This window comes from Phascolarctos cinereus, unplaced genomic scaffold (assembly GCF_003287225.1).
Source record: "Phascolarctos cinereus isolate Bilbo 61053 unplaced genomic scaffold, phaCin_HiC Scaffold_1;HRSCAF=81, whole genome shotgun sequence".
NCBI classification, from domain to species: domain Eukaryota; kingdom Metazoa; phylum Chordata; class Mammalia; order Diprotodontia; family Phascolarctidae; genus Phascolarctos; species Phascolarctos cinereus.
Window position 1 is genome coordinate 220,237,739 of NW_027555514.1, and position 288,358 is coordinate 220,526,096.

The 288,358-nt window shown below is 40.8% G+C and overlaps 6 protein-coding genes, 2 long non-coding RNA genes, 2 other non-coding genes and 4 pseudogenes across 22 annotated transcripts; 5 read left to right on the forward strand and 9 right to left on the reverse strand.

The window, feature by feature from the left end:
- The first annotated feature begins 1,619 nt into the window (after positions 1-1,619).
- Positions 1,620-1,998, forward strand: LOC110210946 (protein LLP homolog pseudogene; annotated as a pseudogene).
- Positions 1,999-8,058: 6,060 nt separating this feature from the next.
- RBMS2 (RNA binding motif single stranded interacting protein 2) lies at positions 8,059-54,984 on the forward strand. 6 transcript variants are annotated; one of them, XR_013482633.1, is made up of 17 exons: positions 8,059-8,407; positions 8,527-8,589; positions 11,380-11,453; positions 12,447-12,501; positions 33,274-33,440; positions 38,204-38,262; positions 39,099-39,190; positions 40,534-40,691; positions 42,264-42,343; positions 42,471-42,580; positions 43,937-43,983; positions 47,411-47,507; positions 47,881-47,962; positions 48,314-48,424; positions 48,964-49,044; positions 49,345-49,431; positions 49,689-54,984. XR_013482633.1 is itself a non-coding variant. In XM_078145916.1 (17 exons), the coding sequence occupies exons 3-16, from the start codon at positions 11,428-11,430 to the stop codon at positions 49,423-49,425; spliced, it is 1,215 nt and encodes a 404-aa protein (XP_078002042.1). In that variant the 5' UTR covers positions 8,063-8,407; positions 8,527-8,589; positions 11,380-11,427; the 3' UTR covers positions 49,426-49,431; positions 49,706-54,984. The 6 variants fall into 6 exon arrangements, 5 of the variants coding, with proteins under 5 accessions (XP_078002042.1, XP_078002052.1, XP_020845725.1 ...); XM_078145916.1 differs by having other exon boundaries at positions 8,063-8,407; positions 47,912-47,962; positions 49,706-54,984; XM_078145926.1 differs by lacking the exon at positions 12,447-12,501 and having other exon boundaries at positions 8,065-8,407; positions 47,912-47,962; positions 49,706-54,984.
- A 271-nt stretch (positions 54,985-55,255) lies between these two features.
- On the reverse strand, positions 55,256-90,272 carry BAZ2A (bromodomain adjacent to zinc finger domain 2A). Of its 7 annotated transcripts, none has more exons than XM_078145915.1 (30): positions 90,153-90,272; positions 85,882-85,966; positions 75,884-76,033; positions 73,482-74,078; positions 72,388-72,573; positions 71,529-71,747; positions 70,855-71,058; positions 70,272-70,332; positions 69,037-69,145; positions 68,728-68,829; positions 68,343-68,553; positions 66,344-66,405; positions 65,882-65,947; positions 64,682-64,897; positions 63,313-63,567; positions 62,998-63,212; positions 62,664-62,738; positions 62,294-62,480; positions 62,103-62,162; positions 61,838-61,982; positions 60,991-61,613; positions 60,578-60,791; positions 60,337-60,492; positions 60,099-60,226; positions 59,545-59,828; positions 59,202-59,334; positions 58,932-59,078; positions 58,282-58,514; positions 57,983-58,126; positions 55,256-57,903 (listed from the first exon to the last, which is right to left on the reverse strand). In XM_078145915.1, exons 3-30 carry the CDS (start codon positions 76,029-76,031, stop codon positions 57,738-57,740), a joined length of 5,346 nt encoding a protein of 1,781 aa, XP_078002041.1. In that variant the 5' UTR covers positions 76,032-76,033; positions 85,882-85,966; positions 90,153-90,272; the 3' UTR covers positions 55,256-57,737. The 7 variants fall into 7 exon arrangements, with proteins under 7 accessions (XP_078002041.1, XP_078002031.1, XP_020845718.1 ...); XM_078145905.1 differs by having other exon boundaries at positions 58,282-58,511; positions 60,072-60,226; XM_020990059.2 differs by having other exon boundaries at positions 60,072-60,226; positions 75,896-76,033; positions 90,153-90,271.
- Positions 70,074-71,261, forward strand: LOC144454277 (uncharacterized). Its single transcript, XR_013482637.1, has 2 exons — positions 70,074-70,372; positions 70,698-71,261. It is a non-coding gene; the product is annotated as an uncharacterized LOC144454277 (long non-coding RNA).
- Positions 90,273-93,255: 2,983 nt separating the features above from the next.
- Positions 93,256-99,326, reverse strand: ATP5F1B (ATP synthase F1 subunit beta). Its single transcript, XM_020990072.1, is given in 11 exon segments — positions 93,256-93,412; positions 93,415-93,483; positions 94,366-94,567; positions 94,797-95,009; positions 95,717-95,839; positions 95,953-96,111; positions 96,606-96,790; positions 97,415-97,536; positions 98,040-98,214; positions 98,511-98,693; positions 99,169-99,326. Coding segments are annotated over 11 exon segments (1,584 nt in total). The 5' UTR covers positions 99,296-99,326; the 3' UTR covers positions 93,256-93,386.
- LOC144455195 (small nucleolar RNA SNORD59) lies at positions 96,906-96,978 on the reverse strand. The gene has a single exon (XR_013483906.1). It is a non-coding gene; the product is annotated as a small nucleolar RNA SNORD59 (small nucleolar RNA).
- LOC144455196 (small nucleolar RNA SNORD59) lies at positions 98,339-98,415 on the reverse strand. The gene has a single exon (XR_013483907.1). It is a non-coding gene; the product is annotated as a small nucleolar RNA SNORD59 (small nucleolar RNA).
- An 11,258-nt stretch (positions 99,327-110,584) lies between the features above and the next one.
- LOC144454278 (uncharacterized) lies at positions 110,585-115,732 on the reverse strand. The gene is made up of 2 exons (XR_013482642.1): positions 113,704-115,732; positions 110,585-111,519 (listed from the first exon to the last, which is right to left on the reverse strand). It is a non-coding gene; the product is annotated as an uncharacterized LOC144454278 (long non-coding RNA).
- Positions 112,497-113,152, forward strand: LOC110210948 (heterogeneous nuclear ribonucleoprotein A1-like 3 pseudogene; annotated as a pseudogene).
- Positions 115,733-134,682: 18,950 nt separating the features above from the next.
- On the reverse strand, positions 134,683-157,126 carry PTGES3 (prostaglandin E synthase 3). The gene is made up of 8 exons (XM_020990306.2): positions 156,647-157,126; positions 139,879-139,992; positions 139,670-139,739; positions 138,970-139,068; positions 138,719-138,808; positions 137,398-137,460; positions 136,424-136,448; positions 134,683-135,915 (listed from the first exon to the last, which is right to left on the reverse strand). Coding segments are annotated over exons 1-8 (483 nt in total). The 5' UTR covers positions 156,649-157,126; the 3' UTR covers positions 134,683-135,895.
- Positions 157,127-210,622: 53,496 nt separating this feature from the next.
- On the forward strand, positions 210,623-214,608 carry LOC110211130 (small ribosomal subunit protein eS8 pseudogene; annotated as a pseudogene).
- A 3,170-nt stretch (positions 214,609-217,778) lies between these two features.
- NACA (nascent polypeptide associated complex subunit alpha) lies at positions 217,779-229,790 on the reverse strand. Its single transcript, XM_020990075.1, has 8 exons — positions 229,683-229,790; positions 229,093-229,164; positions 220,566-220,651; positions 219,567-219,644; positions 219,100-219,246; positions 218,803-218,931; positions 218,242-218,364; positions 217,779-217,901 (listed from the first exon to the last, which is right to left on the reverse strand). The coding sequence occupies exons 2-8, from the start codon at positions 229,160-229,162 to the stop codon at positions 217,887-217,889; spliced, it is 648 nt and encodes a 215-aa protein (XP_020845734.1). The 5' UTR covers positions 229,163-229,164; positions 229,683-229,790; the 3' UTR covers positions 217,779-217,886.
- A 10,082-nt stretch (positions 229,791-239,872) lies between these two features.
- PRIM1 (DNA primase subunit 1) lies at positions 239,873-265,023 on the reverse strand. 2 transcript variants are annotated; one of them, XM_020990077.2, is made up of 13 exons: positions 264,818-265,023; positions 261,572-261,729; positions 256,166-256,272; positions 256,016-256,089; positions 255,138-255,274; positions 254,590-254,648; positions 254,071-254,180; positions 253,351-253,442; positions 252,803-252,941; positions 251,551-251,620; positions 251,266-251,360; positions 247,623-247,721; positions 239,873-247,045 (listed from the first exon to the last, which is right to left on the reverse strand). In XM_020990077.2, the coding sequence occupies exons 1-13, from the start codon at positions 264,918-264,920 to the stop codon at positions 247,026-247,028; spliced, it is 1,263 nt and encodes a 420-aa protein (XP_020845736.1). In that variant the 5' UTR covers positions 264,921-265,023; the 3' UTR covers positions 239,873-247,025. The 2 variants fall into 2 exon arrangements, with proteins under 2 accessions (XP_020845736.1, XP_020845737.1); XM_020990078.2 differs by lacking the exon at positions 261,572-261,729 and having other exon boundaries at positions 264,818-264,910.
- An 18,453-nt stretch (positions 265,024-283,476) lies between these two features.
- Positions 283,477-286,732, reverse strand: LOC110211131 (solute carrier family 2, facilitated glucose transporter member 1-like; annotated as a pseudogene).
- Between the last annotated feature and the right edge of the window lie 1,626 nt (positions 286,733-288,358).

The window sequence follows — 288,358 nt, forward strand, 5'->3', positions numbered from 1 at the left end:
GAAGAGAAGGAATATACAAACAATTGGATTTCAAAAAGCCTGTTGTATGTAGGTCAATTTATTTTTAAGGCACAGTGCCCCAAATTATGAGGATTCCTTGAGAATTTAAATATTCTTCCTCCTTTAAAATATTAAATTTATTACATTTATGCCAAAATACTTACAGAATCATAGAATTTTAGAGCTGAAAAGGACTTCCAAGATTATCTAGCGTAACATATATTCATTTATATACATATGTGTATATGTATGTATGTGTATACACACCTTATATATCCCAGACAAGTTATTGTATAGTCTCTAAATACTTCCTGTGATGTAGAACTCTTCTCCTGAGGTAGCCCATTTTAATTTTGGACTTATATGGCATAATTTTTTATGTAAATAGACTGTAATTTCTTCTCAAATTTACCACCATCACTGTTATCATACCTCCTTACCAGCACCTTCTCTGCAACTACTAACTACATCCTAATTTCACCTCCCTGTCTCCAGGATGAAGATGTGTAGGTTTTGTAGAATTTTGTAGGTTTCTATCAACATATTTCAAAACCTAAAGTATTATGTGATCAATTCATTTTGGGAAATAATATTCTGAGGGGGCAAGGTCTCTTTCTGCCCAGGAGGTGGCAGTATTTCTCTGAGTTTCCTTGGGAATTGACTTCCTTGGAGACACGTTAAAGTAACAAAAATGAGAGTCGACTCCTCTTTCAACATAAAGCATAGCTCTCTGAAGTAACCCTTAAGTAGATAAAGGAAGAAGAATTCTAGATGCTTCTATTTGTGACCTATCATTGAAATCCCATTAATATTTGTGAACCTGCATCTTTACGAGATGTAATTCAGTGCTTTGAGATCATTCCATGTCTGTTATACTATTAAAGGACTACCAACATTATGATATAGAAGAGAATGTTGACATTTTGATAGTATTTTCTTTTCTTTTGTACTTAATAGTATTTTTTTCCAATTACATGTAAAGATAGTTTTCTACATTCATTTTTGTAAGATTTTGAGTTCTAATTTTTCTCCCTTCCTCCCTCCCCCACCCCTTACCCAAGACAGCAAGCAATCTGATATAGGTTATACATGTACAATCATGTTAAACATATTTCCACATTAGTCATGTTGTGAAAGAAGAATCAGAACAAAAGAGAAAAACCACAAGAAAGAAAAAACAAAAAACAAAGTGAAAATAATATACTTTGATCTGCATTCAGACTCCACAGTTCTTTCTCTGGATGTGGATAGCATTTTCTATCACAAGTCTTTTGGAGTTGTCTTGAATCATTGTATGGCTGAGAAGAGCTAAGTCTATCATTATTATTGATAATATTTTCTTAACCTTAAACCTTTCATTCAGTTTGGGTTTCAGGACATGGCTAAAAGTCTTTAAGGAAGGGAGTAAACACCTCAAATAAATGTTTCCAAATTTTCTCTTGTCCCTAAATTATACAGTGAGGCAAAAGGGTCAAAAATCAGGCTAGAATATCGAATACTATTTTATAAAAGTATGGTTGTTTTGAGAAGCTAAGGTGTAGGTTAGAGAGCCTCAAAGATAAGAAAACCTGGATTCAGTTCTCCCCATGGGTTCTGAGGGCTGTGAGTTCCAGTTAAAAATGGCAGAATGCTTATGGAGTAAGTGGGAAAGAAAGATGCGTGCAGAAAAGAGAAAGAAGAATGCACCGAAGGAACTTAGTCACCTAAAAAGTATACTTAAAATAGATGGTGATATTTTAATGGAAGAGGTAAAAGACATAGCAACTGTGGTAGCACCTGGAAAAATCAAAGAGAAAACAGACTGTCTGGGGAGAGAGCAAAAGGGGTAATCGAAAATGGAAGTGGATGTTAAAAGAAACAAAAAGATACTTTTAGATGAACATGGATAGTACCCAGTTTAGATGCATCTGAAGCAAAGGGAAAAAACTAAAGGCAAAACGGGGCAAAAGGAAAAACAAAGTGAAGGCAGCAAAAGCAGCAAAGGGTCTGGCCTGGTAGAGTTTAAAGGCCTGGAAAAACATCACATGGACATGTTTGTTTAGAATATGTATTTTGATTGAATGAAAATCATTTGTTTCCATATTTTGCCTCCTCCAGTTACTTCAGCTGAAACACAAAATATCTGACTTCCATTTGGTTTTTCATTATTAAACATTCTTTTTGTTTGATCAGTGTTAGCTGCACCAAACTTTTGTCTGACTGTGTCAGTGATGTGTCTGATGCAGCAGTTTTCAGCAAATGAACTGTGTAATCATAACATGTTCTTGCACTTTTGGCAAATATATTTGATAAAGATACAACATAAGCTGTTAGCAAATTTTAGACAGCCCCAGCCTCTTAAAAAAAGTATCCTATTTTTATAGTTTCTTACATATAAGTATTGTTATCCAAACAGAACTTGTGTTCCAACAGTTTTTTTTTTTTGCTTTGTAAGGAAAAATAAAAAAATATATTCTGCATTTAAAAAAAAAAGGCCTGTATTCAAATCCAACACACCCAGTACATATTGACTGGGTCTGTGATGGTGAACAAGAAGACATTTAACCTCTTGATGTTCTAGGCAACTCTCTCTGATTATGAATTGCAGAGAAGGTACTGACCTGCATTGGTAGAGGTAGTTTCCTCACCTGGGAATTCCTAGTATGGGTAAAATCACAAGTCCAGTCTCTAGCCTTGTAACTGTTTGCCTTTATATAGCACATTATAATTAGAAAATGCTTTATGTAAGTTTTCTAATTTGATCTGTACAGAAGTAGTATTATTGAGAGAAGCATCATGGTAGAGTAAATAAAGCACTGGACTTGGAGTGGAAGAGCCAAGTTCAGATCTTGCCTCAGACACATACTTATCTGGGTAAGCCAAGCAAGTCACTTAACGTCCTCATTTGTAAAAGAGGGATAATGATAGCACCTACCTCACAGGGATGTTGTGAAAATCAAATAAGATAGTAATAATATATGTAAAATACTTTGCAAACTTTAAAGCATTCTATATATGTTAGCTCTTCTTACTATTATTCCCATTTTATAGTTGAGGCAACAGAGGTTCATAGAGGTTCAATTATGAGCTATGTGACCCTGATCAAGTCAATGACAAAACTGGGACTTAAATTTCCTTCTAATCTTAAGTATAGAACATCATACTATACTCTACTACAACTCTAAGATACTTGTTGATATTCTTTTCAACTACAGCTTCTAGGTATGATCCTGCCCTTTGCTCTATAGATATTATCCAATTCAGTTGCCTAATATGGAATTTGAAACTAAACAGAACAATGGATCCTATTGGAAGACTCAACTTTGGAATAAATAGGTGAACTTGCCTCCTTAGAATTACAAAATAATTTTACTCATGCTCCTCATCATCTTCAGTCTTGACAGAAGTCTAGAGGAAATATGTGTAGGATAGATTGAGTTAAAGGGGAATCATAATGTGGTTCTTAGAAGAAAAAGAAGCAAATAAGTATCTTGCCCTTCCTCATTGTTCTGTCTCTTCAAATCCTTGCTACCCTAACTAAACTCAGTTTGGTAATCTCATTGGAACTATCTAGATAATTCTGATAGCTGTGGCCAAACAGAAATAATGACTCAAAGGACTCTGGATTTAGGTATGGCCAAGAATAACATTGCAATCACTAGAGTGCATTCCAGTTATGCCTAGGGTCTGGGCCTTCTCTTCTACTTAATACCAAATTCTGGAATGAGTTTTGGAGAAGCTTCCTGCACCCATGATAGATTTGCTTTAGTAGACATTCTCTACCTTTGTCTGGTACAAAAAAATCTTGGCCTGGAGTTTTGTTTAGGAGTCTGTTTGGTGAGAAATCTCTGGTTCTGAGGAACTGAAAAGCATACCAATAGTTTGGGTATACAGTATTGGTTTTATAGACTCTCAGTCCTCATTGGAGCTATATAAAGATCAGTGTCTTCCCCAATAGCATGAAAGCTCTTTAGAAGTAAGGATCGTTTTACTCTGTGTTTGTATCCTTAGATCCACCAGAGTACTTGGCCTATAGTAGGTGTTTAAAGATGTTGATAAGTCCTCTGACTTTCTCCAATTTCTGTACTTTTAGATTATTTTGCCATTATTTTGGTGGCCAGAAGAGGGCAGGACAGAACTTTGTTTTATTGTAGGATACAGCATTTAAAAATTTTAATTACATGAAGTTGATGTGTAAATTTCTCTATGCTTCTCTCCAAGGCCAAAATAATTTTATTTGAATCCTATGTTTTGAACTTTCCTCAACTTTTTTGGTCTAACAGTAAGAAAACAGTAAGAAACAGTAAGAAAGACCATCTATATGGGATATCATGAAAAGCCATCATCTTATTTCCTCTATGTGTTTGACCTCCCAGTGCAGTCAGCACCCTTCCTCAGGTCCATGAGCTGTATATCCAAATTGCCTCACTAATGCTGTTCGTGGGCCAATGCAAATTGGCGGCATCTGACTGCTCCCAGACACATGTTCTACATCAGTCTGGTCCCTGTTGAATGGCTGGCTAGAGGCCAGCACATCTGCAGGTAATACAGGCTGACTTCTCAGCCCAGATAGAAAACCTAGAGGCCAATGGTGGGGTGGCAGAAATCATTTCACAGAAGAAAAGACTCAACCAAATTTTGGAAACCTGTTTCATCCAGAGTCTCACTCCTAAGAATATTACTCTCCTTAGGAAATCATATGCCCCTTCATTGTATCTGAGATAAACTTTTCTTTTTCCCCAGGAGATATGCCTCAGATCCCATTAAAAAAAAAATCTCCTTTATAATCACTGATGACGCAACTGGTCAAGTTTTAGGACATATGGGCATATGGTGATCAAGGCAGAAGGGTAATTAAGGTATACATGTGTAAGGAAATGGGGTTGTTCCCTAGCTTTATTTTTCAGTCTAACTACATAATTTAAAATGCTTTCTTTTTTTTCTTTTTTTTGTTTTTTTTTTTGCTGGATAATGGAGTTAAGTGACTTGCCCAGGGTCACACAGCTAGTAATGTCAAGTGTCTGAGATCACATTTGAACTCAGGTCCTCCTGATTCCAAGGCCAGAGCCCTATCCACTGTGCCACCTAGCTGCCTTCACATGCTTTATTTTTTAAAAATTAATTCAAGGATATAAACATTGGTCTTTGACATGATTCATTTTTGGCTAGGCAATCCAAATGTTTAACTGCCTTGTACTTTGGGACCCCAGACTTATTTGATGGGTATAGACTGCAAAGCTACTGTATTTTATGCATGTTCCTTCATTTTCTTTCCATCTGACATTGTTGGAGCAGCTATAAATCAGAAAGTAGCTAAAAAGTCCTTTACGTAAAGCTCAGAGGCAAATCAGAGGATAGAGGAGAGAGGTTTTTTCCTGGGTAGATGAACATTATAGCTCTCTAAAGAACCATGGGAATCAGATCTGTGTTTCAAGGCTCTTGTATTCTGTATCAATCCTGTTCGCCTGCTGGAGATAAGAGATTTTCCTCTTACTTCCAGAAAGCTGAAAGTTATGCAAAGAATTCCCAAATAATCAACACTGTTGATTATGAGGCAGAAGTAGAGTAACTGGGCTGGTGTGATCTTTGGATTTTTGTATTCAATTAAATTTAACAAGCATTATTAAGAACCTATTATGGTAGCTGGTTAATGGGTAAAAAGAGGGCCAGCCTTGGATTCAGGAAGACCTGAGAAGACTCAGATCCTGAGTCTGAAACATACTATGTTACCATGGGTAAGACATTTATTTTTGCAGGCCCCAGGCAATTCTCTAAAACTATGAGTTATGGAGGGATACCCAATATACATCCTTCTGTTTGTAGAAAGAGTTTTCACATCAGGAGATGTCCCCACAACCAAAAAGTCTCATGCAGATCTGGGGAAGGAAGTGTAAAGTACTAAGGTCCAGGGATAATAAAAAGAAAAGTAGTTCTTGCCTTCAAGAACTGCTGAGAGAGGGGCTGGGAAGAGAAGATATAATCTGTACACAGCAAATTAAATGCAAGATGATTTGAGAAGGGAGAAAGTAAGAGAATACCAACAATTTAGTGTGGGCTGCCAGGTGGCAAAGTCGATAGCACTCTGGGCTTGGAATCAGGAAGACTCATCTTCATGAATTCAGATCTGGTCTCAGTCACTTACTAGATGTGTGACCCAGCACAAGTCACTTAACTCTCTTTGCTTCAGTTTCCTCATCTGTGAGATGAACCGGAGAAGGAAATGGCAAACTACTCCGGGATCTTTGCCTAGAAAACCCCAGGTGGAGTCATGAAGAGAAGGACATGACTGAAACTGAAAAAACAACAACGATTTAGGGGATCAGAAAAAGTTTCCTATACAATTTGTTCCCTGAATAGAATCTTGGAGGAACTTAAGGATTCTAAGTAGGGGACAGCATATGCAGAAATATAGAAGAAGGAGAAGGCTAAATAGACCAGTTTGGCCTGAAGTTCATGAAGGGAGAATAACCTGAAACAAGTTTGGAGGGATACTCTCAAGCCAGGTTATTAAGTTCTGTAAATGCTAAGGTGAGGAGTTTGAGTTTTATCTTAAATGCAGTAGGAAACCCCTAAAGATTCTTGAGCAGGTGAATGACATTGTTAGACCTATGGTTTAAAAAGATTATTTTGGCAGCACTGTGCAGGATAGATTGAATCTTCCACTTTTGTAGAATAGTCAAGATTTTCCTGCAGTGTAGACTTTTAGTTGTGCTTAGGATATCATCTTTGGAAACTTTCACTTCCAAAGCACCATATCTGGGTTATAATATGCACATAGGAAATAGATCTTGTTAGCTTGATCCTACTCATTCCCTGGGGAGACAGAGTTAGGCCCATATAATAAAAGTGTGTTTGCTTTTTCAGGTGGAGTATATCTGTTCTTGAGTATGCCTTGGCTTTTTTTTTTTTTTGGTTAGGCAATGGGGTTAAGTGACTTGCCTGGGGTCACACAGCTATTTTAGTGTTATGTGTTTGAGACTAGATTTGAACTCAGGTCCTCCTGAATCCAGAGCTGGTGCTCTATCCACTGTGCCACCTAGCTGCCCCCTTGATTTTTTAAAAGGCATTTTCTAGTGAGTAGTGGCTTGGAATAGGACCCTTCACTGTTTTTCAATGTTATAATCCTAAGCTAGAGACTTTCTTTTTTAGAATGGATTCTTATTTTGCTCAACCTAACACTTACTCCCTGCCTCCTCTTCCTTCCTTCTGCTTCCCTTCCCCCTTTCCCTCCCACCCCCACCCCAGCCCCAAGCACAGCATATTTAGATGAAGATTGTATTTAGGGCTTCTAGATCTGGACAGAAAATAGTATATATAAATCTTGAGAAATCAGTAGGACCTAAAGTAGAGTTGAACAGAGTAACTTCTAGTATATGAAGTTAAAAATAAATTAGAGAGATTGCTTGTTTTGTGGTAACCGGCATTTCAGCGGTAGAGTTTCTGCTTCACATTATCAAGGGATGTAGCGGTAAAACCCCAGAGTTTTTAGAGTTGAGAAAAACTTTGGAACCTGAAAAAGTTGGGATGAATGGTGATGTTTCTGAGAAAGTGTCTGTAATATTTCATGATTGAGTAATGGATCCAACTGGCACATAAGCATAATGGGAGTTGATCAGAAGAGTTTCTTACCAAATTGATTATCACTTTAATGAGACTGGGATGGGGTGGGGAATGTATCTTTGTTAGAAAAGGGGCATCTTCCAAGGAGGTAGACTTCTGTAAATCCTTGTTGACAGGATAAAATAAGCTGTTCTGATTAGTTCCCTATGACTATAGCTGTCTCTAGGATGATTGAATGAGTCTTCATGTATTTGTATCCTTAGCTCCTAGCTCTTACTAAATGCTTTTTGTTTAAGTAAAGAAGGGGAAAATGAGCCTATTTTCTTAATGCAGTAAGTCTAAGACAAGTTTCTGTCCTTTCTTTATTGCTGCTATGGTTCCAATCCTAGTAGATATTCCCACAGTTAGCCTGCTCCCACCCTTCCTGTGTCCCCTGAACTGAGCAGGCACTTCCTGTTCATTTCAGGCTGAAAGTTGGAGATTGGGGGTGGGGTATATGTGGATATTTTCTTCCGTTCACTAGTGCTGTCTATCCCACAATCATGACAAAGAGATAAGAAAACTAGAACATGGACCAAGTCAAAAGGCAGGCAACCACTTATGCAATTTGGGCTTGGTCATCTCCTCAGGAAAGGAAAGACAGGGATTAGGTTAGGGTACGCCCCAAGAGAAAGTTATGAGGGCTGCAGGGTGCTCTTATGAAAGCATTTGAAGTGGCCCCTGTCCAAGTGGCCCAAGTAGAAGGGTACTGGGCATTAATCTACAATTTTCGCACTTCCCCTATCTAGTCTACAAGTGAAACTACAATTTTCTTTTGTCAATTACTTCTATACAAGGACACTCCTGTGAGGTTTGGGAACCATAAGAGGTGAGTGCTGCCTTAACCTTCTTGGATCCTGGACTCACAAAGTTCATATTCTGCTGATCTTAACAGGGATGTTCTTACTCTGTACTATGTAATTTTAAAATAGTGATTTTTCTTCACAGTTCTGCTGACCTCTTGGAGGAGGCACCTCAAACTTATGAAAGTCAATTTTGGCTCCAACTTTGGTGAGTATTTATTTGGTGAGATATTTATACCTGTTTCAACTGCAATTTTAAAACTCTGGGCTAGGGGAAGTGTCAGAGAAAAAAGTGTCAGTTTTTTGTTGCCAGATAGAGATACCAAGTTTTTGTGATAGAGGCTAGCCTGATATGGAAATTTCTGATAGAACCATAGCTGAGCATGAAGTAGCAGTGATGGGCATTAGTACACCTATATTATACATCAGAAAAATGTATCTGCCTGATAATTTTTGGTTATTAAGTGGGAGGAGAAGCCTTTTTTCATGTTTGGATCCTAGCCACTCTCTCTGTATGTTTGCCCCTTTACCTGCTCTCAGTTTCTATTTTCTTACAGGGAGAGTTAGTGAGTTATTGGGGTCACTTTGAATATAAGGCATAGGAGAAGCCCTCAGCCACCTTGCTTTTCTCAAGACAGCTGTTGGCAGCCTGTTCCCCAGAGTTGTGTCCCAGTTGTCACCTATAAAGTCAAGAAGCAACTCTAGTGAAACTCTTCCTCCTAGCTGAGTGCTTCGAACACAATGTACTCATTCTGCCCTTTTCCCTTTCAGAATAAGAACTTGATCCCTGAAGAAAGTCTTAAAAGGAAAAGTACCTTGAAATAGTGGGGTCTAGGTATAGAAGAGATTAATATAACCCCTTCTTTCTAGAATTACCTCTTCCCCCTCTGTTTTTCCTTTTTAAAAAATTTCTGGGCATTAGGACCCAGTGGAAGTATCCCAGCCAGGCTCTGGGTTTACTTCCCTTGGTGACGTAAACCAGCTGCCCTAGCTCTACCATCCCCCTTTCCCCCCTTCTTCTTCTTCTTCTTCTTCTTCTTCCCTCTTTCTCTCTCTGTCTCTCTCCCTCCCTCTCCTTTCTCTCTCTCTCCCTCTCCTTTCTCTTTTCTCTCTCTCCCCCGTCCTCTTTTCTCTCCCTCATTTCTCCTCCCCTTCCTTTCCTCCTCCTCTCTCTCCCCCATCCTTCTCTCTCTCTTCCCCCTTCCCCTCCTCCCTCCCCTCTTCTCTCTCTCCCTCTCTTCCTCTCTCTTCCTCTCTCTCCCTCCCTCTCTCTCTCCCTCTCTCTCCCTCTCTCTCCCTCCCTCCCTTTTTCTCTCCCTTCCTGCTTTCTAACATTAAAGACAAAATGCTGCTATCTGTGCCTTCCAGGCCTGGGATTACGACTTTTGGCTATAACAAGAGCAACAAGAAGGTAGGGAAAAGCTTTTTTCCCCCCCAGAACCAAGCTATTTCCTTTTTTGGGATCTGGCAATGTCCTAGGCTTTAGCGTTTTGCTCCGAAAAGGGAAAGAGATTTCTGCTTGCCCCTTTCCTTGCGTGCTGTCCCCTCTTGCCACCTGGTTTAAGATTTCCGGGGATCTTCCGTCCCTGTATTTAAGGTCAGAGGGAGGTGGAGAAATTGAAATCAGAAATCAGGCTTGCAAGTTTGTGTCTTTGTGGAATGAAGTAACTTTGACTTCCTGATGTGCCAGCACCCTATTGAGATGATCTGTCATCCCAGGCCCTGTCCCCCACTGACTGGGAAGGTTATTCTCTCCTTTTGCTTAACCATTTCTTCCCTGCCCCCTCTCATTTTCTGTCTCCCTACACGCCCCCCCCCACCTATCCTATCCACCAATTTATTGAATGGCTGAAAATATTCAGTAAATTTAGGACAATTCTAGTGTTATCTCAACATTGTCTTTCAGACTTAGGTAACTACTTTATCCTGTAAGGAATGTTTGTAGTGCTGACATATCTCTGATTAAAGCAAGGAGCTTTTCTAGCTTCTCTGGGTCCCAGAAGCCTGGGCAGTGAGCTCAGCAGATAGCCAGGCTCAGCAGGGATCCCTGGCAACCTTGTGGTTAACTCTGTGCTGTCAGTGGTACTGTGCCTGGGCACATGGGCAGTCAGAGGAGGGGTGTATGCGCATGCCTACATGCCAAGCGGATGTCCTTATATGCAGCTTCTTGGTACTATAGGGCACACAATTTGTCTAGAAGGGATTCTATACTGCAATGGAAACACAATAAATACTGTGGGTCAGGCTTTGAAACTGCCCTCCAAAGAGAGGGATGTGCTAGGATGTCTTTTGCTCCCTTAGTAGAGAGTAGGGATGTTTGTGCCTTGGATCCCTCCCAGGCCTATAAAGGAATTCCCTACAGAGAATTAGAGATTGGTGAAATAGGATTTAAGTGAGTTTTGAAAGTTAAGGATTCTTTTTATAGGTTTGACATTCAAGATTGGGCCATAGTGGGTGGGGTAAGTATTTGTGCCTGGGTACTTGGTTTCCAGACTATAATGAATTGCTGAGTAGACATTAGGGTTAGTTGATGTACCCTATTTACTTTTTGAGATGAAACATTGTGCAGTTATATTAGGAAATATTTGTTGATTGATTAAAGATAGTCTTGACAAGACCCTTTCTTTTTCAGTTCATGTAAGTTCGTTGACAGTACCCTTTGTGATTTATCCAAGTTTCAGGTTATACTAAAACCACTATTGTAATTGATTTTTAAAATTGGTTAATGCTCACATTTGCGGGCTTTTATGTTTGAATCCACCTAAAATTATTTCCTTGCCCTTGTCTAGGCTTTCTCAGAAATATGTAGCTATGTTCCTTTCCTGGTGCTCCAAGTTGGCCTAGGAGACTAGATTCAAACCTGAAATGCATCCCTGTAATTTGAAGAGCCTGAGTCAAAATTCAAAGAATGTACTGACCAGAAAAGTTTAGAATGGAAATGTTGTAACTATAGAATGGAAATGCAGTAACTTTTAATAGTGGTCAAAAACTCTTTTAGGTTCTTATATGCTGTCATCATGATGACATCTAAGAGTGTGTGCACCTAATGTGCACACATGAATCACTTTGTCGGTATGTATGAACATTTATTTGTGTGTGTGTAGGTCTGTGACTGTCAGTGTTTAAGTACATTTATACTTGAATGATATATGTACTTTACTTTGTTTCTGTATTTATGCAGGGATTAATAGATGTGTGGGAATTAATCTACTCAAGTTTGTGTCATTAGGAAGTGTGTGAATGTTTAAGGATGCGTTTGTTTCATTTTATCTGTGCATTTTTATACCCAAAGTTTTAATGGTGTCAGTAATCCATATGTCAGTTCCAGTAAAAGCTCATTGACTCTCAAGTACCACATGTTACACAGGTCCTGTGACCCTTCCAAGATGCTTAAAATATTAAAACAAAAAAGCAAACTTCAAATTCCAGCCCCTTACAGAGTGATTGTAAGTATCTTCTGCTTTCCTTAAATAAGCAGAATTTTTACAAAATAATTTATTGTCTGCATGAGTCATCTTTAGTTTGTGGAGATAAAGAAAAATGCTACTGTCCTCTGCTTGGAAGGCTTCTATTTTATACCTTAGTGGAGTTTGTGGAAAACTTGTATTTGGAAAGGTGTTTCTGTATTACTTAAAATTAAAGGTCAAGTCAACAAGTATTTATTAAGTACTTTCTATGTGTCAGGCACTATGCTAAGTCCTGGTGATACAAAGGAAGACAAATTCATTTAAGTTAGGAAAATATTTGCATTTTAAATATCAGAAAATTTATATAGAGGAATGTGCATACTTATAACCACCATGTTCTGGTCTCTTTTTTGGATGGTGTTTAATATTTATCAAATGTTTAAAACATGCTAAATGCTAGAATGAAACAAATACAGTCCCTTCATTTTTTCTGACAGTTTTTTTTTTTGTGGGAGGGTGGAGGAGAAAAAAATCCTCTTTTTATATGTTGTATTGAGTCTTCTTTGGAATTAAATTAGCCCCTGACCAAAGGAAAAAAATATGTAGGTTTTTCTAAGTTGGACTTAGCAAAATAATTTAATATGGTGCATTTTCCCAGGTCCGTTTTAATGGCCTTCAAATTATCCATGGCTTCTTCAAAAAGAATGGCTGAGGTAAGCAGACCAGGGTTCCAGGATGTAAAAGCTGTTTCATCACAAGTGTTTAAAGGAGCTGCCTTTTTGGTGGTTTAAGAATAGGTGAGCCTGAAAGAGGAAATGTTCAGGACTAAAGGAATTTCAAACTTGTAAAGGGTCTAGCCACGCCCTCACTGACATCATTTCCCTGGCATGTGTTATTGTAATTTAACTCATTGTGGCATCAACAACCATTTCCTTAGGAGAAAAGAAAACTGACTCAGTTTAACTGGAGAAGGTTTGCCTTTCATCTGGCATCTTGCTTAATTTTCAGTTTCCTTCTTAATATTAATGTGTAAGAATATTTAATGGGAAAGGAAAGTTGGAGCTGACTTGTGAATGTTCCCTAGATCTTTGCTGTATTAGTGAAATCTTTCAAAAGAGGTTGGAATGGGGATGTTGTTGAAGGGGAAAGAGGCATAATTGTAACAATTTTTTTTTCTTTTAAAACAGGGAGAGGTTTTTTCCTGTTTTTTTCCATTTTTTCTTCTAATTGGCATCATCACACCAAACCCAACAGTACTGAGAACTCGGAACTCTCAGTCCCTTATACCATCTCTTGCTTATATACTTAGAGACTACCCAGAGTACCTCAGTCTGGTTCCGTCGACCTTAATAAGACAGTGAAATAGAAAATCCTTTCCTTTAAATCAGAACAGACCTGCGTATGAACCCTGCTTCTGGCATTTATTTGGGTAATCCACTTAACTTCTCCAAATATATTTTATCATCTGTAAAATGGTGATGTAAATATCTGTAGTAGTTAGCTCACTGGGTTGTTGTGAGGTTAAAATGACATCATGTGTTTAAAGTACTTTTTAACATATAAATTTATATATTACAAATTACCTAGAAATGTCAGTTATTATTTTTTTTTCTAAATTCCCACTGCTATTAGACCTTCTACCTTTCACTAGCTATTATATTAGCTTCCTTACTGATCTCCTTGCTTCCAGTTTTTCTCCATTCTGTTTTGTCAGATTAATATTCCTAATGTGTAACTTTAATCGTATCACTTCTCTGTTAAAATTTTTTAAAAAGCCTTCAGTAGCCCCCCCCCCCCATCTACAGAATAAAATCCAAACTCATTGGCTTGGTATTTGAGGCCCTCCATGATTTAGCTCCAACATACTCCTTGCATATATCTTATGCTGTGGCAAGACCTCGGACCAGCTCAGTGCTTTTAGGCCTATGGGTGTATTCCCTTTGGAATGTGCCTTTTTGTTAAGATTTTAATCTGTCCTTCAAGACCCAATTCAAATGCTGTCTCCTCTGTGATGACTTTCCTGATTTCTGCTCCTTGTCTTTCTCTTTTGACTCATATTCTTCGTTGTATTATAGTTCTTTTTATATATGCCTTATTTCTCCTAGGTTATAAGCTTCTTGAGGGTAGGATTTATGCCTTAATTATCTTTATTTCCCCCATAGGGCCCAGTATATTTTGTGTGTGTGTGTATATATCTATATCTATATATACATATATATATGAAAAATACACATACCTACATACATACACAAGTATATATATTTTTTGGCTATATATACAAGTATGCCAGTATATATAATTACATACAATAGATGCTCAATAAATATTTGAATGAATAAATAAAATTAAGGTAAAGTTGTAAGACCCCATAAGGGTCCAGTTAGCTTCATAGCCACAAAATTCTATTCTTAATTCTGATAAACTATTTTGAAAATATACACTATTATTCACAAAGGTGGTGAGGTAAGAATATGGATGGATCTTTGCAGTTTTGTTATTGGTGTTATAATAATAATAATAATAATGCTAACTAGAGCTTATGCATTAAGAATGAGTCAGAATTACAGATTTTTGTATGAAAAAGCCATTTCATTGTTATTAGGTGCTGTAGCTTTAAGCTGAAGATAAATGTAGAGACCTGTTCTTGACCTTGCAATCTAATCTTGAACTAGTGACTAGTAAATATTTTTACTGAACCCAGTAGAAATGTGCCCTGTGCCCAGTACTGTGCAAATTCTTATATGCGTATGACCCCTCTCTTCCTTCAAAATGAAGCTTAAGTACCTTCTTCTACATGAAACTTTCCTCAGCCCCCAACTCCTGATGCCAATAAATACCTTATATTGAACTACCTTATAGTTATTTATATTTTCTTTATTCTGCATCTACTTAGAACATAAGCTCCTCCAAGGTAGACATTGTTTTATTCTTTGTATCCTTATCATGTAGCACAGTCCAGGCAAAGATAATAGGCCCTCAGCAGATGCTTGTTGATTGACTGATCAAGTATGGTTCCTGTACTCGAGGAGCTTGCAGTTAGCCCCGGGGGTACAGAACTGATCTATTTGGAGCAATTGGAAAACAATTCAGGGCTAAGCAAAACTGTATGGTTATGATTATAAACACAAGAGTTTTGTTTGTTTTTGTCCTAGATATTTTTGGAGTCTGAACCTGTGACTTCATGCGAATCAGCAACTCCTACAATTTATAGCCTTAGAGAGTTGCTTGGGGGTACTGAAAGATTTAGATGATTTGCCCATGGTCGCACAGGATCATAGGCTCACAGGATTGCACAGGACCTTAGCTGTAGATCTAGAAAGGATCTTAGAGGCCATACATGGAACCTCCTCTTACAGAGAAGGACCTAAAGTCACAGAATGGCTGAGTGATTTTCCAGGAGTCACACAGTGAACAAGTGAAGTGTCAGGCAGGTTTGGAACCAGATATTCCTGATTCTGAGTCCTTTGGACTGTGCTGCCTTTCAGTTAGTGAGTTACAGAGATAAGACTTGACCTTGGGTTTTCCTGACTTCAAGGCCAGCTTCTATTGACTACAACATGCTGTGTGTTGTGTTTTAAAAAAATTAAAGAGAGAATATAGTAAAGGCTGGAGTAGAGAAAGTTTCATACACATGTTAGAATATAACCTTGACTTTGAAGGATTAGTAGATTTTAGTTAAGCCTTTGGGTGGAAAGAAAACATTTAAATATGGGGAAGAGCTTATAAGACATGTTTGGAGGAAACAAGATAGGCTAGTGAATGAACCTGCTGGAATGGAGTGATGCTTCTTTATTAAGGTTGAATAGGTAGAATAAAGTCAAGTAATATGCATAGTGTGGCAGCAAGAGCCCTGGACTGGACTTGGAATCAGAAGACCTGGGTCAAAGTGTTATTTTAAGGTTTTCTGGAGTGGTTTGCCATTTCCTTCTCTAGCTTATTTTAGAGGTGAGGAACTGAGGCAAATAGGGTTAAGTGACTTACCCAGGGTCACCCAGCTAGCAAATGTCTGAGACTGGATTTGAACTCACGAAGTAGAGTCTTCCTGATTCTAAGCCCAGTGCTTTATTCACTGTGCAACCTATCTGCCGAGGTAGAGTGTATGAGGTATTCAGGAGGACTAGCATCTCTGGTGTGAGAGCTTTCTGAGCCCTTGTCTACCTTTGGTGTCCACCTGATTCACCCAGCTCTCACCTATGGTTCCAAGAAGCTGTAGCATGCTCAGTGACCACACCCAGGCAAACCATCTCAGCAAATGGGCTAAAGCAGGTTGAGGGTAGCTGAGTCAGGGAAATGTCTAACCCTAGCACATGAAGACTTTATCCAGCATAATGGGTGGATGAGAACAATTTGTTACAATAGCCATGAAGGCAGCTGGAGCAGGCACTGTGGAGTGCTTAGAGCTTGGTCAGGCATGAAAGAAGCCAAGGTAATCCACTACATCCCCTCACTTAAATCCAATTCATGTACAAGTCAAAATGTCACCTATGATGTCACTGGTCCTTTTCAAAAATGAAGGACAAATACACCTGCCTCACCTGTGTACACATGATCAGTAGTTTTAGAGGCCTTGAAAAAGCAGGCAAAAGAGGTTGGACTAGAGAAGTGAGACTTACATGCATGTAGGTGTGCCTTTAATTTGAAAGATAGTGGATTTTATTATAGTCTTGAGCTGGGATGCTTCAGTGTAGGAAGATTTCATTAGTACCCCCTTCCTCGCAGAGTTGTAGGGAAAGGAATTTGTAAATCTTAGTGCTGTATAAACGAGTTGTTATTACTTCTGCTAAAATAAAACACAACATCTTTGTGTTTTAGACATCATAGATTTAGAACTGGAAGGGATCCTAACCATCAAGTAGTTTACCCCTCCATTTTATGGATGAGAAAACCCTACAGAGAGTAATTAAGTGACTTGTCCAAGATCAGACAGCATAGGTAGCAGAGCCAGGATTTGAACCTAAGACTTCTAACTCCAAATCCAGCACTTTTTCATGTGTGTGTGTATGTGTGTGTGTGTGTGTGCGCGTGTGTGAGAGAGAGCAAGAGAGAGCAGGAAAAGAAGCAGGAAAAGAAGCAGCAAATTTGTTTTATGAACAGCCTTTTAAAAAATATATGAAATTCAACATGTTATTTTCTTTTTGGGGGCAGGGCAGCAAGCCAATTGGGATTAAGTGACTTGCCCAGAATCACAAAGCTAATGTTAAGTGTCTGTGGCTGGATTTGAACTCAGATCCTCCTGACTCCAGGGCTGGTGCTCTATCCACTGTGCCACCTAGCTGCCCCTTCAACATGTTATTTTCAAAGCTGTCCTGCTTGTCTGTATTTCCTGTTGGTCATCATTTGGCTGTCTTCTATGCATTTTTTTTTTGGCTAGGCAATGGGGTTAAGTGACTTGCCCAGGGTCACACAGCTAATAAGTGTTATGTGTCTGAGCCCAATTTGAACTCAGGTCCTCCTGAATCCAGGGCTGGTGCTGTATCCACTGTGCCACCTAGCTGCCCCTTCTATGCATTTTTAAAATGCTTCAGTGACCCTCTTTTCTTACTTTCCTTTCTCTTTTTTTTTTAAAGGTTGGTGATCTCCATCACTACACCTGTCATACCAACTACTCTCCATATTAAAAAAAAATCCTTTTATCACATAAATAGTTAAGTAAACAAATACCCATGGTGGCGGTATCTGAAAATAGATGTCTCTGATTCAATGTCTTGAGTTCATTGCCTTTCTGTTAGGAGACAGATATTGTGTTTCAGTAGTAGTGCTTTGGAATTGTGGTTGGTTATTGCACTGATTAGAGTTTTTAAGTGTTTCAAAGTTGTTTTTCTTTACAATGTTTCTGTTACCATATAAATTGTTTCCCTAGTTCTGTTCACTTCACTCTGCATCAGTCCACACAAGCCTTCCTGAATTTGTCTGAAATAATCCCTTTTGTCATTTCTTAAAGTGCAATAATATTTTATTACATTCACATACCATAATTTGTCCAGCCATTCCCCAACTGGTGGGCATTTTCTTTAGTTCTAGTTCTTTGCCACCACAGGAAGAGCTGATATAAATATTTCTGCACATATGGATCCTTTTTCTCTTTCTTTGATCTCTTTGGGATATATAGTCCTAATAGTAATATCACTGAGTGAAAAAGGTATGCACAGTTTAGCAGCTTTTGGGGTTACTTCCAAATTGCTTTCCAAAGTGGCTGGACCAATTAATTCACAGCTCCACTAATTGTGTGTTAATGTGCCAACTTTCCCATGACCCCTCCAAATGATTGTCATTTTCCTTTGTTATTTTTGCCAATCTGATAGATGTGAGGTGGAGCCACAAAATTGTTTTAATTTGAATTTCTAAATTATTAATGATTTGGAGCCTGTTTTTCATATGACTATTGCTAGCATGGATTTTTTCCTTTGAGAACTTCCTCTTTATGTTCTTTGACCATTTGTCTCATAGGTAATAGTTCTCCAGTACTATTTCTACTATATTTTACCAGCCTGATCTTTGTGATTAAAAAAAAAAGTCACCTAGTGGCTAATCTTTTTGTGATAAGCTTCTCTGAACTTAGCTAAGAAAGTCTTTGGATGACAGACATGCAGACCATGGCTGGTCCTTTCTAGTTTAGTAAGATTTGGAAGAGCTTATACTCAAACTTTAAGAACCTACGTTCAGTTCCACATTCAATAGGTTTTTAGGGGAGGAATACCCAAATATTCAAATGGACTGTGATCTCATTGATTTTAGAAGGTTCCTCCAGCAATGCAGATTGCAATCCATGAATGCCTGCCCATTCTATGTAATTCTTGTCCATGCTGTACCCCAAGTTCAACACAATGGACTCGCCTCACATGTTAGAGGTGTTCTCATTTTTTCTGGATATTGTTGGAGTACCAGTAAGATATGCCTGTCATTGTTCTTATCATATAGTCCCTTGATATCATACTTTTTACTCCTCTTCATCTTTATAGTTCCTCATATTGCAGCTTATTCGGTTATCATATCTTCATTGCCCTTATGATACTCATTTTTAATTCTTCGAAGGCAGTTAAGTGGAGGAATATGTCAAGTTAATTCAAGAAGCATTTATTTAGTGCTTGCTATTTTCCAGGAACTGTGCTAAGAATAGAAATACAAAGAAAGGCAAAAATAAGATTGATAAATTTGAAGGTGATTATTACCAAAGGATTATTCCTTTTATAAAATAATCTCAGGGTTCCTTTGAATATCAAGCTCCTCAGTGCATTTACAATTATTCATAAGCAAAACACACTTAGGATGACAGTAAAAGATCTTGACAGGTTGTAACTATGGCTGAATCTTCTGAGCTAAAATTTAATGGGAATAAAAGCAAAGTCCTGGGCTTGGCTTAAAAAAAAACACAGCTGTACAGGCTGAGGGAAGCATCATTCACTCAATCAATAAGCATTTATTAAGTATTTTGTGCTGGGTGTTGTGCTAAAATGGGGAGCCAGAGAAAGGCAAAAATAGTCCCTGCCTTCAAGAAGCTCACATTCTAGATGGGGAGACAACATGTAAATAATCAGATACAGTCAAGATACATAGAGAAGATGGAAGTGATCTTAGGAGAATCCTAATGCCTGGGAGGATCAGGAAAGTTTTCCTGCAGAAAGTCATAGTTGATCTGAGCCTTGAAGGGAGTCAGGTATTCTAAGAGGTGGAGGTGAGGAAGAAGAAGAGCATTCTAGCCATAGGGTCAGGCACAAAAACAGGAAATGGAGTCCTTCAGGACAAACAAGTAGGCTGGTATGGCTGGATCATGGTATATGTATGGAAGAGGGAGGAAAAGTAGGAGAAGTAGGAAGGGGACAAGGTGTAAAGAGCTTGTAGTTCTTGTGATAAAAATGTAGGGGATTTAGTGGATAACAAGCTCAGTATGAATCAGTGGGGTAACCATGGTAGCCAAAAGACTTATCCGTATGTGACATTAGATTGTACGAATAGAAGCATCGTAGGGGCAGCTAGGTGGCACAGTGGATAAAGCACTGGCCCTGGAGTCCGGAGGACCTGAGTTCAAATCTGGCCTCAGATACATACTACTTCCTAGCTGTGTGACTCTGGGCAAGTCACTTAACTCCAATTGCCTCACAAAAAGTAGAAGAAGAAGAAGAAGAAGAAGAAGCAGCAGCACAGCAGCAGCAAGCAGCATCGTTATCTAGAATCAAGGACTGAGTGTTTGATTTGAAGAAGACTTGGTGGTTGGGGTGGGGGCGGCCGGAGAGGACATGACAAGTATGTTCAAGTATTTTTAGGGAAGGTATGTGATGAAGCGGGCTTTTACTGGCTTTAAAGAGCTGATTGTCAAGTTTCTAGAATAAGCATTTATAGCTTCGAAATCATCAAATACTACAAATCAGGGCCTGATTTATTGTTTACACTTAAGAATGTAATGGAGAAAAGGCTAATCTAGATTAACCTTAAAAGTTTGTCATCAACACAATTTTTTCCCGAGAGCCAGTTGTTAAACATTTGTAACAGTACATTCCTATTTGAGGACTATCATATGGCGGATGGGTTAGCCTTTTTCTGCTTGGCCTCAGAAGGCAGAACTTAAGAGCAATGGGTTCAGTGCCAAAGAATTTGATTTAGGATCCCTAACCATTAGAGCTGCATGAAAAGGGAATCTATACAAATGGCTTGAGGAAGTATTAATTTCCCCATTACTGCAAGTCTTCTGGCAGATGATAGTTGATTACTTCTTGGTGATATTGTAGAAGGATGGTGTGAACTACATCTAGAACTAGAAGGAACATCACAGATGAAGAAACAGAGGCCCAGGGAAGTTGTGACTTGTTCAGTGCCAGATATAGGTAGTATTTGTCAGAAGTAACATTTGAATACAGGTTCTCTAAGTTCAGAGCCGTTGCATTACAATTCTATGATCCTGTAAAATTTCTTGTAAGCAATTTGTTATGTCAAATAAATATGTATACTGGAATTTGTACCTAAAGACTAGAGGGATGTTGAAGTAAACAGAGTATCTTTGCTTCTGCCCCAGTTACCCCATTTGACAAACAGCAGTAGAACAGTAGGACAAGAAATGGTTTATTTTGTGAACCTTGATTATAAATGTTAAATAATTTATATTAAGGATATCTCTAAGAATACTAACCCTTAACCTTGCCATTTTGGGTAAAAAGGATGTTATTGACTCTCCTTTGAAAATGAAGAACACTAGATCCATTCTATTAAAAAGTTGTTGTTTAAACTGAAAAGATGCTGTATGGTGAAACATGATAGATATGGAGTGAGGATTTGGGTTTAAATCCTGCCAGGTACCTGTGTGACCTTGGGAAAATTCACTTACCCTCTCTTAACCATTCTTATGTTCCTCAAATATAAAATGAAGAGATTGCCTTACATGACCTCAGGGTCCCTTGTTATTTCTGAACTATTATCCTATGCTATTACTATGATGCAGTCATTTACTGTATTGCAAAAAATTGGTTCTCATGATTTGGTCTTATTTCCTCACATCAGTAGACTAAAGCTGTTTTACATGTTTAAAAACTTTTTTAGGTTTCTGGTTTCTTTTTATGCTGCTGGTTCCAATAAATTTTAGAAATGGAATTATATGTTCTTACTAGGGACATCTGTTGACCCTGGTTTTAGGCAGTGACTGTCCATTGATGGTCCTTGTCTATGTTCTCTAGTATGCTTAGGGGAAAGGTAATAAAATTGTAGACCATTTGCCTTTTCCTTGCTGACAGCTTTTGCTATGTTTTGATTTATAAAGTTATTGCTATTTGTTTATGAAACTCCTTAAATAGTTTTGGGATTGCCTGGAAGTACTTTATTTTGTTCATAGTGTTAATATGTCCAAGTATTTTTGGCCTCTGCTAAAGTCTTTCTCCACTGGTGGCATGAAGGTGATCCTGGTCCTTGAATTTTCTAGAACTAGAAGAGACCTTACATAATTCTATATCTATATCTATATATACCATGATGGAATGTTGCTAACAGTGCCACACTCTAACCCATACCACAGATTAGGTCTGCCCTCATCTAATAAATTTGCCTCTTATTTCAGGGGCAGTGAAATGTAGAGTCAGAGGAGCTATGTTCATATCTCAGCCATTTTTTTTAACCTATAAGATACTGGGCAAATTGCTTAACCTTGATGGGACTTGTTTTCCTTACCTGTAAAATGGGGAGATTGAAAGAGATGATCTTGGGGGCAGCTGGGTGGCACAGTGGATAGAGTTCCGGTTTTGGAGTCAGGAGGACCTGAGTTCAAATCCAGCCTCAGACACTTGACACTTACTAGCTTCATGACCCTGGGCAAGTCACTTAACCCCATTGCCTAGCCAAAAAAAAAAAAATCTCTAAAGTCCCTTCTGTTCCAAAACTTCTAAGTCTAAAGAGGCAGTGTGGCATGGTAGCTCTAAACTTAGAGTCAATAAGACTAACTCAAACACTTAATAGTAGTTTCACACAAGAAAGTCCCTTAACCTTTCTGTGCCTTAATTTCCTCATCTATAAAATGTGAGTATTTGACTTGATGGTCTCAAAGTTCCCTTTCAGCTCTAAATCTATGAGATAGGTGAGGAATTGGCCCAATTCCCCAAAAAGTCCTTCTTATTAAAAGAATAGAAAGAAAATATCTGTCTTAGCATCTTAAACTACCAGTCTCAAGAAAATAAGGGTTGTATCTTTTAAAAAACTTTATAGCCCTCTAGGACATTGTGGTTCCTCTATAAATATTAAATCCATTATATCTTTATCTGAGTGAGGACCCCATGACCATAGGGAAGTGCCCACATAGGAATCTGTACAAATCCTGAAAAAGCAGAAAATTCATTTTCTTATACATTCAGTCCAGCAGTCAAACTTTTGGCTATTTCTTTTTTTTTAAATTTATTTATTTTTAGGCAGTTAGAGTTAAGTGACTTGCCCTGGGTCACACAGCTAGTAAATGTCAAGTTTGGTCTGAGGTCGGATTTGAACGCAGGTCCTCCTAACTTCAGGGCCAGTGCTCTATCCACTGCACCACCTAATTGCCCCTAAACTTCTGGGTGCTTCCTTGTTTGCAACAGACTTTAGCATCCCTCTTGGATAGCCAGGCTTCCCTCCCTTTCATATATACATCTCCCTTTCTCTCAAACGTAATTTGGGGCATGGAGTTCTTATAAACTCTGTTAATACTTTTCTAAAAGCCAGTTCTCTGTACGCCGCCATCATTTTGCTGTTCAAGCCTGCTAGGAATTAGAACTTGGGTCCAGGAACTGGGGATCCCATGGCCTCAAGTGCTTCAATTCTCTAACTCACTTTGTGGAGAAGGTTATAGGTCAGCCCTTCTTGAGTGATATACTCAAAATGTTTTAAAGAGTCTTTTGAGGCAGATTAGAACTAGACGCTACAGTCCCCAACCAATGCCTTGGCATTATGAGGAGAAAATAATGATATATAATATGGACTTTATTTAAGACTGAAAAGGAGTTTGGCCACATCACTTGGATCCTCAGGGTGTGCAGTCTACAGATGTGCAATTTTGATTGCTGCCTTTATAGTATTATTATAAAAGAACAATTGTATAATAATAATAATTACAACTTATATTTACATTTTATTTTAAGTTTTGCAAAGCATTTTCATACATTACTTCATTTGAGGTTCCAAAATCCCCCTCTTACGATACTTTTTAACCTCTGATTCTCACTTTTTTTTATAGCTATAAAATGGGAATAATATCTGTAGCACTTACCTCATAGGATTTTGTGAGGCTAAAATTAGATAATGAACTGCTATGTAAATGTTAGTTGTTGTTGTTATTATTATTATTATTTACCCTCATAACAGCTCTGGGAAATAGGTATTGCTAGTATTTTAAATCCTTGTTTTAACAGAGGAAGGAGGCAGCACAGGTAGCTTAGTGGATTTAGAGTGTCAGGCCTGGAGTCAGGAAGTCCTGAGTTCAAATTTGGCCTCAGACACTCACTAGCTATGTGACCCTGGGTAACTCACTTAATCCCTGTTTGCCATAATGCACTGGAAAAGGAAATGGCAAACCACTCCATTATCTTTGCCAAGAAAACCCTATGTGGGGTCACAAAGAGTCAGACATGACTGAACAACTGAACAGCCACAACAGAGGAAGAAAAAAATGTAGTTAAGTGACTTGCCCAAGGCTAGTAAAATAGAAGAACTAGGACTCTAACTCTCCTCTCAATATACACTGCTGTCTTTATTCCATAAAAGATTATCTTAAGAGATAATGGGTTTCAAGAATGTGATATCTAAGGTCCCTTCCAGTTCTAAAAATTGGTGGTCTACCTTCCAGACACTGTTATTGATCACTATTGGTAGCTGCTAAATTCTTCCACTGAAGGGCTGTTTTCTTTCTAGAAGTGAGAGAAACTTAGGATGCAGGACAATAGATAGTTGTTTTTCATGTCTGCCTAGCACTTTGGATGCTGCCAGAGTTTTGTGTTTTCCTCTGAGGATCTTTGCTCACAGTCTGGAAGACCTTCATCCTGCCTCAGGGGGAAGATGCAGAGATCCACTGAATTTTTCCGCCCCAGACCCTTCTAGATCTGGAGCCAATAGGCTGCAGTGAATAGGTTTCTAGTTAGATAACATTGTGGTGGTTAGTGCTTGACTAAGGATTCTGGCATTCTTTCGGTTTAGAATATTAGAGTCTCAGCAAATGCCTTGGGGACATTTTGAATTCCACCTGGTACTTATCCCTGAAAGATATGTGGATAGCTTTGATATTCAAGGAAAAGGAGAAGAAGCAATTATGGGAGCTTGTTTGTTTGTTTTTAAAGAAAGGGGGAGTTAGGGACCTGGTGCCAGATTTGCTTGGTCCAAGAGAGACTAGCTAAAAGGCGATGAGATTCATCATTTAAAACCAAGACTGGCAGCAAATAAGTGCTACAGAGGAAGTTGTGGTGGCAGAGGAAAATTCTTGTTGTCCTGGATATATTTTGAGTTCTTATTTCTATTTAGGATCCAAGAAGACATATTAATTCTATAGCTTCCTTAGAAATCTAGTATAGATTATTGTACCATAACCTATGCCAGGTTTCTAAGGAAAGCTATATTTTGATACTAAATTCCAGACCCATAGATGGAATGTGTATAGGTGCTTCCTTTTAAGCCTGTGCCAGGTCAGACTAACTTGTGGCAGCATCTGAAGTGTTTTCTTTGGTGCAAAAGGTGAATGAGTATAAATAACCCTATAACTTTAAGAAAGAGAACACAGGAAGTGCTGACTTAAAATAGTCTGAACCCAAGTAGATAATGGGCCAGTTACATGTCAGGAACAAGAGTTAACAAATGCATGTATTGCTTCCTTACATTGTTGGGATAACTCAAGGAAGGCATACCAATACATTCGTTGAGAAGAGAAGTGTCCTTCAAGTTGGGCAGATGTGGATTGTCTGTGCTTTGCATTATTAGAATATCTAAGTTGATGAGATTACTAGTCCATTTGAGCATTTGAGATTCATAGATTTAGGGCTTGAAAGGACCTTGTTTTTCAATAGTGTCCAACTTTGGGGTTTTCTTGGCTAAGTACTGGATGGAATGTTTTGCCATTTCCTTCTCCAGCTCATTTTACAGATAAGGAGACTGAGGCTAACCAGGATTAAGTGCCTTGCCCAGGGTCACACAGCTAGGAAGTGCCTGAGACTGGATTTGAACTCAGGAAGATGAGTCTTCCTGACTCCAGGCCCAACACTCTATCCACTGTACCACCTAACTGGAAAGGACCTTAAGGATCATTTAATTTAACATATTTTGTTTTACAGATGAGAAAATTGAGACACAGAGTTATAAACTGAGTTGCCCAAAATCACACAATTCTGAAAACTTATCTATGAGCTGGAGAGCCAGGCACCCAAAGAGGTTGGAAGCCTCAGTATTGACATGCCAATCTGTCGCCATCTGGGGGGTTGATTGTGAATAAGCAAGGGATTTGTCATCTAGAAGTAAACATTATTCTGTTTTATTAAAATCATGTACATTTAGCAAATTAGTGTTTATCTGATGGTTACTGGCCAACTGAAAGACCCCATGTGGCTGATACTGAGGGTGTGTTTATAAAATTTGAGTAATTGAGATTCATTTTTTGGAGCAAGGTCTCTTATTATAATGTCATTTGTACTGTACTTAGGTGTCTATGAGGCTACCAAATCAAATCAGAAACAGAACAGGGAAAAACCGTGAATCTGTGATTAGATGAGAGACAGTAGTTCTGTCACCACTCTGATGGTCTCTTCTAAAGTGTGGGAAGAGAAACCAATCCTTTCCTGTCTCCTGGCTTCCTGTGAGTCAGCAGGACATGAAGTTCCTGCTACCGGAAAAAGGGAGTTTGATTTTCCACCCTGTGGGGGTCAGATGGGAGTCAGATCCCTCCTCCCTCTATGTCCCATTCTGTGAAACTGCCCCAGAATTAATGTGTAGCTGGGAGTGGAAAATGAAGCGTATATAGCTCCTTTCTCCTGCTGGCCCCATTCAGTTTTAGTGTCTGTTAAAGTGCCATGAGAGGCAGAGGTCTTCTGTTCCAGTGCTGAGCCAAAAACTCAGCAGGGTAGGATGCTCCTGCATCATTGTATGGGGCTGGGAGGTTGTATGTGTGTGTATGTTAAATTTCATAAGCTGCAGCAGACAATTTTGAGGAAAATTTGCTGTTTCAGGGTGATGTTTCCAAAATAATATCATTTCCTTGTCAAAAAACAAATTTGCTGCAGGTTGGAAGAGTTGGATTGTCCACTTCAAGAATGATTTCTTTTTCCCCCACCAGCCCATAACGTAGGGATGGACTCAATTTCTTCCGTCACTTCCATCAATGTATCTCACTCCTTTGAGAGAAGTTCAAGTCTAGCCTCTTTGTGGGCTTCATGGGGCTTCAGAGGTACAGACTTAAAGGTCACAAAATGGCCCAAGTTGCGATTACATACTTGGAACTCAAGAAGCCCCTGCAGTTTTGGAAGGCAAGATTATAGAAGTTGGATGGGAGAGTTAACAGAGTTAGAAGGAGCTTCAGGGTGGAGGTATACCATATAGCACTATGAAGGTGTCACTGGGACTTGCCCAGTTTGAGCTCTTTAGAACAAAGGCATAAGACAGAATTGACATAATGGTGGCCAGCTCTTTAGTTAGGTCCCTAAGGGTCAGTGGGCTGGTCAGAAATAGGGAAGAGATGATGGGAGGAAAGGAGTAAGGGGTGGTAGGAACATCTCCCAAATTTGACTTATTGAACAGAAGATAGTAAAACTCTCTATATACAAATGATTGTACACAGAAGATACAAGCCATTAATAAGTCATCTTCTCCTTCCGGCTTCTAAGAGTTCAAGTCCCAGCTAAAATCCCACCTTCTCTCTCTCTCTCTCTCTCTCTCTCTCTCTCTCTCTCTCTCTCTCTCTCTCTCTGTGTATTTATCTATCTACTATCTATCTCTTTGGTGAGGCATTCAGGGTTAAGTGACTTGCCCAGGGTCACATGGGTATAAGTGTCAAGTATCTAAAGCTGGATTTAAACTCAGGTCCTTCCTCCTGACTCCAAGGCCAGAGCTTTATCCACTGGGCCACCTAGCTGCCCCCCACCTTCTCACTTTAAGAATACTTAACTGACCTTCCTTAATGCTAGTGCCCTCCCTCTGATGATTATCTTGAATATCCTCCATTAGACAGAGCTCCTGGAGAGCAGGGACTGTCTTTGGCCTTTCTTTGTATACCTAGCACTTAGCACAGTACCTACTTAATAAATTCTTATTGACTTATTTGACTCTGAGAGATGGTCAGATTTCAGTTGTGATTCCTGAAGGTTAGAAGTTAACAAAAATAGCCTTAGGGCTAGTGACTGGAAGACTACTAATAGAACCTGTATTTGAGATCTTTTTTTTTTAAACATTGGATTTTAATGCAAGTGCATTAAAAGCAGATATGGAATGGGGATTGGGACAGTGAGGTGAGAGGGAGGGGGTCTCTGGCACTGATTGGAAAACTAGAATACTGTTGTTTACTTGGAAGGCTACATGAGAAAGCCAGCAAGCTCAGGCCTATGTGGTCAAAACTTTGCTGTTCTCCAGAAGGTCACCTCCACCAGGAGAGCAAGCAGCCAGGGCCTAGCAGCATTGATTTGGGAATTCCAGGAGAGAGGCAGAGGGAGAGACAGTATCCTGGGAATCTATCAATTTGTATACAAATAGGTCTCCCATGAACAACAGAATAATTACCTATTTCTATTCCATATGGTAGTAATGGACTTTGACATTATGTTACCAAGGGGCCCTCAAGGTATAGAACTGAGGAACCATGAAGTCCAAGGAGGTCGGAGATGGAGAGGAGGGTTCATTTAAAGCAGGGATTCTTGAACTTGTTTGTGCTTCAAATCCCTTTGGCAGTCTGGTGAGGCCTGTATCAAAATAATGTTTTTAAGTGCAAAAAATAAAGAAAATGGCATTGCAAAAGAAGCCAGTGATATTGAAGTATAGTTATCAAAAAATTTTTAAGTTCACCAGGTTAAGAACTTCTTTTGATCAAAGGATAATTAGTCGCTGTGATTCAAAGGATCACAGGATTTGAACTCTTTAAATCAAAGACATGATACAAACTTGAGATATGGAGTTACCTGTAATTACTACTAACCCATTGTTTTTATGCTCTGCTGATTCACTGACAAGACTGCTAGCTGAGAACAGCCACTTTTTTGCAGTCAAATTGGTGTTGATCTGAGGACCAAGCCTATGGCATTATATAATATGTCACTACTGGATGTCTTGGCCACTGTAGCCTATAACTGAGGCCGACAATAATCGGTGTGAAGAGAAAGTAGTGCTAGAGCTGGTGGTCCCTTAGCAACCTTGTCAGTTAATCAGCAGAACATAATAACAATGGTAAGAGTAAGAAATACCCAGACTGATACCTTCAGAGTAAAGGTGGCAGTTTGAATTAATAGAATTTCAGAGTTGAAAGTGACCTTAAAGAATGTCATATAGCTCTTCTGGCCAGTTACTGTCTGATTTTGTAAATGGTTCATACTGTGCTGCTCTGATCTTCCCTCCTCAGTGAGTTCAGATAGAGGAAAGTTTTGTTGAGTCTTTAAAAAACAAACTGCCATAATTAGCATTAGAGTATGGAAGGCTAGGAAATCTGAGAAAGGGCTAGGTAGGACAAAAATACAGGACATGTGAGGAATAATAGTCTCTCTTTTTTCTCTCCTTTAGGAGGAAAAAACCTGACTCCTTTTTATCTCTTGCATAGTAGTAATGGCTAATATCTCCATGGTATTTTAAGGTTTGCAAAGGATTTTAGGTACGTCATTTCATTTGATCCTTATAACAACGCTTTGAGGTGTGTACTACAGAGGTAATCATTCCAACTTTACAGATGAAGGAAAAAAAGTTCAGAAAGGATCAATAACACTGTGGTCTGTGGTCCCAGAGCCAGGAAGTACCAGAAACAAGATCCTGGCCCAGGTCTTTGCACTACATCATGCTACCACATTCTTGCATACACAGATTAACAATTTAGAGAGTCTCTCTCTTACTGAACCCTTGGGAAACCAGAAAATCTCTTACATAGGCACTCTCTCCAGTATGGGAGCAGTAATTTCTTCCTTTCTTCCTATAATGAGTGTACCATTTCTCTTTACTGTTCAAGCCCTGGTTATACTACAACTTTAGAAAGCTCTTGGGAGCAGCAGTAGAATGATATCTTCATTTCTGGGCCACATCTGTTCTTCCCAGGACCCTTTCTGGCCTCACACTAAGGCTGCTATTGATAAAGTCTGATTTTTTGGAATATGACTAAAGCTCACAGTGTCAAAACTAAAGTTTAAGTCTGGATAACAGATCAGTTTCTTGAGGCAGTTAAGTGGCTCAGTAGACAGAGGACCCGGCTTGGAATCAGGAAGACCTGAGATCAGATCTGGTCTCAATAACTTATTTAGTTGTGTGACCATGGGCAAGTCACTTAAGTCTTCTATGTGCCTCAGTTTCCTCATCTGTAAAATGGGGGGGAAATAGTATCTACTTCCCAGGGTTTTTGTGAGGATCAAATGAGATAAGAATTGTGAGAATGCTTGGCACAATGCTTGGCACATAGTAAGTCCTATATAAATGTTAGCTATCATTATTATAATTGGTTTTTGTTAGCATTATTATTATAACCCCAATTTGCTTTCTTCCTCCTTGACCTTCTTGCAATTGTTCTGAAAGTTCTGCCATTTGAGAAATACTCCATACTGGGAAAGGTGATAAGTATACTTAAAATACGTTTTTCTCAGCTCTAGTTGCTTAGCTTCCCAATTGATCCATAGTTGTGACTCCCCTGGGATGGAAGAGGCGGTATTAAGTTGTTGACTCATTTTGGAGTTTTCTTGTTTGTCTGCTTGTTTTTTAGGCAATTGGGGTTAAGTGACTTGCCCAGGGTCACACAACTAGTGGGTGTCAAGTGTTTGGTCTGAGGCTGGATTTGAACTCAGGTCCTCCTGAGTTCAGGGCCGGTGCTCTATCTACTGCGCCACCTAGCTGCCCCCATTTTGGAGTTTTCTTGGCAAGGATACTAGAGTGGCTTGCCATTTCCTTCTCCAGCTCATTTTATGGATGAGGAAACTGAGGCTAATAAGGTTAAGTGACTTGTCGAGGGTCACACAGCTATTAAGTATCTGAGGTCAGATTTGAACTCAGGAAGAAGAGCCAGATTTTACTCCAGGCCCAGTACCACCTAGTTGGGTATAGCTTCACTGAATAATCTGAACTAATCTTCTGAACTCCAGTGTTCTGATTAGAATATAAGTTATAAATCTTTGGAGTAGCCAGGTGGTGCAATGGATAGAGCACTGGGATTGGAGTCAGGAAGACTCATCTTCATGACATCAGATCTGGCCTCAGACATTTGCTAGCTGTGTGACCCTGGGCAAGTACTTAACCCTGTTTGCCTCAGTTTCCTGAGCTGGAGAAGGAAATGGGAAACCACTTCAGTGTCCTTTGCCAAGAAAACCCCAAATAGGTTCGAAAAGAGTTGGACATGACTGAACAACAGCAACTATGAATCTTTGTGGAAGCTTTCCCTTTCAAATTGAATGATAAAATACTGATGTGAGTGAAAATGGAGGCTAGCCCTGCTAGATTTTGAAAGTTAAAAGAATAAGACTAGAATTAATAGTGTAGTTAGTAAGTTAGTTATAAGGATTAAATTTAGAGTGGCTAGAATAATAACATCAATGCCCAGTTCTAGGGCCCACCTAGAGAAGTGTATGTACGTGGCTGTTGTCCTGTTGTCAGAAAGCTGCAAACATTCACTTTGCCCCTGCCCTTGTTGACTTCATCATGTGACTCTTACTGTCATCACTGAAGAGTAATAAATATCTCTCTGGCACATAGGGCCCTCTATCTGGGAAATCCCAATCTCGGTGCCAGGGAAAAGAGAAACAGGGAGAGAGAGAGAGAGAGAGAGAGAGAGAGAGAGAGAGAGAGAGAGAGAGAGAGAGAAGAATCAAGAGTCTTGCTGGAGCCACAGAAGCCTTTGGATTATCCCACAATGTGGTGCTGGATCTTCCTTCTCCTTTGCCAAAATATGAGAACTACAGAGTAATGTGTGGGCAGGGGAGTACTTGGTCTCCCTATATACATTTAATACACAGGTCTGCTTATGTCACTTTCCTGCTTAAAAACCTTCAGCGGCTCCCCATAAAGTGCAAACTTGTACAACTGGCATTGAAGTTTCTCCTTAATTTGACCTCGTAGTGCTTTTCCAGCCTTATTTCATACTATTCCACTTTGTTCATTCTGTGTTCCAGACAAACTGGACCTACCTGTTTCTCAATCTTGTTCTGCTAACTCCTACCTTAGTCTGTTCAAATAGGTCATCCTCTATGTCTGGAATGCATTCCCATCAGTGCCTGCTGAGAGCTTTCTCTTACTTCAAGACCCAGCAGAGGTGCCATCTTTTTTCTTTCCTTGATCTCGATCCCTGCCCCTCCCCCCTTTAAAGAGATCCCATTCTTTTCAAATTTTCCTGCAGGACTTCATCTGGATCTCTTTTTCAGTCATCATCATGTTCACTACATATTTATTAAACTATAAGATCCTTGAGGAGAGACGCAGTGTCCTTTCTTATCTTTGCATCTGTCCCCAGTGCCTAGTACAATGCCAGTGTGCTTAATAGATAATATTGGTTGAATTGAAGTGACCAAAGAACTAATCCCTGATCAATCAGACTCCCTACACCAGTTATTAAGGTGAGCAGGGCATGCCTGCTTTGTGCTTGCACTCTAGTTTTAGTGAAAAGAAAACTGAGTTTACAGTCAAATACCTGAGTTTGAATCCCAGTTTTTCTGTTTCCCAATCTGTGTGACCTTGGCAAGTCCTCTTCCTTTTCAACCCTCCCACACTGCTGCTGTTTCCTCTGCTGTAAAATGAAGAAGTGGGGCTAGTTGAGCTCTAAGCTTCTTTTCAGCTCTAAATCTTATGAATTCATGAATGAATATCCTTCACAAAATGGATATCTGGTGTTGGGGATGACACTGAATTGGGATTGACACCTTTAAGTACTCTCAGCGAGAAAAAAGGTGTTTGTAGTTATATAATAGTGTTGAATCGCACAGAATCATTTATATGGTATGGTTGGTCAAATGATATCCCCTGAAATATTAATATATACAATAAAATCTTGAGAAGGAAGATATAAGACTTGCTGTAAATTTTGTCTCTAATTGTAGCACCAGGTTTTGTGGCTGAACTTCTGAAGGTCAACCTTTAAAGGGTAGGAATGTACCTTTCAAGTCTTAGTTTCCTTTAATGTTATATCACTCTATTATCTGTGAGTTTATCAGAGCCTTTTTTTACCCACTCCTTGGGTAACATCGAATATATCTAATACCTTCACTATGAACAATTACTTCCCTTCATTTGTTAATCTTTAAGCATAGAGAGTGCTGCCTCTTAGTTCTAATATTCTAGATTTGGTTAACAAAGCCATATTTAACCTGTTCATTCTTTTTTATAATTTTACAGATTTATGTCCTATCTATTCTCTCCTTTTGCTTTCTGAGCTAAAAAAGTTAGTTTGTTTTCATGATGAATGCAGTTAACGTATAAAGTAGGCATTAATTCCTCACCCTCCCGCAATCAATGTTTATGCAAAGTATCTTTTCCAAAGTCTTTTCTAACAAAATAATACACACAGACACACACACACACACGCACGTGCACAGCTCTTTACTCCTAACAGCCCTGTGAGGTAGGTTTTAGAAGTAGTATTTTTTCACGGATGAAGAAAAGTCTTCAGCATGCCTTATTTTATCCTCTTAGCAACAGTAGGAAGCAGGTAGGACAGTTGTCCTTTTTTTCCCTCTCAAGAGAGAATACCTCTAGGTTTTTCTTTCCTGTTGATTTCTGGGGTTACAGTTTCTTTTGAAATTCAACATCACCTTTCCTGGGGACTAGGCTCCAGCTACCCTGAGTGATACCCCCAACCCCTGCCAGCATAACCTTTCTGATCCTCTGTGCTTTGTGTCTCCCCACAGCCTTATGTGTCCGTGGCTCAGCAGATGGCACCACCTAGTCCAAGCAGCAACAGCATCAGTGGCAGCGGTGGGGGTGGTGGAGGTGACCAGCTGAGCAAAACCAATCTCTACATCCGAGGGCTGCAACCAGGCACCACAGACCAGGACCTAGTCAAGCTCTGTCAGCCGTAAGTCAGGGCACCATGTGGGCAGGCTCCCATGGGCAGTGAGACATGGGAAAATTTCTGCTTCCTGAAAAATATCCTTACTCTGAAGTGCCACAGTTCTTTGCTTCTTTTTCATTCCTTCTTGAATCTCAATTTTGCTCCTCCCACAGAAATCACAAACCTCCATTATACTCTTTTGAGTCTAGAGGAAACGAGGCAGGAGTGGGGTACTGATTTTTGAAGCCCTGTCTATGAGTCTTTTTTCCAATATTTTCCCCAGACTTGGAGCCTCAGTGGAAAGATTTCTCACCCTATAGTCTTGAATGGGAAAACTAGCCTCTGGGTCTTATTTTTATTTTTCTACTGGCTGAAGGGCATTTGCGGAGGTTAGACGAAATTGGAGACTCCTATCTAGTTGTAAGCTTGGAGCCTACTGATTGAGAACTTTGCTTGCCAGAGAAACATTGATTTGGAAGGAAAAAAGTAGTAGAGAAAGAAGGGTAAGATTGGTGGAATCAAAAATGGAGACTGTCTTTCTATGGCTGCCCCCGAGGTCCCTCTGAGATTTTGCAAAGTAACTCTGAGTCATGAGGTGGGTGGTAGCCTCAACTCACCCCTGGCAGGAATGCTGGAAGAATCATAAGAGCTTAGAAATGCCCTGTTTGGTTTCACTTGGCAGGAAAACATATGTTTCAAATCAGGAATTTGAAAGGAGTTGAGGTGCAGGGAGAGTGGAATGGAAAAGGTAGACAGAGGGTGAGTAGTAGGAGTGTGCAGAAAGAAGGCAACAGAAGAACCTTAGGTGACTGACTCACAGAATTTGAGAGATGGAAGAGACCTCAAGAGCCATCTAGCTTAATCTGGATGTGAAATAACTCCCCCCCCCCCACTATAACCTGCCCAACAAGTGGTCATGCAGCCACTAATTGAAGACTTCTAAAGAGGGCGAGCCCACTGCCTCTCTGAGCTGCTCATTATACTTGGTGACAGCTCTGGTTGTTAGGAAGCTTTGCCTGAATCAAGCCTGAATTTGCTCCTTTGCAGCTTCCATCCATTGCTTCTGATGCTGGCCCCTGGAGCCAAATACATATCTGATTCTTCCTTCATGTGGCCACCTTTCAAATACTTGAATACATGCCAGAATAAAAGAGATGGATTCCCTGATGGCAAGATGACCAAAAGTTCTGCCTCAGGGACACAAGTCAGAAAATCCAGTGTCAATGGCTCTTAAAAACTCAGGCTATGACTCCTTACCTCTCACTAATATTAGCAGTTTATCACAGGTCCAGCACATTTGCTCCAGGGACTGGTGCATTCTTATAAATAGTAGAGTTAGCTGGGGGCGGGGGTGGGGGGTGGGAGTAGAGAGATAGGAGGGGATCCAGAGATGAATTTAGCACAAAAAAGGATTGGGGAACAGGCCTTTTAGAAAAAAGCTACTTTATTACTCACCTATTTTAGAACACAGTGGGCCATAAACTTCACCCACCACCCTTCCATTATGCATTTTTACATTCTCAGTGCTGTAACATATTATGTTGTAAAAATCCTGGGCTCACCTTTGCCCCTCCCAAAGGGCAGGAGGAAAACAACTCTCCATTTCACCATGACTTAATGTCCCTAACCCTTTGCAGACACACACACACACACACACACACACACACACACACACACACACACACGTGTTTTCATATTCTCTTGGAAAAGCTGTATATGGAATGGAACTAAGAAACCAAAATAGGTTTTGTGTTTTCTTTTATTTCTGTCTCTTAATATATTTTATTGATGCCATTTGTCTTTACATCCATCCTTCCTAGTTTGAATCTCCCCTTATGACGAAGCAAAACAGTTAAGTAAAAACATCTGACACTGACCACATCTAACAATGTATGTAATATTCTGTCCTACTAGTTTCTGTCTCTTTGGTTTGAGGAGGGAAGTATGTTTTGTCTGTTTTCTGGGACCTTTCTTGGTTTTTTAGAATTTCAGTTGAATTTCCCTCATGTTTTCTGACCCTCTTATTCATTTTTTCTTATTACTTGAGGTGAATGACTATTCAATAATAATATTGGCTCTGGACTCTTTAGAGACATTAAACTGAAGGAATTGTGTTCTAGACAGATGATAAGGAAGGGAAGACTGAGAATAGCAAGTAGACTGCAGCCTGGGGAAATGAACAAGGTGTTGTCTTTCTCTAGCCTTATTTGCCAATCCAATAGACTTTTTAGCCATTAACCTTCTTGATCTTTCTTTAACATTTAACACTGTTGACTACCCCTTTCTTTTTTTTATTTTCTTTTCTCTCTGTTTCCATGACACTGATCTTTTGATTCTTCTATCTGACCTTTCGTTGTCTTCCTTCACTGGTTCATCTTTTTTCAGTATGACTATATCCCAAAGCTCAGTCCTTAGCAAATTTCACTTCAATTGTTACCTGATTGACTTCTAAGCTTACATATACAGCCCCAATAACTCCCCTAAGATTCAATCCCACATTTGTAACTGCCTGGCTGTATATCTTCACTGGTACCTCAAACTCAGCATGTCTAAAATTCAATTCATCTTCTCCCCATTATCTTATCCCAAATTGCTCCTTCTCCTAACTATTTTGTTAATTCTACTGTCATCCAGCCTGAAACTTGAAGTAATCTTCAATTCTTCCTTTCTCTCACCCCTCATATCCAGTCTATTCCATCTTCTAAGCATCTCATGTTGCTATCAAGAGAAGATTAATGAAGAAGAGAGCTACATTCATGTGATCAGCTCTCCTCATTCAGTCCCCTATTACCTCTCATGTGGTCTGTTTTAATAGCCTCCTAATTGGTCTCTGCACCTCCACTCTTTTTTCACCCAATCCCTCTTCCACACAGCTGTCAAAATAATCTCCTAAGACATAGGTCTGATTATATCACTATTTTGCTCAAAAACTTTCAGTGGTTTCCCATTGCCTATGAAGTAAGATACACAATCTTTAGCCTGATTTTTTTTAAGACACTTAACAAAATGGCTTCAACCTGTCTTTCCGGCCTTATTTGAGTCTATTCACCTTCATGTACTTTTTATTTTAGCCAATTAATTAATTTATTTCCAATCTTATAATCCTTTCCTCACTGCCATACATTTATGTAGGCTATTCCATATATGCCCTCGGCCGTAGCTTAGGTGCCTTCTCTTCCATGAGTCCATCCCTAGTCTAGCCTAACTTCCCCTGCTGAAAGGCATTTCTTACTACAACTTGGTCGAGATTTTACCCTTCACCTTTATAATCTCAGTCCCAAGGGGCAGCTAGGTGGCACAGTGAATAGAGTGCCAGCCCTGGAGTCAGGAGGACCTGAGTTCAAATCTGGCCTCAGACACATAACACTCACTAGCTGTGTGACTTTGGGCAAGTTACTTAACCCCAATTGCCTCATAAAAGAAAAAATCTGAGTCCCAAGCCCAAGTGCCTTACGCACAGCAGACATTTTTATTAATAAATGTTGAATTAGAAGGATTTCCTGTCCTTGTCCCTGCTGTTTCAAGGACAGTATCCCTCACTTGTAGGTAAATTAGAACTTAACCTCATGTTGGAGAGTAAGTAATATGGGGATTGGAACTATAGATCTTAGTTCTCATAGCAGGAATCCATTAAGGAGGAAGCAACATTGACCCTGCTCTAATCAGATGCACTGGAAATTCTTGGCTCAAAAGCTCCTGCCCCACCCAAGGCTCTGTGTGGGACCGTAGCATCTTCTGTCTATAGCCTGACTTCTCTTGTGTCCCTCCCAGCTGCTTGCAGACGGGAGAGCACTCAAGTGTTGTGGTAGTTGGGGGGCTGGGATTGCCCCAAACATCCCCACTCTCAGTCTAATGGCCAGCCTCAGCCTTCAGGGCTCTGCTTGTCTCCCTCTTCTTTACCTCCTCCCTACCCCCCCCCCAGAAACAGAAGCCCCATTGAAGGAATCAACTTGGGCCTGAGAAGCCAAAGAATAATTGAGTCCTCTGTCCCTTCTCCAGGGCCTGGGGGAAGGGTGGGAACATGGTTGATCAGGGTCACATTTCCTAAACTGTCCCTGTATTTTCTCTTCCGCTGGATTTGTGACCCCTGCTCTGCCTTTTTGAAATTCCTTCCTCGTCTTTTGAAATATGCAAGAATATTTAGGTTAGAGGAAGTTCTATAAGGCTGCTAATGCACCTCAGTCCTGAATCCTACACACTTCTCTCTGGGCTGTGGGAATTAGTAACCTGGGAGTCTGGGAGACCCTGAAGCAGATAGTAGGGCCTTTAGAAAAAGGTGAAAGTTGAGATCTTGGGGCACAGGTGGAGTAAGCCATACTGGCTGGAGGCAAGATCAGTTGAGGGGCAGTCATTTGGAATTCCTGGTGTCTGAAAAGACTGATGCCACTGGGCCTTGGAAGATCAATCAATCAACAAACATTTAAATGACTACCTAGTGCCAGATGTCTTGACCCGTGGTAGAAATACCTGCCAAGTTACATGACTGGCACAGTAGGGACTATTAGAAGGCTAAGCAGGGCACAGACAAAGCACTGTTACATCTTTACTTTCTTTTACGTTCTCTACATTTTTTGAAGGCTGCCCGAAATCCTTAGGTGGGCTGAAAGCAGCCCTATGGCTGTATGTTGTACAGGCCTGCAATGGGGAAAACAGTTGTCCTCATAAGTATTATGCTTGGAATGGGAAGTGGGGTGGACTCATTTACCCGTCTCAGTGCTCAGAGTTTACTCCCATTCTTGCCCCCAAATAATTACTTTGCTTTTCTTCCCTCCCCTTTTCCCACCTAGATATGGCAAAATTGTTTCTACTAAGGCCATATTGGACAAGACAACAAACAAATGCAAAGGTGAGAAGACAGACCGTCCTTGGGGGTAGGTAGTTTTTTTAAAGTAGTTGTCTCCTTGTACATTTCCCTTGCCCCTAGATTAGCAAGCACAGTGCCAGCAAATTAGTTTAGCCTGCCAGCCTTTTAGAACTGATTGATAGTCCCTAGAATTCCTGATGGTCATATTGCTTTAGCTATGAATGCCATCATATTTATTCGTGCATAGTAGACATTGAATATATACTACACAGAAACTTCCTTGGGTTTATTTCTTGCCCGTGTTTTTTTCTGGATTTGGTGGTAGAAGTGAGCAGGGGCTTATGAATTAAAACTTAGCCTAGCAACTTAATTTTCTTCTGTGACTGTAAAGTAGTTATGTGTGTCTGGAGGCAAAGACTATTCCTGGCAGTAACTTAGTTGTGTTTGGATGGATTGGGCTGGGTTTGGGAAACTGAAAGGAAGAAAGTATTGATCATCGGGGCTACCATAGTAGGGGTCTGTTGCTTGCTCTTGCTGTTGAGAAGCTATATTCCCAACATGCCTGATATTTCAGAGGTGTGACAGGGTAGCCAGAAGGGAAAGCCCTCCCTGTTGTAGTTATTGGGTAGAACTCCTGAAATTTTTAGTTTCAGGGGGAAAGGGGGAAGGGGTTGGAGGAAAAGACATGTAGTTAATCCTGTCATACATTGTTAGAAATCTCCAAGGATTTATAGAATCTATGGAGAGCATTTGAAATCTTCAGTTTCCCTTCCTTTCTACCACTTGTACCATATAACTAACTCTTCCTCAGCCCCCTGAAAAGCCTCTCCTACCTGCCTAATGTCCCCTTTACAGTTAATGTGGTCCCCTTTTTCTAGGCTATGGCTTTGTAGATTTTGACAGTCCTTCAGCTGCACAGAAAGCTGTGACTGCGCTTAAGGCCAGCGGGGTGCAGGCACAGATGGCAAAGGTAAGGGGATTTCCTTATTCTCGGCACCTCCGGCCTCTCTAGGGGCTTGGATAGCCCAGGGGGTGGTCTCAAGCTCAAAGTTTTCAGAGAACTCAAAGAACCCTGATTGAGTACGGCTCACTCCAGTGCCCTCAGTATTCTGGATGAGACCCCACCTTGCTTGGCTGGTAGGAAGGAGGCTGACTTTATGGATAATACAGACAAGTTCTGAGGAACAGAAATTCAGTTCCACCAAGGGACTAGACTCCCAGTTCATAAAGCCACACTCCTCTCACTACCTCTTTCTATTAGACTAGGAAACTGATGACCTGAAGCCCTTTCCCTGCTGTGCCTCCAGTGTCTTGTGGAGGTTTTGCAATTCTTCTGAAGCCTGTTGTGCTATTTGGAGCTAATGTTCTTCACCCTCACTCCTCCGTCTCAACATTGTTCCCTCTGAGTTTGGAGTAACCATTGCAGGAGGTAGAGGGAGGCAGGAAATGTCTCTTTCACAGATCTCTTCCATAACCTGACCAGGAAATGCTCTTTTCTGCTAGGCTGTGGGCACTGGGGTCTTTTCTTTCTTTTCTCCTTGGTAGAGAATTTTGTCTTTGTAATGCTTATTGTTAGGTGGAGGCCTAACTTCTGCTCCGTGAATTAAAGGAAAAGGAAGCCTTGAAGGCAAAGATAGGAGAAAGTCTTAAACTGAGGGTGTTCCGGGGCCCTGGGCAAGCTGGCTGACTGCCAAGGTTCTTGTGATTAGACCTTTATGTAGAAAGGGCCATTCCTATACCCTGCCCCTGGGAAAGGCCCTCAGAAAGGCTCTCCAACTTCTGCCGTCTGGAGAATGACTGTAAGAGGCTCTGGGAGCTGTCCAGAATGAAGCCAGGCTATGCCTTAGTGTAGTCCCTGGCACATGACCCTTCCTTTTTTCTTTCCTCTCTTTGCCCCTTCCTTCATCAGAAAGTGAAAATGCATTCCTGCTAAGAGGGATTCTGCTGTGGCTGGAAGATGGGGGAGGGGGAGTTCTTAAAACAGTCCAGACTGACCAAGTGTTTCAGGAGTCTCCTGCCCCTTGGGACTATCTGCAAAGGAGTATAGGGCCTGGTGCCCTGCCTGGCTCCTAAAGGAGCAGTCATAAACTTCACTGATGTCACTGATACCAGTGAATTGAGATCCGAATTAGAAACAATGGGTAGTCTCCTCCTTTCATCATTATTATAGGATAGAGCAAGTAGCTGGGAAGTGGGGAGGGAGGAATGGTTATAAACACCTCCTTGTGTTTGCATCTTATTTTTTCCTGAAATATGGGGGGGGAGAAGAGGGAGGAGAATGCCTTACCCATTGTCACATTTATGCTTTCATAGCAACAGGAGCAGGACCCTACAAATTTATACATCTCAAACCTCCCAGTGACTATGGATGAGCAGGAGTTGGAGGGGATGTTAAAGCCTTTTGGGCAAGTCATTTCTACTCGAATTCTTCGAGACACAAGTGGGACCAGTCGAGGGGTTGGCTTTGCAAGGTAAGAGGCCGTGAGAGCAGACAGTGTGGAAAGTCTATTGTCAACCTGACCCTCTCTGAAGGCACTGGGAATTCAGGAACAAGCAGGGGCCTAAGCCCTCGATTCAGAAATATTTGATTGGGGCAGCAAGGTGGCACAATGGATAGAGTTCAGGCCTTGGAATAGGAGGATCTGAGTTCAAATTTGGCCTCAGATATTTGCCACTAGTTGTGTGACCCTGGGCAAGTCACTTAACCCCGATTGCCTCGCCAAAAAAAAAAAAAAGAAAGAATACTTAATGGCAATTTTAATTTTTATTTATATATTTATTTTATAATTGCTCATACTTTTACATCACTTTTTTTGGTCCTGACCTGTGATTTGATAGGCATAAAGAACTCCTGGTGATTGAACTCCCTCTACCAGTGCAGAGAGGCAACTGTTTTTTAACTTAGAGTCTTAAATAGTTGCTTGGGATAGAAGTGAAGTGACTTGGCCAGAGTCATGCCACCTGTTTGTGTCAGAGGCAGGATATGAGCCCAGGCTTTGAGGTTTCGTTTCCTCTGCCTCCTCTATCTTGCTGCCATTTTTAAGCCCTTAAAGTTGATAAATCATTTTCTTCGTGACTACCTTGTGAAGTAGGATGTCAGATTTCATCATAAAAATGCTTTGTCTCCTAATCTTCCCCCAACTGCTTCCTAGTTCTCTGTCATGTACCTCTTTTTCCCAGGCCTAGAAACAATTTTGGTGACTTCTGCATAGATGCCTGTTGTTCAGCCTGGTCCCCACTGAGTCCCTCAGCCCTGTATTGAAGAGGAATAGAACGCTTCCCTGCATGTTGAGTCTTGTTCACATCACGTGCAATGTGATGTTCAACTGTGCCAGGGTCCAGTCATTGATCTCTCTTGACCTGAATTGTCATCTCCCCAGAAATATCCTCTTCTGCGCTCTTCTATCTCCTACCTCATCAGAAAGGTCCCTAGATTTTGAGCTGCACATTCAGATAGAAAATATGTTAGAGTTTTGTTTTAACATTGTAGGAGAATCCTATATTTTATGTAGGACTTTATCATTTTAAAAGTGTGTTCACATTTATTTCATTTAGTCCTCAAAACCCTGTGAGAGGGAGTGGAATATATATTACCCCTATTTTACAAATGAAGAAACTGAGACTCAGAGATTTAAAGAATCAGAATAGCTACTAAGAGGTGGAGTTAAGACTAGAACATGGGTCTTTATATTTTTTCTTTTTTTTTTGCAAGACAATCGACGTCAAGTGACTTGCCCAGGGTCACACAACTAGTAGGAGTCAAGTGTCTGAAGCCAGATTTGAATTCAGGTCCTCCTGACTCCAGGCCCAGTGCTCTATCCACCTAGGTGCCCTGGGTCTTTATATTCTTAAACCATCTGTTTCATCACATTGGAAAGATTTTTGCTCCTCCCACTTCCTAGAATATGTAGAGCTTCTGCGATTATGACTGCTTACATTTGAGACAGGATAGGAGCTTAAGAATGCTTGCTCTTAGAGGATTTGGGCTGCACACTGAAGATCAGAAAAGCCAAGGCCTAACCATTCCCTCCTGTCCTCTGTAGGATGGAGTCCACAGAGAAGTGTGAAGCCATCATCACTCACTTTAATGGCAAATACATTAAGACACCCCCTGGAGTACCAGGTAATGGAGATAAGGTTCAGGGTTGAGAGGTCCATGGGCAACTCATTCCACAGTGCGACAGAAGTATTGTTGTGCATGGGTAAAGACGGGGCAGGACTCAACTTCCTGTCTGCTTTTCTCTTGGCAGCCCCATCTGATCCTTTGCTCTGCAAATTTGCTGATGGTGGACAAAAGAAACGCCAGAACCAGGGGAAATATGTGCAGAATGGCCGGTCTTGGCCGAGAGATGGTGATGTGGTAAGTGGGGTAGCAGGCTTATAGGAATGCAGGAGTAAAGTAGGATGGAAGGTCTGTTGACTTGCTTTCTGAGATACCTGATGTCAGCCCAAACGCCTAATAGGTAATAGGCATCCCCTTCAGGGAGAATGGCTGCTTAACTCCAGGGCTTTTGTAAAAGATCCTCTGCTTTTGGAACAGTAACAAAGCTTCTACTCAATGCAGCCTCTGAGGCTAAGATGCAACAGAGCATAGATTGATTCTGTGCTGCTTGTGCTAATTTTAGCCTGACCATCAACACCAAGAAAGCAGAAGTTCTCTGCCAGCCAGCACCACATGACACCATCCATACGTGGAACCATTGGTTACTGCAGATGGAGAAATTTTGAATACTATGGATAAGTTCACTTACTTTGGCAATATACTTTCCAGGAAAGTCCACATAGATGATGAGGTTGATGTACTCAATGCCAGAACTGGCACAGTGTTTGGAAGGCTCCAAAAGAAAATGTGAGAGATAGAGATATTAGGCTGCCTACCAAACTGAAGGTCTACAGAGCCATTTTGCTGGCCTCTTTGGTGTATGCCTGTGAAACCTGGACAGTCTACCAGTACCATGCCAGGAAATTGAATCGTTTCCATTTGAATTGTCTTAGGAAGATTCTCAAGATCACCTGGCAAGATAAGGTACTGGACACTGAGGTCCTCTCTCAAGCTGAACTGCTAAGCATTCAAACTCTACTGTAAAGAGTGCAACTCCAATGGGTTGGCCACATTGTTCGAATGCCAAGGGTATGTTTGCCTAAAAGGTTATTTTATGGAGAACTCAGACAAGGCAAGCGCTTACTTGGAGGTCAGAAGAAGCAGTACGAGGACACTCTCAAGGTTTCTCTGAAGAGCTTTAGTATCTATTGTGAGACATGGGAGACTAATATAGAACCGTCTAGCATGCCCACATAGAAGAGGGCGCTGTGTTCTATAAGTGAAGCAGAATTGTAATAGCCCAAAAGAAATGAGAGATTCACAAATTTGGAGCCATCTGCACTCTAAATGTTCCAAAATTTGTGCCTGACCTATGATAGAAGCCTTCTGAACTCATGTTGGACTAATCAGCCACAGCTGGGCACACTGTACCTTGACTCCAATATAGCGATGTCATTTTGGTCCTCTTTGAGTATGAAGGACAAACAACAGAATATCTGCCATTGGGCTTGCCCAGGCCTCATTTTAAGGAAAGCCTTAATCCAGGCTTTCCAACTTTGACTGTCTTGATCATCTGGAAACTAAAGGTTTCCTATAGAGTGCCTATAGAGTCTGAGTATTTTCCTGCCCCTCACCCAAACACTCCCAGGTAATCTGTGTGCTTTTCTCTCACAGGGTGGCATGGCACTGACCTATGACCCTGCCACAGCTCTACAGAATGGGTAAGTCCTTGTCAGGACTCCATGCTATAACTGTGACATTCAGGGGCAAGATTTGGAACTAAGAGCTCATGTACAGAATGGAGAAATAGACATTTTCATTAAAAACAGATGTAAATCTGGGCTGTGTGCTATCACTTTTAATTTTATGTAATCTTAATAAATATATTAACTGACATTTGTAAAATGATTTTAAGTTTACCTATTCTCCTCCTCACAGCTCTGTGAAGTCAGGTAGTGGCAGGATAGGAGTATCTCACTTTATAGAGGAGGCAAATGAAACTTAGAAAGTTTAAATGACTTGTAGAGTCCCCTCTAGTGAGCTTCCCTCCAGAATGAGGTGGAGGTCCCTGCCTTCTGACTCCTAATTCTCTCTAGTACACCACGCCTGCCTCTTAGAAATGTTAGCAATCCAATAAGGCATGAAGAAAAAACTACCGGAAAAAGATGGCCAGTGTAGAAGTTAAAATATCTCTATTTGCAAATGACATGATGGAATAGCTATTTGGAAGATCTGAGAGATTTAAGGGTAAAAAAATGAGGTGATTGTTACCTCTACCTAGGTAGCAATATACAAGATAAATCCACAGAATAATTTGCATTTCTATATATCACAAACAAAAATAAAAAAACCTGGTAGAGAAATAATACCATTTACAGTTATGACAGAGGGTCAAATATTTTTTCAAGATGACGAAGACATATAAGAGACCTATACGGAGACAAATTTAAGAGATTTTTGTTGAATATAAATTAGAAAGAACTTAACAATTTTAGGGATAATCATCTCCACCATATATTCATATATACATATACATATATACATATACATACACACACACACACACACACACACACACACACACACACATACACACAGTTAGGTGTAGCCAAAAAACTTCCCTTATTAGTTTATAGATCTTATTCCACTATCAGTTGAAATACCAAAGAGCTATTTTACACAATTAGAAAAATCCAACACAAAATTAATTATAGAAAAACAGACAGAAATATCAAGAGGTACTATGGAAAAATATTTATGTAGAATTTGTCCTACAAGCTTTCAAGATAAAGTGTTAAATAGTCATTGTAAAATAGAAAAATCATTGGAATAGAAGAAAATCCAGAAATAGAACCTAGTCAATCATTGTTATTAATGTTTGATAAAGCCTACAAGTGTGACCTTGGGCAAGTCCCTTACTTAACCTCTCTGGGTTTATTTTATTCATCTGTACAATGAAAGGGTCAGATGAGATGGCCTCTGAGGTGTCCCTTCCAGCTCTTGAGTCTGTGGTTATATAAATTAGGATAAGGATTCATTCAATTTTTAAAATTTAGGAAATTTGGGTAACAGTATTATGGATCAATTCTGATAGCTTTCATTCCAGACCTCACACCCTCCAGTTAATACTCTAAATTATTTCTTGAAACTGAAAGAAAATTGTTTATCTCATTTGTGAAAAGGAAAAATTTTTTCTTGAACAAATGGAAGAAATTATTGGCGACAAAATTGATCTTGTATAAAAATATTTTTAATTGTTTATTTTTCATATGTTTTGCATGACAAATTCAAGGAATGTTAAATGCCAACTATGTGTGAGACAGCTTTTAAAATGGCGCATCCTCTGCTGTCAGGGTTGAGAGGGGATATGGTTTGATACAAGGAAGACTATAGTAAGGGCAAAGGAGAATTGGGTAATGAGAATTTTTTTTTTTGAAGAGAGGGTGGAATTGCATCAAGAAAGGGTCTGTAAAGGCATCTGAACTGGACCTTTAAGGAAGGAAGGCACTTGAACAGATGGAGTAGAGGATAGTCTATGCCAAGCACTGAGGAGCAGAGATGGGTGGAGAATAAGGCCTTAGAGAGGCTAGGACAAGCATGAGAGATGGAGAAAAGTTCAGTTTGGCTGGAATTTGAAATAGTTATAATATGTTGAGGTAGGCAGGTTGGACCCTTGAATGCCAAAGTGTTTAAACTTTTTTCTGTAGGCAGTGAAGAACTGCTGAGAATTTCTGAGTAGATGAATGATGTGATCATGCTAGTGCATCATAAAAATTCCTTAGACATGGAAAATAGATGGGAGAGGTAATGGATGAGATGGAGAAAGGTGACTTAATGGGTTGTTCCAGTAGCATAGGTGAGAATAGGTAAGAGCAGTGGTTGAGGAGATGGGCATGCAGAAGGGAATGTGAGTGTTGTTGCTGTTGGAAACAAAAAAACTTGGCTACTGATGTGATATTTGGGGTTGAGGGAGAGGGAAGAGTCAAAGATGACAAGGAGTAACTGGGAAGATGGTGGGGCCATTCACAGAGGAGGGGAAGTTAGTGAGAGTGGCAGATTTTTTCCCCCACTTAATAGTATTTTATTTTATTTTTGAATTACATGTAAAGATAGTTTTCAACATTCACTTTAATAAGATTTTGAATTCTGTATTTTTTTCCCTTCCTCCCCCCTCTCCCCAAGACAACAAGCAATCTGATATAGATTACACATGTACAATCATATTAATCATATTTCCACATTAGTCATATTGTGAATGAAGAATTAGAACAAAAGTGGAAAACCACAAGAAAGAAAAAACAAACAAACAAACAGCCCCAAAAAGTGAAAATAGTATTCTTCAATCTGCATTCAGACACCATAGTTCTTTCTCTGGATGTGGATAGCATTTTCCATTATGAGATTTTTGGAATTGTCTTGGATCATTGCATTGCTGAGAAGAGCCAAGTCTGTCATAGTTAATCATCACACAAGGTTGATATTACTGTGTACAATGTTCTCCTGGTTCTGCTCACCTCACTTAGCATCAATTCATGTAAGTCCAAGTTTTTCTGAAGTCTTCCTGCTCGTCATTTCCTATAGCACTATAGTATTCCATTACATTCACATACCACAACTTGTCCAGCCATTCCTCAATTGATGGGCATCCCCTCAATTTCTAGTTCTTGAGAGTGGCAGATGGAAAGTGTGATTAATTGAGTTTGAAAGTACCAGCACATCATCCAGGGGGAATATCTGGCAGATAGAAGTATGATATTGTGCTATAGAGAGATCTTCTAAATAAAAAAAATGTATTTGTGGTAGATATAGCTAGTATCTACAAAGAACTCATACAAAACTAAAAAGAAAACAGTAACCCTTCTCTAGTGGAGAAATGGTTCAAGGACATGAACTTGTAATCACTGTATTTTTGTGATTTTGGTAATTTTTTTTATGTTAGAAGGAAACTTGATTTGTAGTGAGGGAGTCCAGAATGACTGTGAGATACGAGAAGAGGCATCTTTTCTTTTTTTTCTTAATGACAGGACTACAAGGAAACAGGCACACCTGGGTAGGCTGAGATAGTGGGAAGTCACCAGAATTAACTATGGGACCCTTCATCCCATAGTTACCTCTAACCCTTTTATTTAGTATGACTCTTTCCTACAGGTTTTATACAGCATCACCTTACAGCATCACCCCCAACAGGATGATTGCCCAGACCACACTATCTCCCTATCTCCCATCTCCTGTATCTTCATATCAGGTAAAAGCATCATCATAAGGGAGGGAATATGCATTCTCTTTTGTTTAACATGGTGGTTTAGGTGAAAAGGGTGCTTATTTTTTTTTTCTTTTTGGTGAGGCAATCGGGGTTAAGTGACTTGCCCAGGGTCACACAGCTAGTAAGTATCAAGTGTCTGAGGTTGGATTTGAACTCAGGTCCTCCTGACTCCAAGGCCGGAGCTCTATCCACTGAACCACATAGCTGCCCCAAGGTGCTTATTCTTAATGCCTTCGTTACCTAAGTCCAGTTTTTACTGGATTGTTGACCCTGGCTTTGCCAACATTTAGATTCAGGGGCTGGGCAGGGCCCAGTAGGCAGTTACCATCAATTACATTTTCCTTTTCCCCAATAGGGGTTGGCTCAGACATCTCCATTCTCTGTAGGTTCACAGCCCGTCTTGGATGCACCACCAGTCGTACCTCATGCCACCTGCAGTGAGTGTCTCCAGTCTTTCCTGCAAGGGGCGGTGTGGGGGGGTGGGGTGGGGAGGGGTATAGGAAGGTGGGGGAGGCATTACCCTGAGGAATGTGGGCAAAAACTAAAACGTCCCCAGCCAGGTAGCCTTACCTCTCCTCATTCAGCCAGACAATGGAGTCAAGGGAGCCTCTTCGTACAGCACTGCTTGACGCTCACCTTTCTCTCTTCCTGCCACTTACCAGGGCTTTTTTGTGTTCTCCAGGGGCCATTATTAGCCTTCATTTCAGGCTGGTCACTAATCCTGAGACTGAAGACTTTGAAGCTAACCTTGTCCTTGTTCTTTCCTCTCTTCCTGTTTATTCCCCAAGGGCACAGTCCTGACCCCAGGGATGGACCACACCATTTCCATCCAGCCTGCCTCAGTGATGGGACCTCTCACTCAGCAGCTGGGCCACCTTTCCCTCAGCAGCACGGGCACGGTAAAGCCATGGATAACTGAGGGTGGAGGGGTAGACAATCACTTTAATATGAAAATTTCCAGGGATCTCTTAGACTCCCTACAATCTATATAATTATTTTATTAAGTATATATAAAAATGCTCAACACGTGGTTTTTCATTCGACTAGAATCCGTGATTATGTATGTGGGTCAGAGGCAACCCATTAGGTGTAAAATATCCATCTGCTTCTTCATCATTATTCCTCCCATTATCTCCTTCAACTGAGTCCTGCCTCATCAAGTTGTACAGGCAGGCAGAAATATGATACTTTCCAAGTTCCTGCAGGTTGTCTAGAAATCCTTACAAGAAGAAGAAAAATTCTTGCGTTTTTGTGCCGCCTCATTCTGGAAAGGTGCCAATTTGCACAACAAGGCTTAGGATTAGAGAGTACAATGAATGAGCCAGGGTTGGTAGACAGGGAAGGCCTGGGTAGCTGAAAGGCCAGCATGGGGGATGGGAAAAGAAGAGGAGACCCTGGAGGAGGCTCCTCCATCCTCTTGATGTTTTTCTCCTCCTAGTATATGCCCACCGCTGCAGCTATGCAAGGAGCTTATATCCCCCAGTACACGCCTGTGCCTTCTTCCAGTGTCCCTGTTGAGGTAAGAGCTTTGTGATTTCTCTAGGGCTTTGGGGGAGGCATGCAGGAATGTAAGAAGGACCTGGTCCCTGCACTCTTTTAACTGCCGGACCCCTCATCTTCCTCACAGCTTTTTCCCAATAATCATGGCCTGGATGTTGATTATACAGACTTGTTAGCCTTGGGGGTGGAAGGAGGGTGGTGGTAAGGAGAGCTGGCTGTTCCATATTTGGGGGTTGAAATACTAGAGTTTGGGTGCATGTTAGTCTGTGGGAGGGTAGGGGCAGGGGAGGATGACCTCATTGCCATGGTTATGATACAGGAGAACAGTGGCCAGCAAAGTCAAGTAGCGGTGGACTCTCCCTCCGATCATGCAGCCTATTCCTTCCAGTACAGCAAGTAACAGTGGGTAAGAGCCACATGGCAAGGGCAGGAGGGCCAGAGCTGGGGAGAGAGAGGTTATGGGAGGAGGTCCCAAGACCCAGGCAGTCTAGTGTTTCACAGTGGTCTGTTTCCCACCTATCCTTGCTGTGTGGGTCATCTAGGTCCTGCTTGTGCTTGGCTCTTTCCAGCTCTGATGGGTTGGAAGTAGGTGGGGCAAAGAATGAGGAATCAAGGTGTAGACTGGCCAACTCCAAGAAGGACTGACCATCATTATTATGAAAGACTGATATGTTTTACAGATGGGCCTGGGCCTGAGAGGACATCTCTGCTCTCATGCCCCACCACTTCCCCACATCACTGGCGGAACCTGGGGTTACAAAGCCACCTTTCCTTTGTGCTGCATTCAAGGAGTTCAGATTTTTTTTTCTTTCTTTTGCAAAGAAAACGTTTTTTAAAACCACAACAGACTCTTCTCACCCCAAGGAGACCAACCAGTGACTGGATGTTCATGTCTCCATATGAAAAAAATCCTGTGTTGTGTTGGGATTTATTGTTTGGGCTGTTTTTAAAAATTTCTTTTAAAAGAAAGTAGAAAGCTTTGTTGCTGGGGCATTGGCCATGGGTTCTTCTTGATGGGTTTGGTTACAGACTTTTCTGTTTTTATTATTTTGTAGGTTTTTTTTTAAAGAAAATATGCAGTTTTTTGAATTTTGTTTTGTAAAGCTCCCAGAATCTGTGCCTGCCCCTCTCTTTCTGCTTCTTCCCCAAGTTGCGTCCTAACCCAACCACTGCTTTCTTCCCACCCCCATGCTGCAGAACCTGCCCACTTCAGCTTTTTAACTTGGGGATTTTGGTTTTTTTGAAATGGAATTTTATTTTGTGAAATAAGAACAAAACAGAGCATAACTTGGGCAGTGGAGGGGGTCCATCCTTCCTCCTTTCTGCTCCTCTTCCCCGCTTACCTGCCTCCTACCTGGAAAAGAACACCAGACTTTGGCTGCAGGGAAGAGAAACGTGTCCTTGGGCACTGCAGAGACAAAACCCCTGACCCTTCACTCCAGCCCATCTGGACAGAGACAAGGTTTCCTCCAGAATATCAGACAATGAATTCAACTACTTCTGCTCTTCTTCTTGCTGCTATGGGGACATCTCCATCCCAGGAAATCATCTTTGGCTTCAGCTCTTCAGGAATCCTAACTCTGCTGCTCTGGCTGGCTTTTTGTGCCATCTCCAGGAAAGGAGCTGTGGACCTGTCACCTTTCTCTTTCTCCCCACCCCTTTTTGCTGTGCTCAGAGCCCCAACAGCTAGAACATGTGCTGCCTTCCTCTTCCTCTTTGTCCCCTGCCTTCCTCCCCACTTTCTTTGCCGAGCATGGATCAGCTGACCAGCTGCTTCATCTTGGTGTAGATGATACTGCCCCACAGGACTTGGTAATTCTCCACCCCTGACCCTGGGATCCACAGTGCCTTCCGACACCCACCTTTAGGGATGCTGCCAGGGGAGACCGTTACCCAACCTCTCTGCATGCACTGACTTACCAACAAGCTTTGGGTTGCATGTTAGAGAGAGTAAGAGAGAGAGAGAGAGAGAGAGAGAGAGAGAGAGAGAGAGAGAGAGAGAGAGAGAGAGTGTGTGTGTGTGTGTGTGTGTGTGTGTGTGCACATGCGTGCGTGTGTACATGAATGCTGTTTGCATTTGGGTAGGGGTAGAAAAGGATATACCAATCTCAGATTGTGTAGTTCAGCCTGCACTGTCCTGGTGAGCTTGCCCTTCTCCCAAGGTTCTGCGCATCTGCAGGCATCTTCCTTCTTCTGGAAGTCCAGCAGGTATCTGGGCTGGAAACGTGCAATAACCATCCCCCACCCCACATTTCATCGTTCCTATGAGGCTAGGACTTTAGTGAAAAAGGCCCATGATTTCCACCCTACCCACCCTTCTCCTACTGCAAGATTTATCTCTGTGCCCAGAGAAACAAACAAATAGTGGAAGTGTCATGCTGCTGCCCACCTCAAGGAACAGGCCTTTCCCTTATCACCTTCCCACCCAGAGTCCAGTTTCATAATTACATTGTAAAGCTATGAAAGGGAGGTTCTGTTTCAGCCCAAGGGACTGGGTCCTCTCCACCTATGGGCCAGACTCTTCTGCACTACGACAATCAAGGATAGAAAAACAGATAAGATTGATGTGTGAGGGAAAATCAGGTGTTAAATAAGCTGGAGGGAGAAGGAGGGGGAATGCTGCAGCACCAGTGACTGAGCTTCAGTAATAGGCTCCAGCCCAGGCCTCTCCAATCTATCCTTCATGCTTCCTTACCCCCAAACTGCCCTTTTGTTCAACCTTGGGAGGGGTGATGTTGGTTTGCCTATTTTCAGTTTCTTTTGGGTGCTTTTTAAACTTTTTAAACACCCTCAATCCCAGGACATATTTGCTCAGAGGGTGCCCCCTTGCCTTTCCTTTGCCTCTTGTCCCCCCTCACTCCTGTTCCTTTTGTCACTGTCAATGAGAAGTAACTCCAGCCCCCATGCATTCAGTTACCCTATCTGGCAGTCTGGATGCTGGGGGAAGGGGGTAAGGCTGTAGGGAGAACTTTTGTTCCTAAGAGTTGACCAAGGAAGACTACATAACCCTACCTTGTCTATGTACTCTTAGGGAAAAATAAGGAAAAAAGAATCCAGATAGCTTGATTTTAGGCACATCTTAAATGAAGCCTAGGGTGGTTGAAAGAAACAGAAGTGCAGTGGGGTCTCTCATCCTCCATATGCAGCAGGAGCGGCTGCTACTCTTCCTTTGTCATCCCCCGAGGCCTACCCTTACCACCTGTTGGTTTGTTTGAAGTGTCCAGATAGTGCTGTTTAGCTTCTTTCAGAGAATCATTATGTTTCCTTTTGAGCTTGCCCTTGTGAAATCTCATTGTTCTTATTGGTTCCTTTTAATGGTGTTTTCTGGAAGAAGGGTTTGGGGATACAGGGGATTTAGACTGACCACTGACTTTAAATTTTTTTGGTGGTTGGTGGTAGTGGTGGTGATGACTTCATTTGGTGCTTTTGAGTTGTTACTCTTGAGATACTTGGGGGGTGGGGGGAGGCAAGAATGTTTTTTTTTTTAACATGTGATCAGTTGTGATAAAGGGTGGGTGACTGGCGCAGAGAAATAGGGTGTGGGGAGGGAAATCCTTCCCCTCACCCCTAAGCCACAAACTGATGTAGTGGGAACAGCTAAAGGATGCTCTAGGTCTGAACTCAGGGGCCTGGCTAATCTTTGTTCCTTCAGGTCCTCTTGTCAGGCAGGGGCTGTGGCTGAGGGATAGGGGGTAGATGGTAGAGGGTCTCTGCACAATCTCACATCCTCTCCCTTCGAAGAGCATGCTATTTCTGTGATTACAGAGATGCTCTTAGGATTTAAAATGTTTTTCTATGTATCTTTTTGTGCATATATGTGTATGCGCACACTTTTTTTTTTTAAGAAAGCCAAATAGAAACATCACTGAACCGGACATCCTCTCCTGGGTTTTAGAGACCCAGAGCTGATTCAGCATTGCCATTGTCATTGCTTCCCATAGGGCCTGGATCATGGCAGGCCCCAAACCTGGGGACGGTGCAGAGGCTGCATTGCTGTTTAGACCTGGTCTGAGGCAAAGGGTGTCATGTATGAAAATACTGTGTTTTGGGGGCGGAAGTGGGGAAGAGAAGTGAAATATTTCTTTTTAAGATTTTGTTTTGTTTAACCAAAGAAAGTTAAGCAGGTCCTAGTCTAGCCTCCTGTTCCCAGATTCTCGAGGAGAAGCTGTATATTAGAGGTGGAGGCACATGGACTGTAGGGTAAGTGAGATGAGACTCAGAAGCTATGCAGGCAACCCCGTCACTTCCCATTGCTAACAAACGGGCTTCCTCCCTTTGGTGCTAAAAGCTGGTGCTTTCAGTCTCCACCTTGCGGTCCCTGAGATCGCCTGCCTCTCTGCAATCTAGAGAAGGGAGGGCACCTCTCGAGGACTGAGTCAGAGCCGGGTGCTTCCTTAAGGATGTGAGTGAACAGCTGGAGGGTATTCTGCTCAGCTGGGAGGAACCAGGCCAGCTGCGGCTATTCTGGGAAGGGGACCTGGACTGCCGTTTGCCATGTGCCCCACCTGCTGGGGGGGGGTGGCATCGCACCCCAGCTACCAGAGCCACACTTAGCAATGACAGTAGTACCCCCTCAACCCCACCCCCATAGCTTTGAGCAATAAAAACAGGTGAATGGTTATCATCCCCCCCCCCCGGGTATTGATGGGCCTAGGAGTGGTGAAGCAGCCAGTCAGAAGTAGGGGGAGGGCTTAGATTCTTTGTGCCTTGACATCCCTTGATCCAGCCACTTCTCCCTCTTCCCCAGCTTTCCCACCTCCCACTCTAGTTCCCTTTCAAGTTGTGGCTATCCTTGTCTATTCCCCAGAAATATCCCCTACTCCCACCTCTTCCCTCTTAAGCCCTAGCAGGGGCTTTCCTCACCAGTCCTTGGGAGTGCCATGTTAGCTCCATCCTTCTGCCTTCCCTCTGTACTGCCCTTCTCCACCCCCTCCACCCCCACCAAGGGAGTCCTACATATGGCTAATGTATTGCCTGCAGGGTTCTTTGCTCTCCCAGCCTCCAAGCCTATTCTGACCACCTCCTTACTTTCCACTACATATCCAGCAATGTTCTTTCTCCTCGTTACACATCTACCTCACAATTCTCACAGTTCATTGTTCAGAACAAGGGCACAACCACCTTCTTAGGCCCCTACTCTATCCCTTCACCTATTTCAGGTTTGGGAGCAAGGAGAATGGGTGATATGGGTAGGGAAGGGTTTGTAACTAAAAAACAAAATTTAGTTGCTGCTACTTTCTGTAGAATCTAATAGGGCTGAGTCTGTAGTGTTGGTGCCTACTTTCCAATTAACACTGAAGTTGAAGCGGAGCTCATGGGTCTTAAAAAGACCATGAAACAACTCCCTCATGACCAGTGGTTTTACTCTAACTGGTCCAAGCTCCAGAAAGGGAGAAAGTTACAAGGACTGCAGCAGTAGCTATTCCCTCCCCCAGTTTGACAACCAACACGGCACAGGGGCTTTGTCATCTCATTTTCCTTATTCCCCTGTTGGGCTTTAAAAACAGCCTTATTCCAGAGACCTCTTTTATTCACCTTGGGGCACTTACCTCTCCTATCTTCGAGCTGGACTGAGGGGAAGAGAAGTTGGTATCCAACTGTCTGAGTTGAGCTTAACCTGAGGTCCTGATGGAGATGCCAACAGGGGACCATCTTTATGCTAATCCCATCCACCCAACACCAATCCCCATCTCATATATACCCATTGTAGACCTGAAATAAGTTTAATTTATACTTAGAAACATTTTGTACAGATTTTTTAAAGTTTTTTTCTTTTGATTTTGTTTATTCAGAGTTTCTAGTTTTGTATTCTGCCTGCTTCTATGCTGAAAGCACTCCAGCTTAGTATCCCTCTGTTTATCTCCTAAATTTTCCAATGTACCTCTTCCTTCCCCTGCAATCTTGTGGAGCTCCAATTGTCTCATTTCAAATTGTTTTTAAATAAAATGATAAAAAACCAGCCTCAGTGTCCTGATCAGGGGAGGCAGGATGGTGGTAGGCTTTTTTTGCCCAAGAAAGACATCTTCAAAACAGGGCCATGGAAAGCCAGTGCCTGGACCAAATTAAATAGTTGGGTTTTAAAGATAACACCTACACACTTTCCTAATGAGTTCACAAAGGGAAGGAAATCAGGTGGCCCATCATTCCCAACCGTCTTGAAAAAAGACTTGAGGTTCCCCAATCACCCTCCCCCAGAACAGGGATCGGAACAGACAGTAAGTACCACAGAATCTCTATCAAATGTGGTTTTTATTCAACTGACAAGCACTTTTTCTACAGCTGCACTTGTGGAACATCACATGGCAACAACAGGAGTTTTCTAGACTTTTTTTTTCCTTTTCAACCTTATTAAAAATGAGATTGGTCCTAAAAATATAGAAAGAAATAAATTTAAAGTCACAAAAAAACTGTACATTATCAAAAAGTCACTAAAACACCACATTTGGTTATATAAAAGTTAGTCCCTTTTTGCCACAAAAGGAACATGGGAACAACTTTTGTTGATGATGTGGTTTCTTCCTGTTAGACTGACGTGGGAGAAGATGGGATAGGATTTTTTTTTTTGAGGGTGGGGGATGAAGCTGATTTTTAATATGCCTATCCCCAAATAATTGAAATTGTTAAGAATGAAGGCAGAAGGAAAAGTGGAAAGTTGACCACTTTACCCCCAACCAAACAGGCCCCCAAAATTTCAAGCCAGCCTACCACCTCAAGAGTGCCTGATCCTTGGGGATTTGGGTGGAGGGAAGAGAACACTTAAGTGGAACACATGAGATTCCAGACCATCATTCTCTTCCTCCCCACTCCCCTCTCCCAATAAGTTCAAAATTAATTCAAGGGCTTTTATATCAGGAAAAACATTACCCTGTGAGGGGGATGAGGTGTGTGACTGAGGACAGGGAAGAGCCCTCATCTATAATTCCAAACATTTAACACAAAGTTTGTTACAGCGCAGTTTAGATAAAATATAAATATTTATGTATAATATAGTCAATTCAAATAGTCTTCAATTCACCTCTTATTTAAAATAAAAAAAATCTCAAAATAATTTCTGAGGTTTATCTGACAGAAAAGGCGACTTGAGAAATGAGATGGAAAAGGAGAGAAGCAAAAGGACAGAGAGAATGTAGACCCATTCTCCCTTAATGTCCCTCAGTGGTTATTCAGTGCAGCTGGTGGAGCAAAACCAGGATTCTGGCTCTATCTCAACTGGCTCCTCCCTACCAGTAGCAAAGTTCCTTGGGGGATATGGGTGTCTTGGCTCTCTGCTTAAGCCCAGGGCCTCCTCCCCAGTGCAAGTACCCGTAATCTCTGATGGGAGGAGCCAAGGCTGGGCAGGGGAGCAGAGGGCCAGGACCCCACGGTTATGGCGGGGGCAGATGGCAGCTTTCCTCTTACAGAGTGGGGTCACGTGTCAGTGACAGTGGCGTACACATAACCTGCCCCTCAACCATCCTGCTTTCCCGGTAACTCACCCAGGGCTAAGGACAGGCCAGGAAGCAGTAACAGAACTAAAAGCCACAGAAAGCTTTAGGTTCTTCCTGTGTACAGGGGCAAGAGACACAAAGTTAACAGGATCAGAGATCCTGGAAAAGGACTCAATTTGAAACCTAAACAGATGCCCTGGGATGGGAAGGAGGAATCGCAGACATCAGAAGAGGGGCAGAGAAAAAATGCCCATTGGCTGAAACTGTTCCTTGTATATTTCCAAAGCAACAAAGAAAAATAGGTGTGAAGGAAGTAAAGGATAAAACACAAACAATGCAGCAACACACACAAGGAGTAGGGGAGGCCAGTCAATCCATCTTATGGGCAGGAAGGAATGGGCCCAAAGTTATCCTGGCCAGACTCAGCAGTAATTGTCCCTGAGGAGCTCCCAAGAGGGAGGATTGGGTTTAGGGGAGGTGGAGGAGAAAAACAGGGCTGACAGGAGCCAGACACTTCCCCACCCTCCCCCCACAGAGAAGGCTGGAGATTTGGAGGTAAGGACAGAGAAGCATCCACTGCTATAGATGAGGCTGGGCTAAGGAGAAAAAAAACCTCTGAAAGATCTTTTTTTGTTTTGTTTTGTTTTTTAAGGATTTGGGGAAAGGAAGGGGAGGAACCCGTACACAAGAGTTTTATATTATTGGATAAGGGAAGGAAGGCAGAAATTGGAAGAAAAAGTGTCGGAGAAGTGGGCAAAGGACTGGGGGAAGGACTGGACGTGGAAGCAGCATGTCCAGGGCCCCGTATCCGGCTTGACACACTTGGGAGTTAAGTCCACTTTACTGGCCGTTACTACGGGTCCTCACACAGTACAGAGTGTTTCTTGGTTTCACACATTCACTAGAACTATTGCTATCATTAAATAGCCCCAAAGCTCTGGGGCAGGAAAGGTGGGGAAGGAAGGGCAAGGGAGGTGTTTCTACTCTCCCTTTTGTAATTAGAAAATAAAACAGAAAGGAAAAAATTCTCTTTCTCTTTTTGGCTTTCAGTCCAGGAAGACCCCCTTCCCTACCCCTTTGTCTGAGGGGAGAGGAAGAGGAAAAAGGGGGTAAGTTGGGGAATGAGGGTACAGGAAGCTGCCCAAAGGGAGAGTCCAAGATCAGGGCATGTCTGATTCTTGACTGTAGACCCCAGGCAGCGTCAGCAGGCGAGAATGGCAGGGTCTGGAGGTGGGGATGATGGGAGGAGCAGGCACGCGCTGTCCTGCCCCTGTCCCACCTCGCCTCACAGACTGGCCTGTTTTCCCTGATAAAACTCTTCCCATCGGCTCTCAAAGAAGTGGCGCATGATGTGCCCAGCCTTGCCCACCTCGGAATCATCCTCATTGAAGGTCTGGCAATTGTCAAAGACCAAAAGGGCATCAGCAGCAAACTCCTCAGAGTTAGAATACCTGAGTGGGGGATGGAGACAATGTCAGAGGGAATGGGACGGAAATGGAAAAAACTGGAGGAGAGAAGACAGACACTTACCCGCCCCGAAGGAGGCGTTCCCTCATGGTGGAGAAGTCCATGGGGTTTTTGATGATGCGCCTGTAGCCACTAACTAGCCGAGGATTCACGGGTTCTAAGAAGGGCCATGCTGAATCATGAGACTCCATCTCCATCAAGATGATCCTACAGCCAAAGAGATGCAGGCACACCGGAGGACTGAGCCCTGAGGCCACAAGTTCCCCACCTCTGACCTAGACCCTCCAAAAAGAGCAGGCCCCAAATGCCCCATCTTCACTTCCCTCTACTCTACCCCATCCCTATCACTCAGGTTCACTTACTCGCAGAAAGTGAGGTCACTATGGTGGTGCCTCATGGAAAGGCGGCGGCGTTTGGAGGAAGACAGCCCTTCCCCAGAGTATCTGGACACAGCCGCCCCATCCCGGCTCCGGGACACAGCCCGAGGACGACGCTGTCGCCGACTCTCAGGCTCGGAGAAACCCAGTGGTCCACCTTTCCGCTTCTGGCCCCGTTTTGGAAAGCCCGGCTTGTGAGGGAATTCTCCCTCTTCCTGCTGAGGGAAGAATCAAAAGTAGCAAGGGAAACACCATTCCTATTATTTATGGATTCTAGTCCCATCCTATCATTAGTCACAATTCCTATACTGAGTTTTAACTTTTTAAAGCAGTTTCAATCCAACATAATTTATTTACCTAACTAGCATCAATGAGTTAGGCAAGTAAAAAACCATCCACTGAAAATGAGGAAAATTAAGGTACAAAAGAAGTTAAATGATTTTCGTTGGCCTTAGGTCCCTAGCAAGAACCAAATCCACCTGCTTTTTCCTTTGAAAAGACTGTACTTACAAGATGGAAGGTATGAGTGGCGAGGCTGGAGTATCCAAAGGGATCCCAGCACTCCCCTTGTGGGAAATAGGAGATCCTTTAGGTTCTATCTGAGGCGGAGGTAGGGAAAGGACAAAGGGCCTCACCTGGGCCACACAGACAGCGCAAAACCAGTCCCCTTCGGGAACAGTGTCCATCTTGGGTCGGTGGCAATAAATGTGGCAGCCACGGTCACAGCCGTCACAGAGCAGCAAGAATTCATCGTTATCACCCTTCCGGCACACCAGGCACGTCTGAGGAGGGCCACAGGGAGACATGAACCCCATGCCTTTGCCTGCTGCTGCTCCTCCTTACACCCGCCTCTCAGCCCCTCAAACCAGCCCTAGGCCCCCCAGGCCTTTCTCCTAGCCTCTCACCACTTTGTTGACAGACTTCTCCCAAGCAATGGATCTCTCCAGCTGATCCAGGCAGAGACACACTTGGGCAGCACTCCTGCACCGCTCGAGAGTCTGCCGCCAAGTCCGGATCCGAGGAGTGATTTCATACGCTCTGGGGGGAGAGTGGGAGAAATGGAGAAATGGCCTTTGGTGAGAGAGGGCTCCCGACTTCCCTCCTCCCCATAGAAAGGGCAAGAGCCATTTGGTTTTTGTTGGACCAAGAGGGACAGGAATAGGAAGTTTTTTCCCCAGGAGAAGGAAAAGTAGGTACTTTGGGGGAGGCAACTCTCCAAACTTTTTTCCTTCAACATGTGTTACTCACATCTCGGTCCCCAGAGCAGTGGAGTCCGGAGGGCTCAGCAGTGCCTTCTCTAGCACAACTTCATGGGGTGGCCACAGGGGCTCTCGAAGGTACCTTCGCTCCACATTCTGCTCCAGGGCCGCCAGCCGAAGGACGGCCAGATCCAGGGGGTTGGTGTCCTCCCGCTGCGGTGCCAGTCCCTCCCGCCCTCTGCCTCGTGCAGTGATGTCCTCCAGGGGGTCAGGCAGATGCTCACAGTATGCCAGGTCCTCTCTGGCAGAGTCTGGGCTGGGACACGTCCAGCCCTGGGGGTGGAGAGAAAGCAGGTCAGAGGGAAGGGAGAGGGCAGGGGCTCTCCTGGAAGAGGTCGACCCTTCAGACCTTGACATAGTCAGAATCAGGCCTTCAGATTTCATCTGATTTCATCTTCATAATTCCCTGAGGGACGAGGGAAGGCTGAAGATTATTTTCCTCAATATTTAAGAGGGAAATCCCTGCTTGGCTTCTCCTCCCTCCCCCCAAAATAGATCCAAGGCTCCCCAGTATACCCGGATCTGCAGATCGGCCAGTAGTACCCGCTGTTCCAGCTCCTCCACGCATTGCAGCACTGCCAGGTCTGCCTCATAGGTCCTCTCGGCTGGGGACCAGCACATGAGCTCTTTCTGAGACACCAAGGGGAGCCGGCTCGGCTTGAGAATGGGGTCTAAAAGGAGAGTGCAGATCAGCAATTGCCATGGAGTTTCCATGCGGACGGCCCTGGGGGGCCCTGGTGGGGAAGCACCCCCGTGACCGCCAGTGCTGCCGGGCACTCACCCGTAGGGGGCCTCAGGCAGACCTCCCGCAGGAAGTCCCTGTGCTTGCTGAGGTGCTTGTGCAGAGCCTTCTCTCGGATGCCGCGCGGGTGGAGAGCCCGCAAGGTGGCCTCCAACTCCTCGGGACCCCGGATCCACCACCAGCCCGCGCGCATTTCTGCAGGGAGAGCCAGGAGCATGAGGGCAATGGCTGACAGAGGACACACAGCTCCTCTGACCGACTTCCTCATCAAGGTGCTCACCTGCAGGCACGGGCTGGGCCGTCCGCTGAATCAGGTATCTTTGTTCCATCTGCTTGAAAAACTTGCTAGGGGGCCGACCCCTCCGTTTGGGCGGCCCGAGCCCTGCTGGGCTTTGGGACCCTTTTCCTGCCCATCTCTTGGAAGCTGAGACGGAGAAGGGGGTGGAGAAGAGTAGCTTTGGGGAACAAGGTTTGGCAGCACTAGGTCTGTTCACCTGTTAGGAGAAATTTGAAAGGTCAGGGTACAAAGGATGAGGTGGAAAAGAGGAAGTAGGGAGGAAAATGGAGAGTGAGGGAGGGCATGGAGAGAGGTCTAGTCCAAAGCTGAAGCACCCACCTACCCACCTACTTATGGATCCCCTCTCCCTCCCTCTAGGGGGTTTGGGGGGGGGGCGGCTAAGCTATGGCTCTTACTGGCTGAGAAGAAGCAGGAGGCGTTGGTGGATCAGGGGTGGGACCATCCTCTGAGGCACAAGGGGATGTCAAGGGAGCAGCATCACAGGGTGTCCGAGGGAGCAGGTTGAACCAAGGGCCCCGGGGGTTGGGGCGATCAGGCTGGCTGGGCTCAGGCTCCTCAGGATACATTGGGGGTCCAGGCTCTAGCTTGCCAGGGCTGCTGTCAGGTGTGAGGACAGAGCTGCTCAGCAAGGATCCATGGCTCTGGGTTTGACTCAGCCAGGAGAGGAAGGCTGACTGGCTGAGGTCATGCTGGCTCTGGCCCAAGGACATAGGGGAGTCCTCTGGCTCCAGAAGCCCATTGAGGGCCTGCTCCTGCACCTGGGCCTGGGCCTGGGTCTGCTCCTGGGCTTGGGCAAATTCGTGCTCCTCCTTTGCCACAAGTGATATGGGAATCTCAGGCTGCTCAGGGACAGGCTTGGTCTTTCTGGGCCTACCCCTCGCCCGAGCACAAGGTGACCAAGTCTTGACATTTCCTTCAGCCAGTTCCCTCTTCACTGCCAAGAAAGGAGGTGTGGAGGGGGCTGGAGCAGCTGCTCCCTTTGGGGAGTCAGGTTCCTGTTTTATCACATCCTCCAAGGCTATGGAGAGAAATGAGAGGTTCAAAATACAAAATTAACACTTCCCTCCACTTTTGCCTCAGGTTCTAGACCCTTCTCCCCAATTCTTCCACAAAGTTTTCTATGACAGTTACAGTAGTTTAGAAAGAACACATACACATACCCTTTACAATGGGAGAGGATGTTCAAAGCCCAGACTCCCAGACTGCCCAGAGACCAATCACGGGAAAGACAGAAGCACCAACCTGTGGCTTCCTCAGCCCCTTCCACAAAGACCCCAGACAAGTACGGCAGCACCCAGTATCGCCGCCTGTATCGATCCTGGCCTAGAGAAACTGCCCTCAGCATCTGGGACGAGTGGAGTAACTTCTTGCGGAAAAACAGCTGGCGCTGGAGAAAGACGAACCCAAGGCTCTAGCCAGCCGTGCACAGGGCTGCCTCAACACTGCCACAAAGTAGGCCTCAACAGCTGTACCCAATCTGGGAATTTGGGGTAAAGCATGCCATTACCTTGGTGAGTTTTTCTATCTGTCGCTCTAGCTCAGAAATACTGAATGCTTGGGCATCACCCTAGAGAGGAGAGGGCAGAGATAAAGATGCTGGTTAAGAGTCAGTCAAGAAGTGAGGAGCTTAGAGAATAGTCTCTACTACACCAAGAAAGCTAAACGTCCCTCAGCACACCCCCCATTCCAGAATGGCACCTCTTCATCTCGGCGGCCCCGCCGACCCTGGGAGGCTAATGCTGCCGCCGCCTCTTCTTCTTCCTCTTCTTCCATGCCACTGGTCTCCTCTGGGATCCGGGAGCTTCGCCTCCGGCCTAGGCTCTCCTCTGAGCCAAGCAGTTCTGCCTCAGACCGCCCAGTTCGCTTAGCCAGAGCCATTTTCAGCCTGGGAGTGGGAGTTGGGGTGCAGAAAGGAGAAGGGAAAGAGTAATAAAGAAAACTGACCCTAGCAGCATGAGCAGCCCTCTTCACCTCCTCCCCAATCCAACTCAGCCCCATGGTGGAGAGCACCAGGGCTCCTGGAAGCCAGAGGACTCTACCTGAGGCCCATCACCTGCTCTACCCCTACCTCCGAAGCCGGCCTTCAACAATCCATTTGTTCCTCCTGTAGCTGGACATGTTCTCAAGGGTCTTATCAATCTCACTGTATGGGAACAGAGACGAGGTCTGAGGAAGGGCTCATGGAGAAGAAGAGAGCAAAACTGGAAAGGGGCCCCCCATTCAGACAAGCTGAGTGCTGCTATCCACATAAGACACAGACTGGGAAACAGACACTGTGGAGGCGTCTCCTCTCCTGGGGAGGGTGTGGGGGTCTCATCTCACTGAGCTGGCCCCAGAGCCCCTCCAGGCCCTCAGGCTCTAAACCCCTGCAGGCTCACCAAGGTCAAGCTGTGGCTCCTTACTTGATGATGAGGTCGGAGCCGTTGAGCTCATGTACCAGGAAAGCCAGCACTGCAGCCTTCTGCTGGGGCGCCTGCGCCTGGAAAGGTTTGGTGCGCAGGCTGTCGCACACTGCAGGCTCTACCCCATAGGCCATGAGGAAACAACGGAGGATCTCTGACACGTTGTCCCTTGTCAGCGGGATCTCGGATACCTTTTCTCCCAGGATCTTCAGTGACTGGAGAAAAGCAAATGAGATGAGGAGAAATGGGAAAACGAAGGGAGAAGCCAGCCAGCCCGGCTCTCAATCCTCCCATCCTGACGCGACAGGCCCTCACCTGGCAGTAGGCAGGTAGGCCAGGGTCACAGAGAGCAGCCCGAAGCAGCCTCACCAACATGTCCTGCACCTCGCCCAAGGCCTCGCCTTGGCACAGCAGCCCCTCCTGCAGAGCCCCCAGGCTGGGCACATCCTTGGCTGGATCCAAGCCGAGCACTTTGCCAAAGCTGTGCAGGAACTCCACAATGGTCAGGCAGTGTGAGAAAGCACTACCGGGTAACACCAGACCAGGAATTCTTGAGAAGTCAGGCAGGGGCTGTGGAAGTGAGAAGGAAGGCAAAGGGCACCAGGCCCCTTGTCAAAGAGACCAAGAAGATAAGAGCCAGGAGAAGGAGAGTCCTTCCAATTGCCCTTCATCAAAAACATAACCACATCCACTTCCAGACATGACCAAAACAACACATATGTTTTGTGACTATCTTTCCTCAATATAAGGGAAGGCTTTTTTTTAAGGTTTTTTTTGTGGGGTGGGGAAACAGAAGAGTTACAGAGTGGTGATAGTGAGGGGAAAAGACGTTCGATGACACATTCGACAGAAATACGCCGGCGAGGACAAGTTCAGAAGGGGACATAAAGCATGGTAATGTTGGCACTACTATGTTAAGTTAGATGCAGATAGCTAGAAGAGCTTCACTTTTTCCATAGGAAAGCCTACTTTTCTGGACCTCTTTGTATATGTATATAATCATGTTTGTTAATGATTTTCAAGCTATGCATGCACGCAAACGTACACTTTTTAATGTCTCTATAAGGAATTGTGGCAAGATGGATGAGTTGATGGTTATCGCACACTGGCCTGTTCTGGAAATTAATCTGGAATTATGCCAAGAAACTGACTAAAATGTCCACAACCTTTCACCCAGAAACTCCAATACTAGTCATATATCCCCATGGAGGTCAATAACAAAAAGAAAGGTCACACATTGCACTAAATTATCTACAGCAGCACTTTTTGTGGTAGCAAAGAACCAGAAACAAAGTAAATGAGCACTGACTGGGAACGGCTAAACAAACATGAATGCAATGAAATACGACCGTACTATAAGAAACGAAGAATATGATCAAAACAGAGAGACACGGGAAGACCCATCTGTATGAACGGATACAAAGACAAGCAAGCAGGTCCCCAAAACCAGCACATACAGTGACCACAACAATATAAACAAGCAACAAAGACCACTGAAACTGAATACTTTGAAATGATGAAAACCAAGCTTAGTCCCAAAGAAGAGACATGAGGAGGGAGGAGGAACATACTGAGAAATGCAAGTGGTGTAAACACAAAAGATATCAGTAAAAACTTCAAATAAAACCCCAGCGTCTGCAGGGCTGTTGCTTCTTCCTGCTTGGACCCCAACCTCCTAAGTCACCTGGTGGTCAGCCAAGCACATGTCCTCGGTGGGCTTCTTCATCTCCTCCAGGATCATCTGCTGTCGCTGCCGCTCCTCCAGGCGCCGCTGGGGGGCTGACACGCGTTCAGCTTTGCAGGCTGGTTTAGCCTCCTCCTTCTCCTTTGGTCTGACCTTCTCTTTCCTGACTTTCTCTTTCAGTGTATCTGCCTTTGCTTTTACCTTTTCCTTCTCGGCCTATTTATCCAGGGAAAAAAAGAAAGGTAGGTACAGATGATGTTGAGCCAGCGTGGCTATCCCCAGACACAAACAGCCGGCGGGCCTAGAAAGCACTGTGACTCAGCTGCCTGTGACTTCTAGTCTGAGCGCCTCTTCTGTGCCAAGGGCTAGAGATGTCGACAAAGGCAAAAGGCGGTCCCTGCCCTCAAGGAGCTAATAGTCTAACAGGGGAGACAACATACAAACAACTGTACAAATAAGGTTATGTATGCATATTATGAATGTGTGTGTGCTTATGCCTCATGTATATCATATACACACACACACACACATAGATGAGAAATTACAGATCTTCAGCAGAGGAAGTTCCACATTAGCAATAAGGAAGATTGGGACAGTCTTCCTACAGAAGGTGGGATGTCAGCTGAGACTCGTAGGAAGCCAGAAGGGAGGACATTCCAAGTGTGGGGGAGAGGGGAAACCCTCAGTCAGGAGACAGCAATTTCTTGCATGAAGAAAGCAAGGTCAATGTCACTGGACTGTGGAGTGCATGGGGGATGTAGGGTATAAAGAAGCCTGGAAAGGTAGGAAGGGGCCAGGTGATGAAGGCCTTCCAAAGCCAAACAGAAAATTTTATATTTGACCTTGGAGATGACAGGGAGCCAGTGAAGCTGAGTGAATAGGGGGTCACATGGTCAGATCTGCACCTTAGGAAGACTCCTTTGGCAGCTGAGTGAAGGATGGACTGGAATGGAGACAAACCCTTACCCGACAAACTAGTGAGGCAGGGTCAGGGTGGTGTCAGTGGCAAGAAAGGGGCACGACAGTCAGGGCTCGGCCCGTGGATGACAGAAGGAGACTGAGGAGGTGAGGGTGACAGCTGGGTGGTGAGCCTGGGTGGCTCAGAGGGCAGGCCCACCCTCCGTGACAGAGAAGGCCTTCCTCACTCACATCACCTTCTGGCCTCCTGTCTCCTCCCTCTGCACACAGACTCACACTTACCTTGGATTTCTTCTTAATTTCCTTCTGCCTGGAGCTTTTGGCTTCTTGTTTCCGTTGGTTTTTGGCCTGCAAACCACAAAAAAGTGAATCCCTTGTAAAACCTCCGCTATCTCTGCTTGAGCTACAGACTCCAAACACACACGGAGCAACAGGGTAAATGACAGGGGACCAAACTCCCTGGCCCAGAAATCACATGGCCCCTCCCCAGCATGGGACTCAGACAATCAAGCTGCACTAGCTTTGCTTGAACTAATTATCAACATAAAGAGGACTGGAGAGGAGGATCCCTGAAGAACTCTTAGTGTAACATTACTGAGTTTTATGGATGACAGAACAACGGAAGGGGTTTGTTTATTATTCCTCCTTGATACTGGTGGGTGCTAGTGGGTGCAGGGCAGGGAGGAAGGATGCGGCATGTCTAAAAGATGGCTGATTTGCGCCTTCCCCTCCCCTGAAATATACCTTCCTTCTTATCTTCTTCTTGATCTTACTCATCTTGACCTTTTCTCCATCACTTGGGGCATCTGTGCAAACAGAGGAAGAAAAGAGGATGAGGTGGGGAGAACTGGTCCTCCAGGACCAGTGATCTATCCCTGGACAAGAGTTTTTCCATAACCCAAATGGTCCCCAGAGTTCTCAAAAGAAGCCATAGTGGCCTAGGTCACAAAATGCAGAAGAGGAGACCATTCTGAGTAGTTTAGAGAGCTCAAATGTCTTCAGAAGCAAGTGGAGTCATCTTTGTAACTAATCAGTTTGGTGTTAGAGATGGCATTTTACTAGGAAGAAGGGGGAAGATGGGGAGAGGGAACAAGCATTTATACACACCTACTATGGAGAAAGGTACTACGCTATGCACCTTCTCACAACAACCCTGAGAGGGAGGTGCTATTATTATCCCCTTTTATAGATGAGGCAAACAGAGGCAAAGTAACTTGCCCAGGTTCACACAACTCTTAAGTGTCTAAGGTCGGTTTTGAACTTGGGTCTTCCTGACTCTAGGCTCAAGAATCTATCTACCTAGCAAGATGGACTCTTAAAGTAGGGCAACCTGTGGGAGAAAAGGGCAGCAGAAAGACAAGAAAAGGAAAGCATTTCCCTCTGCTCTCTCTGGGGCAAATGCCAAAGATTTAGGTGACCCTGACATGCCTCAAGTCCTAACTTGAGTCATGCTACCTCCTTTATCCAAAGGGCACAATTTCAGATTCTCTGGCTGGTTTCAGGTGAATTTTTCTCCATTGATAGTCCTAAATTTCCCCCCAAAGATGAGACAGTTTTCTAAAACAGTAACTCTTCTAGAATGTATATGCTGCCTCTTAGAAGATATGCTTTCATATAAAGTTTTCTCTCAGGCACAAATTAAAAAATTTAGAAAGACATTTAATAAAAATCCAGTTATCACCTCTTAAGTCTCATTAAGAAACTCTCATCAAAGGACCCACATGTACAAAAATATTCATAGCAGCTCTTTTTGTGGTGGCAAAGAATTTGAAATTAAGAAGATGCCCATCAACTGGGGAACGACTGAGCAAGTTGTGGTATATGAATGCAATGGAATACTACTGTGCTTGAAGAAAGGACTGTTACCTGTGACTAGACTGGTCAGAGCCACAGACAGAATGGGATGGCAGGCTCTGACGCACTTACCATTTCCAGAAAAACCTGGAAAGAATCGTATGGTCTGATCCTGAGTGAAGTGAGCAGAACCAAGAGAACGTTGTACACAATAACAGATATGCTGTGCGATGACTAATATTGATAAACTTAACCTTTCTCAGCAATACGAGGACCGAAGACATCTCCAAAGGCCTCGTGATGGAAAATGCTATCCACATCCAAAGAAAGAGCTATAGAAGTTGAATTGCTATTTTTTTTCCTCTTCTCTTGAGTTTTGTTTCCTCTTTCTGGTGGTTCCTCCTATTGGTTCTAATTTTTACTTACAACATCACTAATGTGAAAAATATGTTTAATAGGAATGTATATGTATAGCCTGTATCAGATTGTGCGCCGTCTTGGGAAGGATGGGGGGGAGGAAGGGGGAGAAAAATTTTAAACTCAAAAGCATATGGAAGTGATTGTTGATAAATCAAAATAAATTAATAAAAAATTTTTAAAAACTGTCATCTATTTCAAGAGTTTTGGTGAATTTTCTCTGGGAAGGCCAGTATGCATGAGTGGGGTCAAGTTAGCAGCCCAGGAAAATGTCAGTAGTAACGGATTTTGAGGACAGGTGGGGCAGGAAAGTAGGCACCTTTTCAGGAACAGTTGAAAGCAAGAACTTAGGATAAAGGCAGAAAACTGGCCAGGCTAAGGGACTTTACAGCCACATTACAAGTTGGGGTAGAAGGTAGAGACATCTGCCCCACAAGATTCTTGGAAACCCCAGACACTGAGCAATAACTCAAGAGTGCTCACAAAGGGGTCTGGCCCCAGGGGGGGGGAGGGAGAGGGTGACTACCCTTACCTGTACCTTCAAGCCTCTTCAGGAGTCTGGTATCTGTCTTGCTCAAAACCTCAGTGATTTTGACTTTGGGGGGCCGCCCACGTCCTCGTTTCACTTTGGGCATTTCCTTGGCTTTGGCCTTCTCAGTGTTGCGGGGACGACCTCGTTTGCCAGTGATGGCCTGGATGCGGGAAGGTATCTCCTCCACTGAGAGCTGTACCCATTTCAAGCCCTGGAGTAGGAAGAAGAGCTGGACTGAAGTCATGAGGGGGAGGATGGGAAAGGACCAGGAATGACCTTCATGCTGGTGATGTGGCTCTTTGATCTCACCACCCCCAAGTCCACAGACCTTCCAAGACTGGCTGAACAAGGCTGTGGACCAACTTAAGTACACTAAGAACTATACCTCGGGGGTATCCCGTTCTTCATAGAAATCTCCAACAGGCATCCTAGGGCTGAAACTGAAATGTTCCCGGCGAACGTGGTGTACAACATTTCGGCTCAGGTACTATGAAGAGAATGAGACATTTCTGAAGATATCAGGCCTCCTCTGACACCCAGTGACTGACTCTCTACCACATTCCCTATGGCAGACTTTAGGTGTGAGCGTGGGCACATGTATGTGTGTGTACGTACGTGTGTGCACGCGTGTGTGTCTATGCGTGTAAGTGAACTTCTACCCTGCCCCAAAGATAGTCAGTGACTGCTATATTACCTTAATCACTTCTGGAAACTGTTTCATCCTCTTTCCACAGGGGCCATAGTACCACGTCTCCCCCTGCCACCGGTGGCTGCCCTTCTTTATTCGAACCTCTCTCCGCCATCTGTCATGGAAGCACATGGCCCCTACTACCACATCACCCACCCTCCTGCACCCACCCCACCCACCCAGCATTGAGCAGCAAGCCCTTTGTAACCCTTTGTCTAATGGCAGTGGGAGGCAGAGCCCAAAAGGCGAGCTAGTTTAACCCATTCATTTTACAGATGAGGAAACTGAGGCTCAGAAAATTTCACTGACTGACTTCAAGTCACACTAGGGTCAGAAATGGAATCTGAACCTAGGTCTTCCTGACTCCATTACCACCATCCCACAGTAGTATCTAGATGCTAAAGGGTCACGGAAAGGAGCCTGAAGTTGATGGAACTCCATCAGCTCGAGAGAAGGCTAAGCCAAGAGGGACTTTCTCTTCCATGGTCATCCAGCTAACACTCAGGCCCTATAAATCTCCTTCCTGGTGTCTTACAGGTCGGAGCTATAGAGATTTACAAAGGAAACTGGAGGCATAATAAAAAAGGAGAAAGTGAAAAGGGCATTGACGTAGTCAGGCAGGAGAGAAAGCTCACTGCTGACTTGAGGCAATGACTCAGGGGACAGGGTTTGGTTATGAACTCTGCATTCTGAGAAGCATCACTGCTAGCAGCCGGCTGAGCCTTATCTCCCAAACAAACTTCTAATCACAGCACAGGACTGTGACCCCAAGTAGCCAAAAGGAGCAGGGGGCACATGGGGAGCAGCCAGGGAGGCAGCACTACCAGACCCAAGGTGGGGCAGCTAGCTCACTCCCTGTAGTCTCCTGTTCCCTCCCCTACTCCTCCACAGAACTCTCTCACAAGCCACCAAAATCCAAGTCTGCTGCTACTCCACCCTGAAAGCTGCCCCAGCCCAGCCTAGCTGGATGACTCAGAGATCTGAGGCCACCTGCCAGGCCGAGGGAGGAGTCAACTGAGCCCCTTAAGCAGTTAGCTGTTGGGGTGGAGGACAGGCTACCATGTGGTAAGGAAGGAGGAGGGGCAGGGAAGGGCACAGGAAACCTAGTCTCTCACAGCAGAAAATAAAATGTTGTAGACATCTGCCTTGACCCCACCCCAATCTATTTGGCCCGGAGTATCCAGGTTTAGAAAATGCCCCCTCCTCTTGGGTTTTTCAAAATTAAAGACTCGAGCACCTACCCATGCTGAAGGGGAAATCGAACCTCTTCTGGGGTGGCAATCCGTCTCCGAAGGACATCTCCTGAGGGGAAAAGTGGACATACCCAAAGGGAAGGAAACCGGTAAGACAAATGTGTGGAAAGAACACAGAACTTAAATGTTAGGAATGCTGGGTTTAAGCCCTAGCTTTCTACTTCTTTTTCTGTGACCTTGGGTAAGTCATCTCCTCCCTCTAAGACTCATTTTCCTCATCTGTAAAACTGACAATCTTGGCCCAGAAGAAGGGATAAGGCTGGGGGCCAGGCTGCTCAAGCTGTCACATGTGTAAGCTGTATCAGCTGGTTTTGTTACCCGTTTCTCTTTGTTACAAGGAAAGACTCACTTGGGGCAGAAAGGGATGACTCTGATATAAAAAACAAAAGGAATCAACCCTCTTCTTTTATTTAGGATGGTTTCTGAAGTGCCTCAATCTCAACCAAAGCATGCGTGGAGGGTGGAGACTAGCAGCAGCCAGCCAACCTTGCTGGGTAGAAAGGACTGTTACCTGTGACTAGACTGGTCAGAGCCACAGACAGAATGGGATGGCAGGCTCTGATGCACTTACCATTGCCAGAAGCACCGCCTCCCCCCTCAGCCTTGTCTTCAAGGTCAGGGGTACATCCAGGACCACTGCTCCCGTCCGTGTCTGTGCCCTCCGGGGACAGGTGAGCCGGGGCTGACTGTGCAAGGCCCGGGGAGACAGCTGCCGTGCTCATCTCCACTTCTTCCTGTTCTGGATCACTCCCATTATTCAGCTCGAAGCTGCCATCTAGAACCAGAAAGGCCAGACAAAGAATCCACTAAAAAGGGAGGAATGACAACGATTCCACCTCCTCATCCCGACGTTTATTTTCTCCTTCATTTCTAGGGATGAAGGGGTATGGCCACTGTCACTGTGGGCTCCTACAGGGCCACTGCTTAGCTCAGTGCCTGGTCCATAATAAACACTTAATAAACAGCTTGTTGATTTGACTTTCAGAAGTATTTAACCTGGAGCCATCAGAGTCCTTGGAATCCCTTTCCCCATTTTGAACCTTAGAGCTTCACATGCCTAAATTCTGAACAGAGGGACGACTGAAGATCCAGCTTCCACAACTGCCTCCATGCCCTGTTTCTACCTTCCAACAAGTAGGCTTATCAAAACTTCAATATTTTCCCACAGCCTTTATCAGTCCTTATATCATCATCCTCCCTTATTCTCTCTTTACCCTCCCAGCCAACAATCTCCCAGACACCCACCTTGTAAAACAGACTCCCCTAGCACAGGAGGTGAGGTGGGGTTGGCAAAGATTGAGGTTGAAGTCTGGCTGTCATCTGCCAGGAGACTGAAGGCAGTGGAATTGTTGAGGGAAGGGCACTCAAGGGCTGAGATGTCAGGGCTATCTCCAAGGGGCAGCTTGTCCTCTTCACCCACCAGCTCCGCGTCATCCATCCCATAGAGCCCACTGCTCCCTGGCTCTGTTGATAGAAAAGGGAAGAAGAGTGAGATATTTAAGCACAACTCTTCTAGGGCTTGGGATTGCTCCTGCTATCCAGAACGCCATGGCTGTGAAGATTCTGACATCAAATGAGAGGATATGTGTAACTGGATGTTCAGGGTATGTGCTTAGGGGAAGCCAGGGAGCTAGCAGCTCTTCAGCAACCCAAAGAGCAGTACTTAATTGCTATCTACTCCAACAAGCTGTTGTCACGCATCAAGGGGATAGGATAGGAGAGTGTGGTCCAGACAAAGTCTGAATGGGCCTTGACTCCTTGGAGAAAGAACTGTTTTCTCAAAGTTTAGAATGTGCCCCTTTTATTAAGTTCAAGAACTCCGCTACTTTCCTTGTTTCCAGCAAGGTTAAAAAGTCCCTGTCCAGCAGACTGTTCTATCTCGGTACCCTCAGCCAAGAAGGGCAGAAGGCCCCTTGGGAAATAACCAAAGCCAGCTCAAGCTTGGTTTACCCAAATATTTCTAGTTATCTTTTAGACTGCTGTATCATTTAGCAATATTCATGAGACTGGGAGCCTCAAAGCTCCTTGTGCTTCTCCCAGATTGTCAATGCTACCCAAGCAGCAGGTGGGTGGGTTGTAAAGTGCCTCAAGCCTCCAAGCCCACCTGGAGCCAGTGAGTCAAAGGGCTCCAATGGATCTTCATCAAGGATAGGCGAGTCTTCCAGCTGTTCCGGAAGCTGTGAGGGGTCATCCAGGCAGCTCACTGTAGGGTCAGGGACCAGGACTGAGACCTCTTGGTGCAGTGATTCCACAGAAGGGGCTGAGCTGGTATAGCCACAGATCTTCAATTCTAGGAGAGTCCAGGAGAAGGCAAAGAAACCCAGGTCAGAACCATGGATGAGCTCACTCAACCTGGAGCAGGCAGAACAGCTTTAGCAAAAGGTCACTAACTCTGGGCAAGCAGAGATGCCCGACAGCAGCTTCACCTAGGGCAGGGCAGAATGAGGTCATAGACAAGACCTCACTCTCATGTTCTTAGAAGAGTTTTTCATCTAGAGGGAACAAGAGACAGAGAAAGCAACGACTTGGTTCTGAAGAGAATCACTTTGGCACTTAGCAGCTGGGAAGAGCCAAGGGTAAGCCAGGTTGTTATTATGGTGAGAGTAGGGGGGGGTACATGGTAGGAAGGAGGGGTTACCTCATATGTACACATATACCCAGTGAAAATCGACAGATGGGATGGAGAAAAGCAAACAAGCAAGACACTGAGGTCTGGACTGCTCCTTTCTCTCCCCTGAATGCCAGCTGATCAGAGGCTTGGCAGAAACTGGGAAGGCAAGCTGACCACCTCCTTCAGGAGGAGTGCCTGGCTGGCCTATGACCTGTGTTCCTGGGATGCTGTTTCACCCTCTTCAGTGCCACATGCCAAACCCCCTCCTTGGCTTTCTGATGAAGGCACTTGCAAGGATTCTTGGGGTGGAAGGGGTGGGGGAAGGGAGTGGTGGTTCCTGGCTTGCCCACCTGCCCTGCCCAGGCTGTCGGCTCCTCGTGAGCTTGAAATAATTCGACCTCCTACTCTTGAGCAGCCGCTACTGCCACAAGAACACCAGCCGCTTGGCTCTGCTGATCACCAACATGCAAATCAGCCTCCACTGCAGAGCGGGAAAGACGGGTTCTTCTTGCCTCAGGAACAGGCCACAGCCCCAAAGCCCTGCTTCTCTCCCTCCCCTCCCAGGCCTTCCCAGCCCATCCCCGTACCTGGCTGTTCTTCTTCCAGCTCCAGGCTACCCACCAAACCAGTGCCATTCTCTGCCACAATTGGGGCTAGCTCCTTATCGGCTGCCTCACCAGGGTGTTCATCGTGTTCAGGATCCTGGGAAGGTGCGAAAGGCTGGACACTGGAGCCCAGCATGGGAGAGGGTGGTGAGGAGGTGAAGAAGCCAGGGGGTCCATTGGATATCACCTCAAAATTCTGATCAGGGAAAGAGTCATATAGTTCTTGTGAGTCAAAATTGAGTCCCATGGGACTCTGGGTGCCATTGGCCCAGAACTCTTGGTTACCAGCTCGCAGGTTAGTGTTTTGACTTGGGGGCGAGCCCTGCCGACTGCCCCCAATGGTGCCGTTGAGTGGAGGGTATTGTCTGTGGCCTGAGAACTGGGAAAGAAGGGGTGGATCTTTAAGGTTGCTGCCAGTACTGGCAGGTGGATATTGCGGATAGTTCCAGAGACAGTCATAGGCCACGTTGGGGTGATGGAGGTGGGAAGTGCCAGAGGAGTGGGGAGAAGAGTTCAAAATCCCTGAAGTAGTGTGAGATACAGTAGATAAGCCATTAACATTCACATCACCATTCAAACCTGTGAGAGGGAGGGAAAAGAAAGGCATCAGTTATCTCTCACCAAGATGTGCCTGCAAGTGCCTGCCAAAAGAGCCCTACACCAAGAGCACTGCCTAAGGGGAGGGGAGACAAGAAGGGGGGATTTCCCCTCTGCTATATTTGGCCTCCTGTCTCCAGGGAACGCCATACCCAGATACTCCTGGCTGTAAGCATAGCAACTACTGCTGAGGGTGCTGTGTTCGGGAAGCACTAAGTGGGGGATTGGGGAGCTCTCACTTTCCCATGGGAGCCACCAGAAGGAAGCTGGCTGCTCCGCATGTTCAGCACTCTATTTTTTGATATAAAGTTACAAGACTCCCCACAGTGGCCTCTATTTCTTCTCATCTCCAGAAGAACCCAGCAGTCACCAAAGGGCTATGTGGAATCTACCTCAGGCCCTCAGAATCATTGCTCAGCTCACTTCTCTCCTCCCTAGGCTGGACTGTTCATCCCTCCCCCTCCTGCCTGGCAGGAGAAGCCAAGCAGCCAGTAGGGACAGGCTCCACCTCAGCAGCACATACAGATCCAGGCTAAGAATAGCTTTTTCAGTCACCCCAGCGACAAGATCCCAGCTCAGGGGGCTGGGCTTAGCCCCTCCTCACAGCCACTGGAGGGGAATGAATGTGCAAGGGAAGAGGGGGGAATCTTCGTGACCAGTGATGTAGACTCCAGCTCTCACTGCCAACAGGCAGGAAAGCTGGCAGCCTGGGAGCTGGGGGGGAGGGAGAGAAGAGGCACCAAGACAGGCAGGTGAGAGGCCCTTCAACAACGACATGAGGGACTAAAGGGGCACATGCTCCAGCCCTGCAGGAAATCCTGCTCACAGACCCCTCCAGAGAGGGGAGGACAAGAAGATGGGCACTAGGATCTGTCCGTCCACAAGAGGCACAGGGGCTTCTCTCTGCCTCCAGTCCAATTCCCCTGGATCCAAGGAGGATTACAGGCACTTGGCAGGGTTGTGGTGCAGAGTAGCTGATCAGCCAAATCCAGGCAAAGACCTGATCCCAGCAGCAAGACTTCCATTCAGAAGTATATACCCTTAATGAGGCACCAGCTGAATACTGAAACCTTCCCAGGGTTTAGGATGGACACAAGAGCTCACAGCTTCTACTTTTTCTCCATGCATCTGTGTGGGTCAGGCAAACTGGGGAGAATCTAGAAACTCATCTCTCCTACCCCAACTGCCATTCAAAAAAAACCCACCTAGTATCCAAGGCTTGTCTCTATATTCCCTCCCCCACCCCCTGCCACTAGCTATTATTCAATGGATTTAGAAAAGACCTTAGAGGTCACAAATTCCAACCCCCTCAGGACCGACGGGAGGAAACTGAGATAGGAAGAGCTAAGTGACTTGTCCAGAATCACTGTAAGAGCCCCAGGACAGGCCTTCTGTTCTGTCCACCAAACCCAAAGGAGCACCATTCCCCCTCCCTGACCTCTGGAAGAAGCAAAGGGACAGAGCCACCACAAGAACACCTTGAGATGGAAAAGCCAGGAAGCCTCCTGCAGCCTCCTTCCCACTGAACCTCAGACAAATCAGAGGCCTGACATTATTGCCTCAAACACAGAGCCACCTGGAGCAATGACAGGAGCCTACTGCTTCCCGTTGCCCTCCTCTTCTTCTTAGATGCTGGATTCCCTTCTAGCAGCTAGCACTCTACTGGTGGATCCCTTTCCCTCTAGCAGGAGCAGGCTCAGGAGCCCACACTAGTATCAAAGAGGAGCCAAATCTCCCACAATTTGCTCTGAAGGAAAGAAGCCCCTCCCCTGCCCAGGCAATCTCACCCTCACACTCACTTTTCCCTTGCTGAGAGAAGTTCATGGGAGACCCGTTAGTGTAGAGGCCCTCCCCTGAGGAGGGGGAGGGTTTCAGTCCTGAGGCAGCAGGTGCAGGGGGAAGGCCAGTAAAGTTAAAATGGTCGTTTGCCTCCATTTCTGTGGGAGGGGAAAGAAAAAAAAATAATGGAGGTTAAACAAAGTCATGTCACCTGGAATCTACCACCTACGTACTTCCTGGGGAGGAAACCTCCTTCCATCTACAGTGTACTCACTTGCCTCCCACTTCAGCACTGCCAGAGCAGGAAGGAGGAACAATGCTCCCCTTCCCCTCATCATCACCACCAGTGCAAACCCCTGTTAGAAACAATCTCCAAAAGCCAACTCAGCTTGGGGATGGAACATGAAAAGTGGCAAGAGAAGCCACAATGCCAGAGTGACAGAAGACCCTTTCATTAGCTCCAAGCCCAACTCACACTCCCTATCTCAGAGGTCTGCTTTATCCACGATATTTTGGTCTATCTCACTTCCCTTTTCAGTTCAAGGGTAAAGACCAGAGCCATGGACACAAGCTGGGAAGATGATGGCAAAGCACCTCTTTTTGTTGGGGGGGGGGTCGATTGGAGTGCCAAAGAAGATGAGATAATCTGACAAATGACTACGCTGTACATTAGAACACCAACTTTAGCTAAAACAGAGTTTTCTTGGTTATCTTGTCCACAATCCTAGATATCCCAGGAGAGATACTACCAAACTGTTAGGTCAGAAACCTGAAAAGGGAATAACCAATTTGCCAGTATTTTAGAAGACGTGAATTGGCGGAAAAGGAGGAAAAGAACACCATTCTTATATGCCTATGGTATACGGTAGCTTTGGTGGCACAGAAAGGGAGTTATATCTTTTTTTTCTCATTAATTTATTTTTAGTTTTCAACATTTACTTCCACAAGATTCTGAGTTCCAAATTTTCTCCCCATCTCTCCCCTCCTCCCACTCCAAGATGGCCATGCATTCTGATTACCCCTTCCCCTCAATCTGCCCTCCCTTCTATCACTCCCCCCCACCCTTCTCTTATCCCTTTCCCCTTCTATTTTCCAGTAGGGCAAGATGAAAAGGGGTTATATCTTAAAAACAGTTTAAGTCTATAGGTATGTTTGTGGTGGGGAAACAGGTCTTTTTATCCCATCACTCACTGTAACATCTTTTTCTTAACAACAATGAGGCAGAGAACATGGGGAAAGTGAGGATTCTGAAAATGTTGTTTTAATACTTCAACAATCTGTTATTTCACTGTTGTTCATTTGCCCTCCACAGATACAGGCTGAAAAGCCCTTCTACCCCATAGCATTCATGAGTTTCTCTGGCCTGATAATGCACTTCCCAAGTCTGCCTCCGGCTCACGCACAGGTACATGCTCACCAACACAGTGGGCCCCAGCTTGCAGCCTGGGAGGAAGTGCCACAGCTTTCACTCCACTAGTAAAGTCTTTGGGAACCCAGTATCACCTCCTCCAATTGGTCAAGACCTTGGAGTAGGACTTTCATGAAAAATGAAACAAACAAGTTTAATTCTAATGGAAATCCAGAAGAAAAAGAAAACAAAGGGAGGAAAGAAGAAATAGGAAGGAAATGAGAGAGAGGTTTAAAGGTTAGAAAAGAACAAAGAAGAGAGGGAGGAAGGCATGCATTCAGTAGAGGAATGAAAACAGCTGCTGGTAAAAGCCTGCTTGCTCTGACCCACTGATCCAGTCTCTATTGGCACTGGCATACAGTAACTGAATGGGGAGAGAACACCCAGTCTACTAATGTAAAGAAAAGAATCCTTAGGACAAGTCAAACCTAAACCATAACTAAAGCAAAGGAGCCCAGAACATTGATGACACAGGTTCCTCCAGTCAAGTTCCTAAATGTGTCAATAAGTAAGACTAGTGATTTTTAAAATACCCTCAGTACACAGTCTAAGCATCAGAAGAACTCAAGAGCTAGATGGAACTTTATTTTGATCTAGTTTTATTACACCCTAGCTCCTAAGCAGGGCTGTTTCTCAGAGCTCATACCACTCAGCTACAGAATTCAGGAAGCCCATTTCAGGGGCTGGAGACTCCAAAGGCAGGGACTAAGATTCAAACTGCTGACAACAAAGCCCATCAACTTTTCTTAACCACCTTTATAAACTGTATTTCTCTGACTCTCATGCGCGTCTTTGATCTCAACCAAGTACGTACACTAGGCTCCTCCCTCCTCTTCTTCACTGACAGGCAACAGTTCATTTTCCCATTCCCCCATCCGAATCCCCAAGAAACTAGTGACCTTCTTCCTGCTCTGGGAAGGCACAGCATTTCCTGTTACATAAATTAAACATTAAAAAAAATATATGAGCAGCTGCTCACAGAAATCAGGTAAAAAGAAAGGATAGGAAATCATCTGGTGGCCGGGAGCTGGACATCCCCTCCCCATCAACTTCTCTGGACAGCTCATTATGACCTTCGTTACTTCATTAAGGAGATTTTTTTTTAGGAATATAAAGTTCTCTGACTGTATACTGACCACTTTTATACTGTGTTCTGTAGACAAGGATAGATGCTGATGTTAGGTCTGAAAGGCTATTCTATTAACTGAAATACCACTGTGACTGTAAAAAGACCTCCCTACCAAAGGGGAGGGGGGAACCAGGTCCCCTTAGCCAGACCCTCCTTACTTATGATTCCTTTATAAATCCCAGGTTTCAAGACTATGCTAATGGTACCCAGAATATAGGGATACAAAGGGTACTTAGCATCAACAACCCTATCCAAAACGATTTTCACAACAAAAGCCTGAAAGTAATTTTTTTCTTCCTCTCTAGAACTAGTATGTAATTGGGGAAGGGGGGGGAGAAGAGAGGGCGTGGAATATGGGTGTTGACTGAGAAATGGGCAGAGAAGAAAAGAAAATAAAGCAGGGAGTGCGCATCTCCCTTTGTACTATCAGGATCACAGCCAAATGAAGGCAGAAATCAGGCAATGCCCAACTTTTAGAAAAGCATCCTGCAGAAAGAAAAGTCCTCATGACCGGTAAGTGAAACTAGTTAAGCACCCTGCCAGTACTAGGCCAATGCAAATGGGTCATTTAAGAGGGCACGAAGTTTCATTTCCAAGAGTTATGGAACATTGCTCCCTAAAACAGAAAGCAGAAAAGCAAACCAAAGCAACCAAAGCCTGCCTTCTCAAATGATCATTGCTCAGCTACGAGGGTGAAAAGGCTGGCAATGCACAAAAAGCTGAAATAAATATTCAGAATTCAACAAAGGTTACACAGCTACCTACCATAACCAATCCTGACACTCAGGTCTCCTAGGGCCCTTCCATTAATAACCACAATAGCAGAAGCATTTATATAGCACCTACTATGGGCCAGGCACCGTGTTCAGCACTTTAAGAAAGATGATCTCATTGGATCCTCACAACTACACTGACAGGCAGGTGATATTATTATTATTCCCATTTTACAATGGAAGAAATTGAGGTAAACAGAGGTTAACTGACTTGCCCAGGATCACGCATCTAGTGTCTGAGGCCTGAATCTGAGCTCAAATCTTCCTGTCTCCAAGCCCGGTGCTCTATCCATTGTGCACCTTGGAGATTCCTTCCTCCCCTTAGCCCCTAAGACACAATTACAACTTAAATACTCCTTATTCCCAACTAAAAGTGCTTCCCTCTTCTTCAATAACTCCCCAAATTATATCAATGGGGTCATCTTTATTAGTTACAGAGATTAGGAGTTTCCCTTCTTTCTCTCACAGTAAAAGGAAAATTCATCAGTAGGTATAGAATAACTATCCTATGTCCCTCCACCCCCAACTAGATAGAAAAGAAACCCCTAAAGATGTAGAGCTTACATTCATAGTTCCTAAGGCATTAGGTAAAGACTGCTTTGACTTTTCTATCTAGAAACTCTTTCTCTGCTGGGCTCTATTACTCACAGCTGCAGGCTTCCAAATACCAGAGGACTCAAGATGCTCTCTCCCCAAGATAGGCTAGTCAAGCCCCTCAGCTCTGGGCCCCAGCAGAACAGGGCTTGCTTCCTCCCTGACTCTGGACTCAGGCACAATGCATGGCGTGTGCCAATCCCATTTAAGTGCGTTCTCTTTATCCAGCTCCAATCCCCTAGCAAATCCCAGCTAAAATTCCATTTCCTACAGGAAGCCTCTCCTAACCCCGCTGCATTTTAGTCCTTTCCCCCTATTATTTGTCGTGTATATAGCTTGTTTATATCTATTTTGTTTCCACGCTGTCTGCCACATCAGACCGAGCTCCTTGAGGACAGGGACTATCTTTTGCCTCCATTTCCCCATCACTTCACACAGTACCTGGCACAGAATAGGTGCTCAACAAATGGTTTTTGACTGACTGAAAACAAAAGGGGAGCTTTTGTTTTTAAAGAAGGTTGAGCAGTTTGTACTAAAGGAACTCCTAAGCAATGTGCCAAGACCTAGAGACCCAAGCGACTATACTGGCACAGGCAAAAAGTAATTTACCTCTAAACTATGTTCCTTCTCATCAACAACCTACTCATCTACTAGGGGTATGGGTTTTTTCCAGTCACACCTAAAGCTTCCAAAATTCAAACCTTGTTCTTTAAAGATGAAAAGTCTGAAAAAGAAAAGCAAACATTGCCAAGTTCTAAGCAAGCTAGCTGGAACCTAGCATGTGACATTAAAAACCAGGGAGTAGTCTGAAAATACATGCTGAAAGCAAAAAAAGCACTGACCAAACATGCAGCAATCCTGATTCCTAGAGGAAATCAGAATCAAACAGAACTTCCAGCTAAGAAGTGCTTAAACCTGGGCTTCACTACTGTACTAGGTGAATGCCTTTGGTTACCCTGAGGTTACCCCAGCCCAACTCTCCCATAGTCACAACCATCAGGGTGACCCTCTAGAATAGGAATGTCCAAGCACTGGAGACTACCCACTAAGCACACCATTTAATACCCCAGTCTGTGAAAGGGACCTGGTTAATCAAAGCTAAACACTTCTAACTTGGGCTCCTAACACTTGCATTGTGAAACCGATCAACCTTGCCCTCATTTACAGATGCCCAGAGATGGACAAATGTACAGGAGCAGAGCTGGGATTTAGCCTCAGACGCTTTGGCCTCTCTGTGCTTTCCACCACCACAGCTGTACAGCCCACATCCCACTGTGGTCTTCTGACAGGTTTGGGGTTAAGGTAGAATTATCTTTTGACTAAAAAAGCCATCCCTAGTCATTATTCCCCCAAACGGCAGGGCATGAATAAAACTAACCCAATGCAAGTACTGCCAAGTGATTAAACCAAACTTTAGCTGTCCTCTTCTAGGAAAAGGTTTCTGCCCCCCTATAGGTTCTGCTGTCTACATATAAATATAAAACAATTACAACTATTTATATACACTGATGGATTTTTTTTAAAAAGCCCTTTCCTGCACTATATCCTAAGGACATACGAACAAAGGATTATAAATTAAGAGCTAGAATGGGTCTGAGAGCAACCCTTTCATTTTACAGATGAAGAAATAGAGATCCAAAAATGTCCAGTGACTTGCCCCAAGTCATATGCATGGAGCAGTCTGGGGAAGACAACTTGGAATTGGGTATTTCATCTCCAAGTCATAGAACCATAGACTGTTTGGACAGGAAAGTACAAAAGGTTAAGTGACCTGACCAAGGTACAAGGCCCAAGTCTCCAAACTGGGTTCAATACATTGTTTCCATAAGACAGGTGGCAATATTCTCTCTTCAAAGCCAATTGCCTAGGAAGCACAATTCGACTCTCTAGAGAAGGCAAGAGAAGGATCAAATAACAGTGACACAAAAGCAAAGACACTGGTGCTTTTTGTATCTCTACAGTCTACAACTCATCATGGGACCGCAAGACAAAGCAAGCTAGGGTACTCTAGCTTCCTACCTGACTCTCAGGCCAATTCAGTAGCTTTGTGACTCAGTCTCAACCTTCCCCTTGAGGACAGGTTAAAAATAATTTAAAACTGTTTAGAATTAAAGAGAGGATCAGGACCATACCACAATGTGAATCTGCTACAGCAATCAGCCTTTTTTAGGAAAGAGGCAGTTATGCGGTGCAGTGGATAGAGTGCCAGCCTTGGAGTCAGGAGGACCAATCCTGGTTCAAATCTGGCCTCAGACACTTACTAGCAGCTGTGTGACCCTGGGCCAGTCACTTAACCCTGTCTGCCCCAGTTTCCTCATCTGTACAATGAACTGGAGAAGGAAATGGCAAACCACTCCAATACCTTTGCCAAGAAAACCCCAAATGGGGTCACAGACAGTCAGACACAATTGAAATGACTCAACAACAAATGTTTAGGATAGAGAAGGGAAGTCTTAGAGGAGATAATTGTCTTCAAGTATTTAGAAGAGGAAGAAAGTCTCTTCTATTTAGTCCTGAGGGCAGAGCTAGAAAAATGGGTAGGAGCCAGAAAGATTCAGATTTTTACTTAGGATCATTAGATTATAGATTCAAAGGTAGAAGGGCCATCCCTATCATTTTACAAAGAAGGAAACTGAGGTCTAGAGAAGTTAAATGATTTGCCTAAGATGACAAATGTAGTAAAGAGGCAGATGGAATTTAAACCCTGCCTGCTTGATCCACTCCAGATCCAGTATTGTTTTCACTATAACACAATGCCTTGACTCAACATTTAGGGCTGTCCTAAAGTGAAATGGGCTGCTTCTAGAGGCAGTAGGCCCCTCCTAAGTGAGTGAACATCCAGTCTCTAGTGGATGATGACGCACAGGAATATTACAGCAGGGACTCCTAATTCAGCTCTGGGTTGGATCAGATGAGTTCTAAGGTCCAAATCTAAGACCTCTGGAACACTAAGAAAGGCAGTGATATGGTAAAGAAATGTCTCTCTCATTGAAAGGGTCAAATGGAGAGCTCTCCATTTCTATAAATACTAAGACTCAGAATTTCTGAATATGGAGACTGACGCCTTCTCTGCTTCACTCTTGGTTAATACAATCTCATATGGATTCAGTATCTATTTTACCAGCATCAGATTCTAGATTTTCTAGAGTTCACAGGAAAAAAAAACCCTATTTTTTCCATTTCTACTCCTACGAAAACCATCACCAATCCCCCCCCCAAAAAAAACCCCTCTGACAAACAGGTTCCTAAAGAATCAAGTACCAACCTAGGAATTCCAGCACAGCCTGAGGAGAGAAGGGCTTAAGACCAAGAAAGAAGAAATAATAATTAACACTGGATAAAGCAATAATCACAAGGAAGACATTGAGAAGGAATTCCCTAGTTATGCACATAAAAAACAGGGGGTGACAGGGGGCAATGCCAGTCAAGCAGAAGGGCAGGTATCCAAATGAAGAAGAAAACAGCTCAAGAAAGACTGATTTTACAGTTCCCAGAATGTCAGAAATCGAAGCAGCCTAATGTCAAGCAGGATGTTATTTTAGTCAGACTTTACTGCTTGCCAGACAAACCTACACCAACCCCATTCCATACCCCCTCCAAGCCAATATTTTTCTTTTCATTCATTATCTCCTGGACATTTGATCTGGGTACCTGCCTCTTGGTGGGGAGGTTAAGGAAAGAAAAGCCTGGAATGATGTCTTAAATACCAGGAGAAGCAACTGAAAAAGCAGCAGCTTGCAAGATTCACTAGAGTTTTGGAACCTAATTCTCCCCATCTCCAGATCCTACCCATCTGAGAATCTTGGGACCAAACTATTTTTTAGCCATTTCCCAACTAAGCAAAGGGACCAAGGCATATGGCTTGCCAAAAAAACAAGGACAACAACTTACTGCAATCCAATAGAGACACAAGGAAAGATGTCCTTTATGGGAAGGAGTGTCATGTGATACTCGCCTTTGTAATCCTAATTAGTTAGGTTTGCAGAAGGGTGAAAATGGCTCCCTTCTGTCCTCTCATCTAAGACATCTAACTGGCACCAACAGAGGCTGACCTCAGGTCTGGATGAAGGCTGGGAAGATCAAAGCCTGGCTTTCCAAGATTCTTAAACACTCCTTTCCCCAAAGAAATAAATCCCATTCAAAATTAAGCTCCTAAATTTCTAACTCCAGCAGAAAACTTCTCATCCTGCACCCCCACCTCACCGTGGAGAGTCCATCCCACCCCTCTCCCCGTTGGGGTCCGGAAGATCAAAAGAGAGAAAAGGGAAGATGCTCAAATGCCCTAAATATGAAGACTATTATCAGTCATGATTGAAAGTACAGGAAGCTCCCATCAGGGGATGACTGAATCGGCTCATATACCAAGCTCGTCCAAAAGAAGTAAAAAAGAAAAATAAAACAACTTGAAAGGCAATAACAGAAATGTCCCGGAGGGGGGGAAAGCAGAGACGGACGAGTCAATTGCTGAACCAGACTGGGGGAAGGGGGCCGGACCCCGAGGGGGCGCCCGAATTGAAGGAAAAGCAAAAGTCAGTGGCAAGGACTCCTGGCCACATGGTGGGATGGACAGGGCCAGGGCCTGCCTAGGAGGCCCCAGAAAATGAAACCAAATCTGATTAAAAAGGACATTTCAAAACAAGAGACGAAGCAACCTAATGCACAGCTGCCATTTCCCGAGCACTTCCTGCCAGGAGGCTGAGGGAGGGGCTGTTTGTACACAGAGGGAGGTGGCAGCGACTCATCACCCCCCATCCCAACAAATTAGAATGAAGGACACCCCCCACACACACACCCCCGACCCCCCACAGCACGAGCTCTCTAGAAACCTAGACTCTTCAAGAAACAGGCTTACCCTTTGCTACGACCAGGTAACTAACTGGGGATACCTTTAATGTTGGAGAGATCACTACTTATTTCTCTCTAGGCGCGCCTCCCCACCCCACCCCCACCCCACCAAAACCCAGCCTCAATTCTGCCCGCCCCGATCCCGGGACGGGGGATTCCTGGCTGATACTGACCCGCACACAAAGACCCACCCAAGTTAAAGGGGGTACCTTCCCGGCTCCCCTCACCTCCAAAAGAGGCTCGCTCCCTCCCACATTCCAGGGAATACCCTCAAAGAGGAGCCCTTCCCTTCTCCCCTCCTGGGGAATCCCCTTCTCGCGCGCTCTCTCCCCTCATCCAAATACTCAGGAATTACCCGTGGGGGGCGGGACGGGAAACCCATTCGGATCCCCGAGAATCAAGTGGAATCTCCTGGAAAGCCCCCGGCCCGGAACTCCTCGTGCGGGGGCCCCGGCCCGTGAGGTTGCGCCCTCCCCCACAGCGCCCCCCCCCGGCCGGGGAGCGCAAGGCCGGGCCCGGCGGGGGGGGCGCGCGGCGGTGCCCCCTCCGCCCCGAGCGCTCCTCCCCTCCATACCTGAGGCGGCGGCGGCGGCTGCGGGGTCCTCCGGCCGGGCGCCCGGCTCGCGTCTCCCCGGAGGGCCGGGGGCGGGCGTTCACATGGCCAGCCGTCGGGCACTGGGGCCGCTCTCGAGGGGAAGGGGCGGCTGGGGCGGGGACGCGGCTTAACCGCGGGGCCCGAGCGGAGCCAACATGGCCGGCCGGGGAGAGCCCGAGGAGCCGGAGACGCCGCCGGAGGGAGGGAGGGAAGAAGGGGGAAGAGAGGAGAAGGGGAGAGGGAGGGGGCTGGGAGGAGCCGCCGGCAGCGCAGCGTCTAGGAGGGGACCGCCCGTCGCCGGGGCCTCAGTTCACCCCGGGTCCTAGCGCCGCCCCCTCCAACCGCGGAGACCCGGCCCCGGCCCCGGCCCCCGCCCCCTCCGCCTAGCCGCTGGGTCCTAGCGCCGCAAGCTACTCCCAGCCCCCGCCCTGCCCTACCCCGTGTCCTCCAAACTGGGAACACCGCGGAGCCAAATTTCTTACCCCAGACTCATAAAAGAAGGCAGAGGCTGCAGCTTCACCACCCATAAAGCTCTTACAAAATTTCAAAAGGGGCAGGTGGGATGGGGGGAGGGAAGGAAGAGGAGCGGTAAAAGGTGAGCAGATCTCTGGCTGCAAGGGTTGGGGGAAGGGAAAGGAGGGAGGTCTGTCTTACGCGCTTACCTAGGTCCAGTGTGGGCAGACTAGCCCTTCCTGGCTAACCACTGTCCGGATGACATCAGCAGAACCCCGGGAGTCGAGATGCTTCCTGTGTATGGGGAAAGTAGGTTTGTATGTAGCACCTGAGCCCAGCGTCCGTCCTATTCAGAGCTGTCAGTGGGGAGAGAGCAGCCAGGGAAAAACTTGACGTTTGCAAACGAGATTCAAAAAAAAAAAGAAAGAAAAAACCCCACCACCGCAGATCCATCCTTCCTTTGGGCGTGAAGGGCTCTGGAGCTTTTTCTACCAAGGTTATAGAACTGTGCAAGTCCATCTTCTCCCCTCCCCCTGACACACACATACAACATACACACTCACACAAACTGGTCAGGCTTAAGGGGGTTGGAGTTTGCTTCTCTTCCTTAAATTTCTGAGTAGGTACAATATCACAGACTCTGAGAGTTTCAAGTGAACTTATTACCTAGTCAAACCCCACAGCCTACTTTATTTTACAGAAAAGGTGTAGACTTGCCCAAGGCCACACAGTTAGTGGCCAGCACTGGAACCTGGGTCTCCCACCTCCCAATACATTGCTCTTTTACACACCTAACCTACCTCCCTTGCATAAGGTTAATTTTCCAATATTCTAAAGAGGTAGGATGTGGGTGAGGAAGTCACGGCAGCAGTAGGTCCCAGGAGGCTGCGGCTGAAGCAGACCGGTGTCCCCCAACCCTCCCCCACCCCTTTCTCTACCTTCCTCTTTCCATAGGCAGGGGGAAGGGGAGGAAGAATAGACTTTGATTAGGATCAGACTTAAGAGCTAAAAGGGACTGTAGAAGCCATCTACTCCCAGGTCCTCAGTAACTAAAGCAACACTCTCCTCACCCAAAAAGGGTGAACTTTCAAACTTCCAAGGGAGTGAACCCCCACTCACCTCAACTCCTCTGGGAACTTAAGGAAGAGCCAGGGAGATTGATAAGGTCCTAATGAAGTATGTGGGAAGGGGGGTAGGAAGAAAACCTCAAGAAAAGAAAATTTAATTTTTCTCCCTTCCCAAGTAAATCAGTAGGGTGACCCCAGGACTAATGTGCCTTGACCCTTTTCTGAAACAGGGCTGAAACCTTGACCTGAGAGTAGAAAGGCATCTGTCTAGTCTCAGGGATTCTTAACCTGGGGTTTCTGAACTTTTTTTGAAAAAAAAAATTATGTGTTTCCATTCAATTGGTTTCCACTGTAATCTTATATGTTGGATTTATTTTATACATTTACAGACTTGGTTGTAAGGATTCTGCATAAGCTTAACTAGACTATCAGGTGTTCATGACCAAAAAAAAGGTTAAAAATCCCCTCTTTTTACTTGGAATGTATAATTGATACCATATTGTTGCCTTCTCAATGGGAGAGCATTGGGAAGGAGGGAGAGAATTTGGTACTGAAAAAGAATTTTAAATGTTAAAAATAAAAAACCCTCCCACAATTCTGCTCTAGAAAAAGCTTTTTCAGACCCTATGCTGTTAGGGGTATGATCACAGTCCTGCAACCTACCTCCACCCTTCCTCCCCATGGCTAGGAAAAAAGACAACGCCAAAAAATGGCAGGTGGAAGATTATATAGCTAGAATGCTGAATATGGAAAACCAGAGAAGAGAAAGGGAAACTTCTCAGCCTTCTCTCCCCATTTCTTCAGGCCACTGATACTTCCTCCTCTCCACCCCACCCCTCACAGGAATACAAGGTAGGGCTAAGGAGAATTTGCCCTTCAAATCCCTTCCTTCCCAGAGAAGACACAAGGATCAGACTCAGCCAGATGCCTGGCTGCTGGGGGCAGAACTCCCAACAGGCCCAGGGAACACTGGGTGGAGGTTTTGCCTATCAGATTAGGCATAGCCACACCCCTCCTACCACCACCACAACCACCCACCCACCCACACACCTACCTGAATGCTGGGAGAGCCGGCTGTGCCTCAGTCTGACTCGGAGCCCTGGGAATCTGGCAGCCCCCACCCCTTCCAGGTCCTAGGCTTTGTCTCCAGCCTGACCCTCTTGTGTTATTCTTGTCCACCGACAACACCTCACCACCACTAAGTATACTGACTGGAAGGAGCGGGGCTATTTCTCTACAGTAGATGAGGTCCTTCCAGGGATAGGATAGGAAAAAAAATGGGGCAGGAACTAATCGGGGGAATCTCAGATAGAGACCTGACCACCATCCTCACATCTGTCTACAGGGGATTCTCACTTGGAGTCATACCTATCTCCTTTCTCTTTGAGGAAGGATAGATGTGGGTGTGGGGGAGCACAGCCATCTGCCCAGCTCACAGCTGGGTGTCTCATTCCTACCTGTCACTAGCTAACCAGGACAACAGTTTTGCCTCCCCCTCCATCTAGAGTGGGACAGAAACCCCAGATTTCCCAGACACTCCCCTCCCTTGACCCAGGTTTGGCTACCAGCCACTCATCCTCCCCCTTCCTCCCCCCATTCCATCTCTACTAGACTGTCGATTAAGAAGCCAGAAAAATTGGGGTGCAGGAAGAGAAAGGAGGTTGCAATACATAGTGAGGAGGCTGGGGTACAGAATGAACCCACTCCCTGCCCCAACCCCAGGCAGTGGGTTGGTAAGAACTGATGGGGGGGGAGTTGGAGAGGGGGAGGGCATGGGAGAAGATTAGCACCTGCTCTTTCCTTCCAGCCCAGGCCCTGCCACCATGTTATTGCTGCATCACCCAACTCTGGGGTCAGCTGCCATTGTGAAATGGCTCCAGTTTTGAGCCAGATGGCTGGGGCTGGGAGAGAGGCACAGCTTCCCCCATTCCCAAACCCTCTTGCCTCTCCTTTTGTCCACCATCACAGTAGAGGTTCCTCTGGTATCCAGCCCCAAACACAGCAGTAGACACCCCCACCCCCACCCCAGCCAGGCTCAGCTCTCTGGCTGCTCTGGTAGTTCATGACTCAGAAGAGCAGGCTGAAGCCTGCACCCAGCACCCCCACTCCCAACCTTGGAGGGGGAGGGGTGAGCAGAAAGGAGAAAAAGAGGGGTCTTAGCTGGAGAACCGCTGAACTTGGGGTGGGGGTGGAAATCTCCAACTGAGGTAAAAGAACACCTCCCCCACCTTCTCCCTCCCCAGGTATGGAGAAAATAGTTCAAGCTACGAGTAGGGTTACTGCCAGAGCAGGGGAGAAAAGTGTCCTTTCCTAAACCTCTCCAAAGACTTATTTACCAAGCCAAAACAGTCTCCTGTCTCCAAAAGTCTGGGTTGTTTTTGGGAGGAAGGGGCGTTCAACTCACCAGCACATCCAGAGATCTACAATCCTTCCCTTTTCTCCATTGCCCCAGCCTTGACAGTGATACAACAGAAGACTGGGGCAGGGTGGGCGTGAAAGGGTCTCACTTTTGCTTCTGAATTATCATTGAGCTCCCAAGCCCCTAAAGTTATGGGGGAAGTTACCTTCCTCTCCCATTCCCTCTCCCAGAATACCTGGTTTCCAACTTCCAGCTTCAGAAGGAACTGACAACCCGAACACCCAGCTATCCTAAAGGGTTCCGAAAACCCATGGCACCTGAGGGCGGTCAGGCTGGGTCTTAGGCCTTCCCCTGTGTAAATCCCCTTGGGAAAAAGCAGAAGCCCTTTCTTGGACTAAAGTGTGGGACATTCCCCTCACAGAGTTCAGATCCTTGGCAGGTGCCGAGTTCAAAACCTCCCATTCACAAAGGGTCTTGACCATGGGATGGGGGAGGTTGTCAAGCGAGGCTACGTAGAACTCGAGAAGCGAAGTCCCAGGAAGAAAGGTTGGGGGAGGGGAGAGATGGGAGCGGAGGGGGGGGGCTTCCCGCACCCGGGAGAAAGCGGTGAGCCAGGGAGATGCGAGTTATCCTCGGCACATGGAGGAGTGGGGGGCGGGAGGGGAGAGCTGGCTCGCGTGGGAAAGAGCTCGGGAGTGAAGCGCTGATCCCGGTTGGAGGGAGAGGGGGGAAGGGAAGTGAATCCCCAAGCCTCGGAGATCTCTGGGTGCTAGTGGGAAAAGTGTGTTATGTGTGGGTGCGTGTGTGCTTGTTCCTGTTCGTACGTGGGGGTGGGGGGAGGAAAAGTCCTGGACTATGCAGTGGGAAAAGACTCCGGAGAGTGGAGGGGAGACCCCGGGAGCCGATCCCGCGGGGGTGGAGAGTAGATTTCCGGCGGATCGGAGGACATCCCGAAGCAGGGAATCCCCGAGCCAAGCAAGGGGTGCCCCAACCTTTGGGTTCTGGGGCTTGCGGGGGGGTCGGGGAGGGATGAGGGGCCAGTCCGGGGTCTCACCTGGAGCGGGGCCGAGCAAACGCAGGTGGCTGAGGGGAGCCGGGCGGCGGCGGCGGCAGCGCCTCCTCCTCCTCCTCCTCCTCCTCCCTGAGCCCCGGGCCGGCGGCGGCGGCGGCAGTGGCAGAAGCAGCAGCAGGGAGAGAGGGAACAGGGGATGGGGGGTGGCGCTTAAAGGGGCAGGAGCCTCGTGGCGGGGGCCGGGTGGGGGGAGGGGGAAGTCGGTTAAAGTACCCAGCGCGGGGGAGAACTCGGAAGATGGAAGAGCCAGGGAATGAAGATGGGGCAGGGATGGACGCCAGCAGGGGAAAGGGAGAGGGGATTTCTGGGCGAGCAAGGGGGTGGGAAGGTAGGGGAGAGACTGAGAAATAAGCCCCGAGCGGCTCGAGGGCCCCTTATCCTCTCTCTGGGGCAGGCGCCCCACCCTCCTCTGTCCCCCAGGACCCGCCTGCCCCGGCCCCCCGACTGGATAAGGGGGAAAGGGAATGTTTTATGGAACCCAGTAGACCCCAAGGTCCTGGGAATATGTGGGACCTTTGGCTAGGGGTGGAGTCTCAGCGAGGCCCTGGAGGGGGCATTTTAACAACTCGGAGGTTTCACAGGATGAGCAAGGACCCCCATCCTTGCCTTTCCCTATTTTCCGAAACCCGCTGAGACCAGGTTTAAAACGCACTGAAATCAGGAAACCCGAAAGGTCAAAGTTCTCTCAGTCCTCCCAGCCACAACCCTGCCTCTCACCCAGTGACCTCAAAGCCCTCGGGGCAGGAAGAGGGCAAATGGGGTAGAGCCGAGGGACCTTGAAAATGGGCCTCTTCCTAGCTCTTGGTTTCCCTTTAACCACAGGCCACCCTTTTGCAGCTTACCTCCAAGTGGACGGTGAGTAATTTGTCATATGCTAGCCCCAACTCCTGCTGGAATTTGGGGACAGCCTAGGAGAAATTTATCCGAAAGTCAAGTCTTCCTTAGAGAACTGGCAGGCAAAGGAAGCAATGATAAACCATTTTAAGATCTTGACTGCATTCAACTCAGACAGGGATGTTTAAGAAACCAATCCAGAACCAACACTTTCTGGTTCTTTCAATAACAACCTGGCTTCAGGAAGGCTATACCTCTGGCTATCCCTTCCCCAAAGCTGGCAGTTACAAGGCACTGGACCAGCTAACCTGGGTCCCACTTCTCCACCTTCCCTGATTCCCAAACCGAGCAAAGGTTGGGCCCCACCCCTGCTGAGTCAGCCTAGGGAGTTTCTCTGATCCTGTGCCTTTAGGCATCTTGCTCTGCCCCAGGACCTGTGGGGAACACTTATCCACTTTGGATTGGCTGTCAGATTGGGGCTCCCCACTATTGTTTTCTTGAAGCCCCCCTCCCCTCTTCCCCATAGTGGTAGTGAGCTCAGACTTTGAGCTGACAAGTGATTCAAAAAGCCAGCTGTCTGAGAACCTTTTTCAGAAGGAACTCCTAGAGGCGATGTCCCTCAATGACATATTGGGGGAGGGGTTTGCTCTGGGTGGAAGGAAGAAAAGGGTAGGCAGATTTGTGGTTCAACTCCTGAGGCATAGTGAGAGGGAGGGTTAGCTATGGAAAAGAGAGAAACTAAGAAGCCAGGAAAGGGGTGGGAGGTGGGGGGACGTGCTTGTTGAATTTTAAGGTATCAGCTCAGCCTTCGGGTCATTTGGAATAACAAAACCAGGAGACCAGCACTTTAGAAAATTGCCCTTTCCGGAGAAGTCAGGTTAGGAACCAAAGGGAAATAAACTTTAAGTCCCCACATTCACATTTTCTGGGAGCAGGCTGGCCGACACAGCTCTGAGGCTCCACCTTCAGTCTCAAATACAAATGCCACAGATAAGTAGACTGGGGATGTCAATAAAGCATAGGAAAGGAACCTCACTAGGTCCCCACTGTACAGCTGGCTTCTTTCCTAGGCATCCCTCCCCATCTCATCCTGGGCCTCAAAGGACTGACTGTAAAGGAGTTAATGTCAGCCCAGCCCCTACTTCCTCACTTCCTCCCTTTCCTACCATCCGGCTCAGGGGGTGGAGTCTGCAGCCACCAGGCTCCTCCTCAGGACAAAAGCCCCATCTGGTTTGTAAACAATCATTAGCCCAAGCCCAGCAAATGGCTCTTTCAGGATTTCAAAATGGTGAACTGTGAAGCTGACAGACTGCAGCCTGAGCAGCTGTGGGGCCATCCTTTAGTCTTCTCATTACAAGTAGTTTTAGCCGTCCCTAGGGAAAGACTGAGGCTTTAGCTATGTCATCGGCGCACTTACAATTCACCTTTCCCCAAACCTGTGGAAATGTTAAAAATCAACCACCAGAGGACAAAAAAGGTGCATATGCACTACCCAGATCATTAAGGGGCTGCAGTGCACAGATCCAACACTCCCAAGGCCAGCCTATCGCCCCACACCTTAAGTTCCCTTTCCTACAGAGGTTTATGCAGGAAAAACTCGGTACTTAGAACAGAAATCCTTACAATATACCAGCTACCATTTATATGGTGCTTTGTAGGCCCCATGATTTTTTAAACCCCACATCCTTGGGATGTGCTCCAATGTTATTCTCATTTAAAGGTAAAGAAACTGAGGCTGAGCAAGGTCAAGTCCTAGGTCATACAACTAAGTGAAGCAGGATTTGAATTCGGTCTAAAAAAATGAAATGCATCTTGGTGTGCTTTAAGCTGAGAAAAATTTGAATTATGGATTAAGACAGAACTATCAGTTTTTGAGGAACTTGGTAAAAGCATTCTAAAGTCATTCAACCAGTCTGGATTTCATTAACAACCTTAGCTACCCAGGATGTTTCTACCTTAAAAGTTAAACTAAAGGCCAAACTTGCCCCACTTGACAACACTGTCTTCTCCATCCCCTCTTGTCCAACTAAGAAAGAATCTGGAGCCAAACTTAGTGACCCACCTTAATACTTCAATGCTTTTGTTTAGGGACTGTGTCCAGATAACCTTGTCTAGGCATAAAGTAATATCTACCTTGCCTTAGAGAACAGTAAGGATACGGAAACCAGAAAAGTGAACTTGATGATTAAGCTCATCCCTTACAATTCTAATATCCAGTCTTCTACCCTTTTCTCTCCCCAGACACATAAAATGGGCTGTGAAATGTACATTTTATTCAAAAGTTTAAATATTCAGACAGTACACAGCTTTTCCAATGAAAGTTCTTGTGTTGTTTCTCAGACAAATGAAATTGAAGGATGTGTGGCAGATGAAGGTGACTCCTCATGAATGCTCTTCAGCCAGCTTTCAGCTTTTGTCACAGCTTCTTCAATGGGTCCGACCATATAGAAGGCCTGCTCTGGGAGATGGTCATACTGACCTGTATGGGTAAAGAAAACAAGTGAGAGAAGAAACAGATTCTCATCTTTTAGGCTAAAATTGAAAGCTTTACTAAAACATCCACTAAGTGGAGATGAAAAATTACAGATCTTAACTATGAAAGAGATAGTCACAGTGGGGGGAAAGCCTATCATTCAGGTAATGATTAACAATAAGAAAGTACTAGGACAAAAATTGAGGTAGAGCTGCATGTGAATACAAGGTTGTAGAAAAGCAGAACATGATAAGGGAACATTTGAATAGAGCACCGGCCCCGTATTCAGTTAAGACCTGAGTTCAAATCCGGCCTCAGACACAACACTTACTAGCTGTGTGACCCTGGGCAAGTCACTTAACCCCACTGCCTAGCTAAAACAAAACAAAACAACAATGTGAAATAAGGCCAAAAAGGGTAGATTGGATTGATTGCTAATAAATGAGGGCCTGAGTGGTACGATACAAGAAAGTCCTTAGCTGATGGGGCAAGAAGATGCCACTAAACATTTCTAAAGCTGATCAGATCTGAACTCTAGAAATTGAGGGTTTTTTTCTTTTTTTAGGGGGGGAGTTGCCTGTACAAGATGTCACTAAAAAAAAAAGGATTGGGACTAGAGGAAGACAGGCAGTTTAGAATGAAATGTTACAATGGATCTCAGTAAGGATGGTGGCATCAAGAACAAATAGGGTGTAAAAGGAATTGCCAAAAAAGAGCAAATTAAAACCCTAGTAGGAGTCACCACTTTCAGTAGGTTAGATGTTAAAGGAACCCCTCTGAAATCATAGAATTAAATGGGAAAATTGTATATACATTCTAGAAAAAGCCAGGCATCTTTGTTAAGATGCCTTAGTATGCAAAGAATATCCAACTCAACCGTTTTCTTACCTGCCAATATTTGCTGGAATCCCTTAATGGTTTCTTTCAAGGGCACCAACTTCCCCATATGTCCTGTGAAAACCTCAGCAACCTGGAATGGCTGTGACAAGAAACGCTGGATTTTCCGGGCCCGAGACACTGTCAACTTGTCTTCTTCAGACAACTCATCCATACCAAGGATAGCAATGATGTCCTGGAGGGACTTATAGTCCTAGGATAGAAATGTCCATTTAAGTTTGGTCAAGCAAAGGGGCGCACGAATTCCTTTCATTTAGAAAGACTCCTCAAGGGTACCAGAACGTTACACTTTCATTTCTGGGTCTTCCAAAGCAGTATTAATATTTTATTCCTATCCCAACACTACAGCGTTAATAATTCTGACAAATTCCTAGTTCCACTGATGTAAATCTTTACCCTCCCTCCCTTCCAGGGACGCTCACCTGCAGAATCTTTTGCACGCCTCGGGCAACATCATAGTGTTCGCTGCCAACAATGTTGGGGTCCATGATCCGGGAAGTGGAGTCCAGAGGATCCACCGCAGGGTAAATGCCCAGCTCAGCAATGGCCCGAGACAGCACAGTGGTAGCATCCAAATGGGCAAAGGTGGTGGCAGGAGCAGGGTCAGTCAAGTCATCAGCAGGCACATAGATGGCCTAATATGGAGCAATTAAACACTGCTGAGAAGCAGGATACTTTTTTTCCAAAATCCAAAGAGAATTTAAGTTCTGCTAGTGTTATTTCACCAAAGAGAGGTCTGGTCACCTCCTCTACTTTACAGGTAAAATACCTCAAGGAACTGCCTAAAGGTACACAAGGCTGGTTATGGCAGAGCCCAAGCCCAGAACTTAGGTCTTCTGAAGGCCCATCCAGTGCCCATCCCGCTACTTATCTGATAGAGAACCAATGGCTACCTGTAGAGACTATTCCCTTTGCTTTCTCCTCACTTTTATGCACCACAGAATTTGTGACCTGGCTAGGTACTGTACATACTTTCTTGCATTTTAGACTACAAAACCCTACAAAGAGATTTGCAAGTGTCCAAAAGTTTGTGGAGGGTAGCACTGTATTGTGGAGAAACAACCAGATTTGGCACCACAGGTTCTGCTGTTGAATCCTGGCTAATACCAGAGGTATACCCAAGTTTAAGTCACTCAGTCTCTTTGGGCCTATTTTCTCATCCATGAGGTTAAGGGTAGATTAGATCCTTTAATGTTTCTTCAAGCTTGAGGGTACTCAAAAATGGAATGAGATATTTATATAACTTTTTTTTCTAAAGAACACCTCATTTCCAGTTCTGATGTTCAAATGGAGGCGTGGGAGGTGGGGTAATAGCATATGTAAGACTTTAAAATTCTCTTACTTGCACAGAGGTGATAGAACCCTTCTTGGTTGTGGTAATTCTTTCCTGCATGGTGCCCATATCAGTGGCCAAGGTGGGCTGGTAACCCACAGCAGAGGGAATTCTGCCTAGTAAAGCAGACACCTGGAAGGACAAAAGGGAGAGAACCAAGGATTTTAAAACACTTGTAGCTTCATTTAGCTTACCTTTTTAGCTTTCTCCTTCCCCACCCTCCAATCTCTCATCTTCCCTTTTACCTCTGAGCCAGCCTGAGTGAATCGGAAGATATTATCAATGAAAAGCAATACATCTTGACCCTCTTGGTCTCTGAAGTATTCAGCCACAGTGAGGCCAGTCAAAGCTACCCGAGCCCGAGCACCAGGTGGTTCATTCATCTGGCCATATACCAACGCTACCTGTGGTGGACATAAAACTCAGGAAAGCAGAAAAAAAAAAACACCCTACCTAGATGCTCACCTATAATGGTACAGAACCACCTGCCCAAGTCAAGAAAAGCTGTTTGTGGCATAGACTCCTGAGTACTTCTGAGTATAAGTTATGATGAAATGCTATTATCTTTCAATCTGTATCTGCCTCCTACTAAAGATACTGGTAAAGTTAAAACAAAGTGGACTTCTATACGATCCAAACCAAACCCCTCTAAGAAAACTTTAGGGGAAAAAAGGGTCATTTGAAGCTTTCAAATTGCAAGAGGTAAGTAAAGTAAGGTTTGTAAAATGTTACTGGACGTTACAGAAAAGAATGGGCACATTACAATGAAGTACCAATAATTTTGACATAGAGACTAAACATGGCAGACTTTTTTTAAGATGAGATAATTACAAATAAAACAGAAGTTCATAATGGCTCCTTAAAAGACCCTGGGTTGTAGAGGCAATATCTGGATCACCTTGGAAGTGGTATCCTTCAGATTGATGACACCAGACTCAATCATCTCATGATACAAGTCATTGCCTTCTCGGGTCCGTTCACCAACACCAGCAAATACAGAATAACCACCGTGGGCCTTGGCAACATTGTTGATTAGCTCCATAATCAATACAGTCTTTCCCACACCAGCACCACCAAAGAGACCTGTGAAGAGAAGATGAATATCCAACTGTTTTATAAGCAATTCTTAATTTCCAAGAATCACAACCTCAAGTTTAAAAGAATGGATAACAGTGAACACTAAATTATTTTTGGTTTTCCTTCTCAGAAGTGGTACCTGGCTTCATCAAAGTCAGAAGAGCGAAAGTCAGAAAGCTACTCACCAGTGAAGGAGGGTTAATAAGTCAGGTAATGTTCTAAAATATAACACCTAACAAAAATAAAGGTAGAAAGAGGAGCTACACAGAACAACTTGCCTAAAGCAATTTCACCATAATGGAATCTAAAGCTCTCCCCCACTCCCCCATCTTTGGTCATATCAAACACTGCTTAAATGTGAACCATAAGCTAAGGCTGAGAAAATGTCACTGAAATCACCACTGTTACCATGTTTAAAATCACTTTAAAATATGACTTTCAACATTTTCTCTTAAACACCCAAGTTCACTGAAGCTCAAACAAGTAAAGTTACTTGCAAAAATAATACATTAAATAATGGCAAAGTCAGAACTAGAACATGGGTCTCTTGACTCTTACTCCCCTACCACACTGTCCATGCATGTACTCATCAGATAAGAAACAATGAAATGCACCCCACATTTAACATACCAATTTTGCCACCCTTGGCATATGGGGCCAAAAGATCCACAACTTTGATGCCAGTGACGAGGATTTCTTGCTCTACACTCATCTCTATGAATTCAGGAGCCTCAGCATGAATAGCAGCAAACCTGTACAGAAGAAGATCCAGGAAGTAATCAGTTTGAATTGTTCTCTCTAGTGATAACTTCCTAGCTAAGAAATTATCTAGTACACATCCACAAACTCCCTTATTTTGCACTGTATACCAGGTATTCCTTTCGGGGGGGGGGACCCTAGGAGGACAGCTAAAAGTTCTGGGAATTTAGGGATGAATAATGCAAACTCATCATCACAGTTTAAGCCCCAACTATGAGGGAAAAAAAAAAATCACATCTTAGGTGTCTGTGTTCTTGAGGTTAACACTTCTATCTCAATTTTTTCGTAATCAATTGTCAATTATTTTAAAAATCAATTACATTTAAAACTTTAAGCAAACATTCTTCACAGGGCAATTGTTAGGTATCATAGGAGGGAATCATCACACTAATAGCTTGCATTAAAACATAATGTGTGCAAAGAAATTTAATTTGTGTGGATAAATGCATACTACAGCAACAACTCTTGGCCAAAAGCTGAAGCTACTGGAACTCACTGTTTGGTTTTGATTGGACCCCTTTCATCAATAGGCTCTCCAATCACATTCATGATTCTTCCTAGGGTCTCAGGCCCCACAGGGATTTTGATCGGGGCACCAGAATCCAGGACCTTCTGCCCTCTGACCAATCCTTCAGTACCATCCATAGCAATGGTCCGGACTGTGCTCTCACCTGTTAATGAGGGAAGGGGTGAATAGAAAACAGTTTAATAGACTCATCTAACCTTATTACTTGCTAGTTTCTGTCAAGAGCACGCAAAAAAACCAAATGATCAAAACCAGACCAGGTTGAACTCTCTTGCTCAGATTCAAATTTTGGCTTCAGCAAACTCAGAAGAACGAAAGTCATCAAGTTAAAAATCATCACCAAAGAGAGGTTCATCAGGGAATGGGCTGCTGTCTGGATAATGTCAACGTCAAGTCCTCCCCTGCCCAAGTAACCTTGAACCCCCAGAAGCGTGTACTCACCCAGATGTTGGGCGACCTCCAGAACCAGCCTGGTTTCCCTGTCCTGCACTTCCAGGGCATTGAGGATGGGAGGCAGTCCCTCATCGAACTGCACATCCACCACGGCCCCGATGACAGCCACGATGCGCCCGCTGGCCGCCCCGCTCTTGGGGGCGGGGGATGTCATGGCCGCATAGTCCCGGGCTGCGGAGGGGTCGGAGAGGACATTTAGAGGTCACCGAGGGTCCTCGCCCCGAGCAGGCTGCGGCCAGCGGGGCGGGGTCGGGCCTTCTGCAGGCCTTCGAGGGACGGGATTCCAACTTGGGATGGGGCGTGCCCGTGGGCTCGCAGCCCCGCTCTGCACGCCTGGGCACCGCTTCCCCCACTCCCACAACTGTGGGCCCGGTTTCCGTGAGGCCACGCTTCCAGCGTCGGCTGGGAAGGTCACCGCGCCACCCGCGGCCTAGGCCCCGGACATGAGGGACGCGGGGCTGGGCGCCCTCCCTGATTCTCCGCCCGGCCAACGTCCTTTACAGGAGAGTGCAGGGGACGGCACCGGCCGCAGCCCCGGCGCCATCCCCTCATCTCCCTCCCTCCTTCCCGGGCGCCAACAGGCCCAGCGCGACTCAAGGTCATGGGCTGACGGGGACGGGCCCAATCTCCGAATATGTTTACTCACCCGGCTGGAGTGCGGCCGGGGCCGCCCGCAACAAGGTCTGGGCCTGGGGCAAAGGCGCCGAAGCGCCGAGGCCCCGAAGGGCGCCCGAGACCGAGGCAGCGGCAGCGCGGCCCAACAGCCCCAACATGGCGGAGTCCGGGAAGAGACTGAGCGCCGCAACCTTCCTCAGCTGCCGACTCTACAGCGGCAGGGGCGGAACTCCAGCAGGGTCCGGCGCTAGCATTGGATTAGTTCCATGCTCTTCACGTTAAGCCAAGCTTCCATAGGGCAAGTTCTATCAGTCCATCTCCCGTTGGTCATAGGCGTTGCCATTCTCAGATACTTAATTTTCATTGGATATCGCCTGCAATTGGGTTTAACTCTCGGAGAATTAGAAGGCAATTGGTCCAGATGAGTGTCAGTTGAAGTAAGGAGTGGGCGGGACTACCCTTAAAGAGGAAGAACTCTGGGAAACACGTGGGTTGTCTTTGCCCTTGGGCCCTCACGAGACTTTCGTTCTTATGGGTATTTGGGTCCTTGAAGTGGGATAGATTGTAGTCAGCCTGACCATGATTAGATCCTTGAGCCCTCCTTGGCTGTTAGTTTGTCTTTGTAATGGCGTTAGAAAAAAAGTAATTCCAACTTATTGACTGGCTTTTCCTTGTATTCCCCACCTTATCACAGGGCTTGGTACGTAATTTTTTAAAAGCACAATTAATAAGTGAATGTAGAGAGACTGACTCCTGACAAGGCAGCGTTTAGACCTATGGCTACATTAATGTACCTATTTCAGGAGCTCAATCTGGGTGAACTCTCGCCTCAATTTCTCCTTTCCTTCAAGTCCAGTCAGTAAACGTTAATTATGCACTTGGTATGTTCCAGGTACCGAGTCGAGCTCAGGAGATACAAAGAAATGCAAAAAAAAAAAAAGTCTCTGCCCTCAAGGAGTTCGTGTTCAAATAGGGGAGGCAACGTTGGGGAAAGAGAACAAAATTGTTGGGGTGGGGGGGTGGGGGATACGAGGAAAACAGCTAGTGAAAGGAGTCAGAAGATTGAGGGTGCTGAAAGCCAGTGTAGCAGGATCTTAAGAGTCTTTGTAAGGGAGTAAAGTGTAAGGACTGCAGAGGTAGGAAGGGCTTTTAAAAGCCAAACAAGGGATTTTATTTTTGTTCCCGGAGAAAATAGGGAGCCACTGGAGTTACTGATCAAGGAGTGATCTGGTCAGACCAGCTCTTTAGGAAGATGGCTTTGAAAAAATTAAAATAAAAAAAAAAGGAAGATGGCTTTGGCTGCTGAGAGGACCGAAGCAGCCAAAAACTTGAGTCAGGGAAACCTCACCAGGCAGGCTTCTGCAGTAGTCCAGGCATGAGGTGATGAGGGCCTGCATGCACTGGGGTGGCAGATCTCACATTTCCTCATGAATATCTTTTATGCCAATTCTTGTTCACGGCAGATCTCACATTTCCTCATGAATATCTTTTATGCCAATTCTTGTTCACGGCATTAGTAAATTCATTGATTCATGTAGCCATCTGCATATGTAGAGCACTCTTTCTAGTTGACCGTGAGGACATTAAAGTTTAGGTAGTATGTCACAAACAAACACAACATACTATATTAAATGATAACTGGATTACTTTAACACTTCCATAGATCTGGAAAGAGGCAGTGGGACAGAAAGTCAGGAATACCTGGGTTCACATACTGCTTCTGTATCCTATGGGTAAGTGGTATGTCGGTAAATATTTAATAACCGGGCTGGTGGGGGAAGGGGGAAGGGAATGCATAGTACATGCTTTTAAATTTAAATTCATTGTTAACATTTTCTTCATCACTTTCTTAAGACCAGACAAGCAACAAAACGATAAATAAAGCCCTAATTTGTAGTTTTTGCCTATTTGGAAGGTATAAATGTCCTCAATGAAAATTTTACCATCAGCTCTCCACTGCTTGGATCTGACTCCAACACACCCCTGGACTGAACCTCAACTTCTTTCTTTTTTAATTTTCTTTTTTAATTTTATTAATTTATTTTGATTTATCAACAATCACTTCCATATGCTTTTGAGTTGAAAATTTTTCTCCCCCTTCCTCCCCCCACCCTCCCCAAGATGGTACATAATCTGATATAGGCTTTACATTTACATTCCTATTAAACATATTTTCACATTAGTGAAGTTGTAAATAAAAATTAAAACCAATAGGAGGGACCATCTGAAAGATGAAACAAAACTCAACAGAAGGTAAAAATAAGTGATAGCGATTTGACCTCCATAGTTCTTTCTTTGGATGTGGACAGCATTTTCCATCCCGAGGCCTCTGGAGATGTCTTGGATCCTTATAATGCTGAGAAGGGTTCAGTTTAACAATATTAGTCATCGCATAACGTGGCTGTTATTGTGTACAATGTTCTCTTGGTTCTGCTCACTTCACTCAGCATCAGACCATATAAGTCTTTCCAGGTTTTTCTGAAATCAGCCTGTTCATCATTTCTTATAGCACAATAGTATTCCATTACATTCATATACCACAACTTGTTCAGCCATTCCCCAATTGATGGGCATCCTCTCAATTTCCAATTCTTTGCCACCACAAAAAGAGCTGCTATGAATATTTTTGTACATGTGGGTCCTTTTCCCATTTGTTTGATCTCTTTGGGATATAGCCCTAGAAGTACTATTGCTGGATCAAAGGGTATGCACATTTTTGTAGCCCTTTGGGCATAGTTCCAAATTTGAACCTCAACTTCTTCATCCATAAAACAGAAATAATACATGTAGTCCCCAATGAGGATGGGAGCTAGACCCCAGAAAGGAAAAACCCTGGACTCTCCCACGTGGCCAAATCTCTGTTTGCCTGAGGCTGTAATCCACTCAACTGGCCTTTCATGGTGGCTACACCCAATCTCCCAATTTTGTTCTGTTATCTCCCAATTGCTCCAGCCACTTCCCACCCTTAATCCTATTTAGACTCCATTTCTCCCTTGGCCACATGGTCCAGGTCCCTGGCATTGTGTTCACCTCAGCTTACTGGCCACTCCCATCCAGATCCTCCTTAGACCCCTCCTCCTAGATCCCTCCCACAGCGTATCTGTATATAAGGTCCATCTTGTCTCCATTAAGGTGCTTAGATTCTTAAAATCTAGCCTTTGTTCAGATTCTTATGATCTAGCCATGAGCTCAGATTCTTACAATCTAGCCAATAGCACACTAATGTTCAGACTCCTTAAGAGTCTGCCCAATATGACAGATGTTCTAATAAACCCTTGTTTTTGGCTGAAAAAAGGCTTGGGTGGAATTCTTTTGGACAGGATCTGCATGTTGTGATTGTGGGGTCCCAGCACCCCTAAACCCCCAAATCTCTACAGTCCCTACTTCATAAATTAGCTGGTAGACTCACATGAATTAATCTATGTAAAATGCTTTGTATACTTTAAAGAGGCATATATCATAGATTATTATTATTATTATTAGTGATCTCATGTGGGTGCTCCCTCCAAAGGTCATAGTCCATCTGTGCCTTTTTATCCTGTGTGATTTGTCCACAACTTCCTATAAATCTTTCACAGAGTTTCACTTACCTTACTGGGGGCCTTCCTTAAGATCTTCCAGCATTTCATGAAATCCAAAGGAAGGCCCCAAGAATCTTGGATGGACCCCTGTGATCCATCAGGTATCCTTTACTTTTAGTCTATGAAAGGCTTGCCTCCTTTTCTGGTCATGTTACTTTGACAATATCCTTTAGGCTATTACTCCTACATAATTCTTTGCTGGCAATAGATTTCAGTTTAATTTTGCCCACCATATTCCTCTCCATTGCCCTTTGGGTGACCCACAAATGTAATTCTTTGGAGAGTGTGGTATTTCATAACTGGCAGCTACAGATCATCACCAAAAGAATACTAATCTTAAAACGGGCGTCCTGAATTGGTATGTTTTGCTTGACTGTATTTATTTGTTCTGAGGGAGGACTTTATTGGGGTGAGGGGCAAAGTGTTTTTTAAAAAGTAATAAAACAGGGCAGCTAGGTGGTGCAGTGGACAGAGCTCCAGCCTTGGAGTCAGGGGGACCTGAATTCAAATCCAGCCTCAGACACATAACACTTATTAGCTTTGTGACTCTGGGCAAGTCACTTAATCCCAATTGCCTCACCAAAAAAAAAAAGTAATAAAACATTTTTTAAAAGATAGGTAATTTTATTTTTTTCAGGGAAAAGACTGAGGTCATTAAAATCATTGCATAATTTCCCAAAGGCAATCCAATTTGCTCTCCTTCTTCTATTCCATCCTGGGCCCAGCTCATTATTTGTCTACAATGTCTCAAAAATATGCTTACTGATGAATGAGTTCTGTGGGTTATCCATCCAAGTTAGAGAGGCTTGAAACAAAGTGTTATATCAGGTCAAGATAACCAATTAAACACTAGATATCAAATGCATATATTATATGCATCATATGCATATATCAAAATAACAAATTATATTAAAATTAATTGAATTGTGAACACACAGGCAAGGCAAAAGATACCGCAGTCTTAACATAGTGTCGGTTTCTCTAACTCCTGAGAAATGATTTCTCCTTCCCTTCAGTTAGTCATTAGGAAAGGAAAGCAGCAAGATTGAGTGTTGAAGGGGACGATAGGGCTGGAAAGTAAGGAGAATAGATTCCCAAATCTTGTTTCTACTTCTGACTTGTTTTGTGACCTAGCCAGGAAGTTTCTTTACCTCATGTAAAGTCACTCTTCTTGAAAGAGGCTTATTATCTAGGCTTGTATCTGCTTCTGTTTGGGATCTTTGTTAGGGTCTGGAAAACTGGAAGATAATAATGGGGCCTAATTATTATTATTTGCAGTAGGTTCATCTAAGTATTCTCCTCTGTGTTTCATTATTAGTTCAAATCATATTGAGTCATAAAGATTCTATTACTCCCGTCACTTACCAGGCAAGGTTGCTGTCACCTCAAAGCTAAGTGACCATCCAATTGTACTTTAGACAGTGGGGAAAAGGAAAGAAAACTTCGAAAAAGAAAAAAAGATGACAACTTTGGCTAACAGATGAACATTTGAGTAAGTAGATTCCCAAGGAGAAAGCAGATCCTAGAACTTTAACTTGCTGGCCTGTCTGTTCATCAGCTTCATCAATTCCCATGACCTCTGTCTCAACTCACTTATAGGGATGGTCATACCCAGGGATATGCTAGCAAATATTCAACAACCAGCTCTCTGGGGGAAAAAAATTGTACCCATGTTTAAGTTTAATCTGCATTATTAACATTTTCTCATCCACTTTTTAAAGTCTAGACAATCAATAAAAACAAATTAAACTCTGATTTGTGGCATTTGCCATTTTGGGAAGTGTAAATGTTCACACTGAAAATTTAACAGTTGGCTTTCCCTAGTTTTGAACTGGCCCCAGCATCTCTCTGAATACACTACTGTGAAAAGGAGAAAGAAAGGGATGAAACTTTTGATTTCTTATAATTGAGAAGAGTTTACTGACAGTCCCTCACCATTATCTTAAATGCTTCTGCTTCTAAGACTCTAAACTCTGAAATTTATTTCTGTGTCACAGTCTCCTATATCCTTCCATATCTCCCAGTTCTTTACTCTTTCTTTAAAAAAAATAAAAAATAAAACATATTTTTGAGGTAGAATGAAAGACAGCATTTTTGCCTAGCTCTTCCAGCATACCCTCTCTACAATGACCTAGAAAATGTGCCAAACCAAATTCTGATGGAGAAAGCCAAGAAAAAGTCACAGTGGGTCATTTTTCCAGCCCTGGGCAGCTTAGGAAGACAGACAGAAAGGTCTTTGGACATTGGGGTGGGGACTGGCCAGGTACCTATCAAAGTGGAAGCAGCCCCAAGCTGTGGTGGCAGCAGCAGAGAGCAGCGCAGCATCCAGGGTCAGTAAGGAGACTGAACACCTGGGCGGAAAAGGATCCCAGGGGACCCCTGTACTAGCACTGGGAGCAGGAACAGGTATCATCTAGTAATTCTGTTGCCTGTTAGTTACCTAGCTCAAGATCACAATTCCAGGAACAGAGAGGAATGGTCACAGTCTTGAGAGAGCAGGGGCCCTGCTTGTGTAAGGAGCAAGGAACAAGTCCCAGAAACATAGCTGTATGTCTCTGAGCCCAAGAGCAGATGGGGTACTCAGTGATAACATTTTGTCCCACACATATGCCTGAAGTGGAATTAAACCAAGTTAGGAGACTAAGACCAGAACCTCCCAGCTGGCTAACTGTGATTGAAACCAGCAGCATTCTAAGGAAACTCAACCATATACAGGCCAACAGACCCAAACCTGGGTCAGAAACTTGAAGTGTGTAAACCAGGAAGGCAGCCATGACTCCCTGGAAGCACCAAAAATTTATAGCCTCCCAGATTAAGCTTTGAAAACAGCAGCGCAGGGGGCAGCTAGGTGGCGCAGTGGATAGAGCTCTGGCTTTGGAGTCAGGAGGACCTGAGTTCTGAGACACATAACACTCAATAGCTGTATGACCCTAGGCAAGTCACTTAACCCCATTGCCTCATCCAGAAAAAAAAAAAGGGAAAAAAAAGAAAACAGCAGGGCATAAAAGATAAAAGCTCAAGTCAAACATCCCCCCACCCCCTCAGAGATGAGCAGAACCCAACAGTAACACAAAGTCTAAAGTCAGTAAGTAGGCTGGAAAAAATGAGCAAACAACAAAAAATGAACCTGAGCATAAAAAATACTATGGTGACAGGGAAGATCAAGACACAAAGACAAAATAAGATAGTTACTTGAAAACACCTATAAGTAAAGTCTCAGAGAAAAATACAGATTGGATAGAAGCCCAACAAGAATTCCTAGAAGAATTTTAAAAAGAGCTTTTAAAAAAAAAGGTTTAAAAAGCCAAATAGGAGTAGTAATAAAGGATGAATTAGGAAAAGAAATGAGAGCTATGCAAGACCATTATGAAACAAGAATTAACAGCTTTGGTAAAAGAGGAACAAAAATTACTGAAAGAAAAAACTCATTAAAAATCAGAATTGGCTAAATGGTAAAAGTATAAAAAAATTTTAATTAGCCAAAATCTGCCTTCTTACCCACCCACCCACTCACCCCTACTCCCAATTAAAAATACAAGAAAAAAAAATCTATTATACATATGTATATGTCACAAATTTCCACAGATGGTGCAGTGGATAGAGCACTAGGCTTAAAATCAGGAAGACTCATCTTCATGAGTTCAAATCCGATCTCAGACACTTAGCAGCTGTGTGACTGTGGGCAAGTCACTTAACCCTATCAGCCTCAGTTCCTCATCTGTAAAATGAGTGGAGAAGGAAATGGCAAACCACTCTAGTATCTTTGCCAAGAAAATCCCAAAAGGAGTCACAAAGAGTTGGACACGACTGACATTAACAACAACCAAAACAATTGTTTCATTCGCATTCTGAGTCCTTCACCTCTGTCTTACGAAGTGGGTAGTATATTTCATCATTAGTTCTCTGGAACTGTGGTTAGTTATGCTGATAAGAGATTGGCAAAGTAGTATTCTACCATATTTATATAGTACAACTTGTTCATCCATTCCCTGGTTTATGGGTACCCCCTCTTTGGCAAAGATTCCTGTTCTTTGCCACCTCAAAGAGGTACAAATATTTTTATATATTCTTAGAGTCTGTTTTGATTAGATATAATCCCTCCCTTAATCTGTTTCTCCTCAAATCCTCCCTCCCCACTTCTTCCCTTTCCCCCCATTTCCTTGTTGTGTGAAATGTATTTCTGTACCAAACTCTGTGGGTGTATTTGTGTATTCTTCCTTCTTTTGACCAGGGGAGAGGAGTTAAGGGTCAGCCATTTCCACCCTCCTCCTCTTTGTTTAGATGTCTACTTGTACACCCTCATTTTGTGAGATAAATTTCTCTAAACTTTCTTTCCCTTTCTTTGACCCTCAGTGTATTCCTATTCCCCCTCGATTCATTCTTTTCTAACAGAAATAACAGAATAACAAAACCACCCAATCAACTTAGCCTACTGAAGGTGAGAATTCTGGAGCTCAAGTGATCCATAAGCCCCTTAGATTCCCTGGTAGCAGGGATTATAGGCATGTCCCACTACTTGTGGCTGGCCTCCTTTATTCTTTGGAAACCTTCCCTTCACTTTGAGTCCTTTCAAGTTGTCAACCAACATCTTTCTTCATTACTAAATTCAGAGAAAAAGTCCTTGACATTCACCACTTCCACTTTCTCTCTGGTCATTCACTCTTACAAAAAAGTTTTATTAATATCTTTTATTTTTATGTCAAAGCCCTTTCCTGGAACAACTCCTACCAATGAACCCTCGTAACATAAAAAAAAGTTAAGCAAAACCAACATAATCTGCTTCCCACATGCAATCTCCCACTTCTCTATTGAGAGGATGGGAAAGAGAAATACATTTCATTCCCTGTTCTTGGGGCCATGATTGATCATTATAATCAATAAGAAGAGTTCTGCTACCTTTCAGCATTGTTTTCATTTATTTTATTGTAGTCTTTGTATATATTGTTCTCCTAGTTCTACTTACTTCATTCTGCATCAGTTCCTATGGGTTTTACCTTGCCTCTCTACATTTCTCCTATTTTTCATTTCTTATGGCAGGACACTATTATATATTCATATACCACAATTCATCTAGCCATTCTCCAATTGATGGGCAACTGCATTGTTTCCTTTTTTTTTTTTGCTACCACAAAAAAGTGCCACTCTGAATGTTTTTGGTACATATGGGATCTTTCTTTCTGACTCTGAATTCCTAGGAATATATGCCCATTAATGGGAGCTCTGAGTCAAAGGATATGAATAATTTAGAGATTTTCCCCCACTAATTCCAAATTGCTTTCCAGAATGGTTGAACCAGTTTACAACTCACCAACAGTATATTATTGTGCTAGTTTTCCCATGCCCCTCCATTTACTTTTTCTTTTTTTGTCATTTATCATCTTTGCTCAGTGTGACCATTGGCAGGTCTTAAGAGTTCCCAATAGAGATGAAATCACAATTTGGGACAAAAGAAGCAAAATAAATATCACCTCTGCCAATTTGATGGGTACGAGATGAAAACTCAGAGTTGTTTTAATTTATTATGAATGATTTGGAGTATTTTTCATGTGGTTATTGATACTTTTGAAGTTCTTCTTTCAAAACTATTCATAACCTTAGACTATCTAAAATAACTAGACAGTATAAGGTTGGGATATTGCAGTGGTATAGGAAATGACAATGGGTGGACTTAGAAAAATATGGAAAGACTAGGACTTATGAAGAAAGAGGTTATCTACTCTCAGAAAAAACAGAGGACAAATAAGTATAGTACAGTCTTTCATAGATGCATATGAATGTATATGTCTATATATGAATATGATTATAGATCATATATGTATGTATATGTAAGTATATGTATGTATGTGTATATGTATACATCTTTGTGGTATATGTATATATGTATGTTTGTATATGTATATATGTATGCATACATACATATCTGTGTTTAATTGTAGACTTCTTTGTGGGGAGTAAGGGAGAGAAAAAGAAAAAAGTAAAAAGTGCACAGCAGAGAACAAAAGAAAACTTAAAAGGAAACAAAGAAAAGATGGACAGCTCTGAACATAATGCATAGTATTTATTATATAGGCTTTCTTGAAATAGAAATTTACTGCTGTATATTTTGAATCCTCTCTTATGTTCTGCTATGCACATGGCAATGCTCTTTTTCCCTTTTTTTAATTTAAATTTATAACATGTTTCTTTTTCTTTTCTTATTATGTATTTAAGTTTAAAGTAAGTTAATGAAAAAAAGAAAAGAAAAAAGAAACTATTCATACCCATTCATCTATTAGAGAATTCATTCATCTGATAAGCCTACTTATCAAATTATTAGGTGCCTACTATTACAGGTACTGTGCTAGGTGTGTTAACACCTATAAAGACAAAAATAGAAATTCCTTTTCCTCAAGAAGCTTCCATTCTACTGGAGGGGAAAAACAACATAAACAAGTAAATACAAAACACATGAGGTAAATACAAAGTAATATGGAGGCAGGGGGGGAGACATTAATAACAAAGGTGATCCGGAAAATTCTCATGTAGGAGATGACATTTTAATTGAGCCTTGAAGGAAGCTAGGGATGCTCTGAAGTTGAGGTAATGAATACATCATGCATTCCAGGGTAAGGACATTCTGTGCAAAGGCACAAAGATGAAATATCTCATCAAGAAGACCGGCAAGTCACTTCTGAACTCTTCAAATAGAAAAGACAGAAATATTTTACATACTGTCAAGGGCCATCCTTTCAATCCCTTTGGGGTCATCTTCAATACCTTTTTCATCACTCTACATATCCAATCAACTGAAAAGTTGACTGATTCTACTTTCACAATATCTTTCACATCCATTCCTTCCTTTCTAAATACATACCCACCATCCTAGCTCAAGTCCTTGTCACAGAGTGGCAGCATAGTGGCAAGAGTGAAGGCCCTGGAATCAAGAAGGCTTGGGTTCAAATCCTGTTTCTGACACTTATGAATGGTTTGGCCTTTAGCAAGTCATTTAACTTCTCCAAGACTTAGTTTCCGGGGGCGCAGCTAGGTGGCACAGTGGATAGGGCACTGGCCCTGAAGTCATGAGTACCTGAGTTCAAATCTGGTCTCAGACCAAACACTTGACACACTTACTAGCTGTGTGACCCTGGGCAAGTCACTTAACCCCAATAGCCTTAAAAAAAAAAAAGACTTAGTTTCCTGAAACTGGAGCCATTTGGCCAAGATGGCTGCTCGAAAGGAGAAAATCAGCAGAACTCTAGTGGTTTTTGTTCCAGTAAAAACCTACAGACTGTACCAGATCAAATAATAATCAAGAAATCCAATGAGTGATTGTAGTAAAAGACCTCATCTGCCCCAGAACTATACAAAAAGTCAGCTAAAAGCCAGTGGGCAAGAGAACAGAAGCCAACAAAAAATGAACCACCAGCAAATGAATAAGACAGTATCCTCCCAGAGTGATGAGAAAAGAGGCCAGAGATAAATGTAGTCTGTAGAGCTCTGTGTCCAGAGATGGAATGAATGGTGGGCTTCTCTGAGAAAGTCCTAGGGTTGTCTGAAACCTACAAATTGCACCTTGAAAGTCACCAGGAGTAGCAATGGTCAGTGTAGATGCAAGAACATGTGGTTTGGGACACCTGAGGACTTCAAATTCCCTAGCCCTCTGTTCTGAGCTACCCGTAGAGTTCCTTGAAGATCCAGCAATATAAACTTCCAAGATCCAAGAGGATCTAATCCTAGGAGGTGTGGGTTAGAACAGGAACCCAGATCACCTGGGTCAGGACTACCCCATCCAAACGTATGGTAAGAGGCGGAGCCTGGCTATGGCACAACAGTTCAGTAACTAAGGCCAGGGAAATGAGTAAACTAAAGAAGACAATGACCACTATGAAGAATTCAATCAATCAACATTTATTAAGCACCATGTGCCAGGCACTATGTTAAGTGCTGGGAATACAAAAAAGAGGCAAAAGACAGTCCTTGCTCTCAAGGAGCTCACAACCTAATGGGAAGAGACAACGTGCAAACAGATATATCCAAACAAGCTCTTTACCGGATAAACAGAAAATAATTCGTAAAGGGAAGGCACTAGAATTAAGAGGGGTTTGGAGAGGCTTCTTGAAAAATAAGGGATTTGGGGGCAGCTAGGTGGTGCAGTGGATAGAGCACCAGCCCTGAAGTGAGGAGGCCCTGAGTTCAAATCCGGCCTCAGACCAAACACTTGACACTTACTAGCTGTGTGACCTTGGGCAGGTCACTTAACCCCAACTGCCTAAAAGAAAAAAAAATTTAGGGGGCAGAGCCCAGATGGCAGTGACTTGCTTGAGCTCTCCCCCAAAACCCCTCCAAATACCTATAAAAAATGGCTCTAAACAAATTCTAGAGCAGAAAAAGAAGGGATTTTAGTTGGGACTTAAAGAAAGCTGGGGAAAAAATAAATTGAAGAGAGAAAGGAAATAAACATTTATATAGTAGCTACTCTGTGCCAGGCACTGCTAAGTGCTTTACAAACATCATATCATTGATCTTCACAATAAGTTTGGGAAGTAGGTGCCATTATCATCCCCATTTTACAGTTGAGGAAACTGAGGCAAACAGAGGTTTAAGTGACTTGCCCAGGGTTGCATAGCTAGTAAGTGTCTGAGGCAGATTTGAACTTGGGTCCTCCCAACTCCAGGCCTCAAACTCTATCTACTGCACCACCAGCTACCTTTAATATTAGAATTATGATAAAAATCCAACTAGAAGAAGAGAGTAACCACAACAACTGGAAGCAGAGGCTTATATGGCAAACAACGGATCTTTTATAAGAACTATGTGAATACCTAGAAAAAAAATGAAGCAAGAGATAAAAAAAAATTAAATAAGAGTTCTAAAGAGAGAATTGAAAGGAGAATAAATAGTTTAGATGAGAAAGTGGCAAACCTCCTCCACATAACAGACTCCCTGAGAATTAGGATTCTAATTATAATTTAATTTCTAATTGAAAATTAGAAATCAGTAACTCCATACAACAGTAAGAAATTTTAGAACAAAATCAAAAGATTGAAAAGATATGATATAAAATATTTTATATAAAAACAACTGACCTAGAAAACAGGTGGAGAAATAAATTAAGAATTATTGGACTAGCTTTCTGTTCTTGATGCTAATGAAGGATTGCTGAAGTATCTACCACCTTTCTTGCCATGTCAAAGTTAGAGTCCCTCAAGGAGCCTGAATCTGTGAAAGCTTTTTACTGGAGGCTTGAGCTTCAAGATGAGAGATGAAAGTCAAAAAGGCATTTTGAACAACGAGGCATTCTTGCTGCATGGTAATTAAAGATGCAGATACCAAGTATTTGGTTTTGTTAGATGCAGCCATGAATGCAAGACCTCACAAAGTTGATGGGAGAGTAGTTTCCTTCCTGCCTGTATCACTTTGGGACTTCTCTACTACCCAAGAAGCTCATTATTGGGATAATCTCACCATCCTATAAGATCCCATCAGCCTTAGTAATCTACCTCATCACTACCCTCTACCTCTCTGATTGGAGAGTGGGACCATGAACTCTAAACTTCCATGTAAGGAGAGAGCTTAGCTCATCTCCTTGTTTCTCACCTGGTTGTTCTACTTTGGGACTTCTCTGATTGACTTTTCTACCTAGTGTTGGGTGTCTCCCTTTCCCCCCTTCTCCCCTTTTCAGCTTTCTCTAGTTGGATTGTAAACTCCTTGAGAACAGGGACTTTCTTTTTTCTTATTTGTATCCCCAACACTTAAAACAGTGCCTGGTACATAGGTGCTTAATTAATTTTTGCCTGTTGTTGAACCAAAGAGAGCAGTTTCCATTAAGGACCCTCAAAGACCAGCTTAACTGTGAAAAAACTCTTTTTGGATGGCATTAAACAAGTCACTGAGGAATAACATTTAAAATACTACTTTGAACAATAAAGAAAAATTGAAGTGATTTAAATCATGACTGACTGAAGAAGCAGCAAAAAGAGGGGTCTTTTTCATAACTTTTGATGACCATGACTCTGTGAATAAGATTGTCTTTCAAAAACACCAAACTGTGAGTGGCCACAACTGTGAAGTAAGGTAAGCTTCATTTAAGCAAGAAATGGCCAGTGATTCTTCAAGTCAGAGAGGTCAAAGTGGGAACTTTGGTGGTGACCACAAAAGTGGCTTTGGCGGAAATAACTTTGGCCATGATGGAAACTTCAGTGGTTATGGTAGCAGCAGTTGTGGTGGAGAATATAGCAAAAGTGGAGATGGCTACAATGGATTTGGCAATGATAGAAATATCTTTGGAAGCTACAATGACTTTGGCAACTACAACAGTCTTCAACCTTTGGTCTCATGAAAGGAAATTTTGTAAGAAAGACTTTCAGCCCTTATGATGGGGGCCAGTATTTTGACAATCACATAACCAAAGTGGCTCTAGGAGCTCCAGTAGTATCAGTAGCTTTACAGCAGTAACAGAAGATTTTAATTACTGTTAGTAAACAGAGCTTAGCAATAGAGGACAGTAGAGAAGTGACAGGAAAGCTACAAGTCACAAGAGATTTGTGAATGCAGTTAAGTACAGTGGTGGCAAGGCCCAATTGCTTTAAGAAGACAGGTTTTTACTCTTTATGTTTAGGCCAAAAAAAAAAAACCAAGCAAACAAAAACCCACCAAGATTATATTTGTGACTAATTGTATAACAGGTTATTTTAGTTTCTGTTTTTCAGAAAGTATAAAGCATTCCAACAAGGGGTTTCAATGTCGATTTTTCTTACATTCTTGATGTTGCTTGCTAAATATAATAGTTTGATCACGATACTGAATAAATATATCTTAAAAAAAATCATTAGACTCCCTAAAAATCACCATAAAAAAACCCAACCCTGAATAACAGTTTTCAAGAAATCATAAATGAAAACTACCCAGATCTATTAGATCCAGAGGACAAAGTGAATAAAGAAATCTCTTGGAAAAAATTCTTGTCAAGCAAGGTTTCTTGAAAGAAATCTTATAAAGAAACTTACCAGGAAGGTCACAGTCAAAATCCAAAACTTCTATGTCCTCCATTTTTTCCAATTTCTTGCTACAAGTAGTAAGAAAGGAGTTTAAGTACTCAGGAACTAGTCAGGATCACACAAGACCTAGCAGCTTTTACCTTCTATGAGAAAAGATCTTGGATTATAATATTTCAAAAGGCAAAAGAGATATGTTCACAACCAAAAATAACTTACTATACAAAGCTGAGTATACTACTAGAGGGGGAAAAAACAGAACTTCAATGGAAGAAGACTTCCAAACATTTCTAATGCTTAAGATTGAGTTGAGATTGAGAGTTAAGTAACAACTTTGAAATGTAAACATGAGTCCATACAAACCTAGAAAGGTAAATTTATTTAAACAGTTAGAAGGAGCCTATATAGGAATGCAATGCTAACATTCTCAGGGGCAGGGAGAGGGGTGGTGGGAAGAAACAACCCTGCGAAATCTTAACACCTTCAAAGGGAACAGAGGGAGTTAAATAAGAAAAACATAGGCTGTAGGGACAGACTGCTTTGTTCTGAGAGTTTCAAGGGGGGAAACAGAAGGGAAGGAGAAAAGAATATATTATTGTGGAAAGGAGGAAGAAAGAAGAACTAGATATCTCTCATAATTGGAGTGCTTGAGAGGAAGAGTATATACAAAGATGGAGGAAGAGGTAGGGAGGGTGGGTATCAGATGAACTTCATTCTTATCTGAAATGGACAAATTAGGATTGAATTCACACTTATACACAGTTTGGTGTAGAAATACAGCAAACTTATTGATGAAATAAACAAGGATAGGGATAGTGGTTAAGAAGGAAGGTAAATATTGGAGAGGCAATAATGGCAGTCAAAACAAAATTCCTGATCCTGAAGGAGAGATTAAAAGGGGGGAAAAGAAAGAAAAGCAAAGAACTGGAATCTAAAGAGGAGGGTGCCTATGAATTGGGGAATGAATGAATAAATTATGGTGTATACATATATATGTGGAATATTATTTGCCATAAGAAATGAGGAAAGCCTTTTGTTCCGATTCTTCTTTCACAACATGACTAATGTGGAAATATGTTTAATATGATTATACATGTACAGCCTATATCAGATTGCAAGCTATCCAGGAGGGAGGAGGGGGGAGTGGAGGGAGGGAGAAAAAATTTGGAACTCAAAAATCTTATACAATGGAATGCTGAAAACAAAAAATTAATTAATTAATTTTTAAAAATGAGGAAAGAAGCAATTTCATAGAACACCAATTAGGTGGAATTGGGGTGAGCAGAATCAGAATAGTTTATGTTAGGTCAACAACACTGCCTAAAGAAAAACAACTCTGAAAGAATTAAGAACTCTGGTCAAAGATGTAAGAACTCTGATCAACCACATCCCCAGAAATCTATAGTGAAGCACCTCGTGACAGAGCGGTGATGAACTCAAGGTACAGAAAGAGACATATTTTTGGACATGGCCACCATGAGGATATTTTGCTTGACTATGTTTATTTTTTTTTTAATAAGGTTTTTTCCTTCTCTCAGTTTTCAATTGGAGAAGGTAGATTCAGAAGGGAGTTGGTGTTTAGCAATAGTGATACAAAAAAAAGGGGGGTGTATCAAAACATTCTTTTCAAATGCACAGAAGAGAATAGAAGGAAGTTCAGAAGGAAGCACAAAGAACACAGTTTTGAAAGGAAAATTTGGAATTAATTTATTATATGCTTTTAAAAAAAGCAGGAAGTGTAAGATATTCACAATTTCACGAAGAATCTCCTTTTTGTGTTCTATTTCATGTATGGAAGTGCTGTTTTTGGTGTTTAAATTAGCATAAAAAATATAAAATTACAGGGGGCAGCCAGGTGGCGCAGTGGATATAGCACCAGCACTGGAGTCAGGAGGACCTGAATTCAAATCCGGTCTCAGACTAGACACTTGATACTTACTCGCTGTATGACCCTAGGCAAATCACTTAACCCCAATTGCCTTGCAAAAAAATACACACACACACACACACATACATACACACATATACACACATATATATGTATGTATGTATGTATATACATATACATATATATATATATATATATATATATATATATATATAAAAATTACAACAAATCAGTGAAATTATAAGACCTGCCTCACAGGGTTGTTGTAATGACCAAATGAGATAATGTATATAACACATTTGGGAAACCTAAAAGCTCTAAGTGTTTTTATTATCATAATAATATTATACTATAATATGACTATGTACAATAGTATCCTAATTGGTTTCCCTGCCTAAAATCTCTCCTTTCTCCACTATATCCTCCACAGCTACAAAAATGATATTCCTAAAGCACAAATCTGACCATGTTATTTCCCTTCTCAAAAAGCTCCAGTGACTTTCTACTGCCTCTAGAATACACTACAAATTGAAGACTTTTACAGTGTGGCTCCTACTTATTTTTCCAGGCTTATTGTACATTATTTCCCTACACTCTCTATACCATCTAGACAAACCATCCTTCCAGTTGGTTCTCCCTTCTCTGTGACTCAAAGGGGGCTATTTCCCATATCTGGATACACTCTCCTCACCTCTTGGCTCTTAGAATCTCCAGCTTCCTTCCATGCTCAACTCAACTGACATCTGCTATGTGAGGCCTGTCCTGAGCCCCACTGCTGCCAGTGCCTTCTTCAAAATCCTAAATTACCTTATTTTTACTTTGAATGTTTCACATATATATGTGCATATGTGTATATATTGTCTTCCCCAGTAGAATACAAGTTCCTTGAAGTCAGGGATGGTTTCATTTTTTCTTTTAAGTTTTGTTGAATATTTTGTTTGACGTGTTTTTATATTACATGTATAGGTCACTTCCAGTTTATGAGAGGTCTTTTATAATTAAGTAAAACTAATAATAATGACATCATCTGACAATGCATGCAATATTCCATGTCTGTAGCAACCCTCATCTCTCTATTTTTTGAAAAATTTACAGAAATCTATTTTTTTCCTCCCACTCTTACTCCATTGGAAAAAGAAAAAAAGAGGAAAAATAAATTTATTGTAATAAATATGCAGTCATACAAAACAAATTCCCTTAGTGGATGCAAACAAAAATATTTATGTCTTGTTCTGCACCCTAAATCCATCATCTCTCTGTCATGGCTGGCACGTGCTATCATTGGTCCCTGGAATTATGGAGGGTCACTGTGCTGTACATAGAGTTCTTAAAGCTTTCAAACTGTTTGTTTTATCATGTTGTTATGGTATAAATTGTTTTCTTGGTTCTGCTCATTTCATTCTTCATCAGTTCATGAAAATTTTCAAAATTATTTATTCTTACAGTATTGATGTTATAAATCATTATTCTGGCTCTGTTCACTTCATTGCATCGGTTCATATAAATCTTTTCATATTTTTAAAAATAATGTATTTTCTCATTTTTTACATAACAGTTGTACTACATCATGTTCATTTGTTATTGTTGCTCAGTTGTTTCAGTCACGTCTGACATTTTGTGACCCTGAGGACCTCTCTTCATGGCGAAGATACTGGGTTTTCCATTTCTGGCTCCAGTGGCAAACACAGATCAAGTGACTTACTTGACCAAGGTCATACAGCTAAGAAGTTGCTGAGACTGGATTGAAACTCAGGTCTTCCTGACTCCATAGCCCAGAACTCTATCCACTGGACCACCTAGCTGCCCCTTCACATTTAATTTACCACAACTTATTTAGCCATTCCTCAATTGATGGGCATCTCCCTTTTTCCACCAGTCTTTGCCAACCACAAGAAGAGTTCTTTTGTTTTCGTATTTATATCTCCAGCACTTTAGCACAATGCCTGGTACATAATGGGCGCTTCATAAATGTTTTTTGATTGAAAGGTAAGCTGGAAACAGAGTGGAAAGGACTTTAAATCCTAAATTGAAGAATTTGTATTTTATTCTACAGGACAACTCAGAGACATTGGAGTTTCTTGGGCAAGGGAATAACATGATCAGAACTGTACTTTATGAATATCAGTTTGGCAGCTTTGTAGAAGATGGAGAGGGGGAGGAAATACAGTCAGTGAGACCAGCTCAGAGGCTACTGCAATAGTATGGGTGAGACATGATGAGGGCCTCAACTAAGAGTACCCTTAAAATTACTCCAAGACTTTCCAGACATCCTATAAATCAGAGCAATTTGATACAAAGATTTTCCCCTTGGGCAACCAAACTGCATGCTGTTGGATCCAGCAATACCACTATTAGGGCTATATCCCAAAGAGATCATAAAAAAGGGAAAGGGACCTACACATGTAAAAATATTTACAGCAGCTCTTTTTGTGGTGGCAAAAAACTGGAAATTGAAGGGATGCCCATCAATTGGGGAATGGCTGGACAAGTTATGGCATATGAATGTAAAGGAATACTACTGCACAATAAAATATGCTGAGCAGGCAGATTTCAGAAAAACCTGGAAAGACTTGTATGAACTGATACAAAGTTAAAGGAGTAGAACCAGGAAAACATTGTACACAGTAACAGCAACACGGTGTAATGATCAACTACAAATGACTTAGCTCTTCTCAGCAATACAATGATCTGATTACAAAAGACGCATGATGGAAAATTCTATACACATTCAGATAAAGAACTGATGGATTCTCAGTGCAGACTGAAGCATACTATTTTCACTTATTTCATTTTTTTCATGGTTTTTTTTTTCTTTTTGGTCTATTTCTTCTTTCACAACTGTGGCTAATATAGAAATATGTTTTATGTGATTGCACATATGTAACCTATATCAAACTGCTTATCAATTTAGAAAGAGGGGAGGAGAGAGAGGGAGAAAAATTTGGAACTCAAAAATTTTGGAACTAAGAAGGACCCGAGGCCACAGGCACCATCCCCAACACCCCAGGACTAGAAGTGATTATAATAACAAGCTGCTAAAAATTTAAAAATAAAAATAAAAATGAGCAAGCAAAGGAGAAAGAACCCAACCATAGACCAGTACTATGGGAATAGAGAAGATGCCAGGGCTCATTTTCAGAGGAGGATACTGAAGCAAAAAAAGCCTCTCTTACCCAAAGAGTAACATCAAATGGTCACCTGTCCAAAAAGAGTTCTTGGAAGAACTTAAAAAGGACTTTAAAACTCAAAGAAGTAAGATTGAGGAAAAATTAGAAAAAAAATAAGCAATCCAAGAAAACTATGAAAATTACAAAAAAAAAAAGTCAACCAACTGGAAAAAGAGATCCAGAATCTTGAGGAAGAAAACAACTCTTTGAAAACTAGAATTGGGCAAGGGGAAGCAAAAGACATCATAAGATACCAAAAAATAATAAAATGAAATAAAAAGAATGAAAAAATAGAATAGAATAGAATAGAATAGAATGTGAAATATCTCATAAGAAAAACAAGTAATCTGGAGAACAGATCAAGAAGAGAAAACATAAGTATAATCAAATTATCTGAAAGCTACAATCAAAAAAGAATCTTGATATAGTAATACTTTTGGCCTTCTCAGCCTCTCTTTTTCCCCTATCCCTCCTCTAGTTTACTAAGCACTACCTCCCTATTCCATACCCTTTTAAAGAATCCCTTATCCTCTCTCCTTGGGTCCCTCCTTTTTCTTCTTTCCCCATCCTCCTAAATCTTAACACTCTTGTACACCTCCGCCCCCCTTATCCTGTTTCCTCACCTTCTTATTTCTTTATATATTTAGAAGACTGTTATACCCTTCTAGATGTATATATTGTTCCCCCTTTAACCCAGATCTGATGAGAGTAGGGTTCCAGGACTACCGGCACTTCGCCCCTATCTGATTCCTCTACGTTAGTTCTTCCTCTCACGCCTCATTTGTGTGAAGTAATTGCTCTTCTTACATTTTCCTACACAATTTTGCTTTTTAGAATCACCGCATCATACTCTTCCCCAATCTTATTTTTTCCCCAAACTATCCAATTACTAATGACAATCCTAAGCATATGGTTTACATTTCCAAATACAAAAGTAAACAGTTCGCCTTCACTGGATCCCTTGTAATTGTTCTTTGGTGTTTACCTTATATTCCCCCTAGATCTTCTATGTCAAATTTTCTATTAAACTCTGGTCTTTTTGCAATGAAATCCTGAAGGTCTGTCAATTCATTGAATTTCCATTTTTTTTCCATTCAGGATTGTACTTAACTTTGCTGGGTAAGTTATCTTTGGCCATAACTCCAATTCTTTTGCTTTTCAATATTTGGTGTTCCAAGACTTGCAGTCTTTTAGTGTAGGTAGAACAAGAAAAAGGAGGGTAAGGGGAGAAGATAAGGGAGAGGTTCTTTAAAAGGGTGTGGAATAGGGAGGTAGTGGTTAGTAAACTAGAGGAGGGATAGGGGAAAAAGAGAGGCTGAGAAGGCCAATAGTGAGGAAAAATAGAATGGAGGGAAATACAAACAGTAATTATAACTTTGAATGTGAATGGGATGAATTCACCTGGGCAGATAGCAGAATGGATTAAAAATCAGAATCTAAAATAGGCTATTTACAAGAAATATGTTTTAAAATGAGAGATACACACAGAGTTAAAATAATAGGCTGGAGTAGAATAAATTATACCTCAGCCAATGCAAAAAAAGCAGGAGTAGCAATCATGATATCAGACAAAGTCAAAGCTAAAATAGATTTAATTAAAAGAGATAAACAGCAAAACTACATTATAATAAAAGGCACCATAAATAATGAAGCAATGTCAATAATAAACTTATATGAACCAAATACCATGGCACCTAATTTTTTTTTTTTTAGTGAGGCAATCAGGGTTAAGTCACTTGCCCAAGGTCACACAGCTAGTATGTGTCAAGTGTTTGGTCTGAGGCCGGATTTGAACTCAGGCTCTCCTGACTTCAGGGCCAGTACTCTATCCACTGCGCCACCTAGCTGCCCCATCACCTAAATTTTTTAAAGAAAAGTTAAATGAATTACAGGTGGAAATAGATAATTGTACTATAGTAGTGGGGGACTTTAATCTTACCTTCTTGGAACTAGACAAATCTAACCAAAAAAATAAATAAGAAAGGAAGTAAATAAAATTTTAGATAAGCTGGATATCATAGATATCTGGAGAGAATTGAATGGAAATAGAAAGGAATACACCTGTTTCTCAATGGTACATGATGTCCTTACAAAGACTGAACACATACTAGGGCACAAAAATTTTATAGATAAAGGCAGAAAAGCAGAAATATCAAATGCTTTCTTTATAGACTACAATGCAATAAGAATTATATTTAATAAGGGATCATTGAAACATAGGGAAAAAAACTAATTGGAGACTGAACAACCTAATCTTAGAGAATGTATGGGTTAAAGAATAAAAAATAGAAATAATCAGTCATTTCATTAAAGAAAATGACAACAATGAAACAACATATCAAAACCTATGGGATAAACACAAGCAATAATCAGAGAAGAATTTATATCTCTAAAGTGCTTATGTCAGTAAAAAAGTGAATGAGCAGACCAATGAATTGAGTTTGCAATTTAAAAAAAACTAGAAAAAAACAAATTAAAAATCCTCAATTAAACACTATATTGGAAATCCTAAAAATTAAAGGTGAAATTAATGAAATTAAGTGTAAGAAAACCATTGAATTAATAAATAAAAAAACTAGGAGTTGGTATTATGAAAAAAATCAGTCAAATAGATAAACCATTGGTTAATATGATTTTTAAAAAGAGACAAAAACCAAATCATTAGTATAAAAATGATTAAATCAAAGCAATTACAAGGAGTTATTTTGCCCAATTATATGCCAATAAATTTAACAACTTAAATGAAATGGAAGAATATTTACAAAAATACAAACTGCCCAGATTAGCAGAAGAGGAAATAGAATATCTAAATAGATTTTAGAAAAAGAAATTGAACAGGTCATAAATGAGCTTCCTAAGAAAAAAACACCACAGATGGATTTATAAGTGAATTTTATCAAACACTTAGAGACGGAATTCTTTTTTTTTTTTTTTGGCTAGGCAATGGGGTTAAGTGACTTGCCCAGGGTCACACAGCTAGTAAGTGTCAAGTATCTGAGGCCAGATTTGAACTCAGGTCCTCCTGACTCCAAGGCTGGAGCTCTATCCACTGTGCTACCTCGCTGCCCAAGACAAACTAATTCTAATATTAAATAAATTATTTGAAATAATAGGCAAAGGAGTCCTACCAAACTCCTTTTATAAAACAAATATGATATTGATACCTAAACCAGGAAAATAAAAACAGATAAAGAAAATTATAGACCAATTTCATTAATGAATATGGATGCAAAAATCCTAAATTTTAAAAAAGTATTTTACAAAGATTATACATTATGACCAAGTGGAATTCATACCAGGAATGCAGGGTTTAACATAAGAAAAACTATTAACATAATTGATTATATCGATAATAAAAATAACAAAAATCATAATATCAATTAATGCAGAAAAAACATTTGACAAGTGTTTTTTGACAAACACTTATTTCTATTAAAAACATTTGAAAGTATAGGCATAAATGGACTTTTCCTTAAACTGATAAGAAGCATTTACCTAAAATGATTAGCAAGCATTATTTGTAATGGGCATAAGCTAGAGGCCTCATAAGATCAGGTGCAAAACAAAGATGCCGACTGTCACCAATATTATTCAATATTGTATTGAAATCCTAGCAATTGCGATAAGAGAAGAAAAAGAAATAGAAGGAATCAGAATAGGGAATGAGGTGATAAAACTATCTCTTTTTGCAGATGATATGATGATATACTTGGAAAATCCTAAAGGCTAAGAAATAGAAAGGCAGATCAGTGGAACAAAGTAGACATAAAATCTACAGAAGCAAACAAAGAAAGTTACCCAGTGTTTGGCAAGTGTAAAGACTTATGTTTTTGGGATAAGAACTCATTATTTGGTTAAAAACAATTGTTGGGAAAGCTGGAAAACAATCTGGCAGAAAATGGACACAGACCAATATCTTACATCATTTACCAAGATAAGGTCAAAATGGATACATGACCCAGATATAAAGGGAGATATTACAAGAAAGTTTGAAAACCATTTAATATATTACCTATCAGACTTATGGATAGGTGAACAATTTATGAACAAACAAGACAGAGGGTGTTGTGAGATGTAAAATGGATAATTTTGATTACATTAAACTAAAAAGGTTTTGTACAAATAAAACTAATGTAGCCAAGATCAGGAGGAAAGCAGAAAACTGGGGGAAACATTTTATAGACAATGCCTCAGATAAAGGTCTCATATCTCAAGTACATAAAGAACTTTGTCAAATCTATAAGAATGTAAGACTCTCCCCAACTGATATATTTTCAAAGGATATGAACAGACAGTTTTCCAATGAAGAAATCAAAACAATTTCTAGTCACATGAGAAAATGCTCTAAATCATTGATTAGAGAAATGCAAATTAGAACAACCTACACCTATCAGACTGGCTAAAATGACAGAACTGACAAATGTTGGAGGGGATCTGGAAAAATTGGGACCGTAATTCATTGTTGGTGGATCTGTCAGCTGATCTAACCATTTTGGAGAGAGATTTGGAATTATACCCAAAGAATTATTAAACTGCCTATAACCTTTGACCCTGTAATACCACTATTAGATCTGTTTCCCAAGATGATTAGGGAAAATGGAAAAGAACCTATCTGTTCTAAAATATTTATAGCAACTCTTTGTGGTGCCAAAGAACTGGAAATTATGAGGATGCCCATCAATTGGGAAATTGCTAAACAAATTGTGGTATACGCCTATGATGGGATATTACTCTGCTGTAAGAAATGATGAGCTCAATAATTTTAGAAAAGCATGGAGAGATCTCCATGAAATAATGAAGAGTGAAATGAGCAGAACTAAGAGAACATTGTATACAGTAACAGAAGTATTGTTTTAAGAACAACTTTGAACTTGACACTTACTAGCTAGCTGTGTGACCCTGGGCAAGTCACTTAACCCCAATTGCCTTACCGAAAAACAAAACAAAAAAAGAACAACTTTGAGCAACCAAGTCATTCTGACTATTATAAATATCCAAATTAACCTCAAAGATTCTATGAAGGAAGATGCTTTTGGAATCCAGAAAGGAATATTGCTGTGGGGTAGGAAAGATGAGCTGGTTGATTTAAAAAAACATAAAAAAACTTGGACATAAGAAGGAAGATGCTATCCACCTTCAGAGAAACGCATGATAGGAGGAAATAGGCAGAGTATAGTCTTACATATATTTGTATAAATGTATAGGTGTATGTTTATAGATATCTATGTATGTGTGTGTGTGTGTGTGTGTGTGTGTGTGTGTGTGTATCCACACTTAATTGTAGCCTTTTTTAGAATGGAGGAGGAGGGAGGGAAGAGAAAAAATGAAGTAAAAGGGCACAGCAGAGAACAAAATTAAACTAACAAGCAAAGAAAAGCTGGGCAGCTTTGAAAACAATGCACAGTATTTATTATACAGGTTTTCTTGAAATGGAAATTCATTGCTTTACATTGAATTCTCTCTTATGGTCTGCTGTTTACATGGCAATTTTTTTTCTTTTCTCATTTTGTATATATGTGTAAAATAAAAAAAAAAAATTTACCCCCCCAAAAAAACTGCACTCATATTCTTTCCCCCTAAACTGCTCCTGACTTCCTTCTTCCCCCCCCCCCAGTACTCTAATATAAGCCATCGTCACATTTGGTCTAGGTTATTGTAATGGCCTCCTAATTGATACTGCCTGTAGTGTCTTACAACCCGCTCAAAACTGCCAAAAAATATTGTTACTAAAAGATTAAGTCTCAAACACTTGTTTAAAAATCTTTAGATGACTCTCCATTGCATATAGAATAAAACACTCTCTTTTGCATAAAATTTAAAGCTTTCCACTTTTTTCCTAAATTTCTTCTCTCCACACTTTCTCCAATATCTTTTGGAATCTGGCTTCTGACCAGTTTATCATTCAAGCAAAACCGCCCAAAATTACCGGTGATCTGTCAGTTGCCAAATTCACCATTCTTTCTAAGTGTTCATCCTCTTCCACCTCTCTATGGCAATTTGACACCCTCTCCTCTTGTCAGTCAATAAGCATTTATTAAGCAACTACTGTGTGCCAAGTACTGGAGATAAAAAGAAAGGCAAAAGCTAGCCCCTGCCCTTGAGGGCGACAAGAAGCAACACATATGTACAAATAAGCTATATACAGGATAAATAGGAAATGAGAGGGAAGGCATTAGAATTTAAATGGATTGGTAAAGGCTTCCTGTAGGTGAGATTTTAGCTGGGACTTAATGGAAGCCAGGGAAGCCAGGAGGTGGAGATGAGGAGAGAGAGCATTGGAGAAAGCCAGGGAAAATGCCCAGAGCTGAGAGATGAAGTGTCTTGCTTTTGGAACATCAGAGAGGGTCACTGTCACTGACCAAAGAGTATGGTGGGGGTGTAAGGTATAACAAGACTGGAAAGATGAGGGGGAGATTAGGTTATAAAGGGCTTTGAAGCCAAACAGGATTTTGTATTTGATCCTAGGTGTGGTAGGGAGTCACCAGAATTTATTGAGCCTGGGGGTGACATGATTGGACCTTTGCTTTGGGAAAATCACTTTGGTGGCTTAATGGGGAATGGTTTAGAATGGGGAGAGATTTGAGGCAGGCAGATCCACCAGCCGGCTAGTGCAATAGTCCAAGTGTGAGAGATTTCACCAGAATGGTGGCAGTATCAGAGGAGAGAAGGGGATGTACTAGAGAGATGTTGCAAAGGGGAAGACTTTGGCAACAGATTGGAGATGGGAAATGAAAAATAGTTAGGAATCAAGGATTAAACCTAGGTTTTGAGCCTAGGGGAATGAAAGGCTGGCGGTACCCTTGACAGTAATAGGTGAAGTTTGGAAGGGGGGAGGGCTTAGGGGGAAAGAATAATAAATTTAGTTTTGAACAAGTTAAGATGTCTATTGGACATCTAGTTTGAGATGTCTGAAAGGCTATTCAAGATATAAGACTAAAGGTCAGAAGAGAGTTTAGGGATAGATAAGTAGATTTACTAGCTATGACCCTGGACTAGTCACTTAATCCTGTTTACCTCAGTTCCTCATCTGTAAAATGAGCTGGAGAAAGAAATGGCAAACCACTCCAATATCTTTGCCAAGAAAACTCCAAATGGGTTCGTGGAGAGTCAGATGTGACTAAACAAGTAGATCTGAAAATCTAGGCATAGAGATGATAATTGAATCCTGGGAGCTGATGAGATAACCAAGTGAAGTAGAATAGAAGGAGGAGAGGTACCCGGACTAAGCCTGGTGGCACACCCATGATTGTGTGACCTAGGAATTGTCAGATAGGTAGGAGACATCCCAAAAACCTCAAGAGGAAAGCTTATCAGAGAAGAGGGTAATCAATAATGTCCAAGGCTACCAAGAGATCTAGAAAAATGATGTTTGAGAAAAGAGCATTGGATTTGGCAATTAGGGGATCATTGATAAATTTGGAGGGAAGAGTTTCAGTTAAATGTTGAAGTCAGATATTCTCTTTTCTTTTTTTTTGGTGAGGTCATCAGGGTTAAATGACTTTCCCAGGGTCACATAGCTAGTAAGTGTCAAGTGTCTGAGGTCAAATTTGAACTCAGGTCCTCCTGACTCCAAGGCCAGAGCTCTATCCACTGCACCACCTAGCTGTCCCTCAGATAATTCTTTTCTCTAGGATTTTGTGAAATTGATCTGAGTTTCTCCTACCATCTGACCAGGCCTTTTAGATCTTTTTTCATTAGACTACAGGCTCCTTAGGAGCAGAGACTGTTTTTTGCCTTTCTTTGCATTTCCAGAACTTAGCACAGTGCCTGGCACGTAACTAGTAATGAATGTTTATTATTTAATAATTTTAAATTATTATATTATTCATGACCTTATCTGGATCATCATTCATGTTGTACCACCTATCTGGGTGTACCCCAAGGCTCTGTCCTGGGCCCACTTCTCTATCTTTATTCTTTTACTTGGTGATTTCACTAGCTTCCATGGGTTCAGTTATCATCTCTATGCAGATGACTCTCAGATATACACTCTGTTCTAAGTTCCAACTGCTCACTGGACATTTTTACTTAAATGTTCTAGAACCAGCTCAAACTCAACATGTCCAAAAAAACCAACCAACCATATTTTCCTCCAAACCCATACCTGTTCTGAACTTCCCTACTGATTTTGTTCGTCTTTTTTTTGAAAAGGACTGATGACATCATAGGGTAATGTCTTGACTCCTTTGTGAACTAGATTTAAGTGAGGCAGAATTGCACAGTCATCAGCCTCACTCTCTTCCAGAATCATTAAAGTCCCATGGCAAGAGAAAAGTCAAGACAACTGGAGATGGCCCAAGATGCAGTGGAAGACCTTGGCATCTTTGATGTCTGACCAAGTTCTCAGGGCTCCCTAGTATTATTATTATAAAGGGCACCACCATTCTTCCAGTCAACCTGACTTACAATCTAGGCATCATCCTCAACTGTTCATTCTCTCCCCACAAATTCAATCAGTAGCCAAACATCATCTCTGGTCTCCACATCTCTCATATACACCCCATTCTCTCCACTCACACACAGTACTAGTTCAGGCCCTCATCACCTCTGGTTTGATGTATACTATGCTATGCTATACTATACTATACTATACTATACTATAATAATATATATAATATAATAAGCCTCCTCATTGGTATCCCCACCTTAAGTCTCCTCCCACTCCAATCTATCTTCTATGCCTCTGATTCCTTAAATGTAGGTCTGATGACATCACCCCCCTTCTCAATAAACACCAGTAGCTCCCTTTGCCTATAGGATCAAATGTAAACTCCTCTCTTTGGCATTTAAAGTTCACTGCAACTCGGCCCTTTCTAGCCTTATTACATCCAGCTCCTCCACACTATCTATGGTCTAGTCATACCATTCCACTTGTTATAATACTCCATCTGTCCCTGGTTTCTGTGATTTTACAACAGAAGCATGCCTGGAAGACCCTTTCTTCTCTGCCTCTTGTAAAATCATTGATTTCTTTGGAGACTCAGTTTAACCACTGCCTTCAGCAGCAGACCTTTCCTGTTCACTCTAGGTGCTAGTCCTAGTCACCTTATATCTGCTTTGGTTTTTTTATACCTATGTACACATTATCTCTCTCAATCTTTTTCCAACCTTCTTTCACCTTTCCTTTCAAGCACTCCATGCTCCTGCCAAATCTATTAGTTGTACCCCAAACTCAACCTGCCTCCATATATTCCATGACTGAAATGCAAGAACTCCCTCTTAAGATCACTTAACTATCCTGTTTTGTCATGTTAGCCAATCAAAACAACTCTGAGGTACCATATCACACCTATCAGATTGACTAACACGACGAAACAGGAAAATGATAAATGTTGGAGATGTGGGAAAATTGGAACACTAATGCATTGTTGGTAGAGTTGTGAACTGATCCAACCATTCTGGAGAACAATTTGGAATTATGGCCAAAGGGCTATAAAACTGCATACTTTTTGATCCAGCAATACCACTTCTAGGTGTCTATCCCAAAGAGATAATACAAATGGCAAAAGGACCCATATGTATAAAAATATTTATAGCAGCTCTTTTTGTGGTAACCAAGAATTGGAAATTGAGGGAATGCCCATCAGTTGGGGAACGGCTGAACAAGTTGTGTATATGATTGTAACAGAATACTATTGTGCTATAAGAAATGATGAACAGGCAGACTTCAGAAAAACCTGGACTTATATGAACTGATGCTGAGTGAAGTGAGCAGAACCAGAACACTGTACACAATAACAGACTCATTGTTCGATGACTTTGATAGACTTGTCTCTTCTCAGCAATGCAAGGATCTAAGAAAACTCCAAAAGACTCATGACAGAAAATGCTATCCACAACCAGAAAAAGAACTATGGAGTTTGAATGCAGACCAAAGCATATTATTTGCCCCTTTTTTGTTTCTTTTTTCTTGTGGTTTCTCCCATTGGTTCTAACTCTTCTTTACAATGTGACTATTGTGAAAACAGGTTTCATATGAATGTACATGTAGAGTCATTAACCAATTGTATGCTGTCTTGAGGTGGGAGAAGGGGAGCAATGCGGAAAAAATTTAGAACTCAAAAATCTTATAAAAGTGAATGTTGAAAACTAAAAATAAATTAATTTTAAAGAACAAAAAACATCATAAGTATGTAAGATTCTGGTCCTTTGCTTAGGAATTGGGTTAGTCTAAGCACCTCACACATTGAGTGAGCAACCTATTTGCCTACACACTCACAAAAATAAGTCTGGGTTAGGGGTGTGGTGAGTAAACCTATAGTCCCTGGCTAATGGGAGAAACAGAGGCTTGTGATCTACAGTTCCAGAGTTCTGAGCTACAGCAAGACTAAATTCAATAGGGTGTCACATTAACTTGGGCACCAATGTGGGGATTCTGAGGGCAATCAGAATGTGGGCTCAGGTCAGAAAAAATGGAGCTCGTTAAAGTTTCTTTGCTGATCGGTACTGGAATTTCCCCTATGACTGGCCACCACCTGGGTAAGAGAAACCCAGTCTATAACACTTGTTTGGGTTCATTTTTATTAATAACTAGAAAGGCAGTAGCTTCTTAGGTTTTTCCCGGGTCCCAATGTCTTATCTATACATGCAAAAATAATCACACATATAGCAATTCATTTACACACTGCAGTGTGCAAAATGCTTTCCTCAGAACATTGTGAAGCAGTTAGTGTTGGTATCACTCACTCCACTATGTATCACGGCCATGGCACAGAAGCTTAGAGAGATTTAGTAGAATGACCAACATGAGAAAGAGTGTCAACTCAGACTTAAGGCTACGTCTTCTAACTCCAAGGCCGGTATGCTTTGCAGTACACTAGAGGGCCTCAGAGTGGGGAACACCTGCAAACTTGATTTCTGAAATATTTTGGTTGTGTGTGTGTGTGTGTGTGTGTGTGTGTGTGTGTGTGTGTGTATATATATATGTAGGCAATTGGAGGTAAGTGACTTGCCCAGTGGTCACACAGCTAGTGTCTGAGGGCAAATTTGAACTCAGGTCCTCCTGACTTCAGGGCTGGTGCTCTATTCACTGCACCATCTCACTGCCCCTTGATTGTATTTCTATATAAATGGTTTCCTTTACAACTTTAGGTATTCCATTTTATGCATTTTTTTCATGCAAGTTTTTATTTTGGCCATATACACAATTGAAGCTATTAAAATTTGTACAATATTTACAAATTAAATAATCTGAAACTGTCTCCAGCAATTTTTTTAACACAAAAAACAAAGGGGAACAAAGGAAAGGAGAGAGGGGAGTATGGGTGAGGCTAGGCCTAGCCATTTTACGCATTTAAAAATATGACTCCAAGAAGGGGAGGAACCATGACAGAAAGAAAAGCTAAGAACTTTATTTAAAGGCACTAGGTCAAAGGCTCTCAAACGTCAGAAAGAGGCTACTTAAACTTAACAATAATAGCTAACATTTATAGAGATACTACTATGTGCCAGGCACTATGCTATGTGCTTTATAAGTATTATTTCATTTGATGCTCACAAGCCCGAGAGGTAGGTGTTACTATTCCCATTTCACAGATGAAGAAAGTGAGGCCAACAGGGTTAAATGACTTGTCCAGTCACACAGCTAGTAAATATCTGAGGTCAAATTTGAACTCAGGTAGATCTTTCTGATTCTAGCCCAAGTGCTCTATCTTTAGAGCACCCAGACCTTCACTGACTTCTGCTTAAAAGTAGTGTTGATTACATATAACAAACAAAAGTTTCTAAAAGTGTTAATAACCTAAGGAGACATGAATCCCTAAGGATTATTTCTAAATGTGAGGAAAAACAGTAAATGGCTACTGAAATTCATTAAATGGAGAATTTTTCTTCCCACCTAAAAGAAAAACTGAGGTTAGGAAATGTGACTACCTAGGACCTCAACTGATTTGTTAGTGGATCTGCGAGCTGATCCAACCACTTTGGAGAGCAATCTGGAATTGTGCCCAAAGAGTTATCAACTGCCTACACCCTTTGACCCAGCCATATCACTATTAGGTCCCAAGTTTCCCAAGATTTAAGAAAAAAGGAAAAGAACCTATATGTTCTAAAATATTTATAGCAGCTCTCTGGTGGCAAAGAACTGGAATTGTGGAGATGCGCATCATTTGGGGAATGGCTAAACAAATTGCGGTGCATATTTGTGGTGAAATATTATTCTGCTATAAGAAATGATGAACTTCATTTCAGGAAAACACAGACTTGCACAAAATAACTGAGCAACCAAGCGAACACCGTATACAGTTAACAGCATACTGTTTTCAGAACAACTTTGAACAACCAAGACATTCTACTATAAATACCCAAACTAACTGCAAAGATCCAATGAAGGAAAATGCTGTTTGCATCCAGAGAAAACTGATAGAAAAAGTTACATGATAACTTTGTTGTACATTTAAAAGGAATAGCAAGCTGTACATAATATATCTCCACTTTCAGGTACAATTCTTTTCTTTTGTTCCACTGAGTTATGGGAATGTCGAGTCCCATGATGTGACCTCAACAAGACTTCAATTTAATTCACTATTAAAAACCTACCATGGGGCAGAAATAAATGAGACACATCTCTGCTCTCAGTGCTTATAATCCAGCAGGACGATGGCACATATATACTAAGGATAATGCAAAATAGAATGTAATCAAAATACTACTGTCTTTGACATGTGCAAGGGGAAAAAAAAGACCATTTTCAAATAAAGGGAATTGGGTAGCTTCATGGAAAGAACAGCATTTGGACTGGGCCTTTAAATATGAGTATGGTTTCAAAAAACTGAAGTGGAAGAGGGCAGGCCAGTCACAGAAATGGAAGAGCAAAGGCAGAAGTGGGAAAGTAGAAAACTTGGCAAACAATCTAGTCAGGGTACACAGACTGCATGGGACAGAGACCAGTAAATAAGGATGAAAATGTTAACATGACAAGTTGGGGAAGACCTGAATGCCAGGAAGTTTGAACTTTATTCAGCAGGCAGTGGAGACCCAATAGAGAATTTGAACAGAGGAATAACACAATTAGGTCTTTGCCTAAACATGACTTATCTGATTCTTCAGTGAAGAATGGATTGGGCAGAGATAACAGTAGAGGCAGGGAGAGGTTAAGAAAACCGTCAGTTAACAGCTGAACAGCAAGGGCAGCAACCTCACTGGTTATACACCATAAACTGACAGTGAATTTTCTCAGCAGGGCTCAGCAGTCTGGATACGAGGGCAGGAAAATCCAAAGGGTACCCAGCATTGACTACAAGCATGGCAGAGATCAGACTAAAGGAATCCAGGTGTTTGCATGATGAATGACCGGATTGGGTCAGTTGCAATAACAATTCATTTACATAGTCTTTTAAGGTTAACAAAATGTTTTACATACATTGTTTTATTTTGATGGTCAGAAACTGAGGTTCAGAGTAAGGAAGTGCTTTTAACCTGCACTATCTCCCTTTTGTCCAAAATGAGTATAGTCACACTGCTTCTCAATTTGGAATTTAGCATGTGAAGTGTGGCCATGAAGGTGCATGGCAACAGCTGGGCAAGGAGACAGGTACTGTAGGTGATAAGGAACTAAGGTGAGGATGTTAAGAGGTTCATCAACATAAATCATAATTCCTTTGTCTTATGAGTACGTTAAAGTAAGGTGGGGCTGACAGGAGCTACGTTCTACTTTGGTTACTCCATGGTGTTCAGTTGTGTTCTGAATAGCTGAGGTCAATGCATAAGCCAGGTTTGCACTAAGGTACAATTACATATCATTTGGTTACACATCCTATAAAAAAAGATCATATATATATGTATGTGTGTGTATATATATATATATATATATATATATATATATATATATATATATGTATGTATGTATGTATGTACGTATGTATATATGTATATCCAGAACTCTTACCCAAAGCCATTATTCAGTCATCCCAGTAAGAACTCATAACAGCTTGGCCATCATGCTCAGCTTGAAGGAATGCCAAAGTATCATACAATTTTCCTGTTTATTTGGCTCACCAAACAGGAAAGCCAAATAGCCCATAATATTTTGTCCAACAGTTTCTTTGCTTACAGGTTGGATCCTTTTACATACCTCACCCATCAAACAAGTAGTCAGCCTAGTTTTGAGGCAGACACTGAGAAATAAAGATTAGCAGTGATGGGGACCGTTTTGCTATTATAGAAATGTTTAGAGCTTTCCCCCGCAATGGCAGTATGACTAACAAAAGAGGCTTTCAATGCAGCTTCCTCTCACTGGGAAATCGGTTAGGGTTAAAAAAACAGAGCATCTGCTTACAAGGGAAGATTCATAGGATCATATAAATGGACCCAGAAGAAACTACGTAGCGGAATCCTCATTTTACAGACAAGGAAACTGAGGTTCAGAGGTATTATGACTTGCCAAGGGTCACACAGGTAGTAACAGGTGTAGGATTTGCACTTGGGTCCTAATCCAAAGTACTTTTTTCACTGTACCTGCTGCCTCTATGGTAAACAAAGGACAACTAAGGGATTCTTGCTATGACAGTCAAAACTATTAATTTGTTACACTGAGTCTTTATCAAGAGATACTTCCGAGGTGCCCTATGCAATCCTATTAAAAATCCTACTAGAGCTGTGTAGCTGCCTCAGTCTCCATCATAGATATGCTAAGCTTGAAGTTAGGGACAATATTTTTAAGAAAATTCATCTAAAAAGCCCCAAAGGAAGATTTCTTTAGGGTGATGCTCTATCTTGTTTTGCCTAAGAAAAATAGGCATAGCTTTCTAGGAATTAAATTTAAAACTTCAAGGTAGATTTGGTGAGGGCAATTGCCAAAGGTAACCCAAAAAAATCTCTAGGTGCAAGGTTATTGCATTTGGAATAACCTAAAATCACCTGATTAGTGAGAGCTAGCTTGGGAATTTACCTTTCAGTCAACAGGCATTTATTAAATCAACAAATGTTTATTAAGCGTTTACTATGTGCCAGGCACTTTCAGCTTCCTTTAAATACCATACAATGAACACTCTAAAATTTTCTGAAAGGGAGTTCATGACACAGGTATCAGACACCACGTAACAGACAGTATCATAGACTGCGCAATGAAGAGTTGTTGAATTTTGCAATGAATGCTCTATAGCCCAGGGAAGTAAATGATGAAATAACTCATTCTATAGTTCTTTGTTCTTTAAGTGTGCAAAGCACCTTCCTTACAACAAGCATATGAGGTAGTATCAAGAGTATTATTTGCTCCATTTTTCACATGAGGAAACAGCCTCAGAGAGGGTAAGTCACTCAGCCAAGGTACACTTGCTATTAAGTGTCAGAGACAGGACTGAAACCTTGGTGTCTGCTGACTTCAAGTCCTTTCCATTATACCTCGCTTTTATGAGGAACTGGGGGATGGTGAATACACAGAGAAGATCTGACAAGCCTTACTGTTACCTCCAAATAGGAATCAAAAATACTTAATAAAAATCCAATCCTTTGTCAATCTCCAACTTCCCAGACTAGATGTTCAAAAATTAAGATCTGTAGGAGTCCAAGAAACGTAGTTTATAAGACAAAAATCTCACTTAAAAAAAAAAAGTAAAAGGTGGTCAATCTGCAAAACAGTTTCAAAGAAGGTAGAAGTTCATTCCATATCCAAGAAGGGTAACTAAATCAGAACCAGTCAGTCATTTAACTACAGTTGGAGGCTCTGAGGGAACACATTTCCAATACCGACCCCTGCCCCCAAACAAAAACAAAAAACCGTCTGTAAAATAGGTTTATGTAATACTGAGCTAAGGAAGATAAAGGAAGGCCGTGACTTTCCTCAGAGTTTTCCCTTCCTAGCTCTACTGTTTTGTAGAGAGCTCTTTTGAAAACACTGAATATACAAAGTGAAGGGTGAAATAGGATGCATTTCAATGGCATGACAAAGGTGCAGAAGCTGAGGGGTACAAAAATTGCTCAAATGCAGAAGCTCAAAGATTTAGAGGAGGACAACACATTTAGTTTTATTTCAGTCAAATCACAACACTTTCTTTTTCAACTGTTGTAAAGTGTATCTACAAGTTCTATTACAGATCCACTTTTTAAAAGGTTTCCTGGGAACATTACAACAATCCTCCTTCATTTAAGAGGAAATAGTTCTACTATATTCTTCCTCAAGTAAAAATAAAAATTCCATTCCAGTAAATAGTAAGAATACATGAAATTACAGTAAACCAGACACTTAAAAGGACAGCCAAGAAGTCTTCAACTGTTTATTAGAAAGAATGCAGACATAAAAAAAAATCCCCACTGTTCTGAACACAAATTGAAGTTTTTTTCAGCCTTGTCATAAGCCGAGTCCAAAAAAAAAAAAGGCAAAAAAAAATTCCGATAGTGTATTAAACATTTTGTCACTCGTTTTCCATACTGACAGTGCAAATACAAATTTGGTCTAAATGTACAGATTGACAAGCAACAATGTATAGCTGTTCTTCCTCCTCCATACTAAGAGATGTAAAAGCTTAAGGGTCAAACAATACCAAATGTACAGGCTTCATAACCATTTAAATTAGGGCTTCACTAGTTTTAGCTAAGATACATTTGGAACACTAACTAGTGATCATTTAAATACAACAATGTGAACTGAATAATTTTTTTTTTAAATAAAACATTAGTGGAACAATCCTGAAGACACTCCGGAGGTACAGCAATGTCAGCTTAAGTTGTCAGCCAATTAAACTTGCTTTAACAGTTTGATCCTGTGTACTAAAATCTGAACATTTTAAAATTCTCTTTAATCTACCCTGCTGAATCAGGGGGAAGTGATTTTAAACTACTTAAAATAAGCTAAGTTTTCTTACCATGTCAGTATCTGCGTTATAAAGCAGTAAAGAGACCCAGTGAACCTTTTTCATTTTTTTTACACTGCAATGACTGTGTCCATTGCCTATACCTCAACTGCTTCTTGGAAGTCTGAAAAAATGTTCATGCATAAGGTTATTGCCTCAGCTGACTTAAAACTGACCCATACAAATAGTACACATCAACCCTTAGTGAAGCCTTTTTAAAACAAACAGATTGAAAATGGATTAAAGTAGGCAAATACAGTATCTGCCTTTAGAGCTACCAACGCAGGAATTATCTCAATTATGAAAATTTTGCAATGAAGTTATCTTTCTTTCCCAAAACCCTGAAGACAACACTTTCTTCTTTACTCCAGATCTGGCATCTCTGAAAGAAAAGTCAGTGGAAAGCATAATGTGAACTTTCTAACATTCACTTTACTTAAGCACAGAAAAGAAGAGATCCACTCTGGCTCACCTTTCAGCCAACTTGTCTGCGCTGCCCCAAATCACTCCAAGAATCATTCAAACTTATGCTTTTAGCTACTTAAATTTGGCACTACACAAAGATTCAAATTATTGTCTCTCTTCTGAGAATTCAGGAGATTTTCTCCTGCACTATTAATAGTGTATTTAATATAGCTCAATGCCTCAAGACATTATGAACATTCAGGAAAGCATAGCAGACACAAGAAAGAACCGGTCAAAACCTTCCCAGCTCTGCTTAACAACATTAAGTGGATTATTTCCTGAATTACCTCAGGGGTGATAAGGAACCTGGGCAATTGAAAGAAGTAAATAGCAGAAAGTCTGCTCAAGTGGAAAGAATCTGAATTTAAAGATGAGTGCCTAAAACACTTACATAAATAACTTATTTCAAATTTTAAAAAGCTTACTTTCATCATCACTGTCTGGTGAATCCTAAAAAATGAAAGAAAACAAAGTTATGAAATGGATCTGAATATCATTTTGCTTAACAAAAAAAATTCTATAAAGTTGAAGCTGTGTACTTTTTTCTTAGCAGTCTGTAAAACACATGGCTATCACAAGTATCAGCACTTAGCAAGTTAGACACAAATGCTTTAAATATAATGGTAAAGTTGATCAGATATTTCACATTATTACTGGGACATGTGACCTTCTTGCCTACATCCTAGCATGAGTACATGCACTTTCCCATGACTTATGCCTCCTGGGCTTCGCTTTGGTAACTGGAGGTGCTTTCCATCTTGAACCTTGCCCTTCAAGGAAAAGAAGTCTGATGTTGTAGAGAGAGTACTTGAATTACAAACCAAAAAGTTCTAGACTTTATTCTGCCATTAACAAATTACTTGACTACTGTGGCCAAGGTCACCCTCAATTTCTGTATCTTTAAAAATTAAGGAATTACATACAATTCGTATATTCTATGAAAACCAGGTTTTTTTCATCCTATAAATCAGGCCTGCACAACATCTGGCCTGCTGCAGGTCTGTTTTAAATACTCTACATTTTTCTGAGGGCCACCTGAAATCCTTTGGCAGGCCAGAAGTGGTCCTCAATGCTGTGCAGGCCTGCCATAAATGATAATGGTTGATTGACCTTTTCTAGTTCCACTTCTCCTCAGCACTCCTTCAGTATGTATGAGTTAGCACAATTGTTAAACTGAATTAAAATTAGAAATTATAAAAAGCTTTTCCCAATGTAGATAATTACAACTATTCTCCATTTTATAGATAAGGAAAATTAACTTGAGGGAGAATTAAATAATTTGCTTATGGTCACAAAGCGAGTTAGTGAGTGGCAGAGCCAGAATTAATCCTTTGACTTTAAGTTCATCACTGTTAACACATACTGCAGAAGTTACCAGGCCAAATTATAAACAACTTACATCATCTGCTCCATCTACTTCTGGTAAATCTACATCCTCATCACCTCCCATGTTGTTCATCATCTGTTTGAAGAATATTAACATTTAAGTCTTACTAACTAATAAAAAAGAAAATCTTTTAGTAAAATTCATTATCAACATATCAATTTTTGAAAGCTACATCTGTCACATTTGTCCTTAGTAAATCACCGGCAAGTCAAACACTGTATTTGTATTAATGCTTTGCAAACACAGCATGATCCTAAATGTAGTTTCATTACATTTTTTTCCCTTAAATTTTACAGAATTTAGGACCGAAAGCAATCTTTGAAGTCTAACCTAATCTCTTAGGCAAAAGAGAGATCCCTTCTATAACACTGTTAACAAATGGTCATTTAAACCCTTTGCTAGAATCACTAGTGACAGACAATTCACTACTTCAAGGAGTTCATTCTTTTGTACATCTAATTGCCTTCTGGAACAACACAAAAATTATTTCCTTGTATAGCATATTTCCTTCATAGCATCTCTTCCCAACATTTAAAGCCAACCACCCTTGTAGCCTCACAATTTTCTCTGAGAGTAATACAGTTTGTTCTACTGTTCCAGTCTTTGAAAGAAGAATGAATCTATAATCTCAAATTTCACTAAGTAAAGATTTTTACACAGAGGTATTTTGATTTATGTTTGATTTCTGCTTTATTCTTAATCTAAGACTACATTAAAAAAAATCCTAAATCTGATATAGTTTTGCTGAAGTTAACTTGTGAGGGGAGCATATTGGGAAATGCAGATGATTTTTAAAAATTATTAATACCTATTATTTTTATAAGAAAAGCAATAGTAAGACTAACAAACTTTACTGAGAAAAGTATGCTTGACACAAAGACTATCAATAAAAGAAAGATATACTGGCTAACACCAATCTAGCCCTCTTGTAGATAAAAATATCAAGAAAAAACATATCATCAAAATGCAGTCATCAACTTTCCTTTCACAATTCCCTCATTCTTTTGACATGTATTGTAAAAGGGTTCCTGATCCCCAAAGTTTAAATTACTAAACTGTAACAATATGAGAATACCCAATCAGGACATACAACCTCCTTAAACTCAGGGAATGCTTATGATTGGTATACTCTACAAGATTAAATGATAATCACTAAGTTTTCACTTTTTACAATAGGGATTCCAAAGCTGTTTTGTTTACTATGGACTGATTCTGAAAATGTGCAGTTTGAACTCTAAATGAATCCAAGGATTTCCATTAAGTTAGTTGAAGCAAACTAGACACACATGAGATGTAAGATTAAAAGCTTAAACAAGTCTGAAGGAAATTCTACCTCAGAGAAGCGATCAAAATTGGACATGTCTTCATCAGAATCATCTTCCCAATCTTTCCAATTATTGAAGTCCACACTAAGCCAATTGAGCTGTGGAATAAACACACAATTACCCTCTGATTAAGTTCACTTGTACGATCATTAGAATTCCTACAGCATGCACACTGTTGGATGTGACAGTGAACTTACAGCCATGTTATACGCTCATAAAAGATCATTAATACTGCTAGCATGTTATGCAGAGAGCCTACCTTTGCCCTTTCTTTTGTTAACCTCGGCCATGACTGTCCCGATTCTCCTTTCCGTAAACAACATAAGATCGATCTGTCTGTTCTTTTATGCTTGGAATCCTAAAAGATAAAGAACCACCTCTATTTTATGTCTGCAGGAATGAGTCTAAAAGGAATAAAGTATTACAAAGTGCTATTTCAAAAAAGAAATAAAATTAAAAAATGCTATTTCAGATGGTATGACACTCCCCATCTACAAGCTTTGTTGTTTTTCTTTTCCTAGGTTCCCTCCAGACAGAAAATTGAATATATTCCAGAATCATAAAAGTTTCACTCACATCAAATCACAGAAAGTGCTTTTAGGTTACTAGTTGAATTTAATTTCATTTTTCCTTCCATAGACAAGGTATAGACAAGAGTGATGATGCCTCCAAGAAATACCTGTCTTTCCTTTTAGAAGAAAATCTCAAATTAAAAATGAATTATAATGTTCCTGTGATAGACTGGGTTTTAAGTCAAATGGAGTACACATACAATGTAGTCTACAATTAGAGAGTTTCTATAATTGCGAAGCCAGAAGAGAGACTGAGAAACACCTAATGTGTGGAAAAAATTACAGGAGTGGAGAATAATAGGAAATACTAGCAAAATTACCAGCTACTTAGTAATGTATATTTTGTTTTGAAAAGGGAGTAGAGGACATATTTGCTAGAATACTTACATTTGGATCAATATACTGAAATAGGTCAATTTCATTTAAATGTTTAAAATTATCACTTCCTCCAAGACAACTGTAGAGAAAGAATGAAAGGCTGTTTATATAGGTGAAATAATTTTTTAAAAGGCTTAAGATGCAAAAAATATAAATAAGACAAACATAATTCAGTAAATGGACTGATTTTTGCTGCATTATATAGCATAACAATTTACCTGAAAGTAAGTTTGGACTTTTCAAAATTTACATTAACATCTTTACTGTCTTCAACACAAAATTCAATAAAGACATAGTCCCTTCGATCGTACCACTTTGCGGAAGCAGGCTGCCTAGAAAGACAGAATTTAGAGTAATTAAGCTACAATAAACTTTATCTCTGCAACAAAATAGTTACATAACCCCCAAGGTTTAAGAAAAATTATTTCCCACTGCATTAAATCTGTTGAATCATTCTTATAACTAAAAGACTGCCAATATAGTGATGTCACAAATTTCTAAATGTAGTTAATATTTTCCAGATGAGGACTGAAATATTCAACCCTCCAACCAAGCAGTGCCCAAAATTAATTTACACTTTATAAAATCAATGAACTGATTCAATGTGAAAATATTCTATTTTCAGGTCCACATCCTTTTCATATTATCTTCCCTATCCTCCCCACTAAAAAAGCAAAAAAAACCCCAAACCTGTAAAAACAGGCATAGTTAAACACATTCCAATATTGGCCATGTCAAAAGAAGGAAAAAAAAAAAGACAATCTGCACTAGGTCCATCATTTATAAGTAGGGAGTTCATAGCATGATGTCCCCTAAAACTGCAGTTGGTCAGAGTTGATTTTAGTTTTTAGGCCTTTCAAAATTGTTTTTACAATATTGTTATTGTATAAAACTCTTCTCCTGACTTCTACTTTTGATCACTTCATACAAGTCTTCAAAAGTTTCTCTGAATCCCCTCCATCATTTCTTACATCTTAACAGTATTCCATCACATTTATCTGATGGGCAGCTCCCCCTATTTCTGACTCATTGCCACCACAAAAAGAGCTGCTATAAATACTTTACTAAATGCAGGTCCTTTTCCTTTTTGATTTCTTTGGAGGTATAGACCTAGAAGCAGTATCACTGACTTAAGGAGTGTACACAACTTAATAATTTTTAGGACACAAAAACATTATGACTGTGGCTAGTACTAGGAACTAACAGAATATAATAGAACTGGAATATAGGATGCCCGCATCCAAGGGAAGGAAAAAGAATAATTATAACTGGAGAAGGAAGATCTTAATATTTTTTTCCATTTACCCCACTCCAGCCTTAAGTGCTCTAAATAGATAACTATTTTTATGTAAAGTTATACAGAAAGTAAATTTTGTATTCCTAAAGTGGCAAAGCACTTTAGATCTACCAAAGGTGCTAAAACATTGCACCTATTTCAATTTTCAAAAAAGTTTCTTATTCATAAGTTTTCCCTGCCTTCAATTTTCCATCCTGCCTGGAACAAAAGACACATATCCCAAACAGCAGAAAATTATATGGGAGTCAGATTTTCTAAGTGTTTCTGAATCATTTTGTCAAGACAAACTATGGATAACAAGACATTATTCCTGTTCTTACTCAAGGTATTTATAATCCAGCCAGGGAGATATTAACACCTACCATGACCTGAGAATTATTTGTGAATGGAAAGAACAAAAAAGTTTAGGTCATTATAAGCCCTGTTCAATCTCCTAAAGGCAATCTAGCTTACTCTATTTAATTCTGGGCTCAGGTCAGTACATCATAATGGATGGAGCTTATGAGTTATGTGTTCAGCTGTGTATCAGAAACTTGGACAATATGCGTTTTTCATATACTTGATTTTCCTGGTTGTATATTTAGCCTGAAATTTTTGAGTATGGATTTCATTTAGGAGATTCTGCAGTGTTTTGGATCTTGATGCAGTCAGTGAAATGCCATCTACAAAAAGAAAAATCTGTGAAGAGATTCCCCTTCCCATTTGGGCTCTGCCCAGGACATTGGATGTGACTGAAAGCAACTTTCCCTTTTTAATGTTATCTCTACCTATATCTTTCTAGGAATCTAACGATTTTCACATCTACATAATGAGAATTTTTGGAGGAATCTTACAAAATTTGGTATTTTGTTCTACCAAATAAATGCTTTAAAAAAATTCATGGGATCTTATATTCTCTTTATCTTTCAACTGTCTGTTTATGAATGTATGTTCTCTCTTAAAACATTTGTCAAGGATGCCCTTTGTGTGTGTAGATTATTCTCAACAATTCTGAAAAAAATGTGAAGTAGTTATATGGGACAGACACTTTCCCACCTTTCCCCTCTTTGTCAAGTACTTTGGGAAACAATTTCTCACAATTGTGTCACCTCAAAGGTAGTTCAGCTGTTCATTATGTCTTCGTTTTCTTTAGTACCCTATTTCTACTTCTTCATGTAATACACAATGGGACCACGAGAATTCTAATGTGATTTTTTGTCATTGATGAAGACAATATTACAAAAAAATCTTCACAGATCTTGTCCCATTTTTCAGCTGTTAGTTTTCCAATTTCATGTTGCTTTAGTTTAGTCAGTTCTTAATAAGTCTGCTTCTCTTTCCACTGTTTCCTACTGATTTATGTAGTAATAATGCTCATTATCTTCCATCATCCTCCCCAAAGATTTTATAAAGAAATTTATATTTCAAACAAATGTAGTTACCTTTGGCTGCTAACTCTCTCTGCCTGGAAAAAAGATCAATAGTTTCCTGCCTGAAGTAGTTCAAAAACTTTCAGTCTATTCACTATAGTGATTATCATCTGAAACTCTTAGACCATGTGTTATAGTCTGTGTCAATTTTTGTTCTAGCCCTTTCCTATTTTGGGCATCAAAAGTTAGTTTGGATAGGTTAGAGTTGCTTTAATTGTATCCATATTTTCTCATTTATTCTAATATGTTTTAAATTTTGACCTCAACTTAGCAACTTTGTCTGTAGAAACACAGTGAAGTTGGAAATAAGATATCAAGTACCACCAATTTTATTTTTTATGATGTTATACAGTCTTCACCATATCTAGTACCATGACACTTTAAAAAATATATATTAATAATACAGGTGTGAGGCTTCTTGCCAGTCTACCTGTCTTTGGCACCTTTCATTTTTTATTTCTGAACTACATTCTCAAACCTTTCCCATTTTCCTCTTGGCTCATCTTTGCACTGAAGTAACTGAAGTATTAAAATGGTGATTTAATTTGAAAGGTCTTATCGAGTTATTCATAGAATTCCTCTAACTCTTTATTTTCTGCAACAAATGTTGACACATTAAGCTTCTCATACTATTTTTGCAAACACCTAACAAAAGTCCTGCAAAGAGATAACATGTCCCACAAATTGATGATTTCCTGTCTTAATGCAAGGTCAACAATTCAACTTTTTGACCACTCCACTGTCTTTACTTATAGCAAGAATATAAAAATTAATAGTTCAATTCCTCCAATAATATGTGTATTTTGGTCTTTGGATAAATACCTTAATACATTTAACGGTGCTATGGTCAACTTAATGTTCACAGGTAGTCTAAAAACCAATCCACTATACATCCTGTCCCTTAACCCCACAATTACAGAACAACAACTAGTCCACCCAAACAGGTGTTAATGGATACTTTATAACAATTACTGGTGTTTCTTACCACCCTATTAGATAAGCACACTGAAGCTAGGAAATGTATATAGCACCTTTAAAACACCAGTATCTTGTACGCTGCTTTGCTTATAATGTATGCTTAGTAAATGTTTTAGTTGAATTGAACAGGCATCAAGGTTATATCCAGTAACAAGCACCTTTAAGTAGAAAAATATCAATTTTTAGCAAGCTGTTTTGGATTACTGTCAAGGAAAGGGAAGAACAACAGGGGTGGTGGTTAAAAGATGAATTGATAGTGATACTGAAAAAGGGACAATAGGGAAGTAAGAGCCTGATGTATGTGGCTATTTTGGAAAGTAAAGAGAAAATCTAGTAGAAATAAAAAAATTAACAGTCCTGACTTGGTTGCCATGGACAAATACAGCCCTGAGCAAAATGAAAATAGCAATAGATTTAAGGGTCAGACAACTTGGGTTTGAATATGAACTGAAGTCTCTTGGGGGGCGGGGTGTCATTTTTTTCCCCTTTTAAAATACAGGAAATGGACTAAGATTCTATATTAATTAAGCATATCAAACACATTCTCTACCTGATCATGTGCTGTTTATATATAGACAAGAAGAAACTGTCTCAGTATTCTTTATCTATCAAGAGGCAATTACCCTTCAACTCTCCTGATAGTAACTTAAATATATCCTAGTGATAACAAAAGTAAAATTCCAAAACAAATGAAATGTTAAAGAAATACACAAATCCAGAAATCTGAGGCAAAAAATTTTAATTTCTCTCATTTCTCTTTCGTGGGTTGAGTAATTTCCTTCCTTGCTAAGTCCCAACAAGATGATTAGGTTTATAATCCAGCTCCAGATTATACTAACAAAATTCCACTTCAAAATTATTTAATATCTCTTGGCATTTTTTTAATAAGTGGATTTATACCTCTAGATCTAAAGGCTCAACTTCCTTTCTAACTACTTGGAAAATATGTAAATGTGGAAAACCCCATGACACTTGATGGAAAAGCTGTCTGTCCTGATACCATAGCTAACCCAAGTAATTTTGTTTTTCTTTCTTTTTTTTTTTTTTTACTTTTTAGGCATTTGGGGTTAAGTGACTTGCCCATGGTCACACAGCTAGTGTCAAGTGTTTGGTCTGAGGTCGCATTTGAACTCAAGTCCTCCTGACTTCAGGGCTGGTGCTTTATCCACTACACCACCTGGCTGCCCCAGTAACTTTGTTGTCATGTAATGTTAAATTCTTCTCTAAGTTTTGATTGGAGGTTCCCCTCCCCCAATGTCCTATTTATTTTTTTAAGATGTGGAGCTGATAAGAGTCCTCCTATTCCAAGAAACAGTAATACATCAGGTACTCCTCATTTTATGTAGCATGGAAGTTCTAGCAAGCTGGCTGAATTAAAAACAAAATATATTAAATTATTATTAAAAACAGAACATATTTCCCCATAGGAAAAAAAAAATCTAATAGCCATAGGTATCCTATGGGAAAATAATTTAAATGGCAATCAGGAGTGAGGCAAGTAGTATAGCAAGGCTTTGTAGCACTTTAAGAATTATGAAGCATTTCCCCAACTCTTTAATTTCACTATCACCACATCTTACTTCTTTCTATTCCTGATTTTATCCTCATAATTAGGAATTACTCCAAATTTCAGTTCACTCTAGGAACCTGGAAAATATTTAGGCAAAAGGAAAATACATGACAGAAATGACAGAAGTCAATACTAACAAATCACAACCTATTTCAGACTAAAAATTCTTTAAGCTTAAGTTGACGTTTTTAGCATAGTAGACTTTTAAAATGTTGATCAGCAAGTAGGGGTTTGCTGGAATCGGCTCAAACTGCTAGACTGCCAAATTTTTGGCGTGAGCATTTATATCTTGGAAATCATCTAATGCTACAAATCATTTAATTGTTCAGAAGTGGAGAAAATGTTAATAACAAAGATTAAATTCTTTAAAAGTATATCCTCAATTTCAGAGAGCAACATCTATTAGCAAACCCCCTGGTTATTACTTCAGGTTTGTCTAAGACACAACTGCTACTTTATACTTGATAATCTCATCCTACATGATAGTTCTTACTACCCTTTGTAATTTAACACATTTCCCTACATCAAGAATTTTAAGGATGAAATATACTAGCAAATCAGAATATAAGAAGCCAGCCAGTGACAACTGACAAAATGATGTCTTTTGACTTGAGTAAATGTGAAACTGAAGTAGTGGAGAGAAAGAAGATATATGGCTGACAATTTTTTTTTTATATTTATCGTATTGGACTAGGCACTCCTGAATTCAAAGATGAAGTCTCTAAGCTGCTTGAGCAGCTAGGTGGTGCAGTGGATATAGTGCCCAGTGAGGAGTCACGAGTTCCCGAGTACAAATCTGCCCTCAGATACTTACTGGCTGATGGGATCCTGGGCAAGTCACCCGTTTGCCTCAGTTTCCTCCTATATAAAAATGAGCTGGAGAAGGTAGGTGAGGACCAATAAAAGATGGACATTTAAGTAGCATCTGGAAATACTTTATCTAGATAGGTTATATGAACCATGAACATTACATTACCCCAATTTTGAAGCCAAGTACACTGAGGCTCAGAAGGTCAAAGACTTGTCCAAGCGCACATTACCTCTCATCTGCTTTTGACTTATTGAGTGTGTGTGTGTGTGTGTGTGTGTGTGTGTGTGTGTGTGTGTGTTTTACAATGGAGATTTCTATCCTACAGGAATTTTTATTAATAAAGCCCAAACTACTACGGTCAGGCTGCTTTTAGTCACTTGAGGGGAAAAAAATTACTACTATACTTATTGAAAAGATGGGTTTCTGAAATATTATCACCTTCCCATTAAAGGGGACCACAGTAGTGTTCACTTACCAAGTATGAAACATCTATTGCATCCAAAGTAGTTATTTCATGGTCTTTTGTAAGCATTAATCACACTATTTGAAGCCAACATTTCCTGTTGTTTTTTTTTCCTTTTTAAAGGAAGTGCTACATCATGCAACTTTTTAAAAGGAAAATACTTTTTGTATTAGTTATCAACTTTTGACCATACCATTGGCTATTTACATTTCTAAAAATGGACATAAATCCAGAATAGGTTAATGTTACTCTTATCCTTCTTATCCTCTTGTTGGCTTTTGGGGAAGGGGCAGCATTATAGGAGAGGATGTAAGAGAATTTTGAGCATTTAGAGGTGATATTTACTCTTGTAAAGTCTATTAAAAGGTGCTGCAATAATGAGCCAAGAAAGCCTTAATTTCTGAGATATACCATAAACACTACTCTTTAAGCCATCTTAAAAGATCAATATGTAAACATTTTGTGATTCAGAAATGAAGTTATCTCATGATAAGCTGAAAAAGAGACATAATTTGAACCAGCCACACCAGTTTACTAGTTATTTTTTCATAAAGCCAACTGTTTAAAATGAAATTTCTAGCAGCAGTAGAGCTTCACAGAACTGGCTGAAAAAATCAATTTCTCAAAGAAATTAAAGTAAGACTTTTTCTTCATGGCAAAGTCAATTTTAATTGACTACTTTTTTCTTTACAATATAGGAAGAAACACTTATTTGGAAAGCTAAAAACAAAATTTTCAATTATGTAACTGTCTAAAGAGCAGACACAGTATAATCTTCAGACACCACAAGAACTGCTTCCACACCTTTGATGGGTTATGGAAAATTAGCTTGACCACTGTCTTCATGAGAACTCTTTACTTCAATACTTCAAGGATTTCTGCAATAGAATTTATATTGCTACCACCTCCAGAACTTTATTCAAGTTACTCTTGAGTTAAAAACCAAAACCAAAAACCCTGTTATCTTATGGTTAATTCTGTAACAATGAGGTTTTTATTTTTTAAGCTTGGCTAAAGTGGTTCTTAGACTTTGCTTGTTAGTCAAGGCAGCTAAGAACCTTTAATGTACTGATCCACCTTCCTGCCTTCAATATTTACATCTTTTTAGAACTCAGATCTTGGAGAGACTCAGGGTCAACATTCTGAAGATCATTTTAAATGCATATTATAGAAGTCCAGGAGATAGAATGATAGAGTCCAGAGCAGGGGAAATCTTATTTTCTAAATGGCAGAAAGGAGAAACACAGGCATCAATTCTGACACATATGCAGACAAATAAGACTCAACAAGAGCATATGAGTAATATTAACCCGTTCTAGACTTATGTCTATTTTTATTAGTGTAAATAGCTAAAGTTATGGTATCAGTATACAAAGAGTATTTTCCTATTTACAATGTTCCAAGACTAAAACTTCATTTAAAAAGAGAGAAAAAAACCCCTCAAAAGATTTGGGCTCAAATAGTGTGATTAATGCCTACAAAGGGCCATGAGGAACAACTCCTTTGGATGCAATGGATATGTCATGGTTGAATAAATAAGCACTACCATGGGCCCTTTAATAGGCAAGTAATTAATATTTCAAAATCCTATCCTTTCAATTTAGGGGAATGAAAAATCCTCGTTGCTATGCTATGCTATAAGCTTGTAAAAAGCACACATAATATCACTTTTTTATTAACTTTAACTTGGTTATCATATAGATTCCTACTAACATTGAAACAAAAATCTTTGTATAAACAAGATTTACAACATTCACAAACAACCATTGTTTCTAGTAATGCCAAATGCTAGAAATGTTTAATATTAAAATAATGAATTATGCACCTTGTACATAACAGGTATTCAACTGTGGAATGAATTTGAGATAATTACAATACAAAGGAATTGGCACTTACCCAAACATATTTTACAGGATGCAAAGAACACTTTCAGTAGGTGAATTAAAAGGCATGGATAATATGACATTCACACAGAATGAATATGGATAAGCTTCAGGAGGGGAATAAATGACTAAGATCAAAGATTCACTATAGCACTTAAGCATACTAGTGCTTGACCTTTTGTAAATCTTGAGTTAAAATTTATTTTAGGACTTGTATAGCCAAAATATATCAAACTACAGTTCCCATTTATGCTAAATCAATTAGTCAATGTGAACTAACCCTCTTTGGGGGCAGGGAGGTTAGGGCTCCAATCTAGATTCATTTGGTTGGAGAAGATTAAAACTTATGAAGAAAAATACTAGTTAATTTTCCTTCAAAGTGACTAATACATAGCAATCATTCCTAAACCTAGTCTTGAAACACTCCAAAAATTTAAGTTAACAGTAAACAATACAAGATAATACTTAGATTTTGAACCTATCAGAGTATAAAAACACAAGAGCTGAGAATCAGTAATATGAAGTTAACTAAGGGCTCTCTGAAATTGTTGCTTCTTATCATTACCTTCTCCTTTATGACAACAAGCAATAACGACCTACATCTACCTTTTTATTTTTTTAAATTTTCAGTGTCCTAGGGAGCCCCAGATGAGGAACTACTATACTAATACTGATGATCAGTACCTGCATAGCAACTTAAGAGTCTTAGAAGGTTGCCTGAGGAGCACTGAGGTCGTGACTTGCCTAGCATTAATCAGCCAGTATAAGTCACAGGCTTCTGGACGTAGGTGTTTTGACTAGTTCTATATCCATGACCCTCCATACCCCTCTAAATTTTTTTTTTTGCTTTTTGGTGAGGGTTTTTGGGGTTAAGTGACTTGCCCAATGTCACACAAGTAGTAAGTGTTAAGTGTCTGAGGCTGCATTTGAACTCAGGTCCTCCTGATTGCAAGGCCAGAGCTCTATTCACTGTGCCACCTAGCTGTCCCTCTATACATTACTTTTAACATGCACTACCTCATTTGATCCTCCAAAACTCTCAAACACAAGCAGGACAGATATTCTTAACCTATGCAGACCTCAAATTTTTAGGGCAAGTCACTTATCCCTCTTTTATAGACTAAGCCACACACTTGGTTCTAAGAATCAGAACATTTGGATTCCAGTTACGACATAACTCACTTTCAGTCTTAAGCCTCCCCAAAGCCTTCCTCTCACTTCCACCCCACAGTCACCAAAAGAAACCATCAAAATAACTTCAGCTTGTAGTAAATAATACTACAGGAATGGTATGAGAAATAAGGACAAATTCATTCAGAGAGGAAAACCAACCATATAGCTGAGCTTATGCACAGTCCTTCCTTAACCTGTCAACAACATTCAAATAAAAAACAAAATAAAACTTTATTAATCTACAGGGACTAGAACACATCACACAAAAAAGGATTTCTTGGTCAAGGAATTCCAAAAGAAGATACCTTTATCATTTTTACAGACATACTGTTTTATAAGCCCAGAGCACCAGCAGCATTACAGCTGCTAAGTCCCTGAAACTAGTCCCTTTGAGTATCACCACTACGACAGTTTTTTTTAAACAAATCAAGACAAAATACACATATTTTCCCTTCCAACCAATTCAAAACATATTGACCACCTGCTTTGTTCAAGATACTAATGATACAAAGACAAAACATCCTTTGCCCTCATAAGGCTGACAAAGGAGAAAACAAGTCCATAAATTATTATAAGAAGTAGAATAGTGTGAGCGGGACAAAGGAGAGATTAAGGCGTTCCAAGGAAATTTGAAGAAATCACTGAGGGGAAAACCATAGCTCCATCTACGCCATCAGGCCTTGAAGAGGATTTCACGTGAAATGAAGTCAGACTCAGATTTAGAGCTGGAAGAACCTTAGGGTCATTAATTTCAACTCTCATTTCACAGATGAAGAAAATGAGGCGCAGAGAGTTAAATGACTGCCCAAGATCACAGACAGCAAGTGGAAGATAATTATTTTACAAAGAATCCAGAATAATCTAGGAACAGTTAAGAATATAGTTAACCATCAGTATTTATTAAGCACCTATGTGCCAAGGGAATACACATACATGGAAGGGGGTAGCAAGAAAAGAGGCTGGGAAGAAAGAGGGAGAGAATGAAGGCAAAATAGACAGTTCTTGATTTAAGTGGACCATTCTGTAGCCCTCTATATTACATAATGTGAATTTGCCCTTACCCACCCACTTTCACTTAGCCTATACAACAAAGGCATACACAAATACCTTTTATACAAGTCTTAAAATGTACTAAAATCAGACATGTCAAATACTGTACCATGATAATAAGAATTATGAAATGAAAGGTCAAGTTAATAATAAAGTACACACAATAAAGTTAATACAAAGTTAAAGTGGGTGGTATGTTGAAGTATTTGGCTCTATCTTTTCAATACAAGAAAAAATTTCACCCAAAAGATGAAATGCTTCTGCCAACTCTTTGTGAAACTTTTTGATGTGACCTCGGTACTAAAGCTTCCTTTTCTTCTGCAATCTCTGCAGCTAGCAGCTCAATCAGACCCTTATTCAGAATTCTCCTTTGGATTTCTTTCAAATTTTTTTTTACATAAAGTCTAACTTGTGTAATGTGAATTTACATAAAGCAAGAGCTATCTGTAAATATGAGTTAGTTTGTGAGGGAAGATACTAACAGTTCAGAGGATCAGGAATAGCTTTCAAGTAGAATGTCCTCCTTCAGCTGCATCTTGAAGACAGGAATTATATAAGACAGAGGTGGAGTTAAGAATTATGCTGGAACTTACAGGAGTAAATGAAGGGATATAGTGTGAAATAAGGATGTAGAAGTTGAAGAATAGGATGAGAAGGGCCTTAAATAAATTTTAATTTAGTTTTACAGGCAATTGGGAGTTACTGAAGGTTTAGAAGAGGTAAGCTACATAGTCAAACCTGTACATAAGATTTCTTTTTGGTAGCTTGATGCAAGCTACATTAGAAAGGAGAGGGAAAGCACAAAAACCAGTTAGGAAGCCAAGACAATAAACAGTCTACATAAGAGGCCTGAACAAGAGAGGTGGCAGCAGTCTGAATGAAAATAGACTACAGTGCAGAACTATATCCTAATGCCTTAATCTGCCATCCACTAGTTGTGTGAAGTTAAACAAATCACTTTACCAATCTAGCTGGGTGTTAGTCTCAAATTCTAAAATGAAATGGTTGATAACATTATCTTTCAGTTTTAGAATTCTACAATATGAATCCTCAAATGTTAATGGCTTTTCTTTTCAGTAAGCAGTCTTTAATATTTGTATTAACTAATGTAGTTTCCAAAAAGTTTGTTAGTAATAGATGTTTTTTCCTCCCTAGGTGATATATATATATTGACCAGACCCGTAATTTCATCAGTGTAGGGAGGTTCCTATTTGGAATTTCCACTACCAATTTGATCACAACCTTGCCTACAATTTAACTTGAGAGTTCCAATCTCCTCTGAGATTACTTCCATTTACAATGAACTTGTATTTTATATGTATTTTGTCTCTTTCATTAGAAAGTGAGCTCCTTGAGGGCAGGGGCTATAATTTTGCCCCTATACCCCAAGCAATTACACCACGAACAGTGCCTGGAACATAGTTATGTACTAAATATGTTTGTTGACAGATTGGAGTTATTAAGTGACTTATCCAAGGTCATAAAGCCAGTATGTCAGATCAGTTCAATGGGATACAAAATGCTTAAAAACAAGATTACAAAAAAGTTCCCTTAAACTACTATAGAAAGACAATATCTAGCAGTTTACTTGACATATTTGTCCAGGACCATTTTTTCCCCCCAAAGTGTTTTTACAAAGCACCCAAAAAAGACTTAAGCAAGCTTCAGTTATTAATCCAAACAGAAGCATTTAAACCAACTACTGTTATTGATCACTGCCTCTACCTTTGTCATACAAGCCTTAATTATCTTTCTTCAAATGTCTCTATCAACTTTCTTCCTACTTGCCCACAAAGCTGTAATGCTATTTCTAGATTAAGATAAATGAACCATTCCCCCAGACCTCCCTCTCCCCTTAAGGAGTAGAATTTGTGTTTTACAAATTTACCTAAATTGAGAAATGTGGGTATTCTAATCACCATCTTACAGATGAAGCACAGACCCAAGCTATAAAATAAAGTTAAGAACACACTCGTGAATTATGTGCAAAGGTCAAGAAATAAGCTTTTAAAACAAACTATAGAATAAGAAACAAAAATAGGATGTGAACCAAGAAAACAATGGTCAGTTAACTCCTTGGAAATTAAGGAACTAGCAGGGTTCTACATGATCTTAAACAAATCAATCATTCTCAGGCACTCAGTTGCTATGCCTTCCCCCAAAATTACTTTGTATGTATTTTGTATTTATATATGTGCATACATGTTTCCTCTCAATATAAGTTCCTTGAGGGATGGAACTATTTTTGTCTTTGTATTCCCAGAACATAGCACAACATGGTGCCTGGCACATAGGAGGTGCTTAATAAATGCTTATGGAATGAATGTAAAATGAGAGATTGTGGACTAGTTACTTAACTGTTCTCTAAAGTCATGTTTCCAGCTCAAATATAGTGATACCACTGTTACCTTGTTTCAACCACAGCCTTCCAGATTATCCCTGGGTATCAGGACAGTTTGGTGGACTCAAGAGATGCTTGACTCTAACATCCCTTTCAATTCTAGGATTATTCAGTATGTCAAGCACCAAGAAATAATTCACTTACAGTTCCAATACTATACAACCGTACAGTATGACTACTATCAAAATCTTCAAATTCTAACATGTTTTCTAAACTTCCTATATGAATAATTGATTCCTAGAACCTTAGAAAAAGGCACTGATTTATCGTTGAAAGTTAATCTCCAGATGGAATATACGTGTACTAAAGAAACAAACAGCAGTATGTATAATACAAAACATAAATACCTTTAGTTATTCAAGCACTAATTATTGAGGCAATAGGTAGATATTATGTTTCCAAATAGGTTTTTTGAGCCAATATCAAAATCAGCATTTCCTTTGCACAACAACTATAGGCTCAGAAATGACAAAAACTGTTGGCAGAAAAGCTTTAAATATTGAAGTCATTGGATTATAGATTCAGAACTGTCAGGGATCTAAAAGATCATTTTTTTTTCTCATTCTACATACAAGGAGACTGAAGCTGAGAGGTCAAATACTTTGCCCAAGATGCTTAGCAGCATCTAAACCCAGTGCTCTTTCCCTAACACCAATATACACTCAGAGTTGAAAAGGCTTTTCCAAATGATAATCACTTACTCTTCAGGAAACTACATTAGATGGGATTCAATCAAATTGAGATCAGAATCTGGGAAACCGAACAAGGAAAATACTATCAATGAGAAAAATAATTATGGGTATGTTGTTATTCACACTCATTCACCACTTCCACAGCATTCTGGATTAAAGTACGATTTAGTTTACAGTATGAAAATCAGTTGCCATGTTACAGTGACTAGGAAATCAACCCTGAATGAAAAGAAAACATCACTAACCTTCCTTAGTTTTATCAAGTATTCCTTCCAAATAGAAATCTCTGCTCAGCCAAATATAGACACTAGATCTATTTTTTTTTTAAGACGGGAGGGGATGAAGAGCTTTGTTACCGTGCACCAAGCTTACAAAACTTACTAATTTTTTGCTAAGGTAAATAAGATGTTGCTCAATGTTTGATAATTTGATTCCAATAACTCATAAATTAATGAAATTAAATAAGAAGCAGAAGTGAAAAGTTACTTCCAGAACTCTACCTCAAGAAAATGATCATAGTGATTAAAGGGAGCTATCAGTTCCAATTTAAAAAACTCAATCGCCAAAGACTAGCCGATTCCTCCAAAAGTAGAGAAAAAAAGCTAAAGAATTATAGATTTAGAGCTGGAAGGCCAGCTAGTACAACTCTTTCTTTTTTTTAAGGAGAAGAACTGAGATCCAGAGACATTAAGCAACTTGCCTAACTTACACAGGTATGACTGAGATGGATGAATACAGATAAGGATACTTATCTTCTGATTCCAAATTCAGAGCTTTCCCCCTTAACTGCTCAAACTGTAAAGAGCTGGAAAAAAGCTAATAGATATCTAGTCTGGCTCCAATTCACAGGTTAAAAAAAAAAAGGAAAAAAGGATAAATGAAGTGCTTAAGAGCACATAAAGAGGAAGTGGTAGAACTGGGAATTGAACCAAGGTCTCCTGAATTCAGTGTTCTTTCCACCACACCAATCTACCTTCCCTGCTGGGCTGGGAATCTGGTTAGTTCCCATAAAGAACTTAATGATCTTGGTCAAGCACAAAATTTCTCTGGGTCCTCATTTTCATAGGTGAAAGATGATGCTAATATCTGCCTCCCCCAAATGATATTGTGTTGCGATCTCTAAGCACCTTACAAAAACAGACAAATAAAACTTTGATGAAAATGTTAAAGATGTTTGGCTGGGCAATCACTGCCATTTATTCCCAGTTAGGAAAAAACTCCACAAAACGCCCTTTTCCTCCTTTTTGCTTTTCATGTTAAGGTACATGAAGCCTTATCGATGAGATTCCTCCTAAGATTGGATGACCCATAAAAGGTCTCTTCCAATTTAACTTAATCATAATATTCATTTTATAAATTCACATCCCTAAGATGTCACAAAATCAAAACCAAAAATTTTTTCTTCAAAAATCAGAAAATTTGAAGCCATTAGTCTTGTAAAATACACTCCTTCTAAGATATGCCTTTTGGAATATTGATTACTTCCTTGATTTTTACCCAAGTTTCATCCATGTACATGGTCTTTCTCCTCTCTCCATTGTACAGGTAACTAAAAACTAGTTTCAAAAACTTTCTGAACATGCAGCTAAGTTAAAAGATAATTAACTGGATATCTGTTTCTTGACTATTTGATTACTAAAACCTTATTTGCAAATTTCCTCAACTCAGATCAAACCCTTGGCTTTCAAAATGGATACAACTCTGCTAGATGAACTAGAGATTTTGAGAGCAGCAATGGCAAGAATTTAATGTTAGTTCCTAAAAACCTGGATTTTTTAACTATTGCAATAATCAAAACTCCAAACATTCTATGAAGAAAAGCTACAACTGAATTAAGATGGGCATTTTAAAATGTGAGATTACAAGAAGAGGAAAAGTTTCACATATGCAGTTGAATTTTCTAGCCAAAGACCGTTTCACATTCTGAAAAGTAACCCTTTGTGATAATTCATGCTTCCTTCACAATGTTTTCAATCAAATGGATGCTATGTTATGGGTTAGTCTCCTGGACCATTTTTCTGCTACACTCTATCAGTATGTAATTTTAATAAGTGCTGAATGCCTTTGAGGCATTAGTTTTATTTTTAAAGAAACTTAAATCTGAAGTCTAAAACTACTACTCAATCACTAAATTTTAGTCAGAAGTTAGTACTAAACTTAATTATAATACACCTGAAGAAAAATGTTAGACCTTGTAGTGCCACCTCATATATAAAATTCCAGAGGCGAGGCATTTTCCCTTTGTTTTCCTTTAACTTCTACTTCTAGCATGTGCATGTGAGCCCCACCACCTGCACACCTTTGAGAAACTGCCTCCCAAAACACTTTTTAAGATCTACTAATATCACTGAGATTTAAGTAACTGTAAACTAAGGCAGGAATACCTACCTCGCCTACAATTTTAAGGTAGAACATTACCTCCTAAAACTCCACCCAATAGTCCTTTGGGTCAACACGTGCAAAATACCTGTTAGGTAGTAACCTTCCTCCCTGCCAGGAAACTGCAGTGTTGGGACTGCACCCTACTCTCTCACTGGAATATCAGTCACATTGAAGCCTGGAGGGGGAACCGCAAATAAGTGAGTTTCCCTAAGGGGACACCCCTATGTCACGGTGACACGGGCAACCGCACTATGTCAAGATAACACGGGCCCACCGTGGGATGACTTGCACGTGGCCAGTACTACTTATTCTGGGCTGCAGGCCACATGGTGCCCCCAACTCGTGCTCACCGCCACTCCCAGGGTGCCACCTACCTACCCCAAATGCACAGCACATGGCGTTGTGCCATGGCAGGTCATCCCAGGAAAGCCAGCACTGAGGAAATGCCGACCCAGGAGGGTACATCCCTCCAGGCACCTTCAGCCAGTAACGGGGTCACTGGAGATGAGTGGCCCGGGGGTGAGCCACGGGGACTCGGGCATAATGCAGGAACTTCCTGGAGCAAAGGCCCGGTTATTCCCCGTTGCCAGGAAGTCCGAGGGGCGCCCCGTGGCCTGCGGGGATGGGGGAAGGGAAAGGATAATTTTGGGAAGGGGGCCCTCAGGCTTCCCATGAGGAGCCTGAGGAGGATGGCACTAAAGATTCCTTCCAACCAGTGGGGCTAGACTACAACCCTCCCCCCACGGGGGCGCGGGCCCCGCAGGCCGGGAGGGACTTGGGGAGGATCGGTTTCCCGCCCCGTCCACGAGCCGCGCACGGCCTCTGCCTCCCGTCCTCCTTTCAGGCTGGCCTCCTCTCGGCGGGGTATCACACTCACATTGTGTATGGGGTGGGGGGGGCCGGGCGCACGGGTCGGGTGGGTCTCTCAGGCGGCAATGGCGGTTCCGACTCCCTCGGGCAGGCGGCTCCGGCTCGGGTGCCTCCTCCTCCTCCGGTCGCGGCCTCTCCTCTCCCTCGCTCTCTCCCCTCAGACGGCGGCAGCGGCGGCGGCTGAGGCGACGGCGGCGGGCTTGGCCTGGGTCCCACAATGCACCGCGCGACAAAGTAGGCTCTTCTGTTCGGGGAGAGGAGGAGGAAAGAGTAAGAAAAGGGCGCGAGGAGAGAGAATGAACGTGTGCGTACGAGGGGCGGTAAGGCCAGGCGAGGCAAGGTGGCGGCGGCGACAGCGGCGGCGACGGCAGCAGCGACAGAGGCGGCAGCAGCGGCGGCGGCGGCGGCAGTCGCTAGTGACGCAGCAAAATGCCCGGGCCCCTTCGCGCGTGCGCGCTCCTGGGCTTTCGGGCGCGAGCCCGGCTTTCTAGAGATCTCTATGAGAAGGGCGGAGTCTCCCCCCCTCACTCTCCTTGACTCCGCCCACTCTGCCCCCCTCCCCTCTCCTCCCTGTAGTTCTTCCCGCCTCTCCTCCCGCCCCCACTGCTGCCTCTCGTTGGAAAGCCGTTGACGACCCAACCGCCTGGGATCGCGCTTTTGCGTGATCTCCCGGGGAAATCTCCAAGAAACGGGCGCGTGAGGTCTGCTGGGAAAGCTAGGAGGTGGCCGGCCCTTCGCCTGCGGGCGGAGGCCGGACTTCTGGCCCCTCTCCCATCCCCCCACCTCGCCGCAGGCCGAGGCAGAGAAAAAACTAGGCCGGAGGAGAGTTTAGTCGTGCCCCTCCCCCCCAGGCCTGGGCCAGCGCCATCCTTCCTCTGGAGGGAGAGCCGGCTACGGGGAGGGGGAAGAGGAGGGGAAGGGGAAAGGCCTTGTCTTGGGGGGCCAGACTACTTCCGTCTGGCTGTTCCACTTTGGGCTGGGCCTGGTTCTGGCCGACCCCTGTGGAAGAATTTGAAACTTAGTAGAATGTAAGCCCCTTAAGGGCAGGTACTATTCCTTTATATCCCTGAGCACCCTGTCACTTAATAAATATTTACTGAATTGAATTAGATTGAGAGGCAAATGAACACCGGGATTCTTCTGAGGATGAAAGGAAGACCGAATGGGCACAGACTTTTATAATATCCCACCATTCCTTTCACTCCATTCATTCACCCTTTCGGTGAATATTTATTAAGGATCCGCTAAAAGCCAGGTCTAGGATTTATGCATAGTAGTTGAAATTTCATCCCCTATGAAGAGGCAGTCTTTAAAAAGAAAGCATTCGTAATCATTTGAAAAAAAAAGTTCCAACTCATTAATAAAAGCAAGGCAAATTAAAACAATTTATTTCACTTCACACCTGTCTGATGGGCCAAGAAGATGAAAGAGGAAAATAGCAAATGTTGGAAGGGTTATGGTAGAACAGGTACATTCATGCACTTATAGTAGATTTCTGAATTTCCTCATGGTTTCTGGAAAACAATTTAGAACTATTTTCTCAAAATCAACAAACTGTATATGCCTTTGACCCAGAAATACCATTAGACTATTTGACCCTAAAGAAGTCAGACACAAAAGGAAAGAACTCACCTGTTCAAGAACATGTAGCAGAACTTTTTGTTTGTAGCAAAAAACTGGAAACAAAACAGGTTTGTTTTATGACCAAACTGTGATGTACGAATGTAATTGAATATGATTTCTCCTTGAGAAATAAGGAATGTGAGGGGCAGCTAGGTGGTGCAGTGGATAGAGCACCGGCCCTGGATTCAGGAGGACCTGAGTTCAAATCCTGCCTCAGACACTTGATACTTAACTAGCTGTGTGACCTTGGGCAAGTCACTTAACCCCATTGCCTAGCCAAAAAGAACAAACCACAAAAAACAAACTGATGATGAAACATACCTTCCAATCATACCTTGGCAGACTTGGCAGATGAACTAGAGATGCAGTAGGAGCTATACCATCTCAGACATGGCCAATATTGGTTAGTGATTAGTAATAGATATGCAAAAAAAAAGTATTTTTGTGTTCAGTCATATCCAACTCTTTGGGACCCCACTTAGGGTTTTCTTGGCAGAGATACTGGAGTGGTTTGCCATTTCCTTCTCCAGCTCATTTTACAGATGAGGAAACTGAGGTAAACAGGGTTAAGTGAGTTGCCCAGGGTCACACAGCTAGTAAGTGTCTGAGGCCAGATTTGGACTCAGGAAGATGAGTCTTCCTGACTTCAGATGTGTCACTCTATCCACCACCTAGCACAGGTAACTTTTTTTAAAGTAAGTTTTTTTTTTCTAGATGTGTATTTAACCCCATTTTCACCCAAGCCTCTGGTGATTTCCCTGAGGACAGCCCTCTTGGTGCTGCACAGCATATATGTAACAAGATATAACCCTGAGAGACCCTGAGCTAGAGTCACTGAATATAATATATAACAGAGCTATGACTTCAGCTTGTTGGAGCACTTCAAGAGAGAGGCAGACTTTTGGATGTCAGACTTTTAAATGGTGGACTGGTGATTTCTTCAGAGCCACAAACCTGGGGAAGCTGGCCCCCATCATGTCCCTGATTTCCAATGCTTGCAATCCTGGAGATTGCTAAGAGTAGATTCTTCCCTTCTCCCCCTCAGATCATACTATTTGTTGAGCTGAAGTTTTTATCTTGCTCCCAAGTCGCTCCCATTTATTCTGATGTATTGTATTGTCTACTGACTCTAATCTGTATAACTTCTCTGGTTTCTATTTACTGCCCGTTTTGATAAAGTACATGGTAGTTCTGATGGTCTTTTATATAATTAGTATTTGATGGGAGGGAGCTAAATTGGTATTAGTCAAGGTGTTACTTTCCCTTGAGAGCAATCAGGGAAAGTGTCTTTTATGCTAAACACCACTCATACCCTTAGAGTATTCGACTCATGGTATACATCTAATTCTATTCCTATATCTGTAAATATGAGATTGGAGAAGAGATCATCCAGCCAAGAGTATCCTAGAGCCCCTTCTTTGCTAAACTGGTGGTGAAGGGAAAGCCTTCCTCCTACTCTTTAAGAGGAATAAATTGCAGCCTCTCTCAGAGACAGAGTGGATCAGGTCTCATATCAGAGAGCTCTCTATGCCACATGGGCCAGCATGTCTTTATATTATGCAGCCTACCCACATATATTTTACACACAGACAAAAACAAAGTACAGAAGGGGATACAAACAAAGCAATATTGTTAACTGCCTTATACTTATTATATAGAAGAGTGATAGGAATTAGACCTGTTATTTCATTGGGATAGGGAACTCCTAGATGTGGAAACTTCTGCTAATGCAGGTAGACACCTCTACAGCTTGATAGTCTTAAGGTGTTGCTCATAGCACTGAGAGGTTAAATGACTTGTCCAGGGCTACTTGTAAAGGAATTCACAGTTTAACAATCCTCTTTGTCCTTTATATATTAAATTGTTTGTTGATGATTAAGTTCATGGGGAAAAAATTGTGTCCTTTCCTCACCTTCTGTCATGGATTATTGACCTCTGGATGCATTGAGCCGTTATTGTAGCATCTTTCTTATCACAAATTAAGTGACTATTTGTCTTTGACAGCAGAATTTCTTGGCATTAAAAATAGGTATATTGATTTTCTTTTTAATGTTAAAAATTATTCCTTGTTGCATTTCCTGCTTGTTGAGCTCAAATCAAAATCAAATGTCACCTGTACTGCTCCTAGGCTGTAGCATGTAGTTTGGATGAGACACAAAGATAAAAAGCAATTTCCATACCTAGAAAGAGTTTACAATGTAGAAGGAGAGATATAACGAGTACAAGAGGTTTTGCTATTTAATAGCTGGGCCTACTTTTTGTCATCTGTAAAATGAGGATGTAGGATTGGAAAATCCTTGATAATGGGCCCTGCTAGCTCTAAATCTATATTCCTGTAATCCAATAACTATCACACAGTTTAATGTGGTATATGTACAGGATATAAATATTAAGTGACTGCTATGTATAATGCATTGTGCCAGCTACTGGATGAGATACAAAATTTATCTAAGGCAGAGTCTCTTCCCTCATGGAGCTTCCTTCATTGAGTTAGGCCTTTTGACTGAATCCAGGTTTTCTTATCTCCTCAAGGATATTTGTTCTTGTGAAGTTTGGATTCAGTCAAAGGGCCACACTTAAGGACCTAGAGGGCTACATATGGCCTTAAGGCCTCAGGTTCCCCACCCCAGGTCTAGTTGGGTATATAGGACATATTCTCAAATATCTATGGTACAGTTTCAACAAATATACATGATGAGAAAGGAATTCCTTGTAGTAAAAATAGCATGAGCAGATGCATGGAGGGAAGGCTATATTTATGAAACAGTAAATTGTTCAGTTGATTCAAGTAGTGGGATTCAAGTAATGGGCTAGAAAGGAATTAGCCCAAGAGGATTTCAAATTAGGATTAGCTCTGGAGATCATCCACTCCAACCCTATCATTTTACAGATGAAGAAACTAATGTTAAGGCTAGATCATATATGACATTGGAACTTACATGTAGTGGGCCTTTTCACAAGGGAGAGAATTCCTAACCACACAAAGGATGTATCAGTTAAGAAATGCTTCAATAAATTATGGTATATGAATGTAATGGGATATTATTGTTGTTGTAAGAAATGATGAAAGGGATGGATTCAGAAAAAAGGCCTTGTAAAAAATAACTTGTATGAATGGATACAGAATAAAAAGAGAAGAGCCAGAAAAACAATTGATACAATTATACTTCACTATTTCAATGCAAAACAATTTTGAAAGACTTGAGAATTCTGATAAATGCAATGATTAATCAAGAGTCCAGAAGACTGATGATAAAGCATTTGACTTGCCTCTTGACAGAGGTAATGGCCTGTAGGTGCAAGATAAGACATCCATTTTCAGACATAGCCAATGTGTGGGTTTATCTTGCTTGACTATATTTATTTGTGTAAGGGAGGGTTTTCACTTGGAAGTAGGGGGGAATTGAAGACATGGGGGAGAGTATTAAAAATGGAAAACAAAAGGAAAAAAAGGATCAATGAAACATTTTAAAAATACACAAAGGAAAATAGAAGGAAGTTCAGAAGGAGACATACAAGTAGGCATTAGCATACTAAATTTAAAAATATACTTTTAAAAATTCTGTAGATTCATAGTTTCATATACAGTCCTCATTTTCTGGCCATTATATGGGAAATGATTAATGTCTGAATCATCTATTGTTGATTTTCTAGTTGATAAACTTTTTTTAATATACAGAAGAGAGAAGTTTAGAAAGGGACATAGGACAATGTTGGGATTAAGACATTAAATTTAATAAATACTTAAAAAATCCAAATTTAAATTGAAAAACCCAAATACTAGAGATTTACAGTTTCATAAATGATTCTCTTTCTATTCTTTGTATATGGTGATGTTTAGGTTTGTTGATATTGTTAAATTCACATAAAAAAGAATTTCTTGGCATTAAAAATAGGTATATTGATTTTCTTTTTAATGTTAAAAATTATTCCTTGTTGCATTTCCTGCTTGTTGAGCTTAAATCAAAATCAAATGTCACCTGTACTGCTTCTAGGCTGTAGCATGTAGTTTGGATGAGATACAAAGATAAAAAGCAATTTCCATACCTAGAAAGAGTTTACAATGTAGGGAAAACAAGGATAGAAGCTATTCATAGAAAAGGAATTATAATTTCTTTTCTATGAAAATATAAAGCTTTTGCTAGAACAAAATGAATGCAATCAGGAAAAGAAAGTAGTCATTGGGAAAATATTTGTATCAAATATCTTTGAAAAGCCTTTGATAATCACAATGAATAAATGAATGAATGAATGAATGAATGAAAAAAGCATTTATAAAGTACTTAATATGTGCCAATCACTATGCTGGGGATACAAATAGAAATAGACATTCCCTACTCTCAAGGACAGCACACTCTAACTGGGGGAAACAGCACATTAAAAAGAAAGTCCAGTTACAAAGTTCATGCAAAGACCTAGCTGTCTTTCTAGAGTCATTTCAGCTCTAGCAAGGCACAAGGATCCTTAGGTTGCATTAGTAGGTAAGATGACAGTGCTGGTATATGGAGGTTATAGAGAAACATGGCAGTCCAAAATGGAAGATGTTAAGAGGAGGTGTTAGGACCTATTGGTGATAAGGCCTATGGGTAGCCAAGATCTTTGCCCCTCAGCCCAAAAAGAATTTGGGTCCCATTTGTCTATGGGCCCCAGAAAATCTTTAAACTTTCTTTGACCTCATTTTGGTCTCAGATGGTTACCTGAAGCTGTACTCCACTCCACTGGCCTTTCCTTATCTACTCTCCCTATCTCTCTTTGAAAACCTAACGAAGATATTTCCCACCTTTGATCTTATCCAGACCCCATTCAAACCTCTTCCTTCCAGTTCCCTTCATTATCTATTCCCATTGTCTATTCAACCTTCCAGATATTCCCATTGGAATTCTCCCTAAACTCACCTCAACTTCGGGATCTTTCTCCCAGCCCCTCCTCTGAACACCCAAACACCCAAAATTATTTGAGTATATATAAGATCCACCCTGGCCCCCATTTAAACACTGAGATTTCCTCTCACCTACTCGCCTTTACGGGCGTCACTATTGTTCAGATTCCTTAAGAGTCTGGCCTATATGGTTTATCTCTAATAATAAACTTTGTCTCTGGCTGAAAGAAGATTTGGGTCGAATTCTTTAGTGCCATTTCGAGGTCCCAGAACCCCAAGAATCTAGACCTCATCACTCCATCTCACCAAAAGGAACAGAATTTGTAAACTCACATCCTATTCAAGCTGAGTGAGGAATCAACACAAATGTAAAACACTATAATATACCATATATATCATAATATGAATTCTTTAGAACTAGGAAAATCTAGGTTCAAGTCCTGCCATTGACATATACTGGCTATTTGACCCTGGGAAAATCGCTTAACCTCTCAATTCCTTAGGCAACTGTCTAAAATTACGCATTGCAGAGAAGATAATAATTGGTTGAGGGAGCTTTCTCATCTAGGATTTTCCTATACCAGTGAAATCATAGATTCAATCCTTGGTTTATCATAGAAAATACCAAATGTCATTCTCAAATAGATAAGTGGTCAAAGGATATGAAAAAAAAATAGTCTTCAAAAGAATAATTACAAGCTATTAATAGCCATTTAAAAAATTGCTCCAACTGGGGCAGCTAGGTGGCACAGTGGATAGAGCACCAGGACTGGATTCAGGAGGACCTGAGTTCAAATTCGGCCTCAGACACATAACACTTACTAGCTGTGTGACCCTGGGCAAGTCACTTAACCCCATTGCCTAGCAGAAACAAAAAACAAAAACAAAAAATTGTTCCAAATCTGTAATAAAATTAGAATGCACCTCCCTCCTTTCCAACTATGGATCCACAGAACACTACCTGTAATGTTGGGCTTGGTTGATATGTTAGCTAATTCTGCTAACGTTTTTGGAAAAAAATAAGACAGTTATATTGAAATCATAGAATTAGGATTTAGAGCTAAAATGGAGCACAAAGATCATTTAGTTCAACACTTTAATTTTATAGATGAGGGAACTGAGGCTGGAGAAGAAAAGTGACTTGACCAAGGTCGTATAGATAGTAAATAGCAGACCCAGAACTCAAGTATAGATCTTGACTCCCAATTCTTTCCTCTTTCCAGTGCACTACAATGGCTCCTAATTTAGTGTGGGTGGACTTGATTTGAAAAATAGAAGCTATTACAGATGTTTTTGTTTCTGTTTGTTTATTTTTTATTTTTTAAAAATTAATTTATTTTGAATTATCAACAATCACTTCCATAAGCTTTTGAGTTTTAAATTTTTCTTCCCTGTCCCTCCTCATTTTCCTCCCCAAGAAGGCACACAATCTGATATAGGCTATACATATACATTCCTATTAAACATACGTTCACATTCATGATGTTGTAAGTAAGAATTAGAATCAATAGGAGGAACCACCAGAAAGAGGAAACAAACTCAACAGAAGAAAAATAATAGCAAATAGTATGCTCAGATCTGCATTCAAACTCCATAGTTCTTTCTTCTTTGTGGATAGCATTTTCCATCATGAGGCCTTTGGAGATGTCTTAGATCCTTGTATTGCTGAGAAGGGTTAGGTCTATGAATAATATCATGTACAACATTCTCTTGGTTCTGCTCACTTCACTCAGCATCGGACCATACGATCTTTCCAGGCTTTTCTGAAATCTGCCTGTTCATCATTTCTTATAGCAAAATAATGTCCCATTACATTCCTATACCACAACTTATTCAGCCATTCCCCATGTTTGTTTTTTAAATTGAGAGTTCTTGTTTGGAACCACAGATTTGTTTTAGGAAAGTTGATTTGACAGTATTGTTTAGGATGGATTGGGTTGGGGACAGACAAACCAGTTAAAAGGCTATAAACCCATATCTCTGATGATTTCTTTCATAAAAAAGAAGTGGCAAGGGAAGCTGTCCACACACTACAAAAACTTTTATAGGAACCATCTACACTTTCCCAATCCTTGGTATATTTCCTTTCCCTCTGTTTTTACATTATTATTTGTTAATTTAAGGGCTTCCCCTTAGTGCAGTTTTAGAGAAGGCTTCTGTCTCTCTTTATAAAAGTTTCACAAAGAGTATTCTGGTCTAACTATACCATTAGATGTTTATATCAGCTGTTAGTCTATGGGGAAGTGGTTATATTGTTCCAGACTTCTTTCTTGTACTTGCTAGCAATTTCTGTTGCTTGTAGAGGACAAAGTCTAAAACTAAACACATCATGTGCAGCTATGGTGACAGAGAATTGGCAAAGAAAGCTGCCCAACCTGGACTGGCAGGAGTTGGAAAATACTTGGCAAACATTAAATGTTTCTTCCTACATTTAACTCTGACAGAATCCCCAAGAGAAAAGAAATTGCCAGGTTAAGTATGAGAAAGATTCATATAAGAACACAGAAACATTCTGTCAATTGTGCTAGAAGCCTATGAATTTTTCCTAGTTTGCTTTTGAAGGGCAACCATAATTATTCACTCAGTCATCAGTAAGCAAAAGAGGAGTTTACAGATTAGCATAGGTCAGGTTCTTTGTATCCCAGTCATAAAGACAGTGGTGGGAGCAGCTCAATTTCATGAGGAGTTTTTTTTTTATCATTCTGTAACACCAGCTTCAATAGTTTCTCCCACAGATATTGTAGATACAGTTTCTATATATTTAAGAGGCTATATAAGGTTGAAAGACTGAGAATTTAACTGACATTTTGGAGAGACTTATCAGTCATGGATGAAGAGAAACTGAATGAAATTCAGGAAAAAAAAGATGCTTTTTTCTGGGAAGGAAGGAGGGCTGTTAGAATTTTTATTTTGCAAAGAAACATTATAGAGAGAATTCCTTTTTTTACTTTCTTAAAAACAATTTTTTATAAATTTGTTTTTACTTTTCAACATTCACTTTTATAAGATTTTGAGTTCCAAATGTTTTTCTTCTCCCTCTTCTCCTCCCTCCCCAAGACGGCATGGAATCTGATATAGGCTATACGTGTACAATCATATTAAACACGTTTCCACATTAGTCATGTTGTAAAAGAAGAATCACAACCAAAGGGAAAAACCATGAGAAAGAGAAAAAGAGAGAGAGAGAAAAATAGTATGTATAGAAGGAGTTCTTGAAGGACTTTGGCTGCTACCCTTAGCTGAATGGTGGAACTATTTTTCAGAAGGGAGAAGTCAAGACTAGCAGTCATGATTAGAGGAAAATGTTTGTGATCTCTCATAACCGAAACATTGTAAATAATTACATTGTTTTATTATTTGTTACACCATCAAATTGCATAACCAGTAACTCCCTTGGCTTAAATAAACATGAACGTTATCGGTTATGTAATTTAACAGTATAACAAATGAAAGATGTAGGATATATTCTAGACATAGGGAGTTAAGCCATTACTAATTAGAGCAGCTAGGTGGCACAGTGGATAGAGTGCCAGACTTGAAGTCAGGAAGAATCACCTTCCTGAGAACAAATCTGGCCTCAGACACTAGCTATGTGACCTTGAGCAAGTCCCTTAACCCTGTTTGCCTCTGTTTCCTTATTTGTTAAATGATCTGGAGAAGGAAATAATGGCAAAATCTCTCCAGTATCTCTGCCAAGAAAACCCCAAATGGGGTCACAAAGAGTCTGAAATGACTGAACAACAACAACAATTAGAGAAGACTGGCACCTTGGTGCTAGACTGAACCATCCTTATATTGTAATTTGTGATCTAGTGCCCTACCTTCTAGACTTGCAAGGACCATATGTAATCTATCTCCCAAATTAACATTCTCTTTGACAATAATACCCATATCCAGAGTTTACTTTGGGAAAAATTTCTGAATATAATTCATATCTAAGTCTCTACAGATATGAAGAGTCCTCCAAATTTCATATTTCATATTCAATAACAAAGCATATATTGGATACAGAACAGTTTTTGCTCCACCCCTGCAAAAAAAATGTAGAAAACATATAATAGTCTGACAATAGCTCAAAAATAATCAACATAATTTTCCTTCCTCTCTACTTAGTGCTGCTTTCAAGAAGGACATGTAGTCCCTTACACTCAAAGCATTATCCTGTGGCTTGTGCCGGTATAACAACCCCAATTATTTATCTTTTTAATTAATTAATTTATTTTTAATTTTCAACATTCACTTCCATAAGATTTTGACTTCTAAATTTTCTTCCCCTCCCTCCCCTCCTCCTCCCCAAGATGGCATGCCATTTTATATAGGCTCTACATATATATTCATATTCAACGTATTTTCACATTAGTCATGTTGTAGAGAAGAATTAGAACCAACGGGAAGAACCACAAGAAAGAAGAAACAAAACAAAAAGAGAGAGAGCAAATAGTAATGTAATAGCTTCAATCTGCATTCAGACTCCATAGTTCTTTTTCTGGATGTGGATAGCATTTTCCATCATGAATCTTTTGGAACTGTCTTAGATCTTTGCATGCTGAGAAGAGATAAATCTATCAAAGTTAATCATCACACAATATGGCTGTTACTGTGTACAATGTTCTCCTGGTTCTGCTCACTTCACTCAGCATCAGTTCATCCAAGTCTTTCCAGGTTTTTCTGAAGTCTGCCTGCTCATCATTTCTTATAGCATAATAGTATTCCATTACGTTCCATACCACAACTTGTTCAGCCATTCCCCAATTGATGGGCATCCCCTCAATTTCCAATTCTTGGCCACCACAAAAAGAGCTGCTATAAATATTTTTGTACATGTGGTTCCTTTTCCCATCCCAATTATTTTTCTATCCAAGACTGTTGTATAAGCATTGTCTTCTTCATTGGAACTGTACAATCAAAATAATGCATAGTAATAGCACAGGGTCCTTTACTCCTTTATATGGTGACTTTAGTCTTCTACAAATCCTCCTTCCACAAATCCACTTTTGGGGTCACTTGTGTGATCCTCTTATTTCTCCAAGAAGATCTGCCCAGGAACTCTTCTTTTCTCAATAGAAGGGCAGATTCTAGGACTCTTGAACTTTGGGTTACTAAAGAGGCAATTCCCAAGGCATACTCCCCATGAAATCACCTTAGCCATTTTCTTGCGGCTTACAAAGTCTGCCATTACAACGTCTGGACCACTGGATTTTGCCATTCAACTTTCTGCTTCATTTCTTAGGGGACTTTCTCTCTCTCTCTCTCTCTCTCTCTCTCTCTCTCTCTCTCTCTCACACACACACACACACACACACACACACACATACACACACACACACACACACACACACGAATACTTGGTCCTGAGCTGTCCTGATGGGTAAATGCATCGTGGAATCTGGTTGGCCCCATTCATGCTTTACATTCCACCCAGTTGACCTTCTTGCCTTCTACCTTTCTGTTGTATGGGTACCCTCCCTGCCTCAGCCCTTTCCAGCTCTTAAACTGTAATCAAATCAATACCACTCTTATTAGCACTCTCTTGTGAATGTTGTCTCCCCCTATTAAAATAAGCTTCTTAAGGGAAGAGACTTTTATATTTGTATCTCCAGCACTAAGCAGAATGCTTGGTACTTAATACTTTTTCATTCATTCATTCATTTGCTAGAAGCCTAGATATTGAGATTGGGTACTGCCCAGAAGTCTCATGAACTCCCTTTTCTCTAATAGGCTGGATTCTAGAAATATTGTACTTGAGGGGAGAGGGGTTAAAGAATTCACAACTTGGAGCACATGATTCTCCCCTCCATAGTTGCCATATGGTTCAGAGAATGCTCCTGTCCCTCCAGAGTTTGGTGCAAGTACCCTTAATATTCCACCACTGGCTCCAACTCCTGCCATCTCTTAAGATGAGAGGCTGTCATCTTTGGAATACCTGACCATGTGGTTCCCATCTCCACGGCTACCACATGAATGTAAAAAAAAAAGATTTTGATAACTGTATTTCAACATAATTAGTTTCCTTTATGATCCTTTGGATTTTATTGTATGAATTTTTAAAAAAATTATCCTGAGAAGGGATTCATAGGCTTCACCAGATGGCTAAAAGAATATTTCACCAAAAAGATTAAGAAGCCCTAATAAAGAAAGAGAGAAAGGAAGAGAAGGAGGGAAAGGAAAAGGAAAAAAGAGAGGGAGGAAGCTTTTTTTAAAAAAATGAAGCAGATGAAGATAGAGAGCAAAACCCATGAGTTGCTTGGACAGGGGTCTGAGGTGAATTGAAAATGCTTATTTAGAAGCCCCCAAACTGCATTTAGTTTGGAGAGATATGTGTGTGGGAAGGAATATTTTTAACAGGCTATTTGGTCACTTCATGTTTCTACATTTGTTCATTCACTCATTTTTTTTTTAGGTGATTGGGGTTAAGTGACTTGCCCAGGGTCACATAGCTAGTAAGTGTCAAGTGTTTGGTCTGAGGCCAGATTTGAACTCAGGTCCTCCTGACTTCAGGGCCGGTGCTCTATCCACTGCGCCACCTACCTGCCCCTCATGTTTCTATACTTGTTCATGGATTCCTAAGAGTCCTCTGTGTTCCTTATGCATTTTCTCTGAGAGGCTGCTCCATACCTGATACACATGTTATATGTACTTTGAGTGTCTATGCAGGAGTTGGGGACCCTGTCACCCTATGATATCTCTGCTAAATCAAGAGAGAGAAAGGTGGGTCACACTCCTACACTTGGAGAAACATATATCAAACTATAGTTAATGGGTTTTTTTTTTAATTTTGGAGATTTCTCTTGTAGTGAAACTCTTAAGCAGAGGAAACAGGGCAAAAAAAGAAAATGACGTTTTGGAATAAAGATCAAGTTCTCAAGATCAGTCTTTGTAAACTCGGAGTCTTAGGAGATCTCTGGGCAAGAGTCACACCCATGCCTCAAGCTTCACAGCCCAGGAGTCAATAACACATGAAAGAAACTAAAACAACAAGTAAAAGAACAGTAAGCACATTTATAGTTGTGAAAATCTGCCAAAGTCTCAATGTTAAATTAGGCAATCAATTAAAAATTGAATTGAGTAAGCTTTCTGTTACGTTTAAGTTTGAATGTAAATATATATATGTGTATATATATATATATATATATATGTATATATATATATACATTTATGTATATGTGTGTATATGAGAGAAAGATTGAGATAATTAGTTTAACATAAATGTAATGACCATCAACAAAATCAAATAAACTTAAAAATAAGGAATAAAACATCACTCAACCTTTCACTTGGCCTTTAACAAGCTAGGACCAAAAGAATACTAACAGGCCACCGCAATATTTCAATGCATCTGTGATCTTATCCATGTGGATGGTTTTAACCAATCATAACCCATTCATACTTGCCCATCCTGTACAACTCCTATCCATGGTAACCCTAACAAATAACAAATATGATGCTTTTGTTCTTTGTCCCTCTCCAGCCCTGTCTGAAATTTAGTCATATTGGGCCCTGTGCCTTCTTTCTCTCTCTTTTTTTTAACCTTCTTTCTCTTTTGAGAAAAGATTTATCATTTTTTAAAAAAATGCATCAGGTTCCAGACACATAAAGGAGTTTATATTTCAGCTCAAGAGACCTCAAGTTTCCTAGGCTTTGTTTCCAAGTTTGCCAGTTGCTACAGTATGGAAATAATTCTCTATATATAATTCTCAGGGAAAATGGGGATCTTTTCTCCAAAATATAAATTTGCAGATTTTTGAAATCCTAAATATATACCAGAAATTAAATTTTTAATAATTTTTTTAAATGAAAAGTCATACACTGGATGATAAGAGCCAAGATACATTAGAATATAGTCTTCTGAATTATAAATCTACCAGAACTCCCACTCTTGCATAATCTGCCTCACACACCCCAAATTAGTTTCATTTTTAGTTGCAGGCTGAAGCCTTTAAGTTTGAGAGCTGAACCATTAATCAATAGTGTTCACAGTCCATTCCACAGAAGGAGAGTGCTAAGCACTAGGAAAACCCTATTTTATTTGATGATTCAGAGGCAGACTGCGATGTCAACACTTCTGTGGAAGGAGGAAAGAGAGTAAGCTTTGGGAGGAAGGTGACCTTATGCATAGGTTTATGTGAGCATAGCCTGAAACCCTACCACCAAGTTATCCTAGAACCTACGAAATTGTGCCTGGGGAACCCACCCTTCTGGAAATACTCATACCATCTACCTACTTATATTTATACCATTATAGCGGGTATTTATTAGCAAATGAGTTAAAGTCTTCATGTCAAATGATTTTCAAAGTTTACCGTAGTTCTAGGAAATTACGGAGTGAGTGGAAAGGAAAAGAAAAAGTTAGTAGGGACAAAACCAATTATCCCTATTATAGCATCTAGCTTTCTTTTGGGGACAGAGAAATTGTCTTTAAATATTCTAAAGGTTATCAGAGGGTTTAGAGCTTGAAGGGATCTCATGGATGTCTATTCCAACCCTTTTATTTCATAGAGAAGGAAATGGAAGCCCAGAGAAATGAAATGACTTGCCCAAGACTCTACAGGTAGTAAATAGCTGACCTGGGATTTGAACCCAGTTTCTTTTATGTCAAACCTAGTGGTCTATCTGCTAGTACACCATGATATTATTCTTACATGGAATAATAATACTAGGCATCTCATTTGTTCTTCATAACAATCCTGTGAGAAAGATTCTATTATTAATACCATATTACAGAGGAAACCATATTACAGAGGAATACCTGTATAATCTGAATAGAGGAAAACAGGCTTAGACTTGTTTTGCTTAGCTCAAAGAACAGAACTAGAATCCAAAGGAAGAAGTTACAAGAATATAGATATCAGCCCAATATAAAGAAAAACTTCCTAATAATTAGGAATATCCAAATGAAATGAGCTGCCTCTGTAGGTAGTGAGTTATCAGTCACTGGAGACTTAGAATCACAGACTGGATAATCATTCCTTAGAGACCTTGTAGACCAAATTCATGGTTTTGTAGGAACCAGACTCAAAGGTCCCTTTTAAACTCAAAGATTATATAGTCTATCAATGACAGAGACTCAAAAAAAAACTTGAAAAAAACCTTATTGGAGGGATCTATATTTTCATCAGCCTTTATTTCCTAAGCTGTGTTTTCTGCATGTAGTTTTACTGGAAGCTCTCCATAACCTGTTTGAACAATATAAATGTAATTTGTCATGACCCTGCCTACAGAGGTGTTGCCATGAGAGTTATTCACACCTACCCGGGCCCAGACTCCCAGGTTAGTCTCTGGCCATTTCATGCCATGCCTCCACCTCCCATTTGACATTCCAGTTCTAACCCTTTGGCTCTGGGCTCTGGATGAGTGAGAATTCTCCACATCTAGATGAACCCAAATGATTTGCACACCGCTCTCTGACCATCTGTGTGCGTATCCCTGCCCCTATATTTCTCTTTACACCTCTAGCTCTGGTAACAGTGATGAAATTGAAGTCATGTCAATTAATAGTCCTATGACTCTACTACCATCCCTGTGAATTCCCAAACCAGACATCTCTCCCTGGGCACTCTCTTTGCAGTATTGTCTCCTATTTGAATGTAAGCTCCATGAGGGCAGAGACTATCTTGCTTTTTATATTTGTATCTCTAGTACTTAACACAGTGCCTACTACATAGTAGGCACTTAATAAAAGCTTATTTACTTATTGACCAACTGACCTTGGGGAATCCAAGTATCTATTTGCTACTCAGGCAATTTATTAACATTCTCCAAGTTCCATAGATTGATCTCTGATGAATATCTGGGAAGAAGGAGGAGAAACTATCACAAGTGGAATCAAGAGAGGCCATGAAAATCTGATGAAGGGTTGTGTCAGCACAGAAGAAGTGATGGCCAGGAACAGGAGAAAATGGAGGTATTCATCTTGTCTGCTATGGAGGGACTGGGTCTAAGTTGCTGAATAGTTACAAACTGAGAGAAGTAGAGACAGTGCGCTGCAGCCATGGGGATAGTAAGGGTCATGCTGGTCACCAATTTCTTTTTGCCTGTAAGAAAAAGCAGATTCTTCTACTGCTAGTCAACTCCAAGCTCTTTCTTCTACCTTTTTATTCGTCGTCCTCTGGCTGCTAGCCAGCAGGTAGGAGCAAATTTCTTTTTCTGTTTTTCGTTTTATGCCCGTTATCTAAAATGCTTACATGGATCTTAGTGGTCATTAATACTCATCCTCTGTGGTTACTGTATGCACAATTTGAAAAAAGAAAGAGAAGAGATTTTCCCCTGCAAAGATAGGAGACATCAAAGACAAAGAGAGATATTATGTTTCTGTGCTTTTCCATAGGCCTTTCAGGCTATGCATGAACCCAGAGGTTCCCAAAATGAACAGAGATACCCTCATACATTGAGTAGAGATAGCTATATGCTCCAAGCAGAGCAGACAACAGATGCTTTAGTCTGAGAGGTTTTGGGTGGTTGGTTTGTACATTCAGTGCAAAGCCTAGTCCAAGAGGGGAAAGAGAGCTTCCACATTTGTACCATTAGTCAGATTTGGAGGACCTCAACTAGACATGGTAACCATCATTAATGAGGCAGTGGACGGCAGATTGGCAGCCTGTGGAGGTTAAAGGATTCTAACCTCGAGCTCCTCCACGTGACTAGACAAGATAAGGAAATTGACCTTCAGAGAGAGATTCAGCAAGAGGGAACAAAGCCCAGGTCCAAAGTCCTGGGCTCTTTTCTATTATCTTCTTTCCTAAATGGAGATTTAACTGCTTTAACCATTCCAGAGGATGAGAATGTATTTTTTAAATTAGAATGTGTAACAACAGACCTGTTGGCCCAGCAGGAATGGGTCAACCTCTTCCACTAAGGGGATCTAGCTCTCAGTGAATCAATCAAAAAGCATTATTAAGTGCTAACTATTTGCTAAGCACTATGCTAAATGCCCTCAAGGAGCTCAAAATCTAATAGGGGAGACAATCATGCAAACAAGTAAATACAAGCAAAGTATATACAGGATAAACAGGAAATGATTAACCGAGGGAAGGCACTAGAATTACAAGGAGTTGGGACACCCTTCTTGAAAAAGATAGAATTTTAGCTGGGATTTAAAGGAAACAGGGTGGTGGTGGCGAGCTAGGTGGTGCTAAGTGGCACAGTGGATAGAACACCAGCCCTGAAGTCTGGAGGACCTGAGTTCAAATACACCTCAGACCAAACACTTGACACTAGCTGTCTGACCCTGGGCAAGTCACTTAACCGCGATAGCCTTAAAAAAAATTTAAAAAAATAAAGGAAGCCAGGGAAGTGAGTAGGTGGAGTAGAGGAGGGAGAGTGTTTCTGGCACGGTAGACAGCCAAAGAAAATTCACAGTGTCTGGTTCCTGGAACAGCCAGGAGGCTAATGTCACTCAATAAAAAAAATAGGTGTTGGAGAATAAGGTATAAGAAGATTGGAAAGGTAAGAAGGGGGCTAGGTTATGAAGGGCTTTGAAAGGCAGAAGATTTTACATTTGATCCTGGAGGCAATGGAATGTATTGAGAAGGGGTGAAATGGTTGAACCTGAAAATAGGAAGATCACTTTGATGTCTGAATGGAAGATAGATTGGAATGGGGAGAGATCTGAGGCAGGCAGACCCACCAACAGGCTATTGCAATAGTACAGGTACAAGGTGATGAGGGCTTGTACTAGGGTGGTGGCAGAGTCAGAGGAGAGAAGGGATCATATTTGAGAGATGTGAAGGTGAAATCAACAGGTTTTGGCAACATATTAGATGTGGGGAAATTTGTTGCCTATGGAACAGGCTGGACACAGCGGAAGTGCTAGATGGTGTTTGGTTGAAACTTTAGTGTAGGAGGGTTAAGGTGGGTGGGAATAATGAATTAGGTGGTAGAGAGTTTGGAAGATGACCTTCAGGGGTTTGGGATTATTGGAATGTATCAGTGAGTGGAGGGTGCTACTCCTATTCTGGAAGGAAGTTGGAAATCAGCAGGTGGCAATGAGATGGGAGGTATGTGGTCAGATGGGAAGCTTTGCTTCTCTATTCTTCTCTCTGAAAGGTGGAGAGGAGGCAGGAAAGGGGTTTAGCAGGAGATGAAACCTGAACCTCCACAGCGAGAGAAAGAAATTCACTCCCCATCAACTTCCTTCTTCTTCCCTCAAGGGCCAGGTGCAGCAGAAGATAGAAGGCCCGAGGTTAAAGGGAAGTTTGCTCCTCTTTGCACCAGAGATTCTCCACATCCCATTTGGGAGATTGGGCTGCCAGTAAGAGGTGGAAGTTGCCTTATGCTGGCATAGATGAAATTGGTTGGTTTGGGGCAAATGGATGACACCTGGCCAGCTCTTTGCCATCTTCCCTCAGGGGACACACCATACCTAGCAAGAGATGAAGGCACAAGATGCTCAGTGAAAGAAATGTTTGACTCCCCTTTTTGTTTATGATCTATTGAGGTTGCATGGAGCAGATTGTCTTGGAAAAGCCTGACCTCTAAAGAAAGGGATTAACTCTGATTTTTCCATTGTTTCTGGCTCTTTATAACTTCAACTGGTCATAGGAACTAGAAGGCTAAATAAAGATAGAAACAATACTGATCACCTTCTGAAAGAAATGTTAAAAGGAAAAGTCCCAAGAATGTCATAGTCAAAATGGAGAGCTCCAATGTCAAAGAAAAAATATTACAATATCCGGAAAGAAACAGTTCAGCATGGAATAGGATATTCTGGAGGGCAAAGGAGATAGGATTACAACCAAGAATCACCTACCCAGCAAAACTGAGTATAATCCTTCAGGGGAAAAAATGGTCATTCAGTGAAATAGAGGACTTTCAAGCATTCTTGATGAAAAGACCAGAGCTGAATAGAAAATTTAACTTTCAAATACAAGACTCAAGTGGAACATGAAGAGGTAAACAGGAAAGAGAAATCATAAGAGACTTATTAAGGCTGAACTGTTTACATTCCTGCATGGAAAGATGATATTTATAACTCATGAGACCTTTGTCAGTATTAGGGTAGTGGGAGGAGAAAAAATTATATGTATGTATAGATAGATAGATAGATAGATAGATAGATAGATAGATAGATAGATAGAGGGCACAGGGTGAGCTGAAGATTAAGGGGTCATATCTGGAGAATAAAATTGAGGGATGAGAGAGGATTATACTAGGAGAAGGAGAAAGGGAGAGGTAGAATGGGGTAAATTATCTCACAAAAAAAAAAACAGAAAAGAAAAATCTCTTACAGTGGAAGGGGAAATAGGGGAAGGTGAGAGGAAATGAGTGAATCTTATTCTCATAGGATTTGGCTTAAGGAGGGAATAACATACACATTCAACTGGGTGTGGAAATCTGTCTTACCCTACAGGAAAATAGGGGGAAAAGGAGACAAGAGAACAGGGGGATGATAGAGAGGAGGGCAGATTGGGAAAGGGGGTAATCAGAAGTAAATACTTCTGAGGAGGGACAGAGTCAAAAGAAAGAATAGAATAAATGGGAGGGCAGGATAGGATTAAGGGAAATAGAGTTAGTTTTTCACAACATGTCTACTATGGAAGTGTTTTGCATAACTGTACATATATGGCCTGTATTGAGTTGCTTGCCTTTTCAATGAGGGTGGGTGGGGTGGGAGGAAGGGATAAAGTTTGGAACCCGGAGGTTTAGAAACACATGTTTAAAAAAAAGTTTCCATATGCAGCTGGGAAATAAGAAATACAGGAAATGAGGTACAGAAATCTATGCTGCCCTGCAGGAAAGTGGAAGGGGAAGGGGATAAGAGAAGGGGGGGTGGGGAGAGATAGAAGGGAGGGCAGACTGGGGGAGGGGGTATTCAGAATGCATGCCATCTTGGGGTGGGGGGAGGGGCAAGATGGGGTGAAAATTTGGAATTCAAAATCTTGTGGAAGTAAATGTTGAAATCTAAAAATAAATAAATTAATATAGAAAAAAAGTTAATCTGCAAAAAAAAGAGAAAGAAACAGTTCAAGTACTACTAAGGAATCACAGTTAGTATATGACAAAGCTGAAAGTTTCTACTATGAATAAGAGGATATCTTGGTATACAATATTCCAAAAGGTAAAAAGTATGGGCTTACAACAATGAATAATTTACTCTGAAAACCTGGATATAATTCTACAAGGGGAAAATGGATTTTTTTATGGAATAAAGGCCTTTCAAGAATTTCTGAAGAAAAGACCAGAGATGATAGGAACTTTGAAATGAAAACATAGGAGTCAAGAGAAATTGAGAAAGGTAAATTTATTTGAGCAATTAAAAAGGGCAGTATAATGATGCAATGCTAACATTCCACCGGGGGAGAAGAAACAAGTATCCCTTCAGAACCTTAATGTGTTCAAAGGGTATTGTGAGAATTAAAAATAAAATAAACAGAAGTCCTGGAATGTGGATGAGTGCTGTTCTGAGAGTTTTAAGAGAGGAAAGGGAAGGAAGGGTAAAAAGAATACACTAGCATAGAAAGGAGGAAGAAGGAAGCAGACCTTGGGATTTCTCATAATTAGAGTGCATGAGAAAAAAAGTATACAAACATGAATTGATTATCTTTAATTTATCTTTAATTATAGCTTGTAAATCCTAGAGAATCAAGTAAAAAGCTACTTGAAATAATAAACAACTTTAGCAAAGTTGCAGGATATAAAATAAACTGACATAAATCATTGGCATTTCTGTATATTACTAACAAAGCCCAATAGCAAGAGATAGAAAGAGAAATTCCATTTAAAGTTACTGTAGACATTATAAAATATTTGGGAGTCTACCTGCAAAAAACAAGCCCAGGAACTATATGAACACAATTACAAAACACTTTTCACACAAATGAAGTCAGATATAAATAACTGGAAAAACATCAGTTGCTCATGGGTAGGCTGAGCTAATATAATAAAAATGACAATTCTACCTAAATTAATTTACTTGTTCAATGCCATACCATACTAAAAAATTATTTTATAGAGCTAGAAAAAATGCTAACAAAATTCATCTGGCAGAACAAAAGGTCTAGAATATCAAGGGAATTAATGAAAAGAAATGCTAGGAAAGGTGGCCTCGCCATACCAGATCTTAAATTGTATTATAAAGCAGAAATCATCAAAACTACTTGGTACTGACTAAGAAACAGAGTGGTGGATCAGTGGAATAGGTTAGGCACACAAGACACAGTAGTCAACAACTATAGTAATCTACTATAGCAATCTACTTTGGGTTTATCAAAACCCAAAGACTCCAGCTTCTGAGATAAGAACTCACCATTTGACAAATACTTCTGGGAAAACTGGAAAATAGTATGGCAGAAACTAGGCACAGACCAACATCTTACACCACGTGCCAAAATAAAGTCAAAATGGGTACACAATTTAGATATATACTATACTATATACTATATGCATGATGATGATACTATAAGCAAACTGGGAGAGCAAGGAATAGTTTACCTGTCAGATTTATGGAGAATTGAAGAACTTATGACCAAACAAGAGATAAAGAACATTATGAAATGCAAAATGGATAATTTTTATTAAATTAAATTGAAAAGTTTTTGCACAAACAAAGCCAATGCAACCAAGATTAGGAGGGAAACAGAAAACTGGGGGAAAAATTTTTATAATCAGTGTCTCTGATAAAGGCCTCATTTCTAAAATATATAGAGAATTGAGTCAAATTTATAGAATACAAGTCATTCCCCAATTGATAAATGGTCAAAGGATATGAATAGGTAGTTTTCAGAGGAAGAAATTAAAGCTATCTATAGTCATATGAGAAAATGCTATTAATTGCTATTGAATTATTAGAATTATTTTAATTTTTAATTTAAATTTTAAATATAATTTAAATTTTTAATGTAATTTAAAAATAATTTTAATTTAAATATTTTTAACTTTTAATTATTGAATTATTAAAATGCTATTGAATCACTATTGATTAGAGAAATGCAAATCAAAACAACTCTGAGGTACCACATTACACCTATCAGATTGGCTAACATGACAAAATATTGTGCATACCCTTTGATCGAGCAATATTGCTACTAAGTCTGTATCCCAAAGAGGTCATACAAATGGGAAAAGGACCCACATGTAGAAAAAAATTTGTAGCAGCTCTTTTTATGGTGCATAAGAATTGCAAATACAAGTTGCTGTATATGAATGTAATGGAATACTATTGTTCTATAAGAAATGATGAGCAGGCAGACTTCAGAAAAACCTGGAAAGACTTGAATGAACTGATGCTGAGTGAGGTGAGCAGAACCAAGAGAACACTGTACACAGTAATAGCCATGTTGTATGATGACTAACTCTGATAGACTCATCTCTTCTTAGCAATGCAAGTATCCAAGACAACTCCAAAAGACTCATGATGGAAAATGCTGTACACATCCAGAAAAAGAACTATGGAATCTGAATGCAGATTGAAGTATATTATTTGTTCTCTCTCTCTCTTTTTTTGTTTCTTCTTTCTTGTAGTTTCTCCCATTGGTTCTAATTCTTCTTTACAACATGACTAATGTGAAAACAGGCTCAATATGAATGTATATGTAAAGCCTATATCAAATTGCACCCTGTCTTGGGGTGGGAGGAGAGGAGAAATGGGGAGAAAATTTGGAACTCAACATCTTATAGAAGTGAATGTTAAAAACTAAAAATTAATAAATTCATTTAAAAAAAGCAAAAAAATATATAGTTTGCACATAGTTGTTTGTATTCTGTCACTCCATTAGACTGTGAGTCCTGTCTTTTTATAACCCTTCAGGCATTGCTTTGTTCAGTAGTTTTTCAGTTGTGTCTGACTCTTCGTGATGTCATTTGGGGTTTTCTTGGCAAAGATATTGGATTGGTTTGCCATTTCCTTCTCTAGTTAATTTTATAGATGAACAAACTGAGACAGATAGGATTAAATGACTTGCCCAGAGTCACACAGCTAGTAAGAGTCTGAGGCCAGATTTGAACTCAGGAAGATGAATCTTCCTGACTCCAGGCCTCGGGCTCAATCTATTGCAGCTCCTAGCTGCCCAATATAACACATAATATAATATTATTGCACCACAAAAAAATTACTCAGGAGGTGATTTCAGAGAATCCTGAGTAGTATGAAATTATACAGAGTGAAGTGAACAGAACTGAGAAAACAATTTATACAAGGAAAGAAACATTGTGAAAACAAAACAAAAAATCCCTACAAGTTTGAAAGACTTTTGATCAGTTCAATGCCCAGCTATGTCTCCATAGGATCTATGATAAAGTGCAATACCTACCTTCCGACAGAAGGATGATAGGCTCAAGGCACAGAGAGAGACATTTTTTTTTTCCTGACATGACCACTCTTTAGATTTGGTTTTGTTTAACCAATTCTTATTTGTTACAAGAATTTTTTTTTCTTTCTCTTGGTTTTTAATTGGGGGGTAGAGATTTGATAGAGATTTGAGTTAACAATAGTGATGCCAAAAAAAGGCTGTGGAAACATTTTAAAATGTACATAAAAGAAGAGAAGGAAGTTCAGAAGGAAGCACAGACAAGATGACACTTTTGAAAGTAATATGAGGAATTTATATATATATTTTAAAGTAAATCATATAAAATGGTATTCATTATTTCATATACAATCCTCTGGGTTCTCCTATGTGGATGGAAATGCTCTCTTTTTGTGGCGTTCAAATTCAGATTAAAATTAAAATAAAGTGAAATAACATGTAACTTAAGCTCTAGGTTCACCTTCCAATTCCATCTTTCAATAGCATGTTGGGTCACCAGAGGATAGCTGTTAACTGCTCCCCTTAGGGTTCTAAGTATAACCTTTAGGAGTTGGGGGTGGGGTTGTGCAACACCATTACTGCTCAAGAGCCCCCATCCATTGTGTCCCTCAATATCACTTTACCAGTTAACATCTTTCCAATATCAATTAATCAATTAATATCAACTAGCTCTTAAAAAGGAAAGAATAAACACAAAGGGGCAGAAGAAATAGAGATGTTATACATTCATTTATGGCCACACAGTAACTGGATGAGGAGAAAAAGTAGCTATGGAAGACTACCACTGACACGCGTGCCAATGCCTAGGGCATTTCTTCTTTTTCATTTGAAAGCTGCCAGGGAAGAAAGGGAGAATTTGTCTGCTCCAGTCTTTGGAAGGTATACTCAATTCCAGCTCAGCAGTCAATAATTAAGAAATTTTTCATCACCATGCAATAATAAATAGTAATAGCTAGTTTTATATAGTGTTTTAAGGTCAGCAAAGCACTCTCAGATATATCATTTTATTTTTGCAACAACGCTGGAAGGTAGTCACTATTATTATCTCCATTTTATAGATGAGGAAACTGAAACAGCCTAAGTTTCTGAAGTGACAGCTAGTAAGTAGATTTGAACTCAGTTCTTCTCAACTTCAAGTGCATCACTCTAACCACTATCCCTTCTAGCTGCCTCTAAAGTAAGCCAGCATAAAAGTCAGAGGATAACAGTCCATGCTTTAAGTGGGCTGCCAGGCCCTTCCATTATTAGGCTCACTAAGCCTTCATGTGGGTTGGTATTGGAGAATGCATATTATATATACTCTTAAGGACTAAACTGGCCAGTCATCCCATTACATATAAAAGACTCATAAATGTACATTGACAAAACCTGAAAACATAAAACAACAGCCTATTATCTCCTTTATACTCTCTGTGAAGGTTAATGTTTACAACTAATAATATGAAACAGTTTATGAGATTGTTGAATAGATATTCCACTTTCATCTAGGTTCTGCGTTGTTCTAAACTCACATACTCTCCTTATTTTCTGGCAAGCTAGGATATAGCTTAGACCAATCTTCCTACCAGCGATTTTTCTTCTTCAAGAAGGGTATATTTGCAGAAAACTCTTGCTGATGTCAGTCAGTACCAACTGAACAACCTGGGAATTTGGGACCTTTTAAGCTCAATATGATTGTTACCAAGACTAGAAACACCCATCTCAGGATTTCTGTTTAGTCATCTGTGTTCAGGGAAAGAAAAACAGAAGAGGCATCCAGAGATCAGTCTTAGGCTGTATATGTGGTCAGATTGCTCAGTGGCATTCTAGGCTGTTGCCAATGCTGTTGGGTGGGGAAGGGGCAGATGGAGTGCCTTCCACTCCTTACAAGAAGTCAAAGAGAAAGTTTGAGCTACATATTTGGAAGAGATCTAGAACAGAAATTATTTCTTCCTGAGTTGGCAGCTCCTTATGCCCAGTAGTCAATGTTCATTGGCATTGCTCCCCATTTGAGGGGTAGGAGAATGTACTTGAGAATTAACCAGAAGCCTTTAGTTATAGCTGTCCATTAGCAAGGAGCCAAAATCCCTGTTCCATTCCCCATAGAGTAAAATCAAGTGCTCCAGTGGGATCACTCCTGTTACAAAAGGAAATGCTCCAAGCTTCTCTTAATCACTGTTCCAAAAATTTAATAACCAGGAAGTTAATTATTTACAGATTATTTTTAAGTTCTTGTCTTCTTCTGAGTTTGTGTCTTGAGCTTCCCTATCACCATAGTAGCTTTTTATGGTCAGGTTCTTTTTTGTTGTTTGTTCATTTTTCCAGCCCATTTCTTGATTTTGGACTGTAAGTTAGAGTTGGGCTCTGCTCACTTCTGTGAGTGAGAGGGGGAAATGTCTGGCCTGAGCTGTCTTTTATGAGCTCTGTTGCTTTTATAGCTCAATGGGTTGTCAATGCTTCTAAAGTCATCCAGGAGATAGGTCTGGTCACAACCGTCCTAGTCTGTATTCTCCTTCTTACAAAGGTAGGGCCTCTGCTCCCTCACGACTGTGGACTGCCCAGCGGCAGCTGATTCTGACCAGATGCTCAGTCCCCTTACTGTCCCTGGGTACTTGGATGCTTCTGCTGCTGCTGCCCCACAGCTTCTGAACTATCCTCATCTCACTGTCTGAAAACCTTTCTATCTTCCTAAGCTGCCCTGGACTGGAAAAATTAGTCACTGTGACATTTCCCACTCAGCAAAAATGCTGACTTCACGCCACTATCTTGGCTCTATTCCCAGGAAGTTAATTATTTAGGAAATTCTTTAGATCTAGTTTTAGCTCAATTTTGCTGAATACAGGTGACGATGATTAGGTTCCCTCAGCTTGCTAGGTGTATTTCTGAGGTGTTGGGCGTTACTTTTCTAGGATTATGTAGATCATAGGTCCCTACTGATGTACTTTCCAAAATGATTATTGGTTGATTACCACTTAGCCAGATTCAATTGATTTTTTTAAATATAAATTTGTTTATTTTTAGTTTTCAACATTCACTTCCACGAGTTTTTGAGTTCCAAATTTTCACCCCATCTCCCCCCTTCCCCCACCCCAAGATGGCATGCATTCTGAATATCCCTTCCCCTACTCTGTCCTCTCTTCTATCTCTCTCCCTTCTCTTATCCCCTTCCCCTTCTATTTTCCTGTAGGGCAGGACAGACTTCTGTACCCCATTTCCTATATTTCTTATTTCCCACTAGCATGTGAAAACATTTTTAATAAAACATATGTTTTTAAAACTTTAGGTTTCAAATTTTCTTCTTCTCCCTCCCCACCCACCCTCATTGAAAAGGCAAGCAACTCAATATAGGTTGTACATGTGCAGTTATGCAAAACATCCATAGTAGACATGTTGTGAAAAACTAACTCTATTTCCCTTAATCCTATCCTGCCCTCCCATTTATTCTATTCTTTCTTTTGACTCTGTCCCTCCTCAGAAGTATTTACTTCTGATTACCCCTTTCCCAATCTGCCCTCCTCTCTATCATCCCCCTGCTCTTGTCCCCTTTCCCCCTATTTTCCTGTAGGGTAAGACAGATTTCCACCCAATTGAATGTGTATGTTATTCCCTCCTTAAGCCAAATCCTATGAGAATAAGATTCACTCATTCCCTCTCACCTTCCCCTTTCCCCTCCACTGTAAGAGTTTCTTTTCTGTTTTTTTTTTGTGAGATAATTTACCCCATTCTACCTCTCCCTTTCTTCTTCTCTAGTATAATCCTCTCTCATCCCTTAATTTTATTCTCCAGATATGACCCCTTAATCTTCAACTCACCCTGTGCCCTCTATCTATCTATCTACATATACATACATATAATTTTTTTCCTCCAACTACCCTAATACTGACAAAGGTCTCATGAGTTATAAATATCATCTTTCCATGCAGGAATGTAAACAGTTCAATCTTAATAAGTCTCTTATGATTTCTCTTTCCTGTTTACCTCTTCATGTTCCACTTGAGTCCTGTATTTGAAAGTCAAATTTTCTATTCAGCTCTGGTCTTTTCATCAGAATGCTTGAAAGTCCTCTATTTCACTGAATGACCATTTTTTCCCCTGAAGGATTATACTCAGTTTTGCTGGGTAGGTGATTCTTGGTTGTAATCCTATCTCCTTTGCCCTCCGGAATATTATATTCCATGCCCTGCGGTCCTTTAATGTAGAAGCTGCTAAATCTTGTGTTATCCTGATTGTGTTTCCACAGTACTTGAATTGTTTCCTTCTGGCAGCTTGTAATATTTTCTCCTTGACCTGGGAACTCTGGAATTTGGCTACAATATTCCTAGGAGTTTTCCTTTGGGGATCTCTTTCAGGAGGAGATCTGTGGATTCTTTCAATTTCTATTTTGCCCTCTGGTTCTAATATATCAGGGCAGTTTTCCTTGATAATTTCTTGAAAGATGATGTCTAGGCTCTTTTTTTGATCATGGCTTTCAGATAGTCCAATAATTTTTAAATTTTCTCTCCTGGATCTATTTTCCAGGTCAGTTGTTTTTCCAATGAGATATTTCACATTGTTTTCTAATTTTTCATTCTTTTGGATTTGTTCTACTGTGTCTTGATTTCTCATAAAGTCACTATCTTCCAATTGCTCTATTCTAATTTTTAAGGAAGTATTTTCTTCAGTAAGCTTTTGGACTTCCTTTTCCATTTGGCCAATTTTTCTTTTTAGGGCATTTTTCTCCTCATTGGCTTTTTGGACCTCTTTTGCCATTTGGGTTAGGCTATTTTTTAAGGTGTTATTTTCTTCAGTATTTTTTTGGGTCTCCTTTAGCAAGCGGTTGACTTGTTTTTCGTGATTTTCTTGCATCACTCTATTTCTCTTCCCAGTTTTTCCTCTACTTGCCTTACTTGCTTCTCAAAATCCCTTTTGAGCTCTTCCAAGGCCTGGGACTGATTCATATTTTTCTTGGAGGCTTTGGATGTAGGAGCTTTGACTTTGTTGTCTTCTTCTGGTTGTATATTTTGATCTTCTTTTTCACCAAAGTAAGATAATATAGTCTGACTCTTTTTGTGCTGCTTGCTCATGATCCCAGCCAATTACTTGAGTTTTAAACTCTTCGTTAAGGTACGAATCTGCTTCCAATGTGGAGAATGTACTGTCCCAAGCTTCAGGGGGTTTGTGTAGCTGTTTTCAGAGATACTTGTAGGGCCCTGTAAATTTTCAGTTCTTCCAAGGTGGCATGATAAGGGGCGAGGTGTTTACTCCTTTCCTGGTCTGTGACTACAAGTACTCCTTTCTGTCCTGTAACTGTGAGGAGAGGCTCCTCTCCACAATCACTCCAAGCTCCACCAAGCCAGCGTTCCTCCTCACCCCAGCACCGCCACTCAGAACTGTGACCCAGATCCACACACGGGCAAAGCAAGAGATTCCTGTCTCAGCACTGGCAAAGAGATCCTTGCAATCCCTCTCTGATCAGCCACTGGATTCCCCCTCAGTCTGTGGGCTGGCAGCTCGGGAAGCAGCTGCCCCCCCCCAGCGCCACGCTCTTGGGGAATGGAGCTGAAACCCCACCTTCCTTTCTCAGCACCGACAGAAACAGACTTTTCCCACTGACCTTCTAAGTTGTCTTTGGCATTGGTGGATTGAGGAGTCTGGAAACCTCCATAGCTGCCCGCGATTCAGTCCTCTGAGGCCTGCTCCAGGTTCGGGGTAGCCTGCGCACCCACGCCGGGTGTTGCGCTCCCGGCCCAGCACACCATTCTGATCAATCATCCAGGTTGTCTTGGGCTGGAAATTTGTTTCACTCTGTCTTTTTGTGGGTTCTGCTGCTTCAGAATTTGGTTAGAGCCATTTTTTATGAGTATTTGTAGGGGTTTGGAGGAGAGCTCAAGCAAGTCACTGCTTTCACTCCGCCATCTTGGCTCCGCCTCCAGATTCAATTGATTTTTAAAGACAGGTATTTACTAAGGTGGTGTAATATGAGTAGCTGGTACAAAACACCCCCCCCCCCAAAGTCTGTATGTCACAGGCTTTTGATATACTGCTACCAGAACATGCAGAATCTAAGGGGGGCAATGTGCTCTAGCTTAAAGTACACATTGTGAAGAGATGACATAACTCCTGATTGCCAGAAGTACTTTGGGGGGGCCCTCAAGAAGTCTGTCCAGGTACTGTCCAACTTCTTTTCATGAATCTTTGTTGAATTTATCCTTGGATTCCAATGGGAGAACACTGCTCTCAACTGACTTGGGAAACCACAAAGATGCTGATGGGAAATCCACATCATCCAAACTCTTTGAAGGCTGAAAGGTCCTCCTCTGGCCAAAGGTAGAGTGGAAGGAGACCCAATCTGAGGCCTCTCCTCATTCAATAAATTGGAATATCGCATTGACCCAAAACTCTCTTGGTTCTTAACTAGGTTGACTTAAGTGGGCATGACCTACTTTCTTTAGTGCATCTCAATACGTTCCTATGCAACTTCACTCCAATTCCCAGAACTTTTCACACACAAGTCTAGGATTGAATTGAAAAGCCTGTGATTGAGATAAACAGTTTTCACTTAGTTATGGCATCAGGCCTCCTTATCACTTACTTTAAGTGAAGCGGGCATTTTTGTGACTTAATTTACTTACACAAGCAACCTGGCTTATTACATTTACATTACTTTCATTTCCAAATATGTTCTTCCTTCCTTTTCAGCCCAGTGAGATGTCTCTTGTTAAAAAAAAAAAAGAATTAGAAAGTTCAGCAAAACCAGCCAACACATTGATCTAGTCTGACAGAATATTCAATGTTCCACACCCATAGTCCCCTACCTCTCCACAGAAGAGAAAAAAGTGCATTTTTTCATCTCTTCTTCATAGCTAGGCCTGGTCAGTATAATTATACAGTGTCCAGTTTCATCTTTTTGCTGTTCTTGTTCTTCCTATTTATGTTGTTCTACATTCTATATACTTTTTTTTTCTGGATCTGCTTACTTAATTTTGTATCAGTTCATATGTCTTCCTAGCATGTCTTCAGTCCATGGGTTTGATGAGGATGGGATCTAGACCCCAAAAAGGAAAAACTCTGGACTTTCCCACATGGCCAAATCTCTGGCATCCCCTGAGGCTATAATCCCATCAACTGGCTTTCCATTGTGGCTATACCCAATCTCAGATTCTTGGTTACCCTTAACCTAGCCTAGCCCTACCTCTATGGCCCCAGGCCACTTCCTTAATCCTATCTAGGCTCCATTCTCCCTTGGCCACATGGTCTAGGTCCCTGGAGTTCTATTACCTCATAGACTACTTGGCCACTACTAGATCCCTCCTATAATCTTTCTGTATAAAAGGCCCATCTTGTCTCCATTAAGATGCTCAGATTCTTAAAATCTAGCCAATAGCTCACTAATGTTCAGACTCCTTAAGAGTCTGCCCAGTATGAGGGATGTTCTCATAAATCTTGTCTTTAGCTGAAAGAAGGCTTGGGTGGAATTCTTTCAGGCAGGACCCATGTGTTGTGATTTTGGGGTCCCAGTACCCTTAAACCCCTAAACCTCAACAGGTTGAAAATGGCTTAAGATTCTTTCCTAGAATTCACCAGTTTGGTCAAATTTTTTTGAACTTGACATTGAAATTTGTTGGATGGAAAAACCAGAAGAGATTTTATCTCGATAGCCACATGGAAGCATGAAGCTGAGTTGGTGTTAGGTGGGCACTCCTTTCATACTGGGTGACCTTTCCCCTACCTGCCCCCTTGCTTACTAGAATCCCTGCTGGCTTCCATTGGAGGACTTTTGCAATTGGAACTGATGCAATAGGGAGAGATTAATGATGATTTTCATGTTGTTGAGTTTTGAACTGCTGGGGCTACCTGGGTACTGTGCTTCTTTATGGAATGGGGTTTGCTTAAGGTGGAGTTAACTTAAGGCTCCCTAATTACCAACTGAACTATGGTGAACTGTCTACCAACCCCACTTTTCTTCCTACCTGGCTAGGGGTGGATGGGGAAGAAAGAGACACTGAAGTTGTTCCTCCTGGCTGCTAACCAGAATTGACCAGTTCTCACTTGCATTGCCTTTTTTCCTCCTTTTAAATAGTATTTTAGTTTTTTCCAATTACATGTAAAGACAATTTTTTAGCATTAATTTTTTGGGGTAATGGGGGGAGGTAATCGGGGTTAAGTAACTTGCATAGGGCTACACAGTTAGTAAGTGTCTGGTCATATTTGAATTCAGGTCCTTCTGACTCCACAGCCAGTGTTCAACTCACTGCGCCACCTAGCTGCCAAAACATTCATTTTTTTAAAATATAAATTTATTTTTAGCTTTCAACGTTCACTTCCACAAGTTTTTGAATTCCAAATTTATACCCATCTCCCCCCTCCTCCCACCCTCATTGAAAAGGCAAGCAACTCAATATAGGTTGTACATCAACATTCATTTTTTTAAACAAAATTTTGAGTTCCAAATTTTCTCCCTCCCTTCCTTCCTTCCCTTCTCCCTGAGGTGGCAAGCAATTTGATATGGGTTATATATGTCTCACTTGCATTGTACACTTTCTGACTATCCATCTGTATTCTCATGCAAGTCCACATGTCTGATAAATGCAAGATTATATGATTAATGACAGTTCCTCTTTCTGAGTAAACCAAACAGCAAGCGAGGAGAGGCCTGGGTGTGGATCTCAATTGGATTTCCCATAAGCAAGAGAGCTCTATGATAATCATACCAGCTGGATCAACCTAAGCTACGCTATTCTTAAATGGGAAAGTGTACAAACACAAGCCATAATTTATAACTTGTAGATCTACTACAGATAAACACTTGAGGCAAACAAGAGCCTAGAAAAGATAAGTTTCATATGGGGTGACATTGGAGAATCTTGGGGGACATCAACACTCATGATAATGTTATTGCTCAGAGATCTCAATGAAACAAACTCTATTTAAATGTGATTTAAATGTAATTATCTACTATTAGTCTGTATTTTTTGTATTTGTTTCTTATGATATATTGATATATCATCCTATTCATATGCTGTGATTTATTCATTAATTCCCCACTTGAAAGGCATCTAACTTTATTTCTACTTCTTTGTCTTTGGTATTATAAAATGTACTGCTACAAATATTTTCACATATATGGGATCTTGCTATCTATCTTTAACTTCTTTGGGTTGCAGCTGGCTGTGGCACTTCTGGGTCAATAGCTATGGACATATTTGTCACTTTCTTAGCATAATTCCAAATTCTTCAGACAAATGGCTGAATCATTTACAGAATAATTGAATTCACAGTTCAGATAGCAATGGATCTGGTTAGCAGTCTTGTCTTCCTATAACCCTTCCAGCACTGCTTTGTTCAGTTGTTTTTTCAGTTGTATTCAACTCTTTGTGACCCCATTTGGGGTTTTCTTGGCAAGGATACTGGAGGGGTTTGCCATTTCATTCTCAGCTCTTTACAGATGAGGACCTGAGGCAAACAGGGTTAAATGACTCACCCGGGGTCCCACAGCTAAAAAGTCTCTGAAGCCAGATTTGAAAGACATCTTTCTGACTTCAGGCCCGGCGCTCTATCCACTGTGCCACCTAGCTATCCCTTCAGCAGTGGTAGTTATTCTATTTTAAAGTGTCCTGATCAACAAGTTTGAAAGTTACATTCAAATTTATTATGCGTATAGCAGTGTGACCGTGGGCAAGTCACTTAACCCCAATTCCCTCTCCCAAAACAAAAAACAAAACACATACACACAAAAAAAGAAAAGTAAGTTGACCATGATAGAAATTTGCAGTTTCATCAGTTTTTCTGTTCTGTTCTTTTCAGGAAAATACTTATTTCATTTGGTGTTCATTCAGTTCAAGATTAAAAAACAACAACAACTACTGTAATGAGGGTCTGTCACATGTGCAGAGGCCTCAGATGCCGTTAAAGTTATACCTTGAAAGTACCAGCCCTGGATTCAGGAAGACCTGAGTGCAAATCTGACCTCAGATACTTGATACTTACTAGCTGTGTGACCCTCGGCAAGTCACTTCACCCCATTGCCTCTCCAAAAAAGAACAATTTTTTTCAAAAACAAAATTCAATGGAAGTTACACCTTGGAGAAACTGGAACACATGTGGACATTCTGTAACTGGTTCTAGTTGGATAACCACATGTTGAAGGGGAGGCTTTTCTATAGGCTGTGCAGACATTCAAAAGAGCTGCCAACTTCAGCTACTTCCTTTTTTGCCTTTAATTGCTCTTGAGGGGATCTTGGTGACTCTTGCTTATAATTTCTGGTGAGAGACCACACTACCAGGGGAAAGGGATCCTGGTGTTCCAGAGTCTGTGCTGATATACAGCCAATGAAGCATTCACTGATGATGCCCTGAGGAACAGGGAGTGAAATTTGGGTGCGACATTTGAGATCCAGGTTTGGACCCCAACCCCTGATATGGGGGTTATCCTGCAGTATGTCACATCTGGACATAAACTTGGAGGGACCCATTGCCATGCAGGAACTAAGCTAAATTAAAAGCCCGCTCTCCCAGAGATTGAGGTGGCACAGGAGAGAGTATGGTCCCTCAGATTTTAGCAGGAAGGTGGAGGAAATATTCCTACGTCTGTTCTTGCTATATCTTTGGAGTAAACGTTCCTTTTTAAAAGCCAGGTTGGGGGCAGCTAGGTGATGCAGTGGATAGAGCACTGGCCCTGGAGTCAGGAGGACCTGAGTTCAAACATGACTTCAGACACTTGACACTTATTAGCTGTGTGACCCTGGGCAAGTCACTTAACCCTATTGCTTAGCCAAAAAAAAAAAAGCCAGTTCATATTAATTGGAATTGGCTTGCTAGTCACTGGCATCTAACAATGAGGAGACTATTTCAATGTTCAAGTCAACGACAGTAAATAAAAAGCCACCTTAGACCCTGAGGCAGCTGTGTGGCTCAGTAGATACAGAGATGGGCCTGGAGTCAGGAAGACTAGACTTCAAATCAGCTGTCTAATACTTCCAAGAAGTGTGATCCTGGGCAAGTTACTTAATCTCTGTTTGCCTCAGTTTCTTCAGCTATAAAATGAGGATAATAATAGCACCTACCTTGAATGGTAATAGACTCCAAGTAAATGCTTATTCCCTTTCCCCTTAAGGTAGCATAGATGTCTGAGGGGCAGATGTAGTCAGCCAGAGTTTACTCACTGCAAAAAAACAATAAAATTAAATGCCACTATCAGCACAACATTTCTGTCCCTTTTAGTTCCCACTCTTCCCTCTGATTCCACTCCTCAGAGTGGGAAGTTTGGGGGAAAAAAATCAGAGAATGTGGAAGAAAGATCAACACTAAATACGCTCTATTCTATAATTGCAAGCCAAATACAGCTAGAAAGGTCAGTTTTCCATGATAGATTTCTCTTTTTTCCTCCCTGTTTTCTTTTTATTTTAAAGTTTAATTGGAACATTTAAAAAAAATAACAGCTATTTCTCAATTTAATAATAGCTAATATTTATATAGTGTTTTAAGGTTTACAGTGTGCTTTCCTTCATTATCTCATTTGACCTTCAAAACCATCCTGTGAGCTGAGTGTTAGATATATTGTTATCCTGATTTTACAGGTGAGAAAAATGAGGCTCAGAGAGGTTATGGGATACACATAACTAGTACTGATGGTGTTGGGATCTGGGCCCCAGAAAGGAAAAACCCTAGACTTTCCCAGATGGCCAAATCTCTGGCATTCCTCTGAGACTATAATCCCATCAACTGGCCTTTCATTGTGGCCATTTCCCTGGAATTCCATTACCTCATAGACTATTTGGCCACTCCTAGATCCCTCCCACAGGCTTTCTGTATATAAGGTCATCTTGTCTCCATTAAGATGCTCAGGTTCTTATAATCTAGCCACTGGTCAGATTCTTATAATCTAACCAATAGCTTACTAATGTTCAGACTCCTTAAGAGTCTGCCCAATATGACAGATGTTCTAACTTTGGCTGAAAGAAGACTTGGGTCGAATTCTTGCAGGCAGGATCCGTGTGTTATAATTTTGGGGTCCCAGAACCCCTGAACCTCTAAACCGCATCAGTACATGTCTAAACCAGGATTCAAATCCAGGTCTCCCTGACTGCAAACCCATGGCTCTCCTCACCATTTTACAATCTTTCTTAAATAGGGTGTTCCAAAAACCTTAGTGCAACTTTAAGTTTTAGTACCTCCACTACTAAACCTCTGAATAACATTCCATCTCTTTCCTCAACATACATACAAATATCAAACTTTCCCTAACAAATAGAAACAATAAAGCAAAATGATATGACTATGTTTGTTTTGTAATGTATTTCTTTTTTTTATTTTTTATTTTTTGTAACGTATTTCAAGTGCCAGAAAAAACCAAAACTTTGGATTATTTACTATTTTCCTGAGCACTGAATGTAGTTTCAAATGTAACATGTACCATGCTAGGTTTTTTTGGCACACTTTGTACCGCAACCACTCTAGGTTTTCTGGTTCTTTCAGTGGCTGGAAGCTTCTCTGCTGACAGTCAAAGCCAAATTCTTCTGGTGGACTGGGTGTACATACCTGAGAACCTGTTTTCCCATTTGGTTCAGCTCCAACAGGTGTGGGGACACAGACTCACGACAAGATGAGACACATTTGTGTTTTGGGGGCTGTCAATTCATGGATGATGAGTTCGCAGCGAATGGAAAAGAATGGCCTTTGAGTCTGAGTTTTCCATTTTACTAGCTCTGGTGGAAACAGCCTGTGTAAGACAAGAATTATGTAAGATGAAATAAAATCAGCCTGATCTGTGATCACAGCTTCTTTCAAGTGAATACCTTCACCAGCAAAAAATACCTCCATGCTTCTGTCTTCCCCCGTAGCCTATGGCTTCTGGCCAGAGTCTTAGACAATAATTTCCATGGGAAATGGAACCATGTCTTATCTGAATTTTTTTTTATTCTTTTGTTCCAATTTGATTTTTTTTTAAGATTCATTTATTTATTTTTAGTTTTCAACATTCACTTCCACAAGATTTTGAGTTCCAAATTTTCTCCCCATCTTGTCCTTCCCCCGACCCCAAGACAGCCTGCATTCTGAATACCCTTTCCTCTAATCTGCCCACCCTTTTATCTCCCTGCCCCCTTCTCTTATCCCCTTCCTCTTCTATTTTCCTGTAGGGCAGGACAGATTTCTATACCCCATTGCCTGTGTATCTTATTTTCCAGTTCTTATCTGAATTTTGTATCACACCTAGCACTTACTACAATGATCTATGTGAGTTAAGCATTTAATAAATATTTGATTGAGGTAAACGGAATAAAGAGAAATGGAGCTAGGGATGGCAGAGTTAAAGTTATCTAAAAAAACCTAATGATTATATGCCATTTAAAAATTTAATATACATACATTATCTTTTTTTAAAAAGTTTCTATTAATGCTTATTTCTTGAATCACTGACATTTCCCAAAGGCTCTCTTTCCAGTAGAACCTTATCTTGTAGCAGGTAAAAATTGTACTAATGGGGCAAAAATTCCTAATGCATTAGCCATGTCTGCCAACATATGTACTTCATTCCTCACCTCTAGCCTACTGCTTCTTTGTCAAGAAGAGAAGTGTAATCTTCAAAATCAATCCTCTGGAATAAAGATCAGGCATTGCATTGATGAAAGTTCTGATATCTTTAATGTTTTCTTTACATTATTGTGGTCATCCCATGTTTTTCTGTTTCTGCTTACTTTACTCTGAATCAGTTAATACAAATCTTGATAAGTGTAAGGTGATGGGGTTCCACTCTCACCTAAATTAATGTAATCATAGAAGGCCCAGGATGTAACCACAAGTGTTAAATATAAGGGTGGTCACACAGGATGAAATTTCAATGTGTGAAAAAGATGAGTCTACCTCCTGTGATCTTTGTGAGGTGCAAAACTCTTTGGTCAAGAAGCAAAAAGCAACTAGTTAATGAAGAGAAATAGATAACTATACCTTTGAGGTCTTTAAATAGGCATAAGAATTTTATCAGTTAGCTGGTTAGTTAGTGGTGGGTCATTCCAGATTTGGAAGCATTCCAATTTAGAATTCAGAGTCACCAGTTTGGGAATTGGATCTGGAAATATAAGAAAAACCAATCCCACTAATGGGTATTTATGCGAAAAGTTTGAATAAAATCCTCATGAGGAAATAATAACTTATTCAGAAAATTCATATAAGGAATGCAACAATGGTTCACCATTAGGAAAACAATTTGCAAAATTAATTATATAAATAACAAAGATAATAAAAACCAAATTATTATTAATAGATGTAGAAAAAGTCCTTGATAAAACACAGCACTTATTTATGTTAAAAACCCTAAAAAACAAAGTGATGATATCAGCAAAGAGATAAAATTATCAATGTTTGTAGATACTTTGATATATATCTTTATTTTTACTAGTGATGCAAATGTTTTTCCATTCTACTTTTCCTTATTTGTGCTTTCTATTTTATTCATGTAAGTCTTTTCATTTTGTATAGCTAAAATTATCTGTTTTATCTTTAATATTTCCTCTATGCCTTGCTTGATTTTAATTCTACCCCTAACTTTAGTTGTCAATTTTACTTTATTGTGTTCGCTTTTAATATTTTTTTATGATATGACTTTATCCAACCATCAGCGGTGAATATTCCCCAACTATTTACCTTCCTTAATTGTTTTAGTGTTTTATAGTTTTATACATATACATGTATGTACGTAATCTATACAAATTTTGAATGATTTGCTAGGTTAAGTTCCAGACATTTTGTGTATGTACTAGTTACTTTGAGTAGAATTTCTCCTGTTCACTCATTCTTTCCCCTTGGTGAATTTGTTTTTATTCTCTTTAGCATATAAAGCCTCGGTGTGCAGGGAAATATTTAACCTACATTGGTGGTGGGAAGAAAGTGCCCGGGACGTACTTTAAAATTTAATCTGCCTTATTAACTCTTTCTCCATCACTTTCTTAAGTCTACACCAGTGCTGTCAAACTCAAAAAGATTAGGTGGCATATTAAGTTAGAAACTCACAAATTAACATTATCTGTGTTGTATTGACTTTTTATTATTTTGTTAAACATTTCCCAATTATATTTTATTTTATTTTATTTTATTTTTTGTGAGGCAATTGGGGTTAAGTGACTTGCCCAGCATCACACACCTAGTAAGTGTTAAGTGTCTGGTGGGAGACCGGATTTAAACTCAGGTCCTCCTCACTCCAAGGCCTGGTGTTCTATCCACTGAACCACCTAGCCGCCCCTGCCAATTACATTTTAATCTGGTTCTGGCTGTACCCACAGAGTTTTGCTTATGCTTGAAGCCAGTAGCCTGAGAATTTAACATACCTGGTCCAACAATCAACAAAATAAATCAAACTCTGATTTGTAGATTTGCTGATTTCTAAAGTGTAAATACTCACATTGAAAATTTAACAATTGGCTCCTAGAGAGCTGGTCTGAGTTAACTCTAATACCCTCCTCATATAAGCTAGATAATGGTATTGCTGGGTCAGAGCATATGTAGGGTAGGAATTAGGGATGGAGAATTTCATTGGTGTAGGTCAGGAGAGACAACAGGAGTCCAATGAGCTGCATGTGGCCCACAGCATTCCTGAGTTCTGGCCAATCAGATTTTAATGTGTTGATGTATTCATTTAAATATGTACATACATATACATACATATGCATATATATGTACACTTGCGTGGTTTTCTAAGTAAATATGTAGCCTGCAAGGATTCTTATGTAATGTTTAGTGGTCTCCAATGTCCCTCTGAGTTTGATACCACTGGCATAAGGAACTCCCAGATGACAAAACTCCCTCTACCAATGCAAGTCAACAACTTTTCTGTAATTTATCATTCTAGGGAGTTGCCTGGAGATACTGAGAGATGAAGTAATTTGCCAGGGCTCTCACAATTACTATGTGTTAGACTCAGAGGCAGGGCTTGAACTCTGTTTCCAAGGCCACACCTCTATCTACTACATCTTTGGGGTCATGGAAAGAGGAATGGTGCCTAGTGAAACCAGCTAAAATAGAAGTTCTGCTGAGGTTAAAAGATAAAGACACAGAAAGATAAAGGGGAAAGCTTCACATTCCCTACCCTAGAAAGGATCATAATACTATGCCCAAAGGGCTTACAAAACTAAGCATACCATTTGATGTAGCAATACCACTACTAGGTCAAAGTGATCATAAAAAAGGGGAAAGGACCTACAAGTACAAAAATATTCATATTAGGTCTTTTTGTTGTGGCAAAGAATTGGAATCTGAGGGAATGCCCATCAGTTGGGGAATGGCTGAACAAGTTGTGGTATATGAACGTGATGGAAGAAATGACAAGCAGGCAGACTTCAGAAAACCTGGAACTGATGCTGAGTGAAGTCAGCAGAACCAGGAGCACACTGTACACTTTAATAAATTAAGTAATAGCAACATTGTGCAATGATCAACTATGATAGACTTAGCTCTTCTCAGCAATACAATGATTCAAGACAATTCCATAAGACTCGTGATGGAAAATGCTATCCACATCCAGAGATAAAACTATGGAGTCTGAATGCAGATGAAAGCATACTATTTTGACTTTGTTTTTTGTTTTTTGTTTTTTCTTTCTCACGGTTTTCCCCCTTTTGTTGTGATTCTTCTTTCACAACATAGCTAATGTGGAAATACGTTTAACATGGTTGCACATGTATAATCTATATCAGATTGCTTGCTGTCTTGGGGAGGGAGAAAAATTCGGAACTCAAAACCTTATAAAAAATGAATGGTGATAACTATCTTTACATGTAATTGAGAAAAAATTAAATACCATTTACAAAAAAAAAAGGGGTCATAATAGCAGAATATGAAGAGACCTGTAAGGCAATGAGTGCCTCCGAGGCATGGACTGGCTTCTGCTCCTTGGTACCTAGCCACATTCATCTACATAAGATTTGCAAAGAAATTTAGGAGCTGAAAAATGACTACACTGAAATATTTTTCAAGTTCTCTTCTTTACTGTAAGAATTTAAGTGGGGCAGCTAGGTGGCGCAGTGGATAGAACACCGGCCCTGGATTCAGGAGGACCTGAGTTCAAATCCGGCCTCAGACACATAACACTTACTAGCTGTGTGACCCTGAGCAAGTCACTTAACCCCATTGCCTAGCCAAAAAAAAAAAAAGAATTTAAAGAAAGGTCAAAGAATATGGACAGGCAGTTCCCAGATGGAGAAATTAATACCTATAGTCATATGAAAAAAATGCTCTAAATCACTATTGATAAGAGAAATGCAAATCAAAACAACTCTGAGGTACCACATCATACCTATCAGATTGGCCAACATGACAAAACAGGAAAATGATAAATGTTGGAGAGGATGTGGGAAAATTGGAACACTAATGCATTGTTGGTGGAGTTGTGAAATGATCCAACCATTTTGGAGAGCAATTTGGAACTATGCCCAAAGGGCTATAAAAATGTGCATACCCAGCAATAGCACTTATAGGACTATGTCTCAGAGAGATCATACAAATGGAAAAAGGACCCACATGTACAAAAATATTTATAGCAGCTCTTTTTGTGGCGGCAAAGATTTGGAAATTGAGAGGATGCCCATCAATTGGGGAATGGTTGTGGTAGGTTGTGGTATATGAATGTAATGGAATACTATTGTGTTATAACAAATGATGAGCAGGCTGACTTCAGAAAAACCTGGAAAGACTTGTATGGTCTGACGCTGAGTGAAGTGAGCAGAACCAGGAGAACGTTGTATGCAGTAACAGCCATGTTATATGATGACTAATATTGATCAACTTAACCCTTCTCAGCAATACAAGGATCTAAGACGTCTCCAAAGGCCACATGCTGGAAAATGCTATCCACATCCAAAGACAGAGCTATGGAGTTTGAATGCAGATCGAAACATACCATTTGCTATATTTTTTCTTCTGTTGTGCTGTGCTTCGTTTCTTCTTTCTTGTGGTTCCTCCTATTGGTTCTAATTCTTCCTCACAACATCACTAATGTGAAAATATGTTTAATAGGAATGTATATGTATAGCCTATATCAGATTGCGTGGCTTTTTGGGGAGTAAGGTGAGGAGGGAGGGGGAGAAAAATTTAAAACTCAAAAGCTTATGGAAGTGATTGTTGATAAATCAAACTAAATTAATTTAAAAAAAAAGAATTTAAGGGAAGAAACTTTTGTAGATCCCAAACTAAGTAAGGTTAGTGGCCCCGGCTGAAAGAGCAGTGTGACACACTTTCCTGGAGGCCCATAGTGACTGTGCTATTGAGAATGTGACTCCTCTCTGAGTGGCAGCCCATCCATGTCATTTGATCAAGAGATCCTACTGCTCATTATGTTCTTCAAGGTGGCAGAAGATAGAAAGATTGCATGTAAGCCAAGAGAGTCATTGTAGCACTTTTTGTAGTAGAGTAGAAAAAAACTAGATGCTCATCCAAAAATAATCTTGGTTCTCTCAAGCCATGCTTTTATGTCATGGTTCCCTTTCTCTGAGTTTTCTTTCCCTAGTGTCAATGTTCTTCCTAAATATAGTATCCAGCTCATTCATTCAGGAATTCATTTAACAAGCATTTATCAATGCCTGTTGTATGCTAGGCAGTGTGCTAGGTATCAGCTACAAAGAAAAAAAGTAAAAACAGTCCCTAATGTCAAAGATTTTACAATCTGTTTTAAATATAGGACAAAATGAAGTACTTTAATTTTGGGGGGGTGGGGGAATTAAAGCATAATGATAGCATTTCGATTGCCATGACTGGTTTGCAGTCAGTGTTAACTTGATTTGAAGATAAAATACCATCAAAAAATTTTTTTTAAAAATCTAACTTGTTTCCCTTTCCTCCCCAAACAAAACAAAACAAAACAAAACTCGGTTTCCATTTGTTGGGCAATGTAAAGGAACTTACTCTTCTATTCAATTTATCAGTATGTCTGGCTGGGGGTTTGAATGAACCAAATATTTTTTTTCTTTTTCAATAGTATTTTATTTTTTTCCCAATTGTATGTCAAGACAAATTTTATTTCATTTTTACAAGATTTTGAGTTCCAGATTTTTCTCCTTCCCCTCCCCTCTTCCTAAAATGGTAGGCAATTTGAAATGGGTTATATATGTGCAATTATGTGAAAAATATTTCCATATTAGTCACAGTTGTAAAAGAAGAAACAGATCAAAAAGGGGAAAAAAATAAAGTAAATGAAAAAAGTGTTCTTTGATTTGCATTCAGAATCCATCAGTTCTTTGTCTGGATGTGGACAGCATTTTCTATCATGGGTTCTTGTACTTATCTTGGACTGTTGTGTTGCTGGGAAGGGCTAAGAAGTCATTCACAGTTTATCATCATACAATGTTGCTGATACTGTGTACAATGTTTTCCTAGTTCTGCACATTTCACTTTGCATCAGTTGGTACAAGTCTTACTGGGTTTTTTTGAAGTCCGCCTGCTCATCATTTCTTACAGCACAATAGTATTCCATTACAGTCATATACCACAACTTGCTCAGCCATTCCCCAGTTGATGGGTATCCCCTCAATTTCCAAATCTTTGCCACCACAGAAAGGGCTACTATAAATATTTTTGTACCTGCAGATCCATTTCCCTTTTTTTATGATCTCTTTGGGATATAGACCTAGTACTAGTATTGCTGGAAGGGTATGTATAGTTTGGTTGCCCTTTGGGCATATGAATCAAAGATTTTAAAAACTAAAAACATTATTTAACTCTTTAAAAGCAGAGATTAAAAATTAATCCAGGCAGGACCATTCATGAATTCCCCTGGGGAAAAAAGTTAACACTAATGGTAGTGTGGGGCAGCTAGGTGGTGCAGTGGATAGAGTGCCAGACCTTGAGTCAGGAAGACCTGAGTTCAAATCTGGCCTCAGACACTTCCTAGCTGTGTGACCCTGGGCAAGTCACTTAATTCTGTTTGCCTCAGTTTCTTCATCTGTAAAATGATCTGGAGAAGGAAATGGTAAACTACTCTAGTATTTTTGCCAAGAAAATCCTAAATGGGGTCCTGAAGAGTTGAACACTACTGAAAAACAACTGAAGAACAACAAACTAGTCACTAGTTTAGTGGGCACAACCCTATCTCTTCCTATTGTTCCATATCTCTTAGTGGGTTCAAGGAAACTCATTCACTCAGTGGATGGCAATTAGGGATGAAGAATCATCAAAGGGAAGGGTTGGGGAAGAATGTAAAGGTTGGAGTTAGAAAGAAGGAGAAGACAGTCTCTTGCAAGTCAAACAATTCTTTCTTTTAAAAATTAATTTATGAGGGCAGCTAGGTGGCACAATGGATAGAGCACTGGCCCTGAAGTCAGGAGGACCTGAGTTCAAATCCGGCCTCAGACCAAACACTTGACACTAGCTGTGTGACCCTGGGCAAGTCACTTAACCCCAATTGCCTTAAAAAAAATTGATTTATTTCTATTTATCAACAATCACTTCCATAAACCTTTGAGTTTAAAATTTTTCTCCCCCTCCCTCCCCACCTCCCTCCCCAAGACAGTGCACAATCAGATATAGGCTATACATACACATTCCTATTAAACATATTTTCCATTAGTGATGTTGTAAGGAAGAATTAGAACCAATAGGAGAAACCACCAGAAAGAGGAAACAAAACTCAACAGAAGAGAAAAAAAAACCTAGCAAATAGTATGCTTCAATCTGCATTCAGATTCCATAGTTCTTTCTTTGGATGTGGATAGCATTTTCCATCATGAGGCCTTTGAAGATGTCTTAGATCCTTGTATTGCTGGGAAGGGTTAAGTTTATCAATAAAGTTAAACATTTCTGACTCTAGTATTAGTTACACGTGCACACACACACACACAAACACACATCTATGTCTTTCTTACTTATACATAATAACTACTTATTTGTTTAAAGAAATTAGATTGGGGGTAGAGCCAAGATGACAGATTAGAGACAGCATCCCAGCTGAACTCTCTCAACTTCCCTTCAAACAACCTTAAAATAAGCCTCAAATAAAAGTTTGGAGTGCCAAAGCCAACAAAGGTCAGGGCGAGACATTTTTCTGGCTTAGGAAAACTTAAGAGGTTCTCAGGTGAGGAGGTCTGTGACACTAGGGTAGAGTCCTGTTCAGATTTGCACACACTTAGTGGCAGCAACAGTGGCTGCAGTAACAGCAACTTTGGTAGTTCTCAGGCCAGAGACATAAGGCGGTCAGACAACTGGGCAGAAAGAGAGCACAGGGGACCCATTGCTGCCACTAGGTACAGTTGGTACTGATTGGCAACTCTGCTGACATATGTAGTTCTAGGGCCAAGGGGAGTGCTAGTGCTTGTGGCTGCAGGGGATCAGGGGCCCTTCCTGGGTAAAGACCAGAGACCATATCAAGAGAGCAGTGACCGCATCTCTCCCTAGATCACACCACCTTGGAAGCATCAAAAACCTGTAGACCTCCAGCACCAGCCTGAATTGGGACAGTGCCTCTCCACTCCAAGGTGAGCAGAGGCCAACTTTAGCATAAGGTTCAAAGTCAAGAAATAGGCTGGAAAAATGACCAAACAATAATAACAATAATAATAAAAAATAGAGAACTTGAAAATAAAAGGCTACTTCAATAGCAGGAAACACCAAGTCAAAAACTCAGAAGACACTAATGTGAAAACAACTACAACCAAAGCCTTAAAGAAGAATGCTAATTAGACACAAGTCCAACAACAATTCCCGGAAGAGTTAAAGAAAGGGGTAAGAGTGGTAGAGGAAAAATTGGAAAAAGAAATGAGAGTGATGCAAGACAATTATGAAAAGAGAGTTAACAAGCTCAGTAAAAAGAGGCACACAAGAAATACTGAAGAAAATAACACCTGAAAAAACAATTGCCCTAGAACCAGGAGAATGTTGCCCACAATAATAGCCATGTTGTGTGATGACTAATATTGATAGACTTAACCCTTCTCAGCAATGCAAGGATCTAAGACATCTCCAAAGGCCTCATGATGGAAAATGCTATCCACATCCAAAGAAAGAACTATGGAGTTTGAATGCAGATCAAAGCATACCATTTGCTATTTTTTTTTCTTCTGTTGTGTTTTGTTTCCTTTTTCTGGTGGTTCCTTCTATTGGTTGTAATTCTTACAACATCACTAATGTGAAAAATATGTTTAATAGGAATGTAAAAAAATTTTTCTAATGGTTAAAGAGGCACAAACATTCACTGAAAAAAGAACTTCTTAAAAAGTAAAATTGGCCAAATGGAAAAAGAGGTACAAAAGCTCATTGAAAAAGATAATTGCTTAAAAATTAGAATCGTGCAAGCGGAAGTTAATTACTACAGGAGACATCAAAAAACAATAAAACAAAGTCAAAAGCATTTTTAAAAATAGAAAAAAATGAGAAATATGTCATCAGAAAAACAATTGACCTAGAAAATAGATCAAGAAAGGATCATTTAAGAATTTTATTAGACTACCAGAAAGTCATGATAAAAAAAAGAGCCTAGGCATCATATTTCAAGAAATTATAAATACAGTGGGTAAAATAGAAATCGAAAGAAAGATCATCTCCTGAAAGAGATCCCAAAATGAAGGAATATTATAACCAAATTCCAGAGTTCTCAGGTCAAGGAGAAAATATTGCAAGCAGCTAGAAAGAAACAATTCACAGCCAAAGTCAGGATCACACAAGATTTAGTGGCTTCCATTTTTAAGGCTCAGAGAACTTGGAATATGATATTCCAGAAGACAAAGGAGGTAAGGATTATAACCAAGAATCATCTATCCAGCCAAACTGAGTATTATCTTTCGGGGGGGAAATGATATTTAAGGAAATAGAGGACTTTCAAGCATTCCTGATGAAAAGGCAAGAGCTGAATAGAAAATTTGACATTAAAAACACAAGACTCAAGAAAGCATAAGAACGTGAAACAAGTAAGCATAATAAACATGAAAGAGAAATCATAAGGGACTCAATAAAGTTAAACTGTTTACATTCCTATATGGGAAGATGATACATGTAACTACATAGACAGAGAGCATGGGTATGAGTTGATTATGTTGGAATGATCTCCAAAAACAATGAAAGAGTGACAAAGAGGGATGCACTCCAAGAAGGGGGTAGGGAGAGGCAAAATGGGGAAAATTTTCTCACATGAAAGAGGTGCCCAAGAAAGAGTTTTGAACCTCACTTTCATCAGCACTGGTTCAAAGAAGGAAGAATACATACACACACATACACATTCAGTTGTGCATGGAAATTTTTCTTACCTAATAGGGAAATAAAGGAAAGGAGGGAGATAATAAAAGAAAGAGGTGCCCAAGAAAGAGTTTTGAACCTCACTTTCATCAGCACTGGTTCAAAGAAGGAAGAATACATACACACACATACACATTCAGTTGTGCATGGAAATTTTTCTTACCTAATAGGGAAATAAAGGAAAGGAGGGAGATAATAAAAGGGAGAACAAATTAAGGGAGGCAGTAGTTACAAATAAAAGACTTTTGAAGCAGGACAGGATAAAAAGAAAAAGAGAGAAGAATAAACAGAAGAAAATGGGATGGAGGGAAATATATAGTTAGTAATCTTAACTGTGTATGTGAATGGGATGAATTCACTCATAAATGGAAGTAGACAGCAGAATGGATTAGAAACCAGAATCCAACAAGTTGTTTATAAAAGACACACTTTTAATAGAAAGACACATACAGAGTTAAAATAAAGGGTTGGAAGAGAATCTAATATGTTTAGCTGAAACAAAAAAGGCAGGGGTAACAATAACGATCTCAAACTTAATTAATAGAACAAACCTAATTAAAAGAAATAATAAGGAAAACTACATTTTGATAAAAGGTACCAAAGACAATGAAGTAATATTAAAAAAAAAGTACAGCAAGTATCTCTGATAAAGGCCTTATTTCTCAAATATATAAAGAATTGAGTTAAATTTATAAAAAGAAGGACCATTCCCCAATTGATGAACAGTCAAAGGATACGAACAGGCAGTTTTCAGAGGAAAAAATCAAAGCTATCCATAGTTATATGAAAAAACTCTAAATCACTATTGATTAGACAAATGCGAATCAAAACAACTCTGAAGTACTATCTCATACTTATCAGAAATGACAAATGCTGGAAGGGATAAGGGAAAAAATATATGCACCAATGAATTGTTGATGGAATAGTGAATTGTTCCAACTATCTTGTAGAACAACTTGGAACTATGCTCAAAGGGCTGTCAAACTGCATACCCTTTGACCCGCAATACCACTGCTAGATCTGTATCCCAAAAAGATCAAAGGAAAAGGAAAAGGACCTATACGTGCAAAAATATTTATAACAGCCATTTTTTGGTAGCAAAGAATTGCAAATTGAGAGGATGTTCATCAGTTGGGAAATGGCTGAACAAGTTGTGGCATATGATTGTGGAGTACTATTGTGTTATAAGAAATGATGGAGGGGGGAGGTTTCAGAAAAAGCATGGCAAGCCCCCTGTGAACTGCTGCAAAGTGAAGTGGGAAGAACCGGTAAATCATCGTGCACAGTAACATCAATATTGAAATGACGACCAGTGAAAGACTTGGCTACTCTGATCAATACAAGGATCCAAGACAATTCCAAAGGACTCATGATCAAAAAAAAAAATGTTATCCATCTCCAAAGAGAGACTGATGAATTCTGAGTGACATAATATTGACAGAAGTCCCTTTTCTTAACCTGAAGAAATTGTCTTTATTTCTTTTGTTTTTGTTTTTGCTAGGCAATCAGGATTAAGTGACTTGTTCAAGGTCACACAGCTAATAAGTGAAGACATTTTATTTTTGAGAAAGTTCAGGTGTCCTGTACAAACCATCTTGCTTTTTATCAGCCTCTCCTATTTTTTTCTTTCTCTGCTTTGTAACTTTGTGGTTAGCACGAATTGTTTTCTGTTATTAAAGCACTATGTTATACACAAAAATTTAACCTTTTTGGTTTCCCACAGTCAGATAGCTAGTGAGAATCTGAGGAAGGATTCAAACTTAGGGCCTCTTGTTTCCAAAGCTTGCACTGCACCAGTGAATCAATCCAAATTTATTCAGTGTTTACTATGTGTCAGGCACTGTGCTAGAAGCTTTCCAAATATTATTTCATTTAATCCTCACAGTCCTGTTGTTTCCTCCATTATACAGTTGAGAAAACTGAGGAAAAACAGAGGTTAATTGACTTGACCAGGGTTACACAGCTAGTAAGTGTCTCCCTGACTCCAAGCCCAGTATTCTACCCATTGTTGTCACCTAGCTGATAATAACAATGAATGACTTCCATTAACGTTAGCAAATTGTTGGATCTAAATGGGTTTCTGGTCAGCATAACCTAGGTCCTGATTTAAATATTAAACAAATCAGGTCTCTCAGCAAAAGATCTGGCTTGTCAGCCATGTAGGAAGGTGTTCAAACAATGTTATAAAGTTTTCCCAACAACATAATTTATCTTCAAGTATACTAACCATACAGACATATAAAAGGGTTCACAATTATGTTTAGCCTCCTGGTGTCAAGTTCAACACTTCCAGTTACATAAATGGTATATGTCTTTCCTGAGGAGCCAGGTACAACTATTTTTATTTTTAAGAAAATTCTAGGTGGTGCAGTGGATAGAGCACCAGCCCTGGAGTCAGGAGACCTGAGTTCAAATCTGGCCTCAGACACTTGCCACTAGCTGTGTGACCATGGGCAAGTCATTTAACCCCAATTGCCTCACCAAAAAAAAAAAAATTCTGGACTTAAACACCAAAAGAAAGCATTACCATATACACAGCATAACACAAAAAGATGATTATATATAAAACTGTGAATCTCTATTTCATACTACTTACTTTTTTAATGTTTAAAATTTTTACTTACTCTTTTTAAAAATTTTACTTACTCTTTACTTAATTGTATTTACTCTTTAAACAAATTCTACATATAACTTTCAAAACTGTCCTGATTTCCTGTGCTTCCGTCTGTACTACATTTAGAATTCCGTGCATTATATATAACCTACATCAAATTGCTTGCCTTTTCAATGAGGGGGCAGGGTGAAAGAGAATTTGGAGCTCCAAATTTTAGAAAAAGTAATTGTTTTTTACATGTAATTGGAAAAAAATAAAATCTTTTGAAAAATATAATTCTGTGCATTTAAAAAACATGTTTCAGTGGTCTTGTTAAAAAAATTTTTTTCTCTTCAGTGTTGTTAACTCATCTGAGTCAGTGCTCTTTCCACAGGACTGCACTGCTTCATCCTTTCTAAACACCTATCTCCTCTCCATTCTACCTGCAACCAGGCTCTAAACTTTCCTCACTATCAATAGCCTCCACCTTAGTCTCAGCCTTTCTTTCCTTTCTTTCCTTTGCACTACATTGTTTTCCCCCTTACACTGCAGCCTGAGTAATCTTCCCAATGTACTATACTGTATTCTATTCTTCACTGCCTACCAAATAGGGCACAAGATCCTGAAAAATCAGGGATTTCCACAATGTAGCCCCACCTTCTCTAGTCATCTCATAATAGTTCCCTTCACATATTTGATGTTCCAGCCCAACTAGAATATTCCCCATTCTTGTCCTGATTCCTGTTCCTGTCCCTTTGGCTTCTTTACTCACATTATTTATTCACCATGCCTGTAATGTACTCTTTCCCACCCCCCTCTGTGGAAGAAAAACTCAGTACTCTGGCACAAGTCTGCCAGGAATAAATTCAATAGTTTTTTAATTCTAAGCATCTCTGCTTAGATAGAGAAATCCAAAGGGATATGGATGTATCTTGCTTTTGAAAATCCCTTTGATCTAAATCATTTTCTGCTCATCATTTATAGAGTTGAAGAACAAAGACAAAATCCCACTGTCGAGATTAAACCTGAGTACACAATTTAGTTTTAAGGTTTTCATCAAAATAGAATGGTAGAAAGGTTAGGGAGTTAGGACTTTCATCGAAAAGTACTATAGAAATTTCAGTGTTAAGAGGTGCACCCTTAAAGAAGATGTCTTCTGTGGGGTCTAGGATATATCAAAAGGCTCACATCTCATAATAAAACTTCATATTAACAGAAAGGGCAAAAAAGTAAAAGATATAGAATGGGCAGAAACAATGTGGTAGACTCTCATCCACAAACTGCTCCAAACAGATCTAGAAAATATCTCAGAATAAGTCCTGATTGAGGAAATTTAAAAAAAAAATCATGAATCCTTTGTCCAGCCCAATTAGGCATATGGGGTTGGGTCAGGAGCATGCCACAAGGAGAGCTATGGTGCTCAAGAAGAGACTTTGTATCAGGGCAAGAGGAGGTCCCTGACCCAGACTCTCCCACATAATGAGACTCAGACAGAAACAAGTGTGATCTGGTAGCTTTGTCTCCTACTACTAGTGTACCCACATACAGAGTTGGGTACAGAAATGCCTTTCACACCACAGGTAAAACAGGAGGGAAAGAGGGTAGGGGGAATTAAAGGATAGATTAAGGGAGGGATTAGTTCCAAGAAAAATAAATTCTAAGGATGTACAAAAATGTTTATAGCTGCTTTTGAAATGGCAAAAAATGGAAATATGAGATGTCCATAAAATGGGGAATGAATGAACAAGGGGTGGTATATAAATGTGATGGGATACTAATTGTGTTGAACTCTTAGCACAGTGTTCAGCTCATCTCTCCAGGATCACATCTTTATTACTGATCAGTTTAGCTTTGTCAGCACTGAGTAGTTGAGATGCACCAAAGGACTTTGGCTCATAAAACAAACAAACAAACAAACAAAAACCACTTTGGATTGTTACTATCAGTATAAAACTGAATCTGATCTGCTTTCTTACTGAGCCAAGAATCCTGCATCCCTCTGTACTTTCCAGGGATGTACACATAAATGATGAGATTGACACACACATTGCCAGAGCTAGCTCAGTGTTTGGGAGGCTTGGAAAGAAAGTGCGATAGAGAAGAGGTACTAGGCTGTCTACCAAACCGAAGGTCTACAGAGTCATTGTGCTGACCTCACTGTTGTGTGTTTGTGAAAACTGGACAGTCTACTTGCCTATGCGAGAAAATTGAACCGCTTCCAGTTCAGTTGCTTCCAAACTGAACTGCATTTTAGGAAGATTCTCATAATCACCTGGCAAGATAAGATCCTCTCTTGAGCTGAACTGCCAAGCGTTCAAACTCTACTGCAGAGAGTGCAACTCCAGTACGCTGGCCATGTTGTTTGATTGCCAAACATAGATTTGCCTAAAAGACTATTTTATAAAGAACACACACAAGGCAGGTGTTCACATGAAGTTCAGAAGAAATGGTACAAGGACAATCTCAAGCTCTCTCCGAAGAACTTTGCTATCAATTATGAAACATGGGAGACACTGGCACAGGACCGCTCAGCATAGCGTGCCAACATCAAAGAAGGCAGTTTGCTGTATGAGCAAAGCAGAATTGCTATAGCTCAAAGGAAAACCTAGTTATGGGGGGCACCTAGGTGGCACAGTGGACAGAGCATTGGCCCTGAAGTCAGGAGGACCTGAGTTCAAATCTGGTCTCAGACAACACTCACTGGCTGTGTGACTCTGGGCAAGTCACTTAACCCCGATTGCCTCACAAAAAAAAAAAAAGCTAGTTGTGCAAATTGAGAGACATCTCCATCCCAAATGTTCAGACAGACTATTTGTGTCCCACCTGTGGTAGAGCCTTCTGAGCTTGTACTGGTATGATCAAGCCATAGCTGGACACACTGTACATTCACCCTAATATCATAATGTCATTTTGGTCCTTTTTGTGCACAAAGGACAAATAACAACAACAATATTAGAGTAAAGCTCATGGAGGATGAAGTCAAGTGGGCCTTAGGAAGCATTGCTAACAGTAAGGCTAGAGGAGGTGATGGAATTCCAGCTGAGCTATTTAAAACCCTAAAAGTCATCTTTTTTTTTTCCTGTTAAAGTGCTACACTCAATATGCCAGCAAATTTGGAAAATACAACAGTGGCCATTGGATTGCAAGTGATCAGTTTTTATCCCAATCCTAAAGAAGGACCAAGGAATGGTCAAATTACTGAACAAGTGCATTCATCTCACACACCAGCAAGGTTATGCTTAAGATTCTGCAAGCTAACGAAAGTATGCATACCCTTTGATCCAGGAGTACCACTACTGGGTCTGCATCCCAAAGAGATCATAGAAAATAGAAGAGGACCCATGTGTACAAGACTATTTATAGTAGCTTTTTTGTGTTGGCAGAGAATTGGAAATTGAGGGGATGCCTATCAGTTTGGGGAATGGCTGAACAAAGTTGTGGTGTGTGAATATGATGGAATCCTGTTGTGCTATAAGAAATGATGAACAGGCTGACTTCAGAAAAACCTGGGAAGACTTACATGAACTGATCCTGGGTGAGATGAGCAGAACCAGAAGAACATTGTGCACAGTAATAGCCACATTGTGCAGTGACTGACTTTGATAGACTTAGCTTTTCTCAACAATGCAAGGACCTAAGACAACTCCAGAGGACTCAGGATGGAGAATGCTGTCCACATCCAGAGAGGGAACTGTGGAATCTGAATGCAGATGGAGGCATACTATTTGTTCTCCTTTTCTTCTGTTGTTTTGTTTCTTCTTTCTTGTGATTCCTCCTATTAGTTCTAATTCTTTATGCCATGACTAATGTGAAAATATGCTTAATATGGAAGTATAAATGGAGCTTATATCAGATTGCATGCCATCTTGGGGAAAGTGAGGAGGAGGGGGACAAAATTTAAAACTCAAAATCTTATGGAAGTGAATGTTGAAAACTAAAAATAAATTATTAAAAAAAAGAAAAAAAAAGATTCTGCAAGCTAGGCTTCAGCAATATGTGAACTGAGAATTCTCAGAAGAGCAAGGTGGTTTTCTAAGTGAATTGCCAACATTCACTGGATTATAGAGAAAGCAAGCAAGTTCCAGGAAAACATCTACCTCTGTTTCATTGACTACACTAAAGCCTTTAACTGTGTGGATCCCAACAAAATGTGGCAAGTCCTCAAAGAGATCATCTTACATGTCTTCTGAGGAACCTGTATGTGGGCCAAGAAACAACAATTAGAATTGAATATGGAACAACTGGTTGGTTTAAGATTAGGAAAAGGAGTGCAACAAGGCTATAAATTGTCACCTTATATATTTAACTCACATGAAGAGTGCATCATGTAAAATGCCAGGCTGGCAGAAGAAATATCCACAGTCTCAGATATGCAGATGATACCACTTTGACGGCAGAAAGTGAAGAGGATTAAGAAGCCTCTTGACGAAGGTGAAAGAGGAGAGTGTAAAAGCTAGCTTGAAGCTTAACATCAAAAGAACTGAGATGTTGGCAACTTGTCCCATCAACTCCTGGCAAGTAGTGGGAGAAGAAATGGAAGCGGTGTCAGATTTTATATTCTTGGCCTCAAAGATCAAAGCAGACGGTGACCACAGCCATGAAATTAAAAGACGCTTACAGGTAGAGGTGGTCCAGGTTCCTAGCCAATCGGACCTAGCGTCAAACAATGCAATAAAGTTTTCTCACAATTCCCACCACTGAATGAAGTTTTCTCACAGGACAGAAACTGGACTAGACCCATAATTGAACAGAAATGGAACGGAACTAGACCCAGAATTGAGTCACAAGATGGAATCAGTCAGTTCCCGCATTATTAGACACATTTGTGAGCTGCCATCATTCATCTTAGTGAGTGTTTAATTTAGTACTTCCCTTGTCTCTCTGTTTTGCTTTTGTAAGTTGTATCTAGGTTCAAGTTATTTACAAAAAATAAATTGTACTATATGGTTAAAATCTGGAAAAACAGGAAAATCCACAATAAAAAATTCCAAATTCAAAAAAAAAAGAAATTAAAAGATACTCCTTGGAAAGAAAGCTATGGCAAATCTGGACAGCATACTAAAAAGCAGAGACATCACCTTGCCAACAAAGTCTGTAGAGTCAAAGCTATGATTTTTCTAGTAGCAATGTATGGCTATAAGAGTTGGATTGTAAGGAATGTGGAGTGCTGCAGAACTGATGCTTTTGAATTGTGGTACTGGAGAAGGCTTTTGAGAGCCCCTTGGACAGCAAGGAGGTCAAATCAGTCACTGTTTAAATTAATTCAGGCTATTCACTGGAAGTTCAAATATTGAAGCTGAAGCTTAAACAAGTTGGCCACATAACGAGAAGATGGGACTCATCAGAAAAGTACATGATGTTGGGAAAGGGTGAAGGGAAAAGGAAAATGGGACGGCAGAGTTTGAGATGGATAGTGTGGAAACAACAACCATGAACTTGGACAGACTTTGAGAGATAGTGAAGGACTGAAGGGCCTGGAGTGCTATGGTTCATGGTGTCACTAAGAGCTGGGAATGACTAAATGACTAAACTAAGTCTACATCTTCTCTCCCATGAATCCTCCTCTGCCTTGATAGATGAAAATTATCTCTCCCTCCTCAGGTTTCCTTGAGGACTTTTCTGGACCTTTCCTTTTTTTTTTAAATTTAGAAGTATTTTATTTTTTCCATTTACAAATATAATACAAAATAATAAAGGAAGAAGAGAGCCCTGACCTCCATGAAGATCAGGGTCAGTGCTTCCTCTCAGATGTGAGCCCTGAATCAGGAAGCAAAGGATTTGAAGAGGAGTCCATGGAATGGATTCCAGGCCTGGGAGAAAGCCTTCACAGGGGCACAGAGGGAGTAGCTGACTTGAAGACGAAAAGATATACCTTCAGAAGAGGGTGCTGATTGCCAGAAGCTAGTCCATCCGTAGTCTATTCAGCCTCGGTTCAGTTCAACTGAATAAATGTTTACAACAGGCCAGTAAGTGTGAGGCACTGTGCTAGACCAAAGATTGAAAAAAACAGAAAACCAACATACACATACATACACACACATACACATATCTATCTATCTATCATCTATCTATCTATCTATCTATCTATCTATCTATCTATCTATCTATCTATCTATACCTACCTACCTATCTATCTTCTTTTTGCCCTCAAGGAGCTTACAATTTAGTACGTGAGATAAAAGACATGTCATTTGAATTATATATATGGATAACTGTATAAGAACATGATTTAATGCCTATCTTTAAAGTACTGTGCGGTGGAAGTGAGGACCCAAAGATTAAAATGGTAAGAGAGTTCAGATAATTCTAAAGGAGGAAGTACACAGAGCAAAATAGAAATCAGGCTGCATTTTAGCTTCTGGAAAATTGCCCTGGGCATCAACAAAGTTTGACTCAGCCTGTAGGGAAGAGAAGGGAGGGGAGGTACAGGGACTCACAAAGTCCTGTGTTCTAATGTCCACAGCTTTGGGCCCCTCTACTGTTTACTCTGGTTAGGACATTCTGTTCTACTACCAGTGACCAGGATGATGCAGTTCCTTGGTGTCAACCACACACCCTTCCCCTCCTCTCTTTCCTCCTCCCCCAAATCTGGTTGGAGTTTCATGGCCTCCATTCACCATAGCTTCTTCAAGTATGAGGATAGCTTCTCTGGATTTGGCTGCCACCTTCAAGGAGAGCTTGGGCTAACGACAGATTTAGAGGTGGAAGAGTTGTCTAGCCCAACCCTACTTGTCCAAATTCTCAGATAGAAAGTAACAAAAACCTGACCGTTTGAGTTAGCTAGGTGGGAAGACCTGAGTTCAAAGCTAGCCATAGACATTGGAGAAGGAAATGGCACTCCAGTATCTTCGCCAAGAAAAGCCTAGGTAGGGACAGCACTGTATTACCATGGGGTAATACAGAGTCAGACATGGCTGAGCAACAACAAAGTTGTGTGATTCTGGGCAAATTACTTAACCTCTGCCTCAGTTTCCTCAACTGTAAAATGTGGATAATAACAGCACCTACTTCACAGGGGTGTTGTGAGGATCAAATGAGGCAATATTTGTAAAGCACTTAGCAGTACCTGGTACATAGTAGGTGCCATATTATTATTATTATTGTTATTATTACCTGATGTAAAAGAGACATAGTACCTCTATACTGAGCCTTGGAGGATTGTGTTCAGTTCTGGGCATCAAAGTTGAAGGATACTGATAAGCAGACATATGGGTGACCAGAGAGGGTCAGCCAGGGTGATGATGGACTTTGAGTTCAGGGTCACATGTGGATTGATTGGGTGGGCATGTTCAGCCTGGAGAAAAAGAAGATTCAGGGCAGCTAGGTGGCGCAGTGGATAGAGCACTGGCCCTGGATTCAGGAGGATCTGAGTTTAAATCCAGCCTCAGACACATAACACATACTAGCTATGTGACCCTGGGCAAGTCACTTAACCCCATTGCCTAGCCAAAAAAAAAAAAAGAAGAAGAAGAAGAAGAAAAAGAAAAAGAAGATTCAGGGGGAAACATGAGAGACATGTTCAGGTATTTAAAGGACTGAGGTACAGAAGGACTGGCCATTTTATTTGGCCTGAAGAGGCATAGAACCAGGAGCAAAGTGTACATATGTGACTTTCATGTCAGGAAAACCTTCGTAACAATGAGAGCCATTTCAGAGTGGGTTCCCTATAATTGGAAGTCTTCAAGCAGAGGATGGGTGACTACTCTGCTAAGACCCTTTTCAAACAAGTTTTTTGAAGTACACCTTTCCTATTTGGTGGTGAAATGGGGCTCATTAGACCTTCAATTGTAGGATCATAGGATTGAAAATCTAGAGCAGAGAGCCTCTACGCTTCCTCTTTGCAGCTCGCGCCGACCGTGGGGATCTCCGGGGACAGCTGGCTCAAGCGCTGCAAGACCGGGGGCAAGCTTAAGCCCTACCACAAGAAGCCCAAGTATGAGCTGGGCCGCCCGCCAGCCAACAGCAAGATCGGCCCCCTCCGCATCCACACCGTGGGTGTCCGAGGAGGCAACAAGAAGTACCGGACGCTGAGGCTGGGCATGGGCAACTTGTCCTGGGGCTCCGAGTGCTGTACCCGAAAAATAAGGATTATTGATGTGGTCTACAATGCATCCACCAATGAGCTGGTCTGGACCAAGACGCCGGTGAAGAATTGCATCACATTCATCAATAGCACCCCATACCGCCAGTGGTATGAATCTCACTATGGCCTGCCCTTGGGCGGGAAGAAGGGAGCCAAGCTGACTCCTGAGGAGGAAGAAGTTTTAAATAAAAAGCGGTCAAAGAAGATCCAGAAGAAATATGAGGGACGGAAGAAGAATGCCAAGATCAGCTCACTTCCGGAGGAACAGTTCCAGCAGGGCAAGCTGCATTGCATCGAGGCCAGGCCAGTGTGGCCGAGCAGCTATGTGCTCGAAGGCAAGGAGCTTGAGTTCCATCCAAGAAAGATCAAAGCCCGACAGGGCAAATAAACCCTAACTTGGACATTCTCTAATGGAATAAACCCCCAGATTGTTAAACAAAAAGAAAAAAAAAGAAAAAAGAAAAAATCTAGAGCAGAGAGGGACTCAGAGGCCATTTAGTCACACATTCACATTTTACAGGTTAGGAAGCTGAAGACCAGGAAGGTAAGTGATTTGACAAAGATCACAGGTAAGGAGCACCACAGGTGGGGTACTTAGCCTCAAGAAGCCAACAGTTTAGTGGGGAAGAACCAACAAGACACAACAATTCTTAAATTGAGCATATCACTAAGTAGCTAGAACTAGATAAACAGGGTTTTCAGTGAGAGCATGTTTTTATTCCCTTCAAACAAGGAGAACCCAGGACCCGCAGAAAGGCCTCATTCAAGTTTTGCAAAAGCATGTGCTATCATCTGATCACATCGCATCCCCAGAGTTTGTCAAGACCATCAACTTTAAGTCTCCTTCTGCCTTATGTACTCTGGGTGGAAAAACCAGCCTTTTGCTGCTTTACTGGAAAATGGGGGCCACAACGCCCTTTCCAGGGACGAGTCCTGGAGTTGTTTCCAACTGTAAGAAGACTACAGATTATTTGTGATGGGTGGGTTAGGGAGAAATGTGATCATGGAGTCCACGTATATGGAAGCTAACTTATTTAGGGATTATTCAGGAATAATAAAAACAGCTATCGAGTATGTAGTAACTAAGATGTGCCAGGTACTATGTGAAACCTTAGCACTTACTACCTGATTTGATCCTCACAACTCTATGAGGTAGGTACTATTATTATCTTCATCTTACAGTTGAGGAAACTTAGGCAGAATTAAAGTGTCCAAGGCTATAATTGAATCAAGGTCTGACTCCATCAACTGTAGCCACCTAGCTGCCTTATTAACTTAATTAACTAATCCCTGTATTAGAATAATCAAGAACTTTAGTTCTTAAAGTTAAGCACTTCACTCTTGAGAGCCTCTTAAGCTCTCACTTGGAGCCTATTTGCCTTCATGTTATACAATCCTAATGAATATGGGTTATCTTCATTCCAAACCTAGAAATAGTAAATCACAGCAGTGGTGAAAATCAGGGGACTGCAGGGAAATGCAGCTGAAGGCATCACTGTGCTATGTAATGGCTAATATTTTTATGTAACTTTTGAAGGCTTGCAAAGTCCTTTACATTTGATCTCCCAGTAGCACAAAATAATGCATAATAATGCATAAGAAGAGGTATATACATACAACATATATATACAATATTTTATTTATGAACACAGCTAACATTTACATAGTGCTTTTCAAGGTCTGCAAAGCATTTTACATAGTTAAGGCAGGCAAGTAGATAATACAATTTATAAACTTTAGTGTGATGAGATAAACCTTCAGCTGTGCAAGAAAAGTTTCCTGTCCAGAATGATATATTCCTTGAGATTTCCAGATGTTAGAGGTGTTACTTAAGGCCCTTTTCAATTCATGTTGTCTGAAAAATGAGTTCATAGAACAAAGATGAAAAGAAAACAGTAGTCATTATGCTTCTCCCCCACAAATACTTGAGATGGCTCACCATATACAGGAGGGGGTAGGGTGGGATATATGTGGAAATGTTTTAAGATCAATAAAAACTTAAGTTCAGTAAAATCAAATTAACACACTACAACACATTAAATATCAGTAGTCCCTCACCTTTACAATAAGGGGAGATTCTTTTCCTTACCTCTTCTCCAGGGTCAGACTTGGCCATCTTTTGCATATGGTCTTCCCGGTTATGCTTACTTCATTTTGCACTAATTGATGCCTCTGTGCTGTCTAAATTCTTCATACTGATCATTATTTAACGTTGGATGAATATTCCATTACTTTACACACTATTGTTTAACCATTCCCTAAACGATGGACATCTTATTTCTAGTTCACTGCCACTATAACATTTTATATATATTGGGCCTTTGTTCATGTCTTTTACCTCCTTGTGGCCTATCTCTAGCAGGGTCTGAGTATTTTAATTGTGTCCGTCCCCCCCCCCCCCCCCCCGGGCCCCAATGGCTCAAACGGATCACAGCTCCCCCAATAGTCTTATCATCACAAACCTGAGGCTTGACTAACCCCATCATTTGACATCGCTGGATTTACCAGTTATGCAATCTCACATTTTGATTTCCATTTTTTATTAGTAAGTTATTAGGAGGCTTTCATACTGTTTGGGTTTCCAATTCTCTTGAGAACTTGATGATTCTTGCTCTTAGCTACTTGTATTATTTGGGTCATCAGATCATTTAAGAGATGTGATACAAAATTATTTCCCCCCAGTGACAGCTTCCCTGACTATCTTTTCATTGATTTTGTTCATGCAAGAGAGATTTTATAATTCATGTAAACAAAATTATCTGTTTTATCCATACTGCCACTATTGTTTTTGTGGTTAAGGTATTTTTCCTAGCCATAGTTTCTTTAAAAGATAACTATTATGGTTCTAATTTTTTTAATGGTGGCAGGACCTTTAAAATTCAGGCTTCATTTCCATTTTTAGCTTTTTAAAGGAGTAGTTTAAAATCCAATTTCTGAAAAACTGCTTTCCAGTCTTCCTAACAGCTGTTGTCAAATTGGGAGTTCTTCCTCAGTTAATTTATAAAACATTGGATTGTATTCAATTGCATTTGATTCAGTTATTTGCTTTTAATAAGTGATTACTGTTTAATTATTATGTTCTAAAGATCACTTTACCTTTACTGTACTGGCCCCTTCCCTTCACCACAACAGCAATAAAGCCCTTGGTCCTCAGAGGATGAGACCACCAAAGAATTGTTCACAAGACAGAAAACAGAGCATAGTTTATAAGGTCTTTTAAGACTATGAATTAAATGAAGGCCATTTACCCCCCCCAAATGATGCTTCAAGGCTTGCTGGTAGGCTATTTAACTAGGATCAAAGAAGTGGGGGAAAAATTTGAGTTGGAGAGGAAAAAACATGTCTAGTAGGAAGATGTGTTCACTGCAAGAAAAGAAAGCCAAACATTCCAGGTGTCTTACAGAAAGCGGGAGGGCCTACAATATGAACAAACAAACTGAAGCCTGCATTTCTCCAACTGGGGCCGATTCAAAATACTGGTACTAAAGTAATCTGTGTCTTAGGCTTCTGAAGTCTCCACACTCTTGGGGGGTACGCGCAGAACAAGCAGCTACTGGGTTCATCCAACAAGAAGCCACAACTTTATTGATAGAAACAGTACAAATTTCAAATCAGGTTGCATTTAATCTTCTCTGAAACACTGAAAAAGTCTTTTTCTCCAGATTGTTACATCGTTAATTCCTGCAAAAGAAAAATGACAATCAGAGGAAGGGATGGATAATTCTGAAAACTGCCATCAACAGGGACTAGACACTAACAGAAAATAATGGGCTTGAGGATGAATGCCTCCCTGATGAAGAGATCAAGGGTAAAGTCTAAAAAGCAAAGTCGGGGTTGGGTGCTCCCCAGATGGACTGCTCTGCTTTTAAGGATACTAAGAGGATCCAAAACCATATAAAGGTTACTAAGTAGTTCAAAACATCTCAAAACTCCACTTTATTAAGGTTAATGGTAGAATTTCTAAGTGAAACCTTCACTAAGAATCAGAGCAGAGGGAAAGAGAAAGGACATCAACACTTACCATAATAGCATTTACAATATCATTACTGTTGTTCTTTAGTGCTCGGACAGCCTTTGCTCTGGATACATTTGCTTGGGACATGACCAATTCTATGTCTTTAACTTCCACACCTGTTTCGTCAACCTGGGGATGAGAAAGAAAACTTAAGACTATAACCATGGGCAAGACAGAACCTGGTTCAAGAAACTTCTGGGCTACCAGACAGATCCAATACCAAGCTCCTCACTAGCAGTTAATATTAGTTAACTGGAATAGTAAGCTGTCAGTAATGCCAAATGATACCAGCTCTTCACATAATTTGAGAATAATTAAGGCTAAAAAATATCACACATGGAGAACAAGAAGGGACTTTAGAGGTCATCTCGTCCCCATCCCCCCCATCTTCCCCCTCCATTTTACAAATAAAGAAACTGAGGCCCAGAGAGGTTAAAGGGCCTGTCAGGCTCTATGAGCTGTGACACTGGGAAAGGACTTCTGAGAATCATCACCACCACTTAGGACAAAGCAGCTTATCAAGTAATCATTACAAAAACACTGTTCTTCCCCCCTCCCCAGTTATACCTCCTCCTCTTCACTTTCTTCTTGTACAGTTGGAGTCTGTGTATTTTCCTGGATGTTTGAAACAGCTTCACCCTGTACTTTGAATTTTTCAGCAGCAGCTAGCTGTGCCTGCTGAGAGAGATCCTCAATCTGCAAAATGAGAAAACATAGGCTGAGAAGATTATCAGTCTAGATCAGCCAGGGGATCCTAGACAAGCCCAAGTGCCAGCTCTAGATTGCTTGCCCAACCCCATAATTCTGGTGCCATAGGAGAGAACAACTTCAAAACCTCTGGCTCAGTCATGGAGCCCAGCTCACCTTGGCTTCCCCAAAGACTATATAGGTATCTGAGGCTGGGCTCTTGTAGACATCTGGCTTTGTGATGACAAACAGGATGTTCTTAGATTTCCGGATGGTGACTCTAGTAACCCCTGTCACTTGTCGAAGTCCCAGTTTGGACATAGCCTGCAAAGTGAGAGGAAATAAATGGAAACCAAAATTCCCAGCTCAAAAAAGGAGCTTTGGGTGTGACACATATGAGAAACCTAATATCCAAGATAAAACCCACCTCCTCAGCTCAAAAGACCTTGCTAACTGCTGAGAAGGAAAGGTCTGCCAGGATCTCTGGATTCTTTGGTTACCTCTGCTCTACAAGAGGCTAATTGTTTTTAATGTTAGAATGTTAGAGACGGAGAAGAGAAATACCCCACATCAGCTTTGCTAATATCATTCTCCAAAATCATTTCAAAAAAGCCCTTATTCCCTTCCTTTTGGCTCCTTCATACCTTTCGTGCTTTCTTTTCACTTCGACTCTGTTTTGCTTTACTGACTGGTTCCTCATCGATCTCAGCAGCTGCTGCCAGCTGGTGAAAGAAAAGTAAGATTTAAGTCAACTCCACCAGAGTCCTAGCAGGCACATATCCCCCCCTCACGGATGGTCAGTGTTTTCTCAGTCTCCTTTTCCAACAGAGCTCTCTGAGATTAATTCTACAATGACCCTTTTCTTCCAAGAGGGAATTTTTTCCCCCCTAAATTAAGTTTTTATTGATATTTTCAGTTTCTTACATCACAATAGTATCCTATGTAGCCCTCCAATCCCAGAGAGCTACGCCATAAGAAAAGTAGCATTTTTTTGGAGAGGAAAAAAAGCCAGCACAACTGACTGATATAAAAGATGTTCACTGTGTAACACCCATGGACCTCCCACCCCTATGATGGAGTGAGTTGGGGGGTTGTCCTCTCAAATCTCTTCATTCAAGTCCTGCATGATCTTTATAATTTCATTATTTACTTTTGATTTTTTTGGTGTGTAGTTGTTCTTTGAATTTATTTTGCTGTGATTAATGTGTATGTTGGCTTCTTGGCTCTGCTTTAGTTCATATAGATTTTGCCACACTTTTCTGTATTCATCACATACATCATTTAGCATTCCATTATACTTATGTACCACAATTGATTTAGCCATTCCCTGGCCAATGGGCACCTACTATGACTCCAATTCTTAGGTATCACAAAAAAAGTGCTGTTATAAATATTCTGGAGTTTATGGGGACTTTTTCCTTCCATGGTATACAAGCTCAGTACTAGAGTTTCTTGTTCAAAGGGCATGGACATTTTAGTCATTTGATTTCCATCATTTCAAACTGGTTTCCCAAATGGCAGTACCATTTCACAGCTTCACCAACACTATATTGTGCTGCCCCATCTTTCCATAACCCCTCCAACACTGACCATGTGACCTTTGATCACTACCAAGACAGAACTTTTAAGTGAAATGTGCTTACCTGGGCCTGTTGCGTGGTTGCCTGTGTAGAATCCTGTTCCTCAAGCTCTGGTACTGATTCATCACTGTCAGATTCTGTTCCAGACCCTGTGAAGACAAAAAAAATCTTTATTTTCTAATAGTTATTTTGAAGAAGGTACCTGAAGAGGAGGTAGGGGGTGGAGGTAGCAGAAGCCACTTACCATACCCCATAGACAAGCATATCATGCTGTTTCTTTTGTTAGAAGCTGACTCCAAATGAGAGGATTTCTAGGAAGACAGCTAGGCCAGTCCCAACATAATGGTTACTGAGGGTGTGCACACACAATTTTATACATAAAGGATGCAACCCCAAAGATGAAGGCAATATGAGAGATGCAACCAATGATTGCTTTCCACCGTTTTAGATTCCTCACTTTTTAGCAAAGCCCACTTTATGTTGGTTTGTTCAACTCCAACCTCACCACACCCCTCCAACTATCCTGGAACAAGTTTTGCAAGCAAGATATAACCAGTGACCAAGTGACACATGTGAAGCAAATTTAGTCTAGCTATAAAGTAGGGGGAGGGGGGAGTTGCGAGCGCACAAGCCAGGCAGGGCATTTCCTCCCTCTCTTCAAATAGGCAAGGAGCCATAAATAGCTGGTACAGGAGTTTGACAACTTTAAAACAGCTTTCCCCTAGAAGTTTGTACTTGATTAATTAAAATTTCCCAGCAATGCCAAATTACAGCCTGATTAGCAACACCTTCACTAATATTTTAAAGTTTAAAATTTTTCCAACTAAAAGGTAAGCATGATTAAAAACCACTGAAGAGCAAATCTGCTGTACCATCTCACAGAGGGAAAGATAATACAGACATAAAGTCCTATTTCTAATATAGATTTATAAGAGTCCCTGGGCCTTAAGTCATTTGACAAATCTTAATGTGACAGGAAAGAAAATCAAGGCACCTAGAGACCCCAAACTCTATCATACGATTCTAGGCCCAGGGACATGGTTAGTGATATGGGTAGAGATTAAAGCAAATGACAGTGCAGTGGGTCTTGGTTTTCAAAGTCAGACTAGGTAGGCAGGGAAAGGAGTTGATGGGAGACTCAAGAGTCTAGTTTAGTGACCATACCACATGAAGTTGCATGGGGCAAGTCCGAGGTGATGAAAACCAAGAACCCACACCATTTCCCCAAAGTCTTTGCACTTTAAAATACCATTCTATGATCTATGTTCAAACACAAGCAAGGACAGGGGAGAGTGGAGAATCCTAAGGTTAGTATTGGTGGGTGGCCCTGAGAAGGGTGCGGGCGACACACCATGCACACAGCAAACCAAGGCGAATACCCTTGTTGTTCTTCAAAACAGGCTGCTTGGCAGGAGGGATTGGGGCAGGGACCCCAGTAGGTTTGGGGGTGGGCATGTCCACCAGGACCGGCTGGAAAGGCACTCCCCCTGAGGGTGGTTCCGGGGGGATCAGAGGCGGCAGCTCGTCCTCATCAGCTGGGGCTTGGGGCTTACAGGGTGCTTCAGGCACCAGCCCAGGTGAGGACGGCAGAAGAGGCTGCTGTTTAGGGAGCAAAGGAGGAGGGACTGGGGAGGGAACAAGAAGCAAAGAAACTGGTGGGATGGGAGTGGGAGACAGAGAAGCTGACTCAGCCTTGATAAGGTTGGATTCAGGGGCAGCAGCTACTGAGGGAGAGGATGGGGCAGGAGTAGGCAATGTGAGATCCTTTGAAGAGGAAGCAGGCCCTTCCTCCTTTTCAGTAATAAGCAGACCTTCAGAAGCCTGGGGAGCACCTTTTTGGCCTAGAGGGGCTCCTGCAGTACCAATCTTAGTTGAGACAGCAGGGGAAGCTGCTGGGGAAATAGGAGTCCTAAGGGGTGAAGTAGCATGACCCTTCTTGGCTGACGGGCCTTTTGGAGTTGGGACAATAGGTGTACTCTTGGGAGCTGTATGGGCAGAAGAACCCTTCTTGTTTGGGGGCCCTTTAGGAGCTTGAGAGACACTGGCTTCCAAAGGTGAGACCACTTCAGAAGTGTGATTAGTGGTCCCTTTATGGGTTACAGTCAATACTGTGGAAGAAGTTGATTTGGGAGGTGGAGTTCTATCTGACAAAGCAGGAGCCTCTTTGTGAGCTAAGTCAGGTGGACCAGCAGAACCCTTTTTGGGTAGGGACCTTTTAGAAGTTTGAGGAGAGACAGCTACCCCTTTAGGGGATGGAGAAGTAGCAGCTGGGGGAGTGGGGGCACCTTTAGCTGCTGCTGCAGAAGTAGCAGAGACCTTCTTGGCTGGGGGCCCTTTAGGAGACTGAGGAGAGACAGTGGCCTCCAAAGGTGAGGAATCAGAAGGGACTTTGGGGGACAGAGAAGTAGCAGCTGGGGGAGCAGGGGGACCTTTAGCTGCTGCAGAAGTAGTAGCAGAGCCCTTCTTGGCTGGGGGCCCTTTAGGAGACTGAGGAGAAACAGTGGCCTCCAAAGGTGAAGAATCAGAAGTGACTTTGGGAGACAGAGAAGCAGCAGCTGCAGAAGTAGCAGAGCCCTTCTTGGCTGGGGGCCCTTTAGGAGACTGAGGAGACACAGTGGCTTCCAAAGGTGAAGAATCAGAAGTGACTTTGGGGGACAGAGAAGTAGCAGCTGGGGGAGTGGGGGCACCTTTAGCTGCTGCAGGGGAAGTAGCAGAGCCCTTCTTGGCTGGGGGCCCTTTAGGAGACTGAGGAGATACAATGGCCTCTAAAGGAGAAGAATCAGAAGGGACTTTGGGGGACAGAGAAGTAGTAGAGTCCTTCTTGGCTGGGGGTCCTTTAGGAACTTGAGGAGAGACAGTGACCTCCAAAGGAGAGGTAGTTATAGCCGAAGTGGAGGCCCCTTTGGGAGATGAAGGAACAACTGATGGAGTAGTGGGGGCCTCTTTGGAGGATGGAGAAGGCACAGCTGGTGGAACAGGGACCTCTTTGGGGGCTGGAGGCATAGCTGGTGTAGTGAGGGCCTCTTTGGGGGATGGTGGAGCTGCAGCTGACATAACAGTGGGGACTTCTTTGGGGGCGGGAGACATTGCAGCTGGGACCTCTTTGGGGCTGGAGGCATAGTTGGTGAAGTAAGGGCTTTTTTGGGGGATGGTGGCATTGCAGCTGGTAGGGTAGTGGGGACTTCTTTGGGGGCTGGAGGCATTGCAGATGGGACCTCTTTGGGGGCTGGAGACATTGCTGGTGGAGTGAGGGCTTTTTTGGGGGACGGTGGCATTGCAGCTGGTGGGGTAGTGGGGGCCCTGTTGAGGGAAAGCGGAGCTGGAGCTGCAGCTGTTGGAGCAGTAGGGGCTCCTTTGGGGGTTGGAGAAAGCACAGCTGGAGTAGTGGGGACGTCTTTAGGGGCTGAAGGAGGCAGAGCTGGCAAAGTAGTGGAGGCCCTTTTGGGAGATGGTGGAGTAGGGCCCCCTTTGTGGGGGAGAGTCACAAGTGGGGATGTAGGTGACCCTTTAGGAGATGGAGTGGCTGAGGCCAGATCAAAGGCAAGGGGGGATCTGTTAGGAATGACAGTGGCCTCTAAAGGAGAGGTGGCTACTCCTGGGGAATCAGAAGTCTCTTTGGGGGACGGAGTTATAGTGTCGGGCAAAACAGATGGAACTGGTGCACTTTGGGGAGTAAAAGAAGCTAGAGTTAAGGAAGCAGGGACTGTTGCAGAACTTGCCTTATCTGGGAGCACCTCTGGAATTTGGGGAGTGACAGAAGCCCCCAAAGGAGAAATAGCTACAGTTGAGGAAATATGGGGACTTTCAGGAGACACAGGACCCTCTCTAGCCATATGGCCTTTAGGAGATGCAGAAGAGAGAGCAAACTCCAAAGGGGAGAGAGTTGCAGCTGGAGTACTGGTGGTTTCTTTGGGAGCTACAGGGGAAAGAGTGAGTGGAGTAGCAGGATTTTTCTTTGTTGAGGAGTCCATCTGAGCTGAAGAGAAAAGGAGCCCCTGAGGAGAGGGGAATACAGCTGGGGTGGTGGGGCAGCCTTTGAGGGCTAGACTAACAGAGCTGGGGGGGCTATCAGGGACTACAAGAGGAGAGGCTGAAGGAGAGGGAGTAGAAAGATCTATTTTGGCTTTTGGGACTTTTGGAGTGCTAGAGACCTCTAGAGTAGAATTGCCTGCATTTGCGGTTGGAGAAGTTAATACTGTCAGAGAGGGGACTGTAGCAGGAAGAGGGGATCCCATAAGATCTTTTTTTGCTGGGGTGGTTTCCGGAGATGGAGAACCTGGTGAGGACTTCAAAGAACAAGCTGAGGGATTTTCGGGAGCCACATGGTCCAAAGGTAGGGTAATAGGTATCTTCTTGGTTGGAGAATCTGTTTGGATTGGAGTAGAGACTCCAAGAGGAGACACAGGGACAACCTGGGAATCTCTGAGATCTTTCAGAGGTGGAGAGAGAGGGGTCTTAAGAGAAGGGGCCGAAACCTGGACAACAGAAGGATCCTTGGGAACTATAGGGGACAGGGGTAAGGCTGTGGGGGGAACAGCATGATCCTTCTTGGACTTGGAGTCTGCTGAATCAGAAGGAATAAAAGGGCTACCCAGTGGACAGCTGCCTCCCTCAAGGGAAATGGGTACAGTAGCAGTTACAGTAGGGGGAGCCAGTATGGCAACTTGGGTGGTTGCTACAACTGGAGTAGGGGTTCCTTTTAGGGATGGACTCCCAAGGGGAGGAGCTTTGGGTCCTAAAGATAGAACAGGTGGAGACAAAGGGTAAGTAGGGGGAAGTGGCAGAGAAGTGGCAACAGATGGTCCAGAAGACAATTTAGGGGCTATGCTTATGTCAGAGGTATCTTTCTGAACAGGTGGTATCAATAAGGAAAATGGACTCCCTATAGGTGAACTGGACACTACAGGAGAAACTAGAGGGTCTTTTGGAAATAAAGCTATAGGGGATCCTAGGGTTGTAGAGGAGGTTGAAGACCCTTGGGAAGAAATACCTAGAGGAATGGTGATTGGAGCAGGGCTTTTAGGTTTTGAGAAATTATCAGAGCCTATTTGAGCTGCAGCTCCAGAGCTGGGAGAAACAATATGTTTGGCATGTGAGAGAGGAGGGTCTAAAAGAGGAGTGAAGGCAGCAGAGGGGGCTTTTGGAGCCATGGTTATTGGAGAAGGGGGGGCCATAGGAGCAGTCTGGATTGAAACAGGTAAGGCAGGGGCTGTCTGGAGAATGGTGTTTGACTCAGAAGCTAGAGGAGTTCCAAGATGTAGTGGGAGAGCAGTGACTACATCTGGAGGGGTGGAAGTGCCTTTCAAGTCAGCAGATTCCTGAGGGGTAACTGTGGCAGAAGTGGAAGCCACTTTTGGGATTGGAGATGTAGGATTAGTAGGAGTCAGCAGAGATGTGATTGCCCCAGGTGTAGTTGGGTTCACTGGACTGGGTGAAGCATCCAGGCTCTTTTGAGCAGAGGAGGGGGCCAGGGCCACCAGAGACAAAGGAGCTGAAGAGGAAGGGGCACCTTTCAGAGCTGGGGAAATCATAGGGTGAAGCCAGAGCTAGGGCAGCTGGGGAGATGGGAGGTCCTATAAGATCTGGGAGAAAGGCCGGTGTAGCCATAGGGGAAGATGGTGGCAAAGTATAAGTGTCTGCAGCTTGGGGAGGACCAGCCCCTAGAGGCAGGGTTGCCAAAAGGGATGCTTGGGAGAAGGGTGCTACAGAAGGAACAGAGAATGGGGAGGGTGGGTCAGGTGTACTTGGTGGACAAAGGTGCTGGGGAATGGTAGAGAAAGAAGAGAGGGGAGGAGGGGGGAGGGGAGGAACAGGTCCAGGCTGTGCCAAAGCAGCGCTAAAAGACACAGGGGGCATAGCTGGAAGGAAGAGAGAATAAAAGAGGGAAGGGAAAGGAAAAAACAAAGGTGAGTTATCCAATCCCATTCAGTGAAACATGCCTCACAGAAAATACTTTTTGTTTTACTTGAATATGAAAGTCACATCACATGAAAGCTCATTTAGAAGGGAGCAACACATATCACCAACTAACTTTCTCCAAAAATAAAGCACCACAACAGTTTCCCATAAGGATTTTGTCAAGTTCCTACAACAGAAATATTAAGTCTCAGGGGAAGGAAGAGCACCTGAAAAGTGGTTTTACAAAGTATGGGCATGTTGGGACCCTACAGTTCCGGATGCCCTCTATTTCCCACTTCTAAGGGCCCTTGCACAAAAAAAGCCCCCTTTCCTACCAGCACATTCTTTCATACTGCCTACCCAAGGATCACAAACTAACAAAATCATGTTCATGTACCTGCTACTTGATGTTGACATGAAGAATGAGCAAGAAACAATTCAGTATAAATCCAAGGACATCATCAGATCAGAACCACACTCTGACCCACCACAAGGCAGATCCCTTTGAGTCAGCAAAACAGGAAGTTTAAAATCCTCTCTACTCTCAATTCAATGCAGAGGAGTGTGGCACTACTGAAAGAACACTGGAATGGGAGCCTAGGGTTCTAATTGACTGGTACCATATGATCCTGGAAAAATAACCAGGTTTTTTTTGGCCAATATCTTCCTTTGCAGAACACAAAAAAGGTGGACTATATAATCCTTTATGGCCCTCTTCCATCTCTAGGATTCTGTACTTAAGAGGCAAATGTGCTGGGAAGGAGGAAAAAAAAAAGATATATGCCTTCATTTGGCAATGTTAGCTCTTCAGAGGTATGAAGATTAATCAGACTTTAAAGGGGTTTAATCTTAGTCATAAGGGTGTAGGCTGTCATATAGCTTTGGCTCAACTTGTCCAACCAGACAGACTTCAGTTTGGAACTAGGATAGGATACAGAAAAGGGGTGGGAGTGAGGGCGCACAAGATTTAGAGTGGAAAGGGAACTGTGTATCCCCTAAATAATCATTTGAAGCTCTCCAGCCTTGAAATGAGGAAAGGAAGGTTAACATCAGGGACAAAGTAAGGCTCAGTCAAGGGGTTCCTCTGAATATTGGACTAGCACGAGTATTCACAGGGAAGTATAAAACTGGATTAACAAGTGATAATCAGTTTACCCCACATACGTATATTCAACTCAACCCAAAAGTTTCTATACAAAAACAGAAGGTTTCAACTAGTCCTCTCTGGAAAACTTGTAGTTCAAAGCTTACAGGCTTATAATTGAGATATGTGCATGTCCAATAGGAATGCAAGACAGAAACCCAAAACAAGAAAATGCCCCAACTCCTGCTTTAGCTTGAAATCCGACCAGTAATACTGTCTCTGGATACTTGTGTTATTCACTTCAGTGATTGCGCCTACACTGTTTAGTCATACAAAGTCACAGCCCACAAATCACTGGCACCCCTCAACACTGAAAACCTATTGTTCCAACTCAAGTCTCTTCACGTTAGAATTAAGGCTTGTCAAGAACAATAACAACTGGGATAGAAAATCCTGGCCATGGGCAAGAAAACTAGAAGCCAGTTTTCTCTCTCAATGAATGGGAGTCAGAGTAACTAAAAATTTGAGGAACACTCAGATTTCAGAAGTGCCTTGGACTCCATCATATGCTTCTATAGTGATATTTAAAGGCCAGTAGAAAATTGTATTAGATTGATTCTTCTGAGAAACACTGAAATCACTTTAACTTTTCACAAGCCTTCCCTGTCCTGTTCCAACCAAGAACCCTGCTTTTCTTCCATGGCATAGTGGCAGCTGCATTTAATCCCTTCAGCTGCTAAAAGTCAAACTGGAGGAGAGGGAGAACTTTACCATACCCCCAAAGAGCTCATTGTGTAAGACACTATTGGCTAGAGTACCATATGACCATTTTTTAACCAAAAAATAAAGGCTCGTTGTAAATCGAAGAATCTGAAGTAGAGATAATAAGTTGCAGGCATGAGAAGCAGGATGAACTTCACTCAGCCTAATCACAAACCACTCATTCCAATTTCTTTAGCCTTCACCTCCCATACAGCACCTCACCTGTCTTTACAGACTGAAAAGTAAAGAAAAAAGCAACTTTATCGGGCTCATTAGATATCAGGTCCCAAAGTTTCATTAGGTAACACCTGCAGAAAATGTTGCTGCAACACAATTAAAACCGATTCACAGCACTAATCCCAGCACACCTCATCCCAGGGGAGAATTCCAAGGCCCACTAGGGCTCTCTCACCATTTGTGAGCATCTAATCCAGACATGTGACGGAAGGCACAATGCCAAATGACATCTAAAACCTTGATGCAACTTCCTGGCTGGAGCTTCACCCGAGCTCCGGGTCTCTTCAGCCAGTCTGTGTGTCGGCCACTTCCAGCAGGGGGAGAATCTCTGGAACCTGCTCAATATCCTTGTGGGGGAGGAGTCACAACAGCTCCTTTTTCGGAAACAGAGGTAACCCACAAAAATAGTCCCATCGGGGGAACTGAGAACTTTAATAAAAGTGATGCTCAAGAAACTACCCTCACTCCATCAACTAGATCTGTCAAAAAGTCAGGCTACATCAGACAGCCGTGTTGCTCCCTCCACCCGCACCGCCCCCTCTTTGCCACTTGACCCCCTAAGACTGTTCAGTCAATCAACCTTATAGTGAACCCACCGGGTGGACCTACCTGTCTCAGCCTGGGGCTGTGGCAACTCTTGCTCTGTGGCTGGGACGGTTTCTGTCGCTTCGCCAGGCATTTCTGGGGGGGAGAGGAGACCTCGAATTACCAGAGAACCCCTCCCTCGGCTGCCCCCGCTGTCCGCCGAGTCCCACTCGGGGCCAGTACCGACCGAGCGCGAGGTCCGGGCCCCAAAGCGGCCCGCGAGGATCGGGGGCAAGCCGCGACTCCCATCAACGTCTCGGGGGCCGACCCACAGGTCCGCGGCTGCTCCGTGACCCGCCCGGCCGCCAGCCCCCTGCTCCCACGGCGCCTCAACGGCCGAGCTGCACACGCCGTGGGGGGTGGGGGCGGGGACGGCTCTCGCTCTGAAGCCTCTTCTCCCCCTCCCGCCCCCCCTAGCCGGACGAAGGCCTTGCAGACCCCATTTCGTCTGGGAGCCTCGGGCTAGCCTCCCTCCCGCAGTCCCCCGCGTCCCGAGGGACTCCGCCGGGCTCCCGGTTCTCCTTAGCTCCGTTCCCAGTGGCAGAGGGGGAAGCCTGGCTCTCGAGGGAAGCGGATGGCGGCGGATAGAGAGCGGCGGGAGAGGCGGCACTTACTGTGAGAGGAACACGGATCCAAGATGGCTGCAGAAAGAGATCTGGAGTGAGCGTGACCGGCCCCTGCTGCGGCGGAAGCTAAGCGTGAGAAGGGGCGGGGCAAGCGCGTGCGCTTCCGGTTCAGAAGCGTCTAGCCGGGGAAGCGCCTGACCAGGGAGTGGCTTCTAGCTGGGGCTGTCATTCTGTTCTTGGTCCATGCATATTTATTAAGCGCCTGCCATGTACCGGGCGCTGTGCTAAGCCTTGGTGATATAGAAGGAGGGGTCATAGACAGGCCCTCGCAGTCTAATGGTGGCGGCAACATGCAAACACAACTATGTACAAATAAGTCACACTTAAAAAAAATTGGACTTAACAAGGAAAGCATTGGAATTAAGAGGGATTGGGGAAGGTTCCTGTGGAAGGTGGGATTTTAGCTGGGACTTGCAGGAAGCCAGGGAGATCAGTTGTCCGAGTAGGGGAGGGAGAGCGCTGCAGGCGTCGGGGACAGCCAGAGAAAGTGTCAGGAGTCTGGGAGATGGAGTTTCTTAATCAAAGAACAGCCATAGAATAGAAGGGGTGTGTATGGGGATGGGAAGGTGGAGGGTGGTGTAAGATATAATAAAACTGGAAAGGAATGAGGGGTCTAGGTCGTGAAGGGCTTTGAATACAGAAACAGAACATTTTGTGTTTGCTTTTGGAGACAATAGGAAGCCACTGGAGTACACTGGAGTAGGGGGTGTATGTGTGTGTGACATCATCAATCCTGCACTTTAGGAAAATCACTTTACTGTCTGAATGGAGGATGGATTGGAGTAGGGAGAACCTTGAGGCAGGCAAACCCACTAGCAGGCTATTGCAATAGTACTGGAGTAAGGTGATGAGAGCCTGCTGGAAAGTGGTAGCAGTGTCAGAAAAGGAGAGATGTGGCAAAGGTGAAATCAGCAGTCCTTGGTAACAGATTGGATAGAGGGGGTTAGAGATAGTGAGGAGTTGAGGATGATTCCTAGGTTTCCAGCCTGGTGGTGCCCTTGCCCATAATAGGGAAGTTTAAAAGGGAAAAAAGTTGGGAAAAAAGAGAAGTTCAGCTTCGGACATGTTGAGTTTGAGATGTTTACTGGACATCCACTTCAAGATATCTCATGGGCAATTGGAGATGTGAGACTGTGAAGACAGGTTAGTGCTAAAGAACTAGATTTGAAAATCATCAACATAGAGATAATTAAATCCATAGAAGCTGATAAGATCACCAAGTTAAATAATACAGAGGGAGGAAAAAATAGGGGCCAAGCCTTGAGGGACACACCCACAGTTAGAAGGTATGACCAGGATGAAGGAGACCGAGGAGCAGTCAGATAGATAGGAGAACTGGTACGAAGTAGCATCATGAAAACCTAGAGAGAACTTATCAAGTAGAAAAGAGTGGTCCACATTATTAAAGGCTGCAAAAAGGTCAATAAGGATGGGGATTGAGAAAAGACCATTAGATTGGACAACTAAGACATTGTTAGTACCTTGGAAGAGAGCAGTTTCAGTTGAATGATGAGTTAGAAAGGTTGGAAGTAGATAATAGAACGAGAGGAAAGGAAGTGGAGGCACTGACCATAGACAGCCTTAACAAGGAATTTAGTTCCCAGAGGGAAGAAAGCTAGAGAATGGTGGTTGACAGTCATGGATAGATCAAGTGAGGGTTTTTTGACGATGAGGGAGATATGGACATGTTATGGATGTGTTTGTAGGCAGGAGGGAAGAAGCCAAGGTGAGAGTGGCATGCAATGACAGAAGGAGTCATCTGCTAGAGAAGACAGGATGGAATGGGATCAAAGGGGCTTGTCCTGGCAAGCAGAAAGGCTCCCTCTTCCTGTGAGACAGGGATGAGGGAGGAGATAGTGACACCAAGAATTTGAGTGATATGACATGAGGAACAGGGGAGGAGGGAGCAATTTCTTTTTCAGTGAAATATGAGGGGAGAGGCAGAGTTCTGGAAGATCTGAAGAAGGGATGAGAGTTTGGAAAAGCCTCTGTGGTGAATAGGATAGTGAGTCAATTAGGGAAGTTTGAAAGGATTACTTCACACAGTGAGGACCCAGTTGAGATTACATAAATTTATAGTTAATCCAGTTAGCAAGGATACTGGTAGCGTGGCTTGTGAGTATAAGAGGGTAGCTCTTTGATAAGGCTGCCAAAAACTACTCCTCTTCAAATAAGCAGATTTTCTGCCCACTGCAGTCCCTCGTACTCTCTCACTTCCCCTTGGCTTTTGGAAACAGTAAATATTGTAGGGAAGGCCAGTCTTGACCCTATCTCCCTTGATGGACAGAAACAATATTCTTTCTTCCTTAACCTAGAAGGATGGCAGTCTCCACCCTGTAATGCTTCTTAATGATTGAGTATTATGTTCCAGTGGCATATTTGCTAGGTAGCATTATGTGACTTTAAGGTTTTGCAAAACTTTATTATCCCTTTATAGATGAGGAGATTGAGAGATAAAATTACTTGCCCTAGGGTCACACAGCTAGTAAGAATCTGAGGCAAGATTTGAACTCAGCCTTCCTAACTTCAAATCCACTATACCACCCATTAGCCACAATTTTTGATGCTCTTGTTTGCTATAGAGGCCTCAAATGTTAAGGAAACAAGTCATAATTCTTTTTTATATATAAATTTGTATTACTGGGAAAAAAACAACAAATATGTGGATAATCTTACCCTGATAGGTGGCAGGGACTGTTTCTACCTTTGTATTATACCCAGTACTTTCTTAGTGAGATGTTAAACCATATCATGATTGCTAAATGTTTATTGAATAAATGAATCCTCTGTAAATGTGGGTATTCCTTCTCTTGGTATTGAAAGCAACAAGTATCTCCTCCCACTCCCCTTCTCCAAACACACCCACTCTGCTTGTTTGAAGCCAGGCCTGACTTGGGCCAGGATTAGAATGAAATAACCAGGAAGCTACATCTAGCACCTTAGAGCCCTAGTGCCCTGGGCCAATTAAGTCGTGTGTGTGTGTGTGGGGGGGGCAATTGGGGTTAAGTGACTTGCCTAGGGTCACACAGCTAGTAAGTTTCAAGTGTCTGAGGCCGGATTTGAACTCAGGTCCTCCTGGACCTGAGGCTAGAGCTCTATCTACTGCCTAGCTACCCCCTAATTAAGTCTTGAGGACAGTTTCATTGTCTTTTTGGGAAAAAGACTAATCTATGTGACCTTCCATTTTTACTGCCATGGGTCCCAAGTACATGTTGCTCCTATTACACCTATCCATCTGTATGCTGTAATCCAGTTAATGCGCAGTATTTTGCATTCTCTTTGTTTTTGCAGTGTGAATGGTTAGACAAATACCTTTTGATCAATTACAGTCTCATTAAAGTGACTTTGTGTTCCTAGGGCCTGTGACATTGCAAGGTAACTTTTAATCTCACTACTCAACTGAATCTGCTTTCTCATAAGAACAAGAGCCATTCCCCAATAATATGTCTTCAAAGGATAGGAATAGACAGCTTTTAAATGAAATTGCAAATCACTTTTCATAACCACCTGTGAAGTAGTTTAAGTATTAGTCTCATTCTATCAGAGGCTCAGGGACGTTAAGTAATTTTTGGTCATGGTCACAGTCTGCAAGCAGCTGAGATGAAAAAAATAATCCAAGACTTCTGATTCCAAATCCATGGCTCTTTCCACTGTGCCAGATTCCAGTTTACTTTCTCTGAGCATATGCCAGCAATGTAAGATAGACCCTAAACTAGAGTAATGGTAACTAATTTGGGATTAATGATTTATTTATTCATGAAGTAGACTAATCCACAGGAAGATGAGTTATCTCATTTTGAAATGGAAGAGATCTTAGACATCATATGGTCTCCTAGAGGGCTGCCCACATCAATGAAAATATAGACCCTCGAAATAGTATAGAATACTGCCCCCATTCTTCAGGTAAGGAAATAAAGACCCAGGGAAATTAAGTTTGTTTTAGTTAACACAGAGTGATCTGAAATTGGAGGGAAAAGAGCCAGTACTCCTAATAGTCCATAAACCACAAGTTATCCAGAGCCCAGAAAGGGTTTCCATAGTTTGAATTATTTTGAATTCAAGAAAATGAAATAAAAATAATACTTGTTATATGTTTTGTACTTATAAACAGTGGTGGTCAGGAGGACAAGCACTTGTGGTGTGAACCTTGCTAAAATCTTTTCAGGGCTGCTCATCCACATTTGGTGTTTACCTGATTCACCCAATTCTCACCTGTGGCTCCAAGAAGCTGTAACATGCATAGTGGCCACACATTGGTAAACTGTCTCAGCCTGTGCTAAACCAGGTTGAGGGTAACTGACAAGTCTCAAACCTGTTGGTGAGTGAGGGGGTAGCTATCCCAAGCATGTGAAGACTTCCCCTGTCCATATTTTTATTACATTAGCAACATGCTTTTATATTAACTAAGGCTATTTTGTATTTTATTTATTAGAAAAATGAAAATTTGTCCTCAATTTAGAGGGGGAAAAAAGATCATTCTATGGAAAAGAGACTAATATACCTCTCAAGGATGTTTAATCCTAGTTAGAAATCTTCATGTAGTTTTATATTCATCAGTATTTATTTTTGTGTGCAGTCTAATTTTTAAGGAATTATTTTCTTCAGTGAGCTTTTGTACATCCTTTTCCATTTGACCAATTCTACTTTTTAAGAAGTTGGGTTTTTTTCAGTGATTTTTTTTGTACATCTTTTCTCCAAGTTGTTGAGTCTTTTTTCATGATTCTTTTGCATCACTGTCATTTCTTTTTCCAGTATTTCCTCTACCTCTCTTATTTTATTTTTAAAATACTTTTTGAGTTCTTCCTCTAGTAAATCTTTTTTTTTGGGGGGGGAAAGAGGGCTGAAACCAATTTACATTTTTCTTTGAAGCTTTGCATATAGTCATTTTGATATTGTTGTCCTCTTCTGAATTTGTGTTTTGATCTTCCCTGTCACCATAATAACTTCCTATGGTCATGTTCTTTTTTTGTTGCTCATTTTTCCAGCCTGTTTCTTGACTCCCAACTTTATGTTAAAGTTGGTCTTTGCTCCTGGGGTAGAAGGGGGGCAGTGTCCCAAGCTTCAGGTTTTTTGTGCTGCTGTTTTCAGAGCTAGTTCTGGGAGTCTGTAAATTCTAAATTCTTCCCAAGTGATATGATCTAAGGAGAGGTGTACTCACTGCTCTCCTGGCTTGTGCTATGGTCTATGAATGACCTGAAGCATTCTTTTCTACTCTGGAACTCTAACCAGTGTCCCTGTTCCCTTGTGGCTTTGAGCTCTAGTGTACTAGTGTTCCTTTTTGACCTGGGACAGTACCTGTGCCAGTGTATGGGCAATGCAGCAGAGTCTTGCACCTAGCGCCAGCAAAGGGTCCCCTGTAATCCCCTTCTGACTAGTTGCCCCACCCCCTTACTGTCTAAGGGCTGAGAGCTCTGGATGTTATCACCGCCCATTCAATCACCTCCAGGCCCGTAGCTGGCTTGTAGTCCAGCAGGACTGCACTCTACTCTCCCCGCAGTGAGACAGACCTTTCCTGTCAACCTTCTAAGTTGTCTTGTGCTGGCACATTGTTTCACCTTGTCTTTTTGCTGGTTCTGCTGCTCCAGAATTTGTTGTGAGGCATCATTTTAAAGTTGTTTGGAGGGGAATTTGGGAGAGCTCAGGTGAGTCCCTGCCTTTACTCTGCCACCTTGGCTCTGCCCCCTTGTGTGTAATCTAAACCAGAGGGTCCCAAACTTATTTGCCCTACTGCTACCTTTTAAAAAATAATTACTCAGCACCCCCCTGGGGTGAGGTTAGGTTAACCCTTATTTTTATTCAATGCCTCCTAATTGCACCCAAGGCTACTACTGCCCCCCTTGGATCATTCTAGTGCCCCCCAGGGGGCAGTATTGCCCATTTTTGGAACTTATGAAAACCATGAACCAACAAAAATTCACATTTGTTTTCAAGAGTCCAGTGTATTTTAATTCCTCCTCATATCACAATATAATGCCTTGACCCTCCTGCTATAGTGATCCACAACATCTCTGGCAAAAGTGATCCTTAGACCAAAAAATATATTTAAGGGTAAAGTATTGTTCAGTCATGTCCAACTCTTTGTAACCCTGTGGACCATAGCTCACCAGGCCCTTTTATCCTCCACTATCTCTTGAAATCTATCCAAGTTCATGTTCATTGCTTCCATGACACTTTCTATCTATCTCTATATGCTGTCTCCTCCTTTTGCCTTCAATCTTTTCCAACATTAGAGTCTTTTCCAGTGAATCCTGTTATCTTATTATGTGGCCAAAGTATTTAAGCTTCAGCTTCAGTATTTAAACTTGCAGTGAATAGTCTGAATTGATTTAAGTATTGACTGATTTGATCTCCTTTATGTCCAAGGGACTTTCAAAAATAGCCTCCATCACCACGGGATATCTATAAGGGGCCACAGTCACCCAGATTCCGACCTCGAAGCTACCAAGTAACTGTTTTCTTTGTGAACGTAGTTGATAGGAAAGAATACCAACAGATTCTTTCTTAGAGCGAAGAACTCTCTCATGGAAAATAAATATCTGTCTGTCATCTGAAAAAAATTGCCTGTCATTTTTGTATAGTGAAGCTCATCTATAATGATGAATTTTAAATTCTTATTCTGGAGATGAGGATGGTTGCTAACTCTTTAATTAAGTATCTAAGCTTTCAATGAAGCTACGGTAGAAGTAACATAACAGAGACTAAAGTCTCTACCATGTAGGCTAATTTATTTTTTCTCCAAAAATGTAGTGAAATTGTCCTTGAGACTTCATTGGTCCAGTGAACTTAGGCTCTGGCTATTTTGATGTGACTTCTTGTTGGCCTGAATACCAAATAAAGCCCATGAGGAATCAGAAGTTTCTCCCTTAGGCTTCATCAATGTGCTTATAAGACCAATACAGAGGTAGGGGAGTCCTTGCTTGCCTGAATCAATGCTTTATTTTTACTGAATCAATCCTTTCCCTGCTATGGTTAAGTACACCTCTCTTTATTAACTATTAGATGTCTACAAGTGTCTCATTTTGTTTCAGTCCTGGACCTGAATCACCAGATTGGTCTGAAACAAGCCTGGCTTTCAATGGGAGCCATTTTATCTAAGAAATTTTTCATATCTTTTAATCTTCAGAGAGAGAAAAGGCTATAGGTGTTTTCTTTCCCCCATTCTGTAAATCAAAACTCATCAAAATAATTTCTCATTCTCTCTTCTTTTGATTCAATATCTAATGATGAGGAAGCTTTTCTTCTCAACAAGGCCTCTTCTATCTGTCCCTTTTATTATATTCCTTCCAAGACCTTGCTCCTTATATTATTTACTACCTCGCCCCCCCCATCTTTAATTTCTATTGGCTCTTTTTTTGCTATCTAAAGACATAACCAGATTTTCTCCATAATTAAGAATTTTTTCTTTTATCCTATCATCCCTCAAACTCCCATACCACAATTTGTCAGCTATTCCCCAATTGATGGGCATCCATTTTGTTTTCAGTTCTTTGCTAAGACAAAAAATTCTGCTATAAATCCTTTTTGTACATATGAGGTCTTTCCCTGTCTTTGATCTCTTCAGGGTGTATGCTCAATGAAAATACTGATTTTCTGAGTATAGTTCAAATTATTTTCCAGAATGATTGGATCAGTTCATAGCTCTTTCAACAGTGCATTAATATGCTTGTATTCCCATAGCTCCTGTATAATTTTTTTTTGTGTGTGATGGCAACTGGGGTTAAGTGACTTACCCAGGGTCACACAGCTAGTGAGTGTTACATGTCTAAGGCCACATTTGAACTCAGGTCCTCCTGACTCCAGGGCTGATGTTCTATCCACTGCACCACCTAGCTGCCCCCATCTCCTGTATAATTTCAGATCTAAACAGTAAAATCTTTCTTGTTCTTTGTATACATAAATGCTTTTTTAATTGATGATTAAGTTCACAATAAAAAAGAAAAATTTAAAAAATCTGAGAGATGATTATTGAGACTATACAAACTATAGTATATGAATGCAATGGAATATAGTGTCAGAAGAAATGAAAAATATGAAGAATTCAGAAACTTGGGAAAACTTGTATGAACTGATGCAGAATGAAGTAAACCAAACTAAAAGAACAATTTACACGAAAAACCACAGTATGTGAAGAAAAACAATATAGGGCACAGGAGCTTTTTGATCAGTGCAGTTAGTAACCAATCTCAACTTCGGAGAAGTAAGATAAAAAATGCCCCTTTTCTCTTGGCAGAGTGGTAGGATACTCTTGGTGCCAAATGAGGCATGCTATTTAAGACATGACTGATGTATCAGTTTGTTTGATTTCCAAACTTCTTTGTTATGGAAGACATTACTTGGAAGTGACAGTGATAGAAAAGATTTTTAAAAAAAAGCTTTAAAAAAACTTTAAAAGAGAAACTACTGTCTTCAAAGTTATCAATGGTCACTTAATGGACAAATCCAAGGATTTCATCCTTTTATCTTTTCTAGTATTTGACATGCCCTCCTCTTGTATAATTCCTCTTCCCATATTTTTGTGACACTACTTTCTCTTACTTCTCCAGGCTGACCACTTTTTTTGCTGGACCATGTTCCATATCCTATTCTTTAAACATAGGTGTCCCACAAGGGTCTGTCCTGTCAAGTACTCTTGTCTCTAGTGATCTCATCAGCTCCCATGGGCTTAATTATCATCTCTATGCCTATGGCCTTTATCTATGTATCCAGCCTTTATCTCTCTCCTGGCTTACAGTCCTACATCAACACCTGTTCATTAATTTGAATTGATGTCCCACCAACAGACATTTCAAACTCAATAAACTTATTGTCTTTTCCCCCAAGCCCTCCTTTCTGAATTTCCCCATTTTTTTTTTAAGGTACCATCATTCCAGTTACTTAGGTTTGCAAGCTCAGTCATCTTGGTTCATTCCCTTCCCTCCCCTCCCATATTCAATCACTTTCCAACTCCTTTTTTGATTCTACTTCTATACTGCCTTCTTTCTATTCACCACCCTTCATCATTTTCCTTTGACTATTGATTGCAACATTCTCCTCGTTAGACTTTTGGTTATAATCTCTTCTGTCCAATTCATCCTCCATATACCTATTAATTCACAAGGGGCCACGTCACTTCTCAAGAACCTTTAATGTCTCCTTATGTCCTTTCAGATAAAACTCCTCAGCTTAGCATGTACAGTGCTGGTCTGAGCCCTTATATCACATTCTCCTTCATGCATTGTTTCAGTTAAATTAGGCTACTTACTGATAACCAAACTTAGCCTTCTATTTATTACCTCTGTACCTTTGCATAGATTGTCCTGCATGCCCTGAATAGTCCTTTTTCACCTCTACCTTTTAAGAGTCCCAGTGTCCTTCAGGGCTCAACCCATGTGCCACCTTTTATAATCCCTTTCTTTATCTTTCTTTCCTTCATAAGTCATTACATATGTTATCCTTACCTGTTTGTAAGTTCCATGAGCATAACAGGGACTGTTATTCTTTTTTTCCCATTGTATCAACAGTACTTAGAACAATTTCTCACACATAGTAGGCACATAATAAATGCCTATCTTCTCATTTGTAGTCACCCAAACAAAAAGCCTCAACCCTTAAGAAGACTCCCTTTGATTTACAGTTTGAAAGGATAGCTAAGGATGGGTGTTCAATCTCTTTTTTTAGGCATCCTCAGAACCTATTATGTGCCAAGCACAGTGCTTAAGGCTGGGAGACACAACAAAAAGCAGAAACTGTCCCTTCCCTCCACAACCTTGAATTCTAATTGGCAAGAGGGCAAATCTGGAGAGTGGTGGCCAGGGAGGGGCACTCTGGTCTGAAAGGTAGAGGGTTAGTGATTGTACCCAGGGTGGAATAAATTGACATACTCCAGGAACAAAGGCACAATAGATTTGATCTTGGGTGAGGAAATGAATGGTAGAAGAAACACCAAATACTAAAGGCTTTCCTAAAAAGGTTAGGGGGTAAAGAAAGGTTACTTGTTATCATCATTATTTAATAGTTTTAGAAATGCTACTTAAAGTAGGAATACCAGAAAAAGAAATTTAGGGAATATGTAGAAGTAAAGAGGAAACAAAGTTATCATTACTTGCAGACAATATGATGGTTTTACTTAGAGAATCCTAGAGATTCAATTACAAAAACTACCTTCAATAAAGTAGTGCATATTAAAAAGTCCACAAAAATCAATAGCCTTTCTGTTTATTATTTACAAAACCCAGTAGGCAGAAACAGAAAAAATGTAATTCAAAATAAGTACATTTTATATATATACATATATATAAAATATTGTATCTGCTAGTCCAACAACCAAAACAGCCCCAAGACTTATATAAAAAGCCAGCTAAGTAGCATTTATTAAGTGCCTACTATGTACCAGGCACATAAGTTAAGTGATGGTGACATAAAGGCAAAAATCAGTTTCTATTCTCAAGGAGCTCACAGTCTAATGAGGAAGACAGTATTACAAACATTCATATACAAATAAGATATGACAGGCTAAATCAGAGGTAGTCTCAGAGGGAAGGTATGAAGATTAAGGATTGGGAAAGGCTTCTTTCAGAAGGTAAGACTTTAGCTGAGGGGCAGCTAGGTGGTGCAGTGGATAGAGCACCAGCCCTGAAGTCAGGAGGCCCTGAGTTCAAATCCAGCCTCAGAACAAACACTTGACACTTACTAGCTGTGTGACCCTGGGCAAGTCACTTAACCCCAGTTGTCTAAAAGAAAAAAAAAAGACTTTAGCTGAGACTCTAAGGAAGTCAGGGAAACCAGGAGGTAAAGATGAGGAGGGACAAGGTTCTAGGCATGGGAGACAGCCAGTGAAAACACTCAAGAGTCAAGAGATGATGGGGTGTCACATGTAAGAAACAGTAAAGAGGACATGTCACTCTATCACAGAGTACATACGATTGAGTAAGATATAAGACAGATAGGGGCTAGGTTATGAAAGGCTTTGGAAACCAGAGGGTTTTATATTCTATCCTGGAGGTAATAGGGAGCCCCTGGAGTTTACTAAATAGGGGTTGATATGGTCAGCTGTTCTTTTGACAGCTAAATAGATGTTTGATTGGAGTGGGCAGAGATGTAAGGCAGGGAAACTAACTAGCAGGCTATTGTAATAGTCCAGAAATGAGGTGAGGAGGGCCTGTATCTAGGTTGTTGTAGTGCCTGACTAAGGAGGTTATATAAAATGTTATGAAGGTAAAATAGAAAAGACTTAGCAACAGATTGTATATAGGGGTTGAGAGTTTTGTTTTTGCAAAAATAAAGGAAGACTTAAATGAGTGGAGAAATATTAATTACTTATGGTTGGGCTGTGCCAATATAATAAAAATGATATTATTGTATCTAAATTAATTTATAGATTTCGTATAATACCAATCAAATGACTAAGGGGTTATTTTGTTGATTTAGACAAAATAACATCAAAATTTATCTGGAGGAACAAAAGGTCAAGTATTTCAAGAGAAATAATAAAAAAAGAGAATGAAGGAGGCCCCAGATTTCAACTTGATACTGGTTAAAAAGTAAAAATGTTGGTCAATGGAACAAATTGAGTATATAAGACCTAGAAACAACTGGATATAGTTATAGTGTTCAATAAACTCAGGGACATTAACTGCTGGAGTGAGGACTCCCTGTTTGACAAAAATTGCTGGGAAAATTGGATAGCAGTTTGATAAAAATTAGGCTTAGACCACAGCCATATACCATATATTACAATAAACTCCAAATGGATAAATGACCTAAATATAAAAAGTAGTATCACAAAAAGCACTGAGGACAAAGGAAAGAGATATGTCACAACTATGAAAAGGGAGAGAATTCATCAATAAACAAGGGAGGGTGGTTATCATAAATGATAAAATGAACAATTTTGGTCATATACTATTGAAAACCTGCTACAAGTAAAATAAGTGCAGCAATAATCAGAAAGGAAACAGATGGAAAAAAATCTTTGTAGCAAATTTCTTCAATGAAAGTCTGGTATCTGGAATATTAAAGAGTTGACACAAATATATAATAAGAATCATTCCCCAATAGACAAGTGGTCAAAGAATATGAAGTCATTTCTAAAACGAAGCTATTAACAGCCATATTAAAAAATGCTCCAAATTACTAATTATGAAGAGCAAGACAACTCTGAGGATCCATGTCACACATCAGATTAGCAAAGATGACAAAAGAGGAAAAGAGCAATTGTTGGATGGTGGTGGAAGGACAGGCACTCTGAAACTGAATTGGTTCGAGCATTCATATATAATACTTACAGACACAGACTGTTTATGTATTATATATTTTTATATATACATATATGTACACACACACATGTATGAGCCAGCCAAGGCAGCTGGATAGAATGCTGGCCCTGGAGCAGAGGACCTGAGTTCAAATGTGGCCTCAGTCACTTACTAGCTGTGTGACTCTGGGCAAGTCACTTAACCTTGTGTGCCTCAGTTTAAATAGACAGGAATGGGTGGATTTAATTCAGGTGATCATTACATTTAGTACTGTGGGCAAAAATACCTTAGGAGAAATGAAGTAGCCCTCACAGTCAATAAAAGGGTGAGAAAAGGAGTGCTGGGGTATAATCTCAAAAATGGCTGAATGACATCTATTCGAATCCACTGCAAACCATTCAACATCAAAGTAATACAAATCTATGGTCCAATCACTGATGCCAAAGAAGTCAAAGTCGATCAGTTCTGTGAAAACCTACAACATCGTCTAGAAATAACATCAGAAAAGAGATGTCATGTTCATCACATGGGACTGAAATGCTACAGTAGGAAATCAAAAGATAACTAGAATAACAGGCAAGTTTGACTTTGGTACACAAAATAAAGCAGAGTAGAGACTAATATAGTTTTGTTAAAATAACTCACTGGTCATGGCAAACACTTTTTCAACAACCCAAAAGGCATCTCCACACATGGACATCACCAGATGGTCCATATAGAAATCAGATTGATTATATATTTTGCAGCCAGAGGTGGAGAAGCTCTATACAGTTAGTTAAAACAAGACCTGGAGCTGACTGTGGATCAGATCATGAGCTTCTTATTGCAAAATTCAGATTAAATTGGAGAAGGGAAAACCATCAGACAATATAGGTATGAACTAAATAACTCTCCTTTATGAATATGAAGTGGAAGTGATGATTTAATGATATGATGAAAATAGATTTAAGGGATTAGATCTATTAGAGTGCCTGAAGAACTCTGGACAGGGGTTCACAATACTATATAGGAAACAGCAACAAAGAACATTCCAAAGACAGAGAAGAGTTAGAAAGCAAAATGGCTGCCTGATGAGGCTCTGAAAATAGCTAAGAAAAGAAGGAAAGCAAAAGTTAAAAGGAGAAAGGGAAAATCTACCCAACTGAATGTAGAATTTCAGAAAACAGCAAGGAGAGGTAAGATTTTTCTTAAATAAGCAATGCAAAGAAATAGAAGAAAATAGAGGGAAAGACAAGAGATCTCTTTTAAAAAAAATTAGAGATATCAAGGGAAAGTTTCATGCAAAAATGGGAAGACAAAAATGGCAGGGACTTGACAGAAGTAGAAGAGATTAAGAAGAGAAGATAAGAATATACAGAACTATACAAGAAAGATCTTAATATAACTGAGATAAGCATGATGGTGTGGTTACTGATGTGGAGCCAAACATCCTGGAGAATGAGGTCAAGTGGGCCTTAGGAAGCATTGCTGACAATAAGGCTAGTGGAGGTGATGGAATTCCAGCTGAGCTATTAAAAACCCTCAAAGATGCTGCTGCTAATGTTCTACATTCAATATGCCAGCAAATTTGGAAAATACAACAGTGGCCATTGGATTGGAAAAGATCAATTTACATCACAATGCTAAAGAAGGGCAATGCCAAAGAATGTTCAAATTACCGAACAATTGCACTCATTTCATATGCCGGCGAGTTTATGTTAAAGATTCTGCAAGCTAGGCTCCAGCAATAAGTGAATTGAGAATTACCAGAAGAGCAGGCTGGTTTTCAAAGAGACAGAACTGGAGACCAAATTGCCAACATTTGTTGCATCACGGAGAAAGCAAGGGAATTCCATAAAAAAAAAATCTGTTTCTGCTTCATTGAGTACACTAAAGCCTTTGACTGTGTGGATCACAACAAAATGTGACAAGTCCTCAAAGAGATGGGGGTGCTAAAACATCATACTTGTCTCCTTAGGAACCTATATGCTGGCCAAGAAACAACAATTAGAACCAAACATGGAACAAATGATTGGTTTAAATTTAGAAAAGTGGCATGACAAGGCTGTATGTTGTCACCTTATTTAGCTTATATGCAGATCATAGCACGTGAAATGACAGGCTGGACAAATCAAAAGCCAGAAGTAAAGTTGCTGGGAGAAATATTAACAGTCATAGATATGCAGATTTTACCACTCTGATGGTAGAAAGTGAAGAATTAAGAAGCCTCTTAATGAGGGTAAAAGAGGAGAGTGAAAAAGCTGGTTTGAAGCTTATCATTTAAAAATAAAAACACCAAAAAACAAAACCTAAGATCTTGGCAACTGGTACCATTACTTCCTGGCAAATAGAGGGAGAAGAAATGGAAGCTGTGTCAGATTTTATATTCTTGGGCACAAAGATTACTGAAGATGGTGGCTGTAGCCATGGAATTAAAAGATGCTTACTCCTTGGAAGGAAAGCTATGGCAAATTTGGACAGCATTCAAAAAGGAGAGAGACAGTGCCTTGCTGACAAAGGTCCATATAGTCAAAGCTATGGTTTCTCCAGTAGCAATGTATGGCTGTGAGAATTGGACTATAAGAAAAACTGAGCACTGCAGAATCAATGCTTGCAAATTGTTGTTCTGGAGAAGACTTTTGAAATTCCCTCGGACAGCAAGGAGATCAAATCAATCAATCAATACTAGAGAAAGCAAGTGACTTAGACCACTCATTGGAAGGTAAAATATTGAAGCTGAAATATTTGGCCACATGAGAACACAGGACTCACTGGAAAAGACTCTGATGTTGGGAAAGAGTGAAGGCAAAAGAAAAAGGGGATGGCAGAGGATGGGATGGATAATGTCCTGGAAACAATGACCATGAGCTTGGAGAGAATTTGTGAGACAGTAGAGGATAGAAGAGCCTGGCATGCTATAGTCCATGCGGTCATGAATCAGACACTATTGAACACAATAACAAAGGTGCCAGGTACTGTGCTAAGTGCTGGGGATGTCTTGGTGACATCTCATTCCCATCTGGCTACTTTTGTTGTGGACTTTTTGGGCTTCTCCCATGCTCCCATTAAACTCATCATTAGGAAATCTCATCTTCCAAGATCCAATCAGCCTTGTCTATTAGTACCTTCTGCCCTTCTTATTGGAGAGTAGAACCCTTAATTCCTCCATTTAAGAAGGGGAATAGGACTGATGTCTCATTTCTCACTCACCAGCATTTATTGTGGCCTTTGGCTTCTCCACCATTCCATGTGAGCCCTTTCACCATCTTCTTTCAGCTTTCTTTTGTATGATTTCCCCCCATTAGATTGTAGTAAGCTCCTTGAAAGTAGGGACTTTTAATATTTGTATCTCCAGCATCCAGCACAGTGCCTGTAAGCACTTATACATTTATTGATTGACTATTTATTGACTGACAGACATGGTAGAGAAGTGATAGAACAGAGGTCCAGAATCAGATATGCATTTTTTTGGATGTGGATGATTTCTTGATATGTTTTGCCTGATTACATAAATTTGCTATAATGGAGGGCTTCCATTTGGGGGCAAGGGAGAGGTGAGTTGGTATGAAGTACATTAATATGGAAAAAGAATATTAATAAAGCATTTTAAAAGTTTAATAGTAAATAAAATAAATCTGTCACTTGGATTGTATTGACACACAGTCAAGTATCTGGATAAAACAAAATTGAAAATATATTTTCGAAGTAAAGTATTTGGGCATTTTAAAATGTCAAGGTGCTTTTTATCACATAACTCTAAGTCTTTGACAGTAAGGTTGGCCAGTATTTATTTCTAGACTGCTCCTTAATTCTAAGAATTCCAGGAACATGGGAACAAGAAGTAGCTACAAGTGGTTTCTTTGGAAACAGCCTTGAAGAATACTCTACTTAGTATCAATAGTGTTAAACCAGCAACTAAGGGTAAAATTTCAAAAATGAAATGGAATAGAAGACTTAAGCATTTCTGAAGAAAAGACCCCCACTGAATAAAAACGTTGAAATGAAAACTCAGACAAGAGAAAGCTAGAAAGGTAAATTTAAGAACTCTGATCAATGCAATGAGTAACCATGTCTCCAGAGGTGAGGCATGTTATCCACCTCCTGACAAAAAAGTGATGGACTCAAGGACAGAAAGAGATAGATATTTTTGGACTCAGTTACTGTGTGGATTCATTTTGTTTGACTGAGGCATTACAAGTTTTTTTTTAGTTTTTAATGGAGGGGTGGAGGAAAAAGCAGATTAGCAATTATGATGCCAAATAAAGTGGGCCATTGAAACATTTTTTAAAAATGCATAGAAGAAAACAAAAACAAGTATAGATAAGCAAGTTGGTTTGGAAAGTAACATAAAATTTATCATTTAAAAAAAGCAAGAAGTATGAAGCAGAGATTCATAGTTTCATCCATAATCCTCTGTGTTCTGTATGGAAAGGCTCATTTATTGGGGGAGGGGATTGTTTTAAGTTAAAAATTTTTAAAAAGGAAAAAAGGTTCTGTGTACTATTTAAAAATTAATTGTGAAGGCTGGGCACTGAGGGTATGAATGGCTGACCAACAGAAACTCAGAAAATTTCTGTTGTGACTTAGAACATATGTGAGGTCGATAAACTTAACTGGCTGAGACTTAAGGACAAACTCTTCCTCTATCAGGAAAATCTCCCAAATGTTTCCAGTGAATTGAAATTAGGATCTTGAATATATTATTGCTCAAATGTCTTTAATAATATTTTTGGTAACAAAAGGTGAAAACTTTTGTTACCAAAAAATATTAAAGGTACCCACTTTGTTATAAACAAATTATCCCACAAAGCTAATGAACTGGAAAAAAAAGCTAATGAACTGGAAAGCCTGATTCCTCCTCTCCAAAAAAAAATCTACTTTGAAAATGATACCAAATCCAACTATCACCAAATTCTCTTTCTGCCAGATGCCTTACATTTGTAAATATATTTTTAATGGCATTAGGAACCTTTTCAATATAAACTGCTGTTAACATTTGTAAGCTATGACCCAATAATTATATTGTGTATGGTCCAGCATATTATAACATGGTTGGATGTAATGAGCTACTGGTTGAAGGTCAGAGAAATCTACTTTGGTTTAAAGGGAACCGTTGTCTTCAGAAGTCTCTCTGTGCATCTAAAACAGAAAGTTACAGATTATTTTTTAGCAAAGCAATATCAGAAAATAGTAAGAAAAAACCAATTATTTCTACATTTAAATGTTATTGCTTTCAAAGAATTCTCAGTCCTATAAAACACTTGCTCTTATATTTACTGAAACCTACATTGCAGGTTGGTGCAGTATAACAGGTATACTTGTAACTTAATATTAATAGTGTCTTATCATGGCAATTAACGTGGCTTTCTAATTTTAAGTCACAACTGTATTCATTCTTTCAACATATATTTATTGATTTCCTACTAAGTATGAGGCACTATATTGGGCTCTGTTCCTTAAATTTTCATATAGATGTTTCAAAAGGAAGTGAGAAATCTGTATTTCCATAATACTGCCATATACTTCTAGAGAACGGGATTATGACTTTAAAAAACACTTTAAGAATATCAAAACCAAGTCAATACATTTGGGAGAATGCTGAGGTTAGAACCTAACAATTTCCCCTCTTCCTATACTTTACTCCTTCCCCACACTTAGTTCCAGACAGATTAAAGGTGTAACGCCATGAAAACTTTGCTAATTTTTGAATGCTTACCACTCTTTCTCAGAAGTTCTCCTTTTCTGGACTTATCCAGTTCTTCCAAAAATTGTTCAAAACTTTTCACATAGGGAGCCAGACTGGTCTTCTTATAATCTAAGGGATAAATAAAAGGTGTTCAACTCAAAATTTTAGCATCAAAGGCATCATGATTGTGGTCATGGAGCCTATGAATGTTCTTTAATGTACTCCATTCCTGTTTGATTGACTGCTTTCATTGTTATCGTAGTAAAAGGCAAAGTCAAATTACTATTTATTTGAGATTCTTCCTCTTAGAAACTTTGGCTTCCAATAGTAGGTTTCCTAAAATAGCAATATTTTTTGGGGTGATCAGGCCCATGATTTTTGGAGACATTAGGACTGTGATGCCTAAACAAAGAATATACTTTTTTTCAAAGTACATGAAGCAAAAGTTTTATGTTGAATTCTCTTCTCTTTTACACTACAATATGTGAGTTGTACATGTGCAGGGAAAAAAATCTACTTTGGAAACTTTCGGCAAAGAAGGAGTCAAGATGGCTTGCAGGTCTATCTCATATTGGGTTTTATAGTGGTCTAGGAGTATCCCTGAAGAAATTCCAATTCTCACTTAAGCAGGCTTAATTTACTTTTTTTCCCCAGTGAGGCAATTGGACTTAAGTGACTTGCCCAGACTCACACAGCTAGTGAGTGTTATGTGTCTGAGGCTGGATTTGAACTCAGGTCCTCCTGACTCCAGGCCAGTGCTCTATCCACTGTGCCACCTAGCTGCCCCCAAGCAGGATTAATTTAAAACAAAATAAAACAAATATGAAACATCCGCAAAAAGTTTTTTGTAGTTGTTCAGTCTTTTCCGTCATGTTGGATTCTTCATGACCTCATTTGGGTTTTTTTTAGCAGAGATAATAGAGTGGTTTGCCATTTCCTTCTCCAGGTTGTTTTACAAATAAGGAAATGAAGGCAAACAGAGTTAAGTGACTTGCCCAGGGTTATACAGCTAGTGTCTGAGGCTGCATTTGAACTCACATCTTCATGACTCTAGGCCCAGAACTCTATCTAGTGCCACCTACCTGCCCACAAAATGTTCGGGGACCTTCATTTATTCATCTAATAGATGAATGAAGATGGGTATCTATCCGTTCTACATTAATGACTACTGTTTTGGAATGGTGGCACAAGGTTCCCAAAATACGGCTTCACTGAAAAGTTAGATAATATAATAAGAAATCTGCATTAAAAAAAAAATCTCAGTGAATTTTCCTGATCTTAGTTGACATACCATAGGAATAACTGCTTATCATTAATTGTAAAAACAACCTCATTAAGATAATACTTTAAGGCTTACAAAGTACCTTCCAGATAACAACTCTGTGAGAGAGTAGTATAAGTATCATAATTCTCATCAAAGGCTAAGTCACTTGGCTAGGGTCTTAACATCTAATAAGTTAGAGCCAAAACCTCACTATAATCTAGCACTGTCATAATGAAAAGGTTTTCTGAGTTTTAACTATTATACCACAAAGCTTGTTAGTTTTGGCCTTAACCTTTTGAGTCAACTCAGGAAATGTTTATTGACTAGCTACTAAGTATCCAGAACTGTGATACAGTGCCTACTCTAAAGGATTTTAATTGGAAAAACAAGATGTATACCTCTGAAGGAATTATCTGATTAAAGATCAAAATCAGTTGAATAGATAATAAGTGTTACAGAAGCCCAGATATGGAAGACATCTGTAGAGACTTAAGTGGTTGAGGTGGTGCTAAATCTGTCTTTTGCCTTCAGGTCAAAGGCATTCTAGGTGAGGAAGCACAATTGATTTAGTCATTGTGGCATAGTACTGTTTGATAAGCATATTATAACCACAAAGAGGCAGCTAGGTGGCTCAGGGTATAATGTTGCACTTGGAGTAAGGATGATCTGAGTTCAAATCCTGCCCCAGACACTTACTGTCTGTGTGACCCTGGGAAAGTCACAGATTCACTCGGCCTGTTTCCTTATTTGTAAAATGGGGATAATAATAGCACTTATCTTATAGATATAGGATCAAATGGGATAAAGTGTGAAGCACTTTACAAATCTCAAAGTACTATATAAATGCTAGTTACTATTATTATGGACCTAGGTTGTAGGTTACAGAGCTGTAAGTTCTCCTTTGAGGTCACCTAGTTTAACCCACTCCTTTTACATATGAAGAAACTGAGGCCCAGAGAAATTAACTGACTCATTAAAAGTCACAGAACTAGCAAATGATAGTACTGGGATTTAAACCCAGGTACGCTGCCTCCAAATCCAGTGCTTTCTCTTGTATGTGCTGCTTCCATAATTCATAAGCAACATTCCTGACAAAGTCACCAAAGCTCAGCTTACACTGTCCAGAGATGGGTACTTCACTAAAAATCACTAAGTCATTACTATTATACCTCCTAACAAGGCAGTCCATCCTATTTTGGTATAGTTCTAATTGTTACACAAGTCCTCATCTTGGTTTGAAAACTGCTTCCATGTTATTTCTACCCAGTGGTCCTGGTTCTATCTTCTGGAGCTACACAGAATACACATGTTCCGTCTTTCACGTAATCCATTTAAACAGCTGAAGACACCTATCAAATTCCCCTCTAAGTTTTATCGTTTGCAGGTGAAACATTCCCAATTTTTTCATCTACTACTGCATATGGTTTTCAGACCCTTCACTATAGCATAGTTGCTCAAAGTTGAATACATTATAGTTTCATGTCTGATTTCCCTAGGTTAGCTTTTTTCTCCAAGGGTTGAAAGTCAATTAAACTAGCTACTATGAAGATGTCATTTCTAATGAAACAAAATTATCTACCCTCTGGAATTGCCATAATAAAAATCTGAATAGCTGAAATAATACCAGGCGGAGTCCACTGGCCCATTTAAAATTTATCCTTCTTCAATACGTACCACTACATGTTAAATGTATTAGAGTTGCAAAGGGAGTAAGTTAAGATTTTATAGAAGAAATACCATTTGTCATTGGGCCGGGCTTTAAAGAATAACCTAGAATTTAAAAAATGCAGGGAAGCCATTCTAAGCAAGAGGAATGGAATTAGTAAAGTCAGTAAGATGACAGAGTCAAGAATTGTCCAATTAGGCCCCAGTGTGGAGTACATGGAAGGGAATAATATGAGATAAACCCAGATATATAGGCTGGTGCCAAATTGTGGAAGGCCTTAAATGTAATGTAGAATAGGTTCAAAGTTATTTGACAGGCAGTAGGGGGCCACTGAAGATTTCTGAGTGAGATAATCAGAGATCTTTGAATACACAGATTTATTTTAAAAGTAATACCAAGGATAGATCGAAAAGGGGAGAATGTAAAGGTAGAGAGGCCTATTAGGAAGCTACTTCAATAGTGCTGGTGGATGACCAGGATGTTGAATCGACAAGGTGTGATAAGTGACTGTTTTTCCATAACACTAATTGGTGATGTATTACAATGAAATCTCCTTGATTCTTTCTTTGTACTAGTGCCTAGCACTGGGGATGGCATATAGCAGGCACTTAAAAAATGCTTGTTGATGCTATGATACCATTATTATTGTTATTAAGAATTCTGATTATGGTGAGTCTATACATATAGGACTCTACTATGAGGAAGGTGAGTTACAGGGAGGCACCCAGATATTACTGACCTACCTCTAGTATGACGCTTGGTGTCAGGTTCAGCTTCATTTTCCTTGTCCCCATCATCTTCATTAGTGGAGACCATATCTAATTCATGGCAGATCTGGCTACAAATAAAAGAACTTCAAAGTTGGGTCTAGGTTGTCATTATAACATAACTACTTAATTAATAGCTATATTATACACCATGCTGCTCCTAAGTAGCCACAGACACAGGAAGAGATCCAAGTAAGCCTACTCAGAACAGAGGTTTCTAAGAAAATTTAAATAAAGGGCAGACGCTGATATATAACACACCTTATAGTAGGAACGATGAATGGGTCAAATTGATCCACTTTCTGCAAATTAATAGGAACAGAAATACGACCTACAAGAACCAAAATAAACAAACAGCTTTAACTCTTTGCAGTTAACAGCGGACAAATCGTTCAAATTTGCCTGTTACAAGAAATTATTCAATAATACTCTACTAAAAATAAAATGGGAGAAAGCAGAACTAGAAGCATTTTGAGCAATGTTTAGAGTTGTTATACAACAAAGTTTATAAAATAATGCATAGTCGGTACAGAGAGAGCACTGGCTTGTTCAACAACTCTCTGAACAATAAAATAAAGGGTATCACTTTGAAGTTTGAAGTTAAATTTCAGACAACTAAAGAGGAAGTACTATTTGAATCTACTACCCAGAGATGGGATAGGCTGAAAATAGCCTCAAAAAGTTTAGATAAAATCATGAACAACAGAGCCCTAAGGAGTTACTCCAAGGGAAACAAACTTTGAGAATGCACCAACTCTAAGGAGGAAAACCACATCCCACTATAACATATCTCTGTCAAAGGCGGGGCATTGTGCTGGGGGGGCTGTGGCTATTCCCCAGTATGGCAATTTTCATTTTCATTTCAAATTCACACTTTGGATTCATTAAAATAACTAAAAAATAAAATCTAAAAATGTCTTTTATTTTAATTAATTAATTTATTTAAAATAATTTAATTATTTTAATTTAATTTAATCTATTTTAATTAAGAATCCTAACCCTGCCCCTAATTAGAAGTATAACAGTGGACAAATAACTTGATCTCTAGGGTTCCTTCCAATTTGTGAATTCTGATATTAATACTGTGAATAATAGATCCATTTAAAAAGTACACAGAGGGTCAGCTAGGTAGCACAGTAGATAGAGCTCCAGCCTGGGAGTCAGGAGGACCTGAGTTCAAATCCGGCCTCAGACACTTGACACTTAGTAGCTGTGTGACCCTGGGCAAGTCACTTAACCCTGACTGACTCACCAAAAAAAAAAAAAAAAGTACATAGTGGCAATTGTTTAGTGGATAGTGTCTGGCACATTATGGGTACATAATGTTTTTTAAAATTTAAATCTGTTATTATTTAATTGATTTCAAAGAAAGATTTTTAACTCAGTTACCTCATGGATTACTGACTAGATACCAACTCTTCAACTTTTCTGTCTCCACTCATAAGACCTTCTTGCTAAAATAAGATGTCACAATATAATTTTCATTTCCTACTTGTGTTTATTTAAATTTTACCTGTTTTAGGATGAACGCTGAATGGACTCTTCAGTAAATGATTGATCCCTTTGCTAACGTTGATATCCAGCCGAGGAAAACAGTAGTGTAGCATGATCTCCCACTCTACCCAGGGTCCAAATTTCTCATTTTTGACAGCCTTTTAAAAACAGACAGAAGTCCAATGTGACAAACAGCAGAGAGTCTTTTAAATTATTTTTTTCTTTTTTTATCTGGTTCTGTGATTTCACTGGTATAGCAAACTCCTGATGAAGAATTCTGTACCAATGAAGATAGATATCTGTTCTACAACGTCCAGTCTTAAAAGACTGCATAGGGCACGTATAAGGTCAGCTTAAGGCCATGTATCAAAATCACGGGCCAGTATGGCAACAGGAGGACTCAAACCTGATCTTCCATATTGAGACCAGCTAGGCCATGCTGCACCTCTGTTTGTTTTTGCACGGCAGAAATGACCGGCCATTTTCAACATACTAAGAAAAAAAATGAGTACTCAATAAATTATATTGATTTCCCTTTCCAAAACCAAGTATTTTAGTGAAACACACCCGATTTGTGCTCACTGTTCTCTTCAAATGTTCCCAGCGCTGGACTGAATTATGACACTTCTGGAATCCTTGCTGAAGTTCAGCATGAATAGGTGACAGGCAGTTAAGGAACTGGAACATTAACTTATGGCACAAATAAGGTAAATTCCAAAGCGGATTTATACAATGGATCCTCATTAGAGGGCTTAAAGTTTGCAGATATTTAGGAGGTAAATGCTAATTTTTTAAGAGTTACAATTTTTAAAAGATTATATACATATAAAAATTTATTTAACCATTAATGCCCCCCCCCAACATAATGATGGCATGCTAGAAAGCATTCCTAATGAAACAGCAACAACCCAATCAGTTTTTATACCTAGACAAACTGCAAAAAGAGCTTAGGATAAATTCCCCTGGATCTACATTTTTTTTTACTTCATTTAGTTACATAGAAGAAGCAATATTCCTAAACAGCCCTAAATTTTGAGGGAGTGGTAACTTCTAAAGAAAGAATGTGATACTATAGCATATTGACTTTTAAGTTGACTGGATTTTCTGAATGTCAATTTTTTGTTACTATTCTTACAGTTCCTTAGGAAATGAAGGAAAGAAATTCATAGGGAAAAAAATACATTAATAAACATGAAGCATAAAAAGGACTAAAATAGGGCAGAAAACAGTTATTCACAGTATCACAGATGAAGACACCTAGTTTAATAATTTTTTTAGAAAGGATATATTCAGGGACAAGAGTTAAAATTTTATCCCAGGTCTCTTTATTTTCAAAAATATCTTGACCAACCAGGGCATATTCTTCAAAATATTTTTCTACTATGTTTATTGATTTTCTGTAGGAACAAAACCCACAAATCCCTTATCAGTAATATACATACACACATATGGATTCTATTATTTATTGGGATTAGTTATTCAATTTATCTATTATTCAATTTTCATTGAATTGATGTTTAGATTTGCAAATGTTAATTAACTGTGTTAAAGCCCACAACACTGTAGTGTCAGGAGTAGCCTAAGATAGGACAGCAACCTAATCAGCAGTAGCAGAATAGAGAACATAATTCATAGCTTTAATTTTAAGCAATCTGCTTTAATCACCTAATAGCATTTTAAAAGGCAAAAGTAGAAACTGGCAGAATAAAAATAAAAAATAGCACATATGAAGTATGTTTCTATGAAGTACGGTCTCAGAGAACATGAAGAAAATCTTGAATTACACAGTGTCTTTTTTTAACAGACCTGATGAAAGGATGAACCTTTGTACTGAGATGAACCTTCTTTCTCATCTCTTCTCCGCCCTGAAAAATAATAAAAAGAACTGTTTGTGTATTAAATAGTACAAGCAAATTTAAAAAATTATTCAAGATGTTCTATTATTATTACTATTGTTATCTGTAACCATAAGGTTATAACAATACACAAAATGTTGATTATATTCTTTCTTTAAAATTGGATGCTTGGAAGCTATTTAATATGCTGTCCCAACACCTGCAGTTTTATCTGGTAATTTCACTTGACACAAATGAATAGGAAAAACAAATTAACTTCCATTTTTACTATAACGGTAAAAGCTTAAATGTAAGTTTGAAATATCAAATTGTCCCTTAAGAGCTTTCAAATAAAATCAGCTATTATGATTAAAGTTACTCTAGAATGGGATACTCTAAAGGATGTACTTATCATAATAAACATAGTAGCAAGCTTTTATTTTCTGTACTCCTACATATTCCAGGGTTAACAATGTTTGGCATACAAGTAAATTTCAATTGCAGTTAAGAGTACCATACCTTTACAAGACTTAGATATTCTACTATCCCAGAGCGTACTGCTGAGGACAATTTTCTGACTGTTTCATCACAGACCCAGCAATGAACACCTCTCCTTCCAGAATATACCCAGAGGCGATGTTTAAATCCAAAGTCCTCTGTGGGGAGAAAAATTGGGTGTTTTTTCCTCTCCTAATAATCTACACATACCTTCTTAAAAAGAAAAGCACTGGTCTGTACAATGTTTGCAAATGGCAATTACCGTAACACTCCATTTTTCTATTACATGTTTAAGGATAATAATACATTTGCATATCTTGAGAACTAATAAAAAAAGATGCTATGGTAGTATAAGGACAGCTAGGTGGCAAAGTGGATAGAACACTGAGCCTGGAGTCAGAAAGACTTATCTTCCTGAGTTCAAAAGTCACTTAACCCTGTTTGCCTCAGTTTCCTCATCTGTAAAATGAGCTGGAGAAGGAAATGGCAAACCACTCCAGTATCTCTGCCAGGAAAATTCCCAATGGAGTCATGAAAAATTGACACGACTGAAATGACTGAATAACAACACAGTAGTATAAACTAATATGCTCAGAAGAAAACTATTAATCTAAAGAAGTTTTCTCTTCTGTAATGAAGTGAAATATAGTTCCAGAACCTTCCACCCAATGGAACCCAGCAGTTATATTTTCTGGAGCTATGCTGAATAAATCTAATCATTCTTCCTATATTTGAAAACAGCCTCAGGCTAAGCATCTTTACTTCCTCTAGTCATTCCTCACATGACACTTTTGAGTCCTCTCACTGTTCTGGTTGCCCTTCTCTCTATGTGCGACAGCTTACTGCATCTGTCCTAAAATACGGTGTCTAGAATTCAGAAACCAGCTAAGACACTTTACCTTTTAGAGCTCTGTCTATGATGTGGATGGCCATTGTCATAAGGGTCCAGCATTTAGAACATATATCTGCAGAGCTGAAGCAGAGTGACCATTAGTGACTGACTGCAAACGGAACCCCTCCATCCAGCTCTGAGGTGTTTATGTCCTTACCTACAGCATCTCCTCACATCATCATAGTCTGTCATGTCAATGTCAAACACCAGTTCTTTTTCCTGAGCTTGAAAAGCTCCTAGCTTCACTGTATTATGCTGAATGGGCTGTGGACAAGAAAAAAATATCCTATTAATTTCAAGCGAGCATTGTCACTTGTTCTACTACTAACTACCAGATATAGAAGAGTGGCCTGGCCAAAATGAAGAAGCCACAAATATTCAGGTTAAATCAGTGAAATTGCATTAATTTGGATCTTACAAATTAGGAGTTTGTGATAATTTAGTGAAAGTTGGCCTTGTCTACTTTTCTACGATCTATTAAAAACAGGGTTTGAGGAAAATGATAAATGTTGGAGAAGATGTGGGAAAATTGGAGAACTAATGCATTGTTGGTGGAGTTGTGAATGGATCCAACCATTCTGGAGAACAATCTGGAACTTTGCCCAAAGTGCTATAAAACTGCATACCCTTTGATCCAGCAATACTACTACTAGGTCTGTATCCCAAAGAGATCATAAAAAAAAAGGAAAAGGACCCATAAGTACAAAAATATTTATGTTTTTTGTGGTGGCAAAGAATTGGAAAGTGAGGGGATGCCCATCAATTGGGGAATGGCTGAACAAGTTGTAGTATACGAATATAATGGAATACTATTGTTCCACAAGAAATGGTGAGCAGGCAGATTTCAGCAAAACTTGGAAAGACCTGGATGAACTGAATCTGAGTGAAGGGAGCAGGACCAGGTGAACACTGTATACACAGTAACAGCAACATTGTACGATAACCAACTTTGTTAGATTTAGCTCTTCTGAGCAACACAATGATCTAAGACAACTCCAAAAGACTCATGATGGAAAATGCTATCCACATCCAGAGGAAAAACTATGGAGTCTGAATGCAGATAAAAGCATACCATTTTCTCTTTTTCTGTTTTTCCTTTCTCATGGTTTTCCCCTTTTGTTCTAATTCTTCTTTTACAACATGACTAATGTGAAAATATGTGATCATACATGTATAGCCTACATCAGATTACATGCTGTCTTGGGGAGGGGGGAAAATTTAGAATTCAAAATCTTATAAAAGTGAATGTTGAAAACTAAAAAAAAAAACCAAAACCAAAAACAAGACACCTCCCCCCCCCAAATAAAACACTTATTAAATGCCCACTCTGTTAGAGTACTCTGCTAAGTACTGGGAGATGCAAAGCTTAATAGACATAGCCCCTGCCCTCACAGAACTTATAACCTACTAGCTTGTATATGACACCTATATAACTATGAGATAATAATGACAATAACTTAACATTTATATAACTCTTTAAGGATTACAAGTACATTCCTAACAACAATCCTGTGAAGCAGATAGTTCAAGTATCAAAATTTACATTTTACTAATGAGAAAACTGAAGCTAATTAATGAGAAAATGAGACAATATGGTTCTGATTCTGACTACTGTACTTACTACCAACATGACCTCAGGCAAGTCATTTAAATCCTCTACATCAGCTTCCCTCTCTGTAAAATGAGGGTGTTAAATCTTTTAATCTCTAAAGTCCTTTTTTAGCTCACAAGTCCTAGATCCCTGTGGTCACAATGCTAGGAAATTTAGTAGCCAGGATTTGAATACAGGTCGTCTGACTTAAAATCTAGTGCTCTGTCTACCCCACCATGCTACCTTTCAGTTCTCACTTCTCAATCTCTTAAAAATGGACTTTCAACTCCACCTGCAGGTTGGATGACACTTTCTAGTGTTGCCCCTTAACTGCTAAATTCAATGTCCCTTTCTCTGTCTTCCTTCTTCTTGACCTAGCTGTTTCAATCATCCAAGGGAAAGATAATGAGGGTCTGACCTGGAATAGTGGCTATGTCAGTAGAAAGAGGGGACAGATGTGAGAGATGCTGTAGAGGTAGAAACATAATATTTGACAAGTGAGTGATATATGGAGTGAAGGAAAGAGAGACGGCAAGGTTTCAAACGTGGGTGATGGGCAGGATGCTGGTACTCTCAATAGAAATAGAGGAGTTTGGATGAGAGGAGGGTTTTGGGAGAAAGGTAATAAGTGCCATTTTGGACATACTGATTTTGAGATGCCTATGGAACATCTATTTGAAATGTTCAAGAGGTCACTGGTGATGCTGGACTTAAGTGGAGAGGAGGTTAGGGCTGGGTATACAGAGCTGGGAGCCATCACCATGGAGATAATTGAACCCTTGGGTGCTAATGAAATCACTAAGTGAGAGAATGTATGGAGAGAAAAGAGTGCCTAATACAGAGAACCTTGGAGAATATCCAGTTAGAAGACAAGAGATGAATGAAAATCCACCAAGGGAGATTGAAGAGTAGTCAAAAAGGTAGTTGAGTCAAGAGAAAGCAGGGTCAGGACAACACAGAGAGGAGAGATTAGGTATCCAGGAAGAGAGGATATCCAAAAATGTCAAATGTTGCAGAGAGGTCAAGAAAGATGAGGATAGAGAAAAAGCTACCAGATTTGGCAATTAAGAGATAACTGGTAACTTTGAAGAGAATAGTTTCAATTGAGTGAGAAGTCAAGGATAATGAAGCTGAGAGGCAGGGAGATTGGAAGAATAGTGGTGCCCTCGACAGAAAAAGGGAAGGGTTTTGGGGGAAAAAAAATACCTGTTTATTTTGTGCTATTTACTCTTTCTTTCCAAAAAATTAGGCGTGTGTGTGTGTGTGTGTGTGTGTGTGTGTGTGTGTGTGTAGAGGGGAAGGTAGTAGTCCCTACTAACTAGACTAACTAGTCACTGCTTTGGAGTTTAGAGCATGTATACCCTAGGGCAGGCCTGTAGGCTGGCCTAAGGATTTCCTGTACGTACAAAGGATGTTTTCCTCTACATTGTTTAAGGGCTGCCCCAAATCCTTTGGTGTATTGCAAGCTGCAGTAACCTGAGGGCTGCAGTTGTGTTCTATGGCGGTAGCCACAAGGTGATGGGGGTGATGGGGATGGGGGAGTGGGAGAGGGAGAGAGATTAGGAGGTAGGGACACCAAAAGCGGTAATTTTGCCTGCTTAGCAGCTAAGGGTACCTGAGTAACTTAGGTTATAATCTTGAGGGGCCCATGGCTAGAGCAGCGGCATCGGAGGTCAATGGAGGAAGAAGGCAGAGTGAGAATGTTGTAAGGTATGGAGGGAGAAGGGAGAGGTCATGTGTATGTAGGGTGTGGCTGTATTGCAGACAAGTCCTCATTTGGCTAAGGGGGGTGGGGGTGGGGAGGAAAGTGGGAAGAGCATGGCAGGTGACTTATCTTTCCACTCTCGGATTAGTTGGTCACACATTCCTTGGCATTAAGTCAAGGTTCTCTTGGAGTCATTGGGAAGCCTCTACATTGGAGTCCAATGGCCTAGATTATTGCAATAGCTTCTTAATTGGTCTCACCCGCTTCCAATCTCTCCCCCTCATCAAACCATCCTCTACCCAACTGCAAAAGATATTCTTAAAACAGAGATAGCAAATATCTTTAAAATATTTTTCTCCTGAGAATAAAATGCAAATGTCTCAGCCTGTCACTTAACATTCTCCACAATCTGGTTCCTGCTTATTTTTCTAGTTTTATTTTATATCAGTCTCCTTCACCCAATCTCTTTTCCAGTCAAACTATAATGCTAGCTGTTCCCTACACATATTCTGTCTCTGGCCTCCATGCCCTTGAACAAGTAGCTCCCAATGTCTGGAATGCCAAATCCTCTCCCCCCCTTAAAGAATCTTCCAGAATTGAGAGGATGCCCATCAACTGAGGAATGGCTGAGCAAGTTGTGGTATATGAATGTACTGGAATACTACTGTGCTATAAGAAATGATGAACAGGCTGACTTCAGAAAAACCTGGAGAGACCTATACGGTCTGATGCTGAGTGAAGTGAGCAGAACCAAGAGGACTTTGTACACAATAACAGCCACATTATGCGATGACTAAGATTGTTGAACTGAACCTTTCTCAGCATTATGAGGATCTAAGACATCTGCAGAGGCCTCGGGATGGAAAATGCTGTCCACATCCAAAGAAAGAACTATGGAAGTCAAATTGCTATCACTTATTTTTACCTTCTGTTGAGTTTTGTTTCCTTTCTGATGGTTCCTCTTATTGGTTTTAATTTTTACTTACAATTTCACTAATGTGAAAATATGTTTAATAGGAATGTAAATGTAAAACCTATATCAGTTTGTGCGCAGTCCTGGGGAGGGTGGGGGCGGGAGGAAGGGGGGAGAAAAATTTTCAACTCAAAACCATATGGAAGTGATTGTTGATAAATCAATAAATTAATAAAATTGGGAGAAAAAAAAGAATCTTCCAAAGTATAGCTGAGGCGTCACCTCCTACTTAAGGCATTTCTTGATTCTCAATTATTAGCAATGTCTCCCGCATGAAATTACTTTGTATTTGCTCTCTTGTGTATATTTTTTATTTTCTCAGGAGAATGTAAGCTTCCTGAGTGTAAAGATGGTTTTGTTTTTGTATCTTGCACACCCCTAGCACAGTGCCTTACACATAGTAGGCTCTTAATAAATGTTTATTGAGCAATGTAAGTGCAATAGAGATGTAAAACACTAAAAATCTATTCAAAAGCAGAGAAAACCTACTTTTTTGATGACTAGGGGACCAGGGAGGGATCTGCATAGGAGAGGGCACTTGAGTTAAGCCTATTTGATTACTGTACATACAAGTTATCAAACGGCATTTTGTTAAAGATATTTTAAAATTTAAGGGTTTTTTTTTTTACCAATTCAGATTTATTCTGAGGAAAATAGAGTTCCTTTTATTATCCCCTCAAATCCTATGGTCTTTGAAAACCAACCTTCTAGTCAACTTTATTAAAGGTTATAAAGAATAGGACAGACTAAGCGACTTAACAACAGCAACTCATGTCAATTTGACCAATTCAACTTTCAATTCCTAAGAAGTCAGCAGTTCAGGGCAGTGAGTCTTCTCCAAAGTAGAGATGGGAGTACTCTGGGGATGCAGAACGACCTAAGGGAGGTGGGCTTTGTCACATCCCACCCACCAATCACAAGGGCTTATCCCCAAGCCAAGCAAACCTCTCCTGACCTCTCCAAGCTCTCCACAACACCTCTGGCACCTGTCCCTTTCTCTACTCACAAAGCCTAGTTTAGGCCCTTATCACTTCTTTCCTTGACTGGTGAAATAGTATCCCAAATGCACCTCTACTTCAGGTCCCTCCATAATGCAATTCATCCTCCCCACAGCTACCCTAAAACTTAGGCCTGACCATGTCACTCCCTTCTCACTCCATTCCAGTCTAATGAACTTGTAAAACTGGCTGTGGTTGTTGTGCCCCTTTAGCAACATCGTGAATATATCCAAAATGTTTACCTCGACAAGGCTGGGGGCCCAATACATACTTAGTAAAAATGTGCGGACACTTACTCTGTGGGAATACACTGCTCCAATATCAATTTTGTGTGGATTCAATTTCTGAATCTCCTTTTCCATCTCACTTTGGTTGTTGAAAGACTGGTAGCGAATGTATATATCATCTTTCAGTGTGAACGAAAACTCCCTGTGCTGAAAATAATTCTTTACCACTGCAAAATACAAATTTCACTTTAAATTTATTTAGTTCTTTTCATCTTTCAGCTCAAAGTAGACAAGACATTAATCAGTCGATAAATATTGAGGGCTTACTATTCAATTTCATTCAACAAGTATCAGTTAAATGTGCAAAGCATTATGCTAGGTGCTGTAGAAACAAAAATGAAAAAAAAATTCACATGTACATAGAATTGCAGTTTCCTTGTTACTTATGGGGAGAAGGGGAAGAGAAGAGGTAAGAGAACTTAAAACAAGGCAAAACTCCAGGAAGAGACACTTATAAGGAGACCTCAAATAAGTATTCCAGCATGGTTACGTCAGTATGCCTACCTCTGTGTTTTAGACATGGACACAGTAAGTTAAAGAGACTTGTTCAATCAGTCATTAGTTTTAGTCTAGATTTCTAATGACATTACTTCCTTAAGCAGGCAGAATGCAGTGCTACACACCAAGTGCTCCCCACTCGCCAATTGTAAGATACAGGTTCTACCTAGTCCCAGGGTTTGTTTACAGAAAACCAAGTGCTGATTATCAGGATGTGACAAGAACAAGACATAATTGATGCTTATGTGCATTTGGGAAAAACAAATTATTAATGCTAATAAAGTATATTTTAAGTACATAAAAGGCAGAAATCAAGCTTAACTAATATGTAATATATGGATTGACATGAATGCTTTTACTTGATCTATGCCAGATAGTCATGTGATTACAATATACAAGGAAGAGTGGGAATTCCAAGATGCAGAATGGTTGGAGGATGGCACCCTCATGTGTTCTTTAACTTTCAGTAATATTGCATCATCAGAAAGTATTAAATCAAAATTTTTAAAAATAACAAAGCATATTCAATCTCCCTGCTCTGACTGAAAATGCTTTTATGACAGCAAAAATATTTTATGAACTGTTAATAAAATTAAAATTATTTGAAATATTGTTTATTTTATCTTGATCTCATCCTTTAATTAAATACTACAGTTATATAATTTACAAATAATTAAATATACATATGTGGGGAGAGGGGAGATTTCACCTCTTATGCATATTTGCCACCTCTGACACCGGGCAACTTAACCTCTCTGTTCTCCAGGCAACTCTCTCAGACTGACTGTAAACCCTGCATCTGTAGAGGGAGGGGAGTTCACTACAACAATGAAAGCACAGACCTAGTACCTATTCCTATCCCTATGTTGGGGAGCTGGTCCTCAAAAATTTTTTACTGCACAGGGTGCATGATTTTAACAAATTTGGAGAACACTGAACTAGAACATACAGATGAGGGAATATCTGAATAATTCTCTTTTCAGAAAATGAAAAGACAACAATAAACACACCCACTAACGCTTAAAAATGATAAGAGCAAAACCTGAAAAAATACACATGGGAAAGAAGATTATTAGGAAACAAATTTGCTAAAATTAACATGCCTAACTTTGCAAACAATTCGGATTACATATATTACATAAACAATGGCTTATGTAAGATCATTCTCATTATTTATTTGAATGTTTTGGTTGATGTAAAAAATGAAGAAAAAAAGATTTATCTTCTCAGTTCCTCAATGGGGCTTTCTCAGGATTAATATTTAAGTTTCATAGGTTGTATTAGATACAGGAAGATGTTAAGTCCTGTTCCTGGTATAGTGGAAAGAACCTTGAATGTGGAGCCTTGGGATCAAATCCTGGCTCACCTGGTCACTCATGTGACTTTGGGAAAGTCACTAAATCTCTCTGGGCCTCAGTTTTCTCATCTGTAAAATGAGAGGGTTGAATTAGATGATTGTGAAGGTCCTTTTCCCTTCTAGATCTATGAAGCTATGATCCTGGAGAATTTCTCTCCACAGATCAAGGGATCAAAATTCCATGCCAATCCTCTCATTTTCTCAGTGAGTTAGCAGAAGGTGGATTAGAACCCATGTCTCCTGGTTTCCAGATCCCCAGGACTTCAATGCTGAAACTGAATAACACCTCCCTTTTCCCCCAACTCTGAGCAGTAATACTCAATAGATGCCTCAGGGGACAGGGGGTGGAATTCACAAAATCTCAGAGGTAGATGGGACCTCAGAGGGCATCTAGTCTGACGCAGAACTAAAACAAGAACCCAGTCTACAACACAAATCAAGTACTCATCCAGCTTTTGCTTAAGGACCATAAGAGAGGAGGGACTCACTTCCTAAAAGCAGGCTATTACTTTTGGAAAGATCTAATAGGAAGTACTTTCTTTTCATTCCAGGCTTAATCTCCCTCTTCAACTTTTACCTGTTGCTCCTGGTTTGGTACTCTGGCAGCAAGCAGAACAAGGCTACTCTAATCCAATCCAACAGAACTCATTAAGTAACTGCAACGTGGAAGGGGTGAGAGGCAGCACTGAAAAGTGAGCACAGCCAGGCCCCAGAGTCAAGAATGTTCGGCTTCTTGTCTTGCCTAAAACAATCTTCTCATCTGTGTGACTCTAGGCAAGCCACGTAACCTCACTGTTAATAACAATAATGATGATGACAGCCAACATTTATAGAGTGCTTCAACAACAATCACGATAATAACTAACATTTATATGGTGCTTCAACAGTAATGATGACGATGGCTAACATTCACGTAGTTTCAACAATAACAATAATGAAGATAGCTACCTTCTACAGAGCACTTCAACAACCATAGCTATTCTACATAGAGCTTCGCCAATAACAATAACGATAATGATGGCTAACACATAGCCCTTCAACAATAACGATAGTTAATATTTATGTGGCCCTTCAACAACAACAACGATGATGATGGTTAACATTTACATAGCGTTTCAACAATAATAGCAATAAGGAAGATAGCTAACTTTTATACGGTGCTTCAACAATAATAATGATAGCTATTTATGTAGCGCTTCCACAATAACAATAATGATGATGATGATAGCTAACATTTATACAGCGCTTCCTATGTGCCAGGGTCAAGGAGGCCAGGGCCCAGAAGTGGGGTGACTGGGTCACTCTCCATAACTGGAGATGGCTGCACCCCAATCCCGGGCTCCCCCCACCCACCCCTCGGCAGCTACTCCCCCCTCCCCAGGAGCCCATTCCCCGGTCACCTCCGCCATAATTGAGCCAGCGATAGTACTGGGAGAAGGGGAAGAGCCTCCGGTAGTAAAGCTTGAGCAGCTCGGGGAGCTCGTTGGGGTCAAATGCCTCCATGAGCCTCGGGGGCTTTGCCTGACAGCACCACTGGAGGGAAGAAAAACCCCAGCCTCACAGTTTGGCGGGAAATGGGAATTCTGAGTCTGCGTCACTACGCAGGCGCGCCCAGGGCGCGATGGGAAAGGGTCTTTCGCGGGGCCCGCTGGGACTTGTAGTTCCTGGCTCTGTAAACTAGAGCGCTCAGCTTGTGCTCAGACGCGCTAGAAGGGAGAAGGAGATGTCCCCTTCTCTATCATCCATGGAGAGCTAGAGAGACTCGTTAGAGATGGAAAGAGTTGGAGATCACGCAGTCCCGCCCCGTTATTTCACAGAGGAGGGAAATGAATTACAAAAAGCGTTAAACTGAATATGGAAATATGTTTTGCATGATTTCACATGTGTAATTGATATCACATTTCTTGCCTGGGTGGGGAAGGGGCTGGAAAGAGGGAGAGAATTTGAAACTCAAAATTTTTAAAAATTAACATTAAGATAAATAAAATACAATTTTTTTAAAAAAAGAATCCTTGGCCTGCCTGACCTTTGAGATGAGTTTGAACTGAAAGAAACGAGACCAGGAGGAAAGTCGTCAGCAGTCAGCAGTTCAGCGAATATTTATTATGCTCCTGCTGTGTGCAAGGCTCCAGACTAGGCACCAGGGATCGTAAGAGGGAAAGGAAATAATCCCAGCCCTTAAGCAGCTGGTGTTCTATAGGAAGATAGAGCACAAAAGTAAATGCAAAATCGGAGGAGAGAGAGACAGGGTAAAAGTGCTGGTAATATTTAGCAGTTGACCGGACTTGGGAAGAGGGGTTGTATGCTGGACACATTTTTAAATTTAATCTGCATTATTAACATTTTCTCCATTACTTTCTCGTGAATCCATCAGTTTCTTAAATCTAGAGTCTTGCTAATCAGCAAAACCACAAATCAAATGTTAAAGTGTAGCTTTAGTGTAAAATTCTCACAATGAAAATTTAGCAATTAGCTATAGCAAGACTTCAGTCTTCAGCACACCCCAAGAAAAAGCACTAATTGCTAGGTGTCGGACATTTTCCTTTAAGGCTCAGCTGAAGTACTCTCTCCTTTACAAAGTCGTCTCTGATTTTTCCCTCCTACCCCCACCCCAAGCAATAAATGAAGGCCTAATTTATAGCTTGCTGATTTCTGAGGTGTAAATTCTTGCAAAGAAAATTTAACAATTGACTCTTCCAAGTCAGGTCTCCATCACACCTGAGGATAAGCACTAATTAATTGCTTGAGTACTTGGAGAACAGCCACATTTAGGAGGAAGAAAGTACAGCAAAATACGTATAATTACAAAGAAAGTCGATTATAATGAAACTTGGTTGTCAAAATTATTGAAAATCCCAAAGGCTTAACTTGGGGTCCAAATACCCTTCAGGTGGTTCATGCATAGATTTCTCCAAGTTAAGAACCCCTCACCTAGATCAAACCTTTCTGGAAACTCCATATTCTCTTTGCTTTTGTGACATCACTCTCTCCTTATTCTTTTTCTTCTTTCTGTTCTTTGATCTTTCTGATCATTTCTTCTGCTTTGTTAGATAATCGTCCTCTTTCTTCCTCCTAAGTGTGGTTGTTCTCCAAGACCATGTCCTGGGCCTTCTTTCTCTACAGTCCCTTCCTTGGTGATCTCATCAACTCTTCATAGATTTAATTGTCTCTAGGCATATGTAATCCACGTCCCATGCTCTCCCTTTAATTTCCTTTAATGACTTCAGGCTCACACAAATTGGGTCCAATCCTGGAGGCTGACCCCAGGAGGATCAGTTTTTCTGTCTTTGGCTCACTGCCACTTCCCCAAAAGTGGATTTCTAGCTCCCACACCAGCTTTGAAGCCATCAAGTGTGCATCAGGAGAGTTTAAAAAAAATTTCTAGAAAAGGAAAAAGATACAAAATCTGGCAGGAACTCATAAGCAAATATGGAACACAAAACACTCAAGTAATCCATCACTTCCTTCCAGAAGGGAACTGGATTTGGGTTTCTATCCATGCAATACTGACATTCTCATGATTTCCTCTTTCTTTCTTTCTTTTTTTAATTTAAATTTTTTTATTTTTTCCATATGCTTTTGAGTTGAAAATTTTTCTCCCTTTTCTTCCCCCCCACCCTCCCCAAGGTGGCACACAATCTGATATAGGCTTTACATTTACATAACCATTAAAAGTATTTTCACATTACTGAAGCTGTAAGTAAAAATTAAAACCAATACAAGGAACCATCAGAAAGATGAAACAAAACTCAACAGAAGGTAAAAATAAGTGATAGCAATTCGACTTCCATAGTTCTTTCTTTGGATGTGGACAGCATTTTCCATCCTGAGGCCTCTGGAAATGTCTTAGATCCTCATAATGCTGAGAAAGGTTCAGTTTAACAATCTTAGTCATTGCATAACGTGGCTGTTATTGTGTACGAAGTCCTCTTGGTTCTGCTCACTTCACTCAGCATCAGACCGTATAGGTCTCTCCAGGTTTTTCTGAAGTCAGCCTGTTCATCATTTCTTACAGCACAATAGTATTCCATTACATTCCTATACCACAACTTGCTCAGCCATTCCCCAATTGATGGGCATCCTCTCAGTTTCCAATTCTTTGCCACCACAAAAAGAGCTGCTATGAATATTTTTGTACATGTGGGTCCTTTTCCCATTTGTTTGATCTCTTTGGGATACAGCCCTAGAAGTGCTATTGCTGGATCAAAGGGTATGCACATTTTTGTAGCCCTTTGGGCATAGTTCCAAATTGTTCTCCAAAATGGTTGGATCATTTCACAACTCCACCAACAATGTATTAGCGTTCCAATTTTCCCACATCCTCTCCAACATTTATCATTTTCCTGTTTTGTCATGTTGGCCAATCATGATTTCTTCTTTCCCATAGAATTCCTGCCAGACTCACAGTGATCCTGAGATTAAGAATTCCCATGGAAGGTGGAAGGGCTGCTGAACAACCAATCCCTTTCATATTGGTCTAGTACTGTGTGAGTAAGCTCATTGGCTTTGTTAAATAGGACACTGCTTAGGACCTATGTGAACTTTCTCTGAGAAGGATGCCTCATCAGGAAATTCTTTTTTTTCCGCTGGAATGTTCAGTCTTTGAACTCTTGAACAAGTCCCAAAATTGGTGGTCGTCAGGATTTTGGTAGCCACCAATTTTTCTTAAAAACAAAAACCAAACACACACACACACACACACACACACACACACACACACACACACGCACATCAAATAACTGGCAAAGCATCAGAATTGAAAGGGTTGAAAATAAGGGGTTGTGTGTGCCTATCAATTAGGAATGATTGAACAAATTATAGTTTGTGAACTCTTATGCCAAATACAATAAGAAAAGAGACAATTTCAGAGAAAATTAGGAAGAAATGTGAATTGATATAGAGTGAAGTGTGCAAGACTAGAAAGACAATTTATACAATAACAGCATTGTAAAGACAAACAATTTTGAAAGCCTTAAGAACTCTGATCAATGCAATGACCAACTATGAAGGATGCTACCCACTTCCTGACAGACTCCAGACACAGAATGAGGCATATGTTTTTGGGCAGGGCCACTCAGGGTATTTGATTAGCTTGACTATGCATATTTGTTACAAGGGTTTGGTTTTTGTTAATTTTCATTTGGTCCATGGAGGGAGAGAAAATAAATGCTTGTTAATTGGAAAAGATTAAAGTTAAATATTTTTTAAAATAAATGAAAGGGTTATAGGCAAGGTAAAAAAAAAAGTCTGAGTACCAGCCACTTTTGGCTGGTAGCCCAGAAGAGACAGAATAACCTTCTCTCTCTTAACTCTTCTTCTTCTTCTTCTTCTTCTTCTTCTTCTTCTTCTTCTTCTTCTTCTTCTTCTTCTTCTTCTTCTTCTTCTTCTTCTTTTTTGGTGAGGCAATTGGGGTTGAATGCCTTGCCTAGGGTCACACAGCTAGAGAGTGTTATGTATCCAAGGTCAAATTTGAACCCAGGTCCTCCTGACTTCAGGGCCAGTGCTCTATCCACCGCACCACCTAGCTGCCCCTCTTAGCAATTCTTTATGGATGATTTGGATAGTTAACAGATGGCCAGTCACCTGCCAGGGGCAGAGGAGGGGAAAATGAAGGTGTCAGTGATGGTGTGTATGATACATACCAGTTCATAATGGATTGTTGTAGAGCTACAGATTTTAATTGCCATCATCTATAACTATGATCTGAAAAGGTCTCACTGTACAAGTTCTGAATGGGTTGGGAAGGGTGTCTGTTGCCAGGGTGTGTCCAAGCCTGTTCTACACTTGTGCGTGACTTGCCAAGATGGATTATTATTGTCTATGGCTTTTCCTTTTTCCCAGAGTTCTCAACTCTGAGTTCCAGCCTCTCCACTTCTGTGACTTTGGATAAAAGTCTATTGACTTAGGTACTTCTGACACCCTTAATCTCCCTGGCAACTCTCATTGATTATTGGACTGGGGTTATACTTGTGTAACTGATGCCCACTCATTACCCTCCTTATTTGAACAGTTGCTGAGGATTCTGGGAAGGTGGTGGAATAGGTCAGAAAATTCCAAGCTCTCAAGATTTTCCTCCATAAAAAGAGATGAAATAGCGCCTCAGGGCAAATATTGAATAATAAAAATAAATAAGAGTAGGTATAGACAAGGATCCTCCTGGGACCATTGAAGAAGATTTGAAGAAAAGTCCCAAAATGAGATTTGGTCTCTGTGAAGAGTAAACACCTCCAGGCTAGGTCCTAGGTCCTGTTAAATAACAAGCAGGTAGCCCTGGGGTTAGCTGGTTTGGAAGGCTGCCTCGGCTCCAGATGCAGGACCTCTGCCATGGGGGCGGTAAGGGGTGTTGGGTGTCTGAGCCAGGGAAGATCAAGGGAATTTCTGCTGACAAGGAAAGCCGGAGCCAGCTGTGCTGTGGAGATGCAGCATAAGTGAGAAGGAAGCAGCACAGGTGAGTGCAGAAGCAGTGGGGCCAGAGCACTGCTGACTGTGGGCACTTGAAGGGGGTTGGAGGTCCTGATTCCAGTTCTGAGCCAGAGGGGAGAACTGAGGGAGGATCTGAGGTCGGGGGCACCATCCTTCATACCCCGGACTAGAGGTGATTATAAAAACTAAGTTACTACAAATTAAAAAAAATGCACAGGCAAAGGAGAAAGAATCCAACCATAGAGAGTTACTATGCAACTAGAGAAGAACTGGATTTGTCTTCAGAGGAGGATACTAAAGCACAGAAACCTCCTTCTACCCCAGAGAGCAAAGTCAAATGGTCACCTGCTCAAAAAGAATTCATAGAAGAACTTTAAAAAGACTTTAAAAATCAAGTGGGAGAGATAGAGGAAAAACAAAAAAAAATTCAAGAAAAACAAGAAGATTATGAAAAGAAATTCAACTAATTAGAAAAGAAGACCCAGAATCTTAAGGAAGGAAATGACTCCTTGAAAATCAGTATTGGGCAAGGGGAAGCCAGCAAAGTTAAAAGAGATCAAGAAATAATAAAACAAAATATCAAGAATGAAAAAAAATAGAAGGGAATGTGAAACATCTCATAAGAAAAAGAATTGACCTGAACAGATCAAGAAGAGAAAATATAAGAATAAACAGACTACCTGAAAGCTATGATTAAAAAAAAGAATCTTGATGCAATAATATAAGAAATAATTAAAGAATTGTCCTGAGGCATTAGAAAAAGAGGGAAAAGTAGAAATAGAAAAAAATCTATTGATCACCACCAGAAAGAGATCCTATGAGAAAAACCCATGGGAATATTACAGTCAAATTCTAAAACTCCCTGCTCAAGGATATAATATTACGAGCAATAAGAAAAAAACCAATTTAAATATGCCACAATTAGAATCACACAAGACCTAGCAGCGGTGACACTAAAAGACTGCAGGTCTTGGAACACTATGTAGCAAAGAGCAAAAGAATGGGTTTTGGCCAAAAATACCCAGCAAAGCAAGCATAATTCTGAATGAAAAAAAAATTAATGACGTTTAATGAACTGTCAGACTTTCAGGACTTTGTAACAAACAAACAAACAAAGCAACAACCTGAACTTAATAGATTTAACATACAAGAACCAAGAGAAATATAAGGTACATACCAAAGACTAATTACAAGGGACTCAATAAGGCCAGACTGTTTACCTTTTATGTATGTAAAATGTAAAACATACGTCTAAGATTGTTATTAGTAATTGGGTAGTTTGTAAGAGAGATTAGGCTAGACCTGAGTGTGATGTGACTTTTAAAAGTAAAACCACTAAAAAAGTAATTATTTTATACAAATGAGATATGAGAGGAAGAACTGACACAGAAGAATTAGATGGGGGAGGAGGGCTGTTAGTTCTAGAAACCTACTTTCACTGGGAATGGATTTGAGAAGGAACAATACATATATATCTAGAAGAGTATAAAAGTCTTCTAAATTCAGAAAGAAATAAAACATTAAAGGGATAGGGAGAGGGGAAAGGATAAGGGAGGGATCTCTAGAGGGGAGGGTGAGGGAATAGGTCAAAGGGAGGTATACATGAGTATTTAGATTTATGGGAGTGGGAGGATAAGGGAGGGCTCCTTGGAGGGGAGGGGAGGTTAAGTAATAGAAAGGCAAGGAAGCCAGTAGAAGTGAAGTAGAGGAGTTAGGAGGGATAGGAAATAAGAGATACGTACAAACATAAAAACAAAGATCAGAAGTAGAATTTGTTAAGGAAAATATGTCTATATATGTATGTGTATCTATGTATATACATATATCTCTATATAAATGTATCCATGCTTAATTGTAGCCATCTGGGGGTGGGGGGGAGGAAGGGGGAAAAAAAGAACAAAGTAAAAAGTGCACAGGAGAGAACAAAAGAAAACTAACAAGGAAGCAAAAAAAAAAGATGGACTGCTCTCAACATGTAATAATTATTATGTAGGCTTTCTTGAAATGGAAATTTATTGCTATATATTGTTCTCTTACCTTCTGCTGTGCACATGACATGCTTGTTTTCTTTTCTTATTTTGTATCTGTGTCAATATTTAAGTTTACAATATGTTTCTTTTTCTTTTCTTATTGTATATTTAAGTTTCAATAATAAAAAAAAAGAAAAAGAATAAAAAGAAATAAAAAGCTAAAAAGGAAAAAAAATGCAAAAAATTAAAAAACTTGAATAAAAAATTAAAAAAGAAACCCAGAATATAAACAAACAAACAAACAATAATGAATAGTTGCTATCATCCATCTGGGCCCAGAGAAAAATGTGTACGATTTAAAGGAAGTATGTATTGACATGGGTGGTGAGAAGCATCGTTTCCCTCTTCCCACTATCCTTCCCTCCCCAGGGAGCTGGGGGACACCTATTTGCCACAGCCCATGGGAAATAAGAGAGTGCTAGATGGGATGCTCTTCCCTTTTTTCCATTTTTCCTTCAGATTTTCGTTTGTTGAATTAAGCCTATATTGGTTGGAGAGCAAAACCTCTTTGGCTGGTGGGAAGGCTGGGAAACTATCCCAACTCTTCATCTCCCAACCCCGCCCACCCTCCCCGCCCCATTCTCCTGCCTCCCTGTTTTAATTGTTTTCACTCTTCCCAAGTAGGACCCATAGATGTGTCCTAGAAGAGTACTTTTCCTCCCATCCTTTGTTTGTTTGTTTGTTTGTTTTTCTATGACTTGTATTTAGGAGAATGGCTTGGGAGACATTGGACAAAGTGCTCCCAGAAGGGTCAGCGCTGGACAATTCTGTGCAATTTTACTATGTTTAATAAATCATATAGCCAGAGAAAAGTTGCTCCACTGTGTAATATCAACATAGAGGATGAATCCTGAACTAGGAAATGTCCCAAAAAGTAGGGACAAAGACTCTAGTCTAATAGACCTAGATGTGGTTCTAGTTTTATAATCCTGAGCAATGCTTTGTATCATACATGAAGTTCATTCCTTACTAAAATCAATGAGTTTTCTTTGCTGGACCCTTTGAAGCTAGAAACTTGGTGGGGGTGGGCTTCCTACTCCTGGATCCCACTTATAGAATTTTTTGCCCCCATATCATGACAAGGACAGACTGGCTGCCCCAGTGGCTGGGGTAGATTGCCACCTGGTGGGAACAATTATAAACTACACTTCCTTACTGGTCAATGGTAAAGGGACGGACATCTGAACTTTCTGTGAGCCTGTGGAAAGCAGGACATGAGTTGATGTAGGTTGCTAAAACCCTGGGTGGTAGCTCGTGTCACATGAATAGCAAATGAGTGCACATGCAATGTCATGCTTTGAATACAATTTGTAATTTGCTTATCTGTGTACATTCTGTATTCCTCAACAAAATGAGTGTTTCTCAAGGTCAAGGATCTGTTCATTGACTGCATACTTAGCACCTAGCATAGTACCTTACATATAGTGAGTACCTAATAAATGTTGGTGGATTTAACAATGTGTTCCACTGCAGGGCACATTTTCCTAACCTGGGACAGTTGACCTGAAGAATAAGTAACTACCCATTGTTATCTAATTTTCACTTCTTTACTCAATTGAAACTGCTCTCTCTAGAGTTAACAGGGATCTCTTAGTAGCCAAATCTGATAGGCTTTTCTCAGCACTGATCTTGATCTCTCTGCACATTTGAAACTGTTGACTACTCTTGCCTCTCGAGATTTTTGTTCCACTTCTCTGCATCAGCTTTCCTCCCTCTTGTCTGACCATTCCTAAGCCTCCTTTGAAGGACTGTGTCACAACCTTTAATTTGTAGGTCTATCCTAAGGCTTCGTTCTGGACCTTCTCTTTTTTCTCTATATGTTCTCTCTCTCTCTCTCTCTGTCTCTCTCTCTCTCTCTCTCTCTGTCTCTCTCTCTCTCTCAGGCGTGAGGCAATTGGGGTTAAGTGACTTGCCCAAGGTGTCACACAGCTAGTAAGTGCCAAGTGTCCGAGCCACATTTGAACTCAGGTCCTCCTGACGCTAGAGCTGGCAATCTATCCACTGGTCTACCTAGCTGCCCTACTTTCCTAGTCTTTTTATACCTTAGGCCCTCAACATACTCTTCAATCTAGTGACACTGGCCTCCTTGCTCTTCCTCAAACTAAACACTCTCTCTCTCAGCTCTGGGCATTTTCTCTGGCTGTCTCCATGCCTGGAATGCTCTCCCTCTTTATTTCTGCCTCATGGCTTCCCTGGCTTCTCTCAAGTCCTTACATTTAATATTTTATTTTTTCCTACAATTACATGTAAAAATAATTTGTAACATTTATTTAAAATAATTTTTGAGTTCCAAATTCTCTCCTTCACCCTCCCACCATTGAGAAGGCAAGCAATTTGATGTAGATTGTATATATGTGCAGTTATGCAAAACATATTTCCATTAAGTCTCACTTAAATTCTATCTTCTATAGGAAGCTTTTACCTACCCTTCTTAATTTTAGTGCCCTCCCTTTTAAAATTACTTCATGTTTATGCTGTCTATAGTTTGTATATATTTATTGTCTCCTCCATTAGAGATTATAAAGGCCTTAAGGGCAGGGATTGCCTTTTTTTTTTGTATTCCCATCCCTTAACACAGTGCTTGGCACATAGTAGGTGCTTAATAAATGCTTGTTCTCTTCCCTATACTGTTTCATAAACTTCACTGGCTTTCTATTACCTCTACTATTGTTTTCTGTTTGAATTTAAAGGCTACACAGCCTGGCTTCAACCTACTTTTCCAGCCTTGTTATTCCACCAGTACTCCCCATCATACCCTCTATGATTCAGCCAATCCGGGCCTTCTTTATGTTTCTCACAATTTGCTATTCTGTTCCTAGCTTTTCTCCTTCAAAGCTTAAGCACTACTTTCTATGCAAAGCTTTCTCTGATCCATCTCCCTCAGCCTCTGTCTTCCCTTCCCCCTCAAAAATGAGCTTGTATTTTTTTGCCTTTTTAAAAAAAATATATACTTATGTAGCCATTATGAGGTGGTATGATGAATAGGGTTACTCATTCGCTCCTATTTGTCCCCTTCCTATTCTATTACTGATTTATTGCCCACATGGCTTTCTCTGTATAAATGCTCCTTCTCTGTTCTGAGAAGTTGTAGCAAATGTTATGTAATGATCTATGTCTTTTATAGTTCTGAGCCCCCAGCCAAATATAGTACCCATGCAAAATACCTCAGTCTTAGATCTTTCTCTTTTTCTATTCTCTGGGGAGTCTTCCTTCACTCCTACCTCCACCCCCAATTTTTGTTTTCTTATTTCCAATAAGTACAATTAAATTAACAGAAGTCTGTGTTTGATGCTGTATATAAACACAAAGCAAAAATTTAAAGTAAATAAAAGTAAACCGACTTTCCTTTTCTCACAAAGAAAGGGTTCTACAAAGGAACCTGAAGGGGAAAGGAGATAGAGGATTTTAGGGGAAAACAGAATGAAAGGGGGAAATCATTCATACTATTTCTTCTTCCTTTCCACTAGTTGTGGCTGCAGACTGCATGGCCAAATTTAGAACTATTCTCTCTTTAAGTGGTATTGTTTTACATTTTCTTTGTTGTTTGTATATACAATATATCAAAAGCTGGACAACTATTCATATCTGTGCCAATTCTGCTTATTTGAATATTAGTGATGAGATTGGTAAGGTAAGCACAAAGCCTGGAAGGGAAGCATATTTAAATTATTGACATTTTATAAACCCAACTGGTATTTTCAACTTCCTGAACTCTCCTAAGGCAGCTGGCATTTTATTTTATTTTTTAATTAATTTTTTTTAAGGCAATTGGCATTAAGTGACTTGCCCAGGGTCACACAGCTAGTGTCAAGTGTTTGGTCTGAGGGTGGATTTGAACTCAGGTCCTCCTGACTTCAGGGCTGGTGCTCTATCCACTTCACCACCTAGCTGCCCACAGCTGGCATTTTAAAATGATAGAAAGGGCTCTTGAACCAATAGCAGACCCTGACTATTGGAGTTGAGAGTCCCATCCCACAGAAGTCATGTCCATTATTGGCTCCACACTAATAAGGGGGAGGACACTATAGCTCACTGGTTTCTGAGATATGATCTCCAGGAAGAGTTACTTAATACCAATGGACTGTGGGTCAGCTAGGTGCCATAGTGGATAGAGCACCAGCCCTGGAGTCTGGAGAACCTGAATCCAAATCTAGCCTCAGACGCTATTTGTGTGACCCTAGGCAAGTCACTTAACCCTGATTGCCTTCCTCATCCTCTCCTCCCAAATAAGAATAGGCAGCTTTAGTGTAGTCCCGTTTGACCCTCTCTGAGCTCCCCTTATTCTTTTCCTTGTGTGAATCATTTGACCCTTGAAATCTTTGACTTACGAAGGTTAAATAACCCTGGGGAAAAAGCTTTGGTGTCCCTGAGAATTGGTTGATTTCCTTAACTTTGAGATGTTTTGAACAAATTCTTCCTAGGGAAGGCTTGGGGAGACCAAGAGATGGAATTGTTAGAAATGCCTTGCTTTTTAATGGCATGGAAGAGGTGAAATAGTCTGTATAATTAAGGTGAATGTGAATTTACTTGTGTAAGACTGGAGTGATTGCAGGGGTGTGCTGGACTCAGCCCAAACTGGTGTGTATGAGCTGATTGTTAAATTTTCAGTATAAGCATCTACACCTTTGAAATTGGCAAAGCCTACGAATCAGGGCTTGATTTGTTGTTTTGTTAATTGTCTATACTTAAAGTGATGGAGAAAATGTTAACAATGCAGATTAAATTTAAAAGTGTATGTACATTTTCTTTCTGGAGAGCCAGTTGTTAAACATTTACCAGGCCATTTTGCATAATTGATTTACTCAATTTCACTCACTTAAACTCATCAGGTACCCAATCAATCATGTTCAGTTAGACTAAATGTGAAAAGTCCTTTCAAATTGGAACAGAGTCCCTTCAGATAGGGGTCATCTATAAATTATTGAGCCAGGTGAGGTGAAATTAATTCAAAAGGCAGAAGCAAATGCTTCCATATTCTGTATTCTAATGCACCTTTGAGGAGCTAAAGCCTTTGCTGTGCTAGAGAAGGAAAATATTGAGGAAAGTCAATAGTTTTACAGGTATCTTGGAGCATAAGACTTGGGCTTTGGGACGCCCTGAGAAAAGACTGGCTCTTTTGACAACTTCCCCTCCCAGTGCCTGTTTATCCACTGTGATAAAATCTGCTGTTTTATTACCTAAACATTTCCAGTAAACCTGATTTTTTTGTTATCCAGAAAGAGGCCAGGGAATAAGTGGAGGCAGATATAAATATAAAATTAGGTGGCATTCCCTACTCTCTGGCTAAATGTTAAGCATTTTCCTTACTGTGTGTTTGGAATGATAGTGACTGAGCTCATAACTTTTTTTTTTTTTAGTAAATGTTTTTTACATGACCATAGCATCCCATGTATCTCTCTCCTTCTTTCTCTGATATGGCAAGTAGTATTTTTTGGAGAAGAAAAAAGAAAAAATAGCGCAACTGGTTAATACATAAAAAAAGTCACATATGCAATGTGTAACTTCTATGGATCTTCCTCCTCCATGAAGGGATGGGTTGGGGGTGTCTTCTCAAATTTCTTCATTCATTCATTGCTTGATGTTTATAATTTTGTTACATTTAGTTTTGATTGTTTGGTGTTTCATTGTTCTTTCCATTTACTTTGTTATAGTTACTATGTATATTATTTTTTCATCTCTGCTTAATTTACTCTGTATCAATTCATATAGATCTTTCCATGCTTGACACACATAATTTCTTACAGCATAGCTCTTGTTTCAAAGAGCATGGGCGTTTTTGTCACTTTATTTGCATAATTGCAAATTGATTTCCAAAATGGTTGTCCCATTTCACAGCTCCACCATCAATGTATTAACTAGTGTGCTCATCTTTCCACAACTCCTTCAACACTGAATGTTACCATTTTGGGTCGTTTTTGCCAATTTGCAGGGTGTGAGGTGAAACCTCAGGATTGTTCTGATTTGCATTTCTTTTGTTATCAGTGATTTGGAGCATTTTTTTCATATAGTTGTAACTACTTTGCAGTTCTTCTGAGAACTATTTGTTCATATCCTTTGACCATTAGTCATCTGTATGTGTGAGTATATGTATATATGTGTGCATGTATGTATACACATGTACATGTATGCCTTTATTGTTATATCTTGGATACCAAACCCTTAATAGAGACATTTGATACAAAGATTTCCCCCCCCCATTTGACCACTTCCCTCCTTATCCTAGATGCAATAGTATGTGCAGAAGCCCTTCAGTTTCAAGTTCCCTCTTCTGCTGTAAACCCAATATTATTTTCCTTTACATACTTTATTTTTATCTTTTTTTTAAAAAGTGACCTTGTTTCCAGTGGCTCTGTTACCCTCACCCTTAATCCCCTCTTCTCTTTTGATAGTTTTCCTTACTCTCCTTCCCTTGAGCTAGTCCTGTTCCTTAGTATTTGCATTTTTTTGCATTCCTTCCCAAAAAGGATTTCTCTCATTCTCTTCATTATTTACCTTCTTTTTCTGTTTATTCTAGACCATCATTCTCTGATTTCCAACCCCTATAGTTATCTGATCTCTCTGTTTTCTCTGTATTCTTCATGCCAAAGTATCCATTCTAAGCTCTCTCCTTCAGTCACTTTCTGCCATTGCCTTGTGTAGGGCTTGTCTCTTGGATACCCTATTTTCTTCCCCTGGTTGTAGCTGCAGACTGTATGGCCACATTTAGAGCTACCATCTCTTTAAATGGTACTATTTTAAACTTTCTTTGTTTTATATACATGTATACATGTATATGTATATACGTAAGCATACACATACATATACATGTACATATGCATGTATATATGCATGCACACACATACATATACATGTATATATGACACTATCAAAAGCTGGATAGCAGCTATTCATATCTGTGCCAATTTTGCTTATTTGAATATGAGTGATGAGATTGGTAAAGAAAGAGTATGAATCTGGAAGAGAAGCATATTTGAATTATTGAGGTTTTGTAAACCCTATTGGGATTTTCAGTTTCCTGTACCATCCTAAGACAACTGGCATTTAAAAAATGCTGGAATGGGCTCTTGAAACATCAGCCTTGGACTATTAGAGTTTAGCATCCCACCTCATGGAAGTCATGTCCATGATTGATCTCACACTAATAAGAGTTTTTCTTGTCTCATTTCCAGAACAATGGCAATTACTGCAGCTGTCAGAGAGAACACTGTCCTGTGGTAAGGCTCCTCCCCCAATAAGTCCCTGACCTTGCAGCCCACCACTGATGTATAGCCTTTCTTGTTGACCTTTTCCCCCTACATTTGTCTAGAAGTGTCTTCCCTGTGTCCACACTCTCTCACTACTCCAGATATTGGTTTCTCCCAGGGGTTCCAATTTCCTCCTTCCTTGACTTTTCAAACACTAAATCTCTCAGGCCTCATCCATTGTTAGGTCCTTATCTCCTTTCACCAAACATCTCTTTGCTCATTGAAACATTCATCAGTGGAACTCTTCTCACCCCCACGTCCAAAGTAAGACTCTCTTCCTTCACCCATTTCAATCTTTCCCCCTCCCTTTCCCATTTCCTCCCATTCTGTGGGCACTTCTCTTTCTGAGATGGCAGAAGTCATCTTTCTCTCATTGCTAGCCTTGATTTGACCCTGGTCCATCACTCCTGTCTCCCTGCTCTTTCCCCCCTTTTTATGTATGTTATACTCCTGCAAAAAACAAAACCAAACAAAATGTTGATTCACTTGTAGGCAGGATGTTGCCAGGTTCTGTTCATAACGCCCTCTCTCTGTCTCTTCACTTTTGCCTCTACCAGATTTTCACATTCACTTCCACCTCCTGGTTTACATTTAGAAAAAAGTCTCTTACTGGTCTTTCTGCTGTCACTGTTGCTGTTGCCATCTTTGCCTGTTGCATGCATTCACTCCTGCATTTCTGTTGTTTGGGGGTGTTTGAGAAGTGAATAATCTCTTCAGTTCTGGTTTCTTTCTAATAACATTTTCAAATGTGTGTATATTATTGAATATCCATCTTTTGTCTAGTATGGTTGGGTTCAGATTTGCATAGCTGGTTACTCTGGGCTGCATCTTGAGCTCCAGTGCTCTTCAGAACATGTTATTCCTGGGGCAGCTAGGTGGTGCAGTGGATAAAACACTGATCTTGGAGTCAGGAAGACCTGAGTTCAAATTTGGCCTCAGACACTTAGTAGCTAGCTATGTGACCTTGGGCAAGCCACTTAACCTCCATTGCTTCCAAAATAAAGAAAACATAGAATACACTGTTCCTTTTCCTCCCCCCTTTCCTAATGGGTGTGGAATAGTCAGTTATTTGAATGCTCTTTCCTCTGCATTTGAAGGTCTTTCTCCTGATGGCTTGCAGAACTTGTTGTTCTGATTTTAATTATCAATTTTAGCCACTAGCATCTTGGAGTTTGCAGTCTTGGGATTGGAAGTGATCTGTCAATCCTTTAAATTGGAATTTTATTTTCTGTGTTTAGAAGTTCTGGGCAATTGCCTTGTATTATTTCCTTCATTATGGTGTTAAGGTTTTTTGTCCTGTCATGTTCTCCTGGGTGACCTATGCTCCTCAGGTTGCCTCTACGCATCATGTCTTTGAGATCAGTAACTTTCTCTTGAATAGTGAACATATTTTCTTTTAATGTTCTTATTTTTTGCTTCTCTTCTTCTAGGTTGTCCTTTACTTCTGTGTATTTACATTCTCAATCTATTGTTTTCTCCTCTCTTTCTTTGGAGAGGCTTGCTGTTACAGATCCAAGTTTTTCTATTCTGCCCATTATTTTTATTGTACAGGCCACAACTTCTGCTCTCATAATTCTCATTTCTTTTTTAGACCACCAAGGAACCATGTGTTATAGTTCCACGCGCTCCTTATATTCCACAGGGTCCTCCATCTCATCAAGTGTTGGATCATTTTCTTTAATTTTATGGTATTTATTCATAGATGGCTGAATTCATTTATTAGATCTGAAGGTCATATTTTCTTCTGTTGTTACTGTTTCTCCTATTGATTTTGAAGTCTTTGAGATTTCTTCTTCCTGAAATCTTTGGTACTTTCAGTGCCCAACCCCCCAATTATCATTCACTTCTTGACTCCATCTCTTGTGATTGTTGTCTTCTTGTTGGCTATATCTTAAAGCACTTCAGTTCCTTCCACACTGGAAAAATTCATAGTTCACCAGCATAGGTCTCTGCCCCAAGTGAATTCTGAGTGGTCAGAATTGACCCCAGCTAGATGCTGTGCTCTTTCCCTCATGCTTGATGGAGTGTTGTATATCCCAGATTCAACATATGGTGTCCTGTCCTGGTGACCTGTTTCATTCCCTTTGTTCCTTAGTTTCTGGCCCAGAACAGGAAGTTTAGAGCTTTGCAGAGCTGGTGCTTCTGGCTTGCACCACCTGGAGGGCTTTTGGCTAACCTGACTGCTGAGGCCCAAGAAGACTTTAGCATCCTAGATCTGGGGTCTCCGAGGCACTGGTAAGAAGGAAGGGAGACCAGGGTGCAGAGGTGGGTTTTGATAGAAGCTTACATTGTGTCCTGGGTCTGCTAGTGTAACCTTGCTGCCAGGAACATGGGAGATGGGGGAAGAGTGCTAAGTGAACTTAGGGTTAGTGAGTGTCATTTTTTTTTTTAACTTTTGGATTCTGGGTGTCCTAGATCACAGAGACAGCTGGAATTGCTTTTTCTTCAGCATATAATTTCTGTTTTGGAGTGGTTTGAGAAGTCATAGAGATTGGAGAAAGTGTCTAGTCTGCCCCGCCATCTTGTTGCTTATATGACCTGGAAGTCCCTGAACTTATAATGTTTTGTGTAAAATAAACCTCCTAAAGACTAGGAATTGAGAGCCAATTATGACTTTAGAGATCATTATATTTCTTCACAGTTTCAAATGAGCAAATTACTGTAACAGTCTATTTCACCTGGAAGAGAGGGATCCCTTAACCAGCTTGATGGCAATCATGACTTCCTGGAAGAAGATGAAGTAGAGTCTTTACCGAGTTCCTATAAAATAAGAGGGCGACCCCTCAACAGAGGCTTCTAAACAGGCAAAGATTTAGTATTACCTTTCACCTCCACTTCTAATGGGGCTGCCAGAGAGGGAGAAGTTCTGACTATGGGACTATGGGACCGAGTGACCAAGTAGGCAATGGCATGGGGCGTCTTGGTATCTGTTCAGTTCTCAGGAGAGGTTATGTGCAGGAGAGTAATAAACCCTTAGTTCCCTTTCTTCAGATGACCCTGACCTCCAATGTGCATGAGTAACTGTGTCCAAAGTGGGCTGTAGACCTGCTATTCCTGGTGTTGTCCCTGCTCATCATTATTGCTTTACGACTAAAGATCTACTATGAGCTACCCCAAACATCACCCAGCACAGAGATCTGGAAGTTGGCTCTTATGAAGTAGGTAGGTGAAGCTTTCTGAATTTTATTCTCTTCCATGGTATTGTACTGGGACTATTATGTTGTTTGCTTTTTTTTTTTGTGGAAATCAGGCTTTGTAAGTGCACCTTTCAGTTTTAGATACTGGGGAATGAATGTGCAGGGTTATTTACATGTTGTCCTGTCCATCATTTATGCTATAACTTACTGCTATTAACAGCAAACAAACAAACAAAATATATATATATACATATACACACACATATATATGTATATAAATATCTTCTGATCTATACACAATGGGCCAGATATATCCATATCTCTTGACACTGTGAGCACCTTTAGGCAGCTAGTTTTGTATGTCACCCCTCCCTCCAAGGTTCTGTTTGGCAACCAGCTCCTGGCTTGAGGCTGCTGGTGGCAAGATGGTGGCCTCAGAGTCTGTGTCCCTCCTCCCAACCCTTCCCTGCTGCCCAGAGTGTGTCTAGCCAGCCCCTAGGCAGAGAGATTCTTCTGGGGGTAGGGGTGGGGAGTGGGAAGAAGAGAGCCTGGTTGGAAGGCTGCAGCAGGGAAGGGGAGAACTCATGCTGGGTTTAGTGTATCTGTCATTGGTTGTAGATCCAGCCCTATAGATTAGTGTAGTAGATAAGAAAGGAATAGGTCTAAGAATGTCACTCTGGTTTATATGTCCCATTGTGGCCCAACTAGGATGGGGGACTTGGACTGACTTAATGTTTTATTTTTTGGGTTTTTTTTTTTTGGTGAGGCATTCAGAGTTAAGTGACTTGCCCAGGGTCACACAGCTAGTAAGTGTCAACTGTCTGAGGCCAGATTTGAACTCAGGTACCCCTGAGTTCAGAGCTGGTGCTCTATCTACTGCACCGCTTAGCTGCCCCTGACTTAATATTTTTAAAAAATTAAAAAGTTATTTTTAAATGTTTGCTAAAGATTCAGCTCTGACTTTTTTCCTCCTGTGCACAATCTTGAAGGAGAGAGCTCCAGCTCCAGCTTGTCCTTGGCCAGTGCCTCTGGCTGGATCTTTCTGCTTGGAGATCCAGGGCAGGGGGGCAGAGGAAGAGGAGCCCCAGTAATCTGTCCTTGTCCAGGATGGTGAGGCTGGGGAGGGCCGGAGAGGGATGGGGAGGAGAGAGAGAAGAGTCCTGAGTCTCAGGAGGTCCAGCAGGCAAGCCCTTGGCCAAGAGATGAGCAAACGCTGCCCCACTCCTCACACTTGGGAGTCAGCTCCCTGGCTGCGGAACTCATCAGGTGTCTTGTCACTCTGGCTAGCTCTCCCTTGTGAGAAGCCAGAGGCAATTTCATCAGAGGTCTGGCCCCTTGTCTCAGGGACTTTGAAGTAGGTGAAGATGAAGAAAAGGATGAGCAGCATAGTAAAGATGATGAAGACATAGGGGCCGCACAGTTGCTCTACACACTGGAAGCACGTTCCCACAGTAAAGTTGGAGGACCAATTAGATAGGCCAGCCACAGCAAAGGCAGCCAGGTAAAGAAGAGCTTGGTGATGATGACCCATGGGATGGGGCCCGAGCTGATCTCAAAGAAAACCACAAAGCCAAAGATAGCCACGATGCTCATGTAGGACATCCAAGGGAGGGGTCCAGCAGGGCCAGGGTGATTGCCATGAGCACAGCGCAGCCTGCCATGCCTGCTAGGCAAAGTCTGACATCCAGCCCCCTCTACCACAAACAGTGACACAACAGTGAATGCAGTATTGACCACCCCAGAACCAATGGTGATATAGACTGGCCGTTCCACTTAAAGATGCTGGTGGAATAATAGAAGACAGCATTGAAACTGGACAGCTGCTGGGACAGCTGGAGCACCACTGCCATGAAGACAGGCTGCCGGTATATGAGTGAGCACAACAACTCCAGGATGGTCATCTTCTTCTCACACATCATCTGCTGGCTTTCCCCCTTCATTTCCTGAAAGTTACTACTCACATCAGTGGTTCGCTGAAGTTTCTTCAGGACCCTCTTGAGTCAGACTAAGCTCAGAAATGTTAATCTTGCTGTTTCTTTATACCCCTGCCCCCATCCCCCCACTGCTGCCATTTTTGTGGTTACAAACCACTCAAAGGGAGAAAAGAGATATATTATCACTTTGGTGGAGAGCGAGATAAAAGGGAAGTAGCTAACAGTGTTTCCTCTTCCTCTCCCCCCACTTGCACATGTGTACTGTTTGGTGAAATTTAGAGCTGTTATCTTTAAAAGTGGTTTTGTCTTAAGTTTTTTCAGTATTTGTGTGATACCATATTAACAGAAAGATAAGTCCTTGAGGGATTTAAGCAAGATACTAGTTATTTGCCTTGGGAACGACAGGAAAAGTGCCACCCCTTACCCTGTGAAGGGAGAAAGGGAGGAATGAATTGCTGAGGAAGAGAGCCCTATACCAAGATAAGGTAGAAATGGGTATGTGATCTAGATATAAAGGGTGATACCATAAGCAAGTTAGGAGAGCAAGGAATAGCTTACCTGTCAGATCTATAGAGAAGGGAAGAATTTATGACTAAGCAAGGGATAGAGAATATTATGAAATACAAAATAGATAATTTTGATTACATTAAATTAAAAAGTTTTTCACAAACAAAACCAACACAACCAAGATTAGAAGGAAAGCAGAAAGGTGGAAAACAATTTTCATGGCCAGTGTTTCTGATAAAGGCTTCATTTCTCAAATATATAGAGAATCAAGTTAAATTCACAAGAAAACAAGTAATTTCCCAATTGATAAATGGTCGAAGGATATGAACAGGCAATTTTCAGATGAAGAAATTAAAGCTATCTCTATTCATATGAAAAAAATGCTCTAAATCACTATCGATTAGAGAAATGCAAATTAAAACAATTCTGAGTTACCACCTCATGCCTATCAGGTAAATGTTGGAGAAGATATGGGAAAGTTGGAACAGTAATGTGTTGTTGGCAGAGTTGTGAATTGATCCAATCATTCTGGAGAGCAATATAAAAGAATGCCCAATGGGGCAATCAAACTATGCATATTTCTTGATCCAGTAATGCCACTACTAAATCCGTATCCCAAAGAAATCATAAAAAAAAGAAAAGTACCTACATGTACAAAAATATTGATAGCAGCTTTTTTTTGTGGTGTCCAAGAATTGGAAATTGAAGGGATGCCCATCAAGTGGGGAATGGCTAAACACATTGTGGTGTATGAATGTACTGAATACTATTGTTCTATGAGAAATGATGAGTGGGCAGACTTCAGGAAAACCTGGAAAGACTTACAGGAACTGATGCTGAGTGAAGTGAGCAGAACCAGTAGCAACATTGTGCAATGATCAACTTTGATAGATAGCTCTTCTCAGCAATACAATGGTTCAAGGCAACTCCAAGGGATTCATGATGGGAAATGTTATCCACATCCAGAGAAAGAACGATGGAGTCTGAATGCAGATTGAACTATACTGTTTTTTTCCTTTTTTGTTTTTTTCTTTCTCATGGTTTCCCCCTTTTGTTCTGATTGTCCTGATTCTTCTTTCACAACATGATTAATGTGGAAATATGTTTACCATGAGTGTTCACGTATAACCCATATCAAATTGCTTGCTGTCTTGGGGAGGGAGGAGAAAAAGGAGGAAGGAAGGGAGGGAGAAAAATTTGGAACTCAAAATCTTGCAGAAAGTGAACATTGAAATACTATTAAGTGCAATGCCCCTTCCCCCCAAAAACCCAACAAAATGTTATCAATTGATTTAAAAAAGAAAAGGGGAATGAATTATTTCCTGCCTAGGCTAAGGAGTAGTTGAAGTTCATTTTGCCTTACTTGACAATAATTACTGGCAGATTATATCTATAAAATGAGGTTAGACTAGATAGCAACTGAAATCTCTTCTACCTATAAGGCCACGATTCTGATTTTTCTGGGGGAGGCCATACTTTCTGCTCCTGCTTCTGGGTTAGTGTTTACAGCTCAGAGACAATCCTGCTGGAATAAGAAAGAGGGGTAACTGGAAGGAGAAAGAAAGTTCTTAAAAAGCCAAGTCCTAGTGCTTACCCTGCCTTTAACCCAGTCTAAGCCTTAGTCTAGTGTGTTATGAAGGTTGGCAGGACTGGTTTTAGTTATCAACCCATGATACAGAATAGCCAGGCTATCACAGATTCTCTTTGTGCTGTGTTTGGAGGAATTTTGTGCAACATTTGTACACTTTATTTTTACTAAGATCTCTCTGTCTCCAAAGCCTTTTCTTGCACTTTGAGAAACATTGAACTCTCTCATCTTAAGGTAACAACTGATATTTCTATAGTACTTTAAAGTTTGCAAAGTGATTTTTATACATTTGCTCACCTGAGCCCCACAATAATGCTACAAAGTTTGATATTATCCCCATTTGAAAGATGAGGAAGGTTGGGCATGCTGGTGTCCTTCCTGGACAGCTGTAAGGCTGGTGGACTGCTTGAGTCTGGGAGTTCTGAGCTGCAGTAAGGCACAAAATCTAGCATCGATACGGTAGGCATTCTGAAGTGAAACACTGCCAGGCTGCCTAAGGAGAGATGAACCAGTTTAGGTTAAAAAAAAAGAAGTAGGTTAAAACTTTCATACTGATTAATATTGTGATTAAGTCCATGAGTGGCCACTCTACTGCTTGCCGAGGCTTGCCCAGGCCCATATCTATTAAGCCTTGCTGCTATTACTATTATGCAAAGGACACAGATTGAGAGGTGAGGAGAGTTGCCCAGAGTCATCTAGCTATCAAGTATAAGAACTGGGATTCGGATCTAAGTTTCCTGACTCTAAATTCAGGTTTTTTCCCTTATACTATCATTTTGTAAAAGTTGCTTCAGATGCAAGGATTTCTATCAGCATCCCACAAATCCTCTCTTTTCTTCTTTTAAAAGAGGCAATTGAAATTAAATGACTTGCCTAGGGTCATACAGCTAGTAAGTGTCAAGAAATGATGAACAGGCAGATTTCAGAAAAGTCTGGAAAGACTTGTGTGGGCTGATGCTGAGCGAAGCGAACAGAACCAGGAGAACATTGTATACAGTAACAGCTATGTTGTGTGATGACTAATATCGATAGACTTAACCCTTCTCAGCAATACAAGGATCTAAGACATTTCCAAAAGCCTCATGATGGAAAATGCTATCCACATCCAGAGAAAGAACTATGGAGTTTGAATGCAGATCAAAGAATACTATTTGCTATTTTTTTCTTCTGTTTTGTTTTGTTTCCTCTTTCTGGTGGTTCCTCCTATTGGTTCTAATTCTTCCTTACAACATGACTAATGTGGAAATATGTTTAATAGGAATGTAAATGTAGAGCCTATAACAGATTGCAAGCCATCTTGGGGGGGGAGGGAGGAGGAGAAAAATTTGAAACTCAAAAGCTTATGGAAGTGGTTGTTGATAAATAAAAATAAATTAATTTTTAAAAAAAGCATACTATACTAGATGTTGTGCTAGATGTTGGGGATACAAAGATAAACCTGAAATAGTCTTTGCCCTCAAAGAGCTTACATTACGTTAGAGGCAGCTAGGTAGTACAAAGCTGGATCTGGAGTCAGGAAGAAGTAAAAATCCTGTTTCAGAGAGTGTGACCCTGGGAAAGTCATTTCACCTGTCTCAGCCTTGATTTGCTCATCTGTAAATTGGAGACAATTATACCAGCTCCTTCACAGGTTATTACGAAGATCAAATGAAATGACGTGTAAATTACTTTGTAAACTTTAAAGCACTACATAAAGGTTCGTTATTATACTATCAATATGTACATATGTAAGCATATGCTAAACATATGCCAAATAAATATATGAGAATTTTGTCCTTTACTGTAGTATGTGCTTTGCAACCTCAGCAGTATGGTGTAAGAACAGCTAGATGGCACAGTGGATAGAGTGCCAGACCCAAAGTCAGGAAGACTCCACTTCTTTAGTTCTAATCTGGCCTCAGATACTTATTAACTTTGTGACCACTGGGCAAGTCACTTATCTCTTTACTTCAGTTTCTTTATCTGTAAAACAGGCTGGACAGGAAATGGCAAACCATTCCATTATCTCTGCCCAGAAAATCCCAAATGAGATCATGAAGAGCTGGACATAACTGAACAACAACATGGTGTAAACTATG

Coding starts and splice junctions, on each gene's coding strand:
- RBMS2 (XM_078145916.1), top strand. CDS start 11,428: ATGTGCACACATGAATCACTTTGTCG. Junction 39,191..40,533: donor TGCAGGCACAGATGGCAAAG/GTAAGGGGATTT, acceptor ATGCTTTCATAG/CAACAGGAGCAGGACCCTAC. Junction 42,344..42,470: donor GACACCCCCTGGAGTACCAG/GTAATGGAGATA, acceptor TTCTCTTGGCAG/CCCCATCTGATCCTTTGCTC.
- PTGES3 (XM_020990306.2), bottom strand. Junction 139,069..139,669: donor TTCAGTATATTGATCCAAAT/GTAAGTATTCTA, acceptor TTTATCTTTTAG/GATTCCAAGCATAAAAGAAC. Junction 138,809..138,969: donor TAACAAAAGAAAGGGCAAAG/GTAGGCTCTCTG, acceptor TTTATTCCACAG/CTCAATTGGCTTAGTGTGGA.
- NACA (XM_020990075.1), bottom strand. CDS start 229,162: ATGCCTGGCGAAGCGACAGAAACCGTCCCAGCCACAGAGCAAGAGTTG. Junction 218,932..219,099: donor TAGTCTTTGGGGAAGCCAAG/GTGAGCTGGGCT, acceptor CTCATTTTGCAG/ATTGAGGATCTCTCTCAGCA. Junction 218,365..218,802: donor AAGAAAGTGAAGAGGAGGAG/GTATAACTGGGG, acceptor TCTCATCCCCAG/GTTGACGAAACAGGTGTGGA.
- PRIM1 (XM_020990077.2), bottom strand. CDS start 264,920: ATGGAGGCATTTGACCCCAACGAGCTCCCCGAGCTGCTCAAGCTTTAC. Junction 254,181..254,589: donor AAGGTTCATCCTTTCATCAG/GTCTGTTAAAAA, acceptor TTGTTCCTACAG/AAAATCAATAAACATAGTAG. Junction 247,046..247,622: donor AGAACTTCTGAGAAAGAGTG/GTAAGCATTCAA, acceptor TTTCTGTTTTAG/ATGCACAGAGAGACTTCTGA.
- BAZ2A (XM_020990056.2), bottom strand. CDS start 76,031: ATGGAGGCAAACGACCATTTTAACTTTACTGGCCTTCCCCCTGCACCT. Junction 65,948..66,343: donor AGAAGAAGATAAGAAGGAAG/GTATATTTCAGG, acceptor TGTGGTTTGCAG/GCCAAAAACCAACGGAAACA. Junction 61,614..61,837: donor AGGGGCTGAGGAAGCCACAG/GTTGGTGCTTCT, acceptor TTCTCTCCATAG/CCTTGGAGGATGTGATAAAA.